The sequence below is a fragment of the Toxorhynchites rutilus genome, chromosome 2, assembly GCF_029784135.1.
Source record: "Toxorhynchites rutilus septentrionalis strain SRP chromosome 2, ASM2978413v1, whole genome shotgun sequence".
Taxonomy (NCBI): Eukaryota; Metazoa; Arthropoda; class Insecta; order Diptera; family Culicidae; genus Toxorhynchites; species Toxorhynchites rutilus.
Genome location: NC_073745.1, coordinates 114,087,171 through 114,335,507, shown reverse-complemented (window position 1 = coordinate 114,335,507; position 248,337 = coordinate 114,087,171). Strand labels below are relative to the sequence as shown.

General features: G+C 39.0%; 3 protein-coding genes, 3 long non-coding RNA genes and 1 other non-coding gene across 10 annotated transcripts; 2 read left to right on the top strand and 5 right to left on the bottom strand.

The window, feature by feature from the left end:
- Window positions 1-28,134: 28,134 nt before the first annotated feature.
- On the bottom strand, window positions 28,135-29,404 carry LOC129770837 (uncharacterized). 3 transcript variants are annotated; one of them, XR_008742218.1, is made up of 4 exons: window positions 29,332-29,404; window positions 29,022-29,169; window positions 28,616-28,955; window positions 28,135-28,527 (listed from the first exon to the last, which is right to left on the bottom strand). It is a non-coding gene; the product is annotated as an uncharacterized LOC129770837 (long non-coding RNA). The 3 variants fall into 3 exon arrangements; XR_008742217.1 differs by having other exon boundaries at window positions 29,267-29,385; XR_008742216.1 differs by having other exon boundaries at window positions 29,022-29,370.
- A 26,374-nt stretch (window positions 29,405-55,778) lies between these two features.
- LOC129766058 (elongin-C-like) lies at window positions 55,779-56,222 on the bottom strand. The gene is made up of 2 exons (XM_055766513.1): window positions 56,017-56,222; window positions 55,779-55,920 (listed from the first exon to the last, which is right to left on the bottom strand). The coding sequence occupies exons 1-2, from the start codon at window positions 56,220-56,222 to the stop codon at window positions 55,779-55,781; spliced, it is 348 nt and encodes a 115-aa protein (XP_055622488.1).
- A 56,262-nt stretch (window positions 56,223-112,484) lies between these two features.
- LOC129768392 (retinol dehydrogenase 14) lies at window positions 112,485-198,550 on the bottom strand. Of its 2 annotated transcripts, none has more exons than XM_055770025.1 (4): window positions 198,249-198,550; window positions 143,142-143,283; window positions 142,920-143,058; window positions 112,485-114,757 (listed from the first exon to the last, which is right to left on the bottom strand). In XM_055770025.1, exons 3-4 carry the CDS (start codon window positions 142,957-142,959, stop codon window positions 114,018-114,020), a joined length of 780 nt encoding a protein of 259 aa, XP_055626000.1. In that variant the 5' UTR covers window positions 142,960-143,058; window positions 143,142-143,283; window positions 198,249-198,550; the 3' UTR covers window positions 112,485-114,017. The 2 variants fall into 2 exon arrangements, with proteins under 2 accessions (XP_055626000.1, XP_055626001.1); XM_055770026.1 differs by lacking the exon at window positions 112,485-114,757 and adding an exon at window positions 141,792-142,617 and having other exon boundaries at window positions 198,249-198,472.
- LOC129768393 (uncharacterized) lies at window positions 130,256-132,265 on the top strand. The gene is made up of 5 exons (XR_008741671.1): window positions 130,256-130,363; window positions 130,420-130,466; window positions 130,676-130,724; window positions 130,909-130,966; window positions 131,592-132,265. It is a non-coding gene; the product is annotated as an uncharacterized LOC129768393 (long non-coding RNA).
- Window positions 166,285-166,430, bottom strand: LOC129772092 (U4 spliceosomal RNA). Its single transcript, XR_008742561.1, has one exon. It is a non-coding gene; the product is annotated as a U4 spliceosomal RNA (small nuclear RNA).
- Window positions 198,551-229,161: 30,611 nt separating the features above from the next.
- Window positions 229,162-231,029, bottom strand: LOC129768185 (F-box/LRR-repeat protein 20-like). Its single transcript, XM_055769653.1, has 2 exons — window positions 229,589-231,029; window positions 229,162-229,531 (listed from the first exon to the last, which is right to left on the bottom strand). The coding sequence occupies exons 1-2, from the start codon at window positions 230,894-230,896 to the stop codon at window positions 229,277-229,279; spliced, it is 1,563 nt and encodes a 520-aa protein (XP_055625628.1). The 5' UTR covers window positions 230,897-231,029; the 3' UTR covers window positions 229,162-229,276.
- A 492-nt stretch (window positions 231,030-231,521) lies between these two features.
- LOC129770148 (uncharacterized) lies at window positions 231,522-232,162 on the top strand. Its single transcript, XR_008742041.1, has 3 exons — window positions 231,522-231,628; window positions 231,689-231,870; window positions 231,934-232,162. It is a non-coding gene; the product is annotated as an uncharacterized LOC129770148 (long non-coding RNA).
- The last annotated feature ends 16,175 nt before the right edge of the window (window positions 232,163-248,337 follow it).

The following is a 248,337-nucleotide window of genomic DNA, read 5'->3' as shown; positions in this document are numbered from 1 at the left end:
ATCGACAATGGATGCTATCATGTCAGTAACCGAGACAGCCGGCAAAGCATTGAAGCAAAAAAGACGCGGAAATCGTTATTGTGCCGTAATCACGATCGATGTGAAAAACGCATTCAACAGTGCCAGTTGGGAAGCTATCGCGATAGCGCTACATAGGTTACTAGTCCCAGACTACGTATGTAAAATTCTGAAAAGCTACTTCCAGAACCGAGTCTTAGTTTATGATACAGTGACAGGGCAGAAATCGTATAAAATTACAGCGGGGGTTCCACAAGGCTCCATTCTGGGCCCAACACTGTGGAACGCGATGTACGATGGTGTGTTGTTGTTGAAGCTTCCCAGGGGCGTACAAATCACTGGTTTTGCTGATGATGTTTTATTGACGGTGATCGGAGAATCCCGAGAAGAAGTCGAAATGTTGGGTACAGAGGCAATCAAAACCGTTGAAGAATGGATGAACGACTCTAAACTGCAGATAGCACACCAGAAAACCGAGATGGTGTTGGTCAGCAACTGCAAAGTTGTGGAGCAAGCGAAAATCACCGTTGGGGAACACAGTATCTGTTCCAAACGGGAACTGAAGTACCTGGGTGTTATCCTTGACGATCGACTCAATTTCAAGAGCCACGTGAGATATGCATGTGAGAAAGCAGCAAAGGTCGCAACAGGGATGGCTAGAATTATGCCGAACAACGCAGGGTCATGTAGTAGCAAGAGGCGCCTTCTGGCCAGCGTATCCACATCGATACTCCGTTACGGTGGTCCGGTCTGGGTGGCAGCGCTCGAAGTAAGACAAAATCGGACGCTGCTAAACAGAACGCTCAGAGTAATGGCGATGAGAGTATCGAGTGCATATCGAACGATATCTGCAGAAGCGGTATGCGTGATAGCGGGAATGATTCCCATCGACATTATCCTGGTTGAAGATAGCGTACGCTACGAGGAAAAAACAACGGACGTGCAAAATAACAGAGAACTGCGAAAAAGATCACGACTAGAGTCAATACGGAAGTGGCAACAGGTGTGGAACAACACACCTAACGGTCGATGGACCCACCGACTAATTCCGAATATCACGAAGTGGATTGGGCGCAAGCATGGAGAAGTAAATTTCCACTTGACCCAATTTCTGTCTGGTCATGGATGTTTTAGGCGGTACTTGAACAGGTTCGGACACGCGAACTCACCATCCTGTCCTGAGTGTGGTCAAGTAGAAGAAACAGCGGAACACGTGGTCTTCGAATGTCCTCGATTTGTCCAGCAGAGAAGAGAGTTGATCGCTGCATGCGGACTCAATTTGAATGCCGATAACATCGTACACGAAATGTGTAAAAGCGAGAACTCGTGGAACGCAGTGAATTGTGTCATAGTCACAATAATGACGGAACTCCAACGAAAATGGAGAGCAGACCAAAGAATGAGCGTAGGAAACACAGAGCAATGAGTGCATAAGCACAGCCTCCTCCCGAAGTAATACCAAACGGTGGTTCCGGGAGAGAAACGGCATGAAGAAGGAGGTGGTTTTTGGTGAGTAGGAATCTCACACTATCCGGTCAACATGGCGACTGGGTGTCTATGCAAGATTTCCACCTTCTACAAAAAAAAAAAAAAAAAAAAAAAAAAAAAAAAAAAAAAAAAAAGGACGCGCTATATCTCTCCCGGGGAAGGCCTCCCGGGTCATGGAGGCCTTGCCAACCCGCTGTCTCCCGGGCAAAGGAGATACACCCAGAAAATGGAGCTACGTTCACGAAGAATACTCAGAATGCGATCGCCCGAGGAGGGTCCCCGAACTGGAGCTGGTCCTGGAACGGGCGTAAGAGCGAGCGGCCAGCGGCTGGAGGGCGATGTGCAAGAGCGGGCCACCAGCCGGGTTCAACCCGAAGAGCTACCGCCACACGGAAACAGCAGCCATCGACATCACCAACGAAACGCTGCGCCTACGAGGCGTGTTGCGACTGTCAGACGACAGTCGTCCACACTTGTGGGTACTACTAGGCGACGGATCATGTGGACACATGAAATGAATGAATTCGTGATCCGCGCCTATTACATCTGCACTGCTTTGGAGACGGACATGAGCGGTCGCCCTCGAATACTCGCAATGTTCGAGGAAGCGTATCCAGAGTTCGTCGGGAGGCTTGACCAAAACGCGATGAACGCGAGGCGTAGAGCGATTGTACGCAACAATATGCTCTCCCAAACGCAAGTCGACGAGATCAAGCAGCAGGTGCAGAGAGAACTAAGCTCCAGAACAAGCAGAGCAAGCGATGTGTCGAGACGGAGTTCAGTACGGCTGAGCAATTCATTCGCGAGTGGGGCACGCGAATCAGCACCAGTGGAGGCCACAGTACAACAACCCCCTGAGCCGGAAGATCCACAGCCAGATCAACAACTACTACGCGATCTGGTCTTCCATTACGACGAGGCGATCTCACAGTTCCGCGACACGGACCCTTTGTCGCGCCCCAGGATCCCGAAGTTGCAGCATTCCCGCAGGCTGACAAGTGCAGTAAAGCTCATGAACGAGCACGTTCTTCCGCTGCACTTGGTTGATGCTGAGAACATGGAGGAGCTGCAACTGAAAGTTTACTGTGCTGCTGTGGCGACCGCCAAAAGTTTAGGATACCGTATTAGGCCAAGAGGCGGACTGCTCCAACATCTCCGTGAAAGGCGTGAGCCTCCATGGCGAAGGAGATTGGAGCAACGGATCCTAAACAAGCGCGCCGCAATTGGAAGACTGATGGCGTACAAAAGAGGCAGCAGATCGGCGAAATTATGTCGCCAAGTTGCTGTGATCGTGCGGCCTACTGAACTTCGCCAGCTGGGAGCTCACCAGCTGACGGAAAAACTCGACACACTGGTACAGCAATTGAGCGTCCTTACAAAACGGCTGAAACGTTACTCTGACTCTGCAAAGCGCCAGGAACAAAATCGGATGTTCAGAGATAACGAGAAAGCGTTCTACGACCACATTAGCGACGAGAAGCCCGACTACCGCGAAGGTTTGCCAGATATTAGCGATGTGACGAACTTCTGGGCTGGTATTTGGGAGACCCCAGTAGAACATCGCGACGGGCAAATGTGGTTAAGACGGGAGGAGGAGAGTTGTGGTGAAATTGGAGAGATGCCAGCTATCATCGTCGGAGAGAACGATGTCCGCGAAGCCTCGCGGTACCTGAGGAACTGGGCAGCACCGGGCCCCGATGGTGTCCAGAACTTTTGGCACAAGAAGCTGACCGTCGCACATCCAAAGATAGCTGAGTGCTTCAACAAGGTGCTACGTGACCCACACAACCTTCCTGAATTCGCCACCCGTGGCGTCACCTTCCTCCTCCCGAAAGACAGCAACACATTGAACCCATCAAAGTACAGACCGATAACGTGCCTATCGAGTCTGTACAAAATACTGAGCAGCATAATTACCGCCAAAGTTTCTGCTCACTGCGAACAGCATCACATCATCGCAGAAGAGCAGAAAGGATGCAGGAAAAATACGCATGGCTGCAAAGACCAGGCCATCATCGACGCAGCCATAGTCGGCCAGGCGGTATATAACCAGCGGAACCTAAGTATGGCCTACATCGATTACAGGAAGGCTTATGACTCCATACCTCACTCGTTTCTCGTCCGGGTATTGGAGCTCTACAAAATTGATCCCGTCGTCGTTAGGTTCCTGCAGCATGCGATGAGGCAGTGGAGTACGTCTCTGCACCTCAGTGATGGGGAAAATGTGTTGCAGTCTAGAACGCTGCAGATAAAGAGGGGGATATTCCAAGGCGACTCTTTCAGCCCGCTTTGGTTTTGTCTGGCACTGAACCCCCTCAGTAGGACGCTCAATAGAAACGGTCATGGCTATAAAATAAGGTATGGCGACGGCGCCCACGAAGAAGTGACCCATACCTTTTACATGGACGATCTCAAGGTCTACGCTGATTCACGTCAGCGTCTAGGTGTAGCTATCCGGGTTGTCGAAGACATAAGCAGGGACATCTGTATGGAGTTCGGCCTCGACAAGTGTCGCTGTGTCCACCTGCTGAAAGGACAACTTACCGAATCCGGAGGCTACGAGGTCTATGACGGCGAGTTTATAAGAGACATGGTTCGTGGCGAATCCTATAAATATCTTGGATTCCGACAGCTCACCGGGATTCGCCACTCCGACATCAAGACGGAGCTGCGAGACAAGTTCTTGAGTCGAGTGAACTGTGTCCTGAGGACTTTCCTCAACGCGGGGAACAAGGTACGCGCGATCAACACATTCGCGGTTCCCCTGCTGACCTTCAGTTTTGGTGTAGTCAAATGGAGCAAAACTAACCTAGAGGACCTTGAGAGGAGGATGAGGAAAGCATTCAAAGAGGCCGGAATGCACCATCCTCAATCGGCACTGGAGAGAGTTTCACTACCACGCAAAGAAGGGGGACTTGGAATCGTCGACATTTCTGCACTGTGTGTTGCCCAGGTACGACAACTGCGCGAGTACTTCGCAGAACGCGCCAACCAAAACGCGCTATACCGGGCTGTCTGCGCCGCCGACAGAGGATACAGCGCTCTGCACTTGGCGCAAGCGGAGTACCAACTCAACTGCAATCTGCAGACAGTGGAGGAGAAGATTGCAGCTTGGAAGCAGAAGGCAGTGCATGGTGCCCACCCCCATCAACTGGACCGGCCACACGTCGACAAGGCCGCATCTAATCTGTGGCTAACGCGTGGTGAACTCTCTTCAGTAGTAGAAGCCGACATGATAGCCATCCAGGACAGGATAATGCCGACGAGAAACTGCAGGCGGTACGTCTGGCATCAAGACGTTGATGACATTTGCCGGATGTGCCATCAACCAGGTGAAAACATAGAGCACATTATGGGAGGCTGTCCCGTTTTGGCCAACGCAGCCTACACCGAGCGCCACAACAACGTGGCCCGTATTGTTCATCGACAACTGGCGCTCCAATGTGCTCTACTGGAAGACAACGTACCAAACTACCGGTACCTGCCTGCACCTGTCCTGGAAAATGACCGTTTCAAGCTGTACTGGGATCGCACTGTTCTGACCGACCTCTCGATCCACCACAACCGCCCAGATATAATGGTTTACGACAAGAGCGACCGCAAAGTCACCATCATCGATGTCGCTATTCCACTGAACCAGAATCTGGAGGAGACCCACGGTCGCAAAATCTGCAAGTACCGACCATTGGCCGTGGAGCTCAAGGAACTGTGGGGGCTAAGGGAGGTCCCAAGAATTGTTCCAGTCGTTCTCTCTGGAACTGGAATTATCCCGAAGACACTTCTGGAAGCGCTAAAGGTGTTGAACATCGAGAAGGAATTGGCCGGCATCCAAAAGTCGGTCATCCTTAGCACCTGCGCGATTGTCCGACAATTCCTCGGTCAGGACTAAAACAGCACGAGCATGCAGATACGTGCATTCCGCAGAGCCTAGTCCCCCTTTGGCATTCAGAAGCCCGGGGGCAGGTGAAAATTCTGGCTAGGTTCGCCTAGTTAAGAAGTGAGATAAGTCTGCCAAAAAAAAAGGACGCTCAATAGAAACGGTCATGGCTATAAAATAAGGTATGGCGACGGCGCCCACGAAGAAGTGACCCATACCTTTTACATGGACGATCTCAAGGTCTACGCTGATTCACGTCAGCGTCTAGGTGTAGCTATCCGGGTTGTCGAAGACATAAGCAGGGACATCTGTATGGAGTTCGGCCTCGACAAGTGTCGCTGTGTCCACCTGCTGAAAGGACAACTTACCGAATCCGGAGGCTACGAGGTCTATGACGGCGAGTTTATAAGAGACATGGTTCGTGGCGAATCCTATAAATATCTTGGATTCCGACAGCTCACCGGGATTCGCCACTCCGACATCAAGACGGAGCTGCGAGACAAGTTCTTGAGTCGAGTGAACTGTGTCCTGAGGACTTTCCTCAACGCGGGGAACAAGGTACGCGCGATCAACACATTCGCGGTTCCCCTGCTGACCTTCAGTTTTGGTGTAGTCAAATGGAGCAAAACTAACCTAGAGGACCTTGAGAGGAGGATGAGGAAAGCATTCAAAGAGGCCGGAATGCACCATCCTCAATCGGCACTGGAGAGAGTTTCACTACCACGCAAAGAAGGGGGACTTGGAATCGTCGACATTTCTGCACTGTGTGTTGCCCAGGTACGACAACTGCGCGAGTACTTCGCAGAACGCGCCAACCAAAACGCGCTATACCGGGCTGTCTGCGCCGCCGACAGAGGATACAGCGCTCTGCACTTGGCGCAAGCGGAGTACCAACTCAACTGCAATCTGCAGACAGTGGAGGAGAAGATTGCAGCTTGGAAGCAGAAGGCAGTGCATGGTGCCCACCCCCATCAACTGGACCGGCCACACGTCGACAAGGCCGCATCTAATCTGTGGCTAACGCGTGGTGAACTCTCTTCAGTAGTAGAAGCCGACATGATAGCCATCCAGGACAGGATAATGCCGACGAGAAACTGCAGGCGGTACGTCTGGCATCAAGACGTTGATGACATTTGCCGGATGTGCCATCAACCAGGTGAAAACATAGAGCACATTATGGGAGGCTGTCCCGTTTTGGCCAACGCAGCCTACACCGAGCGCCACAACAACGTGGCCCGTATTGTTCATCGACAACTGGCGCTCCAATGTGCTCTACTGGAAGACAACGTACCAAACTACCGGTACCTGCCTGCACCTGTCCTGGAAAATGACCGTTTCAAGCTGTACTGGGATCGCACTGTTCTGACCGACCTCTCGATCCACCACAACCGCCCAGATATAATGGTTTACGACAAGAGCGACCGCAAAGTCACCATCATCGATGTCGCTATTCCACTGAACCAGAATCTGGAGGAGACCCACGGTCGCAAAATCTGCAAGTACCGACCATTGGCCGTGGAGCTCAAGGAACTGTGGGGGCTAAGGGAGGTCCCAAGAATTGTTCCAGTCGTTCTCTCTGGAACTGGAATTATCCCGAAGACACTTCTGGAAGCGCTAAAGGTGTTGAACATCGAGAAGGAATTGGCCGGCATCCAAAAGTCGGTCATCCTTAGCACCTGCGCGATTGTCCGACAATTCCTCGGTCAGGACTAAAACAGCACGAGCATGCAGATACGTGCATTCCGCAGAGCCTAGTCCCCCTTTGGCATTCAGAAGCCCGGGGGCAGGTGAAAATTCTGGCTAGGTTCGCCTAGTTAAGAAGTGAGATAAGTCTGCCAACAAACATACAAACATACAAACATACAAACATACAAACATACAAACATACAAACATACAAACATACAAACATACAAACATACAAACATAGCCGTGGAGCTGCCGGCCTAGAATAGCGTTCCGGGTTTTGGTCCCTGTCCCTGTCGTAAGAGGCGACTAATCGGGTGACAACGCGAGTAAGGGCGCGGTAAAGCCCTAGGGAGCTAGCGCGGGGGAAATACCGCGACACACATGAAGGAAGGTATGCTAACGGGCATATTAGGATCGACGCCAGTGAGATTCTAATTACGGCATACTGGTAATAACGACGCATGACTGATTTGGAATGATTTGGAAGAGACGCTATAGGGCTGACAGCCGCGCTATTCCGTTACTTTAGTAGAGCAGGGTGACACCTTCTTGAAACGGCTAGCGGGTTAATAGCGTGACTGCCTCCGTCCCGTTAAAAACCTGGCAGGCCTTCAGGTACGTTCAAAACTCGTTGATCGTGTGGGCTCAGATGTTGCATTCCTGTCTTGCGCTGATCCGGCTCTGAGCACGGTACCCCATGAAGGATCGTGCCAACCCTTTGCATGGCCTCCCTGCCTGCATAGACAACCATGGGATCACTTAAGCGACTGCACATTCCGAGTGGAGATAGCGGCCTGAAGGTGGGACCCACTTACATATGGAGTACACACAAAATACAATCGAAATCGAGAGCGAACAAGAAGACGAACAAATTTTCGCAAGAAAGGGACAGGTGATGAGATCACCGATTTTGAACCAATATCAGGTACCAACACCCAAAAACAGCAAACCCGCGAATGAGCAGCCGAGTTTGCATGTGAGAACTAAGCTGGGCGAAGCCAAGAAGGCAAGTGAAGAACTTTACGAATACATCAAACCTCGTAGTAATGTTCATGCGGTGATAAGAACTCTTACCATAAAAATAAGATCCGCGCTTGCGATAGCTGAACGTGAACAGCAGACCTGGCGGGCGAGAGCAGAAAAAGCGGAGAATGCTCTGAAAGAAACTGTGCAGAGTAAGGCTAAGGTTACTTTGGATAGGAGTACGCACGAAAATTTGATTGTACGAATAGAAACAAACAATTTTGTTCGATAGAAGCTGACGAATACGAACGAAGCAAGGGGGAAGCAATGTAACCACACCAATACAACTCAATGTGGTTGTTTAGCTTCACTATTGCATACAATTCGTACGACCACTTTTCTGCATCCAGTGTCACCGCCGCCTAAGGCAAAGGAAGTGACACCGACGGTAGACTCTACCCCACTAACCGCAAAGAGGAGAAGGCAAACTCCAGAAGAAAAGAAGGTGACGAAAAAACACAAAGATGGCTGTGAAGGTGCTAGGGGTGAAAATAAGCAAAACAATGAAGAGCCGAACGGGTGGCAGACAGTCGAAAGGAAGAAGATAGAAAACAAAAAGAAAGGAAAAATTAAGCCGAAGATGGAGAGGCAGAAACCAGAAGCTCTTATTGTGAGCGCAGCGGGTGTTGCGACCTATGCTGAGATCCTGCGGAAGGTGAAAGAAGATCCGTCCTTACAGAATCTTGGGGAAAACGTGGCCAGGATAAGACGAACACAGAATGGAGAAATGTTGTTTGAATTGAAGAAGAACCCAGCGATTAAAAGTTCGACATATAAAGAGCTAGTCGAAAAATCTCTGGGAGAAACGGCGAAAGTTAGGGCTCTTTCCCAAGAGATAGCGATCGAATGTAGAAATCTGGATGAGATCACGACAGAGGACGAGCTGAGAGAAGCCCTGAACGAACAGTTCGAACTTAGCGATGTCTCCTTAACAATCCGATTGAGGAAAGCATTTGGAGGTACACAAACAGCAGTGATAAAACTGCCAAGAATCGCAGCAAGAAAACTGCTAGAGACTGGCAAAATAAAAGTTGGATGGACAGTGTGCCCTCTGAGAGCTATTCAGCAAATGGTGAGGTGTTTTAAATGCATGGACTTTGGCCACCAAGCTAGAAACTGCAATGGACATGATAGATCGGCTTCATGCTTAAGATGTGGTGATAAGGGGCACTTAGCGAAAGTGTGTACTAAGCCTCCAAGATGCATGCTCTGTATGGCGGAGGCAGATAACGATCACGTTACCGGGGGCTCGAGATGCCCAGTCCTTAAAAGAGCGCTGGCAGCAACAACTAAATGGAGGTAACACAAATAAACCTCAACCACTGCGACACGGCACAACAATTGCTATGGCAAGTCGCATCTGAAACCAAATGCGATGTGGCGATCATAGCAGAGCCGTATCAGGTACCCCCAAACAACGGAAATTGGGTGACCGATAAAGCTAAAATAGCCGCAATTACGACGTTGGGAAAATACCCCTTCCAGGAAGTTGTATCCAGTGATTATGAAGGGTTCGTGATTGTCAAAATAAACGATATCTTTGTATGCAGCTGCTATGCACCTCCGAGATGGATGATCGAGCAGTTCGACCAGATGCTCCACAATATAACGGAAGAGCTCATCGGACGGAATCCCATAGTTATCGGCGGGGACTTCAACGCCTGGGCAGTAGAGTGGGGGAGCAGATTCACCAATGCGAGGGGGTTTAGTCTGCTCGAAGGACTGGCAAAGCTGAACATAAGACTAGTCAATGAGGGCTCTACTAGCACTTTTCGCAGAGATGGGAGAGAGTCAATTATTGATGTAACCTTCTGCAGCCCGTTGTTAGCATCTAACATAAACTGGAGAGTGTGTGATGATTATACCAACAGCGACCATCAAGCAATTCGATACACCGTCAGCACCCAGTCTCCGCTAACAAGGAGAGTGACGAGAACAAGTTGTAAGAAGTGGAAATTGAAGGAATTCGAAAAGAACCTCTTCATCGAAGCACTGCAGGTAGAACGAATAGCCACCACCTTAAATGCAAAGGAACTGACAGATGTTGTAACGAGGGCTTGTGACGTCACCATGCCGCGAGTAACAATACCGAAAAACGAACGCCGTCCAGTATACTGGTGGACCGAGGCGATCAACACCCTTCGGACTAGCTGTCTCCGGGCCAGACGGAGAATGCAAAGGGCTAGAACTGATACCGACAGAGCAGTGTGCAGGGAAGTTTTCAGAGTGGCGAGAGCCGCACTCAAACACGAAATAAAGCTTAGCAGAAGGAATTGCTTTAGAGAACTGTGCCGCGACGTTGATGCGAATCCTTGGGGCAATGCATATAGAGTGGTGATGGCAAAACTCAAAGGTCCCTCGACGCCCCAAGAAACGTGCCCGGACAAGTTGAACAGCATCGTTGAAGGGCTCTTCCCGCAGCATGATCCTACGAGCTGGCCACTTGCACCATACGACGATAATGAAGATCTTGTCGAGAGAGTGACCATAGGGAAGCTGATAGCGGCAGTCAAAAAGTTGAAAATGAAAAAAGCACCTGGAATCCCCAACGTGGCCATCAAAGCCACTGTGCAAGCGTACCCGGACATATTCAAAGCAACGCTGCAGAAATGCCTCGATGATGGATATTTTCCAGATATCTAGAAGAGACAGAGACTGGTATTGCTACCAAAACCAGGGAAACCATCAGGAAATGCATCTTCGTACCGGCCCATCTGCCTTCTCAACACACTCGGGAAACTGCTGGAGAAAATCATTCTCAACAGGCTTTAAAGTGCACAGAAAATGAAAGTGAATACGGACTATCGAAGACGCAGTTCGGGTTCCGGAAAAAAAGATCCACAATTGATGTTATTCAGTCAGTCATCGAGACAGCCGGCAAAGCACTGAGGCAAAAAAGGCGCGGAAATCGATTTTGCGCGGTAATTACTATCGATGTGAAAAACGCATTCAACAGTGCCAGCTGGGAAGCTATCGCGGTAGCGTTACATAGAATGCTAGTCCCGGATTACGTGTGTAAAATTCTTAAAAGCTACTTCCAGAACCGAGTCCTGATTTATGATACAGCGACAGGACAGAAGTCGTATAACATAACAGCGGGGGTTCCACAGAGCTCCATTCTGGGCCCAACGCTATGGAACGCAATGTATGATGGTGTACTGTTATTGAAGCTTCCCAGGGGCGTGAAAATCACTGGTTTTGCAGATGATATTTCATTGACGGCGATCGGAGAATCTCGAGAGGAAGTCCAAATGTTGGCTACAGAGGCAATCAAAACTGTCGAAGACTGGATGAGCAACTCCAAACTACAGATAGCACACCAGAAAACTGAGATGGTGCTGATCAGTAACTGCAAAGTTTTGGAGCAAGCGAAAATTACCGTTGGTGAACACAGTATCCTGTCCAAACGAGAACTGAAATATCTGGGTGTTATTATAGATGATCGACTAAACTTCAAGAGTCACGTGAAATATGCATGTGAGAAAGCAGCGAAGGTCGCGACTGGAATGGCTGGAATTATGCTGTCCTGAGTGTGGTCAAGTAGACGAAACAGCGGAACACGTCGTCTTCGAATGTCCTCGATTTGTCCAGCAGAGAAGAGAATTGATCGTTGCGTGTGGGCCCAATTTGAATGCCGATAACATCGTACACGAAATGTGTAAAAGCGAGAACTCGTGGAATGCAGTGAATAGTGTCATAGTCGCAATAATGACGGAACTCCAACGAAGATGGAGAGTAGACCAAAGAATGAGCGCAAGAAACACAGAGCAGTGAGTGCATAATAAGCACAGCCACCTCCCGAAGTAATACCAAACGGTGGTTCCGGGAGGGAAATGGCATGAAGAAGGAGGTGGTTTTTGGTGAGTAGGAATCTCACACTATCCAGTCAACACGGCGACTGGGTGTCTATGCAAGATTTCCACCTTCTACAAAAAAAAAACAAAAAACAAAACAAGGGAAACAGGGAACAGGCAAGAAGAAGAAGGCAAGACTTCCATACTTGTACAGGGAATAATTTTTGAATGAAGAATTTCCATAATATAGCGACATAAGTAAGAAAGGGCCTTCATCTAATAGGAAAACAGTAGTATTTAATGCTCATACGGGTACATCATTAAGAGCATCGCTGTGCTTTATTTCCCGAGTTCGGTATAGTAATTCTTTTATTTAACTTCGTTTGTGAGACGGAGAACAATAATTCAGCTGAATCAACATTTCCAGAAATCAACACCCTCCGGAACGACATCATAAACTTTCCGGAATTGTGTTCCCAAATTAATAGAGACAGCAACTGGTGCAAGGATGGTACGTAGCCGGATTCAGATTACATCAAAAATCGTAGTCAATGTTGTGACTAAGGAAGGAGCTGTGCTTATCATAAAGAAAAAAATATAGGAGGTTGTGTCCAAGATACGACCGCATTGTTGACGTAGAACTACACTGTTATTTTATATGAGTCGCCATACATTGGTGGCTTGAAACGACTAGGAATATAAACATTTCTCATCATTTTGCGCTATTCTCAAAAGAAACGCTTATGTTAATATTACTGGCCTCAAAAAAGTTCCATTACTTTCTCATGCTCGAGGAATGCGCAACTGTCGTAGGAGGTTTTGCTACTGGCAAGCAAAATCTAACCACATACAAAATTCCAGAACGACATTTACTTTCTTGGTGACTAAACAAGCGAAATAAACTCTTTTTGTTAATAACAACCTCGAAAAAAGTAGCAATGCTTCATTATTATCAATATTAGCGCAAATGTAATCCTAGTTGAAGGCAGTTTTGCGATTGGCACGCGAACTTATATACTATAACTTATATATTATAACTTATAACATTCCAGTAAGACATTCAAGATGCTTGGTATTCCCCAAATATTTTCAACGCCTGCTTCGCCATAACGCCAGTTTAATGCATTGATGCGTTCTCAAAGGCACCAACGAAGCCCTTATGATGACGGAAAACAAACAATGTTAACAGCTTGGAAAAAGACTGAATTATGCCACACAGCTTGTTCTCTGATGTAACACCCATCGATACGAATTCGCTGATGAGTTTGTCAAGAGCGACCGCCTTCACCACCAGCGGGGGGAGCTTGATTTTGGTTGCTGTCTGGGTAACGACGTTTACATTTTCGACCGACGCGCCGAAAACGCGTACTTCGCTGTTGTTCGATGCGGTGTCACACTGGCGAAGGCTCGGTTCAGTGCGAGCGCTTTTCACTGCACCAACATCGCGTGCAGCATTAGGCCGATGATATAGTAAACGCGAAGCGAAGCGTTGCGGAAAAGCGAATTGAACAAACGCGAATTACAACGCGAACTATGACATAGTGAAAGCGTTTGCACGCGCGTTCTTGATGTGAACATTGATCGTAGGGGCTTGTTTGTGTTGTTGTTTTTCATTCGCAGTGTTCGAAATGGATTCGTCGGACGAGGAATATTTTGCCTCTCCGGGCACTATTGATTTTATTTTTAATAAGGAACGGAAATTCGCTGTGCATCCCATCAACCGGAATAGACGAACTCCTTTCCGAAGGTATCCCGCAGACTTTTCCACTTTTGACGTAGGACTACGTCTTTCATTTCTATACCGGGGTGTAAAATCAAAGTTTCGAAAACGAAAGCGTTACGCCGGAGACCGAGATTTTGAGCGTTAATAGCTCCTAAACAACTGAACGAAATGGTATGATAAACACTTCATTCGAAAGATAAAATGTCTACGCGTTATATACTTGTTACTTTTTGATCCAAAAACTTGTTTCAATAGTCTTAAAATTGCTTTCAAAACAGGCTATTGAAATCACCAATCGGTATATAAGCGAGCGGCGCTCGGGAATCCACTCAGTTCTAATTGAACAGCGATTGGAGCATGTTGTCGCTGTTGCGGTGAAGCTCTTTATTTATCATGAAAGCGCGGATGAACGGTGTCACCAAGAGCCTGTTTGTGCACCCTAGGCCAGAAGGGAATCTATCAGGAGGAGAGTGATGCCACAAACGGTTCCCTGGGAAGACATCGCTACACACACATACACGCGCGGCTATTAACAGGTGGTTATCGAGTTGGCATTAACCACTGGTGGGCTTCCAGTATCGAGGAAAATGTGGAAATATCTAATCGTTACTGAAAATAATCTGCCAGTTCCTCTGGGAATTTTCAAAATATATTCATGTGAAAGAGTTTAATTGAATGTTTTCTATCCATGTAACACTGTGACCAAATACATTTGGTTTTGTGGTTTTTCAATCAATCGCAATTAACAGGATAGCTTCAGAAGATTATTCTTCCCCATCAGTAGGATATTTCCGTATCCAATATTGTATGCGCCCGCAATCGATTATTGCTCAGTCGCCGAAAGTTCCGAGCTCAGAGAGTTCATTCCCCTCTAGTTTGCCTTCCAAATTGCCATCGTAAACCACACCTTCTCTCGATTCAATCACACACAAAAAGCATACTTAAGCAATATTCTGGTGGTGAGACACATTCATTTTTCGTGAGGACATCGACAAGACAACATCGTTGCCTAACGTGCTGGAGGAGGTGGATGGCGAAGGATCGACACATACACGCGCAGAACTCTTTCCGTTAGGATGCCATTCAGCATCGAGAAAGTTCCGGAAAGATCTAATCATTGCTGGAAAATAATTTGCCAGTTCCTTTGGGAATTTTCAAAATATATTCATGTGAAAGAGTTTATTTTAATGTTTTCTATCCATGTAACACTGTGACCAAATACATTAGGTTTTGTGATTTTTCAATCAATCGCAATCAACAGGATAGCTTCTGAAGATTATTCTTCCCCATCAGTAGGATATTTCCGTATCCAATATTGGATGCATAAAACCTTGTGCCTCCAACGTAACGCTCTCGTTTTCGAAGTTCTCCAAATATTCATTCATTCAGAATGAATTCAGATTCAACTTCATACAAATGATCTCTAAATCAACGATAGTCCTACGTCACCCTTGCGGTTATACCATAGATATAACCCACTTCCTGTTTTTTTTAGCAGCATCCGCTGAAAAGTAAATACACTGTTTGGATGAGCCAAAAAATATTTTTATTTACAACTTACAAGTAACATCTTCTCCCAGCTCAGTGGAAACTTCTCTTCACAGCTTTTCCACAACCGATTTGTTACGATAAAGTTTCGTTGTTTTATCCCACAAGGGCTTCTTCGCAAACACGAAATAAATTAAATTTTCCGCATCGATTTCCATTTCCGAACACTATCAGCAAAACAAAACAAACAAAACACTGCCCAGTCGAAGCACCTCTAGCGTTTACACGCGTCAAAACACAACTCGAACTGCTTCGCCGCGTCTGACGGCCCGTTCGCAACGCTTCGCGTCGCGTTCGTTATATCAGGTAGACGTGATTCACATACATTTTCATCAAAAGTGCTTTGACACAAGCAGACGCAAACGCGTTCACTCTCGCAAACGCATTCACTATGTCATCAGCCTTAGATGACGCTTCCCTCGAAATTTTTTTGCTTCTGGCAATGCGTTCGTTTTTTGCAGGACTCGAACTTGCCTTCCTCTTCTTCTTGCTCATCACACACTACGCGAAGCGTCCAATTTATGACGCGGGAAGAAAAACACACGATATGAATAACGCCAAAAAAGAACTGAAAAAACCACACGACGATATCCAAGTTGGATTACCACTGGTGGGGTCCAATCTTAGATCGAAGCGCAGCGAAAGCAAAGTGAACTGGATTGCTCAACAGTTCGATGCCGAATGAAAGTTCGCCTCAGCGAGATCCACTGTTTATACTCTAGGCAAGTATTCCCCTTCATTCTTCTACCTTTTCCTTTGTTCACGGAGACTTTAAATCCTACAATTTCCCCTCCGTTGGTCGTCGATAAGTTGCTCGTTATTGACAGCTCTGTTCGGGAAAGCACACAAATGAACAGAACAAATGTATGGGAAAATGGAAACGCTTAAAGTTGTCATGAATTTTAACCATCTACAAACCAGGGGAATCTAATGTATAGCATATTAAACAAATCTTACGGAATTTCCGATTCGTTTAGTATGTAAATCGCCAAAATCCGTTCGCGACAAAAATAGTTATTAACGTTAACTTTATTTCATGAAAACGTGACCTGTTTTCTGATTTGGCACCCTTAATGAAAGACGTAGTTCTACGTCAAAATAAATAAAGTCAGATGAAATGAAACATAGCTCGTGCCAAAAAAATTAGCTTCCAATTCTTGTCATTTTAATAAATACCAACTCTCAATTGAAGCTGCAACAAGTCAAGCATAATAATAGGAAAAAATAAAAATGGTTTCAATATAGACAAAGTGTGCCAGTAACGGATGTATTCAGCAAACAAGCTTTGATTCCAAAACACATTAAATACGAGTCCCTTGAAATATATGAGAAATTTCGAAGTTCACATTCTGACTAGCAGCTTGAAATCATGTTTGCCTTTGAGCGCTCTCTTCCTCTGTGGAATCGTCTCGCCACACGGATTATCATCTCCTTCCTCGTACATGCTTCGAATGGAATCAGAATCATACATATTCATCGCACTTAGGAGTTTAGAGTGGTACTAGCATCCTAGTATCCGAGGGTACATGTGGGAAGGGATGTTTTTTCCCTAGTCTCCTTTGCCGTATCACTCCACATAATCTGGGCCATCCGACTGAGCGATGGCTGGAGGAACCACTAGCATTGGTGGCAAACTGCGAATAGTGAGTGCGAATTTCTTGAACTCACTAAATATGTGATCCGAAGCCGGGGAGAACGAAAGCGTGCGTGTTTTCTCCTGCCCCCGGGGTACCGCTTTGATGATATCACAGATTACTTCTACTTGATAAGGATTTAGCTGTTGTACAAGGATGATGAGGTGAGAAAATTCAAGTGGATTATAATGGGGCAGAGTTTTCCTCCCCAAGGTGAGAAAGAGAGAGAGCTTCGAAGTTTGATATCGCACTAGTGTGGAGGAAAGTTCGCTAAGGGCGTGCTTGAAATAATCGTGTAATGTATCATGAAGATTAGTGCGCTGAGATCGAAATGGGAAACGCCAATAGGCTTATATAATTTCTGTTTTCGTGTCTTCCGGTGGGACGTACAACATCCTACCGAAAACAGTACAGTTTTGGTTGAGCCGGGAGCGCCCTGTTCACATTAATCACTGATTTTCTAGAATATGCCGGGGGTACTGTTGCCACACACTTTAAGGAATGAATACCTTCTTTTTCTTAGATCGCGTTCATATGTCTAAATAAACTTTGCCGTCTCAACGTAGTATTATTAACGTCATTTCAGTTTCCAGTTAGTTGAGATTCCTACGAAAAATAACACACATTAAATGTATTCTAAGTGGCAATTTAAAGAAAATTATTCGACAAAACATAAACTCAATCCAAAAACTGCTTGAGTGGGCTTGACTAAAGAATACTAATCAAAATTATGACGCGTAATAAGGATGAGTCGGTTTTATACGAATGGGAATATTGGGTATCGAAAAAAAGAGTGAAGAGATTTATACCGTAACACCGAATAGTTAGAGGATTTCGCTTCGTGCCACTATTCAAAGGACGTGTTGGAGTGGTACGTAGCCAACGGGGTCACCTTCGTGCCATAGGAAATGAACCCGCCCAACGCGCCGGAGCTTCGCCCAATAGAGAAATATTGGGCGATTATGAAGCAGGCCCTCCGGAAGAACCCAAAAGTTGTCAAATCGGAGGCGGACTTCAAGAGAAAATGGATTTCTGTTCAAAAAAAACTACAACCTGACGTTGTACAGAACCTTATGGACGGGGTAAAGAGGAAGGGGCGAGCATACGGGCTTGGGCTCGAAGTAAGAATAAAAAGAAAATGCCAAAAGTTGTTTAATAGTTTTTATTTTACTGTCTAAAATTTTCTAAAGGATCGGTCTACTGGGCGAATTTCTACAGCGTTTTTTCCGTGATGCAATTTGATGTGACACATCCTTTACCAGAACGTTGGTGGTATCAACACCCGCCTCAATGAGTATCGTATCGCGTGCTCAGATGGTTGCTACGACATCATTGCTCTGACGGAAACTTGGCTCGACGACCGCACTCTCTCTAATCAAGTTTGTGGAGATAACTATGAAGTCTTCCGCACGGACCGAGATGAATTTAACAACACAAAGTCATCCGGGGGTGGTGTTCTTGTAGCTGTCCACCGACGACTGAAAGCTCAGCTAATTAAAGAATCCGGATGGTCCTGCGTCGAACAAGTGTGGGTTTCTATAAAACTGGAAGGTAGGAAGATGTATCTCTGCACAATTTATATCCCTCCTGATCGACCACCACCCCCCCCCCCCCCCTTCAAATAGAGGGGAGGGGGAGGAGTGTCGAACCACTATAGAAACTATCATTGTACCCTAAAACTTCCATATACCAAATTTGGCTCCATTTGCTTGATTAGTTTTCGATTTATACAGAAATTTGAATTTCATTTGTGTGGGAGTCACCTCCCCCCCCCCCCTCAGAGAGGGGGTGGAGTATTTAACCACATTTATTATACCCTAAAACCTGCACATGCCAAATTTGGTTTCGTTTGCTTGATTAATTCTCGAGTAATGCAGAAATTTGTGTTTCATTTGTATGGCAGCCCCCCCTTAGAGAGGGGGAAGGGGTCTCGAACTATCATAAGAACCTTTCCCGACCTTCCCGACTCAAACAATGATAAATTGTAACAGTTGGCACAACTGTTATCGTCATGTGATGTTTTCAGATTATTTATTTACTAATTTATTGTTGGTGGGCATATTTATTGGGTACCCTGCGGTTTATCTGAGGACTACAATGTTCTTCGACCATTTTGCCTTGAACTGTCCGAAGTCGCGGAAACATTGTGCTTTTTGTTCGCGATCGTGATTTGTAAGATTTTATTTGTGTAACGTGGAGTTTTCGTGACTTTAATTTGAATTGTTTCAGTGTTAACATTGTTCCTAGATTCCAAAGATCCGCTTAATTATTCAAGCGTGAAACAAAACGACTAGAGAACAGGGAATACGTCATTGGCAAAAACCTGGCGAACCAATCACGTCAAGCAAAGGCAGCGTCGTCACCATCGCGCCTTCCACGGATCCGCTGGGCGATACCCACCGGCGAAGAATCCTACTCGAAAAAGCAGAAGGAGTGGGTGAGGAAACTTGTGTGTAATATGAAATCCGTAGTCCACCCAGAGTGTTTGTCGTCATTGTTAGATTAGGAGTAATAGTCAAGAATATAAATGTAAGCCTGTGATCGTTCATTTATTTTCATTAAGATTTCCCGTTATCGTGTTTCGAGGTAAATGTTCATAGTTTTTTTTTGGAGTGCATTTTTGTTTCCCAGATGGCCGTGCCAGTCTGGTGGGTTGTTGTTGATCATTGCCTGTGATGAAAAAACCCGATAGTGGTTTCTCGTCATATTAGGAGTGATTCTCAGGCGTTGACGTTTCTGAGGGTGGCTTCTGTTGGGCTTCGCTCACTTGATTTGATACAGTTCGACCGTTCTCCAATCCTTACAAAAGGACATAATTTGGGCCTGCGTGTCAGGCCTCTAGCTGGGCAACGAACGCGGCGATTGGTCCTCGAAAGAGGTGGCGCTTAAGCCAATCGCTTGAGAGAGGACGGGTGGGAAAGATAAGCCTTTAGCTTTCTTCGAGCTGGCCGTAGGTTCCGGGTTGTCTTTGGAAACCCGGTCCGCTACAAAATACAACATCTACTTGAGAATTCGAATGTTTTCATTCAAAAATTATGATTTCTTAAGCCGGACAAACCATAACCATTTTTTAGTTAACAAGTTAACGTCAAGAGAGATACACAAAGTTTCGTGGTCAGATATTTTAGAATTCGGTACAACACTAACATTGATATCACAGTTCTAGAATATTAGATCAATTAGTGTTTACCTAGTACGAATTAGACAGGTGCATTGCTGGACTTGCTTTATAAGTCCATGCGCTTCAGCTACGAACTTTAACTGGGAAGCATCTCACGGAAGGAACCAGTTGATGTTGAAATTGCAAGTAGTGTGAATTTGGACAGATCAACAAATCCTTCCAACCACGAATCCTCACAAATTTGTAGGAATATCGAATCACTTTCTCCCGGAAAATGATATAAAACTCCATAATGAACATAATGACCAGGCTTCATGCCACTCAGGATCTCAATCGCCACAATCCAGTTTTTGTTGGTTTGCTCTCTGAAGATAATTCGATGGGTCAAGGAGAATGGGAAGTGATTTCCATAGCATGTGATCAACTTCTTGCTCTTCCAAAGCTTGTAACAACTGTTTTCAGTTAAATCATCAGACACTTCTACCATTTTTAACCTTGGTCGCAATTTTTTTATACACACACTTTTCCACATATTCCATTTTTCTGTCTAACTTTTCTTCCAGTTCAGATTGACAAGTTATAAACGCAACGATGTGAAGCACATCTATTCACATACTTTGCACTGCCCTACACAGTTCACACAATTGACTGCAGCGAGCTATTTAGGGGCTGTCCACATACCACGTGGACAACTTTAGAGAGGGTAGGGGTTATGAAAATGTCCACGCTTGTCCACGTAAAGGGGGAAGGGGGTATAGACTTTGTCCACGTGGACACGAATAACAAATACTTTTACAAATATAATCCCTGATACATTCTAAATTAAATAAAAACTGTTCCATATTCAAGACTTTTAAAACATTCCGCCAAACTTTATCAAAATTATCAATAAATTTATCAATAAACGAATTGAGCTGCCTGAGAGTGCTTCATATAATTTTACAAATATCATTCTTCTTCATTGAAATACATATTCTGAAAATAACTTACGTAAACTGTGAACGACCGAGCTATTTCCTATGATCCTATGACTTTCATAGATAGGGGTTATTCTTAAACGTTCATAACCCAAAACTATAAAAATTAAACGATTCCATTATGGTTGAGTTTTCATGTTATCACGCATACGGCTTTTTTCATCAAATATGAGTTTATATAGATTTTGTTCCATCTCGAGAACATTTGGTCTTAGGATAATAATGTCCGTATAGTTTTTCGTGTAAAATCATTTTTTTTGTATTTCTTTTTTCGAAAAGTTGCAAGTTTTCGAGGTATTGGAATTTAGTCAATTTCTAGAAATAAATATTTACATTTGCGTAAAATGATCCATGCACCACTAGTCGTCAAACTTCAATCAATTGACCCAGTATTTTAATGTTTATTTTTCTGAAAATTTCGCTCAGAATGCAATTGTAAAACGTTTAATATGATGGATTTAAGTACCTTTTAGAGGTGGAAAAAACGTTTCGTTTTTTAAGGGTTTTTATTAATTTTCTGTCAAAAATAAATGATAAACTTGTTTGTTTCTATCAAAAAAATTATGCTCTTTCCCACAAAATTTTCTCATCTTTCAAATGAATGCAATTAAATCGTTCTAAGTAGCGTACTTTTTAATTTGGGTCAATTTAAGGCAAAAAAATAGGTAGCAAGAAATGTTCAATAATTCTTTCGTAATTGAGATTTGAGCTTGATCTCATAGTTGGGAATGAATGAATTGTAAGTTGTCTGATGTCAATTTTCTCCGCGAGCACTTTGAAAGTCATCTAGACACTCAAAGCAGAATGTTCGATGAGGACCCTTAGAAAATTATCCGAACTATGGCGGAAAAGGTTTCGTATTGCGCTACCGACTAAAGGTGAATCGGAAATACAGAGTGAATATGAATCGGCATTTGCAGTGATCGATCATATACCAGAGGGGACAAAGAACTGCACTCAACAAAAAAAATAGAGGAGCGGAATGCAACATCGTAAATTTTGGGTGATTTTTGGAACGCTGTAACTCTGTCATGAAACAAAGCAATGACTGGATATTGTATAGAACATATTCATACTTTCATAACTGCCCATCGATGTGTTCTGCGATCGTTATATCATGAAATATTCGTTTTCCAAAGGGAAAGGATAATTTTTCATTCGATCAAAAATATCTCTGTAGTAAATGTTCGAATTGATCAGATTATTTGCATTATTACAGGCGAAGATGTTCATTGTTTTCCAGATGGAATAAGCACTCTTCTGAAATAAAGCTGTAAGCGTAAATTAACTTTCTTGGATCAAATATGTAGGGCCTGATCACGAACGACACTTCACGGTGAAAACGAAATGAATTGTATGCAATTTTTATTTTATGTGATATCAACACATTTTTTTGCAAATGTTTAAAAAAACGGGTACTAAAATTGTATTTAAAGATGATTTTAAAATCATTTATTTTTATTCGACTGGCGTTTGCAATCATAATTAGTAAACTCAAGATAAATCTTTGAAGTTGTGAAGTTTATATTCAGATGCGGATTGTTCCTCACCTGCTCAACTGTACATTGCGTGTTTCCGGGTTGGCAAACCAGATAACCTACAGGGTGGGCCATTTAAAGTGGAAGCATCTGACAACCCCATAACTTTTGACAGAGATGTCAGATTAACAAATGTCATACCGCGTTGGAAGCGTCATTTCAGTGCAATTTTAACCATGGAACAATACACACCTAAACAACGCGCTGAAATTGTTCAGCTGTACATTCAAAATAACTTCTCAATTGTGTTAACTAAACGTGCGTGGAAAAATAAAAATAAAGTTAAAACATCGCCTGGAGACAACACTATACGTCGATTTTATGCCAAATTTATATCGTCTGGTAGTGTTGGTAATGCCAGTCATCTGTCCAGACAACGACCAAGACGTTTCGACGAGAATATTGATGCCGTTCGAGCCAGTGTTGCAGAGACTCCATCGACATCAGGTCGCCATCGTTCGCAAGAGTTAGGCATCGCTCGAACCACTCTCCGACGCATAATTCGTGTTGATTTGAAAATATTTCCGTATAAAAATCAAATGGCTCAACAACTTAACCCATACAGCGGCTGCCACGACCAAATTATTGCGCGAAATGTTCCCCGGAAGATTAATATCGAAAAACGGCGATTATGACTGGCCACCGAGATCACCTGATTTGACGCCTCCTAACTTTTTTTTATGGGGATTTTAAAATCCAAGGTATACACTGGTAAACCAAGGACCCTGGCTGCGCTGAAAGACAATATCCGACAAGAAATTGCTGCCATATCGGCCGAAACATTGGGCAAAGTGATGGAAAATGCCGAAAAAAGGGCACATTTTGCGGTCAAGGCCAGAGGCGGTCATTTACGAGATATCATAATCAAAAAGTAGTTAGAACAAATCTCCTTGGACCAAAATAAATGAATTTCAAAAAAAATATTTTAAAATTCCACTTCTTTACTTTGCTATTGCAAAAACAAATCCTTCCACTTTAAATGGCCCACCCTGTATATATAATAAGATATATCTTCGCTGATGATGATGAAAAAATATTGTATACTCGCAAGTATTTCAAAAATTAAACTCATATGAAACATGTGCTTTGTACTTTGTACTTGCTGGTCATTTCTCTACCATACAAAAACAATTGGCCACAGAAAAGCAGGTACAGCAGGGCACGGTTAGTAAAATTTGAAATAAAATAAACTTAAATGGAGTTAAAATGGAATTTAGGCGCAATTCAGTTATTTCCCCAATTGTTTTTATTAAAAAATTAAAAATGTCCACGTGAACAAAAGGGGGTAGGGGTATGAAAATGTCCACGCTTGTCCACGGAGGGGGAGGAGGAGTCTAAAATCATGCGTTTTCTGTCCACGTGGTATGTGGACGGCCCCTTAGGTATTCTTTAGATCCTAAAATGTGATATGCTAATATTGCAATACGCTGAAGTTTCATTAGGAGACACCAGGATTGTGTTGTGCATGTGTAAAGTCAAATTATCATTGACTCAACATCCAGAACCCTTGTGCTCTTTGTGTTTTTTTTCTAATTCACAGAATCAAGACATTTTTGACGAATACACCATGTTTGCTATTGAATGCCGAATTTATCGATTTTTTCAGCCGCAGGCTGGTTCGTCTATTCAAATTTGAAGATTTTTCGATAAAACGAATAATGAAATATGTATGCTTTGATGAAACTCGAACCTGCCAAATGGTCCAAAATTTATAGCTTTCTACATAAACACCTTGAAGTTGAATAATCATTATTACTATTTATTATATTCAAAGACGTTTTTTGATTTTTACTGGTGTCACTACAACCTCTGTTTTCAACGCCCAACTACAATGAGTTTCACAAATATAGAACCACTAATTTTTCCTGAATTTCCAGAGATATGTAAGAAGTCGGTTGAAATGGAGTATATAGTGTAGAATACAATGGGCCCTATTATAGAAATCGAGGCGATAAGAATTTTGCTCGTTAACTCTATTTTACTATTATAGAAATCGAGCAATTCGATAGCACCGAGCGAGTGATAACTATCGATGCAAGTGTCAGAACTTTTCGAGTTGTTTTGGCTTGAATCCCTTTGGGAAACATTTCAGAAACGCTTCAATATATGCAATTTGCAACACATGTTCGTTTGTTTTGATCAGCATTTGTTTTACGGTGCTGCCAGAATAGTCTATAAAAGGTAAGTGTTCAATCCAGCATTATTTATTTTAATCATGTTATAACTTACAATGCAGAATCTAATTCCAGCGCATATTTCAGTGGCGGAAGAAGAAAACCAAATCACCACCAGTTTGAACGGCTCCTTAAACAATGGAAGCGAGATTGCTCGAGGTTCTTGTGGAGGTAGTCGTCATATATTCCCGGTGTAGGAAAAGTTGGAGGAATTCAGAGAGGAGCTTAATGCACTGAGACCACCTAGGTTCAGAATGGCAGAAAGTAAGTATTTCTTTTACGATACACATAACTTTCATAAGTAAATTTTATCATACTCTTTGAATTTCTTTCAACCGAATTTCCTACCTAAAAATTGCTTACTTCTACTAGCATACATTAGTACGTTATTTTTGGCAGCAATTTTCTTTGTTATTGCTATACTATGCCAAACTATACCACTTTCACTACAATAGATCAAACTAATGGTCGGAGTGTTATAATGCTCTATACCATATGCTAAAGCTATTCTGCAAAACAATAATGATTTTATTTAAATTACAGGTTTGGATTGACATGAGGGGAAAAGTAGAGAAAACACTAGCACGCAACAAGCGAGAATTTAGAGCAACAGGTGGTTGCCCCAATACAATAAAGCTATCGACGCCGCTACAACAAGAAATCGACGCTAAAACAGAATCACATGAATAACAAAAATTGTTTTACTAAAAAAAAAGTGATATTCGTGCATGACTCTTTACGGAATTCCATAGATTTCCTAATAATTATATTTTTTGTACAACAAATTGTTCCACGCTGTCGTTTTTATTACACATGCATGCGTGCCTTATTAAGCTTTATTCTTTGAGGGAATATCAATTTACTCCAAAACATAACCATATCAACACTTTTGGAAATACATTTTCATAGCAGATGCCTCAAAAATAGATTTGGCATCCTTTATATAGTGCTTCATGAAACATTTCAAAATTGTTTCAAAATATTTCATCACAACCGCTGACATTCGAGCTTGCTAACTAATCGAGTAGTTTTCCTCGATTTCTATAATTCCAGATTTTAATCGGTGTGTTAGTGATAGTGATAGTATCGAATCCTCGATTCGATTTCTATAATAGGGCCCAATAACTATCTTCATTTACAAGACTGACCATTTCAATTTTATTGTTGTGTTCAGGCGTGAAACATTCAAAAAACTAAAATTCCAGTGTTTCATAATTATAGAACCAGATGGAAAAAATCTCAGTCCTTTACAAAATTACCGCCAATTTAACACGAATTACGATAAATTTCTACATCGTTGGTCATCTTTGTTCCCAATCAGTTCAAATAACCAATTTAGGGTGGTTACGACCAAGCTGCACCATGTTGTAGTATGTATCTCGTTCTACACAGAGGATACTGCTCGTTTTAGTTCTTTAAATCACTCATACTGCTTGTAAGCTGCATCTACTATTGGTCCAATCACTCCTCATAAGTTCCTGACAGGGTTTTGGGTTTTTTGGTAAACAAGCTGACCAGTCCAGAATCTGAAGCAACTATTCATTAAACCATGCCATGACCTTCCAGATTTTATTAATTGATGCCAAATTACCCAAATATCAAATTGTTGTTGATGTGAAAACAGCAGTAAATAATTCTGAAGTACTTCATTGCACCTCTGACAATGCATTCGCGTTGATGAAAAACCATCTGAACAAGCTATTTTCGAATTTTTTTCTCCAATCCATCAAACTGCCACCTGCAAAGGTACGAGATGGAAAATTAAATGACACTGGAATTTTAGTTTTTGGAATGTTTCGCGCCTGAACACAACAATAAAGTTGAAATGGCCAGTCTTATAAATGAAGATAGTTATTGTATTCTACACAATATACTTAATTCAACCGACATCTTACATATCTCTGAAATCTCAGAAAAAATATTTGGTTCTATAGTTGTGAAACGCAGTGTATTAATCCAACTGACCTTTTCGATGTGAATTCATATATTAACAAAGTTAATGGATAATGTTTTCCTTGAAAAACTAATTTCAGAACGATATCAAACGAACATTGCGATTTCAAAATTAACAAATCTTCATCACCTCTGACGCACCACTCAATAACTGTGGTATCAGCTGGAATAACTTTCTCAATCTTCGAAACGAGCTTGCAAATCATTTCGAATTCCTCACGGAGTTCCTGTCAAAAACGCTGATATCTAATTTTTCCGGCAATATTCCATGTGTAAGCGGAAAAGCCCTCCTATGGGCATCAGTGTGATACCTTGCTCGGAGGACCGTTGTCTACATTAATGCAGATTATGGCTTTCTATTATTTTGCTGAATAGCAGCAGAGCACATTCACGGTTTTCACCATTGCTCCTTCCGATTATAGTCCCACAGAATATTTCTGCCGAGCAGTCACATCCGTCCGAATATATTCCAATGGTCAACTCGTTAAAAATTCCACTCATGAATTCGATCACTTTTGCGGTTGGATGCAATCATACCGGTGCCGGCCCACCCCTCCTACCGTCTCTATCGGTATCAAGAGACGAGAATTCACCCAAAGACGGATATCCCTCTCGGGCGGGGGATGTAGTGTGGGGGTGTGGAAACCACCAAAAGAATCTGCATAAGCTTTGTGGAAATTTTTACTGTTATTGCTGTGGATGTGCATGGATGGGTCGGAAAATGAGTAGTAAACCGGAAGGAAAATCTTCCTGGCTGTCCGTTCCCCACCAGCAGTCAAAACGATAAATGAAATGAAATATAAAAGAAGAGCAGGATAGTATCATTGGCAGTGAAAGAATTCAATTCTCTGGCCTTCACGTCCAGCTGCTTACCGATGGCAGACGAAGTACGATAATATCTCGTCTTTCGGTTGGAATGGCTATTATTTGTTACTTTCTGATGCATGTCGATGATTGAGAATCAGTTGCAATGAAATGAGTGGCAATATTTTCGAAAAGTCCTTCTATTGTAATCGAAGGTGGACACGTGATGGATTCACCGAAACTTGGATCCTCGAATGTGGCTAGCGCTAAAAAAGGAAAGTTTAAAGTCGGGGACATAACCGAAGAGACGTAGGACCACGCCACGGGTTGTCAATTTAAAGACATCGTTTTACTTTCATTCACTCGATTTTTCAAAATATTATGTGTCTTGCGGTTCACTCATTTAGTTAACTAGAAAATTCATGTTCTTGAAAAGTTCAGCTGTTCTGAAATAAAAATTTTGGCTCTGTCAATTGGGTTGCGTTGGTGTTGCAGTATTAGATTATCGTTGGATGTTTGAGATGACGCAATAAATCTTTGCTTTTTGGTAAGAATTATGAACGCATTGGGAGTGTAGCTATTCCCAGTTGACCTGTTTAGGGTTTATGGATATTTTTTTCTGCTTTTTCAATGACACTAACGTTCCTGACAGAAACTTCAAAGAGCACGAACAAATGATTGACAACAAACTACCCAAAACATGAAATTGTCCCACTTAATACATTTTTTGAAATGATACTGGGCTATGATTTAATTATGAATGAATTTTAGCCGTTTATTCACATGCAAATTATTCTAACAACACAATTAAAATTAACTAGTAAAATTTCTATCATTTTCTGCTGCCTTTCCAATGATATCGTCATGCCTAAATAATAGGCGACTCTAATGATAGAGTATGATTACAAATAGTTAAAAAGCTTGACTAACAACAATATAATCAATTGTACTTTACAAAATAATATCTGACTATACCGGTAGCATCGCAGATTCAAATGTTTAGTGTCTGCAAACGGGTGACCATTTTTATAGAAGGAAGAAATCGGCAGCCATCAGCAGCTCCATCGCCATATCTTTTGAAATGAAAAATCCTGGAATCGGCCCCAAGTGGTTCGTGTAGGTATGTTTATAATCCAAATATTCACATACTTTTTCGAGTATGGGAGCTCTAGTATACATTGAAAAAAAAAACAATAAAACAATTACAATTAATGGCAAATCTAGTGGTAACTGGTGGTAAGCATCGGTTTACTTACGGAATGTCCTTAAAATGGATGATATTTGTATCGGATTCGGAGACTTCACCTGGACCCAATAGCATAGCTTTGATGATGGGCGAGACAAAGGCATGCTCACGCTTTACGATAAACTCTTTTCCCTCCGTTGAAGCTAGTATTACGAATTCCGAATGTGGTCCCTCGCAGTTAATAATAGTATATTTTGATTCCGTGCCTTTGTCCATCGCTCTTCAGCTTGTTTTTTTTTTCTGATGAAGCTCTAGATTAGTGCGTTATGTTTCGGCCAACAGTATCGTACTTCTATACAAACATGAAATTCCTGTATCAACTTTGCCTCCTAGGAAACGGTGTTATCGACCTGGACAAATAGCTTACGTTATATTTCTATCTTAATGGCCTACACGAATAAAAAAAATAAACTTACTTGCTTAGATAGATTTAACGCATTGTTACAACAAACGATCTCAATTACCAAGCTTCGAGAATCACAACAAAATTTCTCCTGTTCGGCGATGCTAATGTAGTTACGCGTTCATTGTTGGATTACACAATGAGATTCAAACCGATAAGAACTACAAAAGAGTGTCGATATACATCATATTTAGCTCAGCCAAACAGTACTTTGTTATTTGTAAAAAAATCAGACTAAACATAATCTAAAGAAGTAACCTTTCTTGAAATATTAATCGATATTCCCTACACTTGTATCTCAATTTGAATGACTTGTTTCATACTTTGATATTCTCACATATCTCGTCAACCAATGGATAGCGAAGTGTTGCGTCATGAAATATTTTTTGACTATGGGTTCCCTCTAATTTAGAATAGTTTTTTCCGTATCTTCTGGCAACACAGTTCAGCCCAATAGACTATTGTTCTCGCCGCAAGATATAGGAAATATGTATTTATGCCTCATATTAAATGGATATACAATGATGGCACAATTAATGTTTGTACAAAATGAAAAAAAAATTCCTTGAATTCAATATCCTCGATGTTTTTCTTTCGTTTTACTATTAATATAGAACACTAGTTGACCCGGTAAACTTCGTCCCACCCAAAATTTATTTTTCGTTATCACATCCACGTTTTCTAAGCGCTCGTTCATGGGTCCGATCGCAAAACTGTTCATTGATTGATCTTCTAATCTACCCTTTAAAATTACCTTTTACTGTAAAATTTCCTATTTCATTATAATATCATTATCATTATAATATTATTTTCAGACATAATTCTCGTTCAAGAGTTTTCAACCACTTGCAAATAACATGTTTCTCCGTTACATGGAATAAATGATTGATACAGAAAATATGATAGAATGAAGATATACACCTTCCCTGTTCTCCTCTTAGAGAGGGGGGGGTGGAGTGTTTATTCTCCATAGAAACGTTTCGTGCCCCCTAAAATCTTCACATGCCAAATTTAGCTCCATTTGCTTGATTAGTTTTCGAGTTATGCAGAAATTTGTTTTTCATTTGTATGCCAGCCCAACCTAAGAGAGGGGAAAGAAGTGCCGAACCACCATACAAACATTTATTGCATCCTTAAACCTCCACATGCCAAATTTGGTTTCGTTTGTTTGATAAATTCTCGAGTTATGCAGAAATTTGTGTTCCATTTGTATGGGAGACCCCTTAGAGAGGAGGGAGGAATGTCGAACCACCTTAGAAATGTTTCTTCCCCACATGCCTCCACATGCCATGTTTAGTTCCGTTTGCTTGATTAGTTCTTGAATTATGCGGAAATGTATGCTTCATTCGTATGGAAGACCCCCTTCCCCCCCTCCCACAGAGAGACGGGAGGAGTGTCTATTCGCCATAGAAACGTTTTGTGTCCCCTAAAACCTTAGCATGTCAAATTTGGTATTTTCTTCATTAGTTTTCGAGTTATGCAGAAATTTGTCTTTCATTTGTATGGCAGCTCCCCCTTAGAGAGGGGGTGGAGTGTCTAACCACCGTGAAAACATTTATTGCGGCCTAAAACCTCCACCTAATTTGGTTTCGTTTGCTTGACTAACTCTCGAACAATGCAGAAATTTGTGTTTCATTTGTATGGCAGACCCCCCCTGAGAGACGGGAGAGGAGTATTTACCCACCATAGAATCATTTATTGCAACCTAAAACCTCTAGATGTCTAACTTGATAGCATTTGCTTGATTAATTCTCGAGTAATGTAGAAATTTGTGTTTCATTTGTATGACAGCCCCCCTCTAGAGAGGGGGTGGGGTCTCAAACTATCGTGAAAACCTTCCCCGGCCCCAAAAACCGCTACATACCAATTTTCATGTTGATCGGTTCAGTAGTTTCCGAGTCCATAAGAAACAGACGGACAAACAGACAGACAGTCAGACAGACAGAAATCCATTTTTATATATATAGATTTAATTTATTTCATCACTTTTGCAAAAAAAAATCAAAAATAAAATTACTCTTTTATATTCGAAAAACGAAAAATACATGCACAAAAACGAATAAATTTTTTTTTTTTGACTCCATCATATACAGGATTCGATTATATTCAGTGAAAAGAAATCAGAAACTGTATATAATCGAGTCCGCCCTGTATTTCGAACTTGTTGGTGGTCCAGAAAAGAACCGTTGGATTTGCGTAGTTTTGCAAAAGCAACTGATGAAGTTTGATACATAAATATATTATATTCTCGTGAGAATAATACAGAAGAGTATTTGATATTTGTTTATTTATTTGTTATCAACAGGTCTGAACAAGATGACATTTCTTAATCACATACTTAAATCTAACTTAAATTCTACCTAATATCTAAGGGCATTCGAAGAAATCCTTTTCAGATGTGAATGGGTCAAGTTAAAATCGTACGAAGTGTACGAGCGGTTGAAAACTCGGCACATACTTGAAACGGGTTCATTATACCCGTAATTAGTGTGTGAAGAGGGGACACAAATGAATGTATGAGAGCGCAAAGTTCGTGTCCTCATAATAAAATTAATTAATTGGAGAAGAGTAGAACAGTCGATGTTTGAGAGGATCAGGTCTGATACGAATATCGCTTTAGCGACGTCTCTACGTAGATTTAGTGAGTCTAGTCCAATTAAATTAGAGCGATCTTCATAATTTGGAAGATTTGAAGGATAATTCCAAGGCAAATTTTGCAGAGCGAAACGAACGAATTTTCGTTGAATCGCTTCGATTCACTGAACGCCATTTTGATAATAAGGCGACCATACAACACAAGCATACTTGAGGATTGAGCGGACCAACGAACAATATAGAGACTTTAAACAATGTATGTCCCTGAAATCTTTCGTAACGCGAAAGATGAATCCTAGGACTCTGGATGCTTTACTGGTGATATAAGCTACGTGTTCTTTAAATGTTAACTTAGAATCGAGAATGACGCCAAGATCTTTGATGGCCATAACCCGGTTCACAATGACATTTCGTAATTTATACGGGTAGGCAATAGCTGAACGTTTCCGCGAAAAGGTGATAATTGAGCATTTTGCTGGATTCAAAATCATCCTGTTGATGTCACACCATTCATCAAAAATGTTGAGTTGCTGCTGTAGGTATGTTGCGTCATCAAGACAATTAACGGTGCAAAATAGTTTGAAATCATCTGCGTAAGAGAGTTTGTGGCACTTCAGACAGAAATTAATATCGTTGAGGTAGAGTAGAAAGATGTAAGGGCCAAGGTGACTTCCTTGAGGTACGCCAGATGTAACTCGAAATGGAGAAGATACAGTGTCACCGATTTTCGCTGACATCACACGATCGGTCAGGTACGAACGTAGCCAGTTCAGAAAGTTGCCATGAAATCCAAGACGTTGTAGTTTGGCGACGGCAATTTCATGGTTTATCTTGTCAAATGCAGCTGAGAAATCTGTATACACAGCATCAATTTGTTGGCGTGACTGTAGAGAGCGAGCGATGAATGAGGTATACAATACTAGATTTGTGGATGTAGATCGTTTGGGAACGAAACCATGTTGTTCATCAGCGATGTAATTGCTGCAGGCATAGGAGATGTAGTCCAGAACTATCAGTTCAAAAAGTTTGGAAACCGAGCAAAGGCTAGCGATCCCTCTATAGTTATTGACATTTCTTTTGCAACCTTTTTTGAAGACCGGGAAAACAAAAGAATTTTTCCATACCTTTGGAAAAGTTCCACATGACAGTGATTGGCTGAACAGGAGACTCAGACGGGCCGATAGACTACTGGAACACTTTTTGTACACTATAGAAGGGATACCATCTGGTCCAGGATTTGTAGAATTTTTGATAACGTGGCAGGCTTCTTGTACTCTGCTAGAACTTATAGCAGCCAATGTGCAAACAGACGGAAGGCAAGGTACATTTCTTATAGCTGCATCAATATGATCTTTGTCTAGGGTTTCACTGACGAAAACACTGCTGAATTGTTCCCTAAACAGTGAACAAATGGTATCCCTGTTCGAAGCCTCCACATTATTACGTGTCACCACAGTAGGAAGTCCAGACTCTTTCCTCTGTTCATCTACGTACTTCCAGAAATCCTTCGGATTGAGTCGTAGATTATCTTGAATACGATTTAAATTAGCTCTAAATAAGGTGTTATTTTACCATTTGTAGTTTTTGTTGGCGACGGAATAACGTTTCTTCTAAAAATCAGTACGGTATTTCGAATATTTCTTCAAAGTGTATCGTTTTTCTTTTCGAAGGCGTTTCAATTGGTAATTTGTCCAAGGTGGGTGAAGAGGATCCTTGGTTGTTTTCTTAGGAACAAACTGATCAATTGCATAGAGGATCACATGGGACATGGATGATGCGGCTTCCTCAATATCGCGGCCATTCAGAATATCATTCCAGTTAATGGTTGAGAAGAAACGATTCATCAGTGGGAAATTCGATTTACGATAGTTGTAATGAGTTGATTCGATGGTGTTTGCAAAAACGGGTGGTGACGATTCAAGTAATGATACCAGAAGCGGAGGATGGTGGCGACACATTTTCACTAAAGCGGAGGGAGCTGATTTTACAGTCGCATTGTGGACCATCTCTGAATTAACGAAGCATAGATCGAGCATATGATTGTTGTGATTCAAGATTCCGTTCATTTATTCATGATCATTCCAGGCGGAAGCAAAATAGAAACTGATGCTATTGGATACGATTGCATCATGGGAACCGAATACGCAAATCTTCCTTTACCCGAGCGCATTTGCAAGCGAGTAAAAGAAAACACAGCATGTTGCATCGCGACAATCAAAATATTAGATGATTGTTGCATCGCGACAAGGCCGATGCATACGGGAGCAGATAGAAATGGGGTTTCAGCGTAGCGAAGATGTACTATTTTTACGAATGGGTTATGAAGTACACACGTACGCACAAGAATATCCATATATCGATGGCTTGAAGCAACTAAATATACACACACTTCTCTCCGTTTTGCACTTTTCTCAACAGAAGCCCTTTCTACTCATATTTCCGGTCTCGATTAGCTTAGCTGTCATCCTTGGTGGAGATAGTTTTGCTACTCTCATTCGAAATAGCCATTTTCCTGGTGAGCAGATGATAGCCTAGTATGATGATTCTCCATACAATTGTGTAGTTCAGAACGTCAGACGTCAGTTTGATGCAATGATTGCAATGCCAGAGACATCAGCGAGGAATTAATTTGGTCGCGTCCACAACACAATCCGAAACGAAGACATGTGATGACGCAAAACAAGGAAGAACAAACGATGTTCATTGCTTCGTATCTAGAACGATACTGAAAGTTTGTCTCCGCGAGATCCAATATTTATGCTCTAGGCAAATATTCTCCTTCGTTGATCGCCGATAAAATGCTCGTTATTGACGGCATGGATAGGGAAACTCACAAATGAGCAGAAAAAATGTATTGGAAATCAAATGTATACTGTATTGTATAAATTGTATTCTGATCTGGTAATGAAAGACGTAGTTCTACGTCAAAAGTATAAAAAAATCATTACCCTTCGCAACTTACATGGGATGAGGGTAAAAGGTCAGTCTTATAAAATAACACAATTTTAGCCAGGTTAAGATTGCGAAACTTCTATGGACAACGCAGATGGCAATTAGGAAAAACAAACTGACGAAAACTCGAAAAAATAGAAGATAAAAGCTAGCTTATCGATTGAAATATCATTCGCTTCTCACAATATTTTTGATAAAGTGAAAAGCGTTTGAATGTGGTTTGAATCAGTAGACGATGGAAGAATGAGCAGCGTGGATACGGTGTCGAAATTTGTACGCTACCAAATCCTGTGTCTCTTAACAAGAGTAAGCAATTGGAGAGACAATAGCGCTTTGTAGAAGAAACGAGGGGAGTCAAATAAGGGATGAAAACAAGATGAAATGGCAGATCTTGATAACGAACTCAAGTTGTGCAAGAGTTGGGGGAAATGGAAAATAAACGAATGGTGAGTGGAAATACGCTCTTCCACCTGAGCACGCGACCTTTTTGGCACAGTCGAACATTAGCGAGTTTTTTTTTTCTTTTATTTTCCAATCGAAATACTTTGCATTTTCCCCCTTTCATGAACTGCTTGTAATTTGTTCTCTCGTTTCAATCAGATTAACCGTTTCAATTTGCACATTTCATCGTCACATATCCAGATATGCGAACATAACCGTAAGGGTAATTTTAGCTTTTTATCGAACATTCTCCAACAAGTCATTAAATCCGCTTAATTACGATCTGTGAGCATAAAATTAACGAGCGCGATTTTATTGCCATACCCATCGGTACGGGATGGTACATTGTCTCAAATATTCAGTACACATTGTCCAGCCAATCTCATAACAATACACAACAGCTTATCACTGAGTGCCGGGTGTCAAGTATCAACATATTAGAGAGAAGAACATTAGCATCCGACCTCTGCATCAGCCGGTATTCTCCCCAAAATCTGTTCCACTCTGTAACATAAGCAGCAAGCCGATAACACGCTCAGCAGTCCCCTAAAGCTGTCTTTTTATCGCGTGTTGGGCATTCACCTATCAGTCACAACCCACCAACCCCTAGAAAGTTGTTCTTATTTACCCAATGGGCTGCAAGCAGCGCGTGTTCGATAAGTTTTTTTTTGTCCTTTTTGAAAAATGAGTTTGCCACAACCTCGACATGGTAGAAGATAAAAACGACTTCTTCATAAGCTTTTCTCGTGTTAAAACCAAAACTGTCGCATGTTTTTCAGCATATTTCTATACCATCAGCGGTGCTCGCACAGCTATGTAAACACCCACCCCCACGGCGGCGTTCCTTTTTTTTCTTCATCGGAACACGGGTCAGAATAAGAGTACCACCGGAAGGGAAGTGATGTCTTGCTTGCATGCTGAAGGCGTTTCCCGTTCCAGCTTTTCCTGCTGAAGAATTGTACTTTCAGTTTGCGTGAAAGTAATTAAAATTTACTCATTCGCTTTTTTTCCTGGTGCCCGTGTGTGTACATTCAATCTTCCCTTGAGCTAGCGATGATAGACCCGTGTTGATGCAATGAAAGTTAATATTGATGTTGCCGACTTTTTTCTAGAACAGATTTTTCCATAATGTTTATGAAAAATCGAGAACTGGCAACACTTGCTTCCAGTAGCAATCATCTCTATTTTCTGATATCCCTTTACTTTTTTTTTGCATGAACTAAACAATCAGCTTGACAGCGATGGGAAATGGAAAAACTTTTTATTCTTTTTCCACAACTTTATCCACGTTGCACACATGCTTCCACACATGTGTAGGTGTCACACAACCTCTGAAATGTCATATTTGCCTTTCAGAAGCTTTCGTCCTCCTCACAAAAGACGTGGGGGATGTTCAGAACGGTTTTCACTCTTCCATCCTCCCATCAACCGTGGAATCACTCAAGACTGCTCGAGTGGCGCGTGGCTAATCTCATCTCATCAACATCATCATCGTCATTATGTGTTGTGTTGCCGAAGTCAATTATCAGCCAAAGCGTGAGGTGTGCGGTACCGTTACATATTGCATACCATCCCTAGTTAAGCTGCATTTTATGGCTCCTAAAGCGACTTCCCGCTGTGTCTGCTGCTGCATGTAAAAAGGCGTTTAGCACCAGGGCTTGTTATCGTTCTCCTCGCTGCTTCTTTGTGACAGTGGGAAACTTGGTGGAAATCAATTGAAGTGAGCGCTGCTTTGTAGGAAAACTAAAACTCTCTACTTCACTGCTATCATGCTTGAACTGATTGGAGTAGTAGCGTGTAGTTGGTATGTGCTATTTATTTGAAATGAAGACTTTGGAGAGACATTTGCAGATGTTTAAGTTTAACAAAGCTTTGTTTGTTACTGTCGTATTGAGATTATTTATGATTTTAGAATTTAAAATCAGTGAATCTGCACAGACTTGAGACGCGAGCTCCAGGGGTATGACTGAAACGTCAAATCCCTCATATTGCCAGTGTACCCAGTATTGCTGCGGTTCACTGACATTTTGGTTCTGGTAATTAGGCCGATTACACATTATCCGGTTTCAGCCGGACCGGTTTGAAACCCAAATGGCAAATTTCGACCGTACCAACTTCTTTACGGCGCCGTGATGCAGCTACAATGTCCGGTGACCGGACAAGCATTATACGCGATGACAATACCCAGCAAACATTAAGTCGTATGAATAGCTATAATTGGAGGCGATATACATACAACCAAGACACATTTGTATGATATATGATGCAGATAACTAGCATATACACACAAAAGTGGAGGCGATATACGTATATGCCATATTTTGTACGCATATAAAGCCGTATATAACGATATGCGATGCTTTTTGGACTGATATGCGATTTGATACGACAACGTTACCACTCAATCCATCGATGACATGGAAAATCGTGTTTTTGCATTTTATGCGATTTTAGATATATATGATCGATATTTTGATTGATATTTTATGCGATTGTGATTTGATACGAAATTATATGTGACTTATCATGTGCAAAGTTATACGATTTAATGTTTGCTGGGTAGTGTTGTGCCGACGTCTGGTGGAGACATCAGTTTGGGAAAGCAAATCATCGTCTATGGGATTATTAGACCTTAAAACAATTTTAAGTTGCTTAATTTTTGAATGAAAATTTTTACTTCATGTTATTTTATTACTTCAAACATGTAGTACTGACTTTTATTTAACCATTTTTGTATAATTTTTTTTCATATTTTCACTGAAACTCATAATTGTAATATAAAATGATCATCAAACACAGTTCTTGTTCAGAGGGTCTTCTCCACTTGCAAAAGAACGTGTTACTCTATTACGAAAATAACATATTTTATAAGAAGAAGGTAATTTTCATTCATAACTTTTATTTTCAAACATGTGTTTATTGCACCTGAAAATCTATCATCACTATCATTTCCCAAAAGCAGAGCACGAAGTTCCATGCCATCAGCGCGGATTGATAGTTGTTTGTCATGTCTGTTAGTATTAGTACAATTCAGGCAGTTTTTCGTCCCATGTATCAGTATGTGTGTGCTATTGACGTTTGTTTGTTGTTTTTGAAATTCAGAATTTGCAAGTGATATGGATGGATTTCTATTTTACTCCTTTATTTCGCTGCTGTGGAACAAGTTTAGTGATGCAGGTTTCTGCTCAAAGCAAAGCTATGGTCAGCGATTTTATCGAGCTGAATGTGAAGGTCAGTTTTTGTTCTTCTTCTTCTTCTTTGTTTTTAAGAGGCTTTAAACTTTGCAGTTCATTCGCCTCTAAGTGTTTTTGTTAATTTGAACACACCAACAATAGCTCTCTACTCATATTCTTATTGGGTATTCCACACAGTTCGACCTGACCCGGAAAGCGATCGATGACAGGGCTCGACTCGAGGAGCTCAAGACCAAACTGTCTGTCATGTGACCGGTGATCAAGATGTTCTCCTGCCCGATGCAGAAGCATCGGCTCTGTCAGAGCAAAATAATCCAGCGGTTGGCATATCTGATTCGGTCATTTTTCGCCTAGGATCCGCGTATTGATAACTATGTGTTGATGCGAAATGCGCTCGAGAAGCCGTCCCTGCCCCGGAGTTACGCGATCGAGGAATTGCGAAATATGCTGAGCGCGATTCTGGATGAGCATTTTCGCAAGATCTGCCGTGTTCCTGGTGTGCCACATTTTAACACGGCCGTATATACTCTCCAAAGGAACGCAAATTTGAGAAGACTCGTAATTGCTGCAGCAGCCGTGTTTTCAAGGTTTTCCGTATGCAGACGGCTGCATGTAGCAGGAGTATTTGCATCAATGTTTATCTGTCAATCCACTATATAAATAAATGCACGTATGTGTATGTGAGAGATGCACGGTTTTGTGTAGCGTGAGGTCTTTTTCACATTGTTATCCGATTATCCGTCCAAACCCAGCGGTGCTTTTTGAAACCGGTCCGGCTGAAACCGGATAATGTGTAATCACCCTTACTGTTGTTTACAACTCGGTCCGGTTATATAGTCGAATAGTGGCTAACTTTAAACTCCATGTTAAATGTAAACACCTCCATGTGAAACCGAAATATGAAAATCGCTCATGCAGTTAGAAATGAAGCATACTATCTCCGTGATTTCAACGATTTCAATCCTCGCAAATGATATGTTGGTAAACAAATAACGCCATATTTATTTTGATTTTGGGTAGCCTATATTCAATTGATGTCTAACCCCTGGCAAGCTCAGGTAATAGGGACGTATAATTTGTTTCATTTCATCAATTATAGAAACGGGCATTTTACTACAATAATTTTTTTCGAACGAGTGTCTTTCAGTATTCGATTGATCGATCGAGCGAATATTTGTTTTGACGTAAGACTTCGTCTTTCATTTCTACACTGGGAGTAAGTTCAAACTTTCGAAAACGAGAGCGTTACGCCGGAGCAACAAGATTTTGAGCGTTAATATCTCCTAAACAACTGGTCGAAATGGTATGATAAACACTTTATTCAAAAGATAAAATGTCTACGCGTTATATGCTTGTTACTCGTTTAAAAACTTCAAAACCAGTGAGCCTGGGGAAAATCCAAACGGAAACCCGCTCAGTTAGAACTGTACAGCGATTGGAGCATGTTATCGCTGTTGTGGCGAAGCTAACCTCGTTCATCGTGCAAGCAGTGATGACCGGTGTCACCAAGAGCCTATTTGTGCACACAAACGGCATTGGTGCGTCGAGTTCATTGAATATTTCCCCTAAGGCCTGTCATGTGCACTGAAACGAATACGAGAAAATAGTTAAAGAGGGGCTAATCGGATTCAGATGTTTCACTGTAAAAAGAAGGTATTTGTAGGATCGAGGTCGAAACTAGAGTGCCGACTCATTTCAATGTTTTATTGTATGAAACCTTTCCCCAAGGGTGACACTTATATTTATAGCAAGGTTTTGGTCTCTTTTTGATCTGATTCTATAATCAGAACTGTCATTTGACAGTACATCACAGTTCTTCCCCCAATGGAAAGTTCTATTTAGTATTTTATAATCGTAACTACTAATATTTCTATTTCTTATTTTTCGGATATTTTTCAACATTGAAAACATTCTGACAAATCATGAATTCAATAAATCATTCGAAATTTCAACTATGAAACTGTAATTTATCAATATAAACTGTTTAACCATAAACGAAATCGTTGTCGACCTTCGCCGTTCGTATTTTTTTCGAGGCCCTTGTTCCAGAAGGAGAATTAGGCAAAATATCAGGATGTTTCCTCTTACAGATCCTTGGTGGCGGCTCTACTACTGACTCTGCTGATATTCTGAGGTGGTCATCACTATTGCCAACCGGCAATCTGTCTGTACGGTTCGAAAGGGACAGCGTTACAGTAGATTTTGACGATGTCTTATCAGTAGTGTTCCTCAGCTGATTTCGATGAGCCATTAAGCGAACGTTTCCAGTTTCCGTTTCCAACTGGAAAATATTCTTAGAAAAACGTTTTAGAAAAACTGCTTCTGTCCAACGAGCATTGTTATATGGGTTGTTATTTTTGTACCAGACTATATCACCTGCCATCAGATTGTCAAAAGTATCATGTGCTTGATTACTAACACTCAAAGCGTCATTTAACGTTTTAGGGTCATCAGGTAGCTGTGATGTTAGTTGTCTGCTGGCACGTTTTTTAGAGTTAAGTGAATCCAATAATGTTTTTGGGACGTAGGAGAAAACTTTCTCTGAAGGAAACGTACCATCACTAGTCAAGCAATTATTTGTATAATTTAGCAAAAATAAATTTATTTGATCCTCTAAATACAATTCCAACATCTCTGGTTCCAGTAAGAACTTCTTCAGTTCTTCAGTTGGAACTAATCTCTCTGCCTGACCGTTACTGGACGGATTATACGGTGGGCTCTTAAGCGCTTGAATGCCTTGTCAGAAAATCTACGAACGCTAAAGAATTGAATGGGGACCACCGTCCGAGACTAAATCATCAGGCAATCCAAAACGAGCGAACAATGCTACCATTTTTTTCAACACTTTACTACAATCAGTGCCTTTTTTCATCCAATCTATTTCCACCCATTTTGAGAAACTATCCACTGAAAGTGTGATGATTAAAATGAAAAAAGTGTATGTGTATTCTACTAAAAGATCTAATTGTAGGCGTCCAATGTGAAATAGTTTTCGATTTACTGGCAATTGCCATACTAGTGCAAATATCACACCCTGATACAAATCATTCAATATGCTTGTTGATTCCAGACCAATATACTGTACGCCTAGCTAATTGTTTAATTTTTACATAATTTACATAATTTTACATTTTTACATAAAAACATGATTTTTTGTAGAAATTCATCACTTTTGGTCACCTTACCAACCAACTTGAAATTAATAGGAAATTCTTTACTAAAGTTTGTGCTTCTGATATGCTCTATATGATATTCACTGGGAACCAATTGTGGTAGAGACCTCGAGCATAAATCTGCGATGCCCATTTTAGCAGACGGCCTGTATTGAATGCTGAATCATAAATGGACAGTTCTAAAATGTATCGCTGAAGCCTCGTCACAAAATTAGAATGTTTACCATCTTTACCAAAAATGCCCACTAAAGGTTTGTGGTCAGTGTAAACAGTAAATTCTTGGCCATACAAATATTTAAAAATTTTTATCGTACAAACTAAGGCAAGCGCTTTTAAATGAAGAATTGTATTTTTTTTGAGCGTCATTTAATGAAAGAGATGTGAAACAAATCGGTTTTTCTACGCCATCAACAACATGTGCAATTACACCACCAAGCCCATATACTGAAGCATCTGATACAATTACAATTGATCTTTTTGGATCGTAAAATTCTAAAATATGCCTTGCTGTCCTCAAACGCTCTGGTGCAATTAGCAACAAACTTGACTTTATTCTTCAGTAAACTGTATAAATAATACAGTTTCGTTGACAAATGTGAGATGATTTTATTGTAATAATTTATAAGTCCGAGAAATAATTTCAATTCTGTTACATTCTTGAGCACCTTTGCCTGCTGTATTATCAGAATTTGCTTGGACAAGGCAGAAATCCATCTTTGCATATAATGTGACCCAAATAATTCATACTGGATAAAAATAATTTGCATTTTTCACAGTTCATTTTAATATTTACATCATTCAATCTGTCTAACACCAGGTACAACTTTTATTTACGTTGTTCCATGTTCCTTCCTGTAAACATCATCTAAATAACAGTGCAAATTTTCAATACCTTCGAGCACTTTATCCATAACTAGCTGAAATATGGATACGCTCGAGGAAGCTCCTTGCGGTAAACGGTTGTATGTATACAATCCCTTGATAGTGTTAATAGTCATAAAACGTCTGGATCGCTCAGATAAGGACAATTAAGTATATGCTCCTTCTAAATCTAGAGCACAAAAAACTTGGCATCCAGCCAAACTAGCAAACAAGTCCTGTGCTACAGCAAGAGGGAACGAATTGGGTACGAGAACATTGTTGATAGGCACCCTACAATCTATCACTAACCTTATTTCGCTATTTTTTTTAATCACAATTACTACCGGAGAAGCCCACTCACTGGTCTTAACAGGTGTAATCACTTTTTCCTTCTCTAATCTATCCAAGTAACTTATAACTTTTTCCTTCAATCTGTACGGTACATCATACACTTTTTTGAATACAGGAACGTCAGACGTCAGCACCAACTCGGCCTCGAAACCCTTTATTGGAATGGAAAACTCCTTAACGAAAACATTATAATATTTTTGTTTTACAATGTCAATTTCAGTAGTAACATTTTTTTCAACTATATTGTTGATCATCAGAGAGTTTGTGAAAATATGTCTCCAATCAGCGAAAAACACATCCAACCATGATCTGCCGAATAAGGGATTAATATCATGATCACTATATAGCAATTGCAATTCTGCTTCAATTCCATTGTATTTAACCAGCATTTGTGCTTCACCTACAATTTATAGTTTTAGCCCATTAACTACCATCAGTTGTTTAGTACATTTACTTAAGCGTTCATTGAAAATCCAAAAATATTGATTCTACCAATAACCGATACGGATGACCCACAGTCAACTTCCATCTTGAGCATTTTACCCTCAACAATTAATTCAATTAGACATGGATCGTTTATCTTGTTAATGGAAGAAACCATCATGCATAGTAATTCACCTGTATCTTCATTATCGCTGTCTAAATCCTGCGGCCGTATGTGATCGTCACTTGGTCCCGACTGATACTGGCCCGCCAGATTAACTGCACCTCGCCTCATGTCTTTCAACTTGAAGCACTTGCGCACTCACGCTTCACGCTTCATCCCGCAAAAGTGGAAAATCACGTCCGCATAGCTCAGCTTCTGGCTCCACTCACCAGGTCGAAATTTCTCCGTCTCTCTCCAGCTTTGTCCTCTTGATCTAATAGTGTTGTCGAGTTTCCGGTCATATATGGTTTGTAACCCAATCGTTCCATAAGAGAAACCCGAGACAAATTTAAATGTTCCCTTTCGTTGTTTGCATTAACTGCGATACAAACTGCCATCAATTTATTCATAGCTGATCCTATCTTTGAGGAGGTTTGTTGCATTGATATTATGTGACCATATTGGTCTTCCTTATTACTATTCAAATTTTTTGCATTTTTACCAGCTAGCTCCCAGGTTGCAATATTTTTTTCATATATGGCAAAAGTAAGGTTTTCCTCATTTAATAATCTTCCTCGGAGGAATTTTTCACGCACCCCCGCCAAAATATGATCTCTAATATCGAGATCTTTGAAATCGCCAAAAGAGCAGAACTCTGTCTGTAGTTTGATCGACAGAACAAAGTCTTCAACTGATTCATCCGGTTGTTGCATGCGGTTGTTGAATTTTAATCTTTGGATCAGGTCAGATTCAGTTTTATCTAACCTGTTCCGTAACCTGGCGATCATATCATCATAGAACACCGTAACCAAATTTCTAGTTGAGAAGAGTAACTTTAACTCGTGGAATATTACCGGACCACTGAGGGTTACAAAATATGCTCTTTTAGCCTCATCGACAACATCGTTCAAGGCGAGATAAAATTCTAATCTTTCGACCCATTCGATAGGGTTCAATAGTGGCTGTTACATTCACATTGGCCATATCGAAAGGCAAAGCAATTAAAAAGCACTAGTTCACCGTAAAAGCTGATTAAATTTAAGTGAGCACCCAAGTGAAACGAGAATAATGAATATCGACTCACCCGAAATGTTCGCTGCTCACCAATCGGATCATCAGCTACGAAAAATGTGAGCTTATCACCGCAGCAGTTTGTTTTTACTGAAGACCTCACCGCCAAATTTCCTTGACATGCTTGCTATCTTCCACAGATCGGATCACTAGCTCCAGTATATCGCTTCGTCAAAACGGATGGAACTGACTCTGTTTGGTACTGGGTCTCTTTCAAGTCACCTATTATACGACGCACCTTTTAAAGTCGAAATAATAGACTTTACCGGGCGGCTTAGCAGGTATGGATGCTCTGATGTTGCTAACGCAGATTCGTTTTTACGATGACCTCTTAAACAATTACCGAAATCTTTCCCTTACGCGGCTCGGTCCCTGTTAAAAAAAAATTATCCAGTCGTCGCCAAACTGTTATGTCCACTGAAACGAATACGGGAAAATAGTTAAATAGGAGCTAATCAGATTCAGATGTTTCACTGTAAAAAGGTGTTTGTAGGATCGAAGTCTAAACTAGAGTGCCGACTCATTTCAATGTTTTATTGTATGAAACCTTACTCCAAGGGAGACACTTATATTTAAAGCAAGGTCTTGGTCTTTTTCTGATCTGATTCTATAATCATAATTATCATTTGACAATACATCACAAGGCCAAAAGGGAATCCATCTGAAGAAGGCGATCAAGAAAGCACCAGCATCGAAAAGTCTTGAGACATTGAAGACAACCGCCACACAGACACTGATAGTTATCTACTTTTGTTTAATCTGGTTCTTTCGACGCAGCTTGGGTCGTTTGCTGAGGGATCTCAGGGAAAACTTCAAACACAAACTCACTCGCGTAGCGGACACAGGATAAAATGGCGGACTATTTGGTGGAAAAGCACGTTACAAAATCACTGACGGAATGGCGGAAAACAAGATTTACTACGAACAATCTAACAAGGAAAAAACACCGCGGTTTGGATGGCCACACAATTTACACTTAAAAATAAATTGATAAATATTTTTTTACATATTTTGGTTTTTTTATTATAATTTTTAACTGACTCGAGCTCACCGGTTTCGTTGCGGCCGTTCACTGCGTTGGTCGACTTTGACGAATCCTCGTTGAATGGTGCTGGCAGTTCCAGGACGGCTTCGGCTGGACAGAATAGACAGGCAGGACAGTATCGATAAACTGGACAAGCTGGACGATCACACGACGAATAACGCCTTTTCCACGTGGCACGGCCGGATATGGCTGTGGCCGGCGACAATGATCGATCAGAGGGTCGAATCGGCTGAGGATTTGTTCGCACCGAAGAACTCGGGAAAATCCACTCTTTTCCGGTTCCGGAAACACTTTTTAAGAGCCTAACAAATTGGCGTCGTTAGCTCACATGCACGAATAATTATATCCCTTTTAGGTTGCGAGATTTACTTTTAAAAATAATTCGCAGTGATATCACTTGCGACCGTGCACTCCCAGATCTTCGCGAAGACTCCCCCATTCTTTTCGATTTGACTCATCTCAATACTTTCGGTCTTCTTTTTTTCTCTTCTTTTTTTAAAATTCCTTTAAACAATCGAAGCTCTTGACCCTATTCAGGTACCCTGGTAATTTTCCATTAGGTCCTGTTTCCAATGTAGGCGCCCTGTCCCTCTTCATCTTAAATATTATATATTGGTTTCGGTTGGTGTCACGACTATCATCTAAACATTTAAGGTAGCATGCTATACCTGGACAACTAAACCTAACACTTGCTTTCCGCATATATGAATAAATAAATGAAAACTCATTGAACAAGCAAAATAACCAATTGTATATGAATATAATAAATATCTATGAATGTATAAATAAATAATCGAATAAATAAATAAATAAATGAATTAATAAATAAATAACTAAATAAATAAACATCTTTTTTCCCTACTACTATATAAATAAATACAACAAGACTAAACTACGAAAAAAATAACTCTTTGTGATACACCAACCTGGAGGTCTGCGATTAACTGTTTATTTGGTTTATTGCAAAAATTGGACTCATACGTCATCTTTTCTACGACAGTTAATCACAGACTCCCAATACTACGTTTTTTATTGTTATATGAGAAATAACATTAAGTTAAACACAACCACCAAATTTGCATTGTAACCCAACTTTTGGTTACAACACGCGCCGAGTTCCTAAAAGATTCCCCCTAATGCCAATCCAATTCAGTTTTTTCTTAGGACTTTGAAGTAATTTGAAGTGAAAGAGTTTATTTTGTTTTCTATTTATAATATATTAATGCGATCAATACATTTTGTTTTGTAATTTTTTCAATCAAGTGCGATCAACGTAAGATCATGTCTTTCGGCAATTTATCAGGAGTATAATGAATCTAAAGAAAGACAATTCCCGATGTATGCTCACCGGCGACAGATATTTTGTCTATTGGAAAAGGTACAGAAATTATATCACACACAAAAGGAGAAAAAAGTTTGAGCGTTAGTGACAACAATGTATCATGTAGGGGTATCAAGTTGGGGTGATTTGTACACACGGGGTAATTTGGACCATCCCTTAATCTCGAAATGAAGGGGAACCGCGGGTAAGACGGACAGTGGGATTATAATGGGCAGGTGGTTGATTTGTATAGATGCATTATGAATTTCAAATTTCTGTTGATAGGAACCCCTTCTACATGCTATTCTATCATATTTAAACCATTCTATGGCAATAAATACTGATCCAAAGTGGAATAGTGAAACAAAAACCGAAAATCAAACATGATTCCGCGTGTGGATGTAATTTTTGTGGCTTCGATATTAAGCATTTTGAGTGGTTTAATTGCAAAATTGAATTCACTGATGGTTATGTTTAGGTTTGTGAGTTGAAAGAGAAGCGATATTAGGTATGTACGGAAGTGTAAATTCATTCGTAAGTGGTGAATTTAAATTATTGATATAATTGCACTGGCGAGGTTGAAATGGACAGTCACATCCATAATCACATCCAATGATGGAGAGTGAAAGGAACGAACGAACGTGATGAATTATAGAAGTTTTAAACTTTTCAGTTCATTCGCCTCTAAAAGTGAAGGGAAGAATATTCAACTCTTATTTATATTGCTTTCTCTGTTTGTTCTATTTTAATTACTGAACACACAAACACTGAGAGAGAGAGCGAAATTAATCCTCTCGCGAGCGAAAAACTTCTATGCTTCGTATATTATTAACCTGTCCATATGTCCACTATACCCAAATCGATAAAAATGTTCTACTTTTCGGCTTGTTTCAATTTCAGTAAGAAACATCGAAAAACACATTTTTAGAAAACAGAAAACATTATTCCGAAAACCGCTATATTGAGCTGTAAGAAACTTCTTTTAAGTTTTGGAAAACATGGGATATACACGCGTACGCAATCTGACCTCAATCTGCAATAAACCTCCACCCTCACTGTCTTGAGAAAGGTACCCGATCCCTCGTCGTCCAGCTCGTCCAGCAACGATGTTGTTTAGTCAGTGTCCACCCGAAGAATGACCCTCTCTTTGGTGGCCCTTCGCGATTTTTGCTTTCGTGGGGTTTGTTGGTGTTGGTGACATTCTCTCGTCATGTCCCGCAATCGAGATGATGTTGCGTGAGCGAGCGTATCGTGTTGCGTGTGAAATGTGCGACAGATAGAAATATACGGCAAGTGTGACTTAATAATGCAACACTATGTCTACGCAAAATTTCAATGATTTTAACGAACGGATCAAAAGTTAGAGCAATTTGAGTGTGTGAGAATTTTAAACGGTACACCCGTTATGGGCATGCAGCGTACCCCATATGAATAAAGTGTAAATTAGATCCAGTTCCAGTAGAGGCGAATGAACTACAAAGTTTAAAGCCTGTTAAAAACAAAGAAGAAGAAGAAGAAGACCCAGTTCAGTTTAAGAAGTACAATTGAAAGAAATTGTTTCTAGACTGACTCAATGCGTTCTTCATGTACAACCATATACGGAAGCCAACAACACGCTTTTTATAGTGTTTCAGAATATGTTCTGTAATTATGCAAATATTGCGGTAAATTCCAATGTTAGCAGGTAGTTTTAGGAATAGCACGCCCCTAACTTCCTGTGAACGTTTCATATTGATACCTTCAGTCGTTTTTTCTAGCCGATCGATCAAAGTTTGGAAAAAAATTAGAAGAACCTTCATTGCAAACTGTATCAAAAGTATAAAAAGCTATGCGTACTCTCGGAATGAACGATTCGAAAATTTCGTTTTTATGAGTTTTTGGGTGTGGAGTGTGGTAGAGATGGGCGAGCGCTCACGAGCCGCTCATTTGAGCCGGTACGTCAGAAAGAGCGTACGATCCACGGCTCTTATACGTACGGCTCTTGAATGAACCACGGTTCTTTTATGAGCCGTGGCTCTTTTTGAACCGCGGTTCATTTAAGAGCCGTTCATTTGAGAACCACGGTTCAAAAAAGAACTGCGGTTCATACAAGAACCGTGTTTCATTTAAGAGTCGGCTTATTGATAAAGAACAGTGAATCGTACGCTCGTTCTGACGAACCGGCAGTGTGGCTTGCGGCAGTGTGGAAGAAATATATGTTTCCCATGCTGCTTTTTAAGCGGTTTCATTTAACTGTTTGTATGCTTGTAAATTTTAGCGGATTACATATTTTCTCGAAACCCCATAAATATGGGTATCTAATGAAAGGACTTGACTAGTGGATCACAGTTATTTATGAAAAACTAGCTGACCCGGCAAACTTCGTCCCGCCCAAAATTTGTTATTTGTTATCAATACCTTCAAACATTCACGTTTTCTTACTATGAGCAAATTCATGGGTCCAATCGCAGAACTGTTCATTGATTGATCTTCTAATCGACCCCGTTGAATTTACAAAACTCATCATTATAAAATCAGATTATTTTCAGACACAATTCTCGTTAAAGATTTTTCAACCACTTGCAAATAACATGTTTCTCCGTGACATAGAATAAATGTTTCATACAGAAAATATGATAGAATAAAGACAGTCCTAAATCGGCCAATTCCTTCTTCGAGATCTGATCTTATCAACACATCCGGCAATCCTTTTTTTGGTATAGATAGAAGAAGATATAGGAGTGCGTTTCATCACATTAAAATCCATTTCCAGTTTCGAACGAATATCAATTTCGCTAGTGCAAACATGAAATGGACTAATAGCACTTGTCACTATGTAATTGTAGAACATATGGGAATTAATTTTTTTTTTTATTTTCCGAATATTCACTTTTTCCTTCAGAGTTTTTCGAAAATTTTCAATTGTCATGTTTGGATGGAAAATTGATGGTTGAAATGTGTGTAATATTTTTATGGGACCCCCTCTCCATTCCAGAGGAGAGAGAGTGTCACACCATTATAGAAACATTTCTCATACTCAAAAACCCTCACATCCCACCCCACATGACAGCCCACCTTTAGAGAGCGGGAGGAGTGTCTAACCACCAAAGAAATATTTATTGTATCCTAAAACCTCCACGTGTCAAATTTAGTTTCATTCGCTTGATTAATTCTCGAGTAATTCAGGAATTTGTGTTTCATTTGTATGCCAGCCCCTCCTTAGAGAAGGGGTGGAGAGTATAACCATCATAGAAACATTTATTGCACCCTAAAACCTCAATATGCCCAATTTGGTTTCATTTGCTTGATTAATTCTTGAGTAATGCAGAAGTTTGTGTTATGTGATATGTATTTTTTTCAAAACCCCTCAATATGGGTATCTAATGAAACGACTTGACTAGTAGAAAATAGTTATTTATGTAAAATGGAAATCCAAGATAGCGGCCGTTACAAAATGGCAGACAACTAATTTCGTGAAAACCCCATCAATATGGGTATCAAATGAAAAGGCTTGACTAGTAGATCACAGTTATTTATGAAAAATGTAAATCCAAAATGGCCGCCTCCTCAAAATGGCGAAATATGTTTTTTTTTCAAAACCCCCTCGATATGGGTATCTAATGAAAGTACTTGTCTAGTAGGACACATTTATGTAACATGGAAATCCAATATGGCGGCCGTTATAAAATGACAGACTACATATTTTGCCAAAACCTCATCAATATGGGTATCAAATGAAAGGACTTGACTAGTAGAACACTGTTATTCGTGAAAAATGTAAATCCAAAATGGCGACCGTTACGAAATGACAGACTACTTTTCTTTTGAAAACCCCATTATATGGGTATCAGATGAACGGGCTTGACTAGTAAATCACAGTTATGTATGATAAATCCAACCCGCATATGGGTATCGAATGAAATGATTTGACTAATATAATATAGTTATTCATGAAAAAAATCCATTCGAAATATTTTAAAAACGTTTGGGATACAAACCGGGGAGAAAACTGTGTCGTTATCGAAAACTGTTATATTCTCTCGACTGATAATTCGACTTGAGCAACATTATATGGATCAAGTAAAATCAGTTCTAGTGATCGTAAAAAAGCTCTGTATGAATTGATTTCGGAGCTGGTAAAGCGATCTACAAATCTTGAGTCAGACGAATTAGTAGCCTAATAAATACTGCTAGATCCTCGCTTCAAGCAGCAAGGTTTTGGGGATAACAGAAAGTACAACTATGCACACCAGTCGTTGATAAGGATGCTAAAAATGACATCCATGGAATACACACCTACGAAACTACCACAAATCGTTGGTGATGAAACGCTGTCATCTGAATGGGAGGAGTTTGATGCAATGGTTGGCAATCTTCGATCCTCACATGATCCAAAAGCTGCTGCAACATCTATTGTAGATCCACATTTGCTGAGACTAAGCGACCCTTCGTTTTGGTGGAATGAAAGGAAATCTATCTCTCCGCGTCTCTATCTTTTTTTTTGAAAATATTATGTATTCCGGCGACTTCAGTACCATGTGAGCGAGTTGTTCCGAAAGCAAGACAAGTTTGCAGTGAAAGATGTAGTCGACTTTCATCAGATAACATTGAAAAGATAATGTTTATAAATAAAAAAAATAAAAAGATCATTGTGATGGAAATATATCAGAGAAAACCTTCAGTAAAGAAATATTTTTATTTTCTCTGCACTGATTATTGTTTTAAACCTTATTTTTTACGTCTTCCATTCTTTACATATCCGAATAAACCAATTCTTGAAAAGAGCCGTCGAGCCGCTCAAATGAGCCGGCTCTTTACATTGAGCGCACGGCTCTGAGCCGCTCACTGAAATGAACCGTTTTGCCCATCTCTAGAGTGTGGTGTGGATATGTAGGAATGCGTATGTATATGTGAGAATCATCACTCCGTAAAATCGTCATATCCACAAACGCATTAAAAACGAAGGTCACGAATCGTTCATTTCGAGGGTACGCATAGAATTTTGCAGTTATAAAAAAGCTTGCAATGAAGTGTTCCTCTAATTTACTCCAAACTTTGATCGATCGGCTAGAAAAAACGTGATCCGTCGAAAGCGTTGTCATCTCGCAAGCAAACCTATGTTCCACCGATTGCCAGATTAGTTTGAAACATAGGAAATGATCCTGTAGTTAGATCCGACCGAACATTAGCGAGCGTCGAACGGCATACGTTTGACCGGATATTTTTTGAAATATGAATGCATATTCATACAAGAACCGTGTTTCATTTAAGAGTCGGCTTATTGATAAAGAACAGTGAATCGTACGCTCGTTCTGACGAACCGGCAGTGTGACTTACTATGAGCAAATTCATGGTTCCGAAAGCAAGACAAGTTTGCAGTGAAAGATGTAGTCGACTTTCATCAGATAACATTGAAAAGATAATGTTTATAAATAAAAAAAATAAAAAGATCATTGTGATGGAAATATATCAGAGAAAACCTTCAGTAAAGAAATATTTTTATTTTCTCTGCACTGATTATTGTTTTAAACCTTATTTTTTACGTCTTCCATTCTTTACATATCCGAATAAACCAATTCTTGAAAAGAGCCGTCGAGCCGCTCAAATGAGCCGGCTCTTTACATTGAGCGCACGGCTCTGAGCCGCTCACTGAAATGAACCGTTTTGCCCATCTCTAGAGTGTGGTGTGGATATGTAGGAATGCGTATGTATATGTGAGAATCATCACTCCGTAAAATCGTCATATCCACAAACGCATTAAAAACGAAGGTCACGAATCGTTCATTTCGAGGGTACGCATAGAATTTTGCAGTTATAAAAAAGCTTGCAATGAAGTGTTCCTCTAATTTACTCCAAACTTTGATCGATCGGCTAGAAAAAACGTGATCCGTCGAAAGCGTTGTCATCTCGCAAGCAAACCTATGTTCCACCGATTGCCAGATTAGTTTGAAACATAGGAAATGATCCTGTAGTTAGATCCGACCGAACATTAGCGAGCGTCGAACGGCATACGTTTGACCGGATATTTTTTGAAATATGAATGATATATTTAAAATCAAAAATTAACCGGGTTAACGTAATGCAACAGAAAAACGTATGCTGTCCGACGCTCGGTCGAGGTTTGCTTGTGAGAAGCCACCGCTCCCGATGGCGATAAGCACTTAAAGAGCAATACGGAAATGAAAGAAGACGGCATGTTAATTGTATCTACGCTAATTTCTAAAAATGAATCAGCGAAGTTTCCCTTATTTTTGTAGCTGTCTCATGTTGTATTGATTTAATCATATTAATTATCGAGAGATTCGACAAAACCAATAACCTGATAGGAAGAATTTTTTCCTTCTTCATACGAGTAAACGTTACATTTGGGTAGTTGTCGCATTCGAGTAAATTTTCATTCGGGTATTTGTTACATTTGGGTAAATGTGCTTCGAGTAAACGTATATTGGGTAGAGGGTCATTGGGTAAATGTTACACAACTGTCGAAAACACGGCAATATGAATGGTATCAGGCATTCATAGAGGGCCGAGAAGAAATGAACGATTTTCCACGTCAAGGACTGGATGGTCGTCCGTCTTCAACTGATAAAAACACCGACAAAATAAAAGTAATGGTGCTCGAAAATCCTCATTTAGGTTTGAGACCGTTCGTCATATTTTGATTGATGTTTTGTCGCAGAAATGTCGCAGCATGACTAGTGCCAAAAGAGCTAAATTTTCTTCCAAAATTACATACAAATGAAACACAAATGTCTGCGTGGAGGCGATCTGGCGTAGTGGTAACATCCATGCCTCTCACGCTAAAGGTCACGAGTTCAATTCTCACTCCCGACATTCTTCCAAAAATGGAAGTAAAAGTGACGAACCAGCCAAATGAGTTGAAAGTCACTATAATACAGATAAAAAAAAAAAAAAAAACAAATGTCTGCATCACTCGAGAACTAATCAAGCAAATTGAATCGAATTTGGCATGTGGAGGTTTCAAGGGACAAGAAATATTTCTATGGCGGTTCGACCCTCCTCCCCCTCTCTAAGGGGATGCTGTCATACAGATGAAACACAAGTTTCTGCATAACTCCAGATCTGATCAAACAAATGGAACCAAATTTGACAAGTGGCGGTTTTAGGGGGCGAGAAATGTTTCCCCTCGAGAAATGTTCCTTTGATGGTTTTACATATCCTCCCCCTCCTCCGAAATGTGTGTTGGTAAGCACGAAACTCGGAAAAGGGATAGTCCAATTCGAGCTGTCTTCATTTTAAAGGGTGTGTCACATCAAATTGCATCACGGAAAAAACGCTGTAGAAATTTAATTTTTAGGAATTATATCTTCAGCTTTCGCTTATAATCAGATAAGAGTGTATAGATCACGTTGGCCATGCTTCACTGTCAATTTTTCGTAAATTTGGAAAAATGTCGTCGAACGAAAAAGAGCGTCGTGAATTAATCCTGTGCACTCATTTCGAGAATCCGGAGTTGTCATATCGGGACATCGGTAAGATGCTGGGAATCGTCCAATCCACGGTCAGCAGAGTACTTAAACGATACTTCGAGAACCTAACCATCGACCGGAAGGTGAAGAACGGCAAAAATGGATGCTCCGTCAGTGAAAAAGATCACAAGCGCGTAGTTAAACAGTTTAGACGTGATCCGAGAAGTTCGGTCCGGGATGTCGCCAATAAGCTGAATTTGTCAAGTTCATTCGTCCTGCGGACCAAGAAGCGGGAGGGCCTGCGTACATACAAGGTTCAGAAGGCTCCTAACCGCGACGAAAGGCAAAACATGGTGGAGAAGACGCGAGCCCGGAAGCTGTACACCGAAATGCTGACGAAGCCGCATTACCTGGTAATGGACGACGAAACCTACGTCAAAGCGGACTTTCGTCAGCTGCCGGGCCTGTTGTTCTTCTCCGCAGAGGACAAATTCAGCGTTCCGGAGGAGATTCGCAAGCAGAAACTATCCAAGTTTGCCAAAAAGTACATGGTGTGGCAAGCGATCTGCTCTCGCGGAAAGCGGAGTGCCCCCTTCGTGATGACCGGCACGGTAAACGGGCAGGTTTACCTTAAGGAGTGCCTACAGAAGCGCTTACTACCACTATAGAAGCAGCACGAGGGCCCGACCATCTTCTGGCCGGATCTCGCTTCGTGCCACTATTCAAAGGACGTGTTGGAGTGGTACGAAGCCAACGGGGTCACCTTCGTGCCAAAGGAAATGAACCCGCCCAACGCGCCGGAGCTTCGCCCAATAGAGAAATATTGGGCGATTATGAAGCAGGCCCTCCGGAAGAACCCAAAAGTTGTCAAATCTGAGGCGGACTTCAAGAGAAAATGGATTTCTATTCAAAAAAAACTACAACCTGACGTTGTACAGAACCTTATGGACGGGGTAAAGAGAAAGGTGCGAGCATACGGGCTTGGGCTCGAAGTATGAATAAAAAGAAAATGTCAAAAGTTGTTTAATAGTTTTTATTTTACTGTCTAAAATTTTCAAAAGGATCAGTCTACTGGGCGAATTTCTACAGCGTTTTTTCCGTGATGCAATTTGATGTGACACACCCTTTATTGTATTTTCTGCAACAAACATGTGTTCCATGTAACGAAGAATAATGCTATTTGCAAGTTATTTAAAAAACTTTGAATGAAAATCGTGTCCGAAAATTATTTTATATTATAATGAGTTTTGGTAGAAGTACTAGGAAATTTATAAAAAAAGGAAATTGTAAAGGGTCAATTAGAATATCAATCAATGAATAGTTCTGCGATTGGATCTATGATGGTTCGCTTAGTAAGAAAACGTGAATGTTTGAAAGTATTGGTAACAAAAAAAACATTTTCGGCAGAACGAAGTTTGCCGGGTCAGCTAGTGTAAAAATATTTGGTGAAAATGGTGATACTTCCAATGCTCTTTCTGATAACGCAATAATGCGACAGTGGCTTTTAAGTTCAGTATGATTCAAACTTATACGTTTATTCTTCCTATATTTATTCATCCTTAAAATTATAACATTCCAAATTGAGTAAATTTCGATTATTTCAGCATTTTGCTATGAATTCCGAATTAAGCGAACAAATCTATCAGCAGTTTAGAGCTAGTGAACAAATGAAACCAATAGCATTTTTCCACGAAGAATTCTAATTCTGTTCCTGGCTTAAGTTATCACGATTGTCCTTGTGTTATGGTTATGTTTTTGTTCGTTTCAGTTTCTATATACCCAAGAAATTAGCAGCCAGCATCAACTCGAGAGCTAGATCAACAGGAATTGGAAATTCCGGGAGGTCCGCCATGTTGTTTGTGTAGCGATGTTTATACGCTAAATACAGACATACTCTTTCAAGTATTGGAGATCTGAAATCCAAAAATAATAATGTCAAAATGTTAATGTGATTAATAATGTCAAAACTGATATCATTATTTTAATATTACGATCATCAGACTACTCACGAAATTTCCCTGAAGTAGATTGTATTCGTCTCGGACTCGGAAAATTGCCCTGGACCGGACAGCATTGCTCTGATGGTTTCCGAGAGGAAGGCATGCTCGCGCTTCACGATGAATTCGTGATCCTCTGCTGAAACGAGTTTGATGAATTCCGAATTCGGTCCCTCGCAGCTTCCAATGGAAACTTTTGATTCGGTCCAGTCATCCATCGCTAATACACTTGGATGATTATTGAAGTTCGAGATGAAAGTATTTCGTGTCCGAGGAAAGTTTCTCAGTTTTATACGATCACGGAACGAAGGGTATAATTTCGTGCATGATGATACCTGTGCGAAAACACTACACATCACATCACAGGTCGATCCTACTCTGAATAAAAAATTTACCTTACCGGGGTATGTTTACATTTTTCTTTGTAAGAATTCTGGAATGAAATTCCTCTGACCTGTTTACCTGAAGAAGTTATTGTAAAAATGAAAAATGCATAAAAACAATTTGACTTCCTCCTAATTTTTTGGTTTTTTTGTATTTAATTTTTCGTACCATTCCTTTACAAAAAACATGAGCATTGCAATTGTATTCAATCTTCTAGCGCAGGAAGAAACGACATGAAACGCCATTCGGTATCGACCCTTCGATTTGTTTTATTTTCCACCCTAGAAACAATTCTCCAACAAGATCTCGTTCAATGATTTCTTTCATCTTCTTCGGCATACCAATATATATTTTATTGTCACCAACACCACAGTTACTGTGCCAGCAAACTGTCTGGTTTGTCCCCAATTTCTCATTTTTTGGGATAATCGTTTCGGAGTTTTGGTTTTTGTCTGAAACCATCCACTCGAGTTTGCAATACGAGTGCTATCTCCATTGCAGCATTCCTCACCTGCTGCTAGGGGAGGACTTTACACAGTTGATTTATTGTATCCATTGCCCAGTGATTGGGAAGGGCGGATTTCCGGCAAAAAGATGCTACAATTGATTCATCACAGCGTGGGGCTTGTGCAGTGGCCGACCACCATTGGATCGATTCAATTTGAAGTACATTTTTGAAGTCCAAATTACCGAAAATTCTTACGTTCTATTTCCTTGATGTTCCTTCGCTTTGTGCTATCAGATAATAAAGTTTGATTTACATTCAGCCTACCGAAGCAGGGATTCTCACCTAAATGAGCGAGAGAGCAGACCTACGCCAAGATTCATGACAGGCGGATTTATACGCTGAACAGGACTATTCTAAATGAAAATTTAATAAACCCTCCATCGTCGGTCCTTTCGCTGGGACATGGTGCGGTTCGCTCCTCGGTGAGTCCGCTCCGCAAATCGTATACCGCAATAATTTAAGCAGAACGCCCCCATCGCTCAGTTGTCCTGTCCATGTTTTCAGGATTTATTAAGATAATTTATCGTGTGTGCTTGGCGAGCTTCTGCTCGGAGGACATCCTACACAATAATAGTTGTCCACATACACAACCACCCACAAGCTTTTGCCATCTTGGGGAGTGAAAATTCATTGCTTTTCGGTCTTACAGATATTGCATTCACGGATGCTAAATATATACCACGAACCTGTCGCTTTTCGCGTGTCAAGGCTCATTCTTCGTTAGTCTGAGTTTTGAAAGAGAACACCTGGGCATTACATTTCAGTGCTTTTGAATGAATAATTAACATTGAAGATAGTCGAAATCAAAATTATTTGTTTGTTCTTTCGTTGTTGATACATTTGTTTGCTGTGAAGTGAAAACAATCTAATTATAGTGATCCCTCGAAACAGTATATTTCTATTTAAGTATTTCATTAGTGTACACTTAAGACTTGTAGAAAATACGCAAATAATCATTTGAGCTGCACAACCGTCATAAGTTGAGAGTTGAGTGGTCTTGAGAAGCTCGATATCGCCGTAGGAACCATCATTTTCTCCCATCTCAATCAAGAAGTCAACCGTTCTACAGCCGAGTACGACGATTTTACTCAAATTAACTCAGCATAGCCGGACTACTTATTTCGCTGCTTGTTAACCAAGCTGCTGAACCCTTTCTCTACGAGCGTCGTCTATAGGCGACATCCGCGCGATGAGTTGTGTGTACGAGCGTCGTTAGACGACACCAGGGTGATACTGCACATCGATCACACCAGCGCGATATGCATACTTTTCGGCACAGTGCTCCGTATAGCGGTAGCACTTCGACGGAGCACACTGCCGTAGAGAAACAGTTAATACTTATTTTGGTTTATCTCCGGTCCCGCACTTTATCCCAAATTTCGCGAAGAATAATTCTTTTCTTGTGATTCATTTCCGCCTCGCTTCTCGTCTGTCGCTCTCTGGCAATCGGCATCAAACCAGCCATTACGCTGTCTTCCCCGCGTCGTACCTATAACGGCTCTCGCAGTCGTTTCAATGGCACTGTGAATAGTACTCCGCCCAGCAATACTCTTACTAGTAGTTAAGTACCCCATTTGAGGGTGAGGTTGGGTACAAGCCAAGCGAGTTCTCATAATAAGCGTTACATGGGAAACATTTTAATCTCGTTCTCCTTCTTTTTCTTCTTCTTCTTCTTCTTTTTCTTCTTTTTTTCTTTTTCTTTTTGTTATTCTTCTTCTCCTCTTCTTTTTTTCTTTTTTTTTTGCTTCTTTTTCTTCTTTTTTTCTTCTTCTTCTCCTTCCTTACTTCTTGTTACTTATTTTACTTTGTTGCCCGACGGACCGTTCACCGGTCTAGGCCTAACCAATTAGAGATGTCCATCTTCGTCTGTCTTGGGCAGCCGTTCTCCAGTCACCTCGTACACCAGCAGATCGTGCATCCTCTTCCACCGCGCACATCCACCGAGTGCGAGGCCTACCACGAGTCGACGGCCTCTTCCTGGTTCTCTGCTCAAAATAGTTTTGGCGGCTCTCTCGTCAGGCATTCTGGCTACATGTCCAGCTCACTGCATCCTGCCACGCTGTATTACCTTCACTATATCAGCATGTTTGTACACCTGGTACAACTCGTGATTCATGCGCCTGCGCCACACTCCATCTTCCAATTTACCACCAAGTATCGATCGTGGAACTTTACGCTTAAAAACTCCGAGCACTCGTCGGTCAGCTTCCTTCAGCGTCCATGCTTCATGTCCGTAAAGGGCCACCGGAAGGATCCAGCGTCAGCGTTTGCAAACTACGAGACCTTAGCTGGTTACGTAGTCCGTAGAAGGTCCTGTTCGCAGCTGCAACTCGTCGTTTCACTTCACGGTTCATATCGTTGTCACAAGTCACAAGCATACCAAGATAAACGAATTCATCAACCATTTCAAATCGTTCCCCATCAATCTCCACTTCAGTACCAACACCACCGGAACCTCTACGCTCCCTGCCAGCTACCAGGTACTTTGTTTTGGCAGAGTCGGTGATAAGCCCCAACTTCGCCGCTTCCCTCTTAAAAGGCCTCCTCCACGGCCCTACGATACCGATGATATCAATGTCGTCCGCAAAACCAAGGAGCATGTGCGATTTCGTGATGATCGTACCGTTTCTTTGCATGTTTGCTCTTCGTACTGCTCCTTCAAGGGCTATGTTGAACAGTAAGTTGGAGAGTGCATCCCCCTGCTTCAGTCCATCTAACATTACGAACGCGGCTGATGTCTCGTCAGCTATCCGCACGTATGACTTCGATCCTTCCAGTGTCATACGAGTCAGCTTAATTAGTTTCATCGGAAAACCGTGTTCCAGCATAATCTGCCACAGCCTGTTTCTTTTCACTGAGTCGTATGTCGCCTAATAATCTACAAACAAATGGTGAGTCTGCAAGTAATACTCCCAGAACTTGTCGAGTCGATGGCCCTTCTTGTAGATTGGGCATATGAGGCCTTCCAACCAGTCTTTCGGCATTTGATCATCCGCCCAGATCCTCAATATGATCTGGTGTATCGCATTGTACAGCCGCTCGCTTCCCGCTTTTAGAAGTTCGGCCGGGATACCATCCTTCCCACCGGCCTTGCCGTTTTTCAGCACACTAATCGCCTTTTAAACCTACTCCTGTGTTAGTGGCTCCACAGCTTGTTCATCATTCATAATCCTCATCCTGTTCCTGTTTTGCTCATCTTGCTCCTCACCTGGCCTGAAAGTGCTCCTTCCACCCGGCTGCAACCATCGGTTTCTCAGTAAGCAGGTTGCCGTCCTTGTCATTATACATCATCGGGCAGGGAAATTCTTGCTTCTGACTCTGTTGACTGTTCTATAGAAGCCTCGCACGTCGTTTCTAGCATAGTTGTCTTCTGCGCTGGCGAGCATCTGCTTCTCGTACTCGCGCTTCTTCCGACGATGGACTCTATTTTCGGCAGCTTATGCCTCCCAGTATCTATCTCTGTTCTGATGCGTAGCCGCAATGAGCATGCGGCTCCTGGTCCTGGCTTCTCGTCTGTCGCTCTCTGGCAATCGGCATCAAACCAGCCGTTACGCTGTCTTCCCCGCGTCGTACCTATAACGTCTCTCGCAGTCGATTCAATGGCACTGTGAATAGTACTCCACAGCCTATTTATATCCTGTTCCTCCTGCTGTTCTGCGATCCGTTGATCCAGCTCTCTGGCGTATTCTTCTGCCACTCCATCAGCTTTCAACCGCTGTATGTTGAACCGCATCGTCCTCTCTGTATGGGATTTCAGCACGTTCGACAACCGTGCGCGGATCCTACGAACGACGAGATAATTGTCAGAGTCAATGTTTGGTCCGCGAAAAGACCTAACATCAGTAACATCCGAGAAGTGCCGACCGTCAATCAGTACGTGATCGATCTGGGAGCAAGCTTCTCCATTTGGGTGCCTTCAGGTATGTTTCCGAATATTCAAACGTGGAAAATAAGAGCTACATATGGCCATTCTTCTGGCCGCGGCAAAGTTTATCAACCTCAGACAGTTTTCATTGGTTGACTAGTGAGGGCTGTGCCTTCCAATGATCGGACGGAAGAATTCCTCCTTCCCAACCTGTGCGTTTGTATCTCCAATGACGACTTTTACGTCGTGTTTTGCGCACTCGCCATGGGTTCATTCTAGTTGTTCGTAGATATCATCTTCGACGTCAACTGATTTGTCGTTTGTCGGTGCGTAGGTGTTAATTAAACTATAGTTGAATAATTTGCCCTTGATCCTCAACACGCATATATGGTCATCTACGGGCCTCCACAGGATGACTCTTGTTTTCTGTTTTCCCAGCACCATGAAACCAACGCCCCGCTCCGCTGCTTCGCCGCCACTGTAGTAGATCTAGTACTTGAAAAAAGTGTGTGCAATAGGGTCTACTGCACAGAATTCCCTTTCTCCGGAATTTGGCCACCGAGCCTCCTGAATCGCTGCGATTCCGACTCCCTGCCGCTGTAATTCTCGAGCAAGCAAACCCGCTCGCTCCGGTTCATTGAGAGATCTGACGTTCCAAGTACCTAACTTTCATTCGTTTACCTTCTTCGTGTTTCGTGTTCGTTGCCTAGGTATTTGCCGATTAATCCGTTCCGTATTTCTAAATTCATTGTTCGGTATGCTACCTTACCAGGGTCGCGATACCTACATCCTGCTGACGGGACTACCATCTTAGGTATAGCTGGCGGGATACAGCATGTCATTCTCAGCCGCTCGCTCCAAAACAGACACTGTTTGGGCCACTCCTCCTGGAGATCAGACGCACCGATTTTTTTGAGCTGAGACGCTTATGGCGGCGTCAACTCGCCTTTTAGGAGTCGTTAGGGGAGATTGTGTAGAGCCCACTATGCATCTCCCAGCCCTAACTAACTCCTGCTGCTTGTTCGGAGGTACATATTCATTGTATTCGCACCTACCCTCCATATTTGGAGGCCGTTTCTCTATCCGCAATCTGCGATTGCTTGCAACTAGGTTGTGCACATTGAAACTCACATTGAACAATGATCTCTGTGATGTTATCACTATGACACCAATATTGAACCCTGTGGGGATCACTATGACACTCGAAGTATAACATGTCATTATATTTAAATCACTCGGATAAAAATTATCGTCTTGAATATAGTGAACATAATTCATTTTCCAATGAAAACAGCACAAAGTTGTTGGTTCTCTCCTACAAAAAAGGATAAAGTACAGTAGGTAATATTTTTTTTATCCCATTTATTTATTTCTTAGGCTCATTAGCATTTTATTTGTAACAGAGCCGGGTTTTTATCGTGTACATGTACATATGTTTATGTTTCTATAAATTGTAAATTACACAGTAGTAGTAGTAGCCATTTAGGCGTTAGGTTTTTCTGTTCCATTACGTTATGGTAAATTACACTGTAGTAGCCATTTAGGCGTTAGGGTATTCTATCTGTTCTTCCATTGTTCAGCAGACCGGACAGCGGAGACAGTTGATATTGATCATTGTGATCAACGTAATATAGAAAATGCAACGCAAATAAAAGTTCTAATAGCGCTGCCATCAAGCTGCCTAAGACCTAAGTTTTTTTATTTATCTAAAAAAATCTATTCCACTTTTATCTCGAATTTCCGACTTTCAACATAAAATACTCCTAGCACAAAGCTGCCAGCATAAAACCAATGTGTATGTGTGATAGATGAAAATATTCTAAAGACGTTCTAGTGGGGGTGAATATTGAAAATAATGTCTGAACAATTTGAAAAGAGAATCCATGAAGCCCGTCTAAAGGCGGGGTTTGATTGTAGAGAGTTAACTCCAAAAATTTAGCTCGATCGGCTAGAAAAACAGTTAGAAATTTGCCTATAAACATAAAAAATTGCTGCAATATTTGCAGAATTACAGCAGATTTTACAAAATACTGTACACATGTAAATCGATGCAAAAAACTAAATATTTTTTTTCGTGAAAGTAAAAAATTTTTCTTGCACACCATCTACGAGTTTTTTCTGTGAATTTTCCAATTGACACATTTATTACGGGGTCCCCGCGCAAAAAAAACTGGACAATATCACATCTCTCCCTCATGCTCTCTCATAGCGTATGACGATAATGTATCGGCTTGTGCTTGTGACGAGACTTAGTGCTTATGACGAAAATTAATGCCCATCCTACCACGATTCTCACGTGAATTTTTAGGTGATTTAGTTTTTTTTTCGTGGATTTTCCAAATCCCCCGCGTAGAAAATCCTGGGTGTATAGAATTTATTGGAGTTTTCAAAGCTGTTTTCGATGGTTATTTATTGAATTCATCATCAAGTACGAATTCGAAATTTTTCATTCAAATAATAATATCTCTGTACTGAATGGTCCTACAACAACGTTATAGAAATCAAATGAAAGAGAGTTGATAACGTTAATTGGATGTGCTATCTTTGAAAAAAAAAAGAAAGAAATCGATTTCTCATTTCTTCCCGATATTTCTGTCCACGTACATCGAGATACAAATTTCTCTTTAAAATATTCCGTGTAAATCCATGTAAATTCTGCTTTAAAGCGATTTATATCCCATCTTCATGCGTTGATATTTCACGATGCTAAAGCATTTCAAAAATCGCCTAAAAATTTCGACTTCGCACTCTGTTCCCTCAATTTTTTTGACATAGGACTATGTCTTTGTTTTCTATAAAGGGGGGGTGTCAATTATGAATTATTCTCCATTTACCGGTAATAGGCATTTATCAGTTGTTGTATTGTATGTTGTCCAACCAATTCGTACTCAATTCACGTTTTTGTCATGTAGGTCTTGCTACTAACAATTTATGTAATGCTGGTCGATGATATCATGATATATAGCATGTTGTTTGGTAATGTAAATGATGCAATTAAAGATTTTAAATGTTTAAATGCTGAATTAGAGGTTCGAAAGAGTATTCTCACGCATATCAGATTATGATAGCTTGAGTAGTCACGATCTTGATATATGTATGTCTTCCTTGGAAGCCCGCTTCACTTCCTCGAACGCACATGTCCATCCTCCTTTCCCTTTCCTATATATAAGCAGAACTTAGCACCCGATGAGATCATTTCACTACAGCAACTACACGAACTTCCCAAGAGAGCCCTAATGGCTATATGATACTTAATATATATATTACTAAAATACAAAGTTGATACAACCCCCTACAAACAATGTTCCGGACAACGTGGCAACGAAATAGAAAATGCTATTTTGATCTATAATATATTTATGTAGATTTGAACTATTTAGAGTTGTGTTGAAAAATGATGGATGATGGCTCCTTGTCTTCATCTGCATAATTTAATATACAGAAGAAAAGGGTAGTAGCGGCTTTAGTGGTATTTTAGTGTACATTTTTGAACAGAATGTGGTTCCGGATTACGCCACGTTATCTCAACTAACCCGTTTAAAGGATACAAGATCATACAGTTAAAGGTTTTTTTTTCAGGGCTTTGATTTGATGTATCAAAAGAGAAGAAGTACAGATTTTGAAAAACAAAAAAAAACACAATTCAAAAGCATTACTGCACCCAATCACACCCCTATGTCATGATCCTGTCCGTGCCCCTAGGCCTGACCCATCAAGTTTTTCGAGTGTGAAAATGTTCTATTTCCTTTTTCGTTAAATTTATTAATTTCCCTCCTACAACTTGTATACAAATTGCCGCATAACTTTTCTCAGACCCTTTTCCGGCCAACGAAAAATTGGCTGAAGATGGATAAAAATATTCTCTAATCAATGAGTATTACCGCAAAAATGTGGTTTGGGTCCTTTCAAATAACTTTTTTTTTATTTTCTATAAATTAATCAATTTCCCCATGCAAGTTGTGTAGGTTTTGGGCTATAACTTTTCTTAGACCCTTTTCCGACCAATAGAAATTTTGCTAAAGATAGATAAAAATGTTCTTTATCGAAAAAGTCCTATCTCGAGAATGTGTTTTGGGTCCTTTCAAATAACTTTTTTTCAATTTTCTTCAAAATAATTAATTTCTTCCATACAACTTGGCCTATAACTTTTCTGATTAATAAAATTGTGGCTGGAATATAGGTAAAATATATCTCTATCGAATAACTTCGATAACTCTATTCGAACAGCTTTTTTTTATTTATTTTTTTCCCAAAATATATATTTTATTAAGGCACATATGGCGTTAGCCTAACGGGGCCGGGAGTTTAATATTTTGACAATTTTTGTCTTACGACTATGTTAGTAATATGTAACCGATTACTCGCGGTTGGCTCGAGGTTAGTATTACAAAGATTCTCATAATTAGGATGTTGCAGTCTCCAGTGATCTGAATGTGTGGCCGACACGGGATACTTCCTATTGGGGTGCAACTGACCATTAATCAGCGACGCCCCCCTAGTCTGTACCTCATATCAATCGAGGTGCATCTCTCTTGACTAGAGGAATCCAGGGTAGAATGGTCACTGGGCGGTACAATCTTCAGCTCGCGTAGAGTTTTTTTCCAAAATATATATTTTTATCAAGGCTCATATGGCGTTAGCCTCACAGGGCCGGGAGTCCAATACTTTGACAATTTTTCTTTTATCTATGTTAGTAATATGTAACCGATTACTCGCGGTTGGCTCGAGGTTTGTATTTCAAGTGTTTTCGTAATTGGGATGTTGTTGTCTCCAATGCTCTGTACGTGTGCCCGACACGGGATACTTCCTATTGGGATGTAGCTGACCATTAGGGTAAGGTTACATTGGCTCGGAGTACACACGAAAACTTGATTGTGCGATAACTGACGAAAAGAAACAAACAATTTTGTTCGATAAAAGCTGACGAATTCGAACGAAGCAAGTGGGAAGCAATGTAACCACACCAATACAACTCTATGTGGTTGTTTACTTCTCACGATTATATGCGTTTCGTGCAGCCTTATTTCCGTAAGAAGCTGCAGGCAGTATCACCGTGGCCTTAATCAGCAACGCCCCCCTAGTATGTAACCCATATCTAGGCTCTTGTTGAATGTTCAGTGGACTGCACAACCTTTGGCCCGTGTATCTGTAAAGAGTGTGTGTATGTATTGCCGCGACTAAGTAAAAGTTTATCGATCGGATAGGAGGGATTCGAAACGGGGACACAACGAAGGAAACATCATTAAACGTTGACATCGGCGTTTCTGAGGAAAAGGTATAAATGAAGCAGAAGATCAGGATCACGGCTACCTAAGATATTCGATTGTCTGCCTTGTGCTCTCAGTGCTCTAGAGAGCTTAGAGCGAGCAGCATGGAACCGGATACACAACCAGACAACATGCTCGATGTCGTGGTAGCCATCGCCACAATCACAAAGATTGTTTGCTGCGAGCCCAATGCGATAGAGATGCGCGTTTAGGTTGTAGTGATTGGACATAAGCCGAGATATCACGCGAATGAAATCACGACCAACATTCAATCTCTTGAACCATGCACTCGTCGAGACCTTAGGGATAATCGTATGTAATCAACGACCGAACTCATCTTCACTCCACATGCGCTGCCAACTTACGAGTGTGTGCTGACGAGGAATGTGAAAAAATTCGTTATAAGCAATTTGCCTTTCAAAAAGTGTGCCTTCTGAAGCGCCCACCTTAGCTAGCGAGTCCGCCTTCTCATTCCCCGGAATCGAGCAATGAGAGGGAACCCATGCTAAGGTAATCTTGAATAATTTTTCGACCAAAACACTCAATAGTTGTCTTATTCTTGTTAGGAAATAAGATGAGCGTTTATCAACTTTCATTGAGCGGATTGCCTCTATTGAGCTGAGACTGTCTGAAAAAATAAAATAATGGTCGATGGGCAGTGTTTCAATGATCCCTAGAGCATAGTATATCGCACCCATTTCAGCGACATACACGGAACAAGGATCTTTGAGTCTGAAAGAGGCACTGGAATTTTCATTGAAGATGCCGAAGCCAGTGGACCCGTTTATGAATGAACCGTCAGTAAAGAACATTTTATCAGGTCTAACTTTACCCCCATATTCTGCCGAAAATATCGGCGGAATAGAATCTGAGCGTAGATGATCTGGGATTCCATGGATTTTTTGTCACATGGACAGATCAAAAATGACAGAGGAATTGCAAAAGTATGGGAAGCAAACTTGGTTGGAGATACCTTGTGAAGGGTGCACGTCGTGGGTAAGGTACTCATGGTATAAAGACATAAAACTTGACTGAGGAGTCAGCTGGAGTAGAGTTTCGAAGTTATCAATCTCCAATGGATTCATGATCTTGCAACGGATGAGAAATCTGTAGGATAATTCTGTGAACCAAAGAGTAAGCGGGAGTACTCCTGCCAAGACTTCGAGACTCATCGTATGTGTCGAATGCAAACACCCCATGGCTATACGCAAGCAACGATATTGTATCCTCTCCAGCTTGAGAATATGAATCCTGGCAGCTGATCGGAAGCAGAAACTGCCATATTCTAACACTGATAATATCGTTGTTTTGTACAACTGAATGAGGTCTCCTGGATGGGCACCCCACCATGTTCCAGTTATTGTTTGGAGAAAATTGATTCTTTGCCGGCATTTCTGTTTCAAATACGCAATGTGTCTTCCCCAGGTACACTTAGAATCAAAATATACACCCAGGTATTTGAAAAACATCGAGTGCCTGATCGTTTTGCCGGATAGGTGAAGCTGGAATTGGGTGGGTTCGTGCTTCCTAGAAAAAACGACCATTTCAGTTTTCTCCGTAGAGAATTCGATACCCAGCTTAAGGACCCATGTGAACAGCTTGTTCAGGGTATCTTGCAACGACTTTTGCAGAACGACGGGATTAGTACCCGTGATGGAAATGACTCCATCGTCTGCAAGTTTTCTCAGCGTGCAGTCTCTAGTTAGACAATCATCTATATCATTGACGTAAAACTGTACAAGAGGGAGGCTTAGACAGGAGCCTTGCGGTAGGCCCATAAAACTGTAACGAGAAGATTTCGAGCTGCCATGAGAGAAAATCATGTGCTTTTCTGACAGTAAATTGTACAAGAAATTATTCAGAGTTGGTGAAAGTCCACGATTATGAAGCTTCTCTGAGAGAATTTCCATGGAAACTGAATCAAATACCCCTTTGATATCAAGGAAAATAGAAGCCATTTGTTCATTACGAGCAAATGCAATTTGAATTTCAGAAGATAGCAGCGCGAGACAATCATTCGTCCCTTTACCTCGACGGAAGCTAAACTGCGTATTTGACAGCAAATTGTTCGTTTCGACCCACTTGTCCAAACGAAGTAGAATCATTTTCTCTAACAATTTACGAATGCAGGATAACATTGCAATCGACCTATAAGAGTTGTGATCGCAAGCCGGCTTGTTGGGTTTCCGTATGGCTATCACTCTCACTTGTCTCCAGTCATGCGGGACAATATTCAGCTCCAGAAACTTGTTGAACAAGTTCAGCAAACGCTGTTTTGCCAAGTCGGGAAGATTCTTCAACAAGTTGAATTTAATCTTGTCCGACCCCGGAGCTGAATTGTTACATGAGAGGAGGGCAATTGAGAATTCCACCATCGAAAAATTCTCATAGTCGCATTGGAGCGGAATGTCGCGTACGACGCTTTGTGCAGGAACGGAATCGGGACAAACCTTTCTTGCAAATTTGAAAATCCAACGGTCAGAGTATTCCTCACTTTCATTTGTATGGTTCCAGCCACGCATTCTCCTAGCCGTATTCCAAAGAGTGCTCATAGCGGTCTCCCTTGACAAACCATTGACGAACTTCCGCCAATATCCACGCTTTTTTGCTTTAATCAAACCTTTTAGTTTGGCTTCTAGAGCTTGGTACTTTAGAAACCATTCCACTAATCCAGTTTTCCTGATTTTTTTGAAAGCGGATGATTTTTCAAGGTAGACCTTTGAACACTCTTTGTCCCACCAAAGTGATGGAGGACGACGTCGGAAAGTGGTAGCCGGTACACGTTTCTTTTGAGCTTGAAGTGCGCTTTCGTAAATCAAACTCGATATAAAGTTATACTCTTCGAGTGGAGGAAGTTCATGCATTGAAACAATTGCTTCAGATATTATTTCCGCAAATGTTCTCCAGTCAATATTCTTCGTGAGGTCATACGCAATATCGACTGACTCACGAGGACCTGATTCATTGGCGATCGATAAAATTATTGGCAGGTGATCACTACCGTGGGGATCTTGGATTACCTTCCACGTGCAATCCAGGGATAACGAAGAAGAGCAAAGTGATATGTCTAGCATACTTGCCCGTGCAGGAGGGTTGGCTATCCTAGTTGCTTCCCCTGTATTTAAAACTGTCATGTTGAAGTTGTCGCACAGATCATAAATCAAAGTGGCACGGTTGTCATCGTAGAGTGATCCCCATGCTGTTCCATGGGAGTTGAGGTCTCCTAAGATTAGCCGCGGCTCCGGCAATGCCTCGATGATATCAAAAAACTGATGGCGGCCGACCATAGTTCTTGGAGGAATATATAACGATGCAATGCAGAGATCTTTGCCATTGATTTGTGTCTGGCAAGCGACAACTTCAATGCCTGTCATCGATGGGAGAGTGACTCTATAGAAGGAGTGAAATTTTTTTATCCCCAATAGTACGCCACCAAACGAGTCATTTCGATCGAGGCGAATAATGTTGAAATCGTGGAAATTCAGCTCGTCGGCTGAAGAAAGCCATGTTTCACAGAGGGAAAATAGTTAGAACTATGAACAAAAAATTTAAATTGATCTAGTTTAGGGATGATGTTTCTGCAATTCCACTGTATTACAGTGGGCAAATCCTTGACCTCTTGCACTGAATCAGGTATCGAGGGAAATGTACGCTGCTAAAAAACCACATTTTTCTATCAAAAATGTTCCCACAATCGGAAAGCAAACATAATACTATGCTTTTAAGAGGGTCATTTATATTTAAAGCATTTAAAATGTTGTCCACCAGGTCAGAAAGCGCAAGCAAACCAGATTGTAGCTGTTGCCTCGACCGCGAAAATGGAACAGACGGAGTGGGTGCTGCTCCGGGAAGTGCTGAGGATCCCTGGTGCGTAGAAGAACCGCTTAAACCAGGAGGTACTTGCTTCGGTCTATTCTCAGCACGTTCAATTCGAGTTTTCATTCCAATTTGGGAAGTTTCGGTCGTCTTTCTGGGAGGTGATGGAAAAGAAGTAATTTTTCTTTTCCTAATGGCACCCTGCGGTGTACCGGAACTTCCTGCATTGGGAGCGTCAGGGCTCGTCGTTCTGCAGAATGGAGTAGGGATTGTCCTGAGTCGTTGGAACGGAACTCTTAAGCATATCTTCATAAGTCCGCTTGGAACGTTCCTTTAAGGAACGCTTGATTTTTTCCCCTCGTTGTTTGTACACCGGGCATTGGATAAGATCATGAGGAGTCCTGCCGCAATGAAGACACTTGTGCTCTTTCGCGCAAGGATTTTCATCATGGCTATCTCCACAATCTGCGCAACGTTTTTTATTGCAACAATAGGCGGCCGTGTGACCGAGTTGGATACATTTGTTGCATTTCATTACCCGGGGTACAAACAACCGAACAGGTAAACGAAGTGCACCTATTGCAACGTAGATTGGAAGGGCGGAACCCTCAAATGTCACTCGAAAAGAGTTTGTCCAATTGAGAACTCTTTTGTCATTTTTAAGTGACACAGATTTCAGTCGATCGCATTCAAGAATCTTCACACTTTTAAGTGAGGAGTTCCTGAAGCGACCGACACCATCGAGTATCTCTTTTCGAGTCAAACCCTTTTCGTTTATTACACCGTCTATTTCAACGTTGCAACAGGGTACGTATACGCGATACTCAATCGCAAAGAGATCACAGCGCATTATTGCATTCGCGTGGGTCCTGCTGGAGACGACAACTCGTAATTTGTCTGGCCCCATCCGAGTAATTTCAATAACATTGGAAAAATTCTGCGTTAGTTCTTTTGAGATGCGAATGACATTGAGAGGTTTGGATTTTCGTCTAAAGTATACAATGAATGGACCTTTGAATCCCTCATGGTATTCCTTTAGACGAAAATCATGTTTTTCATCAACTTCCTCATCTTCAGAACTTTTTACTTCATACACAAAATTTTCCTCCTCAATGTCTGCTTCATCCTCCTGCTCTTCAGGAGGTGGGTCAGCATCAGAACATTCAATGACGTGGATGGGGGATCCTCCCCGCCCTCAGCCATAATAATGAATCAGTCACCTGTTCGATATGAACAGTATAGAATAATAATAAAAAAGTCACAGGAGGGTTGTGTCCGAGACACGACAGCGTAGTTGACGTAGGATTCCGTTAGGCTATATGTTGATTTTGGATATGTTTGAAGAATTACATCGTTAAACACTTTGTGATGATTTGATGGCCCGGAAAAGGGCAATTTTGTTTGATTGTTGGATATTGTTAGTTCACTCCACGAGTGTTTACCGAGTAGTGATGACAGAAATATGGTAAAGATATGATGAAAACCGCCTTCTGTGATCCTAGACGAGATGCCTTCTATGTTATGTATGGATGAAATATGAAAAAAACTCACTAATGGAATATAAAATAGTTACCAATACCGAACACAATTATAAATTTTTCTCATCAGTAAAAACATGTTACTTCGATATAGAGAAAACATATTTGAAATGGGAAAGGTAATTTTCTTTTATAACTTTCACTTTCTGAGTGTTTATTCAACCCAATGCGAGTTTTAATTGGACTAACAGCACCTAATACTATGTGTAGAGCATATGGGAAATCACTTTATCTAATATTTTTTCACTTTTAAAATTTTTCTCGCCGTATAAACTTTCCTTGGGTGAAAATAAACACAACAAAACAGACAGCTTAAACCAAACGATCCGTTCTCGAGCGAGAACACACCTTGGTTTTTATTTATGAAATATGAAATAAATCGTTCCATATATCAAGTCATTTTTAACACAACTGCTACCATATACAATTTTACACTTACACTTGTGCTAAATTTTTCACAATACACGATCGGCCATTGATATGAAATTTAACGAAGCAACCAACATTAAAGTTCCAAATTTAAATTTTATTTGCTAGAATTAATCGTATCACTCACCTACTTGCAATATAAAAATGCCCCCAACTTGCAACCAACCTTGGTTTTGATGTCTCTGTTAGTGAATACATTTCGGTAGGAACAAAAGCACCCCCTACTTTCATATATTTGCAATGTCGAATTAACCAAGGCAGCTTGGTTTTGATGTCTGTGTTAGGGAACACATCTCGGTAGGAACAAAAGTTCCGCCTACTTTCATGTATTTGCAATGTGGATTTCCCCCAGGCAGCTTGATTTTGATGTCTCTGTTAGGGAAAACATGTCGGTAGGAACAAAAGCCCCCCCTACTTTCATGTATTTGCAATGCCAATCCCCCCAGGCAGCTTGGTTTTGATGTCTCTGTTAGGGACCCGCCGCATGTGTAGTCAATTTCGACCAATCAGAAGTGGGTATTTCCGTTAGGATAAGGGTTGAGATTTTTCAATTGTTCGATAGTTAGTTACATAACATATATTAATTTCTTCAATATAAAAAATTGTTATGGAGTACCGAAATCGATTGACGCAAAAATTTCATCAATCCATCATTAAATGACTGAGCAATAAGCGTTTGAAATTGGACAATTTTCACGATGTGCTGGATTTTCGATTTTCAATTTGTACCCCAATATGTTCCCGAAAGACGTAATCCTACGTCAAAAATAAAAAAAATAAATGAGTAATTAAATTATATTTCTATTCAAATAATATTTGTTTCAATTTTTATTGTACGAAATTCAAAAATGAAAAAAAGATTCAACAAAAATGCAACGGTAATGTAAAAAAATTGACACCCCTAATGCCATCGTTTGCCGATTTGGTAAATACAATGTTGGACAATGGTGTAAATCGTACACAGGAGGTAGAAGGAATGATAAATGGAACAATACAAAAATAAACTTCTACTTGCCGCTACTGTGTACCGTGTGATGAATATGTGTACTGAACAGGATCCTCAGCGTCTCGATCGTGCACCACTTTTCATTGAGCTCGCTTCACTCGCAAGCGCTGGTGAAAAAAAGCACAATATAAATCTGCGTGAAAAAAAGACGGGTGGGTAATGTCGGGAACATAACCGGAGTGACGTAGTACTATACAAAGGGGACAGCTTTTGTTAAATATATATTTTAAATATATTGTTTTATTTTCTTCTCCTACGTGAATACCTACCTATCTACCTGAAAAATGGATTAGTTTACTGTTTACTCTTTATGAACATGTTGATGGTTCTGAAAAGAACCTTTGGTGTTGTGTTTTTGTTATCACTCGATATTTCCATCTTGTTCGGTTGAACCTTCCTGTTTAGCTATTGCGTTTGCCACTCGCCACAGCTTTCACATTTGGAAAATTTCTTCCCATCCAGCTTGTGACATGTTGTTCAGTAAATTACATTTAATGCGACGTGCCGGAGAAACACTTTGCCACTCACTGAAACTAATTGTTGCCTTGATGAGCGCCGAACCGAAGCTGCTCTGTTCTAGATGCGGGTTTTCTGATTGTCGTGAGCAGCTTTGCAAGCCAACTCGAGCACTCCGACGGCCGAAACTCTATAATCGCTGTTAGGTATACTGGTGCTCCGACACCAATCCGTTCGGCCTAGTTACCCTTGCGGAGCAATCAGTGAATGCGACCAACAGGGAACTGCACACCTGCACGGTTCGAGTGGGACTTTGCCTTTCCCTTAACTTGTCCTCCTTTGTTACGTCCACGATGCCGATGCCGTACAACCACACGGGTTTACGGTTTGAAAGAAAATAAGATATTTTTTTGGGGTCCGCGTGTTTTATACTCTAGCGGTACACACTCACAGGATAGAGACAAATAGGCAGACTCAGCCAGAGGGGCGAGTCCAACGAGACGAACGAATGAGCGTTAAAAGGGAGCGATGGCAAAAAAATACATTCATTACGATTTGTTCGCTCGTTGGATTCACATGCAGGCTAAAAAGGGTCCTTTTCAGGATCACAACATTATCTTCAATCTAAAGAGTTTATTGTTTTTTTATCACTCGATATCCCCATCTTGTTCGGCTAAACCTTTCTGTTTAGCGATTGCGTTTGCCACTCGCCACAGCTTTCACAGTTGGAAAATTTCTTCCCATCCAGCTTTGTGACATGTTGTACACTAAATTACATTCAATGCGACGTTCCGAAGCGCCACTCAGTGTCGCATTGGAGGCGATTTTAACCTGTAATTGAACATTTGCGATGACAGTGGTACAGTGTCAACTTTCAATGTGGGGTCATAATTTGGATCTCTATGTTTACAAAAATATCCAACTAAATAAGTCGCATTACATGTCCGTCCAATTAGCTAAATGTCGAACTAATTGTAAATTACTGTACTTTCAATCTGGAAACAATTTAAGAATTGGTGAAAATTGAATAATCAGGAAAGTCCCCAACTATCAATAAGTTCAGAATAACTGCCAAATTCACATACTCATCAGATCCTGGCAAACAAATTATGAAAAAATCAATTTGTGTTTTATTATTATTTTGGATAATGTTCTAGAAAGCATTGAACTGTATTTCCTAAACTCTTTTTTGGAAGGTTTAATGGCCCTGAAAAGCGCCTTGTTTTATGGAATGGTTCCAATTTAGAAAACTTAGTACTCGTGGTTTTGAAAAAAACCATTTCGAACGCCCTCGATGCCGCCTTGTTCTGGATTTGCCACCAAAGCAGTTTTTATAAAGAACAAACTTTTTTCTTCTGCTACCTGATGCCGTTTTGCGATTGCGTTTGCCACTCGCTGCAACTGCCTGTTGTCTTGATGTCCACCGAACCGAATGTGTTCGGTTCCGAATGCGGGTTTTCTTATCGTCGCGAGCAGCTTTGCCAGCTAACTCAATCACTTCGGCGGCCGAAACTATATAACGCCGGCTAGGTGGACTGGTGCACTGGTACTAACGCGCTCGGCCTAGCTACCCTTGTGGGGAACTCCAGATCAACACGGTTCGAGCGGGATTTTGCCTTTCCCTTCACTTTTCCTCCTTTACCATGTCCAGACATGGCTGCTTGGGTTGGTTTGTTGATGTGTTGTGATGCGAACCGATGTGGTGTACGGTTTGAATGAGAATGATCGTTACTGTGGTGATGGTGGTTTTGAATTATAGAGACTTTAAACCTTTTAGTTCATTCGTCTCTAGATGATCGTTACGGCAGCGGAGCGGGGATTATTAAGCTGACTGGCTGGCTCGAGAATTACGCATGTGTGAGACTACGACCAATGTTTCGTTCATTTTTGACGTAGGACTACGTCTAACCGGAAGATATAGGGGGTGAAATGGAAATCTAGGCACTGAACAAGTAGGAAAAAATGCAAGATTTGGAACGCTTATAACTCGAGCATTTCTCAATAGATCGCAAAGGTTTTTGCATCAATTGATAGGAAATATATCTACGCATCTATCATAACGAATAACATTTCATTTTTCTTGAGATAAATAATTGAATAATTGTGAAATATCAAGCATTGTCAAAATGCACTATGTGCCCATTTTTGATTGGTCCATTTTGTGCTCCTCAAATCGTACCGACCAAAACGGGCAACCAGAGCAGCAGCGAAATAGAATGAAGCACGATTGGAAAGGAAAAAGAAAAAATATGAACGACACATTGGTCGCAGTCTCACACATGCGTAATTCTCGAGCCAGCCAGTCAGCTTAAAAATCCCCGCTCCGCTGCCGTAACGATCATTCTCATTCAAACCGTACACCACATCGGTTCGCATCACAACACATCAACAAACCAACCCAAGCAGCCATGTCTGGACATGGTAAAGGAGGAAAAGTGAAGGGAAAGGCAAAATCCCGCTCGAACCGTGTTGATCTGGAGTTCCCCGCAAGGGTAGCTAGGCCGAGCGCGTTAGTACCAGTGCACCAGTCCACCTAGCCGGCGTTATATAGTTTCGGCCGCCGAAGTGATCGAGTTGGCTGATAAAGCTGCTCGCGACGATAAGAAAAACCGCATTCAGAACAGAACACATCAAGACGACAACAGGCAGTTGCAGCGTGTGGCGAGTGGCAAACGCAATCGCAAAACGGCATCAGGTAGCAGAAGAAAAAAGTTTGTTCTTTATACAAACTGCTTTGGTGGCAAATCCAGAACAAGGCGGCATCGAGGGCGTTCGAAATGGTTTTTTTCAAAACCACGAGTACAAAGTTTTCTAAATTGGAACCATTCCATAAAACAAGGCGCTTTTCAGGGCCATTAAACCTTCCAAAAAAGAGTTTAGGAAATACAGTTCAATGCTTTCTAAAACAATATCCAAAATAATAATAAAACACAAATTGATTTTTTCATAATTTGTTTGCCAGGATATGATGAGTATGTGAATTTGGCAGAATTGCTTCTAGATTGAAAGCACAGTAATTTACACTTATCTCGACATTTAGCTAATTGGACGGACCTGTAATTCGACATATTTAGTTGGACATTTTTGTAAACATAGAGTTCGGGGTACAAATTATGACCCCACATTGAAAGTCGACACTGTACCACTGTCATCGCAAATGTTCAATTACAGGTTAAAATTACCTCCAATCCGATACTGAGTGGTGGTAATGCGACGTGCCATTGAATGTAATTTACTGTAAAATATGTCACAAGCTGGAGGGGAAGAAAATTTCCAACTGTGAAAGCTGTGGCGAGTGGCAAATGCAATCGCTAAACAGAAAGGTTTAGCCGAACAAGATGGGGATATCGAGTGATAACAAAACAATAAACTCTTTAGATTGAAGATAATTTTGTGATCCTGAAAAGGACCCTTTTTAGCCTGCATGTGAATCCAACGAGCGAACAAATCGTAATGAATGTATTTTTTTGCCATCGCTTCCTTTTAACGCCCATTCATTCGTCTCGTTGGACTCGCCCCTTTGGCTGAATCTGCTGATTTGTCTCTATCCTGTGAGTGTGTACTGCTAGAGTATAATACACGCGGACCCCAAAAAAATATCTTATTTTCTTTCAAACCGTAAACCCGTGTGGTTGTACGGCATCGGCATCGTGGACGTAACAAAGGAGGACAAGTTAAGGGAAAGGCAAAGTCTCACTCGAACCGTGCAGGTCTCCAGTTCCCTGTTGGTCGCATTTACTGATTGCTCCGCAAGGGTAACAAGGCCGAACGGATTGGTGCCGGAGCACCAGTATACCTAACAGCGATTATAGAGTTTCGGCCGTCGAAGTGCTCGAGTTGGCTTGCAAAGCTGCTCACGACGATCAGAAAACCCGCATCAAGAACAGAGCAGCTTCGGTTCGGCGCTCATCAAGGCAACAATTAGTTTCAGCGAGTGGCAAAGTGTTTCTCCGGCACGTCGCATTAAATGTAATTTACTGAACTATATGTCACAAGCTGGATGGGAAGAAATTTTCCAACTGTGAAAGCTGTGGCGAGTGGCAAACGCAATAGCTAAACAGGAAGGTTTAACCGAACAAGATGAGAATATCGAGTGATAACAAAAACACAACACCAAAGGTTCTTTTCAGAACCATCAACATATTCATAAAGAGTAAACAGTAAACTAATCAATTTTTCAGGTAGATAGGTAGGTATTCACGTAGGAGAAGAAAATAAAATAATATATTTAAAATATATATTTAACAAAAGCTGCCCCCTTTGTATAGTCCTACGTCACTCCGGTTATGTCCCCGACATTACCCACCCGTCTTTTTTCTTTTTTCCTTTCCAATCGTGCTTCATTCTATTTCGCTGCTGCTCTGGTTGCCCATTTTGGTCGTTACGATTTGAGGAGCACAAAATGGACCAATAAAAAATGGGCACATAGTGCATTTTGACAATGCTTGATATTTCACAATTATTCAATTATTTACCTCAAGAAAAATGAAATGTTATTCATTATGATAGATGCGTAGATATATTTCCTATCAATTGATGCAAATACCTTTGCGATCTATTGAGAAATGCTCGAGTTATAAGCGTTCCAAATCTTGCCTTTTTTCCTACTTGTTCAGTGCCTATATTTCCATTTCACCCCCTCTATCTTCCGGTTAGACGTAGTCCTACGTCAAAAACACCGTTATCGGATCGATCATCATACTTGTCCGATCAGCTCGCGAGTTCTCGAACGAATCGTTTTCGATTTCGTTCGAATTTTTTGATTTCTGTATATTTTCCTATATTGTTCCATGCTCACGTTTCAGTCTATAACTTTTCTCCGTCACGATCAAGAAAAAAATGAATTATGTGGAAAATAGAATGATTCAATTCTCTACTTAATGAGCATGATTTTTAAGGATGTTACTTGATAAACAATCAGTTTAATTCGACTGAATTAATTCATTATTCATTAAATCCAGCAAAACGTTGAACAGAAACTTGCAGGCAACAAAAACTTTTATCCGCTGAACTTTCACCCGCTAACTTCATACAAGTCAAAACGTGCGGTCCCAGGCATATGTGCCAAATCAGAAAACAGGTCATGTTTTTTATGAAATAAAGTTAACGTTAGTAACTATTTTCACTGTGAACGAATTCTCATGATTTGCATTCCAATCGAATCGGAATTTCTCCAAGATTTGTTTGGTATGTTACATATTACAATTCGTTAATCTCTAAATTGTTTAAATTCATGAAAACTGGAAGAACTTCCTTTTGACGTAGAACTACATCTTTCATTAAGGGTGCCAAATCAGAAAACAGGTCACGTTTTTATGAAATAAAGTTAACGTTAATAACTATTTTTGCCGTGAACTGATTCTGGCGATTTACATACCAAACGAATCGGAAATTCCCTAAGATTTGTTTAATATGCTATACATTACGATCCCACAGTCTGTATATGGTTCAAATTGATGGAAACTGGAAGCTTTCTCATTTCCTCATACATTTGTTCTTTTCATTTGTGTGCTTTCCCGAACAAAGCTGTCTATAACGAGCAACTTATCGACAGGCAACGAAGGGGAAATCGTAAGATGGAAAAGGTAAGAAGGAAAAGAAGAAGAACGAATGGGAATATATGCCTAGAGTATAAACAGTGGGTCTTGCTGAGGCAAACTTCATTCTTCGTGAGGCCGACTGGACAACACCGTTGCTGGGCGAGCTGGACGGCAAGGGATCGAATTGTTTTTTCAAGGCAATGAAGTGGAGGAGTAATGTGAGGAAAGAGTAGAGTTTTCCTAGGGCCTTTTTGAAGGCTAGGGACGAATGAACTGAAGAAGTTTAAAGTCTCTTCAATTCAATAAGGAAAGGAAGGAAATGCCAACTTTCAGTATCGTTCTAGATACGAAGCAATGAACATTGCTTGTTCTTCCTTGTTTTGCGCCATCACATGTTTTCGTTTCGGACTGAGCTGTGGACTCGAACAAGTTACTCACTCGCTGATGTCTGACATGACAATCATTGCATGCTGACGTCATTGCATTAATGTTTTGAGCTACATAATTGTGTGGGAAATCATCAAGATAGGCTATCGTCGGCTCACCAAGAAAATAAATGTTCTGGAATTTTGCCTGTGATTTGGCTAAGTCAATCTAGATTGGCAATATTAACAAAAAGGGTTTAATTGAGAAAAGCACAAAACGGAAATAAGTGTGTATATTTAGTTGCTTCAACCCATCGATATACGGATATTTGTGTGCGTACGTGCATGCTTCCCGTACATAAAAATAGTGAAAAAAAACGGGTGGGTAATGTCTGGGACATAACCGGAGTGACGTAGGACTATACACAGGGGACAGCTTTTGTTAAATATATATTTTAAATATATTGTTTTATTTTCTTCTCCTACGTGAATACCTACCTATCTACCTGAAAAATGGATTAGTTTACTGTTTACTCTTTATGAACATGTTGATGGTTCTGAAAAGAACCTTTGGTGTTGTGTTTTTGTTATCACTCGATATTCCCATCTTGTTCGGTTGAACCTTCCTGTTTAGCTATTGCGTTTGCCACTCGCCACAGCTTTCACAGTTGGAAAATTTCTTCCCATCCAGCTTGTGACATATAGTTCAGTAAATTACATTTAATGCGACGTGCCGGAGAAACACTTTGCCACTCACTGAAACTAATTGTTGCCTTGATGAGCGCCGAACCGAAGCTGCTCTGTTCTTGATGCGGGTTTTCTGATTGTCGTGAGCAGCTTTGCAAGCCAACTCGAGCACTCCGAAGGCCGAAACTCTATAATCGCTGTTAGGTATACTGGTGCTCCGACACCAATCCGTTCGGCCTAGTTACCCTTGGGGAGCAATCAGTGAATGCGACCAACAGGGAACTGGAGACCTGCACGGTTCGAGTGAGACTTTGCCTTTCCCTTAACTTGTCCTCCTTTGTTACGTCCACGATGCCGATGCCGTACAACCACACGGGTTTACGGTTTGAAAGAAAATAAGATATTTTTTGGGGTCCGCGTGTTTTATACTCTAGCGGTACACACTCACAGGATAGAGACAAATCGGTAGACTTAGCCAGAGGGACGAGTCCAACGAGGCGAACGAATGAGCGTTAAAAGGGAGCGATGGCAAAAAAATACATTCATTACGATTTGTTCGCTCGTTGGATTCACATGCAGGCTAAAAAGGGTCCTTTTCAGGATCACAAAATTATCTTCAATCTAAAGAGTTTATTGTTTTGTTATCACTCGATATCCTCATCTTGTTCGGCTAAACCTTCCTGTTTAGAGATTTGTTGCCACTCGCCACAGCTTTCACAGTTGGAAAATTTCTTCCCATCCAGCTTTGTCACATGTTGTACAGTAAATTACATTCAATGCGACGTGCCGAAGCGCCACTCAGTATCGCATTGGAGGCGATTTTAACCTGTAATTGAACATTTGCGATGACAGTGGTACAGTGTCGACTTTCAATGTGGGGTCATAATTTGGATCTCTATGTTTACAAAAATATCCAACTAAATAAGTCGCATTACATGTCCGTCCAATTAGCTAAATGTCGAACTAATTGTAAATTACTGTACTTTCAATCTGGAAACAATTTAAGAATTGGTGAAAATTGAATAATCAGGAAAGTCCCCAACTATCAATAAGTTCAGAATAACTGCCAAATTCACATACTCATCAGATCCTGGCAAACAAATTATGAAAAAATCAATTTGTGTTTTATTATTATTTTGGATAATGTTCTAGAAAGCATTGAACTGTATTTCCTAAACTCTTTTTTGGAAGGTTTAATGGCCCTGAAAAGCGCCTTGTTTTATGGAATGGTTCCAATTTAGAAAACTTAGTACTCGTGGTTTTGAAAAAAACCATTTCGAACGCCCTCGATGCCGCCTTGTTCTGGATTTGCCACCAAAGCAGTTTGTATAAAGAACAAACTTTTTTCTTCTGCTACCTGATGCCGTTTTGCGATTGCGTTTGCCATTCGCCACTCGCTGCAATGCCTGTTGTCTTGATGTCCACCGAACCGAATGTGTTCTGTTCCGAATGCGGGTTTTCTTATCGTCGCGAGCAGCTTTGCCAGCTAACTCGATCACTTCGGCGGCCGAAACTATATAACGCCGGCTAGGTGGACTGGTGCACTGGTACTAACGCGCTCGGCCTAGCTACCCTTGCGGGGAACTCCAGATCAACACGGTTCGAGCGGGATTTTGCCTTTCCCTTCACTTTTCCTCCTTTACCATGTCCAGACATGGCTGCTTGGGTTGGTTTGTTGATGTGTTGTGATGCGAACCGATGTGGTGTACGGTTTGAATGAGAATGATCGTTACGGCAGCGGAGCGGGGATTTTTAAGCTGACTGGCTGGCTCGAGAGTTACGCATGTGTGAGAATGCGACCAATGTTTCGTTCATTTTTTTCTTTTTCCTTCCCAATCGTGCTTCATTCTATTTCGCTGCTGCTCTGGTTGCCCGTTTTGGTCGGTACGATTTGAGGAGCACAAAATGGACCAATCAAAAATGGGCACAAAGTGCATTTTGACAATGCTTGATATTTCACAATTATTCGATTATTTATCTCAAGAAAAATGAAATGTTATTCGTTATGATAGATGCGTAGATATATTTCCTATCAATTGATGCAAAAACCTTTGCGATCTATTGAGAAATACTCGAGTTATAAGCGTTCCAAATCTTGCATTTTTTCCTACTTGTTCAGTGCCTAGATTTCCATTTCACCCCCTATATCTTCCGGTTAGACGTAGTCCTACGTCAAAATAGGAGATAGCGGGATGGAAATATTTAAGCAGGGTATTAGTAATGAATCTGCTGAGTCAAATATCCAACCTTTTTCCAAGCAGTTAACATTGTTTGTTTTCTGTCATCATAAAGGCTTCGTTGATGCCTTCGAAATTGCATCAGTTCATTGAACTGACGCTATAGTGAAGCAGGTGTTAAGGTTGTGCACCAACAAATTATTTGAAGATTACTAAGTTATTCAATTAGTTATAATCCTCCCTATTCTACGCGGCGAATGACGTGAGATGGCTAAAGTCACGGTGTTTCCGAAGGCGAATGGGGTGACTATAGTTTGTCACTAGGTGAGATTTGAAGTCGTGTCCTCATATGTTATTGACTCTAGTATCAAATACGAGCTGAAAAGTAAAGTGGCTTCCAGAATAAAGCGAGAAACTATGCCATCTCACCTCATTCGCCGCGCAGAATAAAGGGGAGTAAGTCATTAATTTATTCGGATTCGCGTGCAGATAGAGTTTATTTCGCTTATTTAGTCACCAAGAAAGTAAATGTCGTTCTGGAATTTTGAATGTGATTTGATTTCGCTTGCCAGTAGCAAAACCTTCTCCACTAATGATGACAGCTGCGCTTATCTCGAGCATGTATTGTTCGGCGAGCACAAGAATGAATCATCAAACAATTATCGTCAAATGATTCTACAATTAAAAAAATATTTCAGGACGACCAAACTGGTAGAATGGTTATCACAAAATTTTCGTAGCATTATAAAATAATATCCGCAGTTATAAACAATCGATTTGAATTAAAATACATCGTAGTTCTACGTCAACAATGCGGTCGTGTCTTGAACACAACCTCCTATAGTGTTTTTCTCATACATTTGCTCTGACGATTTGGGTGCTAATCCTACCCGTATTTCGAATGCTTATAACTCAAACAAGATCGGAAAGATGTTTGCATCAATTGATAGGAAATATTTATACGCGTCTATCATAATTAATAAAATGTGATTTTTCATGAAATGAACAAATGAATAACTGTAAAATGTCAAGCGTTATCTAAACGCCCTAACTGCCAAGGGTTGATTGGCCCGATTTACGATTTCCCCAACACAGACTTCAAAATCGATGTACCTGTGGAAATCCGCTTTGCAAATATACATGCAAGTCGGGGATATTTTTTTTCCCACCGAGCTGTGTTTCCCTAACACGGACTTCAAAATTAATGTACCCGGAGGCATCCGCTTTGAAGATACATGCAGGTCGGGGGTATTTTTTGGTGTTGAGTGCTTTTGTACTCGCTTGTCGTTGTGTAGACCGGAATATGTTTCCCTAAAAGGTACTTTTAAACTGAGAAACCTGGGAAAATCGTCATTTCAGACACTAGAGGTGAATGAACTTTCACGGCTCGGAACTACGTAAACATGAGATGTGCAATAATTTCAGAGGGAAATGTAAAATACAATGATAGTTTGACAATTCATCCGTTCACATATTTTGATAGTCCTAGGCATCATACCAAACGTAAAAGAACGGTCATCTAATTTATTCGTAACGAAGAACTTAATCTATTACAAAAATTTCGATGCAACAAGTGGATTGCATAATATAATTGCGTAGTTCTACGTCGAAAACATGCGGTAGTGTCCTAGATACAACCCCTTAGATTTTTTTTTTGGGTACCCAGATTACTTGTTTCTAAATTCATTTCGATGAATTCTGGAGCAAAATCATCCAGGACAATTTTCAATGTAATGCTTTTTTATATTTAAACTTCCAAGAGAACGAAATAGGAGTTGAATGGGCCCATGTACAATGTTGTACATTTATTTGCCGATTTCCTCGGTTATTTGAAAAACCAAATAGTGTGGATTGTTCGGTGGAAATATCAGACATATCAAAAACGAATCTTCTCATTTCCGATTCGGTCTCGACTTATTTTTAATATCCCCTCACAAATCAATTCCACACCAGTGTTGATGCCCTAAGGTGAATCATCTAAAACAAGGAATAAATGAGAGCCTTTCTCAAAATGGAAAAGAATAAATTTATGAATATTCATTCAGCTCATCTGGAGCTATTCGCTTTTCCTTTTTTTTTGTATGTGTGTGGTTGCTCTATCTCGTTTACTCTCTTCGCCACCTTTCGCTACCCACCGGCGATGAATCGTTCGTTTCAGTGGATAGATGATGATTCTTCAACTTTTACCGTCCCCGCGTTGCCAGGGCTCATAGTGTCATCCTCCCCGTCCCTAGAACTATTTTCCCTGACTGGACTTGATTTGAATCCATTCCAGCGAAGATTGACCTTTTTTTGGCCTTCGTCTCCCCATTCGCATCGTTGGCATTCCGCAAACTTTACTGTGAATGGTTTAATTAAATTTCAACTTGAGATGAAGAATTCCGAAAAGTGTTCATCTCTGCTTGCGATTTGTGAGCGAAACAAATTATGACGTCCAACGAAAGAACGATTTATTTATATCCTCATCGATATCAACCCTTGCGGGATCTTTTTTTTTTTTTTTTTGCTAGATAGTATTTGCATAATCGGATATTACTCAATAATAAGGGAAATGCCCCCAGGTGAAATCTATTCCGGGCCTTCCGCCTTTGCTGGATTTGCAGAAAGTTCAATTAAAACTTTTCTCTCGTCAGAATAGCTCCAGTTCAGGATGGAGCACAGGCGGTACAATGGTTTGCTGAATCCGCAAATACCCCCAACAACTTAAGTTCAAACATTTCCGCGAAACGTAATTTTGCCTTCCACTGCTTCGTGGGTCGACCGATGGCTTGGGGGGTTAAGCGGAGCTACTCAAGTAACGTTCAACTGCGAATCTCGACCAAATTTCAGAAAAAATGCATCGGGAGGGATAGGATAATCGCATCGCTGAAAAATGTTCACTAGCAGTTGCTTTGCTTTTGGTTGGATTTCCAAATTTTGGAATTCTGTAAAATTATTGTTACACGGAAAAAAATATTCATGTCGAAAACAATGCAACGACCTTCAGTCGCTTTCAAACAACGTGTTGCAGTTCAAACCTTGTCAACACTGCAACACGTTGTCCATTCACTATCCATCACTATATAGAAAGAGCTTTCCCAATTTATCTTTTTCGGATCTAGATTGTTGTATCTACACTCTTCCTTTGTCTTCAAAGCATATGCCAAGGTTATATGTATGTACAAGAATGAAGAAAAACAAAGAACAATTTGTTTTCATTTCCAGGATATTCGCTCAAGACGGAGGTAATAAATATCAAACGATATAATGTGGTGTATGTAGCTGAACTCCGTGTATGGGATTTACTCCCTCAAATACTTTCATAACCGCACTGTGTTTATTACAATGCCAACAAGTCGAAAAACATGAACTACGATATTCCTCCGAGCAGTGGATTTTCTATATATTTATTTCTAAGTGCACAGACACCATATGTGACTTAACCTTTAGAGTACGGAGTGAGTGATTTTAGGTCCCCTAAGATAAGTTTTTCTTTAATAATTTCGTAAATGATTTCTTTCTCTCTTTTTCTCTTTAGGTGGTCGAGTTTTATTTTAAATGCTGTATAAAAACCCATTAGTGGCATTATATTTATTTATTATTATAAGGTAAGTTTTTCGTTTGAAGGACTTTAGTGACTCCACTCCGTCCTTTATGTTATAAAATGGAGTTCGTACTCTAAGGATTAAACCTCCGTCTTCAGGAAAGAAAATTTTGTTCGATATATAGGGTAGGGCGGGGCTAGTTGGTCATTGGGGTAAGATATCTTGAAATTTTAGTGTCCAAAAATGTACTATAGATGGAAAATAGCTAATTGCTGATGCAACAAAATAAGCAAATTGGAAAAACTTTTTATAAAGTAGGTTTAAAAATATGAACCTGGAGCCGATTTTCCCAAAAATCATTCGCTGTTTGCATAAAATTTGTTCAGAAAATGGTTAAAAGCATGAAAAAAATCGGTTCTAACGTAAAACAAAGATTTATTGCATGTATTAGTTTTAAATGGTAATGGAAATTATTTTTATTGAATTTTCTCGAATATCTTTTTTCATATACAGAGGGGTTAGTTGGTCACACAACAACGGGGTAATTGGGCATACGAATAGCACCTTTGTAGAAATTGCTCGTTTGAGAGCAACGCATATAAAATTTTCAGGTATGCCGCGTTTCATTACGCAAGCTGTAAACAAATATAGAAAGCATATGTTTTACTGCTTAACCGAGTGTATTTGAAACGAAATAACCTGCGACCAACCACCGCCCAAACCACTTGCAATATAATCGTCATATTTGTATTTGAATTGTATTGTATTGAATATTAGAACTCACAATAATGCATCGTGTAATGTAGCATACCTGGAGACTATTTCAATATACTTTGTAGCGAACGGTACAACTGTCAATACAAATGCAAGCATGAAAGTTGTGCGCCGCAAGAATGCAAGGTGATTTTTTCAAATGTCTTCACATGGTACGAGAAAATGTCTTCAAATATCTTCACCATAATGTCGGAGGAAAGTTCTTCTAACGAAAACGGTGCTGTGATAACTCAATTTGTTTATTTTAGCTTTGAAGTTTTAGTTGTAACTCAGGATGTAACCGGAAAACCTTCGATTTGTGAAGTAGTCGTTTGAAAGATCTAGGTTAATCTATTGTATAGTATAGGCCCAAAATAATAGAAATTCAATATAAAAATCATTCGAATTTTCCAGCGCTAATAAAATAATGTCTTTTAGAGACAATACGTATTCAGATCGTTTCGTTCGCTGAGACTAAAGTCTACTTTTTTGAAGATATTTTGGGCCAATAGTTAGAATATCATGGAAATGATATCTCTTCATTTCCACGTACGCTATCATACTGAAATGTCTTCACATATTTCAAAATATCTTCAAAATGTCTTCACAAAAATGAAGACATGTCTTCAAACCTGGCATCTCTGGTGCGCCAAAAAGTCTGAGGTGACATGAGCGAGAGATGTGGTATTTCAGTTTTTTTTTCTGCGCGGGGACCCCGTAATAAACGCGTTAATTGGGAAATTAACGGAAAAAACCTCGTAGAAGGTGTACAAGGATGATTTGTTACTTTGACGAAAAAAAAATTAGATTTTTGCATCGATTTACATGTTTACAGTGTTTTGTAAAATCTGTTGTAATTCTGCAAATATTGCAGCAATTTTTAATGTTTATAGGCAAATTTCTAGCTGTTTTTCTAGCCGATCGAGCTTATTTTTGGAGTTAATTGAAGGAACGCTCTATCGCAAATTGTACAAGAAGTATAAAGTGTTATGAGTACTCTCGGAACGGCTCGTGACTTTGCAATTCACCTTGAAATCATTCAACATTATTGGACTTGAACATAAAGTTGTTAAAAAATCTCATACTTCTAATTTGTGATTGATGGCAGCGCTATTAGAACTTTTATTTTCGGTGCATTTTCTATATTACGTAGATCATAATCTTCTAATTCTTTTGATTAAACACAATTCGAGAAAATTTAAGTTATTCATTAACAAAAAAATTCACAATTCTCGGTCATATAATTCAACCTCACTATTACCTACTGTACTTTATTCTTTTTTATAAGAGAGAACCAAAAACTTTGTGCTATTTTCAATGGAAAATAAATTATGTTCACTATATTCAAAATGATTTAAATATAATAACATGTTATACTCCGAGTATCATTGTGATTCTCGTAGTGATAACATCACAGGGATCATTGTTCAATGTGAGATTCAATGTGCACAGCCTAGCTTCAAGGAATCGGATGGGTCGCAGATTGTGGATAACGAAGGGCCTCCAGATATGGAGGGTAGGTGCGAATACAATGAATACGTACCTCCGAACAAGCAGCAGGAGTTAGTTAGGGCTGGGAGATGCGTAGTGAGCTCTACACAATCTCCCCTAACGGCTCCTAAAAGGCGAGTTGACGCCGCCATAAGCGTCTCAGCCCAAAAAAAAACTGCGTCTGTTTCAGAGCTGAGAATGAAATGCTGTATCCCGCCAGCTATACCTAAGATGGTAGCCCCATCAGAAGGATGTAGGTATCGCGACCCTGGTAAGGTAGCATACCAAAACCCATCCTAACCACGATTGGAACGATTGGAAATTAGGTACTTGGAACGTCAGATCTCTCAATGAACCGAAACGAGTGGGCCCGTAGATGACCGTATATGTATGTTGAGGGTCAAGGGCAAATTCTTCAACTATAGTTTAATTAACACCTACGCACCGACAAACGACAAATCCGATGACGTCATTGATGATTTCTACGAAAAACTAGATCGAACCTACGGCAAGTGCCCGAAACACGACGTAAAAGTCGTCATCGGAGATACAAACGCACAGGTTGGGAGGGAGGAATTCTCTCGTCCGATCATTGGAAGGGACAGCTCTCACTCATCAACCAATGAAAACTGCCTGAGGTTGATAAACTTTGCCGCGGCCAGAGGAACGGCCATATGTAAATAGCTCCTATTTTCCACGTTTGAATATTCGGAAACATACATAATTTCCGACAACGATGAGAATTTGAAATTTTCATTAATTTTTTTTTTACTTGACAACATGATATTTGCTAACTGTTTTTGTTTTGTTTTAATTAATTGATTAATAACGACGGAAACCTCGAATAGAAAGACGCTTATTTGATCAAAACAAACAAGCCTATTATATGATACACATGCCTCATATATTGATCAACTAACCCCTGTGTGGGGATGTTAAATAACAGAAAAATGTCAAATAATTTATTATCTGGTTATTTTTCATTGAAAGGGTAAAAAGTAAGCTCAAAAATTCGTACTACAAAGTTATAGCCAAATTTATCCAAAATGATAAATTCAACAAAAACTGCAGTCGCGAAATAAATTGTGTACAAGTGATGTTTGTTACTTATTGATCCAATAACTTGTTGCAAACTAGTACAGTCACAACAGTCACCTTCTCTTGATTCATTACTCAACAAGATGCATATTTAAGCCACGGTCTAGTGGGAAAAATCATTCAGTATGTTTCTAACTGTGAGGGAGCTCAGAACGTGAAAATAGTAATCGTAATCAAGAAGCTGAATCAACACCAAACAAACGGCACTGGTGCGTCGGATTAAATCGTCAAAGATTTTTCCTGAGATCAAAAGGGAATCCAGCGGGAAATGTATAATGTATTATGTATAGGGCAAACTTAAGAAAACGGAGAAATAAATTTTGCACAAATTTTGTGTGATTGCTTCTCTTGCCGTCGCCACATACAAGTTGTTTGACCAAGTTGTACACAAAGTGAACGATAATCTTGCTTTGCAACCCGTGTCTTGCATCATCCGCATTTATATCATGACTGAGATGAAATTTCAATAGGTACCCATATTTATAGAAATTTTCATTCATCCATTCATTGAGAATTGATTCAGATTCAACATCAAACAACATCAAACTAAACCAACGATAGTCTTAATTCAACCTTGCGGTTATACCACAGATATAATCCACTTCTAGTTTTTTGTTTTCTCAAATCCGGCGGAGCTTCAATGATTAGAGAACACGTACCGCGTTGGTTTTCATTCCGTTAGGTGAAAAGTGTTTGCGTATGATTAAATCATACGTAAACATTTTCATTTTATGAGATGTCGAAGGCAGTCATGGTGTTGGATCAAATATAGAATTGCCTGTGGGAGTCTAGAAGAAGGGAAACATACTGAATGCGCTACGTGTATTGGCAAGAAGGGAACAAATCTCGACATATGGCCAGCTTGTGTATTTTTCTAGCGAGAACAAGAATGAATCACGAATAAACCACCTTCAACTGCTTCTACAAAACCACGCAAACTGCTTCTAGATTCTGCGCCACCTTTCTACTTTCGAAAACAATGAAACATTTTGAAGTAATATCTTAACCCTCCTGTGCTCGCGTGCAAAATCATAACACGTATACTCGCGCACGGTGTCACAGACCGAAAATTGAACTTCTCTGTAATGTTGCCATTGTGTATTTTTCAGGCTTTATTGGCATTTATTTGAAGAAGAGGGTATGATTGAATGAAAAAACTCCAAAAAATATGATTTCTTCGTCTTTATTATGTTTTAATAGTCATCTAATTCAGCCTCCTCAAAACAGAGTAATTTTTGGTACTCCAACACAAAAAAAGAAATTCGAATTTTTCACTGTTATTAATTAAAAGTAAGCAACTGAATATAATTCATGAAGGATATAGAGCTATAAAATAACATAAAAACGTATTAATCGATTGTGGTTTCATTGGAGTAAGAATCAGAACATAGCATAACTGCATACTCGAAACAAAGATATTTTTTACATTTCATGCAGTTGTTGCGTGTTTATCGGGTCTTTTATCGAGAGAAGAATGTATAACGACCTTCTAGATAATTACCAGATGATAAAGGTTCTGGAATATAAAGTTTGCATATTTCTAATATTCTTTGTCTCTGTATTCTTGGGAAACTAAGATATAATGCCTTTTTTTAGATGGGGCATAAAAAGATGATATAAAAGGATTTCTAGGAACTTCTTTTTCTTTTTCTTGTATTCTTGTCGATATTGTCCATTAAAAAAAAATCCCCGAAACTGTAACTGTTAAAAATTACCATAAGCCACCGATTAGTTTAAAGTTTACTGTTTACAATTCTTCCACAAGTGAAATTCTAAATATATATATATATATATTTAGTGAATAACCATACGAAAGTCAAACATTTATATTTTGCTTTTGAACGTATGAATCTAACGACGAATATATCGACGAATAGTTAATATATGGATCCGTTCAATCCAGTTACAAAAAGAACTGAAATTAAATAAGAATAGTCCAGGAATAATCTTATGCATTATATTCAATAAATATTCCACTAACATTAATTTATACATTTCATTCAACAATATTCTAGAATATGAAAAAAGGCACTTGTCCAAAAAAGTTACTTCTATAATCGCGTCGGTGTGTCAGACCGAAAGTGTTAAAAAAGTGCCACACTTCCTTTTCGTACCTACACATGCGATACGCTAAACGATGACGAACGACGAATAACGAAGCTAGAGAGAATCGCAAATCGTAGTGTTGATATTTTCTGAGAAATGAACGAATTATTGATTTCTCGGTCTGACAGACCAATGCGCGAGTATAGGAGTGTTAAATAATAAAAAGTGAATTGTTTTTTTTTATATTTTTCGCCGGATGATATCCTGTGTGAATTTATGAGTATATTCAGATTTAAGGGTGATGATACTATCTCAGTTCATTCACCTCCCCATTCACATTCTAAAAGGCCAATTTAGGAAATTGAACTCTTGGCTTGGAGAAAGGCCATTTGGAAAGCCTTGCCTTAGTTAGTGTGAAGAAATAATTTTCAGCGGCTAGAGCTGTGTTCTCCGGTGAAAAACTAAAGGTGAAAATTAGCTCCTTGGCGGTTGCCATTGGAAGCTGCACATTTTCCCGTCATTCAGACATTCTATAAATTCCTAGCCAAAAAGTTTTTTTTTGAACATAAGGTAAATGATTTTGGTTTGTCGAGTAGAAAATATGATCAAAGTTTGTCCACATTTTTGAATGCTCTAGTTCGGCGCACCTGTGTCAAATCAGGTATTCGAATGTTTCAAAATATATAAATAAAAGCGTTTTTTTCATGATTTATAGTAGTTTCATAGTGTATTTTTACGGATTCACATGTTTTAAAGGATCATAAAATCCACCTTCTATTGGTGTCAGTGCACCCCTCATTCGAACTAACTTTCAATAAATGATCAGATGATTATTTGGCACGTATTCAGACCTTTTCTGTATTATAACAATTACAAATATTGTAAACATCATGCTTGCACACCATTTGTATCAGATTTATTGTCGTTATTGTGTCGCATAGCGAATCAAGTTTCAGTTATTTGAAAACCGAAAAATCACCCAGGTCGGTGGATGAAAGGCGAGGGATTTGGTGAAATTGGGGTTTTCAAACAAAAATATTTTTCGCCGGATGATGCCCAATGTCTTCAAATTGCATGAAACGTCGAGATCTACTGTTCAGCCCTATTTTGTGTTCCGACCGATTTCCATTTGGTTCGAAACCGTTGTTTCGTTCGAGTTATAACTCCACATTCTCTATTTCGAACGTTTTTCTCATTTAATGTTCGAAAAGAAACAGGTCGAACGAATGCAAAAACAACTCGAACGGATTACAGAATGGAATTTAATCAAGTCGTTCGAAATAATTCGAATTGATCCAAATACAGAATAGGGGTGGTCATCTCGAATTTTCTTTTTTGTCAAAAATCAACTCTCTGTTTTTTCAGAATACGAGACAAAACGTGTCAAAAAAATGGGAGTTCCGAGGGTCAAAAAATCAAGACTTTGAGCACATTGAGGCTAAATCACGTTCGGTTGAGCTGAAATTTTACATATACAGATTCTCAGATACTCGTGAAAATTGGTAGTTTAGATCCTTATCACAAAATATTAGGGTGCCAGTGTAGGGTGGAATTTTTTATTGGCTTCAAATTGATATGTCGATCATCTGAATCGGTTCAATTGTTCAAAAGTTATGAATTTTTGAAGTTTTTGGGCATTTTTGGAAAAAAAAAAACCCTAAAGTGGTGGTCCAATAAAAATAAAATCATAAAAAATGTATTTTCATTCAAATGACAGGTATTCCGGGAACATTTGGATGCACCCTCGTACGGATTTTCAAAACTTTATCTTGCTATATTTCATAGAATTCTGGATTGGCTTATTGTATGCCGTATTCATTCGGATAGTTTAATGCATTTCTCCCATAACTTAATTTGACATTTAGTTTGTTAATGCATAACCTCAACCTGATGAAATGGATCCGTAAGTATTTTTTTAAGTAATAGGAGTACCGGTAAGTTTCTTGGTTTTTTTCAAAAATTAATGCTTTATTCTGCAAAAATGGTTACAAATTTAATATTTAAAGTAATGCCCATCGGTAGTCACAACTTTTTCTTTCTGAAAATTCACGGATCCTTTTGCGGAAATAATCGACCGGTTTGTCGTACAACCATGAATCGATCCAATTTTTGACTTCATCAAAATTGGAGAAGTGCTGGTCAACCAGGCCATGTTGCATCGATCGATAACGGTAGTAATCGGACGGAGCAATGTCTGGAGAATACGGTGGGTGGGATAGAACCTCACATTTCAGCGTTTCCAAGTATGTATTCACCGGTTTCGCGACATGCGGCCGAGCATTGTCGTGCTGCAAAATAACTTTATCGTGTCTTTGCTCGTATTGTGGCCGTTTTGGTTTCATTCGGTTTTAGCAGCTCATAGTACACCACACCCAACTGGTCCCACCAAATAAGCAGCATAACGTGAATATCCCGCGTACATATTTTTATTCGTTCTTACCATCGTCCAACTTTCAACAACTAACGCTAAGCTAGTGACAGTATCAACTTCTGTAATCGTTAATTTGGGCTCTCACTGTGTCACATAGATGACTGCCTTTACGATACTGACCTAATTGTAATAAAAAAAATCCTCAGTGCGATAACCTGTGTTGCCACCGAACCGTAGAACAACCGAAGAGAGCTTCCAACTTTGGATGAAGTTTTTTTTATGATCTTCTTACTTTGCTCTGGTCAACTTAGAGTTAAATACGGCTTGCTCCTCGTCGGACCAGTAGGTGGTTGGTTGATCAATCTAAAATACGCGATGTATTTCTGGCTCAAATAGACAACCAGGACATTCTTCTTCTTCACTCACTCGCTCGCTCATCCATCCGCAAACAGGAAGAGCGCTATCGCGCGCATCGTTGCTTTGTGGCGAGCAACGAACAGGACTTGATTTATTTTCCTCCCTGTTACACTTTCGGGAAACTTCTCCCACAGCGTTCGGACGAATTTGCTTGGCCATAAATTTATTAATGCTCATCAGATTAACTTTTTGCGACACATAAAATCCATCTGTGTGCTATAATCGAAATCCAATTCGGTGTGCTTTCTTTTCCGAGAGTTTTCGATGGAAAAATAACCATTTTGACGCGGGAGGATACGGCTATTTGGCTTGATAAGGACGCTTATTTTACGGTCGTCGGTCGCACTCGGTGTGCAGTCAGCGAAAACTGGAAATTAGAACGAGTTTTCCCGGAATATTGGAGTGGTTTTATGGTTCGTTCGATTGCTATTGGTGGTTTGTTGTTGCATTTGTTTATTACACATGCGAATCTGATTGCTTATTCAGAATGACTTTTTATAACAGACTTCCGGAAATAAGACGATGAAATTGAAAAAAAATAATCTTACAAGCTTCTGGTTCCTATCACGACAGCCTGAAGTTTTCAGAACGCTCAAATTCGCAAGTTATAATAAGTTGACTCAAGCTTGAAGAGCTTCAACTGAGCCACTAAAAAGATATTTACGTAGTTCATTAAAACAGCTCCAGTGAGTCGGGCTAAACGAGTGCACACCGACCGAATGCATTATCCCCAACGCTTGCCGCTTTTGAACACTATTCTGCTCACCACCCAAAGACATAGCATCCACCGACAAAAAAAAAGACAGTTAATGTAATTTTCCTGTTAAATTAACTTGTGCTTCTTGCGGAAGAATGCATCGCTACACTTAAGACCTCCTCCCTCCGCGGTGTTGCGCGATCTTGAAAGTTTCTCAATTCGGAATCTTCCTAAAAGTATTTACTCATCACTTTCCGATTTTGTTTCCTGTCCGGAAAATAGACCACATCGAAGCGGCGATGAAAATGTTGAAGGAATGTGCACCAATGACTGGAACCATATTAAAACGGATACTCGACGAAACAGGTGGTTCCATCCTGTTTCCTTGTTTTTTTAAGCAGCAATAAAATTGTTGTCTAATTTTGTTCCGGTTCAGAGCATTCTATATGGTAATTCCATGCCAAATCAGCCGAAAAGAAGCAAATTTTGACACGACCGTCTTCAATTTTATTGAAACTTAGTACATATGATAGAAGTTACCCAAAATCACAGTTTTCATTATCATATGAACTATTTAAATTACGACTGATTTTTTTGTTAAAGGACATATTCAAAATCATTGATCTTTCGTGACTCAAAATCCAGATGCCTTATTAAAATATAATTTTCGACAAACACAACTGCGGCTTTAGCGATACTACCCGGCTTGACATACCTCGTGGTTAACCACTCAGAGTCGCACAGTGGTCCCTCAGAAATTCTAGGTGGCATTAAATAGAAAAATGAATGGAAATGCCTGAAAATTTGTGTGTACGGAGCTTTTCGAAGGTGCTGAAACTATTTTTGAGTCATTTTGGTTACGAACTCCAAAGCAAGGGCTGGGGGAGGGGGTGAAATTTGAAATTTTCAGAAAACAGTCACAGGAGGCTTGTGTCCGAGACACGACCGCATAGTTGACGTAGGATTCCGTTAGGCTATCTGTTGATTTTGGATATGTTCGAAGAGTTACATTGTTAAAATCTTTGATAATGATTTGGTTTTTATGTTTCTGTTAGGGAACTCAATAAGTCGTTATCTGATGGAGTGTTCCCGAAGGCATGGAAGATCGCATCGATTTCACCAATCCACAAAAGCGGCAATATCCACAATGTTGCCAACTATCGCCCGATCTCAATATTGAATTGTCTAGGTAAGGTTCTAGAGAAAATGGTACATGACGTCATTTACCGCTCCGTTCGACATGTTATATCAGATAGACAGCACGGGTTTATGAAAAGTCGCTCAACTACTACAAACCTGATGACGTTTGTGCATGGACTGATTGGGAAGCTCGAGAAACGGAAACAGGTCGACACAGTCTATATAGATTTTGCCAAAGCCTTCGACAAAGTACCGCACGCGACAGCTGTTGATAAAATGAGAGGCATAGGCCTGCCGGATTGGATCACTAAATGGACGCACTCTTACTTAACAAGTTGCGAGGGGTTCGTTAAGTTCAATGGTGCCATGTCTGGCACATTCAACATCCCCTCTGGAGTGCCACAGGGCAGCCACTTAGGACCACTCATTTTCAACATTTTTGTCAACGACATCTGCAGTCTTCTTCGCTGCGATTGCCTGATGTATGCAGACGACCTTAAGATCTATCGTACCGTGTCCTCGTCGCTGGACTGCTGTGTGCTTCAGGAGGATCTAAACTCACTACTAGATTGGTGCTCTTCAAATGGCATGCAAGTGAACACTTCGAAGTGTAAAGTCATGTCTTTCACTCGTCAACGCTCTCTAATCGATTTCGCTTACACAATGGGCACAAGCAACCTGGAACGCGTTGAGAAAATTCGAGACCTAGGCATACTGATAGACTCCAAAGCGAAATTCAACGAGCACATCTCCGCGATTACTGCTAAAGCGTACGCTTTGCTGGGCTTCATCCGACGCAACACGGTAGCCTTTAACGATGTATACGCTTTGAAGACCCTATTTTGTTCTCTAGTTAGAAGCACATTAGAATATGCAGTACAGGTTTGGGCACCATACCACAGAGAGCAAATTACTCGAATCGAAAACGTCCAGAAAACATTCATAAAATATGCATTGCGCCGCTTACCCTGGACCAATCCCGTAATATTACCGGCATATGAGGATCGATGTAAATTTATCGATTTAGAGACGTTAGCCAAGCAGCGGATAAATTCGCGCAGGCTGTTCATATTCGATCTGATCACCGGCCGTCTGGATTGTTGCTACTTGCTAGAGAATTTGAGCTTCCATGCACCTGTGCGAAATCTCCGGAATCGAGTCCTATTGTGGGTTCCTGCTCATCGTACTCAGTACGCCTATTTCGAGCCTCTGATCACCAGCAGTAGACTATTCAACGAAGTGGCAGACGTTTTTGACTTCAACATTGCAAAAAATACATTTAGAAATAGAATAAGACAAATAAGATAGATAAGTCTGTACTACTTTTAAAGTCGAAGACGATACGAAATAAATTAAAACTCATTTCGGTAAGAACAAAAGTTCACCCTATTTTCATGTATTTGCAATGCCGATTTCCCCCAGGCTACTTGGTTTTGATGTCTCTGTTAAGAAATACATTTCGGTAGGAACTAAAGCCTCCCCTACTTTCATGCATTTGCAATGCCGATTTCCCCCAGGCAGCGTGGTTTTGATGTCTCTGTTAGGGAACACATTTCGGTAGGAACTAAAGCCTCCCCTACTTTCATGCATTTGCAATGCCGATTTCCCCCAGGCAGCGTGGTTTTGATGTCTCTGTTAGGGAACACATTTCGATAGGAACAAAAGTTTCCCTTACTTTCATGTATTTGCAATGCCGATTTCCCCCAGGCAGCTTGGTTTTGATGTCTCTGTTAGGGAACACATTTCGATAGGAACAAAAGTTCCCCTTACTTTCATGTATTTGCAATGCCGATTTCCCCCAGGCAGCTTGGTTTTGATGTCTCTGTTAGGGAACACATTTCGGTGGGAACAAAAGTCTCCCATACTTTTATGTATTTGCAATGCCGATTTCTCTCAGGCAGCTTGGTTTTGATGTCTCTGTTAGGAACCCGCCGCATGTGTCGCCAATTTCGACCAATCAGAAGTGGGTATTTCCGTTAGTATAGGAGTTGAGATTTTTCAATTTTTCGATAGTTAGTTTCATGACATATATTATTTTCTCCAATATAAAAAAATTGTTATGAAGTGCCGAAATCGATTGACGCAAAAATTTCATCAATCCATCATGAAATGACTGAACTATAAGAGTTTGAAATTGGACAATTTTCACGATGTGCTCGATTTTCGATTTTCAATTTGTATCCCAATATGTTCCCGAAAAACGTAATCCTACGTCAAAACACGTGTGGGGTGTCTAAATATATGTTTTCAAATTTCCTGAAAACGAAAAGGTTTTGGGGAGGGGAGGGGATACATTTTTTTTAAAAATCGTGTAGGGTATCAAAATATTTATGGCATTTTTTCGCAAAGCGGACGGTTACGGGCGAAAGTCATAAAGGAAAAGTCTAGAGGAGACCCTAAGGAAGACATTTAACTATAAAAAAAACTTTGGAGGTTTTTGGAGGTTTTTTTCGTTTTTTTTTATTTTACTTTTGTATAAATTCAATGTAGAAAATATACATACCTTCAACCACTTATTTCACAGCTTCAAATTTTTTCAAACCAAAAACGGAATACAAATTCTAAATCAGCATAAAATTCCCTATCCAGAACACCATCACATTATTTTTTAACGTATTTTGTAGCACTTGTGCAAAATTTGCAAAACATGCGTGTTTATCGCTACACTGGTTCACTGCATCAAACACTACGTTGCCATGTCGTTCTCGCAACGAAAACCGTCACGGACACTGTTGCCATATTTGATACTAGATGCTCTGAAGGTTCTTGAACAAAACCTGACCATTCATTTGGTCAGGCATTGTTGTTCATTTTTCTATTTAATGCCACCTAGAATTTCTGAGAGGCCACTGTGAGTCGCCTTTGTAGCTCGGGAAGACTATTTCGACACTTTAGAATACTTGTAAATATTCAACGGAAAGCGGACACGAGAAGTTGTCTGTGCAAATGGACTGTTTTACCATAATAAAGTATTTGGAAAAGTTGTTGAAAAGTACAAACAAATTCATAAAAGTCACCGGAGGGTTGTGTCCGAGACACGACCGCATAGTTGACGTAGGATTCCGTTAGACTATCTGTTGATTTTGTATATGTTTTAAGAATTACATCGTTAAACTCTTTGATAATGATATGGTGGCCCTGAAAAGGGCCGTTTTGTTTGGTTGTTGGGTATTGTATGTTAACTCCACCAGTGTTTATCGAGTGATTATGGCAGAAGGATGGTAAACAGTCGTTGGATGGTGCGTATCAGATGAAAGATACCGAAGTGGTACGATATATGATGAAAACCGCCCTCTGTGATCCTAGACGAGATGCCTCCTGTGATATGTATGCATGAAATAAAGAAAAAAACTCACCAATGTAATATAAGACAATTACCAATACCGAACACAATTATAGTTTTTCCTCATCAGTAAAAACATGTTACTTTAATATAGAGAAAACATATTTGAAATGGAAAAGGTATTCTTTTTTTATAATTTTTACTTTCTGAGTGTTTATTCAACCCAATTCAATTTTAATTGGACTAACAACATCTAATACTATATATAGAGGATATGGGAAATCACTTTTTCGAATATTTCTTCACTTTTCCAATTTTTCTCGCCGTATAAACCTCCCTCGGGTGAGAATGAACAAAAAAACAGACAGCTTAAACTAAACGACCCGTTCTCGAACGGGAACACACCTTGGTTTTTAATTTTAGGAAATTAAAATAAATCGTTTCATATATCAAGTCATTCTTAGCACAACTGCTACCATATACAATTTTACACTTACACTTGTGCTAAATTTTTCACAATAAACGATCGGTCATTGATATGAAATTTCATGGAGCAACCCCCGACTTGCATATATTTGCAATGCCGATTTCCCCGAGCACCTTGATTTTGATGTCTCTGTTAGGGAACACATTTCGATAGGAACAAAAGATCCCCCTACTTTAATATATTTGCAATACCGATTTCCCCCAGGCAGCTTGGTTTTGATGTCTCTGTTAGGGACTCGCCGCATGTGTCGTCAATTTCGGCCAGTCAGAAGAGGGTATTTCCGTTAGGATAGGGGATGAGATTATTTTCTTCAATATAAAAAATTGTTATGGAGTACCGAAATCGATTGACGCAAAAATGTCATCAATCCATCATGAAATGACTGAGCAAAAAGCATTTGAAATTGGACAATTTTCACGATGTAATCGATTTTCGATTTTCAATTTGTACCCCAATATGTTCCCGAAAGACGTAATCCAACGTCAAAAAATCTCATATGAAAATTGCACATGAAAAAAAATGTGTTTGAATGATGTGTTTTGGTAGAAACATCAGGCAATATGCCTTCGGGCCTTCTAGTTCGATGGGAGATTAATCTGCCTCCCTAAAAGAATATTGCTCATGGCGTCGCTTGGTGCCACCGAAAGCAGACTCGTTTGCTGAGGAGTGCTGAGCGACAATGAAAATGTCTTTCTAAAGATAGGTCGAGAAAGAGTATGAACTAGATTTCTTAGCAAGGGCCCTTCTCAGGGCTAGAGACGAATGAACGTAAAGTTTAAAGTCTCTATAATTCAAAAGAAGAACAATATTGCTACCAGATGTCACGAGCTTCGACATTTTTTGCTACTATGGTGCTACTCGCCCGTGTAGTTGGCGCAAAGACACCGCAAAAATATTATTTTATAGAATTCCTTCATGCATTTTTCTGATACGGGCTGTGTATCGTTCGTTCTTGTTTTTGAAGGGACTTTAACCCATTCGTCCCTAACGGGCTGTGTATGACTGGAGCGTTCCGTTATATACATGCATGCATATGTCCTTCGCTTCTTTTCCCAAATCCAGCAAAAGGTGGTTGATGAAACGTATGTTTTTGACGTGATACGTTCCATGTTAGTTGTTAGTAGAAAATGTAAAAAAAGACGGGTGGGTAATGTCGGGGACATAACCGGAGTGACGTAGGACTATACAAAGGGGACAGCTTTTGTTAAATATATATTTTAAATATATTGTTTTATTTTCTTCTCCTACGTGAATACCTACCTATCTACCTGAAATTTTTTTTTAGTTTACTGTTTACTCTTTACTAATAAGTTGAGGGTTGAAAAGAACCTTTGGTGTTGTGTTTTTGTTATCACTCGATATTCCCATCTTGTTCGGTTAAACCTTCCTGTTTAGCTATTGCGTTCGCCACTCGCCACAGCTTTCACAGTTGGAAAATTTCTTCCTATCCAGCTTGTGACATATTGTTCAGTAAATTACATTTAATGCGACGTGCCGGAGAAGCACTTTGCCCCTCACTGAAACTAATTGTTGCCTTGATGAGCGCCGAACCGAAGCAGCTCTGTTCTTGAGGCGGGTTTTCTGATTGTCGTGAGCAACTTTGCAAGCCAACTCGAGCACTCCGACGGCCGAAACTCTATAATCGCTGTTAGGTATACTGGTGCTCCGGCACCAATCCGTTCGGCCTAGTTACCCTTGCGGAGCAATCAGTGAATGCGACCAACAGAGAACTGGAGACCTGCACGGTTCGAGTGAGACTTTGCCTTTACCTTAACTTGTCCTTCTTTGTTACGTCCACGATGCCGATGCCGTACAACACCACGGGTTTACGGTTTGAAAGAAAATAATATATTTTTTTGGGGTCCGCGTGTTTTATACTCTAGCGGTACACAATCACAGGATAGTGACAAATCGGCAGACTCAGCCAGAGGGGCGAGTCCAACGAGACGAACGAATGAGCGTTAAAAGGGAGCGATGGCAAAAAAATACATTCATTACGATTTGTTCGCTCGTTGGATTCACATGCAGGCTAAAAAGGGTCCTTTTCAGGATCACAAAATTATCTTCAATCTAAAGAGTTTATTGTTTTGTTGTCACTCGATATCCCCATCTTGTTCGGCTAAACCTTTCTGTTTAGCGATTGCATTTGCCACTCGCCTCAGCTTTCACAGTTGGAAAATTTCTTCCCATCCAGCTTGTGACATATTTTACAGTAAATTACATTCAATGCAACGTACCGAAGCGCCACTCAGTGTCGCATTGGAGGCGATTTGAACCTGTAATTGAACATTTGCGATGACAGTGGTACAGTGTCGACTTTCAATGTGCGGTCATAATTTGGATCTCTATGTTTACAAAAATGTCCAACTAAATAAGTCGCATTACATGTCCGTCCAATTAGCTAAATGTCGAACTAATTGTAAATTACTGTACTTTCAATCTGGAAACAATTTAAGAGTTGGTGAAAATTGAATAATCTTGAAAGTCCCCAACTATCAATAAGCTCAGATCTACTGCCAAATTCACATACTCATCAGATCCTGGCAAACAAATTATGAAAACATCAATTTGTGTTTTATTATTATTTTGGATAATGTTTTAGAACACATTGAACTTTATTTCCTAAACTCTTTTTTGGAAGGTTTAATGGCCCTGAAAAGCGCCTTGTTTTATGGAATGGTTCCAATTTAGAAAACTTAGTACTCGTGGTTTTGAAAAAAAAACCATTTCGAACGCCCTCGATGCCGCCTTGTTCTGGATTTGCCACCAAAGCAGATTGTAAAAAGAACAAACTTTTATCTTCTGCTACCTGCTGCCGTTTTGCGATTGCGTTTGCCACTCGCCACTCGCTGCAACTGCCTGTTGTTGTCTTGATGTGTTTTGTTCTGAATGCGGTTTTTCTTATCGACGCGAGCAGCTTTACCAGCCAACTCGATCACTTCGGCGGCCGAAACTATATAACGGCGGCTAGGTGGACTGGTGCACTGGTACTAACGCGCTCGACCTAGCTACCCTTGCGGGGAACTCCATATCAACACGGTTCGAGCGGGATTTTGCCTTTCCCTTCACTTTTCCTCCTTTACCATGTCCAGACATGGCTGCTTGGGTTGGTTTGTTGATGTTGATGATGCGAACCGCTGTGGTGTACGGTTTGAATGAGAATGATCGTTACGGCAGCGGAGCGGGGATTTTTAAGCTGACTGGCTGGCTCGAGAATTACGCATGTGTGAGACTGCGACCAATGTTTCGTTCATTTTTGACGTAGGACTACGTCTTTCATTTCTATACCGGGGTGTAAAATCAAAGTTTCGAAAACGAAAGCGTTACGCCGGAGACCGAGATTTTGAGCGTGAATAGCTCCTAAACAACTGAACGAAATGGTATGATAAACACTTCATTCAAAAGATAAAATGTCTACGCGTTATATACTTGTTACTTTTTGATCCAAAAACTTGTTTCAATAGCCTTAAAATTGCTTTCAAAACAGGCTATTGAAATCACAAATCGGTATATAAGCGAGTGGCGCTCGGAAATCCACTCAGTTGTGATTGCGCAACGATTGAGGTACGATCGCTGGAATGAATGGATGTTTCCCTAACACAGACCATGGAGCATGGGGAAATCGGCATTGCAAAATAGATGCAAGCTGCGGGTACTTTTGTACTCGTTTGCGTTTCTGCAGATCGGAATGTTTCCCTAACACAAATTTCAAAACCATGGAGCCTGTGGGAATCAACATTGCAAAATAGATGCAGGCTGCGGGTACCTTTGTACTCGCTTGCATTTCTGCAAATCGGAATGTTTCCCTAACACAGATTTCAAAACCATGAAGCCTGGGAAAATCGGCATTGCAAAATAGATGCAAGCTGTGGGTATTTTTGCACTCGCTTGCATTTCTGCAAATCGGAATGTTTCCCTAACACAGATTTCAAAACCATGAAGCCTGGGGGAATCAGCATTGCAAAATAGATGCAGGCTGCGGGTACTTTTGCACTCGCTTGCATTTCTGCAAATCGGAATGTTTCCCTAGCACAGATTTCAAAACCATGGAGCCTAGGGAAGTCGGCCATGCAAATTGGATGCAAGTTGCGGGTACTTTTGTACTCGCTTGCATTTTTGCAAACCTGAATTTTTTTTCCCAATACAGATTCCGAAACCAAGAAGTTGTGAAAATCGGCATTGCAGATACATGGAGGTCGGCAGTGCTTTTACACCTCCCTGAATTTTTACACTCCGGAATTCATTTGCTAACACGGTCTACAAAAACGGGTACAAATGCAACGCTTCGGCTCGGTTATTCAAGACTGCATTGGAAGAAATCCCTTCATGTCGCCAGCTCACTGAATTTCTACGCATACCGTTTGATGATTAGGCAAAATGTACCCAATGAGGAACATCCGAGGTGCGATTATTGCTAATTGAAAATACATAAATTATTACTAAGCCAACGGCAGTCCTACGTCAACTATGCGGTTATATCATAGATATAACCCATCCATAGTTTTTTCTTTTTCCTTTCCAATCGTGCTTCATTCTATTTCGCTGCTGCTCTGGTTGCCCGTTTTGGTCGGTACGATTTGAGGAGCACAAAATGGACCAATCAAAAATGGGCACATAGTGAATTTTGAGAATGCTTGATATTTCACAATTATTCAATTATTTATCTCAAGAAAAATGAAATGTTATTCGTTATGATAGATGCGTAGATATATTTCCTATCAATTGATGCAAAAACCTTTGCGATCTATTGAGAAATGCTCGAGTTATAAGCGTTCCAAATCTTGCATTTTTTCCTACTTGTTCAGTGCCTAGATTTCCATTTCACCCCCTATATCTTCCGGTTAGACGTAGTCCTACGTCAATAAACAATATTTTTGATCGGTTTTATATAGTTTTTGTGGTAAGTGGAAAACAGTAAAATAAACTCTTTTGTTTCAAAACAAATTGATAGTCCTGAGAAGGACTGGAAAGGTTTAATGGGTTGTACGGAATCTGCTGCGTTTCAGTCGGATGTAGCAGTTTAGTTCTGGGAGCGGTAGCTTTTAAGGATTCGCTTATGCTTTCCTTGACTTTGGCGCCATTGGCTTCTGTGCGTCGATTTGCGAGGGTTTGATTGGCACCACCACGACGAGCTAAACGACGGATAGCGGGTGTGATACGATGCGATGCAATGCACTTCGCTCCTCTGCCTCCTTTGCCGCATCCAATTGTTGATGTGAAGAGGAGCGCACCAGCAATGCACACTAGATTTAATTCGATGCTCTCCGCTGCTTCCTCTTCTTTGCTCCCTTTGCCGCACCGCATCCATCGCTGGTTGCCGATGGCTTCCTCTCCTTTGCCGCACCGTATGGTGTTGGTTGATTTGTAGAACACTGCACACTAGAAGCCCAGATGTTTGCCGATCTGAGCGTTGAACGAGAATGAGATCCAAAAATGCTACCGTCCTTTTATATCAGTTGGTATGTGAGAAATAGGCGCCCCCCACTCACTCGCCTTGCAAATATTTGACTTATCGGGGAACGAAAGAAGCGAAGCAGGCGAAAAAGAAATGACGTCAATTTCGACCAATCAGTACCGTTTGGATAAGGGTTGAGATTTTTCAATTGTTCGATAGTTAATTACATGATATATATTATTTTATTCAAGATGGAAAACTGTTATAGAGTGCCGCAATGTTTTGATGTAAAAATCTCATCAATCCGTCATGAAATGACTGAGCAATAAGCGTTTGAAATTGGACATTTTTCACGATGCGATCGATATTCGTTTTTCAATTTGTACCCCAATATGTTCCCGAAAGACGTAATCCTACGTCAAAACTTCAAGAAGATGGCGGTATAACACGACACACATATTAAAAGAGCCTATTTACTATGAAGAAGACAATAAATTAGAAATATTTTTTCGAATATCTCGAGAATGGCTGCATTTAGAAGGAGATTGACACAGAGTTTTTTTGACGTGGGACTACGTCTAACCGGAGTATATGGGGGGTGAAATGAAAACCTAAACACAGAACATGCCGGAAAAAATGAAAGATTCTGAATGCTTATAACTTGAACATTTCTTACTGGATCGGAAAGATGTTTGCATCAATTGATAGGTAATATTTCTACGCTTCTATCGCAATGATTAAAATGTTATCTTCCATTAGATAAACAATTGAATAACTGTAAAATGTTAAGCATTATCTAAACGCCCTAATTGCCTAATTTTGATTGGCCCGATCTACGGTTTCCCTAACACAGCCATCAAAACCAAGCAGCCTTGGGGAAATCGGCATTGCAAATAGATGAAAGTATGGGGACTTTTGTTCTCACCGAAATGTATTCCCTAACACAGACTTCAAAACCAAGCAGCGTTGGAGAGATCGGCATTGCAAATACATGAAAGTCGGGGGTATTTTTGTTCCGACTGAAATGTGTTTCCCTAATACAGGCTTCAAATCCATGGAGCGTTGGGAAATTGACGCTCCAAATACATGTAAGTCGGAAGCATTTTTGTTCCGACTGAAATGTGTTTCCCTAACACAGACTTCAAATCAATGAAGTGTGGTGAAATCGGCATTGCAAATACATGAAAGTTGTGGTATTTTTGTTCCGACTGAAATGTGTTTCCCTAACACAGACTTTAGAACCAAGGTGTCTGAGGAAATTGGCATTGCAAATTCGTGCAAGTCGGGGGCATTTTTGACCGACTGAAATGTGTTTTGCAGACTTTAAAACCAAGATGTCAGGGGAAATCGGCTCAGCAAATAAATGCAAACTGCGAGTACTTAGTACTTTTGTACTCGCTTGCCTTTGTGCAAACTAGAATATGTTTCCTTAAAACGGTCTACCGGGGGAACTTCTGCACTCACATTTTTTTTTGCACTTCGAAAAGTGTTTTCCTAACACGGATTACAAAAGCGGGTACGAACACCACGCTATGGCTCGGTTATTCAAGATTGCATTGAAGGATATGCCTTCATATCTTCTGCTCACTGAATTTCTACGCATACCATTTGATGATTAGGCAAAATGGTGATAACCATTTGCTGCGATAACGCCTATTGATTAAACAATATGCGTTCGACGTACATGTCAAAATCGAAACTGAGTGCCTGAGTTCATCAAATCAAGCAAATTCGCGGTTCGAGAAATACGTACACTTTAGAGATGCAAACTTGAGAAGAAAACGTAAAATAAAATAATCGTTTGATTTTTGTTCACATATTTTGTCCTAGGCATCATACCAAACGTAAAAAGACTGTTATTAAATTTACTTGTAACGAAGAATTAGAATGCATGAATTGATCTTATATGGAATTATACAATCTTTTTACTCAACTTCAACTCAACTCAACCTTATTCAAATATTTTTTTTTCTGTATTATAGTGATTTTCAACACATTTTGGCTGGTTCGTCACTTTTAACTTCCATTTTTGGAAGAATGTCGGGAGTGAGAATTGAACTCGTGACCTTGAACGTGACAGGAACGGAAGTTACCACTACGCCAGATCGCCTCCACACAAAGCAAAGATATTGAATTTAATTGAATTCGAGAATTGTTTCATTTAATCAAAAATTTAATCAATACAAATAAATGATTGCTGCGCTAAGATAGTCCCACGTCAACCTTGCGGTTATATCATAGATATAACCCACACATTTTTTGTCTTAAATCACATCAGGATTCATAATTTGTGCCTAAAAATGATTGTTAACATACAAAAATTCCAAGTTTCGAAAATTCATAAAAATTCGATGTTCCACAAAGTTCGTCAAAAATAGTTTTACCATCTTGTACCCATTTTTTAAATTTTCTACATGGCTTCTATTTTATATGAAAAATTATAGGAGGTTGTATTCAAGACACGACCGCATTGTTGACGTAAAACTGCGCTGTAGTTTAATTCAATTCGCTTGTTTATAACTGCGGATATTATTTTATAATGCTACGAAAATTTTGAAATAACCATTCTATCAGTTTGGTCGCCCTGGAATGTTTTTTTTCATTGTAGAATCATTTGACGATAATTGTTTGATGATTCATTCTTGTGCTCGCAGAACAATATATGCTCGAGATAAGCACAGCTGTCATCCATAGTGGAGAAAGTTTTGTTACTGGTTATAAACTCTATCTGTTAATCTCAACAACCTCGAAAAAAGTAGCACTGCTTCATAATGCACACGGGAGCAGAATCAAATGGGGTTTCAGTATAGCGAAGATGCACTATTTTACGTACGGGTTATGAAACACGCACGTACGCATACTAATATCCATATATCGATAGCTTGGAGCAACTTACTATTGCCAGTCTAGATTAGCTTAGCTGTCATTCTTTGTGAAGAGAGTTTTCCTACCGTCATGCAAAACCAAATCACTGACAAAATTCCAGAACATTTATTTTCTTGGTGAGCTGACGACAGCCTAGTTTGATGATTCCCAACACAATTGTGTAGCTCAGGACCTTAATGCAATGGCGTCAGTTTGATGCAATGATTGCAATGCCAGAGACATCAGCGAGTGAGTAATATGGTCGCGTCCACAACTCAATCCGAAACGAAGACATGTGATGACGCAAAACAAGGAAGAACAAGCGATATCCATTGCTTTGAATACGATACTGAAAGTTTGCCTTCCCTCCTTGCTTGAGACTTCAAACTTCTTCAGTTCATTTTTCTCTAACCTTCAAAAAGGCCCTTGGAAATTTTTACTTCATCCATAAAATTACTCTTCTACCCCCATTGCCTTGAGAAAGGCATTCGCTCCCTCGCCGTCCAGCTCGCCCAGCAACGATGTTGTTCAGTCGATTTCCTCACGAAGAATGAAAGTTTGCCTCAGCGAGATCCACTGTTTATGCTCAAGACAAATATTCCCCTTCGTTCTTCTTACTTCCTCTTGTTCACGGAGACTTTACATCTTACGATTTCCCCTTCGTTGCTCGTCGATAAGTTGTTCGTTATTGACAGTTCTGTTCGGGAAAGCACACAAATGGACAGAACGAATGCATGAGTAAATGGGAATGCTTCCAATTTTCATCAATTTAAACCATATACAGACTATTGGATTGTAACGTGTAGCATATCAAACAAATCTTAGGGAATTTCCGATTCGTTTGGTATGTAAATCGGCAAAATTCGTTCGCGACAAAAACAGTTATTTACGTTAACTTTATTTCATTAAAACGTGACCTGTTTTCTGATTTGGCACCCTTAATGAAAGACGTAGGTCTACGTAAAAAAATTAAAAAAATATTTAAAAATGTATATTTTAGATATTGAAAATTAAAGTTTTCTTTTGGAAATAAAAAAAAGAGTACTTAGTTTTAACAAGTTTTAACATCAATACTCTATAACTCTTTCTAAGTTATCGGTACAACTCATAGTTTTTGAAATATGAATTATCAAAGATTTGTCTTACTGAAATCGATACGTCCTTTTCAAAAGTTACACTTGAGCCAAAAAATTCCCAAAAAAACCCAAACGGAATACAATCTTTTGTTCGAATCAAAAATACAAGTTTTTGAAATATGCATTTTCAGTTTGATTTCATTTGGAATTGCACTATATGTCCATATTACCATATTGCAAAATGTTTGACCGATTCATTCGAAATCCTGTATATTGAATTTCAAGAAGCTGCATTTAAGTTTGGGGAAACATAAATTTCGAAAGATATAATTGAAGTCAACCTCGCAAAAAATCAACGCCCGAATGTGCATTTGGCATCATTTTCATCATTAAGCAAAAATCGACCAAAAACAGCAAATTTTGAACCGATCCTCTCCGATTTTTTTGAAACTTGGTACTTATGATGGAAGTTATACAAAATTTCAATTTTCATTATTACATAACCAATTTCATTTACGACTGATTGTTTAGAAGGGTGTATTCAAACTCATTGATCTTTCTTTGAAAAAATCGTGACTCAAAATAAAGATGTCTGAATAAAATATGATGTTTTACAAAGTTGTTAGAAAATCTATTATGTATTTAGAAAAATAACATTTTTTACAAAAAACCTTATCAAAATTTAATTTGATACTACAAACTTTTATATCTCAAAACATCTCCCTTTCGATATGTTTTGTAAATTCTTATTGGAAAACACTTCTATTTCAACGAAGTTTGAGGTACAGTAGTGCTGTGTCGAACTTACCAAGTCTCTCTAAAATAAAATATATGATAACTGTGTTCTACTAATCAAGCCCTTTCATTTGATACCCATATTGATCGGTTTTCAGAAAATATGCAGTCCGCCATTTTGTAGCGGACACCATCATGGATTTTCTAGATCATGGAATACGAAGTTTTATAATGATAGCTGAGAAAAGGTGTGTTCCAAATTTCAGATCAATTGGTGAACAGGAAGGGGGTCAAAAAAAATTGTTTTTGCCCCATCTGTTTATTTTATTGGGCTCAGTTTAGCAACTCAGCAGTAAGTAAATTTGCATTCAAGGTTGCCAATAATTTTTTTTCAAAAAAATTGGATTACTCTTGAAAAAATTGGAAGAAAAGTGGATCCTGTGAAACCGTTTTATTTTAAGAAGACCGGTTTCGATGAAAAATGATTTTTATACCCATTTCAATAAATTTGAGAAATATAATTTCCTTCGAACCTCCGTGTAGTATTTATATGCAGTTCATAAATAATAAAAATAATAAAAATACAGTTTTATATGAAAATCTCGTATTTATTGCTTCATTGCTTCAAGATTGTCGAAAAACTGATCAACACTGAAAACACGCATTTTATTCTGATTCTTATGGATTCGGAAACTACTGAAACACAAATTTCTGCATTACTTGAGAATTAATCAAGCAAATGAAACCAAATTTGACAAGTGAAGATTTTAGGGTGCAATGAATTTTTTTTTACGGTGGTTAGACACTCCTCCCCCTCTCTAACGGGGGGCTGCCATACAAATGAAACACAAATTGCTGCATACTTAAGAATCAATCAAGCAAATGGAACCAAATTTGGCATGTGAAGATTTTAGGGTGCACTGAATGTTTTTACGGTGGTTAGATACTCCACCCCTCTCCCTAAGGGGGAGCTGCCATACAAACGAAACATAAATTTCAGCATAACTCGAGAAGTATTCAAGCAAATGAAACCAAATTAGGTATATGAGGATTTAAGGGTGCAATAAATGTTTCTATGGTGGTTAAACACTCCTCCCCCCTCTTCAACGAGGGGCTGCCATACAAATGAAACACAAACTTCTGAATTACTCGAGAATTAATCAAGCAAATGAAACCAAATTAGGCACATTGAGGTTTTAGAGTGCAATAAATGATTCTATGGTGGTTAGACACTCCACCCTCCTCTCTAAGAGAGGGCTGCCATACAAATGAAACACAAATTTCCACAGTACTTCAAGCAAATGAAACCAAATTGGACATATGGAGGTTTTAGGGTGCAGTAAATGTTTCTATCGTGGAAAGATATTCCACCCCCTTCTCTAACGGGGGGCTGCCATTCAAATGAAACTCAAATTTCTGCATTACTCGAGAATTAATCAAGCAAATGAAATAAAATTTGGCATGTGGAGGTTTTAGGATGCAATAAATGTTTCTATGGTGGTTAGACACTCCTCCCTCCTCTCCAAGGGGAGGCTGCCATACAAATGAAAGACAAATTTCTGCATAACTCGAAAACTGATCAAGTCAATAGAGCCAAATTTGGCATGGAAAGGTTTTAGGGGTTACGAAACGTTTCTATAGTGAATAGACACTCCTCCCCTCTCTCTGAGGGAGGGGGGCTGCAATACAAATGAAGCATACATTTATGCATAATTCAAGGACTAATCAAGCAAACGGAACCAAATTTGGCATGTGGAGGTTTTAGGGGGCAAGGATCATTTTTAACGTGGTTCAACACTTCTCCGCTGGTGGCGCTGTAATAGAAATGAAAGACATACTTCTGCATAACTCGAGAACTAATCAACCAAATGGAACCAAATTTGGGATGTGAGGGTTATTGGGTACGAGAAATGTGTCTATGATGGTATGACACCCTTTCTTCCTCTGGAAAGGAGAGGGGTCCCATAAAAATAATGTACATATTTTAACCATACATTACAATTCAAAATTTTCGGAAAACCCTGTAGGAAAATGGGAAAATTCGAAAAAATCAATTCCCATGTGTTCTACAATTACATATTGACAAGCTATGTTAGTCCATTTGATATTTGCGGTAATGAAATTGATCTTCGTTCGAAAGTGGAAATGGATTTTAATGTGATGAAACGCACTCTCATATCGTATTCTATCTATATAAATAAAAATGGATCGCCGAATGTGTTGATAAGAGCAAAACTGGAGAAAGGAATTGTCCGATTTAGGGCTGCCTTCATTCTATCAATTTTTTTTGTATCAAACATTTATTACATGTAATGGAGAAATATGTTATTTGCAAGTGGTTGAAAAATCTTGCACGAGAATTGTGTCTGAAAAAAATCTGATATTATAATGTCGAGTTTTGGTAGAAGTATTGAAATTTTATAGTAAAAAATAATTTTAAAGGGTAGATTAGAAGGTCAATCAATGAGTTCTGCACTTGGACCCATGAACGTGCGCTTAGTAGGAAAACGTGGATGTGATAACAAGAAATAGATTTTGGGCGGGATGAAGTTTGCCGGGTCAGCTAGTGTAGAATAAAAGAAATCAATGCAGGAATAAATCAATGCACTATGCCTAACCCTACTTTCGATTTGACGTTTTTACGTGGTTTGTTTCAGCCCCCATTCTTAAACATTTGAATAGGTTCAGTCCAGTTATTTGTTTTCAAGAGACTTCACTTTTTCAGCTCATTCACCTCTAGCATTTGAATAAGGACGTGTGAAAATTGCAACGACTTGGAACTGAAACAAAATCCGCATAACTGCCAAACTGACTTCTTCGTTCATTGTTTTATGCAGGGATATATGCATTAGAATTCTGAAATAATTTTTGATTAGATCCCACAATATTGTTCCAATACTAAAAACAGCTAATCCAATACCAAAACAACACTGCTCCTGCTGCTGCCTTTGGTGTTTATATCATCGAATTTTGGTATTGAAAAGACATTGCTCTCCAATTTTTGATCTTATTCTTTATTTGGTATTTTGCTTCTTATATCAGGGATGTCCAAAACATATGTTTGTACCAATATTAAAATGACGTATCTTTATATATTTCCTTCGACTCGAGAAAGTATTTTTATTTTTTTTTAATTAACTAGCAAAATAAACACTATAGTGCCAATACATTTTATGCAAAGTATGCATTATATCTTTTTATTACGAACTATGCGTCAAATAAGAGAATTTAAATCATGCGTAATATTAATGCTATTTAGAACTAATAATCCTTTGAGTGACCAAAAGAAAGTAATATCCCATTGATGTAAACGGAAGCAAGGTTACTTGGGTTTTATATTCATATAAATTAAAGACTGATTAAAGATGATCTTTTGACTTTAAGAATGATTTGAAGGAACTAGAACATCTGATGTGTTCATACACTCAAAGCCAGCACGAGGGCTCTATAAACCATTTTGTGTGAGATTTATTACTATGAACATTTCACCAATCGTAGTTGAAGTGATAGATCATTTGGGTTAAATTTTAGAATGTTTTGAAGGTCCTAGAACATCTGATATTTATATAAACTCAAAGAGTAGGCTGTGGAATGGGATAAAAGTTAAGCGATAGAGGTTTTCCTGTATGCCACATTAGTAAATAACCCCAATTCTTTGATAAAATATTTATTGTAACATATACAAACTTTACATGTTTTCCTTAGTTTTTCTTGTTCTTCTTCGCTCTTTCTGGCACTACTTTTAAGCTTTTCGTACATTATGTGGTTATATTTCAACTTTATATTCTCTTTTTTTATCTCTCCTGATTACTCCCCGTGAAAAGTAGTTTTCGTAGTTTTTCGTAGCCTTATACCTTCCATCATAATGATCCCCTGCCTATACATATTCTTCGTTTTGTTAAAGTTATATGCAGAAAAAGTTATTTCAACAGTTTTAACAGGGTGAGGGAGGGATAATGTTTATATATTGTGGCTTTATTTTATATAAGATGGGTAAAACTGAAGCACAAATATAAAAAAGTGGATAAAACTGGATAATATTTCGAAAAACTGGAAGATTTTAGGATTTAACTGTTTGACTGTATCGAGAAAAAAAACTGGAAAAATCCAATTTGAACTGAAACATTGGCAACGCTGTTTGTATTAATGTGGGACATCGCTATAGACATACAAACATTCAAATTACAAACCAGTCAAGCTAAATAAAACTGTTTAATAAAAAGTAAAACATAGTTGCATGTAAAAAAATATTTTAATGTCTAACAAGTGTTCTTATCTGCATTTTGGTTACTCTATCACGGCCGAGAAACTTTTCTACCAAATTTGTGTGTTTTATTTCTCTATACAATGAATCTTTTTTTTTTATTCTGGACATAGACCGAAGTTCACGAAATCGATATAACCTATTATATATAAGGGCCCATTATGGAATCAATGGTCACTTTTTTAGAAAATAGTATCATACTTCGGAATAAAACTGAAATAAATGAATGCTTAATAATTTCAATTAATTCTATATTGCATCTTAACCAAATCCCTTGAGTTAACACTTAAAGCTGTGAGAAGTAAAACATATATATGTTGTGCACAAGTCTACCTAAATCCTAGAATCATCCTCTGTTAGTTTCACCAAAACTCGAGAGGCATCCCAAAGTTTACCCTGTATCTCCTTATCTTGTACTCGCTGGTTGAGTTCCGTCACTTTACAATTGCGAAAGTACTGTCCACTAATCTGTTCTACATCAGGCGAAATGGTCAAATAAACCGTCGTCCTGGCACCTTCTTCCGGCGTCCGGAAGCACATCTGAATGGGTTTAAACAGTAGACTTATCGGGAATGGGATATTGCGCCAGATACCCGTATCGATCACCCCTGGATGCAAGCAGTTGGCCGTGACACGGGTTCCCTCTAGACGTCGAGCCAACTCCTGGGTGAACATGATCTCAACAAACTTGGACAGATTGTACAAATGAACCGGAAACAGGGAGAAATAGTTCAGCGGGTTGATGTTACTCAGATCTCGTTTAACTCCGGCGTAGCGGTAAAGTTTCGAAGATACCACCACAATTCGACCCTGTTGCGAACGTTTCAGGGGTTCGATTAACAGATGCGTCAACAAGAACGGTCCATAGTAATTGGTAGCCATGGTGAATTCCAGTCCATCGGCGGTTGGCCGATTGAAGTACCCTTGTGCCACACCAGCGTTATGAATGAGAACATCGATCACCTGCTCCGTGTCGATGATGTCCTTTGCGAACTCTCGGACCGACTTCAATGAACTGACGTCGACGTATTTGATGATAAGGTTCGGATTTTTCGACTCAGCTTTTATTTCATCTATGGGAAGATAGAACAAATTTTATTTAATTGGGAGTTGTGGTTGGTGGTATGAAAAGCCTATACCGTTTAGGTGTGGTAGTAATACTCTTCGATAATGTGTATTAACTGTGTTAATATATTGTATCCCAAGCCTGTAATGAGTGTTTCAAATCAAATGGTAAACATGTGTGATGTGAGGATGTGAAGAAAATTTGTTTCATAGCTTGCACTGTCACTTAATGAAAAAGATTAAATGAGCTTCCTTCCGTATATTATCAAATGTAGCCCGGATATTATTCGAATACGAAAATATTAATAAAAAAGAACCTTTGTACCATATTCTTCTCATATACTAGTACTTTTGTGTTAAATGAATAACGTAATTTTCTAGGAATCACCATTCAAATAGCTAAATAGTGGTTACGAATTTTAGAATTACTGCGAATTTTTCATAACAAAAGTTAAAGAATATACTTTTCACATAAGCACACTAATTTGTTCACAATCTGTAATAAATTGATGGAACAGTGTGGTCATTCTCAAAAAAAAATTGAAAAATGGGTATTCAAATGTACCTCTGCGATTATCAATTTGATCACGACTTTCGCTATGTTTTATAAATTGTTTGAACAAAATGATGTTGTCAGTATATGTTGTCATATATCGTAATAATATTGTCTCAACATCTTGATTATCAACATATGTCTATCCCAAATCTGAAGTGCAAAAAAAAAGGTTTTTAACGAATTATCTTTTGAGTTGATATTTAGTCAAGTGTTAGAACGCCTTGAGGTGTTTAGGGTATTCTTTAAAATGTATTATTAAAATAGAACCAAAATATTGTTTATTGAGGCGCTCGTAGTTGTGCACGTGGGCGGCCTCTAAAATCGGAACATTTATTATGGGAATTTTACGGCTGATTTGACTGAAACTGACAATATGCTAGAATACATAAAAAATTAATTCACTAACGCATAGTGCAAGTTTTTTTAAAACTAAAAAAGTCGAATCTGTGGCTTTTTTTAGTACGAGCAAAAAAGAGGAGTTTTATTCTTTTTTGATTCTGCATGGCAAATCACGTGCTATGGCTCAAGTCACAGCGCTCTCAAAGGTGAATGGCGGGACTATAATTTGTCACTAGGTGAGATTTGAAGTCGTGTTCACATATGTGATCGACTCGGGTATCAAAAAGAAGTTGAAAAGTAAGGTAGCTTCCACAAAACTTTGCCATCCACGTCATTCGTCGCGCGGAATGAAGGGGATTTTATTAATTCTTCTGTGCAGCCGTGTAACGTAGTAACGCAAGGTGTTGTTGCATTTCAACGACAGATGGCAACAATGGAGGAGAGAAAGCTTTTAACAACTTCCATGATACACTGCGTTTCACAACTATAGAACCACTCGATTTTTTTGAGTTTCCAGAGATATGAAAGAAATCGGTTGAATTGGAGTATATTTTTTTATTTATTTATTTTTATTGATCATAACTTAACTTATTTAATATAATTATTACTACTATAACAGAGGTATGGGTTTCCTTGCAGTGTGGGGGGGTAGGGGTTACGAAAATGTCCACGCTTATCCACGGCCATGGGGGAGGGGGTTTAGATAATGTCCACGTGAAAAATCGTTAAATATTTATTCCAATCAGTAATAGAGGCCCATGGATTCCGTCAGGACAGAGACTGTTAAAAAACCACAAAAAAACTTGATATTTAGTGTTGATTGGAGGGATGACATCCGTCTCGGGTGTCACGTTACGCCACTGCATAGGTGTACGGATCGTATCTCTGGAGATCTTTTGACGTAGGACTACGTCTAACCGGAAGATATAGGGGGTGAAATGGAAATCTAGGCACTGAACAAGTAGGAAAAAATGCAAGATTTGGAACGCTTATAACTCGAGCATTTCTCAATAGATCGCAAAGGTTTTTGCATCAATTGATAGGAAATATATCTACGCATCTATCATAACGAATAACATTTCATTTTTCTTGAGATAAATAATTGAATAATTGTGAAATATCAAGCATTGTCAAAATGCACTATGTGCCCATTTTTGATTGGTCCATTTTGTGCTCCTCAAATCGTACCGACCAAAACGGGCAACCAGAGCAGCAGCGAAATAGAATGAGCACGATTGGAAAAGAAAAAGAAAAAAATGAACGAAACATTGGTCGCAGTCTCACACATGCGTAATTCTCGAGCCAGCCAGTCAGCTTAAAAATCCCCGCTCCGCTGCCGTAACGATCATTCTAATTCAAACCGTACACCACATCAGTTCGCATCACAACACATCAACAAACCAACCCAAGCAGCCATGTCTGGACATGGCAAAGGAGGAAAAGTGAAGGGAAAGGCAAAATCCCGCTCGAATCGCGTTGGTCTGGAGTTCCCCGCAAGGGTAGCTAGGCCGAGCGCGTTAGTACCAGTGCAACAGTCCACCTAGTCGGCGTTACATAGTTTCGGCCGCCGAAGTGATCGAGTTAGCCGGCAAAGCTGCTCGCGACGATAAGAAAACCCGCATTCGGAACAGAACAAATTAAGTTCGGTGGACATCAAGACAACAGGCAGTTGCAGCGAGTGGCGAGTGGCAAACGCAATCGCAAAACGGCAGCAGGAGCAGAAGAAAAAAGTTTGTTCTTGGTGGCAAATCCAGAACAAGGCGGCATCGAGGGCGTTCGAAATGGTTTTTTTCAAAACCACGAGTACTAAGTTTTCTAAATTGGAACCATTCCATAAAACAAGGCGCTTTTCAGGGCCATTAGACCTTCCAAAAAAGAGTTTAGGAAATACAGTTCAATGCTTTCTAAAACATTATCCAAAATAATAATAAAACACAAATAATTGATGATTTTTTCATCATTTGTTTGCCAGAATCTGATGAGTATGTGAATTTGGCAGTTGTTCTGAGCTTATTGATAGTTGGGGACTTTCCTGATTATTCAATTTTCACCAATTCTTGAATTGTTTCCAGATTGAAAGTACAGTAATTTACAATTAGTTCGACATTTAGCTAATTGGACGGACATGTAATGCGACTTATTTAGTTGGACATTTTTGTAAACATAGAGATCCAAATTATGACCCCACATTGAAAGTCGACACTGTACCACTGTCATCGCAAATGTTCAATTACAGGTTAAAATCGCCTCCAATGCGACACTGAGTGGCGCTTCGGCACGTCGCATTGAATGTAATTTACTGTACAACATGTCGCAAAGCTGGATGGGAAGAAATTTTCCAACTGTGAAAGCTGTGGCGAGTGGCAATAAATCGCTAAACAGGAAGGTTTAGCCGAACAAGATGGGAATATCGAGTGATAACAAAACAATAAACTCTTTGGATTGAAGATAATTTTGTGATCCTGAAAAGGACCCTTTTTAGCCTGCATGTGAATCCAACGAGCGAACAAATCGTAATGAATGTATTTTTTTGCCATCGCCCCCTTTTAACGCTCATTCGTTCGTCTCGTTGGACTCGCCCCTCTGGCTGAGTCTGCCGATTTGTCTCTATCCTGTGAGTGTGCACCGCTAGAGTATAAAACACGCGGACCCCAAAGAAATATCTTATTTTCTTTCAAACCGTAAACCCGCGTGGTTGTACGGCATCGGCATCGTGGACGTAACAAAGGAGGACAAGTTAAGGGAAAGGCAAAGTCTCACTCGAACCGTGCAGGTCTCCAGTTCCCTGTTGGTCGCATTCACTGATTGCTCCGCAAGGGTAACTAGGCCGAACGGATTGGTGCCGGAGCACCAGTATACCTAACAGCGATTATAGACTTTCGGCCGTCGGAGTGCTCGAGTTGGCTTGCAAAGCTGCTCACGACAATCAGAAAACCCGCATCAAGAACAGAGCAGCTTCGGATCGGCGCTCATCAAGGCAACAATTAGTTTCAGTGAGTGGCAAAGTGTTTCTCCGGCACGTCGCATTAAATGTAATTTACTGAACAACATGTCCCAAGCTGGATGGGAAAAAATTTTCCAACTGTGAAAGCTGTGGCGAGTGGCAAACGCAATAGCTAAACAGGAAGGTTTAACTGAACAAGATGGGAATATCGAGTGATAACAAAAACACAACACCAAAGGTTCTTTTCAGAACCATCAACATATTCATGAAGAGTAAACAGTAAACTAATCCATTTTTAAGGTAGATAGGTAGGTATTCACGTAGGAGAAGAAAATAAAACAATATATTTAAAATATATATTTAACAAAAGCTGTCCCCTTTGTATAGTCCTACGTCACTCCGGTTATGTCCCCGACATTACCCACCCGTCTTTTTCTTTTTCTTGCAATGATGTTTTTGACGTAGGATTACGTCTTTCGAGAACATATTGGGGTACAAACTGAAAATCGAACATCGAGCACATCGTGAAAATTGTCCAATTTCAAACGCTTATTGCTCAGTCATTTCTTGATGAATTGATGAAATTTTTGCGTCAATCAATTTTGGCACTCCATAACAATTTTTTATATTGAAGAAAATAATATATGACTTGAAACTAACTATCGAACAATTGAAAATTATCAACCTCTATCCTAACGGAAATACCCATTTCTGATTGGTCGAAATTGACGACACATGCGGCGGGTCCCTAACAGAGACATCAAAACTAAGCTGCCTGGGGAAATCGGCATTGCAAATACATTAAAGTAGGGGGAGCTTTTGTTCCTACCGAAATGTATTCTCTAACAGAGACATCAAAACCAAGGTACCCGGGGGAAATCGGCATTGCAAATATATGCAAATCGGGGGCATTTTTATTTTGCAAGTAAGGTGAGCGATACGATAATTCTAGCAAATAAAATTAGAATTTGGAACTTTAAAGTTGGTTGCTTCGTGAAATCTCATAACAATGACCGATCGTGTATTGTGAAAAAAATAACACAAGTGTAAGTGTAAAATTGTATATGGTAGCAGTTGTGTTAAAAATGACTTGATAAATGAAACGATTTATTTCAATTTTCATAAATAAAAACCAAGGTGTGCTTCCGCTCGAGAATGGGTCGTTTGGTTTTGTTGTGTTCATTTGTACCCAAGGAAAGCTCATACGGCGAGAAAAAAATGGGAAATGTGGAGGAATATTCGAAAAAGTTATTTCCCATATACTCTACATATAGTATTAGGTGTTGTTGTTGTTCTTCTTCTTGGATGGCACTAACGTTCTCAGTGGAACTTCTGCTTTCTCAACGTAGCTGCCGTAACTTGCGTCATTTTTATCAGTAGTACTTAGTTGATATTTATATGCCGGATAACACGCCTTAAATGTATTCTAGGGTGGCAAGCTCTTGGATAAGCGTGACCACAGTGCAGGTCGTGAGAAAATTCTTCGACGAAAAATCTCCCGACCAGAACGGGAATCGAACTCGAACCCCCGGCGTGATAATATGGGAGGCTAACCACTCGGCCACGGGAGCACATTGGGTGTTGTTAGTCCTATTAAAATTCGCATTGGGTTGAATAAACACTCAGAAATCAAAAATCATAAAACAAAATTACCTTTTCCATTTCAAATATGTAACATGTTTTCACTGATGAGAAAAATTGATAATTGTGTTCGGTATTGATAATTATCTTATATTAAATTGGTGATTTTTTTTTCTTCATTTCATCCATACATAACACAGGAGGCAGCTCGCTTAGGGTCACAAAGGGCGGTTTTCATCGTATCTCGTTCCACTTCGTTATCTTTTTATCTGATACGCACCATCCAACGACTGTTTACCATCCTTCTGTCATCATCACTCGGTAAACACTGGTGGAGTGAAAAAACAATACTCAACAATCAAACAAAACGGCTCTTTTCAGGGCCTCCAAATCTTTGTCAAAGAGTTTAACGATGTAAATCTTCAAACATATCCAAAATCAACAGATAGCCTAACGGAATCCTACGTCAACTATGCGGTCGTGTCTCGGACACAACCCTCCTGTGACTTTTTGACGTAGGACTACGTCTAACCGGAAGATATAGGGGGTGAAATGGAAATCTAGGCACTGAACAAGTAGGAAAAAATGCAAGATTTGGAACGCTTATAACTCGAGCATTTCTCAATAAATAATTGAATAATTGTGAAATATCAAGCATTGTCCAAATGCACCATGTGCCCATTTTTGATTGGTCCATTTTGTGCTCCTCAAATCGTACCGACCAAAACGGCCAACAGAGCAGCAGCGAAATAGAATGAAGCACGATTGGAAAGGAAAAGAAAAAAAATGAACGAATCATTTGTCGCAGTCTCACACATGCGTAATTCTCGAGCCAGCCAGTCAGCTTAAAAATCCCCGCTCCGCTGCCGTAATGATCATTCTCATCCAAACCGTACACCACATCGGTTCGCATAACAACACATCAACAAACCAACCCAAGCAGCCATGTCTGGACATGGTAAAGGAGGAAAAGTGAAGGGAAATGCAAAATCCCGCTCGAACCGTGTTGATATGGAGTTCCCCGCAAGGGTAGCTAGGTCGAGCGCGTTAGTACCAGTGCACCAGTCCACCTAGCCGGCGTTATATAGTTTCGGCCGCCGAAGTGATCGAGTTGGCTGATAAAGCTGCTCGCGACGATAAGAAAAACCGCATTCAGAACAGAACACATCAAGACGACAACAGGCATTTGCAGCGTGTGGCGAGTGGCAAACGCAATCGCAAAACGGCATCAGGTAGCAGAAGAAAAAAGTTTGTTCTTTATACAAACTGCTTTGGTGGCAAATCCAGAACAAGGCGGCATCGAGGGCGTTCGAAATGGTTTTTTTCAAAACCACGATTACTAAGTTTTCTAAATTGGAACCATTCCATACAACAAGGCGCTTTTCAGGGCCATTAACCTTTCCAAAAAAGAGTTTAGGAAATACAGTTCAATGCTTTCTAAAACAATATCCAAAATAATAATGAAACACAAATTGATTTTTTCATAATTTGTTTGAATATGATGAGTATGTGAATTTGGCAGTTGTTCTGAGCTTATTGATGGTTGGGGACTTTCCCGATTATTCAATTCTCATCAATTCTTAAATTGCTTCTAGATTGAAAGTACAGTAATTTACATTTAGCTCGGGTCATTCTTTGGACTCACGAAAATCGAAAATCTTTTTTTCGATTTTCCGATCTTCTTGGTTGCAGTTTTTTTTTGTAATTTTTTTTTCATTGAACATTGATTTCAATCTCATCCAAAACCACCTGAAACATTTCATAAATATTTCAAATTTCAAGGTCGTGAATTTGTATGGCTATTTTGTAAGTTTGGTCATTACAAAACAAGTGATCACAAATTATATTAACACCATCACATTAACACATTGCGGACCGCTCACGAGTTTTTTCGTGTTTCGCGTTCTGTCTGTTACGGATGGATCACGAGTTAACCCGTGATTTCTACACTTGAAGGTTAAATCCTTGGTTTGCCAAGAATTTAACAAGGCCTACCGACGGCTCGCCTTCGTCTCATCCACATCGATGGAAACGATATCATTCGTGGAATCTGAACAAATGAAGTAATTAATGTGTTAACTAGGCTGGCAGTAAAAATTGTGCAGAAATTGGATGACATCGGGTTTAGCTGAAGCGTTCTCTTCTAGACCTGAGACTAATACAGTAAACTTTCACTAACTATGCGAAAAGGGAAAACCAGTTATCGGCATTCGCGTTTTAACTGGTCCGGCATGTTAAACGTCAAATAAAATTCGAGGGGAACTTCAATAAATTGTTTTATTCGCGTTGATCATGAAATTGGATAAACAAAAAATTTCCGTAATTTGACATCAATTCATGAAATACAGATTCTGGTGAAATTGGCGTTAATTTTGTGAAGAAGTGAGAGACACTATATATATAGATATAGACACTGGAATATTGGTTTTTTGAACTTTTCACGCCTGGACGAAACAAAAAAAGTTTAAATAGCCAGTCTTATAAATGAAGATAGTTACTATGTCCTATAATATATACTTTAATTCGACCGACTTCTTCTCTGGAAACTCAACGAAAATGAGTGGTACTATAGTTGTGAAACGCAGTGTATCAGAAACACTGAAATAAAATCGTTGGACGAGAAGCCTTCAGTCTTGATAATAATATTAGCATATTAACTCTCAACTCTCTCAACGCGTGTCTTTTGAAAAGGACCTATCTGCATTGATAATTTCTCGTCATCAACATTCCCTAGTGAGCTCAATGATCAGGAGTGTAGAATGGAGCCTCGTTTATCGAGGTATGTGGCAAAATTGGCGCAAAATCTGTCTGTAAGAACGTGGTTATCGAAAAAAAAGTCAATGAAGAGAATCGATTGAAGCCGGTATCAATATTATAAATAAATTATAATATTCATCACAAGAACATAATGAAGTATGTATGGTGGATGAGAACTTCTCTATTTTTTTTGCCAAGTGGATACAAAAAAAACTTTAACACCTCCTGAATATGTGGTCTTTTATGTTAGACTAATTAAATAAATTGAGGGGCGTAGAATGAAAGGAGTGTAAGTGATTTGATCGATTTCTCTACATCGACTCTCTCTTTTGGTCATAACTTAGCTGCAAATACATTCCGTACTGTATTTAGCAATGTGGAAGATATGTCAGAACCTCATCTATCGGACTCTATAGCAAACTTACATTGGAACGTTTTTGCAGTTAAGTTGTTAACTAAAGAAAAAGTTGATGAAGAGAAATCGATCAAGTCACTTACACCCCTTGCATTCTAAGCCCCTCAATTATAAGTTTCGTTAAATCATTGTACCACGCATCTTCGGTAGGCTGACCAATCAACATTGATGTGTGTCTTTATTTCGAAAACATTCGGCATAGTGCAAAGTCTCCTAATGTTGTGAAGACGTTTAAAATTATTCATAATACTTGCAGACTCTTTGTGGAGAATGAGTAAAACTATCGTTATTTCTGACCGACAACGTGAAGTTCAGTTTAGTGAGTAGCTATGAATGGTGACCTCTTTTAGAGGTCGGTTTCCTGAAAACAAAGTTTGTATCAATCATGGAGAAGATATGTGAAAACATTCTTATCGTTCAAAAAAAAAATCACATGGCGGCCCTGCCAACAAAATATACAAAATATAACGAATTTGTGTAATATGCGAAGAAAGTCCTATTTTCACTGCGGTGAAAATTTTGCAAAAAAAAACTCAAATTTGAGCTCCAGTAGCGAGCTAGATCGATTTTTAAGTCAATGTTTTGTTAGTCAACATCAACTTAAACTGTAGATGGAGTATAAAGAAAACAGAGTCACACATTGAATGAATAGCACTGAAAGAAATAGCATAGAAAATGATGTACCTTGAGGGCCACGACTTTGAAAATGTGTTTTCGCATGACGAAACGAATGACGTCAAGTAATTGTGTGCAGTTTTTTGGAATTTTTTGAATAATATGGTAACTGAAAGTAACCATATGTGTTCTATAATCACTGTTCATCACAATGGTGTCATAAAAAACGATTAGTGTCTTCAGCGAAGTTATGTATTTCAATTTGACCTAAAACTTTGTGTAAGGTGTTTTAATGTACCGTCGATGAGGGTGAGCATGGGTCAAAAACGGAGTAATATCTTGATAGATATTGCGAATATTTTTTAAAGCTGTGAGCCGTTTAATAGGAGATACATTTTCACTACTTCCAATGCATAATACTTAACTGGGTTACAAATAGTTATAATTTAATAATTCATCAAAGTTTGATGTGTAGATACCCATCAAATAACAACTCAGAACAATTTCATGCCCAGCATTATATAGATCTACTAGAATCTAGAAGGAACTTTCATTCAATCGCAGTTCAGTGAAACATTAATGTTATACAACAATTCCCTGGAAACTCGTAAATTCATCATTAGAGAACATATCTACGTAATCAGAATTGCGTTTTACTCTAATTTACGATAGTTATTCGACAAAAAGTTCAGAAACTTCCTTTTTTTTGTTAGAGAATAGCGCTCAACTTAGTAAGAATAAAAATGAACATGTCCAATTGTCCGGATCCATATTCTGAACAACTCTCTGAAGACACTCATCCTCTAAAGTAGGATGAGAAAAGATCTTTTTTCAGAACGGCACCGCTGAGCGGTAGTTCGTGGCCGACAGGAATACCGCGCAGGCTGTCTGGAAGAGAGCGATTTAAAGAATCAATTTTTTCGTCCGTTTAATATAGAAACGTAAATTATACGAAAAATACAAAAATACAAAATACGGGCTCACGATTACAACCGCGTTGATGCTTTGAAGTCATCGAAGGTGAACATTCTGAAAACTACATCAACTACATGGCATTGTTAACTACATCAAAGCATGATCTCCAAATACTTTCCTCGAGTAAACGACTCACGAAAATGTGTTCTTCATCATCTGAAGACGATAAACTTGGATCTACATAACAGCCAAACAAATTTGATTTAGTTGTTGCCGGTTTGTACAAAAATACCGATCAGATCATGTTCGTGCAAAATAAGTGCAATTTTCATACTTTCCAACTATGTTTCACAGATTGTGCTCACAAATGGCACCATCAGTGCATTAAATTTTCACCAAATTTTCTGATGAGCAAATTCTCGCGCTTTCTGAATGAAAATTGTTAAACCTTTATAAAAAAAACGGACGGAAAATTAAGCGTAAATTAATGAAAATACAACAAATTGTTTGGAATTCAGAACATCATGATTAGGCTCTCATCTGTATGAGAAAATTTATCTAGCATACCTTTGGTAAATGTCAATTCACCTTGGGCCGTCAAAACGACAGCGGGCTTCATTTAGTCGAGGCTCAAACCTATATAAATATGACCCCATGAAGGAATCCTCGATATAATTAATAAATCGCTCGAAAAATATCGATATCTAGGAGCGTTGTGCATGTTGTGAAGCATCGATAAATATAAATAAGTATTCTGCATTAAAAGTTTGCACGACGATGGAGATTTTTTTCTGGATATTTCTATAATTGAACAGTTTGTTTCGTAGCTGTAAAACTACTAAATTTACAAAAAAAAAATTCCGATGTTGCATAACTATAGAACTATCATCCTTAGCTCTCAATCAGTCCGAACAACTTCGGATTTTGTTCATAACAAATAGATGTTTATTGATTTTGAGTTGTTTTGTTTTGAATTTTGAATATTTCATTCAAAGTAATGGCCATTGCACAATGGTCCAGGAGATGCATTTAAGTGGAAATAAGCATTTAGAGCTCGACAGTTATTCTATTATTCTGTCTTAGAGAAAGTTGTTACTCATGATAGAGCGCTCGTTTTATGTTGTCAAAAATAGGATGACCAAAATTTTCGATGAAATAAAAAATCTAACTTTCTTATCTTAATAGATAGAGGTAAACATAGTTCGACAATGTTGTAGATCCAATTAAAGGGTGTGTCACATCAAATTGCATCACGGAAAAAACGCTGTAGAAATTTAATTTTTAGGAATTATATCTTCAGCTTTCGCTTATAATCAGATAAGAGTGTATAGATAACGTTGACCATGTTTCACTGTCAATTTTTCGTAAATTTGGAAAAATGTCGAACGAAAAAGAGCGTCGTGAATTAATCCTGTGCACTCATTTCGAGAATCCGGAGTTGTCACATCGGGACATCGGTAAGATGCTGGGAATCGTCCAATCCACGGTCAGCAGAGTACTAAAACGATACTTCGAGAACCTAACCATCGACCGGAAGGTGAAGAACGGCAAAAATGGATGCTCCGTCAGTGAATAAGATCACAAGCGCGCAGTTAAGCAGTTTAGACGTGATCCGAGAAGTTCGGTCCGGGATGTCGCCAATAAGCTGAATTTGTCAAGTTCATTCGTCCAGCGGACCAAGTAGCGGGAGGGCCTGCGTACATACAAGGTTCAGAAGGCTCCTAACCGCGACGAAAGGCAAAACATGGTGGGGAAGAGACGAGCCCGGAAGCTGTACACCGAAATGCTGACGAAGCCGCATTGCCTGGTAATGGACGACGAAACCTACGTCAAAGCGGACTTTCGTCAGCTGCCGGGCCTGTTGTTCTTCTCCGCAGAGGACAAATTCAGCGTTCCGGAGGAGATTCGCAAGCAGAAACTATCCAAGTTTGCCAAAAAGTACATGGTGTGGCAAGCGATCTGCTCTTGCGGAAAGCGGAGCGCCCCCTTCGTGATGACCGGCACGGTAAACGGGCAGGTTTACCTTAAGGAGTGCCTACAGAAGCGCTTACTACCACTATTGAAGCATGCTCTTTTCATTTGTTTGTCATTCTTTCTGGGGCAAACGTAAACAGAGTTTATTGGCGGCATTTGAAAGAGCATATTTCACTCTACATGATGTGTGATTTTCAAAACTGTTATTTTTTGTGTTTGAGTAAATTAAAATTGAATAGGATTAAGATTTTTTTTTTTCGATTGGTTCGACAACTCGCAAGCAGATCGGACAAGTTATCAATCGATCCAACAAAGGTGTTTTTTTCACATCAAATAATAGTGTACTTCATCGGTTGCGCTTGCGAGTGTAGTGAAATTTGAAGTGGTGCGCGCTGAGGGTCCAAATCAGACACATTCATCACACACGCCACACAGCCGCGGCAAGTAGAATTTTTTTTTTTTTTGTTTCCCTATCATTCCTTCTACCTTCTGTGCACGATTTACACCATTGTTCAACTTTGTATTAACCAAATCGGCAAACGTTGGCATTAGGGGTGATCATTATTTCTTATATACCGTTGAACTTTTATTGGAACTTTTTTTCATTTTACCATTTTATTTGACATAAAATAAATCATAACCTTATAAAAAAATATTTTTTTTTTTCACTCATTTATTTATTTTGAATCATTATATTCTGTTCATATCGAACAGTTGACCGATTTTTTTTATATGGCTGAGGGCGGGAAGGATCCCCCATCGACGCCATTGAAAATTTCCGATACCGATCCTCCTCCTGAAGAGCAGGAAGATGAAGCAGAAGTTGAGGAAGAAACTTCTGTATATGAAGTTGGAAGTTCCGAAGATGAGGACATTGACGAAAAACAGGATTTTCGTCCAAACGAATACCATGAAGGCTCCAAAGGCCCATTCATTGTATACTTTAGACGGAAATCTAAACCTCTCAATGTCATTCGTATCTCGAAGGAACTTAAGGTGGGACCACAATGCCGCGCTATGCGTCGCATTGCGACAATTGTGCTTTGACACTTCATTTTAAATATGTGGGTTTCCATTTAGTCAAACACAATAATGCGTTGCGTCATTAGCATCGTTGTACCAAACGCTAGCATTTGTTCTAAACTGCGCAGTTAAGCAGTTTAGACGTGATCCGAGAAGTTCGGTCCGGGATGTCGCCAATAAGCTGAATTTGTCAAGTTCATTCGTCCAGCGGACCAAGTAGCGGGAGGGCCTGAGTACATACAAGGTTCAGAAGGCTCCTAACCGCGACGAAAGGCAAAACATGGTGGGAAGAGACGAGCCCGGAAGCTGTACACCGAAATGCTGACGAAGCCGCATTGCCTGGTAATGGACGACGAAACCTACGTCAAAGCGGACTTTCGTCAGTTGCCGGGCCTGTTGTTCTTCTCCGCAGAGGACAAATTCAGCGTTCCGGAGGAGATTCGCAAGCAGAAACTATCCAAGTTTGCCAAAAAGTACATGGTGTGGCAAGCGATCTGCTCTTGCGGAAAGCGGAGCGCCCCCTTCGTGATGACCGGCACGGTAAACGGGCAGGTTTACCTTAAGGAGTGCCTACAGAAGCGCTTACTACCACTATTGAAGCAGCACGAGGGCTCGACCATCTTCTGGCCGGATCTCGCTTCGTGCCACTATTCAAAGGACGTGTTGGAGTGGTACGAAGCCAACGGGGTCACCTTCGTGCCAAAGGAAATGAACCCGCCCAACGCGCCGAAGCTTCGCCCAATAGAGAAATATTGGGCGATTATGAAGCAGGCCCTCCGGAAGAACCCAAAAGTTGTCAAATCGGAGGCGGACTTAAAGTGAAAATGGATTTCTGTTCAAAAAAAACTACAACCTGACTTTGTACAGAACCTTATGGACGGGGTAAAGAGGAAGGTGCGAGCATACGGGCTTGGGCTCGAAGTATGAATAAAAAGAAAATGCCAAAAGTTGTTTAATAGTTTTTATTTTACTGTCTAAAATTTTCAAAAGGATCGGTCTACTGGGCGAATTTCTACAGCGTTTTTTCCGTGATGCAATTTGAGACATCTTTGTAGAACAAAGTTTTTCTCTATCTCTTGAAATAACCGATATAGCACCTTTTTTCTAAGTTACGTTAGGGTCACCATGAATAAAAATTTTATGTTTCAAATTATACATGCAAACTGTCTTCGAAAGACTTTTAGAGATTACTAATACAAACATTTTTCGATGCAGAACTTGTCAATATCTCAACTTTACTCAAAGTTATTGATATTTCTTCCCAAAAAACATGCTCTTTTCATTTGTTTGTCATTCTTTCTGGGGCAAACGTAAACAGAGTTTATTGGCGGCATTTGAAAGAGCATATTTCACTCTACATGATGTGTGATTTTCAAAACTGTTATTTTTTGTGTTTGAGTAAATTAAAATTGAATAGGATTAAGATTTTTTTTTTTTCGATTGGTTCGACAACTCGCAAGCAGATCGGACAAGTTATCAATCGATCCAACAAAGGTGTTTTTTTCACATTAAATAATAGTGTACTTTTTCATCGGTTGCGCTTGCGAGTGTAGCGAAATTTGAAGTGGTGCGCGCTGAGGGTCCAAATCAGACACATTCATCACACACGCCACACAGCCGCGGCAAGTAGAAATTTATTTTTTTTTGTTACCCTATCCTTCTACCTTCTGTGCACGATTTACACCATTGTTCAACTTTGTATTAACCAAATCGGCAAACGTTGGCATTAGGGGTGATCATTATTTCTTATATACCGTTGAACTTTTATTGGAACTTTTTTTCATTTTACCATTTTATTTGACATAAAATAAATCATAACCTTATAAAAAAATATTTTTGTTTTCACTCATTTATTTATTTTGAATCATTATATTCTGTTCATATCGAACAGTTGACCGATTTTTTTTATATGGCTGAGGGCGGGAAGGATCCCCCATCGACGCCATTGAAAATTTCCGATACCGATCCTCCTCCTGAAGAGCAGGAAGATGAAGCAGAAGTTGAGGAAGAAACTTCTGTATATGAAGTTGGAAGTTCCGAAGATGAGGACATTGACGAAAAACAGGATTTTCGTCCAAACGAATACCATGAAGGCTCCAAAGGCCCATTAATTGTATACTTTAGACGGAAATCTAAACCTCTCAATGTCATTCGTATCTCGAAGGAACTTAAGGTGGGACCACAATGCCGCGCTATGCGTCGCATTGCGACAATTGTGCTTTGACACTTCATTTTAAATATGTGGGTTTCCATTTACCCAGTTTAAAATCTATTCGAGCGGTTATAAGCACGGTGTCGGTCGAGTGACGAAAAGTGCTACAAAAGTGCCGGAATTTTACCCCGCCTTGCCACCCGCAGGCAGCACTACCCTAAGCTTCTGCTATAATCACAATAAAACTACACGAATTGAGCGAATCGCCATCAAGCAGCATATTTTCTCCTCATTGAACTGTCAAAACACAACACAACAGTTTTAGGAAAGAGGAACGATTTTTGTAAGTATTAAAAATTGCTTTTATTTTCAGTTTAAACATAATTTAATTCGTTTCAGATTGGCTTGATCGAACTCCCGAACTGCAGAGTAGACAGATAGTACAGGTGAGTAAGTTTATTTAATTGTTCTATAAGAAAAGGTCGGCACTATTAAAATAATTGTGTCGGATAATTTTCCCGTATCCAGGGATGTGACCGGAATAAATATTTGTTATCTGATAACGAATATTTATTCCGGTAATATAATAAAAATAGTATCGTTTTTATAGGCTATATTTTATATACATGTATACTATTTATTTTTTTTATTTCAGGATTATTTCACATTGCCTTCCACCGCTCCACCGACAGCAGTAAATACAGGTGAGTGCTATGATTTATTTTTTCGTATAATTTGAACGTTTTTTGCTATGAAGGGAATCGATCTAAAGGTAAAAACGGTTCCTTGTTTCTGGTTTTATGTAGACCAAGGAATCGTTTTTGTTATCGTTCCTATTATCTTTAACGTGTGATGTACTTGCGTACTAATTATTTTATTCATTTTCAGGTTAATCTCGCATTGCCTTCCACCGCTCCACCGACAGCAGGCATCATAGTAAATACGGGTGAAAATGAATTATCCACAATATGAAAAATAAAAAAAATTTAGTTATTAAATTTAAAATACAATAATTTATTATCTGTTTTACGTATTCCAAAATATAATTTATTCAAGATAAATTTAAATTAAATTTAATAGATACAAAAATAATAAATAAAATGTGTACATATACAGTGGAAGCCCGATTATCCGCGAGCGAATGATCCGAGGTGCGGATTATACGCGACAGCGAGTTTCATAGTAAATTCATAGGCCTTTCAGGAATTTGTCAGTAGTGATAGGATAATGCACTTTTGTTTTGATCATGGCTTTCACATTATCTGGATAATGGTGTACAGAACCTTCTAGATGGATAGTTTAATAATTGATAAAACATATTTTTCATGCTGAAATATCTTTTTTTTCGTGTTTGGAACTCATGTTTAGTTCGTTATTGCGTTATTCGTGGTGAGCTAGCCAGACTATTCCACGGATAATCGAGGTTCTACTGTATATAGAATAACAATATAATATTAAGAATGAGCAAATTTCAGAAAAAAAAACAAAAACAACTGTAGAACTGTTTATCCTTGTTTCGATTTGAAACTGCATCATAAACTCATTATGATTATTTCATAATTCCTCAACAGATTTACTAAACATAGTCTACTAGTCTACTATCAGATTACAAACAGCTGCACTGCACCCCTTCTGGTAGAAAAGGACAAAAAAAGGCTACGGAACGATTTTCACCTAAGAAGCTGGCTGATTAATCAGGACTGTTTTGCCCTCGTTGGCAATGACAATATCCCTTGGAAGCGAATGTTTGGAAAAATCGGATTACGACACATCTATTTTGCTTACTGGCTTCGGACATATCCGATAGTACCCTTCCATTAGAGTGATAATTAGAAAGGGAAATTATAATTCTTGCTTAATGATACCTATCGATTCCAAACTATAAAATTGCCAAGTAAAAAGTGCATCTTTCTGTGCTACCACATTAGTAATCGCATTAGGAATCGATTTCTATTAACAAAACACCTCCAAATCTCGTAGTGATGCTTATCGAACAATTCTATTTATTTAAAACCATTTTAACCATTACAAAAATAAAAATCAGCTACAATATATGAACCCGCCAACGGCAATCTACGGTCACTCTGAACTGAGTCTAATAAGTCGTGCAAAAATAATTATATTAACTGATTATCACATCAATTGTTCACATTTATTTTAATTCATTGGTTTGTTTTATTTATAGAATAATTTATCCGCAATACGATAAATGAAAAAGTAGAATTTGTATTTTTGGTTGATAAATTAAATTAGATGAATTAATTTGTTGTTTTTTTTCGATTTCCAAAACTATAACTAATTTGTTATTCAAAATTAAAAAAATTAATATTATTTTTATTTTTTAATTAAATATATGATTTTAATTAAATATATTTTTAATTTTAATTAAATATATGAAATCAATATACGGAAATTACTGAAAATTTCTTGTTTAAAAGAAAAAAAAAATAATATTAATATATAGAATTACATCGTAAAACATTACATTATACCTTTATCATTTATATTTAATTAAAACGATAGATTTATTTGTAAGGTTTTTGGATTTCAAAAATATAATTAATTAAAAAAATTATAATTTTTAGCATATAAAAAATTCTCTGCAGGCAAATGAATATACAAGAAAACATAATATATCCTATATAAAGAAATCACCGAAAACTTTTGTACTGAACGATGATATAATGTAATAGATTAGAAATGTACAGAAAGAAATTAAATATTCACATTAATATTATTATATAGTACACATATTTTTAACATGAATATGTATTTAGATGTACATTATAGAACTTAGGAAACAATCGATAAATTGATGATTGTATTTAAAATTGCAATTGTATTCAAGTGTAAATTCTAGAAATAAAATACATATTTTTTATCAACGGTATTTCTTTCATTACTTTTTATTATCATTTCCTTGAAAAGAAACAGAGCCATAATAAGGGTCGAGCAGTTTTGCGCGTGGTCGACGCGGTGCCAGATTGGCCCAATGTTGGCTCATAATTGGTTGTCGAATACGGAGGGTAGGTCGACAAAATCATTGCAAAATGGCACGACATCGGTACCGTTGTCGACACCATTTGTTGGGACCAATTCGGCACAACAATGTAGACTGGGTAGTCAAACACAATAATGCGTTGCGTCATTAGCATCGTTGTACTAAACGCTAGCATTTGTTCTAAACTGCTTGCGCCGAATTATCGATGGCAGTGGCATGGTGTCGACATCTGGTGGCAACTTCAAATTAGGTCCATAATTTGGATCCCAAACTCGTTAGTTTGGGATCCAATTCCAACATTGTTGCAGAATTTTTTCATCATAATATAGAGTTGTCTTCATAATCAATTTTCGTATGAGACTTTTTCACCACCTGCAAACAAAAATGTTTTTCATTTAAATGGAATACTAGTTTGATATGGAAAAGCTAATTTACATTCATAATTTTAATTTTGAAAACGGTGTTCATTCCGACTGAAAATCAGCTATTCTTTCACGCTCCCCTAAACTAGTGAACGAAGTTCAATGCCGCCAGCGCGGATATGGCAATGTGTTGTTTTTAAAAACATTCAACTGATCCGTGGACACTATAAGAACTAGATTTTCATACGAATTTTATTTTGCTTTTTTTTTTTTTTTTCCCAAAATATATTTTTTATTAAGGCACATGTGGCGTTAGCCTGACGGGGCCGGGAGTCCAGTCCAATATTTTGACATATTTTGTCTTACAACTATGTTAGTAATATGTAACCGATTACTCGCGGTTGGCTCGAGGTTAGTATTACAAGTGTTCTCATAATTGGTATGTTGCAGTCTTCGATGCTCTATACGTGTGCCCGACACGGGCTACTTCCTATTGGGATGCAGCTGACCATTAATCAGCAACGCTCCCTAGTCTGTACCCCATATCTAGCGTGGTGCGTCTTTCTCGACTCGAGGAATCCAGGATAGAATGGTCACTAGCCGGCGCAATCATCAGTTCGTGTAGAGTTGTCATGAGCGGTACAACCTTTGGCTCTTGTTGAATGATCAGTGGACTGCACAACCTTTGGCCCGTGCATCTGTAAAGAGTGTGTGTATGTATTGCTGCGACTAAGTAAAAGTTTATCGATCGCTAGGAGGGATATGAAACGGGGACACAACGAAGGAAACATCATTAAACGTTGACATCGGCGTTTCTGAGGAACAGGTATAGATGAAGCAGAAGATCAGGATCCCGGCTACCTAAGATATCCCGGACGGGGATATCCGATTGTCTGCCTTTTGCTCTCAGTGCTCTAGAGAGCTGAGAGCGAGCAGCATGGAACCGGATACACGACCAGACAACATGCTCGATGTCGTGGTAGCCATCGCCACAATCACAAAGATTGTTTGCTGCGAGCCCAATGCGATAGAGATGCGCGTTTAGGTTGTAGTGATTGGACATAAGCCGAGATATCACGCGAATGAAATCACGACCTACATTCAATCCCTTAAACCATGCACTCGTCGAGACCTTAGGGATAATCGTGTGTAACCAACGACCGAACTCATCTTCACTCCACATGCGCTGCCAACTAACGAGTGTGTCCTGACGAGGAATGTGAAAAAATTCATTATAGGCAATTTGCCTTTCAAAAAGTGTGCCTTCTGAAGCGCCCACCTTAGCTAGCGAGTCCGCTTTCTCATTCCCCGGAATCGAGCAATGAGAGGGAACCCATGCTAAGGTAATCTTGAATAATTTTTCAACCAAAACACTCAATAGATGTCTTATTCTTGTTAGGAAATAAGATGAGCGTTTATCAACTTTCATTGAGCGGATTGCCTCTATTGAGCTGAGACTGTCTGAAAAAATAAAATAATGGTCGATGGGCAGTGTTTCAATGATCCCTAGAGCATAGTATATCGCACCCATTTCTGCGACATACACGGAACAAGGATCTTTGAGTTTGAAAGAGGCACTGGAATTTTCATTGAAGATGCCGAAGCCAGTGGACCCGTTTATGTATGAACCGTCAGTAAAGAACATTTTATCAGATCCAACTTTCCCATATTTTTCCGAAAATATCGACGGAATAACATTGGAGCGTAGGTGATCTGGTATTCCATGGATTTTTTGTCGCATGGACAGATCAAAAATGACAGAGGAAACCGGTTTGTTTTTGTTTACATTAAAAGCGGTGACACGAATGCTAGATTGTGACTGCAAATCAACAGACTGCGTCGGGCAAATGTTTTAGTACAAAACGCAAGCAATGACAGCTGATGAGAAGCAACGCACAACGCGGCATTCTGTTTTCACCTTTACTCAGAAGTTTTCTGCAGTTACCGAGATTACACGGATGGGGCCAGACAAACTACGAGTTGTCGTATCAAGCAGGACCCAAGCGAACGAAATCACGCGCTGCGACCTCTTTGCGATTGAGTATCGCGTATACGTGCCCTGTTGCAACGTCGAAATAGACGGCGTAATAACCGAAAAGGGTTTGACTCGAAAAGAGATTATCGATGGTGTCGGTCGCTTCAAGAACTCTTCACTAAAAACTGTGAAGATTCTTGCATGCGATCGACTGAAATCTGTGTCACAAAAAAATGACAAGAGGGTTCTCAATCGGACAAACTCTTTTCGTGTGACTTTTGAGGGTTCCGCCCTTCCAAACTACGTTGCAATAGGTGCACTTCGTTTACCTGTTCGGTTGTTTGTACCCCGGGTAATGAAATGCAACCAATGTATGCAACTCGGTCACACGGCCGCCTATTGTTGCAATAAAAAACGTTGCGCAGATTGTGGAGACAGCCATGATGAGAATCCTTGCGCGAAAGAGCACAAGTGTCTTCATTGCGGCGGGACTCCTCATGATCTTATCCAATGCCCGGTGTACAAACAACGAGGGGAGAAAATCAAGCGTTCCTTAAAGGAACGTTCCAAGCGGACTTATGCAGAAATGCTTAAGAGTTCCGTACCAACGAATCAGGACAATCCCTACTCCATTCTGCAGAACGACGAGCCTGTTGCTGACGCTCCCAATGCAGGAAGTTCCGGTACATCGCAGGGTGCCGTCAGGAAAAGAAATATTACTTCTACTAAAAAAATTTGGTTTTTTAGCAGCGTTCATTTCCCTCGATGCCTGATTCAGTGCAAGAGGTCAAGGATTTGACCACTGTAATACAGTGGAATTGCAGAAGCATCATCCCTAAACTAGATCAATTTAAATTGTTTGTTCATAGTTCTAACTGTGATGTATTTTCCCTCTGTGAAACGAACCCGCCCAATTCCAGCCTCACCTATCCGGTAAAGCGATCAGGCACTCGATGTTTTTCAAATACCTTGGAGTATATTTTGACTCTAAATGTACCTGGGGAATACACATTGCGTATTTGAAACAGAAATGCCAGCAAAGAATCAATTTTCTCCAAACAATAACCGGAACATGGTGGGGCGCCCATCCAGGAGACCTCATTCAGTTGTACAAAACAACGATATTATCAGTGTTATAATATGGCAGTTTTTGCTTCCGATCAGCTGTCAGGATTGATATTCTCAAGCTGGAGAGAATACAATATCGTTGCTTGCGTATAGCAATGAGGTGTTTGCATTCGACACATACGATGAGTCTCGAAGTCTTGGCAGTAGTACCCCCGCTTACTCTTCGATTCACAGAATTATCCTACAGATGTCTACACACACACACGTTACACACGATTATCCCTAAGGTTTCGACGAAAGCTTTGTTTAAGGGATTGAATGTACGTCGTGATTTCATTCGCGTGATATCTCGGCTTATGCCCAATCACTACAACCTAAACGCGCATCTCTATCGCATTGGGCTCGCAGCAAACAATCTTTGTGATTGTGGTGATGGCTACCACGACATCGAGCATATTGTCTGGTCGTGTATCCGGTTCCATGCTGCTCGCTCTCAGCTCTCTAGAGCACTGAGAGCAAAAGGCAGACAATCGGATATCCCCGTCCGGGATATCTTAGGTAGCTGTGATCCTGATCTTCTGCTTCATCTATACATGTTCCTCAGAAACGCCGATGTCAACGTTTAATGATGTTTCCTTCGTTGTGTCCCTGTTTCATATCCCTCCTATCCGATCTATAAACTTTTACTTAGTCGCGGCAATACATACAAAAGGTTGTGCAGTCCACTGATCATTCAACAAGAGCCAAAGGTTGTACCGCTCATGACAACTCTACACGAGCTGATGTTTGCGCCGGCTAGTGACCATTCTATCCTGGATTCCTCGAGTCGAGAAGACGCACCACGCTAGATATGGGGTACAGACTAGGGGGCGTTGCTGATTAATGGTCAGCTGCATCCCAAAAGGAAGTATCCCGTGTCGGGCACAGGTACAGAGCAATCGAGACAGCAACATCACAATTACGAAAACACTTGTAATACTAACCTCGAGCCAACCGCGAGTAATCGGTTACATATTACTAACATACGGCCTGATTCTACGCGGCGTGTGAGGTGAGATGACAATTGTCACATCACCATCACGCAACTCTCCTCACTCTATTCCTACAGTCGTTTCGGATGCCGTGAGAGGTTCATTTGATGTATGTGAGAGGATGAACAGCAAGTGACAAGGCGTTCATTCTGCTGGTTGCCAAATCTGATCAAAGATGCCACATTCGCACATGTGTTCACGAATTTGCAGACATTTAACTTTTATCACAACCTTTTATTCCTGCTGCAGGCTATTTAAAATAGTGACAAAACATTATTGATTCCATATGATAAACGAAGCTGGTCAGTATGTCAGACATTAGCACATATTTACAAATATTTCAAATTTTTATCGCATATATTTGAGAAAAAACATCTGGCATCCCAGAATTTTATTTGTTTCGCTCAGAGAGGTCAGATATTTGTTTTGCTGCAGTCAGTACCGTATCTATAGATCTGATTTAACCTGGCCTGTTGTTAGTGTATCAGGACATTCTGCCGAATTTGCAGGTATTTGATTTAGATTTGGTGAAACAGTTGATTGCATCCTGTAAAGTTTAGCATTTTTGTTTGTTTTGGTCGTAGTTGCTGCTGCTCTCTGCACTCTCAGTGTTAAATTGTTGCTCTGGCTCCGGCTCGGGCATATACCACGGCTTCTGAAATGGATATGCAGTTCGGTGACGATGACTCGCGGATAGATAGATGAAACACAAGATCCATGTGATAGATACATTTTAGAGAAAATAAATAGATTTCATGAAATGAAAATAATTTCGGTGTGCTTATTCGTCCAATTGAGGAATAACAGACTCACTACCGCTTTCACAACAAAAAAAACAAACTACTTGCAATTTGTCTCTCGTACTGTGAAAATTGAAGATAAATTGAATTTATTGATACATATAATACCATTACTATCGATTCTATACGACCCAAAAAACACTTATTATTCCTCTTCAATTTTTCATTTGTTTTCATGCACTGTCGACACCTCAAGACATGTCGACGATTGTCACCTAGAAATCCCAGTTCATGTGACAATCGTCACGTATATTTGAGAGCGGGAATAAAGTGAGAGTTCATTCAAGTGAGATTTCTCACGGCATACGCCTGGTGGAATCGCGTGACATAAGTGACAATTGTCATCTCACCTCACACGCCACGCAGAATAAGGCCGATAGTTATAAGGCAAACATTGTCGAAATATTGAACTCCCGGTCCCGTTAAGTTGACGCCATATGAGCCTTAATAAAAATATATATTTTGGAAAAAAAAGATATAGACAAGTTCTGCATCGCAAAATGTTGGTATCAATAAGCTCTAAAAGTCGTACGAAGACAGTTTTGATTTAGAATTTTAAATATAAAAGTTAAAGCAGAAAAAAACACGTTTCTTCATGGTCACCCTAATGCAACTTAGAAATCGATTATTTTAAAAGATAGAAAAAAAAATTGTTCTACAAAGTTGTTTAAAGTAACTGGGGCTACAACATTGTTGAACTATGTTTATCGTATCTATATCGTATCCGTATCTATAAAGATAAGAAAGTTAGATTTTTCATTTCATCGACGATTTTGGTCACCCTATTACTGAATAAAAATGAGCGCTCTATCATATGTAACAACTTTGTCTAAGACAGTTTTTGTCTAAATAATAAATATCTCCCACAAAGTTGTTTTTAGCGCCTTTTATCTCAGTTGCATCAGGGTAACTATGAAAAACTGGTTCTTTTACTCTAACTTTTATATTTAAAATTGTATATCAAAATGGTCTTCGTACGACTTTTAGAGCTTATCAATACCAACATTTTGCGATACATGTCATGTTCTTAATCCTGCTTATTGACGGGTTTTCATCCGAAAACTCATGATTTCAATTTTAATTTACTGAAACACAAAAAATAACATAGTTTCGAAAATCGCGTATTATATAGAGTGAAATCTGTTCTTTCAAATTCCGTCAACAAACATTTTTTATGTTTGCCCCAGAAAGAATGACAAACAAAGGAAAAGAGCATGTTTTTTGGGAATAAATATCAATAACTTTGAGTAAAATTGAGATATTGACAAGTTCTGCATCGAAAAATATTTGTATTAGTAAGCTCTAAGAGTCTTTCGAAGACAGTTTGCATATAAAATTTGAAATATAAAAGTTAGAGCAAAAACAGTTTTTTTCATGGTGACCCTAACGTAACTTAGAAAAAAAGGCGCTATATCGGTTATTTCAAGAGATAAAGAAAAAATTTGTTCTACAAAAAAGTCTCAAATAATTGGAGCTACAACATTGTCGAACTATGTTTACCTCTATCTATGAAGATAAGAAAGTTAGATTTTTTATTTCATCAACGATTTTGGTCACTCTATTTTTGACGACATAAAAACGAGCGCTCTGTTATGAGTAACAACTTTGTCTAAGACTGTTTTTGTCTAGAGAATAACTGTCAAGCTCTGAATGTTAATTTCCACATCTCCTGGACCATTGTGCATTGGAAGTTGAAAATTTTGCCACCTTTCATGCAATTTTTATATATCTCGCCAAAAAAATCTTTGTTTTACGAGCCAAATCAGTTATTGTATTTTACACATTTTCGTAAGATGTTAAAGTGCTGCTCAGCGAGTGCGTGTCCCTTAGTGAAAACAAAGAGAATCTTAAGAAGCCAAATCTGATGAATGAATACGGTAGTAGATCCCGATTAAGTAGCTGGACCCTGTCTGGCATGGTGTGACAGAGCATTGTCATCACGAAAAATCACTTTGTGTTGCCTTTTCTAATATTCCGGTAGTTTTTTTGGGACAGAGCATGGTTCAATTCGATCGTTCGTTTTCGGTAGCGTGTACTATTAACAGTTTCACCAGTTTTCAAGAGTGATCTGGTCGGTTAACTGGGGTTTTTTTACGCTTGGTATTCTCAAAATATATCCACTTTTCATCTCCGGTCACGATGCTATGCCGAAATGACTTTCTTTTGTTCCTAACCAGAAAAATGTTTCTTTCCGATGTCTTCTTGTTTGTGGGTTAAATCATATGGAACCCAACTTCTAACGACTCTTACCCATGACGATTGAAAGTGTCGAAATGAGGAACGACTAGCGCAGAGATATGACCACAGCGTGAGATATAGCGCAGAGATATAACTTCGTGAAAGAATAATTAGTTTGTTCTTAACATACCGAGGCACCACTCAGTGTCGCATTAGGACCGATTGTGACCTGTAATTGGACATAACAACAAACACAACACAATGTGAAAAACAAGTCAAAACAAGAAAATCATTGAAAATCTAACAAATAACCATTAGAAAAGTGTGCAAGTAGAAAATCTAGTAAAATGGTTGGAAAATGGTTATAAACACTTCTAAAATTTATCGTGTTGTAGAAACTTGCACAAAAAAAGTTTACAGAAAAGTCCAATTAGAGAATCATATGTCCAATTATTCGTTTCACATTACAGGTCTGTCCAATTAGCGTGATGTTCAATAAGAGGTAAATCACTGTAAAGCTAAAATTGTATTTCGAACTACAAAACGTGACTGCATAATTCTACGTCACAAAACAATATATGAACGACACCACTCTACATAAGACTTCATCTTTTCACCTTCACATCATCCGAACAGACAGTCGAGTCTGTCAGCGGAGAGCTTAGTCTTTGTGTGTGGTAATGGTGGTCAATGAACCTCAACACAATCAATCAGTCATAAGAATCGGATGAGCATGGTCATCAAAAACCTTGTTTATATATATATATATATATATATATATATATATATATATATATATATATATATATATATATATATATATATATAATTATATACATATATATATATATATATATATATATATATATATAGGCAAATTTTTTGTGTAGTGGTTCTAAAATGCCAAACAATTAAATTCTAGGTACATAGATATAGAACTACATTACGCTTACAAAAAAAGGCATTCGCCAGGTCGTACTTTATTCCAACTTCTTAATTAAAAAAAAATAAAAACCAAGGTTATAAAATTTTCTGATGGTAATGCTTCAATACAGATAGTATATTCAACAACATTATTCTCCGGTACTTACTGATATGCTATATATTCACCAAAAAGGTTAATTTAAAACCAAAACACAAGCAGCTTGCTTTTAAAAATATTTCAATTAGTACGTTCTTTAGTGCCTTTCGAAAATAAATTGAACCTTTGCAGTCAACTTTTTCTCAACAATATCTTTGAGTAGTAAACAATAATTTAGCACACACCTCCTCAAAGCATAGGCAAATTGGAAAGTTCATAGAACCCGCAAATGAATGGTAATTGTGATAAAATGAGAGGTTTAAAACTTATGACAATGTTTTTCCAAATGGTATGAGCGGAATTCGAGTTTTATTCGAGACAAAATTCAACTCCTTCGATGTGGACGGCCCCATAATCGCATTGCATCACTTCAACTTCATATCTTGGGATCCTTCTCGGTGAGCTTCACCATCTTGACCGATTCCTCCCAAAGTTTTTTGGCCTTCTCCATATCACTGATACCAGTCGTGAGTCCTGCTTGCTTGCAGTCTCTAAAGTACAGTCCACTGATGCCTTCGACTTCCGGTGAGCAAGCCAGATACAAGCTGGTCTGGGATCCCTCGGCGTTAGTCTTAAAGAACATCTTGATCAAACTCATAGGGATGGTCAGTGGAAAGGGAACGTTGCGCCAGATTCCGGAGTCGATCATTCCCGGGTGGAGACAATTAGCGGTGACAGTGGTTCCCTCTAGACGGCGGGCCAGCTCCCGGGTGAACATTACGTTGGCAGCTTTCGACACATAGTAAAGATAACCGGGCAAACTGTTCACAGGATTAAGATTATTCAAATCGATCGAAGCCAAACGGTAAAGCTCGGAAGCTACAATAACAATTCGGCTCGGGGCTGATTTCTTCAGCAAATCAATCAGCAGATGCGTCAACAAAAACGGTCCGTAGTGGTTAGTGGCCATGGTAAACTCGATCCCATCGACACTTTGGGTTTTCTTGAACGTCTCAGCGAAACCTGCGTTGTGAATCAACACATCCAATTTACTCTCCGACTGCAGCACATCGGCGGCAAACTCCCGAACCGAAGCCTGCGAACTGAGGTCTAGCTTCTTCACAACAACGGCGTCGTTTCCAGATTCTTTGGCGATTTCATCTGTGGAGAGAAAAGGTGTGGGGAAGCACGCGAAAGTGCGGGAAAATTGAACAAGCTTGAATTAGTTTCCGTCGCAGATCATCCTAATAGTAGTTTATTCGTGCTGTACAAAAATCAGGTTCTCTGTCAAAGGCGAACAACAGATGGAGTGACCTCCCGATTTATACTAGTAAAAACCATGTTGTAATCCATTAGTATGCTATGATATGACAACGATTTTGCCATCACCAATAACCCCAATCACCACCAATCACCACCAATCATCACCAATCACCACCACGAGATGATGTCATTTTACATACCACGGGCTTGTTTGGCGGTCTCCATGTTCCGACAAGCCATGATAATTCGAGCACCTCTTTTCGCCAAATCTCGGGCAGTTTACTTGCCAATGCCCGAATTGGCTCCGGTGATTATAACAGTTTTGCCCTCCATGTTTCTCTGTGAGGAACAGAAAGATATGGAAAGTTGTTCACACATTAACACAAACTTTTTTTGCTCTTATCAATAAGGTTATCACTTACACTGGTGGTAATTTTTCCGCATGTAACGTACAGATAGTATTTGAATAACGACAGGAATATTGCCAATACAGTCACTACGAGTGCTATTAAATTAAGTGGATTGTCGCAGCATAGAAGTGACATCTCTCAATGGGTTGGAGACCTGCACAAAAAAGAGGATAAAGTTAAGGTTTAGTAGATATACTAGAAATTTACAACAGAATAATAACAGAACAAAAGTAGTGGTCTTCATACTTTAGGCTTATCTTAAGGAAGAAAGGAATTACAGAGCACTCTTTTTGGGGCAAACATAATAACAAATTATTGATAGCATTTTGAAGAGCACATTTGACTCTACATAAGGTGAAACTTTCAAAAGAGTGTTATTTTTTGTATTTGAGTAAATTAAATTTGAAATTTTGAATTTTTGCATATAAATGAAAAAGTTGCAATTTTTAAATGCATATAGTAAGCGTAGACTTTAAAGCAGCATCACTTCAGTTCAGTCTTATAGCCACTCAACATGGAGGTTAAAAGAAGACACATTTTTGTTTTTGTTTTCGGTGGACGAAATATAGAAGACGTTATACAATTATTACGAAAAAAATACCAAGATATATGTGTTTTGAGTGCCAGAAATTTGCAACTTGTTCATTTATATGCAAAAACTCATAATTTCAAATTTAATTTACTCAAATACAAAAAATAACACTCTTTTGAAAGTTACACCTTATCAAATGTGCTCTTTAATATGATATAAATAATTTTTTATTATGTTTGCCCCAAAAAGAACGACTAGCTAATGAAAAGGTCATGTTTTCGGGGAAAAAACATCAATAACTTTGAGTAGAATTAAAATACATACAAGTTATGCACCGTAAAATGCGTGGGTTGGAAAGCTCTAAAAGTCATTCGAAGACAGTTTTGATGTAGAATTTTACATATAAAAGTTAGAGCAAAAAAACTTTTTTTTTCATGGTAACCCTAACTCAACCTAGAGAAAAAGCGCTATATCGGTTATTTGAAGAGATAGGAAGAAATATTGTTCCACAAAGTTACTTAAAACAACCAGGGCTACAATATTGTCGAACTATGTTTACCTCTATCTATAAAGATAAGAAAGTTAGATTTTTCATTTCATCGACAATTTTGGTCACCCTATTTTTGATAACATAAAAATGAGCGCTCTATTATAAGTAACAACTTTGTCGAAGACAGTTTTTGTCTAGAGAATCACTGTCGAGCTCTAGATGCTAATTTCCACTTAAATGCACCTCCTGGACCATAGTGCAATGTTACAGGTGTCATTTCCCACCAGGACAACGTTAAACGTCGTGTCTTTTCGACAACTTGACAAAAGTATTTGGAGTGTGGCTGGGACGTGATATCTTGCTATACTAACCAGATATTGCACCTTTGGATTGACACTTATCGGGTTCTTGCAAAATTATTTTAAGAGCAAAAACTTCGACTATTTCGACAATGTCGACAAATTTTTTACGAGAAACCAGACAAGTTCTGGGAGATTGAAATTTTCAAGCTGCCTGATCGGACCCCCAATATTTCAGACACGTTCAAATACAGTTGAAGCTCCGATTCGCAACTTTATTACCTTAATTACTTTGCCGTTGACGGAAGTGACAATGAGAAGTCTTCTGTTTGCCCAGAAACACTTTTTTTTCTCTATTCTGAGATCTGCTAGATTACGCGTGTATAATCATATACTTTAGACATATTTTAGAAACACCGGGTATCATCCATGAGCAATAACCATTCAGTTAATGGATACCGATAGTAGCACATTGTTTATTAATTTTAGCGGACGAATATAATAAACTACTCGATCAAAACAATCGTTGCAACACGAAAGGCAATGCTACATTTGTTATCATTATATTGCAGGGAAATAGATCTACTTTGCCGAATGGTATGGTCTTTATCGCCCCGGTTGATGCAATGTTTAAAAGCAGAGGTCAGTGTATAAATTGCAGATGTGTTTTTACTGTTTATGACTAGGCTATGACTTGAAGATTGATACGATTGAAAAATCAAGCGCTTGTTTGTGTTTATATGGAACCAATATTAATGAAGAATAGAAGTGCAGGAATTGCTCCATGTGTAATTATACCAAAATCAGTTCCTCATATCATGCATTAGATGTATCTAAAAGTTAATGAAGATTTCCTCTAACACATGGACTATCGCGCATGAGTACAACGAAATCCTCGTTCCGCTAACTTGCATGTTTTTGCAATGCCAATTTCACCAGGTACCTTGGCTTGAAGTCTGTGTTGGGGAAAACGTAAATCAGGCCAATCAAAACGGGACAGTTAGAGCGTTGAGATAGCGCTTGACATTTTACAGTTATTCAATTGCTTATCTCAGGAAAAATAACATTTTATTAATTGTGATAGATAAGTAGAAATATTCCCTATCAATTGATGCAAACATCTTCCCGATATATTAAGAAATGTTCGGGTTATAAGCATTCGAAATATTTAATTTTTTCCTGCATGTTCTGTGTTTAGGTTTTCATTTTACCTCCCATATATTTCGGTTAGACGTAATCTCACGTCAATAAAATTTAAAAAACACTGTTTAGTAATTTTACTCAAAAATTAAATTTAATATTAAACATTTTATATCTCAAAACATACTCCCCTCTTCGATATCTTTTTGTATGTTTTATTGAAAAGCTCTTCTAACTTAACAAAGTTTGACGTACAGTGGTGCCGTGTCGGACTCTCCAAAATAGAGATATGAATTTTTGAAAATTTATGAAATTTTAATACTTTGTAGGATTTTACAAAGTATTGAAATTTCATAAATTTTATGAAAAGTAATATGAATGATAGAATCTACATGCAATTCTACATGAAAAACTATATGCAATGTTTTATCTTAGGACTAACCGTTCTCGAGATACTAACTTTGTTAAATTAGACGAGCTTTCCAATAAAAGATCTATATATTAGAGCGCCAATGAAAATAGCCATCTCGAATTATCGAACTGGACTTGATTAAAAATAGTGATTCCCACGAGAAACTACCCTATACAAAATATCAGCTCAATCGAACTTTATTTACTAGTGTCGCACAGCGGTCAAAGTTTGAGTTTTTTGAAAACCGAAAAATCACCCAAAGGGGGAGTAAAAGAAATCGGGGTTTTCAATTAAATTTTGACGTAGGACTACGACTTTGATTTCTTCATAGAGGGGTCAGTCTACGAAATTGAAAATGAGGCATGTAAGGATTCATTAAGAGATTTTAAACGCATATTGCGCAAAATCGCTGTTGCGGTATATGTTATATTGTATACCGTTAGACAGGAAATTTTTCCATTTTTTTGCTTAAAACATGGACAGTGCATAAAAGAGGTGTGAAGGTTTTCGGTGTTTTGAGATTTTTTTCAATATTAAATTCAAATTTTGACCAAGGTTTTTCAACAGTATATTTCAAATGTTATTTTTCCCTAGTAGCTCATTGGTTTATTAACAACTTTGTCCAGCATCATATTTGAGTCAGACATCTGGATCTTGAGTTACGATTTTTTGAAAGAAATATCAATGATTTCGAATACGCCTTTTTCAAAAATCGGTCGTAATTGAAGTTCTAGGTTGTTTGCATTATAAGAACCAAGTTTCAAAAAAAAATCAGAGAAGATCGGGTTTTTTTTGGTTTTTGGCCCATTTGGCGAGGAATTGCTCATAAGTAATATCAGCGCTCAAATCACGCCTGGTTCAAGGATAAACCTTCAAATGATCTATCCCATACTATGGGTTATTTTAAAAGTATCCGCGGTTCCTTGTTCAACGTTTTAAGGAAATTTTTCTTTATTGGAATTCAATTTTGATCATGTTGGTTATTATTATCTATAACCTTTCGCCGGTGAATTTCGGAATTCTACCCGTAGAGAACTTCTGCCATTTGTCGGCGAAAAACAGACAGTTTTGTAATATTTTATTTATTTTTCTTTATTCCACCAAATTTATTTGTTTTTGAGCACATGGCTTATAAGGCGGGATTCCACCTATTCAATTTGATGTATGCTACAAGTCAATGCTTCTTGCTTATTGGAGTGTATCATTTTACGACATAATTGGTCTTGTTGAGCGATGTTGGCCTTATCCAATGGCTTGCGGATCGGTGCGACATGTGAAACACGACATGTTTGACAACACTGGGGCAACTACGTCATTTATTGACGATTATCATAATTCACCATAATAATGGAACAACAAAATTATTGATTATAAAAACAATGACATCAAGACATATGTTGGAGCAGTGCGCAATCGCACACTACTGTGTAGTGGCTGAGGTAAAAAAGTATTATATCCATTGTTGTTTACATTTAACTTGTAGCATGTGTCATGTTAAATAAGTCGAATTCCACCTTTAGAAACTGTCTGAATGTACAGTCGAAAAAAAATACAAGAACAGAGTGCGAATTCGGAAATTTTAAGGGATTTTTGACATGCTGTAATTTTGGTTCCTAGAAAGTTCCTGTAGGACCTTTCTATACAGAGATAGTTCAATTTGAATGAAAAATTGCCTCTTCGTATTTGATGATGAATAATTCAACAAGTAATAATTGCACGACAAATCGAAAGGCAGTTTTGAAAACTCCAATATGTTATACACGAGGATAATGTATTACTTTAACGAAAAAAAAAATTGATTTTTTTTGCATCGATTTAAAAAAGTGCCCAAAAACAAGAATTTTATAGTGCTTTACAAAACTGCTGTCATTCTAAAAATATTGCAATGAGTTCTAATGTTTGCAGACTAATTTTAGACTTTGAAACTTTGAAAAATCGGCTAAACGTATCAATATGTAACGTTCACAAATGTGTAGGAAATATGCTAGGCTAAAAACTTGTCTGCAAATATTAGAACTTACTGTAATATTTGCAGAAATGCATCAGATCTTGTAAAGCATTATAAAAATCCTGTTTTTGTCACATTTTTGAAATCGATGCAAAATAATTCAATAATTTTTTTCCCAAATTCATTTTTTGTAATCAGATGTTGAACATATATGCATCAATATTGAATCCAAACATCCAAACAATAAACAATACGTGACCCCTGAGCCCGAACCCTGCTTTATGCTGCATACGCTCGATTTGTGTTGGTTGGGGTAGGGTTGCCAGAGCCTCGATCAAAATAGTGCTAAAAAAGGGCCCAAAAGGAATGCTGTCAGATTCTTTTAATTCTGCACAGTTGTCAGACATTTGAATTCAAAACACGCTCAGCTCATATATTACAATACACACAAAGAAAACAAATGAGTTGAAATGCAACAAAATCTTTAATATTAAAGATAAGTTGGGAATAATTTTTAAGACATGACTGAATTGAAACAAAAGGTTGAAAGGCAAAAAATTATCTAATGAATTAAATTTTCCGCATGGTATGATTTCATCCATTTCGTCGATTTAATCCCTCCGGAATTAGTTCATTTATTTGTAATGCATGCAAGAAAGGACACTCGATGTAACTGAGAATGGTTCCGATATAGTATCCAATCCCGATAGACATCGAACGACCAGTCGAACCAGTCGAGTGACGCACAAGAAAAACCGTGACGTTCGAGTTCTGCTATAAGATATCATGACTGAGTTTATGGAAGACCGCTGAAATATCGGTTTTTGCGGCACACGGTTTTTACTATAAAAAAAATAACAAAGTACATATTTCATCATTAGAAAAAAAGTAGAAAAATCGAACATATTTTTGGCGTAAAAAAACATAACATTTTACAAAATGATGCTTCATTTAGTTGGTGTGGCATATTTTCCAGGGTCAAAACCACAAAAAGGGCCCCTTCAAGAGCAGAATGTGATGAGGTACATCAGCTTTAGTAAACATAAAATTGTGAGTCGTTATCCACCACTGACCACTTCACTCCCAAACATCAAAGTAATTTCTATCCGAGTTATTTACTGAGATTAAACAAAATATCTGTTCACCTCTTCTAGAGTATGTAAACAGTCGTCCAAACTGATGGTTTGTCAAATATATCAAATCGAATAATCAAATTTCATGAAAAATTCGTTAAATACAATGCGCACAAAATTGCGACCGAATGGCTACCGAGAGAGCGATTTGTATTTTTATTTATATTTTGACATACGACAGCTCTACATTTCAAACGAGCGCAACTGGATTTAAAAGTATTAAATAACGGCGAACTTCGTCCCTGTCCAATTGATATTTTGATTTCAATAATTTCGAACACTCAAGTTCGCACAGAGATTACACGCAGAGTAACACGCATCAAACCTGATACTGAATGTTTAAATCCGTTGCTTCTTTCTCGAGTTAAATCGTGAGGAACGGACACCAAATATTTTTATTTATATTTAAATAAGAACTGAACAGTTTATTTTATGTTAAGCCGTTTGCATTTGTTGTTGCAAGCGAGGTACTGACCTTCCATGGGAATAAATAAATGAGCCTACAACAACGTTATGGACCGATGATTTCAATGACAGTTATTCATTGAATCATTGCAATATTAACACTTTGTTTAGAACAGTGGTTTTCAATCGTTTTTGCTCCATTCCCCCCTTTACGAAAATTAATCCCATTGCTTCCCCCCTTTCAGTACTTCTGAAGAAAAAATAAATAATAAAAGTATACAAACGGTTTTCAAGTTCTATTCGCAATAAATTTGATTTGCAAATCACCGAAAATTGTGCAACGAGAAAGATTTGCTAGTCCCAAGCGTCATTCTGTGTGTTCTTTGTACAATTTGGTTGGTTCAGGTCAATCACGGAGAGCAACTACGAATTGTACAGTCTACCCAAGCTCAAGCTCAAGCTCTATTCGCAATAAATTTGATTTGATACTTGTACCTGATTACAAAAATGCATATAGAGTCTGTCAAGTCAGTATGGTACCTGCGCCAGAACATTTTCCGCCGAAATCCTAGTTCTTGAGAGCGTTGTAGAGAAGCACACCTTATGTTATCTACGATATCCACTCTGTTTTGTTCCCATCAGCAGCATTGTAGGAAATCCAGATTCACAAAAATACTACGCAAAAGACAACAACACTCGTAATGCTTTTTCCGCATATCAGGATGAGAATCGATCATTTGGAGATCGATGAGTTTGATTTGAAATTCATCCGAAACATTCGTCACTGCCAGTCGGAAGGGATATTCCATACAATCGCATCACAGGGATTTTAAACCATGTCCAGAACTTATTCTATGATATAAGGAAAATATGTTTCAAGTTTAACTTGTTTTAAAAAGTCTTGACAAATACTGTACAATCTTCTTTTTTATGGTTTCTGTACTGTTTCGTCGTTTGTTCCGTCATCATTCACTGACGAAAGTCCTTCAAACATTGCGAAGTTGTTGAATTGAACATTACATTTCAGATTGAAGCGTATCTTATAAAGTTTTTGTGGAAATTTTTGCTAATCATTGCTATCTTCAAGGCGAAGTACATGTGCAACATTCCCTTGCACAATTCCTCCCTTTTAATTATCAAATTCCTCACTAGGGGGAATTTCCACTGGTTGAAAATCACTGGTTTAGAACATGAAGCACGAATTCACAAGTCTTGTATTAAATTTCAAATGCAGGCTTAAGAATGTTTCATCGCACGTTAAGGATTGGACACGGAACGTAAAGAGGAAATTCTTCCAGGGGTTACAGGAGCCTATCACTTATATCCAGCTGAACAACTGCCACATTCTTTCGGTAATCTTAACTAATTAAAGACCGCACGTTTTGGGGCAAACTTGTACGCAGGGTTGCCACATATACAGAATATTCTGTATTTTATAACTTTTAGGATAAATTTCAGATACAGAATATGTTTATACAGAATTAGAGATTTTCAGCAAAGATACAGAATTTACAGATTTTTGTCAGTTTCAATTTTTTAACTCAACTTTTTCAAATTTCATATTCATTTTTAAATATCGAATTTATTACAGTTCATACATAGATACCTTGATTTATAAAAATTATTAAAGCAGCGCAAGGAGATGGCTTTCGTTGGAGATAATTGTTAAGCGAAATCTTGAGTGATTTGAAGAGCCTAAACGATTCTTTTCGTTCCATGTTAAGTATGACCATAATCAAACCGCCAATCGTATATTAACCCATTCAAACGATCCTATGACTGAACCGATTATGCTGTTCCTTAACTTTGTTCTACCGCTCATCAATAACGTCAATCGCACTTTTCGATCAGAAAGTTCTTAATTTTGCGAACTTTATAATGAGACAAGAATGTTATTGTTGATGTTGTTGGGTGAGTTATGTTTGGAGAGCCACGTGCAATGATTCGCTGAGGCTGACCTTAATGTTAAAGATTTTGAAGGGTTTCTGAAGAAGTTGAGGATGTTTACGTTGGTATCGATGCAGAAGGAGATGAGAAAGGATTGGATGCAACTATAAAGTTGACCTTCAAATCGGGTTGTCGTGACTTCTATATTGAACTAACTGACAACTGCTGCCTTGATAAACCCTCAAAATTTCCTCAAGCTACCAAACCTTAATAATATGATGTTCCAATTTCCTCAATTCGTTGGAGCAGGTAATAGACAAGGCTTGGATAACGAATTCAGTCTACTCAAGTCGAATCTTATGGGGCAAAAATTGAGTGACTCAGATATATCTTGGTTAGCTCTCGGATGTCAAAAAGCGTCATGGGAAATTTTTGTGTCCATTGCTAAGGTCGTTTGTAAGGCACTTTTTGATGAAATTCATCAGCGTGTGTTAAGCGAATATTTTCGCTTTACAATGTTAACAAAACAATGTCCGGAAATCAGTTTGCTCCCACAATTATAGACTCTATTTTGGAAGGGAAGAACTATGTAACGACTCGAGGAGAAGCGTCAAGGATTAAATTGACGGAAAATTTTACGGCAAAGTTCAACAAAACCATGTATAAACGTCCTAAAATACAGAGGAGAAAATCTTCTCTATGAATTATTTTGTTGTATTGACACGACTTTAACAACCCATAAATAAGAAAAATGAGTTCAAAGAGAAAATAATCTTTCAGTTTCATTTTTTCCTTAACTTTTCGATACAGATTTTTATACAGATTTTTTGACTAGAAATACAGATATACAGATTTTTTCTAGAAAATTTTCCAGAATTAAATTGTAGCTTCATTTGTTCGGATCCACGAATGAGATCGTTTCTTTCGGTGTGGATGAGACGAAGGCGAGCCAACAGTACTGCCGTAATCTCGCAAAGTGACGCAAGCGCCAACATTGACATTTTACGTTTTTTGTTATAGATCGATAAAGAATACCAAATCCTTCCAAGCAACTGTGAAAATTTACGTAAATGTGAAAAAATGACCCCGTGAAAGCTTGAAAACGGAGTGGCGCAAGCGCCATTTCCACTGTGATGGGGCGCAAGCGCCATTTTCTCTATGGTGTGACGTAATTTGATAGTGATGCGATGTGATTTTTTTATCTGTTCTGATAGAGTACGATGAACGAGCAGGGACAGCAATATTCAGATAACAACTTCTTCCGTAATGAACGTTTAGCATAATAAAAGTCACATGCCTTCTTTCTTGTAAAAAAAACACTTTTCCGAGAAGCTTGTCATGCCAAGTATTTTAATCAAAAACAGTCCATCCCCATGTAATGTTACTTTTATAATAGCAATTTTTTTTCAGGATTAGAAATCATGTACTAAGAAGCTCACAAAACCATGTACTTTAAATTCATAAAATCAAACTCATCTTAAAGTATAGTTATCCTAGATTGAAGTGTTTTGCTGTTCTCACATATAGCTCATAAAGATTAGAACTAAATAGTTCAAACTCATCAATTTAATTGTTGATTACAAGGATTCCCTAATATGTAGTGTCTTTTTTCTTCAGGCATCAAGGGACAAAGCTTCTTGACGATGTTTACTTTCCTCGCCTGTTCAATTTCTCTTTCGGATAAAATGAAACTAAGTGTTGATTAAAGGATAAATGTCGGATTTGGTGAACAGCTGCACTCTTCTAAATGCTCCAAACAAAACGAAACACATCTTGTAAAAAAACTCAAAACATCCTCGCGTAAACTGAATCTGTTTTACTTCGGATAATTTCGGACGGCATTATGTTATTTAACAGGGATAGTTTCAATTGCATTTTGAATTCGAAAAAATCAGTGCTGTCTCAACTATGTTAACCTGCTCGACTCATGCTACAAAGTTGGGTAAGTATGTGAATTCTTCTCCCTGACGCTTCGCTCAACGGCAGCATGTTGGAGAAAATAATTGGAAACAGATTCTCACATACTTTGATGGATGAACGCCAATCGGTTGTGGAAACAGCGATTTAAATTTGCTGTTTCCAAAACAAATTGGCGTTGGTGGCATAGCTTAAATAAAACTGCATTGTTTCAAAAATCAAGCCGATGGCAATGTTTTTCCATCAACAATACACATTTTGTACAGATCAGATTTTCGTAATGTAAGCGTATGCTGATTATACATGCAATTTTACAAAAAGTCTCGTACTGAAAATTCTTACCTCTGGCGCTTGCGTCACTTTGCGAGATTACGGCAGGGTAGGCCTTGTTACGTTCTCGGCAGACCAAGGATTTAAACTTGAGAACACGGGTTATTTCGTGATCCATCCGTAATAGATGGAACGCGAAACACGAGAAAACTCGTGAGCGGTCCGCAATATGTTAAATGGCTTCCGCAGTCACCAAAGTGAAATCTCGCATCAACTCACAAAACTTTACTGTGTATGTCATCATGATAATGTTTCAGAGTATATCGGTGATGTAATCAGACAAACAAAAACTACATTTGGCAAACGTAAATTTTGTTTTCTATCTTAAAGGCTTAAGACTACAAAGTTCATTCGCCTCTACGCTAGCGGAAATGAGACAATCGATCAAATAAAAATGCCGAGAGCAACACTAATTGTTTGATGCACACTTTACGCGTTACGAAGCATTTTTGTGTACACTTTCCGTGCCGTTTTTGTCGTTTTCTCTTGACAGAAACACACAATCCGTTGAAACGCAATATAACACAACCTCAACAACAAAAAAGTGCTGCGCATAAAATCCGAATCCGCCCAATTTCCCAATTCGTCACTCAGTTTTTTCTAGCTCTATCACAAGCACTACACCCAAAGGTTATATATTGAACAAGAACATTGACTAAATTCACAGTAACCTCCAGATAATATGCTAAACCACACTCTACCTGTTGAATTTCCGCAATGAGTAAGGTCACATTCATTTCGATTCGAATTCGTTCTCCAAAGAAAAGAAGACGCATAAAATCAACAAACTGGTTTAGCCGGAACAAGTTTACTTCTTTCTCTGTGCCAGGGCCAATTCTTTTCTTGTTTTAGTAGTTTTAAATCTGCAAGGCGTAGCATTGCAACGAATGTGAGAACATACCCAACCCTTGAAAAGAAACGCAAAGTTGTTTGAAGGTGAAGATGAGTAAAATGTCTCATATCCGATAGGTATGAAAAGTTATTATCAGCTGCGAAAGTGAATGCTGCGAGAGATTCGTTTACACATATGGTCGACGATCTGTTCAACTTATTTCGTTTGAGAAAGTTTAGCTCTTGACCTACACCACCTACAAGCTTTTTGTAGACAGGAATAAGAAGATATACCTAATACTTCAAATACATTCTGGATTTTATTCCGCAAGATAAAATCAATTGCGATGTAATGTAAGGGCCAATCCATTTAAGAGAGGGTGAATGAGACTATATCTCTAGTGAATGTGAGTGCAAGCAGATACTAAAATCATGTGTCATGTGTGATCTGGCATGCGAGCTACTTCAAAGTTTTTTGAATTTACTCGCACTCGCATCCCTCAAAACGTCAAACACAGAATTTAGCGCTCGAATCAGGGATGCCAAATGTAAAGAAACGTCTTTATTTTTAAGATATTTGAAAACATGCGAAGATATTTATAGACTTTAGAATTATTGGAAAAACAAACAAAACCCTCATAGTTCATAAACGAAATCGTTGTTATTTTGTTTTGCACGCTGTCTGAGCACGCTTCCTTTTTGAGATAGTTTTCTTGAGAATCCCTAATATAGAATTATTATCAGGCACAATTTTCATTCAAAATTCACTCACAACTTGCAAAAAAAAGGTATTGTTCTAAGAAACATAATACATATTCGATTCAAAAAAGTACAGTTTCATTCATCATTTTAATTTTTGACGCGCATTTCTTCCACCTGCAAATCTACTATCATTTTCATTTCACAAATTGGTACACGGAACTGCTGGCAAAGCGAAATAAATATAATTTAAGAAAATCTTTTAGACTGCCATTTACAGCATCACATACTTCCGGAATTATTAGCTATGAATCCTTTCGAGATTCTAAAAAATATCGAAAACAATCTGAACGATATTCCAGAAGAAAGGCACATCAATGTCGTTTTTCAGCAATTCCAAATGAAATCGTCCTAAAAGTGCTGATTTTAAAAACATGTATTTTTGATTCCAATGAAAGTGTGTATTCCGTTTGGGTTAGAGGGAATATGAGTTTTCCACAGCAATTGGGAATTTTTTGACTCAAGCGTAACTTTTGAAAAGGGCCTATCGATTTGAGTAAGAGAAAGCTTTGATAATTTATATCTCAAAAGCTATGAGTCATATCGAAATAGTGTCTTAGAAAGAGTTATAGAGTATTGATGGTTGAATATGAAAAAAATGTACACTGAGAAAAAAAATTAGTACTCTTTTTTTTATTTACAAAATAAAAATTCAATTTGCAACAATCATTTTTAGCCACAAATTATGAATCCTGATGTGATTTAAAACAAAAAAGGTTATTATCAATCTCCTTCTAAATGTAGCCATTCTCGAAATATTTATAAAAATATTTCTAATTTATTATCTTTTTTATAGTAAATAATCCCTTTTAATATGTTTGTCGTGTTATACCGTCATGTTCATGAAATTTTATGAATTTGCTTATAATTTCCAACAACTTTTCCAAATACATCATCATGGTTCATATTTTGACTCAAGCGTAACTTTTGAAAAGGGCGTATCGATTTGAGTAAGAGAAAGTTTTGATAATTTATATCTCAAAAACTATGAGTCGTACCGAAATAGTGTCTTAGAAAGAGTTACACTGAGAAAAAAAATTAGTACACTTTTTTTATTTACAAAATAAAAATTCAATTTGCAATATCCAAAATACATAGGCCCAAGATGGTAAAACTATTTTTGACGAACTTTGTGGAACATCGAATTTTTAGGAGTTTTCGAAACTTCGAATTTTTGTATGTTAACAATCATTTTTAGCCACAAATTATGAACCCTGATGTGATTTAAAACAAAAAAGGTTATTATCAATCTTCTTCTAAATGTAGCAATTCTCGAAATATTAAAAAAAAATATTTCTAATTTATTGTCTTTCCGTTTATTTTTCCGTTTATTTTTACAGGCTCAGTTACATAAATTTAATGGAGCCAAACTCTTAACTATATTTCAACTAGCATATATCAACATGTTGTTTCCTTAATTCTATGGTTAATGAAATAGGAAACCGATTACTCGCGGTCGACTCGAGTTTAGAAGGATGACACATTTTCATTAGGAAAAGGATGGGATGTAAGGAGATGTGTGTTTACACTCGCACTCACATTCACATTCACATTCTCATTCACACTGACACTTCACACTCAATTCTTAAAACTATCCTTACATCTAATATGTATTTACAATTTAACTTATTCTAATGTTAGTAGGAAGGGAACCGATAGCTCGCGAAGGACGAAAAGGAGGGGAAAAGGATGTATGAACAATCACACTCGAAGATCGATAGCTTTAAGGAAAACATATATTTGGGACATGTAATCAAGGTCTAACCGAGCCAACACATCTCTCACTGGCACATTGGACTGCTTTCCTCCAGCCCGAAGGGAGTTTTCTAAATTCGATCTGGCAACAAGATACAACTCGCACGACCAAACAACGTGTTCGATGTCGTGGTAACCATGGCCACAACCGCAGAGATTGCTGTCGGCAAGATTAAAACGAAAAAGCAGCGCGTCTAACGAACAGTGATTGGACATGAGTCGGGAGAAGGTGCGAATAAAGTCCCGACTCAAGTCCAGACTTTTGAACCACGGATTGAGGCTAACCTTAGGGATAATTGAGTGGAGCCACCGGCCCAATTCATCTTCGTTCCATTTGCGTTGCCAGTTAACGATGATATTTTTACGAACTAAAGAATAAAATTCATTGAAGGCGATTTGACGCTGATAATTTTCGCCTTCAATTGCACCTACCTTTGCTAATGAGTCAGCCCTCTCGTTACCCGGAATTGAGCAATGTGAAGGGACCCAGACAAAGGTAATGACATAACAGCGTCTGGATAAAGCACTCAAAATTTCTCGTATTCTCTCAAGGAAGTACGGCGAGTGCTTTTCCGGCCTCACTGAACGGATAGCTTCGACAGAGCTCAGACTATCCGTTACAATGTAATAGTGTTCAACAGGTCGTGAGGCGACGCTGTCCAGCGCCCAATGAATTGCTGCCAATTCAGCAATATACACTGAGCAAGGATACTGAAGACTGTGTGAGGTGCTAAAAAAATTGTTGAACACTCCGAATCCTGTGGACTCATTCATAGAGGACCCATCATTAAAGTACATATTATCACAATTGACACGCCCATACTTTGCTTCGAAAATCGTAGGAACGATCCCCGATCGATGATAATCTGGAATTCCATGGATATCCTGCTTCATGGACAGATCAAAATGTACAGAGGAATTGATGTAGTCAGGAAAACAAACACGGTTGGGAATATACGAAGAAGGATCAACCTGCATGGAGACGAATTCATGATATGAGCTCATGAATCCAGAATGAAAATTTAGCTCGATCAGCTGCTCAAAATTTCCGATCATCAATGGGTTCATAACCTTACACCGGATGAGGAACCGAAGAGATAATAAATTGAAGCGATCTTTTAGTGGGAGTACGCCTGCCAAAACCACGAGACTCATGGTATGCGTTGAGGGCATACATCCCAACGCGATACGGAGACAAAGATACTGGATTCGCTCGAGTTTAATGAGGTGTGTTTTGGCAGCTGATTGAAAACAGAAACTGCCATACTCCATCACTGAGAGAATAGTTGTTCGATACAACATTATAAGATCTTCGGGATGGGCTCCCCACCAGGTGCCGGTAATTGTACGGAGAAAGTTTATTCTTTGTTGGCATTTTTTACTCAGATACCTGATATGGGCCCCCCATGTACATTTGGAGTCGAACCAGACCCCAAGATACTTGAATGACATAGCATGAGTGATCGGTTTACCCAAAAGTTGAAGCTTTGGTTTTGCTGGTCTATGCTTCCTAGAAAAAACCACCATCTCTGTTTTCTCCGTGGAGAATTCGATCCCTAGCCCAATGGCCCAGGTTGAAAAATTGTTCAAAGTATCTTGTAAGGGTCCTTGCAGGTCGGATTCGTTTGATCCTACGACAGACACCACTCCATCATCTGCAAGTTGTCTTAGGCTGCAATTTTATGTAAGGCAATTGTCGATGTCGCTTACATAGAAGTTGTACAAAAGGGGGCTTAAACATGAGCCCTGGGGGAGTCCCATGTAGGAGACCCGACTTACTGTCGAATCCCCGTGAGAAAAATGCAACTGTTTCTCACAAAGCAAGTTATATAACATATTATTCAATAGAGACGGCAGACCCCGAGAGTGTAATTTGTCTGACAGGACCTCTATTGAAACTGAATCAAAGGCCCCCTTTATGTCCAAGAATACTGAAGCCATTTGTTTTTTTTCCGGTGTAAGCCATTTGAATTTCTGAAGAAAGCAACGCAAGACAATCATTCGTCCCCTTGCCCCTGCGGAACCCATATTGTGTATCTGAGAGTAGGCCATTCGTTTCAACCCATCCATCCAGGCGAAACAAGATCATTTTCTCCATTTCTTTTCCGTATACAAGACAGCATTGCTATTGGGCGGTACGAATTGAAGTCGGACGCGGGTTTTCCGGGTTTTTGAATAGCTATAACTCGTACTTGTCTCCACTCATCTGGAACAATATTAAGTTCCAGAAACCGATTGAATAAATTCAACAAGCGATGTTTCGCCACATCAGGGAGGTTTTTTAACAAGTTGAACTTAATTCGATCCGATCCCGGAGCAGAATTGTTACATGAAAGGAGAGCAAGAGAGAATTCTACCATCGAAAACTCAGAATCAAGATCGCACCTATCTTGTGGTATATCTCGAACAATTTTTTGCACAGGAGCGGAATCGGGAATTTTGCACAAACCACGAAAGGTTTGTGCAAAATTAAAAATCCATCGATGTGAATATTCTTCGCTTTCATTCGTTGAAGAGCGATTTCTCATGTTTCGAGCCACTTTCCATAATTTTTTCATTGACGTTTCTCGTGACAAACCTCCCACGAAATTTCGCCAATAAGCACGTTTTTTCCCTTTGATCAAATTTTTGAACTGATTCTCAAGGGCTAAATACGTTTGAAAATTTTCAAGAGATCCACGTTTCCGAAAAGCTTTAAATGCATTAGATTTTTCTATATAAAGCTTGGAACATTGGCTATCCCACCATAGATTGGGAGGCCTTCGGGAAATGGTGGAACCTGGAACGGGTTTCGTTTGAGCGCGAACTGCGCTGTCATAGATCAAACGAGAAAGGAAGTTATACTCCTCCAATGGAGGTAAACCATCTCTGGAATTGATGGTTAGAGCAATCGCGTCCGCATACTTTGTCTTGTGAGGTCATATGCCATGTTTATAGATTCAGAAGAATTCGACCCAATGGTGATGGAAATTTTGATTGGCAAGTGATCACTACCGTTGGGGTCCTGGATTACATTCCACTTGCAATCTAACGATAATGAATTCGAGCAAAGCGAGAGGTCAAGAGCACTTGGGTTATCAGGAGGTTTAGGTACACGTGTTTTTCCCCAGTGTTCAAAACGGTCATATTGAAGCTGTTACAAAGGTCATATATCATCGATGAACGATTGTCGTCGTACTGTTCCCCCCAGGCAGTTCCGTGAGAGTTAAAGTCTCCCAAGATCAATCGTGGCTCAGGAAGGAGTGAGCACATGTCAACAAGTTGCTTGCGGCTAACCGCAGCTCTCGGAGGCCAATACAAGCTGACAATACAGAGGTCTTTGCCTCTGATGTTTGCATGACAAGCAACAGCTTCAATCCCTCCAATAGGTGGAAGGTCAATTCGAAAAAATGAGTGGCACTTATTGATCCCCAATAGCACCCCTCCGTATCTGTCATCACGGTCCAAGCGTATAATATTGAAATCATGGAAAGAGAGATCATCTCGCGAAGAAAGCCAAGTTTCGGACAGAGCAAAAACATCACAATTGAACTTATGAATTAAAAATTTGAATGTATCCAATTTAGGGATAAGACTACGACAATTCCACTGTAAAACAGTGATATCTCCGACCTCTCTATTTAAATTAGACATCAAGAGAGTTAATCATTGCTAGGAGGGGCCATGTTTGCATCAATTGTTGCAAAATTGTCTTTAATACTGGAAGCATTGAAATGACAATGGTTCTGATGGAGTCGGAAACGTTAAAACACTTGAAGATTTGATCCAAAAGATCAGACAACTTTATAAATCCCGATTGGGAAGTTGAGCTGGACGGAAAAATAGGGACAGTTGGGGTTTTTGATGTCCCATCGAGTGCTGGGTCGTTCGAAGGTGAACTATTCCCACGGAAGCCAGGAGGAACCTGATTTTGCTTGTCCGCTGCACTCGATTTTTTAGGCAAGCTAACAGGGGATATCACCGGAGGGACTTGTGATTGAATTTTGGGAGTGGTCACATTTTTGCGCCGGGGATTCCCTTGGGAAATAAACGGTGTGCCCCCGTGAGCTGTGTCCGCTTCCATTTCGTCAACTGGCAACGTGGAAAAGATATTGTGTGAGGAGATTGGATGTTGTTGTTGTTGGGCCTGTGGAGAAGCGCCCTTTAAAATTTCCGCAAAAGTGCGTTTCGAGCGTTCCTTTAAAGAGCGCTTCTGTTTCTCCCAGCGACTCTTGTAAATTTCACAAGCTGAGAGCTCCCCCCGCAATATGGACACTTATGCTCAGTCGCACTGCAGGATTTGCCCACATGTTGCTCTCCGCAAGTGGCACAGCGCTCCTTGTTGGCGCAGTAGTCTGCTGTGTGACCAACTGACTTGCATTTGTTGCAAGTCATGGGCTTTGGCACGAAGAGACGCAGCGGAAGCCTCAATTTGTCCACCATAACGTAGTCAGGGAGGGCGGAACCAGCAAAAGTTACTCGAAACGAGTCGGACGGCGTGAATTTTGTTTTTCCCTCTTCCTGGGACACTTTTCCTAATTGATGGCAGTCCAAAATTTTAACTTTCGTCAAAGGGAGCTTTTTAAATCTGCCATCTCCCTCTTTTATTAATGCGTTCGTCAGACCCGTTTCTGTAATCACCCCCGAAATTTCTACGTTATGGCAGGCACATAGACGCGATATTCTAGTACGAAACTATTGTCGACAACAATCTCGTTAGCTTGCTTCCGGTCAGCCACGACAACACGCAGTTTGTTCGGTCGAACCTTTCTAATTTCGACCACGGAGGAATAATTTTTTGTCAGATCTTTCATGATCTGAATGACGTTGAGCGATTTCCCGTTGGGTTTTGGCCGGAAGAAAACAACCCATGGGCCAGATCCAGATGCATCTTCTGGATAGACCTTGACACGCGGAGAGGGGGCAACTGAGGGGGAGGACGAGGTCGATTGTTGAGCGGAAGCGGGAACAGTTGGGCTGGGAGGCAAGTTCGGGAGATAATCGGAAGCGGGAGCGGGAGATTGAGGGGGCGAAGTGGAAAAGTTTGCCAATTTTCTTGAAGGGGGCTTGTTGAGGTTGATTAACTCTTCCTCTGAAAAGACATCGTCTGAGGGGGGAACGCGTTTAAGCGCCTTCCCAGTAGTTAGTGAGGAGGAAACATCAGACTCAATGTCCATATCAAGAGGATCGCACTCTGCCATTATGGCAGATATACAATAATGCTTTTTCTTTTTTTTTTTAAATCCTTAACCTAATATATATATATATATATATATATATATATATATATATACTTAAATACTTGAAGCGCACGGTGCGGATGATTTGTAACGGTGCTCCAATCGAACCACGTGATGATCGCTTGGCACAACAGCAATGGTGTATCGCACCACAATACGATGACGATGGAACGGCACACGCTCACAGCGCCCGCAGTGGAGGACTTCTCCCTTCCGCTGGTTGTGATTACTTATCACTTCACTCTCGCAATAAAGGAAACCCCGTTAGGGCGAAACAATCACTTCAGCGAAACCGATAACGGTATTGTTCCAACACAATAACGGACACGAACAACTTTGCGTCCGGCGGCTTCGGACTGCGCGAGCTGACTGATTTTGTCTTTTTTATAGTAAATAATCCCTTTTAATATGTTTGTCGTGTTATACCGTCATGTTCATGAAATTTTATAAATTTGCTTATAATTTCCATTTATAATTTGCTTAACTTTTCCAAATACATCATCATGGTTCATTTTTTGACTCAAGCGTAACTTTTGAAAAGGGCGCATCGATTTGAGTAAGAGAAATCTTCGATAATTTATATCTCAAAAAATATGAGTCGTACCGAAATAGTGTGTTGAAAAGAGTTATAGAGTATAGTTGGCTTAATTTGAAAAAAATATACACTGAGAAGAAAAATTAGAACTCTTTTTTTTACAAAATAAAATTAATTTGCGATAACAAAAAATATGTATTTTTTATATTTTTTTTCAATTTATTCATATAAATTGGAAGTCATGTAGAAAATTTAAAAAATAAGCCCAAGATGGTAAAACTATTTTTGACGAAATTTGTGGAACATCGAATTTTTAGGAATTTTCTAAACATCGAATTGTTGTATGTTAGCAATCATTCTTAGCCACAAATTATGAATTCTGATATGATTTGAAACAAGAAAGGTTATTATCAATCTCCTTCTAATTGAAACCATTCTCGAGATATTCAAAAAAATATTTCTAATTTATAATCTTTTTTATAGTAAATAATCTCTTTTAGTATGTTTGTCGTGTTATACCGTCATGTTCATGGAATTTTATGAATTTTCTTAAAATTTCCAAAAAATTTTTTGATTGATTGAAGTTTGTGTTAAGATAAAAAAGATTTTTAAGTTTCACTACGTTTTGTATTAACCCACATGTCTTCGAATGTTTCGTAACGTAACTCCTAAACATATGTCTTTACCATAACGATGTATTCGGAAAAGTTGTTGGAAATTATAAGCGAATTCATAAAATCTCATGAACATGATCACGACAAACATATTTAAAGGGCCTATTTACTATTAAAAAGACAATAAATTACAAAAAAAAAATTAAATATCTCGAGAATGGCTACATTTAGAAGGAGATTGATAATAACCTTTTTTGTTTTAGATAACATCAGGATTCATAATTTGTGATTAAAAATGACTGCTAACATACAAAAACTCGAAATATCGAAAATTCCTAAAAATGAGATGTTCCACAAAGTTCGTCAAAAATAGTTTTTCCATCTTGGGCCCATTTTTTTAAATTTTCTACATGACTTCTATGTTATATGAAAAAATTTAAAAAAATATTAAAAAATACATATTTTGTGATATTGCAAATAAAAATTTTATTTTGTAAATAAAAAAAAGAGTACTAATTTTTCTTCTCAGTGTAATTTTTTTCAAATTAAGCCAACTATACTCTATAACTCTTTTCAACACACTATTTCGGTACGACTCATATTTTTTTATATATAAATTATCAAAGATTTGTCTTACTCAAATCGATGCGCCCTTTTCAAAAGTTACGCTTGAGTCAAAAAATGAACCATGATGATGTATTTGGAAAAGTTGTTGGAAATTATAAGCAAATTCATAAAATTTCATGAACATGACGGTATAACACGACAAACATATTAAAAGGGATTATTTACTATAAAAAAGACAATGAACTAGAAATATTTTTTTAAATATTTCTAGAATGGCTACATTCAGAAGGAGGTTGATAATAACCTTTTTTGTTTTAAATCACATCAGGATTCATAATTTGTAGCTAAAAATGATTGTTAACATACAAAAATTCGATGTTCCACAAAGTTCGTCAAAAATAATTTTACCATCTTGGGCCCATTTTTTAAATTTTTTGAATGACTTCTATTTTGTATGAAAAAAATAAAAAAAAATATATGTATTTTGGATATTGCAAATTGAATTTTTATTTTGTAAATGAAAAAAAGAGCACTAATTTTTTTTTATCGGTGTACATTTTTTTTATTCAACCATCAATACTCTATAACTCCTTCTAAGACACTATTTCGGTACGACTCATAGTTTTTGAGATATAAATTATCAAAACTTTCTCTTACTCAAATCGATACGCCCTTTTCTAAAGTTACGCTTGAGTCAAAAAATTCCCAATTGCTGTGAAAAACTCATATTTCCTCTAACCCAAACGGAATACACACTTTCATTCGAATCAAAAATACTCATGTTTTGTCATTTGTCGATTTTATTTGGAATTACTCTTTTTTAATTTCACTCTTGCAGGTATAGCATCCCTCATGAGTGTATCTTGGCGTTGTATTTTTGGACCAATGAAATCCAACAGTGTTTCCACTTATTCAAGTGTTTTTCTCAACACTGCTCTGAACTCTAGAGGATCATCATCGTAGAGTTTCTCCAATGTTGAATTTGTTGCTCCTTTTCCTTGCATCCAATTCCTGGCCCAAATTCTTTTGCCTTTCTGTTTTTCGGATATTATCTTCAGTTCGAAGAAATTCAGCACAAAGTATTTTTATACACGGTCAGCGTGTATTTCGCGATAAAATTATGTAATGATAAATACAACTGAAAACCTGAGACGAAAACTGCTAATAGAGAAGTCGATTTCGGATCAATCATCTGTCGAATTCGCACCTGATTTCTGTTTCTGACTATATGATGGACATTTGAAAAATCATCTGGCATCACTGGTAAGCCAATACTGTAGTATCCGGGGCTCTGGCTACCCTATCCCATCCAATGCAAATTGAGCGTAGGCAGCATAAAACAGGGCTCGCGCTTAGGGGGCTCACGTATTCAATGTTCGGAGTCATATAGGTTAATATTTGATTAAGTTGGATACTTTCTTTTGGCAAGCGATGTTCGGATACCCATCCGGAAGCTTTCTTGGCGATTTGCAATTAAAATAACTGCTGAAGCATTATGCGGAGCATTTCAATTTTAATTTCAGGTTATGATTTTTATGCTCATGATTTTCTATGCTGGCTACAAAAAGGCGGCCATCTTAGCAATCCCTTGGTAGTATCTACTTTCTTGTCAGCAACTCACACTGTGTGAACGGACAAGACGAGTCAACCAATTGTCAAGCAAGTTCACCGGCCCAGTAGCTGCTCACTGTCAAGTCAAATACTAGGCTACTAGCAACGTATAAATGGGCCTTAAGACACTTATATCAATGTATAACAGGTGAAGCAACATCATCACTTCAATAAGAAGGGGATTACGGTTTGTGGAGCGGGGGTTGTTTGTTTTTTTACTGCTAGGATACGCCAATTTTGCATTTTCACATGCGAGAGTAGTGGAAATGAGAATGAAATTCTACAAAATCATCCCTTCTTTTTCACATAAATTCGCGAAATCCGAACATAGTAGGCATCGTTCGAATAAGCGTCGTAGCCGTTTGTAGAGAGCCGCCGGCAGCGTTCTGATGCTGTTTGTAAACAATACCGACAGCAATTCCAATATGGCTGAAAATGCATTTCATATGATTGTTTCCATTGTACTATTTTCCCACCTCTGCGAAAATAGTACCATGGATGTACAAGAGAACCCCAATGAAAATGGTCATCTCAAATTGTCAAACAGAACCAGGGATGCCAGTTTCGAGGACATGTCTTCATTTTGAAGACATTTGACTTACTGTGAAGACTTTTGCTTTTGTGGAGACATTTTGAAGACATTATGAAATATGTGAAGACATTTCAGTATGATAGCGTATGTGAATTTTTGAGAGATATTATTTTCATAAATTTCTAACTAATGGCCTGAAAGATCGTCAAAAGAAGTAGGGCTTTTGTATCAGCTTCATTCGATCGCTTTTTTATCAGTGTCACTTATTTACTTTTGTTCTTAGTAATCAACAGAGAATTTTACCTCTGGTTTTTTAGTGTTCTACTAGCAATAATCACACCTCGGATAAACCTCAATGGTTATGATATCGCCACTGCGCAAAGCTAGTCTCGGGGTCATTCACTCGCTTTTTTCAAACTTTTCCAAGCAGAAAATCAACAAGTATATACAATGAATTCAACAACGAGGGACCTCTTATGACTCTAGAAGGCATTAGTTCATTTGCACTAGAAAATTTGAATTATTGTGACATTGTATTTTTATTAATTTGGACCTTAATTTAATTTAGATCTTTCAAACGACCACTTCACAAATCGAAGATATTCCGATTACACACCGTTTCAATAATCAGTTTTATGGATATGGTTTGAGCTACAACCAAAACTTCAAAGCTGAAATAACAAATTGAATTATCACAGTTCCGTTTTTGTGGAAAACCCGGGGCGATATTCACTCAATCAACGGTATATCAGGATAATTATCATTTCTAAGCTCATGAAAATTAGTTCGTGGTTGTGAAATATATTCTTTGTTCATATTTATTGAAATAAACTTCAAAATCTCAAGGCAAGTTTAGTGAAATGTGCTATATAACAATTTTTTTGTCTGTATTATAGTGACTTTCAACGCTTTTAGCTGGTTCGTCACTTTTACTTCCATTTTTGGAAGAATGTCGGGAGTGAGAATTGAACTCGTGACCTTGAGCGTGAGAGGTACGGATGTTACCACTACGCCAGATCGCCTCCACGCTATATAACAATGCCAATTAATTTATCGTTGAATAAGCTATCAAACTTTGTCCAAATGTAACCTATGAATTTTAGTTTTTTTCGATATGACTGTGAAGATATTTGAAGACATTTTTTCGTACCATGTGAAGCCAGTTGAAGACATTTTTACGTACCATGTGGAGACATTTTAAAAAATCACCTGGCATCCCTGAACAGAACTTTCTTAAAAATGTTGATTTACACGATAAAATACCCTATGCAAAATATCAGTTTAAAGTGAAGGTGGAAGCAAGCTATTGTAGTAGTATAGGTAAAACCACGTGTAAAAATGGGGTAATAGTGTTTGTGAGAGAAGATCAAAGCACACGTAAGTAGATCGATTCACTTATCAGACTGTGTGGCGCTTCACTGACACGAGTCATAGAATACATTTGAAAAAAAAAATAACAATTCAATACTAAAGTAAAACGTATGAACGATGTGTTCCGATGAATAATTGCCCAATATTGCGCAAGGAGATTCATAACTATTTTTAATTCCACGAAACATAAAACGTATAATCGATTTGTCATTTTTGTAATCATTTTCACATTCTACTAGCTCATTGCTCAAAAACAAATTTCCAAGTCCCTGTTATTTGGAGCACTGAACTTGACAGATGTGACCAATTTTATTTCGCTGTGAAAATATTTCAACATCTGATCATTCTCCCCAATGCACGAACTGCATGGTCTTAGACACTTAGTCACGGCCCATATACAAACATAACAACCTATAATCAGTAAACAGTTAGCAGTCTGCAGCACCGCCGAAACCGAAGCGCCTCACGCAACTCAACCATAAAATTGAAGGCGCTCACAAAAACACAACCCTTCGTCTTCGAGGTGTCTTTCGAACTAGATTTAATTTATATGGCGGGGATCATCATGAACCGTGAGCGCTTTCTGTAGGCTTTGACCGGAACAGTATTTCCTTTTAACGCTTGAAACAAAGTTTCATTAACATTTGGCAATGTTAATCAAAATAGATTTCATGATCACAATATTTATAAGGTTGCCTGGCCAACGACGTTGTATAAGGCAGTTGGGTAAAATTTCATCAAAAAGATTATGAAAAACATCAACACGTAGCGCAACATCATTTATAAATATAGATCAAAGATATAACGAAGAGACCAGTGACCGTCACAAAGAAAAATCCACCCCCAATAGAAATTTAAACTCGACCAAAACTTATATTTCTTCAAAACTATTCTTGATCTCCTCTTATAGTTTAGAAAAGTAAAACTCAAAAGCATATCGTTGATTTTGGACTCCATGAAATAGTTCAGTATGACGCGCTTCATGTATTCAACAAAAAGTAATGTGACCTCCTTTGACCTCACATATAGATGTTTTGGCATGCGAGGTTTCGGAGGTGATGTGGGTCCAAATCGTCCCAGCATTTTTCGTTAGTCACACCCCTTTTTTACACCTTGCTGTGGAGGGTACCCCGAAAAATTTCAATTGGGTTCAAATCGGGACTCTGAAGTGCCCATTACATGGAGTTCAATGGGGGTCGATTGATATGTTTTGGATTGTCATCCTGCAAGATCTTCCAGTTCCGTTTTCAGCATCGACTCTTCCAGGTTTACGCAAAGAATGTCGATATTCTCATCTACCTTCATAATACCATTGATTTCAGCCGAGTTCTTCACACCAAACCCTGAGAAACAGCCCCAAACCCTGCTTCTTTATAGCTTGTTGAATTATCGTGTTCGTGTTTTTGTGTATTTTGTGTATTTTGTGTATATATGTGTATTTTAATGCTCATGCTCCAGCGTGAACCGTGAACCATAGTATCGTTTCTATGCAGGAAAACAGATCATTTTTGTGATGGTAAAAACCTCCGCAAATTCATTCATTATTCGTTTCTCTAATCATAGCGATCATATTTGTTGCTTTTGTGTTGCTAGCAACTAATTCAGAATATTGTTTCTGTGCCAAGTCTGCTGAGACTCTACTGACATGTCCAAAATCTGCCCATATATTCAAAAGATTTTCGGGTCGTTTCCCACTCAATTTTTGATTGAAACCTATTATGACAGGGCCATCCGAGGTTGAGGCGATCAGAAACCTTCCACTTTCGCGCTTTTTGTTTTTGTATCAACATCATTTTTCCTTGATTGATGATGAAATTCCCTGATATTCCTAGATGTTCAAGATTTTTTTTTTCCAGATAGTCGACACCCTGTTATAGGAATCGCCTTCATGTAGCGAATTCGTTTTTATGTATTCAATGCGGATCCCACGAAGCGGTAATTAGAATTTCGAAAAAGGAAAAAGTCACACCCATGTCTTATCCTTTGGATGAGACTTTTGAAGTACGATGTAACTGCGTCACGAATTTCTTCAGTGTTATCGAATCGTTGACCGCCGAACGCCTGTTCCATCACCGTACTGTACTATTGTGATGTTTTGGACCGATTAAGAACCGCGATTAAGAACAATAGACCATGTTTATTGATGAAAGGAGTGTTCCTCATCCACGGTAAGGCGCGGCCCCATTCTACTCGCGTAACTCAAGAGCAATTGAATAAATTCAAATGGACTGTGTTCGAGCATTCTCCTTACTCCCCAGACCTCGCCCCTAGCGACTAGCACTTATTCCCGGTGATGAAACAGGCGTTCGGCGGTCAACGATTCGATAACACTGAAGAAATTCGTGACGCAGTTACATCGTACTTCAAAAAGTTGGACGCTACGCACTTCGCGCTCGGAATAGAAAAACTCGTGCCACGCTATGAAAAATGTCTCGAACGTTACGGCCATTATGTAGAAAAATAGAAATTTAACGTAGATTATGAAAATCACCTTGTTTTTTGTCCTAACTTTATTTTTCCGCGATTTCTGAGGCACTGAAACTTATTTTTTGAACGACCCTCGTATACACCCGTGTTTTCGGAATAGTTGAGTCCCCAAGCGTATTCTGCAACATTTTCTACGTTTCGGCATGAGAAATTTCGTTTAAAAAAATCACACTATATCTTTGACTAATAGAATGATTCATATCAAAAATAGCTAATGCTCATGCACTCATTCCGGGTTTGGAAGAACGAACTAATTCTCAAACAAATAAAAAAAAAAATAACAGAAAACGTGTACACGATAGCCTAATAACAATGAGATTTATATTTTGTAAAGGTGTTGCAGATCACTCCTTTCTTCATAAAACGATGTTTTTATGCATAATATTTCGGAAAAAACACCAAAAAACATATTGTTTGTTCCCAGTATTTCAAAAAACAACATCAAGTTCAATTGTCCCATGTTGTCATTCAGGACATAACTGTCCCACCACGTATTTTTGAACCGTAATCAAGCTTGATTGATTTCAGTGAGGGGAACTCTTCACATTTCATTAAACAATAGTTTACTGCAGCGGTACTCAACCTTTTTTCATAGAGGCCACAAACTCGTGTTAGGCATGGTGCCGCGGGCCGCAAATAAAAAAAGATAAATGAAGAAGGGTGATGTTCAAGACACGACCGCACTGTTAACATAGAACTACAAAATTATTGCCAGCGAGCACAAACATTGAATAAAATTGAAAAATAAAACTCTTTGATACAGATATTTGATAGCAATGACGGGGCACCGACAAATGAATACTTTCACTGAGTAAGGAGCGCAAAGCAATTTTAGTAAACTGTCAAATTAATTCTAAATGTACTATTGATTGCTCGCTGTCTAGAGCACTGAAACTGAAAACAAAACATTACAGCAGACGCAGAACGGTAACAGAAAATTCGAACCGGAACTATTATTTGGTGGCTGCGAAGGCGAAAGCAATACCATCGAAATAAAATTTCAACTTCAGTTTTTCACCAAAAAAAAAAACAACTCTCAACGTCGACAAATACCGAAAAATAAAGTACGTCACTTTCAATCCGAAAACAATAAAATCACGAAAATTGGACGGTCGATTAAAAAAAATCACAAATCAATCATTCACGATTTATCTGTCATCCAAGCGGCAAGGCTTTCCAAATAGTATTTTTCAAGGCCGGATCGGGCCGCGTTTGTAGCCTTTAAAAAGACCAATTCGAAATACCAAACTAAATATATATAAAACAGGCGATTATATATTTGTTCCACACTACCGTCATCTGTTTGATAACGCATAACACAGAAAATCTACAGTTCGTACAATCTCCACGGTATGAAAACCGACTACGTACCTCCCATTTAATATTTCTCTACTGCTTTCATTCCACTCTGCACTGTGCTTGCTTCTTGCATATTCTGAAGATGCATTCTGTGGCGAAAAAAAAGGTCAACACTGTGACAAAATAGAAACTGTGATTGGCCAGAGTGAGCACAATATTTAGAGAACTATTGTTGACAGCCAACGACATACATCGACAAATCTTGTCTAAGATGGACTCTCCAGCAGGTACTCATATTTATAGATTTTTTTAACGAAGAGGTGTTAACGCTCGAAACTTTGCTCCCCAAGCGTAACGCTCTTGTTTTAGAAATATTAAACCCCAATACAGATTGTGATACAATATACAGAGGCATTCTTCACCAGACGGCATGCCAATCGACGCGTTTGCGCCATACAGTGCGATATATATCATTAATTCTTCCTTAGAATCGAGCAAAACCATTGTTTGTGACATCAGCATTGAGAAAGGCTGCTATTTGATAGCTAGAGCGAGACGACTTGAATATTTTTTTCATTTTATTTATTAGTTATTATTTACTTTTATTCATTTACTTTCATTGATGATTATATTTTGTATTAAATAGGCTTTTAAATTCATCAGTTCATTTGCCTCTAGCCTTGAAAAAGACCAATTTGGAAAACTCAACTAAAGACTCGGCCTTGAGAAAGGTTATTCGAAATACTCGCTGCCGTCTGGTCGCTACCTAGATGACTGATAAATTGTGAATGCTGTGTTTTGAAATCGCGAATGGCTTGTTTATGCTCAATGAATAGAAAACGGGGGAGCTAAGATTACATTGTCCATAGAACGAATGCTACAATTGCATTTCGACCGACCTATTTACGCCTGTCTTATTACCAGTAATATTTGAATATTATACCTCCCTCATACATACTTGGCCACAAGAACACGATTGGAGAATGTGTATTCTTTCAATTTTCATTAATTTAAATCATTTATGGCTGAGGGGACTGTAATTTAGAAATTATCGAAAAAAATTAAAAATTCCCGGTTCGATTTTAATGCAAACCATCAAAATTCATCCTAGCTAGAACAAATATTAACAGTAAAACCATTTCATGGAAAACCGTAACCAGTTTTCTGATTTGGTACCATTACTGAAAGACGTAGTCTTATTTCAAAATATTATGTAATTATTTCATATTCATATTTTCATATCGACATTTTCATTTTTATTTACTAATGTCGACATGATTAGCCCTAATGATTGGATTAAATATATTAAATAGATATTTAATCTACTAATATTACTTAACTAGACAACCAACTAATGTGTAGATGTGTAATGTGTAATGTGTTAAATTCCGTCATTCTCATCTCATGTTCCCTAAATGATTTCTCAAGTTTTCGTGATTGTTACACATACAAAATGATAACGGATCAGGCGGGTCAACCAAAAGAGCCAGGTTGAGTATAGTTGGTTTACTGCTTATAAAGAACCCGGTGTCTTGCCAAACTGAAACGCCTAAACCTTCTGGTAGACAAATATGCTAGAAACTTTGATTGGGGTTTTTCACCGGTAACAGTCTGCTAAAGAGATTCTCAATTCTAACTGAAACTAGTTTCGTGCTCTAGTTGAAACTTTAGGCTCATCACTTATTCCACGTCATATTAAGATTATCGACTGTAAATTTACGGAGGAATGTCCGTTTTATCAGATTCCCAATAACACTTTGCTAATGCGATCTTGAGTCCAGACGACAGAAAAAACCCAAACCTAATTCCAGCTGATACTTCATGCCCTTCAAACTTGGGTATAAGTGTGTCAGCCTGTATCTACCATTAGATCTATTCACCGGCAAACCAGTTTTTGTGTTTTGTGTGATTCTTCATTTGTTTGGCCGTTTCCGTGCGATTTTATTATTTGTTCGATTAGTTGATGTGATTCAAGTCTCGATTTTTAATAAATCGCCCAGAAAAGTAACGCAAAAACAGGTTTTCCTGTACAAGTATTACGTTTAAACTCCCCCTAACTTCTTCGGTTATCGCAATAAACCTCTTGGAATGCTTTTATTTTATACGAATAAGAAATAGAAGGGTGGAGTCTAAGACACGAAGGAATACGAACTTATTGCATTCACTTCGCCTGTTTCTCACTTCCGATTTTATATTAGAAACGAAACGAAATTTTACAATCAACTCTCTAGTGAAATTTTTAGAGGCTCTGATGTATAACTTTGTATTAACTTTTTCATAGTCTTCAAAAACCGATTTTCTAATTATAATACTAAGTCTTAGTTTCAACATATCTAGAGTGAAATTTTCAGCCATTCCATGCCAATGGACATATTAAATTGAAGCCAATGAGTTAGTTTATTAAAAAAATATTGAACTTGCAAAAAATCGTTGATTATTGTTTTCATGGCTGTGGACTAGAGGGCGCTATATTTTTTGTTTGATTTTTTCTTGAAAGCTGGAGATTTATTACGTAATATATTCCAGTATCAGAGATGCTCTTTTTTTCGTTCTCGAGATATGATTTTTCAAAGTCAACCGATGGTTTGAAAAATAATTTTTCCCCCTTTTTTCCACTACAAAAATTCATAAATTTTGAACTACTGGACCGATTCAGACAATCGATATACCAAATTGGAGCACATGAGTTATTTTTCAGTTTTTGAAAAAAATAATACTTTTGCGAAAAATTTGGATTTTCGCTTCTGTAATTATTGAATTAGTTAGTTTTTCATAGTTTTCTCGGTTAAAAATGGAAACCTAAGGTACTTTTACATAATATATTCGAAGGTCAGAGATGTGTTATTTTGCATTGTTTTGCAAATTTAACATGTTTTGAGTTTCCGTTCAATATTTCTATTTGACTAGACTAGACCTATGCGACTAGGATACAATCTTCCCGCAAGTGTGGAGATTAGCTCATTGGCTTCAATTCAATATGTAGATCATCTAAATTGGTTCAGTATTTCAAGTGTTATGAATTTTTTTAAAAAGTAATTTTTGGGAAAATGTGGAAAAAATGATTTTTCGGACAACCCTAAAATGGAAATGAGCACCCTAATAAAAAATAAAAAATACGGGTTTAATGTTTTGCGATAAAGAACAAAATTACCACTTTTGACGAATATCTGAAAACCACTATATCGGATTGGCTTGGAAAGGCTGTTTTGAGGCCTTGAACTCAAAAGTTTGCAACGTGACATGTGCAGAACTGTCCTTATATAAGCTGATCCGAGCAGCAAACGTATACTTTTCAGGAGAAAATAATCTCCTTCTGTTGGATTCAGGATTTTTCCGGAATTCTAGGAAATCCAGCCGCAGAAAAGCTGACTGGCGGAGGTAGAAAAGAAGAACTATTAGATACTCCCTGCCCTCCATCTGATATCATCCGTTGGGTGAAACATCAGATCCCTCTGAGTTGGGATATAACCTGGGAATACAACCATCCCACTCATCTCCATAAAATTAAACACCACACTTCCTTGGTTTAACCGAAACAACAATCGAGAAAGCCTGGTTATCGCTGTCTTCGAATTGGAATGGGAGCTTTATATTATAAACTTGAAGGTTCGTTCGTCTCTATCCAATTTGACCATGCTTTCATTACTCACTCCTACTGATTTACCAGAAGAGAACAACCCTTATGTTCCTGTTATGCTGCCCCATATCCGTTAGTTTGCATTTTGACTGGATTGTCAGCATACCAAAGATACTCGAGCCCGGCACAATATAGGTCAAAGCCTGATAGACATGCTCAGCCTTGGCGAATCTCGACAAACTAACTTGTTCGCGTCTCTGAAAGACGCAACTGGCTTATTTTATTAGGTTTTATTTGATTATTGGAGACAAACGAAGAAGAAACGCATCCAGCTAGTGACCAGACGTCAAGGGCAGCAGAGCTCAAATGTGCTTTTCAAGACCAATAGTTAAGAGTTAAATTTTGATTTTCCGAATCAGCAAACCAGCCAAACGCATACATCATACAAATCCTTATTCTATTCAACAAATGCATACTTCATCGCACAGAATGCTTGTACTGACCTGCGCGAACGATCGGGAAAGCACTGGCTTTATTTTCAAAAGGAATATTTTCAATATACACGAATGTGATAATGATTCAACATGCTCACAAGGACACGCAGGTGTTTTGAAAGGAAAACTTTGGAATTCTGAAAAACATCAAAAATCAATAAATATAGAAATCAAATTAAAACTAATCAGAATTGTTTTTGTTTTCTCGAGTGTTCGCTCTACATTATCCAATGACATTCGAATCGTGTAATGGGCATCAAAACTATTATGAATCATCAACCGAAGATTTATTTTCCATGATAAAATTCCAGTCGATTTTGAACATTTGATAGTTGAAAGCGTGAATGAAGGTGAAATTTTTAATGTGCCTTCAGCGCTAACGGTAAACTGTTTTGGTTATCTGGACATTCACAAGAACACTCCACTTGCCGGTGCTGAAGAACTCTTGGATGTTAAAAATTTCTCTATAATTTAGAAACAGTTATTTTTCACCCATCAACATCTTCCACCTCCGACAAGTTGTACGGAAAATAGGCTTGTAAAGTATTCGATAAAAAAGATAAAATTACGAAGAAAAAATCAATACGTGATCACCGAAAAATAATGTTTAGCACATTTTCAATCACAGTACATTAAATTGTTTTGTTCACATATTTCTGGAAAAAAAATACATCAATTTTGACCTCATTGCAATGATCGTGTAATTGCGTATCTAATTTCACTAGACATGGAATATTTTTAAACGTATCTAATACATTCTGATTATGGACAATCCATGGAAATTAAATCCATGCAACACCATCGTCAACTCAAACTTCATCGTTTTGTTGCATTGGCATCGAAGCCTGAAACCCTCGATGCTACTTAATAGGACCAGAGAAACAACGTTACATAACAAACAGTTCCGAAACAGTAGCGAAAGACAAACTATCAACACTGCTGATTAGCTAATCTATTGTGCGTGGGTTTCCAAACACCAAGTCGACTTCGTTTCACACAGATTTCATCTGCGTGGAGCGATGCTGCATTCAGTACGATTTTATGAAACGCAGTAGAGAGGCATGTTTCCTCCGAAATATATGACGAAATGATGACAACCTTCCACAGGCAAAATAAAAACGTTGAACCAGAACGAAATTTGTTCGGAATGATCACAATAACATTTTACACACAATTCGCAAAGACTTGAATTGCAATTCAATTCTTCCAGACACATATCATCCAGTTTAGAAACAAACAATAATCGCAGTCGTTCAAACCAGACGAGAAAAACGGTAATCACTTATCACTGTCATTACTATTCATCACATCATGTGTTGATGCTCAAGATCACATATAGTTATTAGAGGCGAATGAACTGCAAAGTTTAAAGCCTCTTAAAAACAAAGAAAGAAAGAATATAGTTATTGTTACTTCTTGATAATTCTAGATTCTAGAGAACACAGCAAATGAGCACAATCTGCACCTACCTGGCTGGTCTCGACGCAAATCCACACTGAGTAATTTCGATTCCTCCAAAATTTAAGGCAACTGAGACAACTCGATTTGAACCAAACAACCAAGAAGAGGCAAAACCGTTAATTTACACTTTCTTATTTGGAGGCGAGTGTTGCTAACGGTCAAGTTCAATTTCAGTTGCCGAATTCCACTTTATTTGGGGCCTCTCTCTTTCTTCATTACACACCGAGAAAGCTCGTTACAGCGTATTAAAATGCACTATTTCGTGTACGTTTGCAATAAAATTCTTTCACTGTATGCTGGTTGGCCAATAACTTTTTTTTTATCACACAGTGTTCAGGACAGGATTAAAAGCGACACCTCCATAAAGTAATCACTCACCACTAAGAACAATAACACCAGCCACAACGGATCGAATCACTTGTTCAAAATATATGATCGCGTGTGTACCGAATGCCTCCGAGGCGCAACGTAACACACCTTTGACGAAGTTTTTTTTCGCGGAAAGGCGTCTCAATCCACCGACGTCAGCTAGCGCACTGCAGAACTGCAGATCGGCGACATCAGCACAAAAATGGTAAACGCTCTTCCCCATTGTCGTTTTGCTCACATAACCGATTTGATAGCTGATCGAATCAACGACATCCGCCACTTCGGGGACTGTGTGGTAAGTGATGTTGACCGCTTGCGCACCTGGCTTGCGAACACTTCAATCGCGGTAATGGCGTTCTCGACATAATGTGAACGCGCTGCCTGAGACAAGTGGATAACCACGATGAATTGTAAAGCAGCTAATGAGATACACCTGAAGCCTAATGAATTATTTGTAACCGATGGTAGCATTTGGGACTCTGATAGTCAACACTGGTAGAGTAGTTTGTAATTTTCTAAAGCTTTCGAGTGTTTACTGTTAGAATAACATATGGTCAGATGTATACAACACGGCCGATAACCATGATGTCATATCTGATAGGGGAAGTGGGGCATAGTGGTCACCTTAAGGAATATGCCCATTTACAGCGCCCACATACCGATTCAATTCCCGTTTCTCGAAGGATATTATAGTTCAACTCATTGTTCTTCAAGATAGCAAACGGCTTTTAATATAAAAATTCAAAATAGTACACTTTTCATCATTAGAAAAGAAGGTGAAAAATCGAACTTTAGTTTTGCTTGGAGGTAAAGTGATCACCTAGTGGGGGCAAAGTGGTCACTCGTACATGCCGTACAAGCTAAATGGGATAGATTTATGCGTTTTTTTCGTCCAAATTTGTTGAATTCATATTTGATATAGTAGGTACATGTATGAAATTAGTTTGGACTATTCACCTAGAGTCTCAATTTTCTCTTGTATACTTGTGAAACCTATGACATTAGCTTTCAAATTAGTTTTTGGACCCGCAGCTTTGGAGATGAGATTTTTATGGTTTGGGGAGAATTTTCTCAAAAAGACCTGGTTTAGGTAGCTTACCACCAACACGAAGGAACAGTCAGAAGTGTAAAGAAGTACTTCAGAATCATCTACTGCTGTTTTTACATAAAAAACAATGTGATAATTGGGTAATTTGGCATCAATTCATTACATCCAGAAAGTCAAGGCATTGTTTATTGAATAGGGGCTTCAGATTCTGGACTGGTCAGCTTGTTTACTAGAACTAAACCCTATCAAGAACTTATGAGAAGTGATCGTACGAATAGTAGATGCAGCTTACATGCAGTATAAGTGATTTGAAGAGCTTAAACGAGAAGTATTCTCTGCGTAGAACAAGATACGCACTACAACATAGCGCAACTTAGTCAAAACCACCCCGAATGGTTTATTTGAACTGATTGAGGACTAAAGATGACAGTTTTTCCATCTGGTTCTATAGTTATGAAACACTGGAATTTTAGTTTTTTGAATGTTTCGCGCCTGAACACAACAATAAAGTTCAAATGGCCACTTTTTTAAATGAAGATAATTGTTATATCCTACACTATATACTTCAATTCAACCGACTTCTTACATATCTCTGGAAACTCAGAAAAAAAATAGTGGTTCTATAGTTGTGAACGCAGTGTATGTCAAACCGTTAAAATGGTTCTCAGATTTTCGTGAAAAGGGGCAATTTTGTTTTGGTTTAAAACATTAGATCCTTATTTTTTATATTTTTTCATTATCATTACTCATTTTTCATTTCTTCATTAGGGTAACCATTTCCATTTTAGGGTGGTCCGGAAATAAACTTTTTCCTCTTTTCTCAAAAATGCATAACTGTCGAACTAACACACCGATTTCGATAATCGACATATCAAATTAAAAGCAATGAATTAGTCTTATTTGCAACAATACTATATGTGTAGAAAATGGGTTTTTGTTTCCATAATTATTGGTTGCATTTGTTTTTTATGGTTTTCGGGTCTCGGGACCAAGTGCGCTATATTTTTTTATAATTTTTCTTGTAGGTTGAGGGTTTTTATATTACATATCCAAAAATCAGAGAGGTGTTTTTTTCGTTTTGAAGTTATGTTTTTTCAAAGTTAACCGATGGTACAAAAAACTTTTTTTTTCCTTTTTTTTGCAAAAATGAAAAATTCATAACTTTTGAAATACTGAATCGATTCAGATGATCGACATATCAAATTGAAGCCAATGAGATAATTTTCATTGAAAAAAAATACTATACTTGCAAAAAAAATGGATTTTGCTTCCATAATTATTGATTATATTTGTTTTTTTATAGTATACATGGTTTCGGGACCAAGGGCGCTATATATTCTAATTTTTTTTTCCCTGAAAGCAGAGTTTTTTTTCATAAAATATACAAAAACCAGATAGGTTTTATTTCGTTTATGAGTTATGATTTTCCAAAGATTAGATGTTTCTGTTGCAACAGCTTAATAAACAGAGAGTACGAACATGAGAAATATTATTTTTTTGCAAGTGTAATAGCTCATTGGGTTCAATTTGATACGTCTATCATCTGAATGAACCGATAGTTCAAAAGTTATGAGTTTTTGAAAAAAAGTCATTTTTGAAAATAGAGGTGAAAATTTAATTTTTTGGACCACCATATGGAAATAAGAACTCCAATAAAAAAAAAGTTACGAGTCTAATGTTTTGGGATAAAGAACAAAATAACAACAAAACCAACAAACAGAAAAAAAACAACAAAAAACAAAAAAAATAAGGCAAACATTGTAATAAAAATATATATTTTGGAAAAAAAGAACAAAAATACCACTTTTGACGAAAATCTAAAAGCATTATATCGGTTTGGCATAGAATGGCTGTATGAGAACAATAAGAGCGGGCGAAACAAGAGACTCATTGAAAATACATACACATTAGAGTGCCAATGAAAATGGTCATCTCAAAATTTCAAAAAGTTGTCCCATAAAAGATGTTCACCACCTCGAAAAACACACTATGCAAAATATCAGCTCAATCGGACTTAAGGGAGAGTGGCGCAAAGTGGTCGAAGTTTGAGTTTTTTGAAAATCGAAGAATCACCCAAGGAGTAAGGGAAATCGGAGTTTTCGAAAAAAAATGTTGATGCTAAATGTCTTAACATTGCGTGAAACATCGAGATCTTGTGTCATCTCGAAATTTTTTTTTGGTCTAAATACGACGCTCTGAGACTTTTTTTTTTCAGAATACGAGACGAATAGTATGGTTTTCGTTGCCACTTGTCACTTCAAATTGCATGAAACGTTGAGATCTACTGTAATCTCGATATTTTGTCAACTAAGTCCCAAAATTCGATTGTCAATAATATCCCTTGGGTGATTTTACGGGTTTCAAGAAACTGAAACTTTGGCAAAAACAGCAGTAAATGATTCTGAAGTACTTCGTTGCACTTCTGACTGTTCATTCGTGTTGATGGTAAGCTATCTAAACCAGGCGTTAATAAGAAACCAAATCAAATCAAAACCCTGTTAGGAGCTTATGAAGAGTGATCAGACGAATAGTAGATGCAGCTTACAAGCAGTATGAGTTATCTGGAGAGCTTAATCGAGCAGTAACCTCTGCGTTGAACGAGATACACACTATAACATGACGCAGCATGGTCGTACCCACCCCGAATGGGGTATTCGAACTAATTGAGAACTGAAGATGATCTACGAATTAAAAACTTGTCGTGTTTCGTGTTAAATTGACGTTAATTTTGTAAAGGAGTGAGAGTTTTTCCATCTGGTTCTATAGTTATGAAACACTGGAATTTTAGTTTTTTAAATGTTTCGCGCCTGAACACAACAATAAACTTGAAATGGCCAGTCTTATAAATGAAGATAGTTATTGTATACTACACTATATACTTCAATTCAACTGACTTCACTGGAAACTCTGGAAACTACGAAAAATTGCGTGGTTCTATAGTTGTGAAACGCAGTGTATGCAACAAAGCAAATATTAAAAATTTACATTTTTCTCTAAAATATTTTTACGTAATTCTCGCAGCAGGAATTGTCTTTCCAATGGCAATCCATTTCTCTTAGCCAGTTATTACTTTTCCGATTCCACATAATGCTGTTTCATTCGAAACTCTTCATCTTCATCTGATGAAGCATTCGCAAATGAATTTTCATCATCGTAGAAATATGTGTTTGGATGCAAAATAATGTTGACTATGACATCATCGATCAGGGCCTCAAACTCTACATCCTCGTCGTTTACGGTATTGTCCTGGTCAATCAATTTATGTAGAATCGAAAGTATGCATTCTTTTAAAACCAACAACGGGGTATCAGTGTTTTCATGACTTGACAATGGAATCAGCCGATACCTCGTCCCAAGCCTCGGCTACCCAAAACATTGCAAATCATTGCATTGAGATTTTCCTTTAAATTTTTGTATGATTCGATTATCCGGAAAATTCTATTATCCGGAGTGAAAATAAAATCAACATTCCGGATTATCGAGTCCGACCTGTACATGCATTGCACTATATAACTGATGGAAGCGTAGCAACTTGTAACTAACGTTACTATAACAACATCGCAACAGTTGTTTGTTCATCGTAGTACTCTGGTATATTAGAAGTAGTCAAATAAAATTTTCATTCCAATTTGTTCTCTCAACTCGACCAGACGTCTTTTATTTCCACTTAATACGCTCAACAGGTTATGGGCCTGCGTTTTATGAAAAATTGAAAAGATGGAGAGGACCGGAATCGTCAAGTTAACCAACGAGAACTACGATTCTTGGAAGCTAGACGTTGAATTCCTACTCGTTCGGGAAGGCTTGTGGAAGTATGTAGTTCCTGGGACGAAACCGGAGCTGGCTGCTGATCAGTCGAATGCTGTTGTGGTTGCTGCATGGGAAGATGGTGATCAACGAGCTCGTGCGACGATTGGGTTACTCCTCAGCCGGAGCCAACACGGTCACATCTGGAATACAACAACTGCCAAAGCCGTGTGGGAAAATCTCAAGAAGCAACATGAGAAGAAATCGCTAACTTCAAAAGTGCATCTCTTGAAACGAATCTGTGATCTGAAGTATCACGAAGGCGACGACATCGAAGAGCATCTACAGAAATTCGAAGATTTGTTTGAGAAGCTTTCGAACGCCGGTACGAAACTGGACAGTGATCTTCAAGTGATCCTGGTCTTCCGAAGCTTACCTAGTTCCTTTGACGCGCTGACAACGACTCTGGAGAATCGATCTGAAGAAGAACTTACGCTGGAAATCGTGAAGAATAAGCTGGAAATCGTGAAGATCATCAACGAAGTTCTGAAGCGAAATGAATCTTCATCAGCGGATCCAACTGTGTTGAAAGCGGACGGGAAAACCAAGAGCGTGGTGTGTCATCATTGCCAGAAGGTTGGCCACAAGAAAAGGAATTGTAAGCTGTGGCTGAAGGATCAGGATCAGAACGATCGAAACCAGAAGAACGGTAATACCGTGGATGATCGAAAACCTGTCCCCAAACAACCGAAGGCCAGAATTGCAAAATCGGAGGAAGAAAAGTTTGCATTCAGTGTCTGGGATGATGCTGCCGTGAATTGGATCGTTGACTCTGGTGCAAGTCTGCATATGAGCAGGAATGAGAAGTATTTTGTGAGCTTGGAAGAACCGAAGGACGATACACCACGTTTCGTAACGGTTGCGGATGGCAAAAAGGCTGCTGTGAAGGGGATAGGAAGCTGCAAAATAAAGTGCTACGGATTAAACGGTGAAGAGAAGGAAATCCTGCTAAGCGATGTTCTCTTTGTTCCGGAGCTCGATATGAACTTGGTATCCGTCGGAAGGTTGGTGCAGAAGGGCGCTAACGTCACGTTCGATGAGAAGGGTTGTACGATTGCGAGCGGACAACGAATTGCTGCTGTGGCACCTCGAATGAACGGTTTGTATCACCTATGTCTAGTAGAGAGGACGAACGTTGTCACCGAACAGAACCATGCGACGGACTGCATACACGAGTGGCACCGTAAACTAGGACACCGTGATGTTCAGGCCATCCTTGAACTGGAACGTCGGCAGTTGGCTGAAGGCATTAAAGTGAAGAATTGCGGGTTGAAGATTACCTGTGAAACCTGTCTGCAAGGAAAAATGGCTCGTACACCGTTTCCAAAGAAGGCGAAGAGGAAGTCCAAGGTGATTCTCGATTTAGTGCACAGCGATCTTTGTGGGCCGATGAACACGGTAACACCTGGAGGACGTCGATATTTCATCACTTTTATCGATGACTTCAGCCGCTATTCGACGGTGTACCTGTTGCGGGAGAAGTCAGAAACAATCGATGCGCTAAAGGATTTCGTACAGCAGATGAAAATTCAGTTCGGCAGGCCGCCAAAGGTAATACGGTCGGATCAAGGTGGCGAATACCGAAGCAAGGAACTCATGGCATTCCTGAACAATGAAGGGATTTTGCAGCAGTTCACAGTAGCATACACGCCTCAGCAGAACGGCACTGCCGAAAGGAAAAATCGTTCGCTGGTGGAAATGGCGAGGTGTATGATTCTGGACAGCGGAATGGATTACCGATACTGGGGTGAAGCCATTAACACTGCCAATTACTTGCAGAATATTCTGCCGACGAAGTCAGTACAGAAGACGCCATATGAAATTTGGAAAGATATCAAGCCGGACATGAAGAAACTAAGGGTGTTCGGGTCTCCTGCATATGTCTATGTACCACAGCAGAAACGGAAGAAGCTCGAACCCAAGTCAGTCAAGATGACTTTCGTTGGATATTCGGATCAGCATAAGGCGTGGCGGTTCATTGACACGACAACGAATAAGATAGTATTCAATCGTGATGCAACTTTTCTGAGTACAAGTTTTGCTGATGGACAGAATTGTATAAAAACAGAAGAAAAAGAAGATGACGTCGTAGTTTTTCCGCTAACACCGAACCCGTCCAACACATGGGAAGCAGAACGACCACCACAACCAGAAGACGATGATGAGGATTCCCAGTGACGACAGTATGTACGAGGATGCTGATGATCAAGATCTCGACGATAGTGAAGAAGAAGATCAGGCCCCGGACGTAATAAATGGTATCCAGGAACAGGAGGAGCAACTTGATTTGCCAAGAAGATCAACACGTGCAACTAAAGGAGTCAAACCCGATCGCTATGGTGCAGATGGAAGAATGGTTCAGCAACAGTCCAGGGAGCCATGTACGTACCATGAAGCCATCAGTAGTGCTGATAACGCATCCTGGAAGGCAGCGATGAAGGATGAACTTAAGTCATTGGAGCAGAACGGTGTGTGGGAGCTCACTACGTTACCTCCAGGAAAGAAAGCCATTAGATCCCGGTGGACCTACAAGAAGAAAGAAGATGAGTTCGGAAGGGTCATCAGATATAAAGCCCGACTGGTAGCCCAGGGCTTCACGCAACGCTCTGGACTCGACTATGATGAGGTGTTTGCGCCTGTAGCGAAGCAAGCAACATTCAGAGTACTTTTGACCATTGCGGCTAGGTGTAATCTACTAGTAAAACATGTGGACGTGAAGACTGCATACCTGAACGGGAACCTCAATGAAACTATCTATATGAAGCCACCACCAGGAGTGCAGAAAGAAGATGGTCAAGTTTGCCTGCTGCGTAAAAGTTTATATGGCTTGAAGCAATCCGCAAGAATGTGGAATCAGAAGCTGAATGAAGTCCTGTTGCGAAATGGTTTCAAACAAGCTGTGGCGGATCCTTGTCTATACGTTCGGAAGCGGAACAACCAAATGACCTATCTCTTGGTATATGTAGACGACATGCTGCTGGTAACTCCAAACGAAGAGATTTACAACGATGTCATCCGGAGATTGGGTTCAGAGTTCGTGCTAACGGAGCTAGGTGACGTGAAACATTTCCTTGTAATTCAAGTGATCCAGACGGAGCATGGCTACAACTTGTGCCAGAAGTCATACATCGAGAAGCTTGCTGTTCGTTTTGGACTGGCGGAGGCGAAAGGATCAAAAATACCAATGGACCCCGGATATATACAGCAAAAGGAGGAGTCGGAGAGGCTTCCCACTAATGACAAATATCAAAGCCTCATTGGTGGTTTACTGTATTTGGCTGTGAATACCAGACCGGATATAGCGATAAGTGCGTCAATCCTTGGAAGGAGCGTCAGCCAACCGGTTGAGAAAGACTGGACTGAAGCTAAAAGAGTGTTGAGGTACTTAAAGGCTACAAGCAACCATCAACTTAGGTTGGGAAATGGTACTCAAACTCTTGAAGCCTACGCAGATGCTGACTAGGGTGGCAACGTCAAGGATCGGAAATCGAACTCCGGATATCTCTTCCGGCTAGGCGGCGGTACGATCGCATGGTGTGCAAGGAAACAGACGTGTGTCGCACTGTCCTCAACAGAAGCGGAATATATTTCTCTTGCCGAATGCTGTCAAGAACTGATCTGGTTTAGGAAGCTCTTGCAAGACTTCGGAGATGCTGTGAAGACCCCAATTCAGATCTATGAAGATAATCAAAGCTGCATCAAGATGTTGACCAGCAACGGAGAAAAACGATCAAAACATATTGACACGAAGTTTCATTTTGTAAAGAATTTGGCTGAACTGAATGAAATCAGAGTCACCTACTGTCCAACGGAAACTATGCTGGCGGACATCCTTACGAAGCCCTTGAACAGAGTGAAACTGGAGGATCTACGTGAGAAACTAGGAGTTACATCAGTTAGCGATGAGGAGGAGTGATGGAAGCGTAGCAACTTGTAACTAACGTTACTATAACAACATCGCAACAGTTGTTTGTTCATCGTAGTACTCTGGTATATTAGAAGTAGTCAAATAAAATTTTCATTCCAATTTGTTCTCTCAACTCGACCAGACGTCTTTTATTTCCACTTAATACGCTCAACAATAACATCTACAACAATTAATTGAAATGTTTCACAACTTCATTGTATGCCATATTTTGTCATCTTACAAATCCAGAATCCTTCCAAGTAGCATCAAAACATACTTGGTAACGCTGAAATGGGAGGTCCTATCCCACCCGCCGAGTTCTCCAGACATTGCTCCGTCCGAATACTACCTTTTTCGATCGATGCAACATGGCCTGGTTGCCCAGCACTTCTCCAAACCGGCCGATTATTTCCGCAAAGAGATCCGTGAATTGCCAGAAAGATGGGAAACAGTTGAGACTAGCGATGTGCAATACTTTGAATATTAAATTTGTAACCTGTACATGCATTGCACTATATAACATCTACAACAATTAATTGAAATGTTTCACAACTTCATTGTATGCCATATTTTGTCATCTTACAAATCCAGAGTAGCATACTTTTCGAATTAAAGATTTGTTTTATTAGCCTTCTTAGCTACGAATCGAATCGGAAATTAAATCTGATTGGGAAAGCCCTGAGTACCTTGAAACATTTGATTATGCAACAGATTCTCTGTTGCGAAAGTAGGATCACAAAATAATTTACCTATATTCAGATCCAATTTGAATTATTTTCGCTCATTCGGGTCACCGAAATAAGGCTCAAATTAATGAAGTATTTAAACCAGAGTAAATTCAAATCGCCTTTTACCACGCCTTATACTATCCTTTTTGAATATGGGCATTGGTTCAAATACCTTAGTTCAGTGTGTTCCAGCCTCTGTGGGATGTCAGGGTGATATTTTGGTGAATCGTGAAAGTAAAACGGCTGCGAGACACTGTTATAGATATCAGACAAATAGAAAAAAAAGTTGAATGATGGTGCCCAACATTCTCGCATATTGACGTTATTTGTTGCATGTTGATTTTGAATATCATTGAACAAAATACGCTGTAGTCACAGTCGACTGTATGTTAGAGAAATATCCTGTGGTCTGCAAAATATATTGGAAATTCTCAAATTCTCAAAAGCTCTCATTTCAACTCCATTCTAACGTAGAAACCATTGAAAATTGAATATCTGACTATCTATACTGCAAAGGATTATTAGAGAGTGTTTAAATCGATTTTAATTGGACAATTTTCTCAAAACTCCGCTGGACAAATTTTCGTGACGCGACCGATATTTATTTTTTTTAAATTGGTACCCTAAATATGTTCCCGGAAGACGCAATCCCTAATATTGTCAGCTCAAACAAAACAAAATCCGTCCTCGTTATGGCGAACATACAAAAAATGTACCGAGAGTAATATCCGCTATGCATTCCCATTAAGGACAATGGATAGCGGAAAATAATATTAGGTGTACCGGTAAGTTTCTTCGGTTTTACAACAGCTGGCGTAACTTGATTATTATTTCAGTGAATCAAATTTTCAGACATTAGTTGGAAAGCTACTGTCATTGCACATCTTATTTAGTATATGTCAAATAGTTGAAGCGTAAACAACATAGTTTTTGCCACTTTGAATATGTCGAATTTCGTATCAACGAGAGTGTTTTTGCGGGGCGTGTTACTTAATTACTCCAATATGAAGAAAAAAGCTCGGAAAGTCATCGCATTTTGGTGGAAGTTTATGGTGACCATGCTCCAACTGAGCGAACGTATCTGTTGGGAGGACATCCCACCAACCGTCAATTGGCGTTACCAAATTTGCCAGCGGGGCTCTCCAGCTGACAGCCGTCAGCTTGACAGATGCCGCCGCGGCTCTCGGTTTACATTGTCGTCGACAACGACAGCCATCATTGGAACACATGTTAAAATTTGCGATCAGCAGCTCGCGCACATTAGTTTTATTGTTCGTAGTTATCGTATAATAAATATATGTATTTTTACCACTAATCGCGAGTTGCTAATTCATAACCCACATATCGCAACAGTATCAGACGTGGTTTGCACGATTTAAAAGTGCTAATTTTGACATGGAAGACGAAGAACGTCCCGGACCGCCAAAAAAGTTTGAAGATGAAGAATTGGGGGCTTTACTCGATCAAGATCCATCACAAACGCAACGAGAACTTGGAGATACACTTGGAGTAGCACAGCAACCCATATTCGATCGTTTAAAAGCAATGGGAATGATCCGAAAGATAGGACATAAAAGGCATAACAGAAAGGGTTTTTTGCATCGAATCGTTACTGGCGATGAAAAGTGGGTCCATTACGACAATCCTAAACGTCGGGCAACGTATAGATACCCCGGCCATGCATCAACATCGACAGCCGCGTTGAATATTCACGGCCAGAAGGTTATGCTGTCTATTTGGTGGGGCCAGCTGGGTGTAGTGTACTATGAGCTGCTAAAACCGAATAAAACCATTACGGGGACCTCTACGGACGACAATTGATGCGTTTGATCCGTGCACTAAAGAAAAAACGGCCACAATACGAGCAAAGACACGATAAAGTTATTTTGCAGCATGACAATGCTCGACCGCATGTCGCGAAACCAGTCAAAACATACTTGGAAACGCTGAAATGGGAGGTCCTATCCCACCCGCCGAGTTCTCCAGACATTGCTCCGTCCGAATACTACCTTTTTCGATCGATGCAACATGGCCTGGTTGACCAGCACTTCTCCAAACCGGCCGATTATTTCCGCAAAGAGATCCGTGAATTGCCAGAAAGATGGGAAAAAGTTGAGTCTAGCGATGGGCAATACTTTGAATATTAAATTTGTAACCATTTTTGCAGAATAAAGCATTAATTTTTGAAAAAAACGAGGAAACTTACCGGTACTCCTCTCTATTATTTTCATATTATTATCGTATTATATTAAACAAGAGAGCAATGCAAATGGTACTCAAAAGACTCCATCAATGACCACGGAGTGCGACTCAATTGATTCAGCTTGATAATTTGAGAAGATCATCATTGGTCATTAAACTGATCAAAATTGTGTTTTTTTTGTTATATCCAATTGTGTTTTTTTTGTTATTTTGTTATATACATGGAGCATTCATACACACTAGTTCTTTACGCGATAGGTTAACTTCAAATGTTGCCTTCACTTATCTACCTTTATTTCAAGTCAATCTACATTCCTCATATGAGCGAAAATTTTGGATCTGAGACTAAGTGATTAGCAACGTTGTGCTAAAAAAAACCTGATTGCATAAATGTAAGCAAAATATGTTATTCGACATCGGAAACTGACTCAAGGGCTGCAGAATTAGCAGCCACTATAAGCCCGGAATTAGTATGCAACCATAACTGACCCGGTTACGATGAACAGAGTTTATTTCATTTTCATTTCGAGGTGAATAAAACAGTACTAATTAATAAAAAAAAACGAAGCAACACGAGAGGGACTCATAAAACTGATGTGCACAAATTTCGCGCATTTTAAGATTATTTTGATGATAATAAATTTTCAACACGTGCCCAACGATGCCGAACCGTTCATTGGCCGACAGACGAAAACATGTTGTATCCTTGTGATAGGATATGGGCAGCGAGCGGAAACTAAAACACTCTTACAAAGATTTGATTATTATTATTATTAATTATTACCGGAAATTTTGTTATGGTTAGTATTCGGTCCGATGTGCGGTGGAGAAACTATCTCTGTTTTTATTTTGCAGAAGAAATACATTATTATGCATAATCTTTCGCCATTTTTTGTCATTTGGACTTTTTTGACGTAGAACTACGTCTTTCATTTAGGGAGCTAAATCAAAGAAAACAGGTCACGTTTTTATGAAATAAAGTTAACGTTAATAACTATTTTTTCCGAGAACGGATACTGGCGATACATACCAAACTAATCGGAAATTCCCTAAGATTTGTTTGATATGCTATACATTACAATCCCATAGTCTGTATATGATTTAAATTGATGAAAATTGGAAGCATTCCCATTTACTCATCCATTCCATTCTATCCATTTGTGTGCTTTCTATCCATTTGTGTGCTTTCCCGAACAGAGCTGTCAATAACGAGCAACTTATCGACGAGCAACGAAGAGGAAATCGTAAGATGTAAAGTCTCCGTGAATAAAGGAAAAGAAGACGAAAGAATGGGGAATATTTGCCTAGAGTATAAACAGTGGATCTTGCTGAGACGAACTTCATTCTTCGTGAGGACACCGACTGGACATTACCGTTGCTGGGCGAGCTTGACGGCGAGGGATCAAATGGTTTTCTCAAGGCAATGGGGGTGGAGGAATAATATGAGGAAAGAATAGAATTTTCCAAGGACCTTTTGGAAGGCTAGAAACGAATGAACTGAAGAAGTTTAAAGTCTCTTCAATTCAACAAGGAAAGGAAGGAAAGGCAAACTTTCAGCATCGTTCTGGATACGAAACAATGAACATCGCTTGTTAAATAGATAATATGACGAAAGGGGCCTCACAATAGGTCAACGAAATCGTGTGACTTAACACCGGTCGATTATTTTCTTTTGTGTTATGCCTCGATGCCGAGATTTATACCAGCAAATCAGCAACTTTCGATGAACTTGGGATCAACATGCGAGCTACGATTGGTGTGAAAATTGGAGCACACGTATATGTATATTAGGGTGGCAGCGAAAATGTTCATGTCAAATTTTAAAAACCGACCATGTACATTTTGTACAAAGTTTCAGCTCAATCGGACATGATTTAGGGGTGCCTCGAAGCGCTCAAAGTTTTGATTTTTTGATCCTCGAAAATCTTCCAAGGAGGAAGTAAAGGAAATTTGGAAAATCGATATAAATGCATAAAACGTCAAGATCTGGTGATATATCGAAAAAAAATTTTTGGCCGAAAATCGACCTTTTGGGACTTGCAAAAATCAAAACTTTTTGAGCGCACCCCTAAATTATGTCCGATTGAGCTGAAACTTTGCACAGTTCATTTTTTTGGGCCAATAAACAAAATGTTCATGGTCGGTTTTTGAAATTCGATGATGAAATTTTTTCCATACATCCATTGCCACCCTAATGTATATATTTGAATGATTTTGATTGTTTTTGTTAGCGACTTGACAGTTTTGTGTCTTCGTGTGAACGAACCCTTCTTCTTGAATGGCGTTAACGTTCCCTGTGGAACTTTTGTCGACTCAACGTATGCATTAACTAGCATCATTTATTAATACTTTAGTTGAGATTTCTTAAGCCAAATGACACGCCTTGAATGTATTCCGAGGGGCAAGCTCTAGAATACGCGTGACCACAGTGCAAGCCGAAGGAAATTTCTTTGACGAAAAAGTCCCCCGGCAAAAACGGGAATCGAACCCGAACACCCGGCATGATAATGTGAGACGCTAACCACTCGGCCACGGGTACACAAAGTGAACGAACCCTTAAATCATTCTAATGCTCAACATTAGTCAAACGTTAGTCAAAATCAACATTTTTTTACCGTGATGAAGTACACGAACGAGCAACGCTTAATTATTATTGAAAACTAGCTGACCCGGCAAACCTCGTCCCGTCCAAAATAAGAAGTTAAACTACAACCAGAGAAAAAATGAACTCAATATCTCAAAAAATATATAGGAGGTTGTGTCCAAGACACGACCACATTGTTGACGTAGAACTACGCTGTTATTTTGTTCAAGCCGCTTGTCAATAACTTCGAATATATATTTTTTTTTTGAAATCTGCGATATTTTGTGTTATTAATAGTACCAATTACAGATGCAGCAGACCGTAAGGGACTGGGACTCATAACTACATCAATCTTTCTTTAGCACCGAATGGAAACAACAACAATAGCAATATTTGCAAGTATCAAATATCATGCTACATGTTATTTAGTATTGTTTCAGTGGCATCGCACCTCTAGACATCGTTCGTACAACGAACACCAACCAGCACCAAATACAGCTATATTTTATGACATGAAGCGATTAATAATATAAACACTTTTCATCGTTTCGCGCTATTCTAAAAAAAACGCTTCTGTTAATATGACTTGCCTCGAAAAAAAGTTACATTGCTTTCTCATGCTCGAGATAAGCGCAGCTGTTATCCTCAGTGACCAGAAGCCCTTTCTATGAACATTTCCAGTCTCGATTAACTTAGTTTTCATTCTTGGTAGTGATAGTTTTGCTACTGTTCTGCGAAACCAAATCACACACAAAAATTTCTGAACAATTATTTTTTTGGTGAGCCGATGATAGCCTAGTTTGATGACTCCCCACACAATTGTGTAGTTCAGAACCGTAATGGAATGGCGTCATTTTGAATTAATTATTGCAATGCCAGAGACATCAGCGAGTAAGTAATTTGGTCGCGTCCACAGCTCAATCCGAAACGAAGATATGTGATGACGCAAAACAAGGAAGATGATCATGATCATGATCATTGCTTCGTATCTAGAACGATAATGGAAGTTTGCCTCAGCGAATTCCAATATTTATGCTCTAGGCAAATGTACCCCTTCGTTCTTCTTTTTATTTTCTTTGTTCACGGAGACTTTAAATCATTCCCCTTCGTTGTTCGCCGATAAGTTGGTCGTAATTAACGGCGTAATTAGGAAGCTCACAAATGAGCAGAACAATGGGTAAATGGAAATACCTCTAGTTTTCATCAATTCAAACCGCTTTCACACCAGGGGATTGTAATATAGCGTAAGAAAACAAATCTTAGGGAATTTCCGATTCGTTTGGTGTTTGGTATGTAAATCGTTAAAAAATCCGTTCGCGGCAAAAAGAGGTTAATAACTATTTATTTGAACTTTATTTCATAGAAACGTGACCTGTTTTCTGATTTGGCACCCTTATGAAAGACGTAGTTCTACGTAAAAAAATCTGTACTTTATTTAAAAAAAAAGTTGACAAATCACTAACGAAAGACCCGTTATCATTAATGGCATAGGATTTGCCACAAAATGAAGCTATTGGGCCCATTGAATGCCTTCAAAAGCTATGCCTTACCACTAAAGAGCTTGTTACCACACCATTTTGATTTAAAGACTGACACTGATACTTTTTAAGAGAGTATTCTATAGTGTAGAAGCGCGAATTTCAAACGTTTTCTCGAGCTCCGAAAAAAAATCAAACAAAGAATAAAGTTGTGCCATAACGTACACGATTCCAGCCCTTCTGGTTATCTAAAATTTAAAAAAATCGAACATATTCTGAACTAGTAAAGATGCCGCTATCGCATGAACCTCGGATAAGTCAAAAAAAATGTGTGGCGTTCGTTATATATATATATATATATATATATATATATATATATATATATATATATATATATATATATATATATATATATATATATATATTGAATTTTCATTTGGTCATCAAATTAGTTACAATCATCTATTTTAAGTCAAATATGCGCCGTTTTGTTCGATGACTTGTTCCCAACGAGATGCCAATTTCATAATACCCCTTTTATAGAAGCTCGCTTCCTTATTGGCAAAAAAAACTCGGATAGCCAATTTTCACAGGCCTCTTTTGTGGCTAACTTCTGACTACCTAGCTCGTTCGCGACAAAAACAGGTGGTAGTCACTTGATGCAAGGTCCGGACTATACGGCGGATGCAAAAGAACCTCCCATCCGAGCTCCCGGAGCTTCTGGCGCGTCACCAAAGAAGTGTGTGGCCTGGCGTTGCCCTGATGGAAGACAATGCGGCCTCTGTTTATCAAAGATGGCCTCTTCTTCATGAGTGCTACCTTCAAGCGGTCCAGTTGTTGGCAGTACAGGTCCGAATTGAGCGTTTGGCCATAGGGAAGCAGCTCATAATAGATTATTCTTTGACAATCCCACCAAACACACAGCAGAACCTTCCTGGCCGTTAATGAGGGCTTGGAGATGGTTTGGGCCGGCTCACCGCGCTTCGAACACGACCGTTTGCGCTTCACGTTGTCGTAAGTGACCCACTTTTCATCGCCAGTCACCATCCGCTTCAGAAACGAGTCGATTTTGTTGCCCGTTTCAAAGATGTTTTTTTGCGTCAACGTGTGTGGCACCCATACATCGAGCTTCTTTGTGAATCCAAGCTTCTTCAAATGGTTAATAACGGTTTGATGACTTATCCCCAGCTCTTGGCCGATGCTATGGCTGCTACTATGCCGGTCTTTCTCGGCTAATTCAGCGATTTTGTAGCAATTTTCGACGACAGGCCTTCCGGAGCGTGGCGCATCTTCGACGACCTCTACACCAGAACGAAAACGTTGAAACCATCGTTGTGCGGTGGAAATGGAAACTGTATCGGGTCCATAAACTGCACAAATTTTATTGGCAGCTTGAGATGCATTTTTGCCTTTGTCATAGTAGTACCGTAAAATATGTCGGATTTTCTCTTTATTTTGCTCCATATTTACGACACTATAACTCACGAACGACTTAACCAAACGAAACACTGTCAAGGACTATATTATAGCGCGCAAAAATACCTTTCCAACAAGCTATAGTATGACTCGATACAATGAATACAACTAGAACTACGCGCTTACAACGACACCTCGCGGAAATACCGCAGGACTTTTTTGACAGCCTAAAATATATATATATATATATATATATATATATATATATATATATATATATATATACAGCCATTGCATGCCAAACCGATATAGTTGTTCCCAGATTTTCGTCAAAAGTGGTAGTTTTGATATTTATCGCAAATTAGAACTTGGTGACCTAGGGGGTCCGAAAAATCATTTTTTTCGCATTTTTTTGCCAAAAAAGACTTTTTTCAAAATTTGACATATTAAATTAAAGCCAATAAGCTGGCCTTTACTACAGTTGCAGAAAATTTGAATTATGTTTTCGTGATTATTGATTGTATTTGTCTAGTTTTTATGGTTCTCATGGTCTCGGGAACGAAGGCGCTATATTTTTTTAATATTTTTTATGGAAAGCTGAGGATTTTTCAAATAACATATCTCGAAACCAGGAAAGCTTTTTTCGTTTTTGAATTTTGATTTTTCAAAGTTAACCGATGGTCCAAAAAATCATTTTTCCCTATTTTCCCAAAAAAGACTTTTTTCAAAAATTTATTACTTTTGAACTGCTGGACCGATTCAGATAATCGATGTATCAAATTAAAGCCTACTAGCTAGCCTTTCTTTAAAAAATGACACGCTTGCCAAGTAATTGGATTATAGTCACATACATCCAGTCTAGTCGCATAGAAATATTGAACGAAAACCGAAAACATGTAAACTTTGAAAAATCATAACTTAAAAAGGAAAAATAACACCTCTCTGATATTTGGATATATTTGGTGAAAAAACCTCAGCTTTCAGGAAAAAATATGGCGCCCTTAGTCTCGAAACGATGTAAGCTATAAAAAACATATATAATCAATAATTACGAAAACAAAATCGTTTTTTATTTAGAGTGTAATATTTTTTTAAACAATACTAGCTCATTGGCTGTAATTTTATATGTCGATCATCTAAATCGGTCCAGTAGATCAAAAGTTATGATTTTTTGTAGTAGAAAAAATGGGGAAAAATGATTTTTCGGACCATCGGTTAAATTTGAAAAATTATAACGAAAAAAAACGTCTCTCTAGTTTCGACATATGTTATGTGAAAAATCCTTAGCTTTCCAAAAAAAATATTTAAAAAAGCGCCTTTGGTCCAGAGACTATGAAAACAAAAAAAAACGAATACAATCAATAATAACGAGAGCAGAATTCAAATTTTCGGCAGTTATAGTTATAGTAAAAATGACCAGGTGATTGGCTTTAATGTGATATATCGATCATCTGAATCGGTGTAGTAGTTCAAAAGTTATGAATTTTTGAAAAAAGTCATTTTTGGAAAAAAGAGGAAAAAGTTGATTTTTCAGACAACCTTAAAATGGAAATGGTCACCCTAATGAAAAAAATAAAAAAATACGGGTCTAATGTTTTGCGATAAGGAACAAAACTACCAATTTTCACGAAAATCTGAGAACCACTATATCGGTTTAGTATGAAATGGCTGTATATTTTAATGGTTCATGCGATAGAGAGATGCATACAGATTGTATTCATTTTGTTTCGACATAAATCGGTTCAGTAGAACTTGAGATATATAGCGTTCTACTTAAAACGATGAAAAGTAGTTTGAAAAAAAAACGCGTTCGAATTTACAGAAACACTGGCGAAGCGTGACCAGATGACACCCACTGCGGGTGTATTGAGTGTCACCACCTCATTCAAACTTTGTTTTCAAGAATTTTGACGCCCAAAGTTCACACGAGTTCAAGCAAACACTATTATAATAGTGTTTGTCTATTGTTTAGTGTTCAATAGGCAAACACTATTCTCACTAGTTCCAACCCGAAAAATGGTGGATAGCGATAGCAAATTTCGTCTGAAGCTCTGTCGATATGCGGTGGGAAAATAAAAAGTAACCCAGGCTGGTTCATTCGATCTCGTCTTAACATTTGTGTTGTTTGTTTGTCAAACTATAAGTGAATCTGAACTACCGTGAAATCGTAGAAAAAAATGGTATTTAGATCGGAGCAATTTCGGAAATCATGAAAAAGCACACAGTAGAGCGGAAATCCGGAAGAAAGGCTTCGTAAATCAGGTCTACAGAGTCCACAGAATCTACGTGAATCAGGTCTACAGAGCTTCTCCAAAAAAAAAGCCATACGAAAAGCCAATATCAAAAAGCGCCTGGATTTCGCAAAGAAATATACTTCTCGCTCTACTGACTTTTGGAAGAAGATTGTTTGGACCGATGAGGATAAGTTTGAGCTAAAAACACGAAGAAACGTCAGCGAACTCGTTGCCTGAAGTCTGAGCCTCTGCTATCCAGATTTACGCAAGCAACAGTCACAAGTTTTGGAATGGGATGGGCAAGCTTGTCAAGATCGGTGGAAAGAAGACTGGTGAATCTTACGTCGAAATCCTGGAAGAAAACTTAAAGCCGTCACTCAGGAAAATGAATAGGAAAGGCTATATTTTTCAACAGAACAATCACTCCAACCACAACTCGAAGGATGCGAAGCGCTATTTCCAGTCCAAAAAGATAAAATGCTTGAATGGCCACTCCAAGCATCAGACCTCAATCCCATTTAGCATATATGGGCAATACTGGAAGAAAAAAATACATTGGATTCGCGAAGAAATCATACCGATTTTCGAACGGGTATGCAAACAGCGTGGAATGCGATTCCTCATCAAATGTTGCATAATTTGGTCAAAAGTATGCCCAAACGACTCACTTCAGTAATGGAGAATCATGAAGGATATACTGAATATTGAGATATATTATACACGAGCATCGAGAGATTTTCGAAAAGTCCTTTCTAGGGTCTATATTCTCAAATGCCTCAACTTCAGAAATATGAAGAGAAAATTTTGGACTACTACCTTAAGTCATTCATCGTCACCGGACAGAATACTGCGGCATATTACAATTGTCTGGTATAGTATTCGTTGGGATAATCAGCCATTTCATGCCAAACCGATATACTGGTTCTCAGATTTTCGTGAAAAGTGGTAATTTCGTTCTTTATCGCATAACATTAGACCCGTATTTTTCTATTTTTATATTAGGGTGAGCATTTCCATTTTAGGGTGATCCGAAAAATTAATTTTTCCCTTTTTTTCCGAAACTGACTTTTTTCAAAAATTCATAACTTGTGAACTACTGAACCGATTTAGATGGTTGACATATCAAATTAAAGTTAATTAGCTAGTCTCGGAAAAATGTTACACATGCAAAAATTTTAGGTTTTGATTTTGTCATTATTGATTGTATTTGTTTTTTATAGTTTTAATGGTCTCGGTCACAAGTTATGATTTTTTTTTAAATTCAAGGGGAAAAATATATTTCGAACCCCCCTTAAATGAAAATGGGCACCCTATTGAAAAAATAAAAAAAAAATCCGGGTCTAATATTTTGCGAAAAGGAACAAAACTACCACTTTTCACGAAAATTCGAGAACCACTATATCGGTTTGGCATGGAATGGCTGAATAAAAGTGTGTTTAATGAACTGAAACTGTCGCTAGAAATTGAAGATCAAAATTTTTTGAAACATCAATAATCATAAAATTTACTGTTTCATGCTTCTAGGTTTTGAAATAGTGGTATTCTAAATAACTGTAAGGAAGATCGGTATTATTTTCTATCAAATACCATTACTTTTAGACAATAATCCAAACCGCAATCAATGGCATCCTTTTAACGTTCATCACTTTTATAGCTAATAAAGATCTAAATCGGTCACTTTTAAATTCGCAAATTCCACTCATAATGAAATGATTTCGATTACAAAATTGATACTACTTACCGAATTTGAACATCAACCATCCGTTGATTTTTTTTTCAAGCGCCAGCGTATACCAATTACGAAATTTCTAATACTTCCACATGAGCACTGAGATAAACTATACAAAATCCGCTTTCTAGTCGCTCAGCTGCCTATGGTGAACCACAAGTCAACACTGAATTCCAAACAGAAAATGCATTCGGTTTCGGTGCATTTGCAACGGGGTATACTCGACTTGAACTTGTGGATTGTTGCTCAAGTTCAAGTCGGGCATCGAGCATATTACATTGCTGCATCATGGTAAGTTCGTTCTTTGTTTTAGGATTCAGTGCTGGCTTACAGTTCACCTTTGGGGTAGGGATGGCGGGAATGCCCCCCACCTAAAGGCTTTTTCGAAATTGGCCAACCACATTGGAAAGTCTTCTGTGACTCAACAAAAGCGACAAGTTACTGAGATAATCAGTGTTCCCACATTTACCTAGCGGCAAGAGTATAAAATCAACACTTCGCAACGACAGCAACACAGAAAATGTTGAATTATATAAGAGGTACAGCGAAGATAATAGGGAAGCGGGCAGCATAAAACAAACAACCGAAAGCAGGTTTCCTTTTCACTGCTTGAACAAGCTACTTCAACGACAATAAAGTGGTATCTTCGAACGACAATATCGGAACGTGGAACGAAAAACGTGGATCACGAAGTACGTGGTCTGGAATTCTATACTCAATAATGGAATCCATGTCTGCAGAACCGTATAAGGATTGGTCTCGATTGGATTTAGAATAAAAAGATTTCTTTTGCAATTTTCGATCTAGTAGATAAATAAAAACGAATTAAAAGTATTTCAGTTTATGATTGGACTTACGAAGGTGGTAAATGGCATTGAGGTTCGCTTGCCATAAAATGTTGGTTTTGGCTGATATATGTTCAGATACAGTCAGTAAAAATTTGTATATAAATATTGATGAGCATCTCGTAAAAACATCGTAAATCACATATTTGCTGTTGTTGTTCTGAAGTGATGCATTTCAACGAACATGTGTTTATGTGTAACAAAGAAGATAGTAAAACAAATTAATTCGTTGGAATTTTTGATACATTGTCCAAAACAGTACTGGAAACAGTATTCTACCAGCCCCTTCAAGAGACGTGATACAAATTCTTAACCCTTGCATGGCACCCAACGTACCATATTGCGTTCAGGTGCACTCGTCCTGTTGCATGACTTCGGGAGGCTCTACAGCTGCACCGTGCAACATATATTCATGCAGGCATTCGTGTTTTCCCCGGAATTGACGAACCCATTAGAGGATGACAACTTGCCACTTCCTGGCGTCATGACATGACATCTTCTCAGGAGGAGGTGTTTTCATTAACGAAGTCAGACATCCCAGAAGATAATGAATTGTCAGCTTCACACCAAGGAGAAGTAGTAAGTTTTAACTATTTGGATGCATCGTCATACCAAGTAGTAGATAAAGAACCAACTTCCTCGCCTCAACAACTGAATGCAGTTGAAATTTTGATAAACTGCCAAAATTTGAACCGTATGAAAAGTACACTTAAAATGAATGGCCAAATTTTCTTTTAGTCTCATCGATGTCCTAGATGAAAGGAAGAGGTGTGATAACTACTAACTGCTATTTGCCTATTAATTTTATAGCTTTTAGTACATTATCTGTATTATTATTATGTTTTATCACAATGAAACCGTTTAACTTAATTTTTTTTTTACTTTTTTATTATGTTTCCCCACGAGCTGTGAACGCTAGCGAATATTTCACTTGAAGTGCAACTGATTGCAATTAACACAACCATCCGAGTCATGGAAAAGCCAAAAATCGTGGGCATATGATGAAACAACTAACTGTGGATAATAGAAATCCGATGTGCCCCACGATTTTATTTTAGTCTTATCATTGCCCTAGATTAACGAAGAAAGGGATGTGATAACTATCAACTGCTACTTGTCTAATTATTTTCTAGCTTTTAGTACATTAAACAGTTTAATTTAAAAAGTTGTTTTACTTTTTTTTTATTTTCCAGTTTTTAGTACATTATCGGTATGATTAATATACTTCTCTACAATAAAACCATTCAACCTTTTTTTTATTTTTTTTTATTGCCTAATTTTCTTCGGAAAAGTTTGATGATGTTCTGTGTTCTATTAGTCAAATCAGTTCATTCGATACCGATATTGAGGGGATTACAAAAAATACATACACCTTTTTGAATTTATGTTGTTCATAATGTAGTGTGTTCTCCAAGTCAAGCCATTCAGCCATTCTTTACCGGCGGCGGATTTTTCAAGATAGTGTGATAGTATTATAATGACAGAAGAAATAAAAGTTTATTCCAAATTTCAGATCCATAATTCAAAAGAAACGGAGTCAAATTTTTATTAATGTGGGATAACCGTACAGACATACAAAAATACATGTAAACAGGTCAAATTGAATGAAACCGTTTAAAAAAGTAATTGGCTATTGACGTGGGACTACGTCTAACCGGAATACAGGGGGGGTAAAATGAAAACCTAAACACAGGACATGCAGAAAAAAAAGAAAGATTCCGAATGATTATAACTCGAACGTTTCTTACTGGATCGAAAAGATGTTTGCATCAATTGATAGGGAATCTTTCTACGCGTCTATTCCAATTAAAATCAATAAAATGTTATTTTTCATTAGATAAACAATTGAATAACTGTAAAACGTTAAGCGTTATCTAAACGCTCTAACTACCTCGTTTCAATTGGCCTGATTTACGGTTTCCCCAACACAGCCATCAAAACTAAGCAGCCTTGGGGAAATCGACATTGCATACACATGAAAGTAGGAGGAGTTTTTTGTTCTTATCTCTTTGTTGTTCTGGGGAAATCGGCTTTGCAAATAAATGCAAACTGCGAGTAATTTTGTACTCGCTTGCCTATGTGCAGACTATAACATGTTTCTCCAACATGGTCTTCTGGACTTAGGAACCTGGGAAAATCGTGCAAACACTAGAGGCAAATGAACTTTCAGGTTTCAAGCAAATTCGCGGTTCGGTACGTTCACTTGAGGGATGCAAACTTGAGAGGGAAATGTAAAATAAAATAATCGTTTGATTATTCTTCCGTTCACATATTTCGTAACGTAAACCAAACGTAAAAGGACTGTCGTTTAATTCACTTCTAACGAAGAACATAATCTATAACAATGCATGAATTGACCTTACATGTTGAATCGTTTTACTCACAAAGCAAATATATTGAACAATTTCCGAATTCAATTGAATTCGGAAATTGTTTCATTCAAACAAGAATTTAATCAATACAAACAAGTGATTGCTAAGCTAAGGTAGTCCCACGTCAACCTTGCGGTTGTATCATAGATATAACCCACCCATTGTTTTGTTACAGCGACTATCTTGGATTTGAATTTTCCTAAATAGCTGTGATTCACTGATCAAGCCCCTTCACTTGATACCCAATCCGCCATTTTGGATTTATATGTTTTATTAATAGCTGTGTTCTACTAGTCAAGCCCTTTCATTTGATACCCATATTGATGGGGTTTGAGAAATAACCCACATTGATGGGGCTTTGAGAAATTATGTAATCCGCCATTTTGTAGTTTTATAATGACTACAGAGTTGAAGGTGTGTTCCAAATTTCAGATCAATCGATCAACAGGAAGAGGTTCAAATTTCTATTAATGTGGTAAAGCGCTACAGACAAACATGTTACAAACAGCTGAACTCAACTGTTAAAAACGACTTTGAAAATTACAACTCAAAAACGAAATATAAGATCGTCGTGGAAACCGATAAAATCGTTGAAATCATCCAAGTATACCGGCATGTGAGCACTCGCTCGATTGGCCAGGAACTGTGTATAGACCATAAAAAAGTTTGGAACCATTTGCAGAAGATTGGATTTTTAAAAAAGCTGGATGTATGGGTGCCACATGAGTTGACGCAAAAAAATCTTTTAGACCGAATCAACGCCTGCGATGCACTGCTGAAACTGAACGAATTCGACCGATTTTTGAAGAAGATGGTGACTGGTGATGAAAAGTGAATCAGGTACGACAACCTAAAGCAAAAAAAGTCGTGGTCGAAGTGCGGTGAGCCGGCCCAAACCATCGCCTAGCCCGAATTGACGGCGAGGAAGGTTTTGCTGTGGGTTTGGTGGGATTGAGAATCATCCACTATGAGCTGCTCAACTATGGTTCTCCCCTCAACTCGGTTCTCTACTGTGAGCAGCTTGACCGTTTGAAGCAGGCGATTGACCAGAAATGATCAATAGGAATGGCGTTGTTCTCCACCAGGACAACGCCCGGCATCACACATCTTTGATGACCCGCCAGAAGCTACGGGAGCTCGGATGGGATGTCCTATTGCACCCACCCTATAGTCCGGACCTGGCTCCAAGTGATTATCATCTCTTCCGATCCATGCAAAACGCTCTTGGTGATACTATGTAAGCCTCAAAAGAGGCTTGCGAAAACTGGTTGTCTGAGTTTTTTGCAAATAAGGAGGGGGGGTTTATAAAGGGGAAATAATGAAGTTGCCTTCTAAATGGCAACAAATTTGCGAACAAAACAGAGCATATTTGACTTAAATTGGATAATTTTAAGTATGTTAAATAAAACGTCAAATTTCGATCAGAAATACAGATATTTCTTTTTCCCCAACCCTATAAATTGATTGTTTACCAAGTAACAAACTTCAAAATCATGCTCATTAGATAGAGAATTGAATCATTCATATTTCCACATAATTTATTTTTTCTTGATCGTGACAGAGAAAAGTTATAGGCTGAAACGTGAGCATGGGTCAATATAAGAAAATGTACAGAATTTTGAAATGCAAAAAAGTTGTTCGAATAGAGTTATCGAAGTTATTCGACAGAGAATCATTTTACCTATCTTCCAGCCACAATTTTATTAATCGGAAAAGGGTCTGAGAAAAGTTATTGGCCAAGTTGTATGGGAGAAATTAATTATTTAAAAAAAAATGAAAAAAAGGTGTTTGAAAGGACCCAAAACACATTTTTGAGATAATACTCATTGGATAGAGAATATTTTAATCCATTTTCAGTCAAATTGGCCGAAAAAGAGTCTGAGAAAAGTAATGGGTCAGAACGTAAACAAATTTTGGGAGGGAAACTAATAAATTCGAAGAAAATTGGAAAAAAAAGTTAATTGAAAGGACCCAAAAGACATTTTCGAGATAATACTCATTCGATAGAGAATTTTTTTAACTATGTTTAGCCAACTTTGGTCGAAAAAGGATCTAAGAAAAGTTGTAGGCCAAAACCTGTCCAACATGTATGGGTGAAATAAATTAATTTAAAGAAAATTAAAAAAAAGTTATTTAAAAGGGCCTAAAACACATTTCCGAGATAGTACTCATTCGATAGAAATATTTTTATTTATCTTTAGCCAAATTTTCATTGGTCGGAAAAGGGTATGAGAAAATGAGTTGTTGGCCAAAATGTTCACGAGTTGTACGGGGGAAAAGGTCTGGCTGGGTAAGGAAGTAAAAGTGTCATCAAACCCATCACCAGCTCTGTGGAAAATATTGTTCAGAAATTTTGACCATTTTTCGAATCCCTATGTCATTCACCATAGGATCTATTGTAAAAGACGTACCTTTCAATTTTTGGCACGCCATACTCAATAGCTTCGAGATAAAAATTTGAAAAAAAATTCTATGTACATTTCACTATGATATATCGAGAAATATAATCAAAAGATAAATTCCTGAAACATTGACGTACTAAAAAAATCTTTAGAGATTCAGTACTACTCCAATTCGTATTTTAATGTGTTCCTATGCCTTTTATGGATATGTGTGATTTTTTAAAGAATTTTAACAATGTTGAACGGTACAAAAAACAGGAAGTGGGTTATATCAATGGTATAACCGCAAGGATAACGTAGGACTATCGTTGATTTAGAGATCATTTGTTTGAAGTTGAATCTAAGTCCATTCTGAATGAATGAATAAATGAACATTTGGAGGACTTCGAAAACGATAGCGTTACGTTGGTGGCACAAGGTTTTATGCATCCAATATTGGATACAGAAAACCTTGTTCTGAAGAATAATCTTCAGAAGCTTTCCTGCTAATTACACTTAATTGAAAATTACAAAATCAAATGTACTTGGTCGCTGTGTTATATGGTTAGAAAACATTAAAATAAACTCTTTCACATGAATGTATTTTTCAAATCCCAGGGGAACTGGCAGATTATTTTTCAGCAACGATTAGATCCTTCCGGAATTTTCTCGATGCTGAATGGCATCCAAACGAAGAGTTCCGCGCGTGTACGTGTGTGTGTGGCGGCTGCTCCGATGTCTTCCCGGGGAACCGTTTGTGGCATCACTCTCCTCCTGATGGGTTCCCTTCTGGCCTAAGGTGCACAAACAGGCTCTTGGTGACAGCATTCATCCGCGCTTTCATGATAAACGAAGAGCTTCACCACAACAGCGACAACATGCTCTAATCGCTGTTCAATTATAACTGAGTGGATTTCCGAGCGGCGCTCGCTTATATACCGATTGGTGATTTCAATAGCCTGTTTTGAAAGCAATTTTAAGGCTATTGAAACAAGTTTTTGGATCAAAAAGTAACAAGTATATAACGCGTAGACATTTTATCTTTCGAATGAAGTGTTTATCATACAATTTCGTTCAGTTGTTTAGGAGCTATTAACACACAAAATCTCGGTCTCCGGCGTAACGCTTTCGTTTTCGAAACTTTGATTTTACACCCCGGTATAGAAATGAAAGACGTAGTCCTACGTCAAAAAAATCGAGAAGTTGTATCCGAGACACGACCGCTTAGGACGTAGGACTACGCAACTACGCGAGAACAATACACTCATTGGTCAATGCACGCATTGCACTGAGTATTTATATCAATGCACGCATTGCACTGAGTATTTAACGAGAGGCATGTTCCGTGCATCGCCATTCAACGAGCATCAAACACGCGTCTTACAAATGCACACAGTTTCAGCGATAAAAATGAAACATCGCGAGAATAACCGTTTATGAAAAATCGATTCTCGACTATCGGTCAAAACCGTCAACATAGCTAGGAGCTCGTTGCATCAGAACAGAACCGATGCGCACGAGAGCAAATACGAATGACAACTAAAAGTATCGAAGGTGTACTATTCACATGTACAGGAAATGAACAAGTGAAAAAAACAAGTAGCACACACAAAGCCAAACACTGATGGCTAGAAGCGACCTATAATCATTTGCACTTTTCAATTTTTTCGCCTGCTTTGCCATGGCTCGGATGGTTGTGTTCATTGCAATTCCAGATGCACTTCAAGTGAAATATTCGCTAGCGCTCACAGCTCGAGGGGAAACATAAAACACAAAACGAGCAGAATAAGCGACCTTCGTTGTTTCGGGCACAGAAAGATTCTGAGAATTTTCCTCAGAGGAGATGCAATACTTATACGCAAGTGACAGCTTACTTACTATCCCCCTTCGTTGTTTCTATTCTAGCGGCTGCATAAGTTGTCCATTATTGACAGTTCTGTTCGGGAAAACACAAAAATGGACAGAACAAATGTATGGTGAAATGAGAATGCTTCCAATTTTTATCAATTTAAACTATATACAAACTACAGGATTGTAATGTATAGCATATAAAACAAATCTTAGAAAATTTCCGATTCCATTGCTATGGAAATCTTTAAAATCCGTTCGCAGCAAAAACAGTAATTAACGTTAACTTTATTTCATAAAAACGTGACCTGTTTTACGATTTGGCACCCTTAATGTAAGACGTAATCCTACGTCAAAATATATATTCCCAAATTAAGATTTTTTTTAAGAATTTTGAAACTGTTTTTATTTATATTCGTATGTGTTTTCTGATTTTTTTTTTCCAAAAACTTCGAGAGCTACACGGTACGAAAATATTCATTAAGTTTAAAAATTCTTTTTCATCCTTTTTTTTTGTTTTCCTGAACTTTATTTGATATTGTATTCATGGGTTCGTAAAAAGTTCCCCAACCATTATCACCAGCACTATGGACATACCAAACTAGAAAATTAGATAATTCTCCTATATGGTTCACTATAAGAGCGAAAAAATGAGTTTTTCTTTATTTCTCCATACTCAATAGACTTGGAAATGAAAATTTGAGAAAACTCAAAGTACATCCACTATGGTGTATCGCGACAAATTATAACAAAATTCTATCCCCCGCGTAAAAAAATCTTGGGTGTACATATAGAATTTATTGGAATTTTCAAAACTATTTTTCGATTATTGTACAGGCACCACTGAAAGTCGACGGCTTGACTCCCTTTGTCGAGTAACTGCTACAGCTGGTATTGAGTGGACTGTATGTGGATTTACTTGAAGCCGATCTGGCTTCTGCTGAGATCCAATCGGTGTCCAAAGGGGAATATTGTTGGTCAGTTCCGCCGATGGATTCGAAAGGAGAGGAATGATGATAATTAGGGTAAATCGTTTAGAACAATGATAATCAGGGCAATTCGTTGTGTTCAAGTTGGGAGCAAACGTGAAATATCAGCGAATATCCAAGTTATCCACAACAAACAATATATTTACAGCCAATTACGTAAAATCTCGATCACATTTAATTGCCCATGAAAGCGTTTCTGCAACTCCCGGGGAGCTTGTTCTTCCCAACGCGACGACCAAAACAAAGATTTTGACGTTTTGTGTGCTCCAGATGTTGGCACAAAAAACATGGCCTCCTGTCATGGGGCTGGCTTAGAATGAGGGAAACCTCCAAAGAGCAATTCTGATACGTGTACACATAGTCCTACGTCTTAAGGCAGTATTCTAGTCTAGAGGTTCATGCGATAGCGACATCTTAACTGATTCAGAATCTGTTCGAATTTTTGACGTAGGACTACGTCTAACCGGAAGATATAGGGGGTGAAATGGAAATCTAGGCACTGAACAAGTAGGAAAAAATGCAAGATTTGGAACGCTTATAAATCGAGCATTTCTCAATAGAACGCAAAGGTTTTTGCATCAATTGATAGGAAATATATCTACGCATCTATCATAACAAATAACATTTCATTTTTCTTGAGATAAATAATTGAATAATTGTGAAATATCAAGCATTGTCCAAATGCACTATGTGCCCATTTTTGATTGGTCCATTTTGTGCTCCTCAAATCGTACCGACCAAAACGGGCAACCAGAGCAGCAGCGAAATAGAATGAAGCACGATTGGAGAGGAAAAAGAAAAAAAATGAACGAAACATTGGTCGCAGTCTCACACATGCGTAATTCTCGAGCCAGCCAGTCAGCTTAAAAATCCCCGCTCCGCTGCCGTAACGATAATTCTCATTCAAACCGTACACCACATCGATTCGCATCACAACACTTCAACAAACCAACCCAAGCAGCCATGTCTGGACATGGTAAAGGAGGAAAAGTGAAGGGAAAGGCAAAATCCCGCTCGAACCGTGTTGGTCTGGAGTTCCCCGCAAGGGTAGCTAGGTACGCGAGCGCTTTAGTACCAGTGCACCAGTCCACCTAGCCAGCGTTGTATAGTTTCGGCCGCCGTAGTGATCGAGTTAGCTGGCAAAGCTGCTCGCGACGCTAAGAAAACCCGCATTCGGAACAGAACACATTCGGTTCGGTGGACTTCAAGACAACAGGCAGTTGCAGCGAGTGGCGAGTGACAAACGCAATCGCAAAACGGCAGCAGGTAGCAGAAGAAAAAAAAGTTTGTTCTTTATACAAACTGCTTTGGTGGCAAATCCAGAACAAGGCGGCATCGAGGGCGTTCGAAATGGTTTTTTTCAAAACCACGAGTACTAAGTTTTCTAAATTGGAACCATTCCATGAAACACGGCGCTTATCAGGGCCATTAAACCTTTGAAAAAAGAGTTTACGAAATACAGTTCAATGCTTTCTAAAATAATATTCAAAATAATAATAAAATACAAGTTGATTTTTTCATAATTTGTTTGCCAGGATATGATGAGTATGTGAATTTGGCAGTTGTTCTGAGCTTATTGATAGTTGGGGACTTTCCTGATCATTCACTCGTGTTGGCTTGCAAAGCTGCTCACGACAATAAGAAAACCCGCCTACAGAACAGAGCACATTCGGTTCGGTGGCAACAACTAGTTTCAGCGAGTGGCAAACGCAATCGCAAAACGACAGCAGGTAGAAGAAGGAAAAAGTTTGTTTATACAGACTGCTTTGGTGGCAAAACCAGCCACCGTAAAACACGGCGCTTTTCAGGGCCATTAAACCTTTCAAAGAAGATTTATGAAAAGTTTTTCACAACACCAATTCATTCTTAAGTGACTTAATATGACATATAATATAAACTGATTTATTTTGTTTATGCTTGTTCTTGAACTTATTGGTGGTTGGGGTTTTAAATTGATCATTCAGTTTTTACAAACCCATGCATGGTTTCCGAATTAAAAGTGGCTTCAAATTACAACACATTGTATAGTCCTACGTCACTCCGGTTATGTCCCCGACATTACCCACCCGTCTTTTTTTTATTTTTTTTATTACCTAATTTTTAAAAAATTTTGATGATGTTCTGTGTTCTATTAGTCAAATCAGTTCATTCGATACCGATATTGAGAGGATTATAAAAAATACATACACCTTTTTGAATTTATGTTGTTCATAATGTAGTGTATTCTCCAAGTCAAGCCATTCAGCCATTCTTTACCGGCGGATTTTTCAAGATAGTGGAATAGTATTATAATGACAGCAGAAATAAAAGTTTATTCCAAATTTCAGATCAATAATTCAAAAGGAACGGAGTCAAATTTTTATTAATGTGGGATAACCGTACAGACATACAAAAATACATGTAAACAGGTCAAATTGAATGAAACCGTTTAAAAAAGTAATTGGCTATTGACGTGGGACTACGTCTAACCGGAATACAGGGGGGGGGTAAAATGAAAACCTAAACACAGGACATGCAGAAAAAAAAGAAAGATTCCGAATGATTATAACTCGAACGTTTCTTACTGGATCGGAAAGATGTTTGCATCAATTGATAGGGAATCTTTCTACGCGTCTATTCCAATTAAAATCAATAAAATGTTATTTTTCATTAGATAAACAATTGAATAACTGTAAAACGTTAAGCGTTATCTAAACGTTCTAACTGCCTCGTTTCGATTGGCCCGATTTACGGTTTCCCCAACACAGCCATCAAAACTAAGCAGCCTTGGGGAAATCGATATTGCATACACATGAAAGTAGGAGGAGTTTTTTGTTCTTATCTCTTTGTTGTTCTGGGGAAATCGGCTTTGCAAATAAATGCAAACTGCGAGTAATTTTGTACTCGCTTGCCTATGTGCAGACTATAACATGTTTCCCCAACATGGTATTCTGGACTTAGGAACCTGGGAAAATCGTGCAGACACTAGATGCAAATGCACTTTCAGGTTTCAAGCAAATTCGCGGTTCGGTACGTTCACTTGAGGGATGCAAACTTGAGAGGGAAATGTAAAATAAAATAATCGTTTGATTATTCTTCCATTCACATATTTCGTAACGTAAACCAAACGTAAAAGGACTGTCGTTTAACTCACTTCTAACGAAGAACATAATCTATAACAATGCATGAATTGACCTTACATGTTGAATCGTTTTACTCATAAAGCAAATATATTGAACAATTTCCGAATTCAATTGAATTCGGAAATTGTTTCAGGTCCTGACCGAATTTCACCGGTTTTCATAAAAAATATTGACATCTGTATTAACTCGTCCACTTTTATGGTTATTCATTAGGGTATTGGAATCAGAGAGGTTCCAAAAATTATGGAAAAACTCCTTTCTTATACTAATCTTCAAATCCGGTAATAGATCCGATGTAAGAAATTATCGTGTAGTAGCAATTATTTCTTGCATTTCAAAACTCTTTGGAGCCATAATGAACCGAAAACTTTTTCAACAACTAAAGACACGAACTACGAATACACGGTTTTTTCAAAGCATGCTCAACAATAACAATATTGCTGGAATTTGTCACATTAACTTGGAATGCAATGGATAATGGTAATCAAGTTGAAACTCTATACACTAACTGTAGTGAAGCTTTCGATCGTGTTGGTTTACCATTACTCCTCCTTAAACTTCAAAAAATAGGAATAGCAGTCAAACTATTGAAATGGCTAGAATCATATTTGACTGACCGCATGCAAATAGTCAGATTTAATGGGAAAATTTCGAAACCAATATTTGTTATACCTGGAGATCCTCAAGGCTCTCATTTGGGACCACCTTTGTTCATTTTATTTGTTAACACATTAATGTTTTTTAATCGTTTATTTTCACAGGCTCAGTTACATAAGTTTAAAGGAGCCAAACTCCTCACTGTATTGTTACAAGTATATATAAACATTTTTCCTTAATTCTAATGTTAATGATGTAGAAAAACCGATTACTCGCGGTCCACTCGAGTTTAGAAGTGTGACATATTTTCCTCAGGAAAAGGAAGGGTTATAAGGATATGTTGACAATGTTCACACTAACATTCATCACACTCATTTCTTAAGCCTATCTTATATCTAATATGTATTTACATTTCACCTTATACTATTGTTAGTAAGAAGGGATTTGATTTCTCGCGAAGGAAAAGTAGAATACAAGGATATAGAGACAATCAGACACGAAGATCGATAACTTTTAGGAATACATATATTTAGGACATGTAATCAAGGTCTAGCCTAGGTTAACATATTAAGGACCGGAAAGAAATCTGTAAGACATACGCCTGGGACCGCACGTTTTGTCTTGTGTGAAGTTAGCAGATGAAAGTTCAGCGGATAAAAGAATTTGTTGCGTGCAAATTTCTGTTCAACGTCTTGGTGGATTTCATGAATAATGAATTATTTCAGTAGAAATATTGGGTTGGGGAAATAGAAATGTCGTATATTGTCAATATATGGCAACACTTAAACATATCTTGTGTTGTACTTATCGCATCGGGTCATACAATACGGCTATTTAAAGACAATAATCTGTGCTACAAGTGTCGTTTTGACAGTGTTGTGATTGTCCTTTTCAGTCTCAAGTTATAGCGCGTCAAAGATGGAGTACACCAAGCAATAAATTCGCCATATTTTACGCTTTTACTACCAGCGAGGTAAAACTGCATCGAAGGCGACCAAAAATTCGTGGACCCGATACTGTAACGACTCACACAGCACAGCGTTGGTTTGATCGATTTCTTTCTGATGTAGTGACTGTCGAAGATACACCCCGTACTGGTAGGAAGATCGTCGTGGAAACCAATGAAATCGTTGAAATCATCCAAGTATACCGGTATGTGAGCACTCGCTCGATTGGCCAGGAACTGTGTATAGACCATAAAAAAGTTTGGAACCATTTGCAGAAGATTGGATTTTTAAAAAAGCTGGATGTATGGGTGCCACATGAGTTGACGCAAAAAAATCTTTTAGACCGAATCAACGCCTGCGATGCACTGCTGAAACTGAACGAATTCGACCGATTTTTGAAGAAGATGGTGACTGGTGATGAAAAGTGAATCAGGTACGACAACCTATAGCAAAAAAAGTCGTGGTCGAAGTGCGGTGAGCCGGCCCAAACCATCGCTAAGCCCGGATTGACGGCGAGGAAGGTTTTGCTGTGTGTTTGGTGGGATTGGAAGGGAATCATCCACTATTAGCTGCTCAACTATGGTTCTCCCCTCAACTCGGTTCCCTACTGTGAGCAGCTTGACCGTTTGAAGCAGGCGATTGACCAGAAATGATCAATAGGAATGGTGTTGTTTTCCACCAGGACAACGCTCGGCCTCACACATCTTTGATGACCCGCCAGAAGCTACAGGAGCTCGGATGGGATGTCCTATTGCACCCACCCTATAGTCCGGACCTGGCTCCAAGTGATTATCATCTCTTCCGATCCATGCAAAACGCTCTTGGTGATACTATGTAAGCCTCAAAAGAGGCTTGCGAAAACTGGCTGTCTGAGTTTTTTGCAAATAAGGAGGGGGGGTTTATAAAGGGGAAATAATGAAGTTGCCTTATAAATGGCAACAAGTTTGCGAACAAAACAGAGCATATTTGACTTAAATTGGATAATTTTAAGTATGTTAAATAAAACGTCAAATTTCGATCAGAAATACGACATTTCTTTTTCCCCAACCCTATAAATTGATTGTTTACCAAGTAACAAACTTCAAAATCATGCTCATTAGATAGAGAATTGAATCATTCATATTTCCACATAATTTATTTTTTCTTGATCGTGACAGAGAAAAGTTATAGGCTGAAACGTGAGCATGGGTCAATATACGAAAATGTACAGAATTTTGAAATGCAAAAAAGTTGTTCGAATAGAGTTATCGAAGTTATTCGACAGAGAATCATTTTACCTATCTTCCAGCCACAATTTTATTAATCGGAAAAGGGTCTGAGAAAAGTTATAGGCCAAGTTGTATGGGAGAAATTAATTATTTAAAAAAAATTGAAAAAAAGGTGTTTGAAAGGACCCAAAACACATTTTTGAGATCGACTCATTGGATAGAGAATATTTTAATCCATTTTCAGTCAAATTGGCCGAAAAAGAGTCTGAGAAAAGTAATGAGTCAGAGCCAAGCAAACCATTTGTCATGACAATTGTCATGCGAAAATGCGAAAACAGAATAGAAACATACGGTATGAGGCATGATGTCGACGCCAACCTCTCTCAGTTTCTATTCTGTTTTCGCATTTTCGCATGACAATTGTCATGACAAATGGTTTGCTTGGTCAGAACGTAAACAAATTTTGGGAGGGAAACTAATAAATTCGAAGAAAATTGGAAAAAAAAAGTCCCATAAGACATTTTCGAGATAATACTCAATCGATAGAGATTTTTTTTAACTATGTTTAGCCAACTTTGGTCGAAAAAGGATCTAAGAAAAGTTGTAGGCCAAAACCTGTCCAACATGTATGGGTGAAATAAATTAATTTAAAGAAAATTTAAAAAAAGTTATTTAAAAGGGCCTAAAACACATTTCCGAGATAGTACTCATTCGATAGAAATATTTTTATTTATCTTTAGCCAAATTTTCATTGGTCGGAAAAGGGTATGAGAAAATGAGTTGTTGGCCAAAATGTTCACGAGTTGTACGGGGGAAAAGGTCTGGCTGGGTAAGGAAGTAAAAGTGTCATCAAACCAAATCACCAGCTCTGTGGAAAATATTGTTCAGAAATGTTGACCATTTTTCGAATCCCTATGTCATTCACCATAGGATCTATTGTGAAAGACGTACCTTTCAATTTTTGGCACGCCATACTCAATAGCTTCGAGATAAAAATTTGAAAAAAAATTCTATGTACATTTCACTATGATATATCGAGAAATATAATCAAAAAATAAATTCCTGAAACATTGACGTACTAAAAAAATTCTTTAGAGATTCAGTACTACTCCAATTCGTATTTAAATGTGTTCCTATGCCTTTTATGGATATGTGTGAATTTTTAAAGAATTTTAACAATGTTGAACGGTACAAAAAAAAATCGAGAAGTTGTATCCGAGACACGACCGCTTAGGACGTAGGACTACGTAACCTTTTTTTTCAATTTGTTGGTTTATCATATCGGATATTATTTGCGAATACGTCGAGATTTTATAAATAACTCTGTAGTAAAAAGTTCCGGAGACCCTGAAAAGGTTTAATGGCTTGCGTGGTTTTGTAGAATAATTTCGAGAAGCAACAATTCTTTCTTACCTTTGCGAGAACAATACACTAATTGGTCAATGCACGCATTGCACTGAGTATTAATATCAATGCACAGTTTGCACTGAGTATTTAACGAGAGGCATGTTCCGTGCATCGCCATTCAACGAGCATCAAACACGCGTCTAACAGATGCACACAGTTTCAACGATAAAAATTAAACATCGCAAGAATAACCGTTTATGAAAAATCGATTCTCGACTCTCGGTCAAAACCGTCAACATAGCTAGGAGCTCGTTGCATCAGAACAGAACCGATGCGCACGAGAGCAAATACGAATGACAACTAAAAGTATCGAAGGTGTACTATTCACATGTACAGAAAATGAACAAGTGGAAAAAAACAAGCAGCACACACAAAGCCAAACACTGATGGCTAGAAGCGACCTATAATCATTTGCACTTTTCTCTTTTTTCGCCTGCTTTGCATTGGCTCGGATGATTGTGTTCATTCCAATGCCAGATGCACTTCAGGTGAAATATTCGCTAGCGTTCACAGCTCGAGGGGAAACATAAAACATGAAACGTGAAACATAAAACGTGAAATGTGTTCAAGCTGTGCCGGCCGCTACAGTCATTATCATTACAACAGTTGATGTTGTTATTTACGTTTGCTCTTCGTTACTAAAAATATCGATCCGCGAAGGTGTCTCGTTGCTCTATTGTGTTCAAGTTGGGAGCAAACGTGAAATATCAGCGAATATCCAACTTATCCACAACAAACAATATATTAGGCTGTCAAAAAAGTCCTGCGGTATTTTTTTTTGAATTTTCATTTGTTCCCAACGAGATGCCAACTTCATAATACCCCTTTTATAGAAGCTCGCTTCCTTATTGGCAAAAAACTCGGATAGCCAATTTTCACAGGCCTCTTTTGTGGCTAACTTCTAACTACCTAGCTCGTTCGCCATGGACAAAAACAGGTGGTAGTCACTTGGTGCAAGGTCCGGACTATACGGCGGATGCAAAAGAACCTCCCATCCGAGCTCCCGGAGCTTCTGGCGCGTCACCAAAGAAGTGTGTGGCCTGGCGTTGTCCTGATGGAAGACAATGCGGCCTCTGTTTATCAAAGATGGTCTCTTCTTCATGAGTGCTACCTTCAAGCGGTCCAGTTGTTGGCAGTACATGTCCGAATTGAGCGTTTGGCCATAGGGAAGCAGCTCATAATAGATTATTCCTTGACAATCCCACCAAACACACAGCAGAACCTTCCTGGCCGTTAATGAGGGCTTGGCCACCGTCTGAGCCGCTTCAGCGGGCTTCGACCACGACCGTTTGCGCTTCACGTTATCGTAAGTGACCCACTTTTCATCGCCAGTCACCATCCGCTTCAGAAAGGGGTCGATTTTGTTGCGATTCAGCAGCGATTCACATGCGTCGATACGGTCAAAGATGTTTTTTCGTCAACGTGTGTGGCACCCATACATCGAGCTTCTTTGTGAATCCAAGCTTCTTCAAATGGTTAATAACGGTTTGATGACTTATCCCCAGCTCTTGGCCGATGCTACGGCTGCTACTATGCCGGTCTTTCTCGGCTAATTCAGCGATTTTGTAGCAATTTTCGACGACAGGCCTCCCGGAGCGTGGCGCATTCGACGACCTCCACACCAGAACGAAAACGTTGAAACCATCGTTGTGCGGTGGAAATGGAAACTGTATCGGGTCCATAAACTGCACAAATTTTATTGGCAGCTTGAGATGCATTTTTGCCTTTGTCATAGTAGTACTGTAAAATATGTCGGATTTTCTCTTTATTTTGCTCCATATTTGCGACACTATAACTCACGAACGACTTAATCAAACAAAACACTGTCAACGACTATATTATAGCGCGCAAAAATACCTTTCCAACAAGCTATAGTATGACTCGATACAATGAATACAACTAGAACTACGCACTTACAACGACACCTCGCGGAAATACCGCAGGACTTTTTTGACAGCCTAATATTTACAGCCAATTACGTAAAATCTCGGTCACATTTACTTGCCCATGAAAGCGTTTCAGCAACTCCCGGAGAGCTTGTTCTTCCCAACGCGACGACCAAAACAAAGATTTTGACGTTTTGTGTGCTCCAGATGTTGGCACCAAAAACATGGCCTCCTGTCATGGGGCTGGTTTTGAATGAGGGAAACCTCCAAAGAGCAATTCTGACACGTGTACACATAGTCCTACGTCTTAAGGCAGTATTCTAGTCTAGAGGTTCATGCGATAGCGACATCTTAACTGATTCAGAATCTGTTCGATTTTTTTGTTTCAGATAACCAGAAGGGCTGGGATCGTGTACGCCATGGCAAAACTTTTTTTTGAGCCCCCTCACTTCATCAGCTCTTATCTATTCTAGTTATGAATATTATTTCTCCGTTCATTTTTTGTTTTATTGTTAAAAGATAGATGAACAAATGGATATATATATATATATATATATATATATATATATATATATATATATATATATCTATATATATATATATATATATATATATATATATATATATATATATATATATATATATATATATATATATATATATATATATATATATATATATATATATATATATATATATATAATGGATAGTAAAAATATTCATTGTTTTATCTTTACGGAGCTCGAAAAAACGACCGAAATTCGTGTCTCTACACTAGAAAACCCACTTAAGCGGTCGTGTCTCGGATACTACGGATACAACAAGGACATAGGTAGGCTGACCAAACGTACCGTTTTTTAACGGGACAGTACCCTTTTTTTCGACCTATTTTAATTGTCCCGTCTTTTTATCAAACTGTATCGTATTCTGACTATAAAGTACTGTGCGCCTATTCCCTAACTGGACACGACAGTTTGAAATTGTCGCACTTGGAACGGTCGTAAAAATAGTCGCGTTTGCTGTTGACAGATAAATATGTCAAAAGAGGCAAACCTCATTAATGTCATTGCTAATTATTCGTGTTTTGCGAGCATTTTCGTGAAATTTAAAAGATTGATAGCAGCATGGAATATTCAATTATTGAAAACTTTCAGCATTGTCGGTCTAATGCAAAATATAATTGTTTGTACAATTACTAAAGGGTGTGTCACATCAAATTGCATCACGGAAAAAACGCTGTAAAAATTCGCCCAGTAGACCGATCCTTTTGAAAATTTTAGACAGTAAAATAAAAACTATTAAACAACTTTTGGCATTTCCTTTTTATTCATACTTCGAGCCCAAGCCCGTATGCTCGCACCTTCCTCTTTACCCCGTCCATAAGGTTCTGTACAACGTCAGGTTGTAGTTTTTTTTTAACAGAAATCCATTTTCTCTTGAAGTCCGCCTCCGATTTGACAACTTTTGGGTTCTTCCGGAGGGCCTGCTTCATAATCGCCCAATATTTCTCTATTGGGCGAAGCTCCGGCGTGTTGAGCGGGTTCATTTCCTTTGGCACGAAGGTGACCCCGTTGGCTTCGTACCACTCCAACACGTCTTTGAATAGTGGCACGAAGCGAGATCCGGCCAGAAGATGGTCGGGCCCTCGTGCTGCAGCAATAGTGGTAGTAAGCGCTTCTGTAGGCACTCCTTAAGGTAAACCTGCCCGTTTACCGTGCCGGTCATCACGAAGGGGGCGCTCCGCTTTCCGCAAGAGCAGATCACTTGCCACACCATGTACTTGGCAAACTTGGATAGTTTCTGCTTGCGAATCTCCTCCGGAACGCTGAATTTGTCCTCTGCGGATAAGAACAACAGGCCCGGCAGCTGACGAAAGTCCGCTTTGACGTAGGTTTCGTCGTCCATTACCAGGCAATGCGGATTCGTTAGCATTTCGGTGTACATCTTCCGGGCTCGCGTCTTCACCACCATGTTTTGCCTTTCGTCGCGGTTAGGAGCCTTCTGAACCTTGTATGTACGCAGGCCCTCCCGCTACTTGGTCCGCTGGACGAATGAACTTGACAAATTCAGCTTATTGGCGACATTCCGGACCGAACTTCTCGGATCACGTCTAAACTGCTTAACTACGCGCTTGTGATCTTTTTCACTGACGGAGCATCCATTTTTGCCGTTCTTCACCTTCCGGTCGATGGTTAGGTTCTCGAAGTATCATTTTAGTACTCTGCTGACCGTGGATTGGACGATTCCCAGCATCTTACCGATGTCCCGATGTGACAACTCCGGATTCTCGAAATGAGTGCACAGGATTAATTCACGACGCTCTTTTTCGTTCGACGACATTTTTCCAAATTTACGAAAAATTGACAGTGAAGCATGGCCAGCGTGTTCTATACACTATTATCTGATTATAAGCGAAAGCTGAAGATATAATTCCTAAAAATTAAATTTCTACAGCGTTTTTTCCGTGATGCAATTTGATGTGACACACCCTTTACTTCCTGGGATTATCACAATAACAGTGAATTTTAGAAGAGGTTCAAATCAACCATCAGTTTCTGGATCGTGGACTAAGAACAAGTATAAATAATAACTTTTAGACTAAGATAGAGCACTTTCCGAAAGTTAGTTGCAAACAGCTGAATTTGATTGATCAACCTGTACCGGAAAAATCCTATATTGTATATCGATGAAACTCCCCAACAGTTTGACTTGCATTCTGGAGTCTCAATCAGCTCATCGTTGATTAGTTAAATTGTACAAGCATATGGAATGACTTGGAAAATATTGGCGAGGAGAGTTATGCAGATACGCAAGTAGGCATCGAAAAATATGTTAATAAATTGAGCTATTTTTATTGGGATCTTTATCAACTCTTGTTTCTTGAGAAAGTTGCCTTCGGAACTCGTGGGCTACAGAGGATACGGAATTATAGAACCGAAGTTGATGTTTAGAGGAGAAATTCGTAATATTCTCGTTAATATTATAAGCCACAGACCATGGCTTGTTGTTTGAAGTTGGTTTCTTTCCGAGAGGGGCACAGCTCAACAAAGGTGAAGATGTTCACATCCGGTGGAGCTTTCGTCATTAATTTTGAACGAACTTTTACCAGTAGCTCAAAGAAGGGATTCGCGCATTTTCCCCATAAACTGTTCGATGCATTCGAAAACTTCCTGAGTGGCTGGCACTCCTGTTTTTTTTTTTTGTATGCAGTAATGCCGTAATTTCATGGTCACCATTTCTCATAATGTATGTGATGTCTTCGCATCGGAATGTTTAAAAATGTGAATTCCAATTTCACATCCACGACATATTGATATAAACTTGTAGCGAATTCGTGACGTAGGACTGCCGTTGGCTTAATAATAATTTGTGTTTTTTCTCCATTCACCAATCGCACCTCGAATGTTCCTTATTGGGTACGACATCGCCGCTACGCAGAGCTATCTTTCGTATGTATTGATTAAACTAGTACATGAATGAAATAATTCACGAATTCAATTGCAATCAAATTCCAATTTAGGTCAATTCATGCATCAAGGTAGTGGTTATAGCAGCAAATAGTTATCAACATTTTGCCTAATCATCAAACGGTATGCGTAGAAGAACGCAAGAGAGTACAAAAGTACCCACAACTTGCATCTATTTTGCCATTCCGATTTCCCCAAGCTCCATGGTTTTGAAATCTGTGTTAGCGAATCATTCCGATTTGCAAAAGCGCAAACGAGTACAAAAGTATCCACTGCTTGTATCTGTTTTGCAATGTCGATTTACCTTGGCTCCAAGGTTTTGAAGTCTGTGTTAGGGAACATTCCAATTTGCAAAAGCGCAAACGAGTACAAAAGTACCCGCTGATTGCATCTAACTTGCAATGCCAATTTCCCCAGGATCCATGGTTTGAAGTCTGTGTTAGGGAAACATTCCGATTCGCAGAAACGCAAGCGAGCACAAAAGTACCCGCTGCTTGTATCTATTTTGCAATGCCGATTTTCCTTGGCTCCATGGTTTAAAAGTCTGTGTTAGGGAAACATCCATTCATTCCAGCGATGGTACCTCAATCGTTGCGCAATCATAGCTAAGTGGATTTCCGAGCGACACTCGCTTTTATAGCCTGTTTTGAAAGCAATTGTAAGGCTATTGAAACAAGTTTTCGGATCAAAAAGTAACAAGCATAGTACGCGTAGACATTTTATCTTTTGAATGAGGTATTTATCAAACCGTTTCGTTCAGTTGTTGTTTAGGAGCTATTAGCGCTCAAAATCTCGTTCTCCGGCGTAACGCTTTCGTTTTCGAAACTTTGAAATTACACCCCAGTATAGGAATGAAAGACGTAGTCCTACGTCAAAAACGTTTTCAGTTTCACGAATGCGGTGGTTTGTTGGTGTGCGTCTGATTTGTTTATATTTGCGACGACAAATGTACAGTGTCGACGTCTGGTGGCGATATTAGTGCTTAGGAGGTAAATTATTCTCTATCAGATCAGAAGGGCCAAGTGCAGTGTAAAAATCTAAAAGTTTGAATGAAAATTTTTACTTCATATTGTTTGATTACCTAACACATATAGTCCTGACACTCATTTAACCATTTGCGATGCATTTCCTGTTTGTTCCACAAATAATTACTTTTATAATATAAAATCATCATTAGACACAGTTTTCGTTTAATGTTTCTGCGATATCGCAAAAAAACCCTCTTATTTCATCACATAAAATAAATATTCGATACGTTGAAGTAAATTTTCATTCATAATTTTGGTTTTGAAAGCATGTTTATTCCTCCTGAATATCCATAATAATTTTCGCCTCCCAATGAAAGCACACGAAACTTAATGCCGTCTACGCGAATATACTCTTCAAAATCAGAATCAGAATTGGATTACGATTCCAATAATACAAAAGCAAAAGCAGCAGGTTTTCCATTTTCATAGTCTTTATTTTTAGATTTTCCAAAACAATACTCGGAACTTGACAAATCAGTATAGTTGTATTGGTGAACCCGAGTGCCAACCCAGTGCGAAACTAACAGCTTTCGGGGCGCTCCTAGGTTGCGACACTAGGTTGAAACTGAGTGAATAAAGGGTGTGTCACATCAAATTTCATCACGGAAAAAACGCTGTAGAAATTCGCCCAGTAGACCGATCCTTTTGAAAATTTTAGACAGTAAAATAAAAACTATTAAACAACTTTCGGCATTTTCTTTTTATTCATACTTCGAGCCCAAGCCCGTATGCTCGCACCTTCCTCTTTACCCCGTCCAAAAGGTTCTGTACAACGTCAGGTTGTAGTTTTTTTTTTTTTTTTTGAACAGAAATCCATTTTCTCTTGAAGTCCGCCTCCGATTTGACAACTTTTGGGTTCTTCCGGAGGGCCTGCTTCATAATCGCCCAATATTTCTCTATTGGGCGAAGCTCCGGCGCGTTGGACGGGTTCATTTCCTTTGGCACGAAGGTGACCCCGTTGGCTTCGTACCACTCCAACACGTCCTTTGGATAGTGGCACGTAGGTTTCGTCGTCCATTACCAGGCAATGCGGCTTCGTCAGCATTTCGGTGTACAGCTTCCGGGCTCACGTCTTCCCCACCATGTTTTGCCTTTCGTCGCGGTTAGGAGCCTTCTGAACCTTGTATGTACGCAGGCCCTCCCGCTACTTGGTCCGCTGGACGAATGAACTTGACAAATTCAGCTTATTGGCGACATCCCGGACCGAACTTCTCGGATCACGTCTAAACTGCTTAACTGCGCGCTTGTGATCTTATTCACTGACGGAGCATCCATTTTTGCCGTTCTTCACCTTCCGGTCGATGGTTAGGTTCTCGAAGTATCGTTTTAGTACTCTGCTGACCGTGGATTGGACGATTCCCAGCATCTTACCGATGTCCCGATGTGACAACTCCGGATTCTCGAAATGAGTGCACAGGATTAATTCACGACGCTCTTTTTCGTTCGACATTTTTCCAAAATTACGAAAAATTGACAGTGAAGCATGGCCAAGGTGATCTATACATTCTTATCTGATTATAAACGAAAGCTGAAGATATAATTCCTAAAAATTAAATTTCTACAGCGTTTTTTCCGTGATGCAATTTGATGTGACACACCCTTTAAAAAAACGTTTTGACAGCAGTAAGTGTGGCACTGGGGTTAAGCTGAACATAAACGAATTCGCTATTGGTTTATTTGTGATTTGATTTTATTTTGTGTTTTGACATTTGAAACAAAGTTTAAGGGGTGGTCAGCAACATGTTTGTATGAACTTGATCACCCCTCGTAGAAGGCGACGAATGAAATAGGAAGATGAAATGACCTCAGAATCCAATAGTCAAGTAAATTCACAATATAAAAATAAAAAGCATTTATTCCAATGTTATTATTTTCAACACATTTATTCGAATGGTTGGAATCAGGCCCGAAATCTTCGGAGGTGAAAAATGAGGACCGACTCTACTCTCAATAGCTTCGCTTCGACTAGAACTGCTTCAGCAGTCGCCGGCAACAAAAAGTGACTTGACTAGAAAATGAATTGACTAGCGTTGACTAACGAGGATGACTGGTGAACTAGTCCAATCAGTGGTTATTTTAACTGACTCGACTAATGAATACAAATCTGCCTCTTCATTCAACTGACTTCAATCCACACTTTCATTTCCCCCTGACACTAATTCATACCCGCGTACGCAATATTATTTTTAAGTCCATATAAAGAGGAACGAAAACATGATTTCTGGTGCAAAAAAGAAGCTACCCCATCAATGGACGGTTTATTGTCTACCCATCGTGAACTCAAACCAACGAACTTATACATTTATCAAGTATGTTAGAAAGGTCCTCGCGTTAGTATTAGCGTGCAGAACAGCGTATATACACTGACGCTATTTTATACGTGTGAGTAATTTTCGTGTATGATACAAAATAATCTAGCTCACATGTATTGTATGTCAAACCACGTTGAACTCAAACATCGATGCATGCACACGTACATGGGCGAGAGAAAGAGAGAAACGAATTGGTTTTGGGGGAAGTCACTTCAAAATGCAATGAGGACAATTTGACTGGGAAAAATGAAATGATACAGTCGAGTCGGTAGAGGGAGATAGCGACTAAACGCCCGACTGGCTGTTAAGTCGTTTTGGCGGAGAGACTGTGTGAAGAAGCCAAAAGTCATTACTAACTGAATATGAGTATAGTCAGTCAGATAGTCAGCTGACTATCCTCAGTTGACTATGACTATGCAGAGCCCTGGTTTGAAACAATGGAATTTTAGTTTTTTGAATGTTTCACACCTAAACACAGCAATAAAGTTGAAATGGCAAGTCTTATAAATGAAGATAGTTATTGTATTCTACACTATATACTTCAACCGACTTCTTACATATCTCCGTAAACTCAGAAAAAATAAGTGGTTCTATAGTTGTGAAACGCAGTATATGATCTACTGTGATGTTTTCAGTCCAATCGAAATTCGCGTTGGCGGACTTCAAATTCGTGTTACTCGTTGCTATGAATCGAAAATAGTAATGCATCCTCAAGAGGAATAGCACATTTCTTTTCATTTATTATTATAGAGATTGTCATCTACAAAGTTCATTCGCTTTTAGCCTTAAAAAAGGCCAATTAGATGATTTTGAAGAATTACATTGTTAAACTCTTCGATAATGATTTGGCTCCGTTTTGTCTGGTTGTTAGGTATTGTTTGTTCACTCCACCAGTGTCCATAACCGAGTGATAATGATAGAAGGATGGTGATTAGTCATTAGATGGTGCGTATCACGTACCAAAGCCGCCCTCTGTGGTCCTGAACGAGATGGCGCCTGTGTTATGTATGGATGAAATAAAGAAAAAAAGCTCATCAAAGCAATATAAGATAATTATCATTATCGAACCCAATTTTTCTCATCAGAAAAAAAGTGTTACTTTAGTATAGAGAAAATATATTTGAAATGGAAAAGTAATTTCATTCATAACTTTTTATTTTCTGAGTATTTATTCAACCCATTTCCTTTTCACTTTAAACCCAACGGAACACGATGCTACATGCCTCAATGCGAATTTCAATTGGGCTAACAGCACCCAATACGTATGTAGAGCATATGTGAAATCACTTTTTGGAATATTCCTTCATTTTTCCAATTTTTCTCGTCACATGAACTTTCCATGGGAGAAAAAAAATCGTTTCATATTTCAAGTCATTTTAACACAATAGCTACCATACACAATTTTATACTTACAGTTGTGCTAAAAGTTTTACGAAGCAACCAACATAAAAGTTCAAAATTTAAATTTTATGTATATTCTATAAAGCATAAGTTCTATTCAGTTCATTGAAACATCATTCTTCAATCGAAAGATTCTCATTGGAACGAAAAAACACTTCTTCATCGCTCCCAACTTATTCGCCAGCACGTATGCAATCAGCAATGCCCTCGCTAGTAACAATGAGCACTATCCATTTGTGCGCGTCGTAAGTTAAACTATCGAGGGTATTTAGTAAATAAAATTATTAAATACTATTTACATGCTGATTTCTCCCAGACACCATGGATTTGAAATCTCTGTTAGGGAATACATGTCGGTGGAAAATGTATCTGTATCTTTCATGTATCTTCAATTCCAATTTCCCCTAGGCAGCTTGGTTTTGATGTCTCTGTTTGGGACCCGCCGCATATGTCGTCAATTTCGACCTATCAGAAGTGGGTATTTCTGTTATATATTATTTCATGACATATATTATTTCATTCAATGTAAAAAATTGTTATGGAGTGCCGAAATTGATTGACGCAAAAATCTCCTCAATCCATCATGAGATGACTGAGCAATAAGCATTTGAAATTGGATAATTTTCACGGTGCGCTCGATTTTCGATTTGTACCCCAATATGTTCCCGAAAGACGTAATCCTACGTCAAAAGTTTTAGAAACTAAGATCGTGTTAGAGCGAAATGGCGATAGTAAAATATCATATACAGCAAAAACGGAAAACGGGAACGGATCGTACCCTTCACGCTAAAGATCGCGAGTTCAATTCTCATTCTTCCAAAAATGGAAGTGACAAGCCAGCCAAAAAGTGTTGAAAGTCATTATAATACAGTATAAAAAAGAAAAAGAAACGGAAACGGAAACGGAACGCTCAACGCCGTTCAACGCTAGACGTCGCTCAACCGCTCAACACCGCACAACGGTCAACGCTCAACGGAAGCTAATGTTGCCTTCTCCGGATTCCTTTGTTTCTAAATATGGAAATCAAACACGTTTTCAATAGAAAATCACTGCAAGCGATTAAGATCAACTTAACGTTCGTGATAATCACCTGAAATTATTGACAGTAATGGAAGTGCCTGAATGCAGGCTTTCCGAAATTCGTTCATGCTCTAGTTGTTCAATATACCAGACAAAGTTCACGCGTCTCGACTCATTATGACAGATATGGCGTTGAGTTTCAACAGAAGAGAATTCATCCGACACTGGGAAAAAGCAAATGTCTTCATTCGTGAACAAATTTTGATAATTTGTGGCACTGGTGCAGTGGGTTTCGCTTTAGTAGAGCGAGACGATATATGCGGTTCAAACATGTATGCAGGCTTTGAAAATGGTTTGCGATGTTTGATACAGCTCGAATATGCAAACAACAGTCTTCGTTCCTCTCTTGGTTTAATCATTTAGTGTAAGGGTGGGTTAAGACTAGTGATATATTCATGTGATGAAATATGATGAGATTTATAGAAATCGCATCAACCGTTTACACTAGCGTGAACTTCTATAATGAATATATTCATATCTTCGGTGAATTTATTCACCTGAAGTAGAACTGCATCCAACTTTAGTAATTTCTCACCAGTGAGAAATTCACAAGCGTTTATATATGCTGAATTTATTTAAGTTATATATACCTCGAATAAGTGTATCATATTTATTCTCACTCGTTTACACCTATTTTCACGTGAATAAATCCATCTATAGCTATAGATCTCCCTAATGTAAACCCGCCATAACACAAGTGATTATTGTCATTCATACAAGTATCTGAATGATCCTCTCATATTTGGTTATATGTTCGTGAGATGTTATTTGCATGACATATTGTGTATCATTCGATTGTGATCGAAATCCAAACACTGCACAAAGGCTCGAGCTCACGTTCGAATGCTTCCTTGTATTTTCTATGAATTAGCCGAATGATGGATTTTCTACGTTTCCGATCAATTTTCCTATAACCATATTGTGTGGATGCTCGAATGTATGCTGGTAGCACTGCAGGGTAGCGATAGTTTTATGGCATCACCTGGGAATCATATCTGAGGATTGGTTGATCTTTCTGGCTGAATATGTTCTTAATTTCAACATAGTCATCTGCTTTTTTGGCGAAACTAACCACCGATTAAGGATATCAGCACACGAATATTCATTATAGTTTACTTCTTCACGAGACCAGCATTTCAGGGCAAAAAGCACAAAGTCTAAATGGAAGCACACTTCACTAGAGATGTACCATCCGCTCATGAGCTGTTCCGAAGAATCGACTCTTTGAAGTGAGTTGACGCGGAACAGCTTGCAAAAAAAAATCAAACAGCTCTTCAGCTCACTTTGATGATGATGAAGGAGAGAAAAGAGCTGTAGAATTGAAGAGAGTGTGTGAGCTGTAAGATTCAAATGAACTGACCGTCTCTCGCTCTTCGTGTTAAGACATCAGTTTAGTTTCATTTGTCCCTCGTCTTTTCAACTGTTATATTCGCGTTGACGGCATTGAGCTTTGTTTACCAGTTTAGGGGGCGCCAAAAATAATAATTGGATCTCAGGCAGAATGAACACGTTTTTAAAATTCAAATTATTAATGAAAATTAACTTCTGTGTATCAAATGAGTATTCTATTTCAATGAAAAACACTTTGTTTGCAGGCGGTGCAAAAATCTCATAAGATTTTTTTTTTTTTGAAGAAAACTTTCTATTGTAATGTAAAGCCTCAGTAAAAATGTCGGAAATGTTGTACTCGCCGAGTCTGTTGTAAATAATAGTCTGGAATACGTGTTTCAAGTAATTAATAATATGGTGTGAAAAATTTCATTTGAATTTTAACATTTTCAAACTGGCTTCGTGGCTATCGAGTTTGGGACCCAAATTGAAAGTTGGCACTGACAACTGAGCTGAAGAGCTGTTCATAAAGAACAGCTCATTTAGATGAGCTGATATGATCAGAGCTGTTCATCATGATGAGCTGATTTGCACTTCACCTTCACCTAATTCACCTAATCAATCTGCTTCCATTGATATGGATCATAGCCAGTTTTATTTTTCTCCGTGTATATGGCTTTGACGATAAAAGTAAATATTTTTTCGTAAAGGGAAATGTATTCGCATGTTATTAATATAGTGTAGTGCGTAATTTCTATAACTATTTCGCTAAAATAATTATTTAAACAAAGCTCAATCTTGTCGATTCATATACATCCTATGTAGCGATCTATTTTGCCTGCCCAACAGATCACTAATACATATGCACGCTACAAGCACCCTATAGGTCGAAAGCATTAACCAATACCTGAGAAATACAATTCTCCTGGAATTCTGGAACCATGGTTACCCGTCAAGAATTTTTTTTGTTGTTGTCGGGGAAGCATTGTAAAGATTTGAAGATCGTGAACACCCGGCATGGTCGCATGTATTTTCACTGATCACGAAGAACAATGTGAATTAAACGAATCTTCGCTCTTACCAGGTAGCGGAATGGGAACCAGCCTTCTTTCCGGTCACCGGGATTTTTACATATCTCGCGTAACTTTTGAAAAGGTCCAATGTAACATTTCCGTCAACTCGAGAAAAACGAAGTTGAAGACCCGAACATTAATCTGCGAACTGTATTGAAAGGTATCGATCTCTATCGCTACTTTCACCACTAGCAGTCAAGAATAACTCTGAAAAACCAATCGTAACTGTTGTTCAGTGATTTGAGCTAAAATTTGAAGCCTAGGAACGAAAAATGTTACATTGGACGTTTTGACTGCCGCGTTTGCACATTGGACATATTACGTTGCACAATGCGAATCTGAAACTAACTACTAAACAGCAATTCAAATATCAGCATTTCGTTCTAAAGACATATTATTGTTGTTATCACTCGTTGAATTGCACTGAAATCGCTAACAACGCCTGTAAGAAACAAAAACCCAAAACGACCGAAGTACGACTTTGTGTTGTTTTGACTGTTTTGTTACTTCGGACGTTCCGAGCGTCGGAGGAAAGTGGCGTCCGAAGTAACAGCCGAGTGCTTAAAATCCGAATCTGCACATTGGATATTTTTTGTATCGGCGATAAAAAGATGAAGAAGATAGATACATGAACGATTGTTTTTGTAATGCATTCAATGATTGAAAACTAAGAGCGTGCATCCATTAACTCGATTTGTTTACTTTTGTTACATAGGACCTTTTCAAAAGTTAAGCGAGATTTCTTTTTCCCCAACCCAATATATTGTTTTTTTTTTATCCCATGTATTTATTTGTTAGGCTCATTAGCATTTTAGCTGTAACAGAGCCGGGTTTTAATCTTGTATATGTACTTATGTTTATGTTTCTATAAATTGTAAATTACACAGTAGTTAGTAGTAGCCATTTAGGCGTTAAGTTTTTCTGTTCCATTACATTATGATAAATTACACAGTAGTAGCCATTTAGGCGTAAAGATATTCTTTCTGTTCTTCCATTGTTCAGCAGACCGAACAGCGGAGACAGTTTGATATTGATCATTGTTGGGTTATTTATAGAACAGCAGCCCGATGTTTCTTGCAGAGCAGAGCAGTTGTATGGATGAATCGATCTTATTTCGACCGTGGATCGATTTCCATCGCAGATGATGGTTGCGTGAACGTAGTTGTTCTATAACAACACAAAGATGGTCAATTGAGGGCCCTGAGTTTAAACTCACGATCGATCGTTTGGTAAGCGAACGCGTAACCAAGTGGCTACGAAGACCCCCTAATATATTTGTTGAAGTGATACAGTTTGTTAATTACTCCGAATAGAGGAAGATTCTTGAGAAGAGAATGATCGACATCATAAAGAACCATGCTCTTCGTTTTACGAAAATGAAGTTGCCGATAGTTCGGATGTTTAGTCTGTGGATCGTATTATTGCAATGAATAACTCGGAGTAATACTTCGGGCTACCTTATAATTTAAAAAACATCTCTACATTCAGTAGAACTGTATATTTATAATTTCATAAGTATATAATGTACAATGGCTCACAATGCTAGTGTTCAATAAAACTTTTACTTTTGAACACAGGACTAATCGTCAAAACTATTATAAGAAATTAAAGTACATTAAATTGTCGAAGATAAAACCTTTTGACACCATCGTTTATTGTAATATGTATGGTATAAATCCTCAAATAGTCAGATAAAAACATAAAACAATACAAATACAAATGCACAAAAATAAAAATAAAAGAAACATTTAGTACCAGTGAAAGGGAAGCTCTTGCTTCAACACTCCGTTGGGATACTCTGCATTCCTGTAGTAGATGTGTTCTTCTGCTGTTAAGGCCGGGGGCAACTCGTCTCCCCGATACAATTCCAAGACGTTGCAATTGGGCAGCTCTTTGCGTAGGTTTGCCACACCCTGGAAACTGATTCCATAACAATCATAAAGCACAAACAGATCCAACGAGGGAAGCTTCTGTGCAATGGCGTGCAGAGTGCTATCTTCGATCTGAAAATGAAATCCGGATAAGATGTGTTTGTAAGAGCCATTGTACAGACAACAAACATTGTCATTAAAGTAGAAAATTATCTTCTTCAGTCGCTGACAAGCGAGGCGATCGTTGATGTTCTTAGACACCTGTATACCCCAAAGCCGGAGTTCCGTCAGATTGATCATGTCCGCTATGTGCTTGAATCCTCTGTCACTAACTTTTGTGCAAAAAGCAAGCTCCAGCCTTTCGACAGTTGGAGCATTTAGTGTGATTTTAATTAGTTGCTCATTCTTTAATTTAGCATCGTGGAGTTCGAAAGATCTCAGGCTGTTGATTTCCTTGAGAAAGTTGGTGAAATCCGTTCCAACATTGTCGATGTGTAGATGTCTCAGTTTTGTGAAGGATACATGTCGCCAGCTGAACTTATGAATGCCTCGCATGTGCAAAGATTCCAACGCTTCCAAACGATTGAGCATATTGAACTTTTTACATTCAACAAGACCAGAGCAAGTCAGCGACAGTTTCCGAAGCCGAACCGATGCACTGCAAATGGCTGCAATTACTTCATCGTCAATATTTGCTTCCAATTTCAATTCTCGCAGCATTTGCATTTGCCTAAACAGCTGAGGCCAAACTGCTCCCGATACCTTGAGTTCCAGATTGGTAAGATTGGAAAAATGCATCTCAGAAAATTCCGACATATTGTAGCATCGATTTGTGATAAAACTAATCGTGTCTAATTGGTGGCTTAGATTGCGAATGGTGGTGATATCTCGAAGATCTGCGCATCCGTAAATGGTGCGTACTTTGAACCGCTTCAAGTTGGGGGTATTGGAGATAAAATCAACATACAGTCGGCAATCATCTCCCACATCGAGCGTTAAACATTTCAAATTTCGCAACTTGTGAATTTGAGTGTCTTTATTGAGCTCATCGAAATGAATTCCCCCGGAGATTACAAGACTTTGAAGGCCAGGCAAAAGTTGCAAAATTTGCCACAACTCATTTCGGCACAATCCGTGGCAATTAGTTAAACGTAAGGATTCAATAGAATCACAGCATATCATAATCGTGAGAAACAAAAACTCCCGTGCCAGCGACTGTTCAAAATTTATGTGAAAAAACTCCAAATGCACATAGTTTCGCTTGCTCTTGAACATCACATCACACATCTGATCGAACACCTCATCCGGTCCAATCAGTCCAAAATTATTAATTTTCGAACAGATTCTGAAATTAACATTGCGCAGAGATTTGGATGAGTTTAGCAGCATGCTGTTCCAGGATTTGCACACTAGGGAGGCATTTTTGCGATCTGATAACTCTGTGATCTTGTCCAGGATGATCCATACAATTTCGGGAGGCAGCTCTTCCAGGTTCATGATATTTATTTTAAGACACAATCACACACATACAACATTTAACATTCGTTTATCTAACAGAAATCATACACAGCCGGCATATTAGTGGCTAGATATCAACATGAAAGGAGAGCAGAGTTTTGACAGTGATGATTTGTTTACATTTCAATTCTACTAGATGCACACTAAATTGAAGTTCCTCTCGTTTCCAATCAGGATGACACACAGAGAAAGAATATGTGAAATTCGAATTGATGGTAATTCGGTCGATTTCCTCAACTATTAGCATGATTCCAGGGCCCAGTTGCATAATCGAAATGTCACTAATAATATTAGTCTTGTAACTTGTAACTTGTAGATTCCTGTTGCATACTGAATTTAGAAGTACAAATCTACAAGTCTAATATTACAAGTTGTTTACACATAAATTATTAGCGTTACATATCACATATTAGGCCATCTACACACTAGGCAACCTAAGTTGGAAAGCAACTTAACGAATATGTCAAATAAGATGAGAGCATGTGTAATCAAATGAGAGCATACACACTAGGCAACTGGCAACTTAGGTCGGACCAACTTTTTCGATTCAACTCAGCATGTCGAGTCGCGCGTGATTTGTGTCGACAACTTTTTCGTTCAATTGCTGTTGACGTTTTGATTGCTGCGTTCATTGAATTTCAATATCTGTCAGTGGTGATGCAAAACAGTGTTTACAATATTGGCGCATCTGTTTCTATGAACGAACGAGATGTAAGTATTTTGCTACTTTGGTTTAGTTTATATATAATATATATATTCGTTTGACGTTAGGAAATGCCATCAATATGCAAGTTCTCTTGATATACCGTCCGGGAAGAGTGCTGAATTGGTCAAGGATGCGTATAATATTGGAGATTGAGCAAGAAGCACAGAATCCGCTGGATGTGTTTTTTCCAAGTTAACAGCAATTGTTGCTGTCTGTTGTTATCAGCGAGCCGAAATAAGTATGTTAGGTAAATATGTCACCTTTAGCTTGATGCCGTCGGTTATAATAATGATTCAACAAATACCAACAGATAGCCTAAGATTGGATAATTCTGGTCAGATTTCCCGGGAAACCGTTATCATCCCTGATTCTCGATTGTACCATGTGCGAAGGTGCGGTCTGCGAATATGTGACCCCTAGGAGAATTTTTCATATTTAGCGTTAGTGTATACATAAATCATTCTTTAGAAGAATTGTTGAAAATTTTTCTGTTTTCTTTATATAATTCTTTTCGGCTGTATTCTTATTTCAATGATTTTTTTATGTTTGTAAGTATTGTTTGCTGGTTTGTGGTATTACTCCAACGAAAAATAAATATATACATCCATTTTTTAGAAATATTTAGAATTTAGAAAAAAAGCAGAACCCAAAAGAAATTCTGAAATCTATTGTACAAACGAAGGAATATTAACACAACGGTACATTTTTTAAATAAAAATGGTATTATTGTTTGATATATGAGATGAAACACCTTCGAAAAAAGTACATCCAGGAATGCCAGATAAGCAGATTTTTTTTCTGCTATAGTGTAAATTGTATTTCAAATGTGCCCTTTTGATTCTATTGTAGTTTTAAGAAGCCGCGTATGCATTCAATTTGATTCGATGATTTGTGAAATTAAGTTTTTATTTATTTTTTCTTTGCCTGGTGTCAAGAAAAATCCCAAGTAAAGTAGTTTTTTTCAAACCAATTTTTCATAATTTGCTCTCCGTATGATTTTTTCGGCAGTTAAATAAATGGCATCTCTGCCAGCGATTAGGCAGTTTATGATGACGGATAAAAACTTAACGAATTCATCGCGTTCGAGTTGTCTCAATGTGCAGAGCTGAGTTGGCGATGCGATTGACATCGCCAACATAGATCGGGTTGCTGTTGCCTAATATGTAGACGGCCTTACAAGTGAATGTTGCATAAACATTTCGACTTATACTTTTTTCTACAACTTCGAGTGGACACGTAACTTTATTTACAAGTTTTTTTCTTTCAGTTCGATTTTTCTTCTGAATTTTGCGAGTACGGAAATGTACCGTTTAAACTTTTTGGATGAATCGAGTGACGAAGAAAGTGTTATTTTGTGTATACAAAAAAACCACATAACGAAATATTACGCCCCAAGAGAAAATTTCACTTTTAATCATGAAGCTGATTTTTATGCAGCGTTTCGGATGACTCCTGCGAAAGTAGAGCAGATTTTGCGGGTAATTGGTCCTAACATCGAGCTTTCAAATCGTGGAGGTGCACTCAAGCCACATCAACAATTGTGTACAGCCTTAGGGCACATTATCCGGTTTATGCAGGATCGGCCTGAAACCCAAATGGCTTTTCTGTCAGAACGAAATTCCAGCTTATTTGATTTGGTCAATCTTTGCCCCGGATCCGCGTATTTATTTGCGTTGACGGCGGAATGGTGTCGACATCTGGATACGACATTAGTTAGTATGAGGCCAACTTTTCTCTATTAGATTAGTCGGCCCTAAGGCAGTTTTAAATTACTGAAATTTGCATCAAATATTTTTATTGGCGTTTACCTACTAGAAGTATGTTCTTCTGACCCTAATTTAAACTATTTTATTTGAATTTTCAGATATTTACCATTATAATATGAAATTATCCTCAGACACAATTTTTGTATGATATTTTTTCCCTACTTGCAAGCAAAAGTGATTTTCATTTACATAGAGTACTAATTTGATTTGGGAAAAATAATTTTCATTCATAATTTTTATTTTAAAAGCGTGTTCATTTCTTTTGCAACCCCATATTATCATGCCTACTCCCCCATTTTGTAATACGAAGCTCAATGCCGTCAACGCGGATAGCTGTGATGTGAAATGGGCTTGAGAAGCTGCCCCTGCCCCAGGAGTACGTGCTCGAAGCATTGCGGCATATGTTGAGCGCGTTCTTGGGCAAGGATCTGCGGAAGCAGCAATAGAATAGTGTTTGAACGAATTATGATGTTATTTTAATCGTAATTTTTTTTTAATGTAATAGTGGAATAAAAAACACTCTAGAATGAATGGATGTGCATACATTCTCTTGTAGGCATATTCCAAGATAATCACAAGCAGTGAACACATTATGCAAATAAATAAATACTGCCCCTAGCTTGTTACGGAATGTTATTATTATTGGTTCATCAAATTGCACTTTTATTTAACCGTGTTTCTGAGACTGTTGAAAAATATGTGGCAACAGAGCGTGTGAAATAAATCATGCTATTTGTGTATGCTTGGAAACAAAATAATTATGCGTATGAATGAGTAAACCGCAACTGGATTAAAGTTAGTTTTTGTAAACGTATTTTGAGGTGGGGTGGAAGTATTCACGATAGGTACGGAATGAATGCCGTTATAATACAGGATATGCGTAATGTCCGTGAAGCCTGGTCTCTGGTCTTGACCGGGCTCCTGGTGTGCCACACTCCAACATCCCTATGTGCTCTCCAAGGGACATACATATGAGAATGCTCGTGGTCGCCGCAGCAGCTGTGATTTTAAGGTTTTCCGTCTGCAGTCAGCTGCAAGTAACCGGAATATTTGCAGCAATGTTTACCTGTCAATCTATCTATCTATCTATCTATCTATATATATATATATATATATATATATATATATATATATATATATATATATATATATATATATATATATATATATATACATATATATATATATGTATATATATATATATATATATATATATATATATATATATATATATATATATATATATATATATATATATATATATATATATATATATATATATATATATATATATATATATATATATATATATATATATATATATATATATATATATATATATATATATATATAAATGGATTTCTATCTGCCTGTCTCATTCTTATGGACTCTGAAACTACTGAGCCGATCGACGTAAAAATTTGTATGTAGGGGTCAGTGATGGTAAAAAATCACATTCAACGATCAATGAATAAGTATATCCCTCTAGTCGGATGTTTTTAAATCACCCCCCAGCAGGCGATGCTCTTTTATCCTTCATATGTACACCGAGAGAATACTTGGAACGGTGAGCTACCGAGATCTCAAAAAAGCAATATGAAAGAGGAATCCCCACTGTATGCACTTTCGAAGCATTACTTCTATTACTCAAGGTTTATCGTGAGTGCAAGCCACAAACGATTAATCCCATCCCATAGAGCGGATAATGGGTTCTTGATCGGAAAGTGTACAAGAGACGATCAACTGAAATCTTCGTCGAGGGATTTTTAATTCTCTATTGCACTGACCGCAGTGAGTGGCTGACTCAGTCTCGTGTCGATTTTATTTTGCTTTCGTCTCCCGCCCGATAAACAGCAGACGGGTAATGGATGCAATTGATTAATTTTATTACCAGCAGATTTGGGCGAATCTCATCCCGCCCAAAATCGGTTTTTAGATTCCAATAATTTTGAACATTCACATTTTTTCTAATAATAATTCAATTAGTGATTTCACGAAACACTTTTCGAATTCAATGGAATTTAAGATCCTTTTTTATTTTGTAGATAAAACGGATCACATATTTGGTTAATTCAATTCTGTGTGTTTACGTTTTTCGTTGCAAATAAATGTAATGAATTAGTATGGACATATGTTATTCACGTATCGTGGACTTCCGACATATGTGGCAGTAAATTTATTGAACGACCAATGTTTTTTTTAATATCCCTTCAAACTTGTTGCAACTCTTGAGTGTACATACTGCTTTGTCCGCAGATTTGTTTGGTTGAATCTGGTTAATTTCAGGTATTCAAAGGACCACACAATTATTATCAGAGCTGATAAACGTCCGACTGGAAGTCATGAGCATCAATTTAATGTTCCCAAGATAAATTTATACTTTGAAGGTCGTTAACCTTCCAAAAGATGATCAGATGGAATATATTCCAATGTCGTCTGGAATAACCGAACCCACACATTATGATCGTGATGTTGTTTTTGCTATTGTTCTGATGTTTCATAACACGGCACTCTATTGATTATTCGCCGAAAATGGATAAAAAAAAATTTAGGAGGTTGTGTCCAAGATACGACCGCATTGTTAACGTAGAACTACGCTGTTATTTAATATAAGTCGCTTGTTTATACATTCAGATATTACTCTTTAATGCTTTGGTGCAACTAAACGTCTGCTTCGCCATAACGTCAGTTTAATGAATTGATGAATTCTCAATGGCACCAACGAAGCCCTTATGAAGACGGAAAACAAACAATGTTAACTGCTTGGAAAAAGACTGAATTGTGCCACACAACTTGTACTCTGCTGAAACACCCATCGATGCGAATTCACTGATGAGTTTGTCAAGAGCGACCGCCTTCACCACCAGCGGGCTGCGCTTGATTTTGGTTGCTGCCTGGGTAACGGCGATTTTCGAGGTGCCGAAATCGACTACTTCGCTGCTGTTCGATGCGGTGTCACACTCGCGAAGCTTCGGTTCAGTGCGAGCGCTTTTCACTGCATCAACATCGCGTGCATCATTAGATGACGCTTGCCTCGAGATTTTATTGCCCCTGGCAATGCGTTCGTTTGTTGCAGGGCTCGAGCCTGCCTTCCTCTTCTTCTTGCTCATCACACACTACGCGAAGCGTCCAATTTATGACGCGAAAAGAAAAACACACGATACGAATAACGCGAAAAACGAACAGAAAAACCAAACGACGATATCCAAGTTGGATTACCACTGGTGGAGTCCAATCTTAGATCGAAGCGCAGCGAAAGCAAAGTTAACTGGATTGCTCAACAGCCCGATGCCGAATGAAAGTTTGCCTCAGCGAGATCCACTGTTTATACTCTAGGCAAGTATTCCCCTTCATTCTTCTACTTTTCTTTTGTTCACAGAGACTTTAAATCCTACGATTTCCCCTCCGTAGGTCGTCGATAAGTTGCTCGTTATAGACAGTTCTGTTCGGGAAAGCACACAAATGGACAGAACAAATGTATGGGAAAATGGGAACGCTTATAGTTTTCATGAATTTTAACCCTTTACACACCAGGGAATTGTGATGTATAGAATATCAATCAAATCTTAGGGAACTTCCGATTCGTTTGGTATGTAAATCGCCAAAATCCGTTCGCGGCAAAAATAGTTATTAACGTTAACTTTATTTCATAAAAACGTGACCTGTTTTCTGATTTGGCACCGTAGTTCTACGTCTACGTCAAAATATCCTTGAGGTTAGCTTACGGTTTTAGTAGCAGTGCAATATGGTGAGCCAGTCTCAGGATAAGAAAACATTTTAAAATAGAGCTTAATTTTTTTTTAAAGGATCAGTAGTAAAACAAAACGTCAAAAAAAATTCTCAGCTTTGTGATAGCAGATAATCATTATCCATTTGAGTTGTATGAGGGGCTCTTTAAGGGGGGATGCCATACAAATGAAACACAAATTTCAGTACAACTCGAGAAATAATCAGGCAAACTGAACCAAATTCGGCCCGTGGAGGTTTTAGGATGCAATAAATGTTTCTATGGCGGATACGCACCCCCCCCCCTTCTCTTAGGGGGGGGGCTCAGTCATACAAATGAAACACAAATTGCAGCATAACCCGATTGGCATATGAAGGTTTTAGGGTACAATAAATGTTTCTATGCTGGATAGACACTCCTCCCCTCTCTTTAAGGGGGGCTGCCATACAAATGAAACACAAATTTCTTCATAACTCGAGAATTAATCAACCAAACGAACCCAAATTTGGCATGAGGAGGTTTTAGGGTGCAATAAATGTTTCTATGTTGGATAGACACTCCTCCCACCTCTATAAGCGGGGGCTTCCATATAAATGAAACTGAAATTTCAGCATAACTCGAGAATTAATCAACCAAACGAACCCAAATTTGGCATGAGGAGGTTTTAGGGTGCAATAAATGTTTCTATGTTGGATAGACACTCCTACTCCTTTCTAAGAGGGGCTGACATGCAAATGAAACACAAATTTCAGCATAACTCGAGAATTAATCAAACAAACGAACTCATATTTGGCATGTGGAGGTTTTAGGATGCAATAAATGCTTCTATGGTGGATAGACACTTCTCCTCCCTCTCTAAGGGGTGGAGAACTGTTATACAAATGAAGCATAAATTTCTACATAACTAGAGAACTAATCAAGCAAACGGAACCAAATTCGGCATGTTATGCATATTATGTTAGGCATGTTATGCATATTATGTTATGCGCCAACGAAATTGATTTTGGTTCAAAAGTAGAAATGGATTTTAATATGATAAAACGCACTTCTATGTCTTCTTCAATCTATATAAATGAAAATTGATCGCCGAATGTGTTGATAATAGCAAAACTCCAGGAATGAATTGTCCGATTTAGGGCTGTCTTTATTGTATCATATTTTTCTGTATCAAACATTTATTCCATGTTACGGAGAAATATGTTATTTGCAAGTTGATGACGATAAACGTCTTTACCGCACTCGAAGGACTTCTTCGCTAGATGATACTAGCAACCGAAAAGCACGCACTTCAAAGAACTTGTGCACAACGCACAATGGATCACACGCGAAAAGGACAATGTCCAGTGTCATCGACCGATAAAAGTAAATGAGAAGATAGAAATCCGACCGTACTTCTTGTTCAACGTATATTGATGGAAAGAGGATCTAGCTTTACAAAGATGCTGCTTATAGAGTGGACACTTTCGGCTATCGGTCAGTTCTCGTTCTTCTGATTCTCTCTAGCTCTCAATCTCTAATCTATTGAATCTCGATTGAAGCATAAAATTCCAGTCCGTTTCATTTCGAACGGTTTCACGGGAATTCAGATGAGGATTATTTTACAATTTTTATGGCTAATTCTAACTCAAGTGGTTGAAGAATCTTGAAATATTCTTTTCATTGACTTTCTCTTGAGTTAATAACTCAGATTGGTAACTTGTTTGTTGTGTTTGATGGTTCAGACGCTAAATAAAAAACTTTTTCATTGAAAAATGTGGTGAAAATTGGTCGAATTTTTGATTGTCAGTTTGACATGCGGTGCAATGTACAACCAAAGTATGTCTGTCATGCTACGATGGTACCTGTACAACGCTGTACACGTACAACGCTAGTACAGCCGATGTCTGTCCCTGGTATTACCGCTGAACATGGCTACTGTTGTACTGTGCGCAGCGCCATAGACGGTTGGTGGTGAGTAGCATGAACAAACCGAATCAAAGCTGTCATGCTACGATGGTACCTGTACAACGCTGTACATGTACAACGCAAGTACAGATGTATGTCTGTCCATGATATTATGCACATCCGAGATAATATCAGTCTGCCACCACAACCCTGGTCTGATAAACAGTCATTGCATTAAAAAAAAACAGGAAGTGGGTTATATCTATGGTATAACCGCAAGGGTGACGTAGGACTATCGTTGATTTAGAGATCATTTGTTTGAAGTTGAATCTAAATCCATCCTGAATGAATGAATAAATAAATATTTGGGTGACTTCCAAAACGAGAGTGTTACTTTGAAGACTCAAGGTTTTATGCATCCAATATTGGATACAAAAAACCTTGTTCTGAAGAATAATCTTCAGAAGCTTTCCTGTTAACTGCACTTGATTGACAAATCACAAAACCAAATGTATGTGGTCGCAGTATTATATGGATAGAAAACATTAAAATAAACTCGCTTGAATGTAATTTTCAATTCCGAGGGGAACTGGCAGATTATTTTTCAGCAACGATCATTTCTTTCCAGGTTTCCTCTCGATAACCAGCAAACGAAAAGAGTTGCGCGCGTGTATGTGTGTGTGGCGGCTGCTTCTATGTCTTCCCGAGGAACCGTATTTCGATGTTGATACTCTCTTGGTCACCTTCTCTTCTCCTTCTGATCGATCGGCTTTGCTGCGCTCCCTCACAGTTAAAACAAACTGATTGCATTTCAGGTCAGGTCAAGCCAGGTAATGAATACCTCGATCTCTCGCCGTTCAGCTCGTTCAGTAACGATGTTGTCTTGTCGATGTCCTCAGGCGTCGTGCACAAATTACGTAACGCAAAAATCCGGATTTTGAACCTCCCCCCCTTTCGTAACGCAATTTCCTATCTCTAATAAACAGAAAGTAACGCAACATCTAACCCCTCCCCCCTTATCGCGTTACGTAATTTGTGCACTACGCCTCATGAAAAATGAATGGGTTTCACCACCAGAATATCATTTCAGTATGCTTTTCGTGCGTGATTGAATCGAGAGAAGGTGTGGTTTACGATGGCAATTTGGAAGGCAAACTAGAGGAGAATGAACTCTCTGAGTATGAAAATTTCGGCGACTGAGCAATAATCGATTGAAAATTATATAATTTTCGCGATACGAAACATTTTCCGTTTTTCATGTTATGCATCCAATATTGGATACGAAAATATCCTACTGATGGGAAAGAATAATCTTCAGAAGCTTTCCAGCTAATTACACTTGATTGAAAAATTACGAAATCAAATGTATTTGGTCGCTGTGTTCGCCATATAATTAGAAAACATTAAAATAAACTCTTTCGTATGGATGTATTCTTCAATTCCCAGGGAACTGGCAGATTATTTTTCAGCAACGATTAGATCTTTCCGGAATTTTCTCGATGCTGTATGGCATCCAAACGAAAATTCTCGTTTCAGTTTGGCCTGCAAAATACTTTTCTGAACTCTAATCCATCAAATTTGGAGCCCTGAAAAGGGCCGTTGATTATATGCTAAGCTAATATAGCACCCTCTCCTTGGATTCGACGGGCCAGCTGAATGTCCTTGGGCATGATGTGACGCGTTTTACGTGGATAGCACACAAATTTGTATATTCGAATAAGCCTCCTGCAGTGTCATAGCCGCGGAACTTTGGAAGCGCAAGTCGGTTTTGAAGTCCTGAGCAATTCCACGATCCAAAAGCTGCAAAGGTAGCTTGCGGATCAGCAATTCGGTCGACTTCCGATAGCGATGAATTTCATGCAAAGTTCCCGGTCGATAGCGATGTGGCTTCTTCACCTATCCTGCGGCTGGTGCGCTTATCCGAGCTGCTTTCGTGTGCCTTACCACTGAAAGACTAACCTGCTATCTGCTTGGTCCCAAACAAACGAGTCGTCACGGTGCGAGAGTAGAGTAAGAAATGAACGAAAGCAAAGGAAGCGTCATTTTATAACCTGTTTTCGAAGCTATCATTAAGCTATTGAAACAATTTTCCGACTCAATAAATAACAATCATATAACTCTTGGACATTTTATCTTTTGTATGAAATGATTATCACTGTTCCGTTGATCCGAAGCAGAATGAATCCCGCTTAAAGAAGGAATGGATTTTTTCTTGGAATTTACTCAGCAAAAATAATGCTCTTTCCTAACACTTAAAAACGACAAACGGTAAACAGTTTCATCAAAGTGATTTCTTCGATATGGGGATATATTCACTACATCATGTCATGTATTTCATATTCTTCATTATGAAATCCATATCCATGGCACCTATCGGTATCGAATTATCATCGACACCACGATTTTCGCTAAATTCTCCTTTCAGTTCGGCCTGTAAAAAACTTTTCTGAACTCTAATCCATCAAATTTGGAGCCCTGAAAAGGGCTGTTGATTATATGCTAAGCTAATATAGCATGCTCTCCTCGGATACGATGGGCCAGCTGGATGTCCTTGGGCATGATGTGACGCGTTTTGCATGGATAGCACACAAATTGGTATCTTCGAATAAGCCTCCAGCAGCGTCATAACCGCGGAACTTTGGAAGCGCAAGTCGGTTTTGAAGTCCTGAGCAATTCCACGAACCAAATGCTGCAAAGGTAGCTTGCGGATCCGCAATTCGGTCGACTTCTAATAGCGACGAATTTCATGCGAAGTTCCCGGTCGATAGCGATGTGGCTTCTTCACGCTTCCTGCGGCTGGTGCGCTTATCCGAGCTGCTTTCGTGGTGCCTTACCACCGAAGGACTAACGAGCTGTCTGCTTAGTCCCGATGAAACGAGTCCTCACGGTGCGAGAGTAGAGTAAGAAATGAACGAAAGCAAGGGAAGTGTCATTTTATAAAACATAAAAGAATCGAATGTAAACCCCACCCTCTTTATTATATAAGCTTACTGTATACTCACGAATATAATAAGGGTGGGATTTAGATTCTATACTTTTATGGTTTATAAAATGACGCTTCCTTTGCTTTCGTTCATTTCCCGCCTCGCAGCTGCTGCCACTCAACCGAATCAAGGGCACTCCTCCACCCCTCGTATGTCATACGCTGATGTGGCCGCTGGTGCAACCACGGACAGTACGCTATTCACCACACAGGAGATGCTAACTCTCGTGTCAGAAGTCATCACAATAATGCGTACCTGCAAAACTATACCTGAGCAGCTGCAAGCGGCTTATTCACTGATTAGCAAATATGTCCCGTGAAGCTGTCAGCATTGCAAATTGGAACGCTTGCTCGCTGAGAAGCAAGCATATCGAGCTACTAGATTTCCTCAATAACAAGGAGATCGATGTTGCTGTCATCACCGAGACGCACCTTAAACCGGAAATCAACATCTTTCTTCCGGAGTTTCGGCTCCTAAGACTCGACAGAACCAGCGCAGATAAAGGGGGAGTGGCCGTTGCTGTGAGACGAAACATCGACTGCCGCCTGCTGCCGAACATTCAGCTCAAAACCATCGAAGCCATCGGTATCGAGGCTCGTACATCGATTGGGCCAATCATCATCATTGCGGCATACTGTCCTAAGCAAGTCAACATCAGGGACGGTTCAGCCGCACTGCTACGGAACGACTTGGCCAAGCTTACACGGCGGCGGGCGAAATACATCATCGCAGGAGACCTGAATGCTCGGCATGCGATTTGGGGTAACCGAAGGCAAAACCGGAACGGGATCATCCTTGCGGAGGACTTGGAGAGTGGTTATTACAATATCTTGGCGCCGAACAGTCCAACAAGAATTTCCAGATCGGGAGTTCACTCTATTCTGGACATTTTCCTGACCAACATGGCCATTTCAGAGGATCCACTCGTCTTCGAGGAACTGTCATCCGACCACTTCCCGGTGGTGCTTAAGTTGGGTGCCTCTGCTGATACGGTGGCCAATCATTCCCGACGAAACTATCACCGAGCAAATTGGGGCGAGTTCCAACATGTTGTTGATAACAACATCACTCCCAATCAGCCTTTAGATTCTCCGGAGAATATTGACCTGGCGCTGGAATCCTTTCAACGAGCGATTACCACAGCTCGTGACAGGGCGGTTCCGCTTCAACAACATCAGGTGAGTACCTCTCTCCAAATAGATAGCACAACCAAACACATCATTCGTTTACGAAATATGTATCGACGTCAGTACCAGCGTACTGGCGATCGGAACAAAAAGATAACGTATACCAATCTGACTAGGGTAATCCAGGATAGGATTCGAGAGCTTCGAAATAGAGAATTTCGTGATAAACTCCGTCAAATTCCTCCTCATTCGAAACCCTTCTGGTCTTTGACTAAAGTTCTAAAAAAGAAACCAAAGCCTGTGCCTCCGCTTTTCTCATCTGGAGGTCCACATGAAGGTAACATTTTATTAACACCCATAGAAAAAACGAATGCGTTGGGGCAACAGTTTGTGTCGTCTCACAACCTCGGGCATAACATCATCAGTCCTCACGAGCATGACGTCATTGAGGGAGTCTCTGTGGTCGAACGATCAGAAAGTTTTATTCCGGAGGGGTCAGAAGTCACTGCTGATGAGCTGATTGGTCTTATCAGAGGATCAAAGAACATGAAGGCCCCCGGTTTTGACAACACTTTTAACATCGAGCTCAAGCATTTGAGCCACGGCTCATTTGCTTTTGTAGCAAAAATTTTAAATAGATGCTGGGAGCTTAACTACTTCCCTTCTGTGTGGAAGTTAGCAAAAGTCATCCCAGTCCTGAAACCGGGAAAAGATCCTTCTGTCCCAAGGAGTTACCGACCCATCAGTTTACTCTCTGCCCTCTCCAAGCTTTTCGAGAAGTGTATTCAATCCCGAATTCTTTCTTTCGCAGATGAACATGGTATCTTTCCTGAGGAACAGTTTGGGTTCCGTAAGGGAAGATCCACCATACATCAACTCACTAGAGTTGTTAACATCATTCAGCGGAACAAGTCGGTATCCAAGACGACAGCAATGGCGCTCTTGGACATTGAAAAGGCCTTCGACAACGTATGGCATGATGGTCTGGTGTTCAAGCTACATCAATACAATTTTCCGATGTATTTGATAAAGATAATTAAAAATTATCTCTCTGATAGATCATTCCGGGTGTCCCTGTATAATGTGTGTTCAGAGCAATTCAACATAAATGCAGGTGTGCCCCAAGGAAGTATCCTTGGGCCCATTTTATATAACATATACACTGCAGACATTCCACCGCTTCCCGGTGATGGAACACTGTCTCAATTTGCTGATGACACCGCGATTATGTTTAAGGGTCGTATAATCAGCGCTCTGACTCGCAAACTACAGTGCGGTCTGGATGCTTTAACAGAATATTACGCAAGTTGGAAAATTGTAATCAATGCGGGGAAGACCCAGACTATCCTTTTCCCGCATTCAAGGTCTCCTAAACTTGTTCCCACTGACAACGTGAGAATTCGGTTCGGAGACTCCCTTATTGAATGGTCCAAAGAAGTCACCTATTTAGGACTCACATTAGACAGTCATCTAATTTTCAAATCTCACGTTGATAAAACCGTCAACAAATGTAACATTTTACTTCGGTTCTTGTATCCTTTAATTTGCAGGAACTCGAAACTTTGTTTAAAGAATCAGATGGCTGTCTATAAACAGATATTCTATCCTGCCATTGAATATGCGGTTCCTGTTTGGAAGGGCTGTGCCCGGACACACAAACTGAAACTCCAACGCGTTCAAAACAAGATTCTTAAAATCATACTGAATTTGTCACCCTGGACGAGAACAACGGAGGTTCATGAAAGAGCCTGTCTGGATACCCTAGAAGTAAAGTTTGACAACGTCATACAAAAATTTGGAGAGAGGTGCTCCTCTTCCGTGCATGAAATTGTACGGAATTTGTATATAGTAGTTTAAGGTCTTAGGTTAAGTAGGTAGTTTTATTATAACAATTAAAAAAATACAAATGTTTATCATTAAAAAAAAAATTAGATATAGTAAAAACAAACAGTACCTAGCATTCTATTATGCAAATTAAGATGAACAAAGATGTGAAGCGTTAGCTGGCCAATTAAAATGTATAGAACTTTGTATTAACCAAAAACGTATAAGAAATATAAATGAATTTATGCAAAAAAAAAAAAAAAAAATGCTTTCGTTCATTTCTTACTCTACTCTCGCACCGTGAGGACTCGAGCTCGTTAGTCTTTCGCAGACAGCTCGTTAGTCATTCGGTGGTAAGGCACACGAAGTCAGCTCGGATAAGCGCACTAGTAGCAGGATAGGTGGAGAAGCCACATCGCTATCAACCGGGAACTTTGCGTGAAATTCATCGCTATCAGAAGTCGACCGAATTGCTGATCCGCAGCTACCTTTGCAGCATTTGGATCGTGGAATTGCTCAGGACTTCAAAACCGACTTGCGCTTCCAAAGTTCCGCGGCTATGACGCTGCAGGAGGCTTATTCGATGATACCAATTTGTGTGCTATCCATGCAAAACGCGTCACATCATGCCCAAGGACATCCAGCTGGCCCATCGTATCCGAGGAGAGCGTGCTATATTAGCTTAGCATATAATCAACGGCCCTTTTCAGGGCTCCAAATTTGATGGATTAGAGTACAGAAAAGTTTTTTACAGGCCGAACTGAAAGGAGCATTTAGCGAAAATCGTGGTTTCGATAATAATTCGTTACCGATAGGTGCCATGGATATGGATTTCTTAATGAAGAATATGAAATACATGACATGATGTAGTGAATATATCCGAAGAAATCACTTTGGTGAAACTGCACTATAAAATTATTTGTGTACGAATGCCGCAATCGATAGTCGACTCTAATTTGCGCTGGGTAATTTTCTCGGAGGACTCGATTCCTCCTTTGAACATTAATAATCTCTTTCTGGCAAAACGATGTGGTATGAATCACATTATTTGAATGATAGAATGAAGAAGTTTTCTGCCAATTTCCTTCAACCTCCAAACGTATCTTTCTCCCGTTTGTCGTTTTCGCGTTCGCTAATCCTTTCTCACAACACCCATTTCTCGTTTGAGAAATTGTTGAGTAAACATTGTTTGCCAGTACGCGTAGAGCGGGAATTCCTAAAGATTCATTGCACCTCTAATAAATTGCCGAAAGACGTGGTCTTACGTTGATCGCACTTGATTTAAAAAATTCAAAACGAAATGTATTTGGTCGCAGCATTATATGAGTAGAAAGCAAATAATCGCTCGAAAATGACTTGATTTTCGCGATGTGAAACATTTTTCGTTTTTCATGTTATGCATCCAATATTGGATACGAAAATTTCCACTGATGGGGAAAAAAAATATTCAGAAGCTTTCCTGTTAATTGCGATTGATTGAAAAATAACAAAACCAAATGTATTTGGTTGCAGTGTTATATGGATAGAAAACATTAAAATAAACTCTTTCGCATGAATGTATTTTTCAATTCCCAGGGGAACTGGCAGATTATTTTTCAGCAACGATGATAGCAACGAGAATTCCGCGCGTGTATGTGTGTGTGTGTGGCGGCTGCTCCGATGTTTCAAGCGGAACCGTGGCATCACTCTCCTCCTGATGGATTCCCTTTTGGCCTTAGGTGCACAAACAGGCTCTTTCTTGGTGACACCGTTCATCAGCGTTTTCATGATAAACGAAATTAGCTTCACAACAACAGCGACAACATGCTCCAATCGCTGTTCAATCATAACTGAATGGGCTTACGAGCGGCGCTCGCTTATATACCGATTGGTGTTTTCAATAGCCTGTTTTGAAAGCAATTTTAAGACTATTGAAACAAGTTTTTGGATGAAAAAATGGGTGGGTTATATCTTGATATAACCGCAAGATTGACGTGGGACTATCTTAGCGTAGCAATCATTTGTTTGTATGACTAAATTTTTGATTGAATGAAACAATTCCCGAATTCAATTGAATTCAATATATTTGCTTTGTGAGTAAAAAGATTGTACAATTCCATATAAGGTCAATTCGTGCATTGGGATAGATTATGTTCTTCGTTACAAGTAAATTTAATGACAGTCCTTTTACGTTTGGTATGATGCCTAGGACAAAACATGTGAACGGAAGAATTATCAAACAATTATTTTATTTAACGTTTCCTTCTGAAGTTTGCAAGTCTCAAGTGTACGTATTTCTCGAACCACGAATTTGCTTGATTTGATGAACTTCAGGCACTCAGTTTCGATTTTGACATGTACGTCGAACGCATATTGTTAAATCAATAGGTGTCAATCGCAGCAATTGGTTATCAACATCTTGCCTAATCATCAAATGGTATTCGTAGGAAATCAGTGAGCAGAAGATATGAAGGAATATCCTTCAATGCAATCTTGAATAACCGAGCCAAAGCGTGGTGTTCGTACCCGCTTTTGTTATCCGTGTTAGGAAAACACTTTTCGGAGTTCAAAAAAAAACATGCGAGTGCAGAAGTACCCCCGGAAGACTTTTTTAAGAAAACATATTCTAGTTTGCACAAAGGCAAGCGAGTATAAAAGAACTCGCAGTTTGCATTTATTTACTGAGCCGATTTCCCCAGACATCTTGGTTTTGAAGTCTGTGTTAGGCAAAAAACATTTCAGTCGGAAAAAAATGCCCCCGACTTGCATGAATTTGTAATGCAAATTTCCTCAGACACCTTGGTTCTAAAGTCTGTGTTGGGGAAACATATTTCAGTCGGAACAAAAATACCCCCGACTTTCATGTATTTGCAATGCCGATTTCCCCACGCTCCAAGGATTTGAAGTCTGTGTTACGGAAAAGGATTTCAGTCGGAACAAAAATGCCCCCGACTTACATGTATTTGGAATGCCAATTCCCCCATGCTCCTTGGATTTGAATTCTGTGTTAGCGAAACACATTTCAGTCAGAATAAAAACACCCCCGACTTGCATGTATTTGCAATGCCAATTTCCCTAAGCTCCATGTATTTGAAGTCTGTGTTAGGGAAACACATTTCAGTCGGAACGAAAACATCCCCGACTTTCATGTATTTGCAATACCGATCTCTCCAACACTGCTTGGTTTTGACGTCTATGTTAGGGAACACATTTCGGTGAGAACAAAAATCCCCATACTTTCATGTATTTACATTGCCGATTTCCCCAAGGCTGCTTGGTTTAGATGGCTGTGTTAGGGAAATCGTAGATCGGGCCAATCAAAATGAGGCAGTTAGGGCGTTTAGATAACGCTTAACATTTTACAGTTATTCAGTTGTTATCTAATGAAAAATAACATTTTATTAATTGCGATAGAAGCGTAGA

Excerpts from the sequence above, each read along its gene's own strand:
- LOC129768185 (XM_055769653.1), bottom strand. The coding sequence starts at position 230,896 with ATGAACCTGGAAGAGCTGCCTCCCGAAATTGTATGGATCATCCTGGAC. Across the intron at positions 229,532-229,588 it reads TTTTCTACTTTAATGACAAT|ATCGAAGATAGCACTCTGCA; the intron begins GTTTGTTGTCTG and ends TTTCATTTTCAG.
- LOC129766058 (XM_055766513.1), bottom strand. The coding sequence starts at position 56,222 with ATGGATGACTGGACCGAATCAAAAGTTTCCATTGGAAGCTGCGAGGGA. Across the intron at positions 55,921-56,016 it reads ATCTACTTCAGGGAAATTTC|ATCTCCAATACTTGAAAGAG; the intron begins GTGAGTAGTCTG and ends TTTGGATTTCAG.
- LOC129768392 (XM_055770025.1), bottom strand. The coding sequence starts at position 142,959 with ATGGCTTGTCGGAACATGGAGACCGCCAAACAAGCCCGTG. Across the intron at positions 114,758-142,919 it reads GACCGCCAAACAAGCCCGTG|ATGAAATAAAAGCTGAGTCG; the intron begins GTATGTAAAATG and ends ATCTTCCCATAG.